Genomic DNA, 284640 nt, shown 5'->3' on the forward strand with positions numbered 1-284640 from the left:
GTACTAGAAGTAAATATCATCACACCTTTCAGAGGTACAAAGTTTAGGGTTTATACGTCCACCATCAAGGCCTACACTAATCAATCAGATTAGATCTCTTTTGATAAAACACGATCATTTGTTCTTGTTGCCTACTTTGCTTCAGTCTTCACACAAAAAATAACATGTGACCAGACGACTAGCAAAGTTATCATAGACAATAAAGGGGAACGGACGCAGATTGGGATAAGTAAAGAAAATATCAGAGATCTTCTGAGTAAGTTGAATGAATCCAAGTCAGCAGGGCCTTATGCTCTTCACCCCAGAATGCTGAAGGAATTAGCTGAAGAAATCTCAGAGCCATTTGCAAACTTATGGATGACAGGAGAGATCCCAGAAGACTGGAGAAGGGCTAATGTAGTGCCCATCTTTTAAAAGGGGGGGAAGGAGGAGCTGAGGAATTATAGACCAGTCAGCCTGACCTTGATACCTGTGAAGCTACTAGAGCAATGTATAAAACATTAAATTTGCGAATACCAGAAGGATGAAGGGGTGCTCACTGGCAGCCAGCATGAATTTACTAAGAACAAATCACACCAAACTAGCTTGATTTCCTTCTTTGAGAGGGTAACTGGTTTGGTAGATAGGGGGAATGTGGTGGACATAATATACCTGGACTTCAGCAAAGCTCTTGACACAGTCATAGAATCATAGAATATCAGGGTTGGAAGGGACCCCAGAAGGTCATCTAGTCCAACCCCCTGCTCAAAGCAGGACCAATTCCCAGTTAAATCATCCCAGCCAGGGCTTTGTCAAGCCTGACCTTAAAAACCTCTAAGGAAGGAGATTCTACCACCTCCCTAGGTAATGCATTCCAGTGTTTCACCACCCTCTTAGTGAAAAAGTTTTTCCTAATATCCAACCTAAACCTCCCCCACTGCAACTTGAGACCATTACTCCTCGTTCTGTCATCTGCTACCATTGAGAATAGTCTAGAGCCATCCTCTTTGGAACCCCCTTTCAGGTAGTTGAAAGCAGCTATCAAATCCCCCCTCATTCTTCTCTTCTGCAGGCTAAACAATCCCAGCTCCCTCAGCCTCTCCTCATAACTCATGTGTTCCAGACCCCTAATCATTTTTGTTGCCCTTCGCTGGACTCTCTCCAATTTATCCACATCCTTCTTGTAGTGTGGGGCCCAAAACTGGACACAGTACTCCAGATGAGGCCTCACCAATGTCGAATAGAGGGGAACAATCACGTCCCTCGATCTGCTCGCTATGCTCCTACTTATATATCCCAAAATGCCATTGGCCTTCTTGGCAACAAGGGCACACTGCTGACTCATATCCAGCTTCTCGTCCACTGTCACCCCTAGGTCCTTTTCCGCAGAACTGCTGCCTAGCCATTCAGTCCCTAGTCTGTAGCTGTGCATTGGGTTCTTCCGTCCTAAGTGCAGGACCCTGCACTTATCCTTATTGAACCTCATCAGATTTCTTTTGGCCCAATCCTCCAATTTGTCTAGGTCCTTCTGTATCCTATCCCTCCCCTCCAGCGTATCTACCACTCCTCCCAGTTTAGTATCATCCGCAAATTTGCTGAGAGTGCAATCCACACCATCCTCCAGATCATTTATGAAGATATTGAACAAAACCGGCCCCAGGACCGACCCTTGGGGCACTCCACTTGATACCGGCTGCCAACTAGACATGGAGCCATTGATCACTACCCATTGAGCCCGACAATCTAGCCAGCTTTCTACCCACCTTATAGTGCATTCATCCAGCCCATACTTCTTTAACTTGCTGACAAGAATACTGTGGGAGACCGTGTCAAAAGCTTTGCTAAAGTCAAGAAACAATACATCCACTGCTTTCCCTTCATCCACAGAACCAGTAATCTCATCATAAAAGGCGATTAGATTAGTCAGGCATGACCTTCCTTTGGTGAATCCATGCTGGCTGTTCCTGATCACTTTCCTCTCATGCAAGTGCTTCAGGATTGATTCTTTGAGGACCTGCTCCATGATTTTTCCAGGGACTGAGGTGAGGCAGTCCCACGTGACATTCTGATAAGTAAGCTAGAGAAATGTGGGCTCGGTGGAACAGCCATTACGTGGATACATAATTGATTAAATAACTGCAAACAAAGAGTAACTGTCGGATGAAGTGGGCTTTAGCCCACAAGAGCTTATGCCCAAATAAGTTTGTTAGTCTCTAAGGTGCCACAAGTCCTCCTTGTTCTTTTTATTAATGGAATGATGTCAGATTGGAAGGAGGTCTCAAGTGGGGTTCCAATGGGATCTGTTCTGGGTCCGTGTTGTTTAATATTTTTATTAATGACCTGGATGTAGGTATAGAGAGCACACTGATCAGATTTGCAGATGACACAAAGCAGGGGAAGGGAGGCAGAGGGGACTGCAAATACTTTGGAAGACAGAGCTAAAATTCAGAGGGATCGTGATAAATTGGAGAACTGGGCTAGACAACAAAATGAAATTCAACAAAGACAAATGTGAGGTGCTAGACTTAGGGAAGAAAAACCAAACGCACAAATACAGAATGGGGGGAAACTGGCTTGGCAGCAGTACCGCTGAGAAGGATCTGGGAGTTGGGGCGGATCACAACCTCGACATGAGTCCGCAATGTGATGCTGTTGCAAAAAAAGCAAATGCAGTTTCAGGTGGCATTAACAGAGTCATGTGCAAGTCACAGGAGGTGATAGTCCCGCACTACTCAGCCCTGGTTAGGCCTCAGCTACAGTACTATGTCCAGTTTTGGTCACCAGTGTGTAGAAAGGATATGGAGAAACTGGAAAGGATCCAGAGGTGAGCAACAAAGATGATCAAAGGGATGGAATGGCAGCCATAGGAGCAAAGGCTGAAGGACCTGGGTATGTTTAGTGTGGAAAAGAGGAGATTAAGTGGGGACATGATAGAGGGCAGTCTTCAAATACTTGAAAGGCTTCCATAAAAAAGATGGAGAAAAGTTGTTCTCTCTTGCCACAGAGGCAGGACAAGAGGCAATGGGTTCAAACTACAGCACAGCAGAGTTAGATTAAATCTCAGGAAAAACTTACTAAGTGTAAGAGCAGGAGGCCAATGGAACAGAGGCTTAGGAAGGTTGTGGAAGCTCCTTCATTGGAGGTTTCCAAAGGAGGCTGGAGCTGCCTCTCCGGGATGATTTAGACACAACAAATCCTGCATCATGGCGGGGGTTAGACTAGATGATTCAGTCTAACTCGAGAGGGGATTATTACACCGTGTTTAAATAAAATGGTCTCTAGATGGCAGCAGACGCTAAGGAATAGGATGGGGCTGCTCTGCTCAGCCCAGCACAGTGAGTGCATTACAGCCCCTGTGAATCGGTTCAGAGGCCGTAGACCACCATGCCCGGCCTTCTTCAAAGAAGCCGCTGCGCAGGGCCGAGCAGCCCATCTGTGCAGGCTCAGGAGGGCGGTATCCAGCGTCTAGCGCTGGTTAGCGATGCCCTGCGCCTCGTCCCGTCTAATGACCTGTGTGGCCTGTGTGAGTGGAGCTGGGGTCCCAGGTCCTGCCGCACGGCAACTGCTGCCAACACCTGGCTCTCCCTGGACTGGGCCCTTCTTGGCAGCCACGGAAGGAGGCGCAAGGCCTGGAGTGGGATCTCCTTGCACTCAGACTGAAACAAAAGGGGAGATCTCAGCCCAGGGGGGCTGGGTGGCCCTGCGTACCTAAGCCGCTCTGCGAGCTCTCCCCCAGCCCCAGCCCCAGAGGTGATCCCCCAGAGCAGGGGGAAGCTGGCGTGGGGAAGTTTTCACTGCCACTGTCCCAGCACATCTGCTCCCCAGGCCGCTGAGTCAGACCCAGAGCATCACAGCTCTTGTGGGCCTCGTGATAGCTGGTGTTTTCCCAGATGCCAGAGCCAAGGGCTGCAGGAGAAGCTCAGCCTTCAGTTTCATTCAGAAGCACCTTTCTGGCCCTCATGGGCACAGGGAAAAGCTTGAAAATGTGAAGTGAGGTCACCCCGGGAACATGGGCATTGCCAGATTGGCTCAGAGCCCAGTGTCCTGTCTGTGACAGTGGCCAGGTCCAGACCCTTCAGAGGAAGGTGGAAGGACCCACCCGGCCGTAGCAAATGGGGACAATCTGCCCCTCACTTAGGTCTCACTCTAGTCTCTAACAGAGACTGGTTCCAACCCTGATGCGCCAGGTTCAATATCCTTTCCCACGTTTCTATTGTCGTTAATTATGACCCTAAAGGCTTGAAGACCACCAGGCAAATAAAAAGAACCCTTTCAATTTCTTTACTCTGTCATGATTTTTAAGCCTCTCTCAGGCCTTCTAGGGGCATGCCACATGAGTTGTGGGTGCTCAGGGTGCTTTCACATGCACTAATTTGCATGGAATATGAATTGGGGAAAAAATAACCCTCATATACAAATCCAGGGCACTCCAGGGCTGCTGTGCTGTGCCCCTGGAGGAGAGATTTCCTAACCCTTGAGTCAAACAAGGCACAGTCACAGGGCATGTTTCATAACACCCTCCTCAGCCTTTACGTCCCCACATCTGTGCCTACACTGCAACCAAGGGATACTGTTATCTTGAGGATCACATGCTGTAAACAAGCTGATTCATAGAATCCCAGGCCAGAAGGGGTCATTGTGATCATTCTAGTCTGACCTCCTGTGTGACACACGACACAGAACTGCCCCACAATCATTCCTAGAGCAGAGCTTTTAGAAAAACATCCCAGCTTGATTTAAAAATTGCCAGTGATGGAGAATCCTTGGTAAATTGTTCCAGTGGTAAATTACCATCACTTAAAAAATTGTGGCTTTTTTCCAGTCTGAATGTGTCTAGCTTCAACTTCTAGCCATTGGATCACGTTTCTCTGATAGACTGCAAAGCCCAATATCAAATATTTGTCCCCCAATTCACCCCTTAACCATCTCTTTGTTAAGCTAAATAGATTTATTTCTAATAACCTGCCAGTTTGTTGGGTGAAATTCTCTGCCTCCTGCCTACAGGAGGTCAGGCTAGATGGTATCTTCTGGCCCCAAATCTGTAAAAAGTGAGAGATCTTTGAAAGTCAGATTTCTTTGTTATTGCTGATGCTCCTTGCTTATTCTTTGCATCTGGCTACTGCTCTGTCTAATCAAAGGACTCAGCTTCACTTTTATTTGTAGTCAGTTTCACTTTCAGGCTTTTCCGGGGCAGGGAGAATAGCCATTAGTTTAAAATAGGGCCGATTGTGCTGCCAGCTCTCATGACTTTTATTGTGATTACTGGTATGATGCGTAAAGCCCAAGCTTAAAGAAAAATAATGATTGTCCCCTATTGTTCTCCAATTCAGTTACTTTGTGAATTTCCCAGTATTTTGTGCCTAGTCACTCTGACTGTTTTCCCTGGTATAGTCAGTTTCCTTTGTTTCTGTGGGTCTCTCATGGCAACGGGGGGGGGGGGTTTAATACACAAATGTTGTTATGGATTTTTTTAAAATTGGCCAAGGAGCAGATGTGGTACCTGAAACTATTATTAATTTTTAAAGTAATTTATCTTGTTTTTAATAACTATATTTCATGTTGACAGTGTTCTCTCAAATGTGGGCATCGATGTCAGAAGTGTCCTTTTTAATACAGGAACCCAAACACCTGCCTTGCATTCCTGGGTTTTTGTCCTCTCCACCATTGCATGTTTCTGAACTTCATCCACCTCTTTCAACAACAGTTCCAGGGATTTCTGGAGTCTGATCTGACAAGAAAAATAAATCCAGTCAATTCTCCTAAAGTATTGACCCATCTCTGCTGGACTTGATCTCAGCTATTTGCATTTCCTATCAAACTGGTTGAAAAGTGCACCCCAGTCTGTGATGGGGTATCTAGAACCTGTTTCAGGGGTTGGCAAGGAGAGAGTTAACATTTCTAACAGCTGATCCACCCCTACTGCCCAGACAATCCCTCCATTGAGATCAGGCAGCTGTGATCTTTCCTCCGCTCAGGGAGTATTAACTGTCTTCCTGCCAGTCCCTGAATAGGCTTCTATACAACTCAGTCACAGGGGCTGAGATTCTTCATTATTCGCAGCAGTTTAATGCCTTCCCACTACAGGTGCGTTTCAGGAGCAATCTGTGCAAAAAGGGGCCTGTCATTTCGTGGACCCCAAGTTGCCCCTGCATGTCTTTGCATGCCCCGTTCCTGCATTTCCACGTGTGCACAAAAACACGCACGTTGGATTTATGTGAGCAAAATTAGTGACCGATTAACAATCCAGATTGTGATCCCAGATCCTGCTGCTCTGTGGCTCTCTGGCAGTGCCAAGCAGCTGAAAAGCTGGTTTCACTGACCGCCTTGGGATTGCCCTTGCATAAGGGGAATCCCTGTGTGGCAAAGGTTCTCTACAGCTCTACACCCCTTCGTCCTGGCCTGCAGTGTAGGGGGCATGAACAGAGAGGAGGGAATGGCCAAAACACCTCTGTGCTCCAGCTATTCCCTGCTGCCAAAACAACCCTAGGAGCCCAGATCAATCCCCAGCCCCAGAATCCCGGGGCTGCCAAGGTGGAGAGCAGCCACCTCTGCCCTCCCTCTTCACATCTGGAGCAGCACTAAGCCCCGCTCAGAAGCTGGGCTGCTGTTTCTCCAGGCTCTGGCTTGAGCGGGAGACTGGGAGTGAAGTGGTTAAGACAGTGGTCCCCCAACTTTTTACCTCACGTCCCCCTTTACCTGTCTCCACGCCCTCCCCATCCCCTCCAGATTCAGGGCCGGGAGTGGGGCCGCAGCTCCAGGCATGGGGGACACGGACAAGGGTAAGGGGGCCGAGGCTGGGGCCACAGCTAGGTTTGGGCCGGGGCAGCTGGGGCACCAGATGCGGGCCTGGCAGCTGGGGCCAGCAGCTGGGGCTGGGGCCAGGAGTAGAGCTGAGTGGCATGCCCTACCTGCCCCTCTGTGAGGGCTGGCCTGGGCCCCAGCTGGCCCCCCTGGGGAGCACGCACCCCCCCTCCCAGTTTGGGGACTTCTAGGTTAAGGGGAGTAGGATGGCTCGGGGAACTATGGAATAAGAAACGGGGGTCCAGTCCCAGGTAGTTGTGCCCAAAGCCTGTTGCCATCTGCTGGCCGCTCTGTGGCCTGCGCGGAATGAGTTGCTGGGTCTCAGCCCAGCCCTAGTGAGGCAGGGGTTCACATCGCAAAACCACCATCATAGAATCATAGAATCATAGAATATCAGGGTTGGAAGGGACCCCAGAAGGTCATCTAGTCCAACCCCCTGCTCAAAGCAGGACCAATTCCCAGTTAAATCATCCCAGCCAGGGCTTTGTCAAGTCTGACCTTAAAAACCTCTAAGGAAGGAGATTCTACCACCTCCCTAGGTAACGCATTCCAGTGTTTCACCACCCTCTTAGTGAAAAAGTTTTTCCTAATATCCAATCTAAACCTCCCCCACTGCAACTTGAGACCATTGCTCCTCGTTCTGTCATCTGCTACAATTGAGAACAGTCTAGAGCCATCCTCTTTGGAACCCCCTTTCAGGTAGTTGAAAGCAGCTATCAAATCCCCCCTCATTCTTCTCTTCTGCAGGCTAAACAATCCCAGCTCCCTCAGCCTCTCCTCATAACTCATGTGTTCCAGTCCCCTAATCATTTTTGTTGCCCTTCGCTGGACTCTCTCCAATTTATCCACATCCTTCTTGAAGTGTGGGGCCCAAAACTGGACACAGTACTCCAGATGAGGCCTCACCAATGTCGAATAGAGGGGAACGATCACGTCCCTCGATCTGCTCGCTATGCCCCTACTTATACATCCCAAAATGCCATTGGCCTTCTTGGCAACAAGGGCACACTGCTGACTCATATCCAGCTTCTCGTCCACTGTCACCCCTAGGTCCTTTTCCGCAGAACTGCTGCCTAGCCATTCGGTCCCTAGTCTGTAGCTGTGCATTGGGTTCTTCCGTCCTAAGTGCAAGACCCTGCACTTATCCTTATTGAACCTCATCAGATTTCTTTTGGCCCAATCCTCCAATTTGTCTAGGTCTTTCTGTATCCTATCCCTCCCCTCCAGCGTATCTACCACTCCTCCCAGTTTAGTATCATCCGCAAATTTGCTGAGAGTGCAATCCACACCATCCTCCAGATCATTTATGAAGATATTGAACAAAACCGGCCCCAGGACCGACCCTTGGGGTACTCCACTTGATACCGGCTGCCAACTAGACATGGAGCCATTGATCACTACCTGTTGAGCCCGACAATCTAGCCAGCTTTCTACCCACCTTGTAGTGCATTCATCCAGCCCATACTTCCTTAACTTGTTGACAAGAATACTGTGGGAGACCGTGTCAAAAGCTTTGCTAAAGTCAAGAAACAATACATCCACTGCTTTCCCTTCATCCACAGAACCAGTAATCTCATCATAAAAGGCAATTAGATTAGTCAGGCATGACCTTCCCTTGGTGAATCCATGCTGGCTGTTCCTGATCACTTTCCTCTCATGCAAGTGCTTCAGGATTGATTCTTTGAGGACCTGCTCCATGATTTTTCCAGGGACTGAAGTGAGGCTGACTGGCCTGTAGTTCCCAGGATCCTCCTTCTTCCCTTTTTTGAAGATTGGCACTACATTAGCCTTTTTCCAGTCATCCGGGACTTCCTCGGTTCGCCACGAGTTTTCAAAGATAATGGCCAATGGCTCTGCAATCACAGCCGCCAGTTCCTTCAGCACTCTCGGATGCAACTCGTCCGGCCCCATGGACTTGTGCACGTCCAGCTTTTCTAAATAGTCCCTAACCACCTCTATCTCCACAGAGGGCTGGCCATCTCTTCCCCATTTTGTGATGCCCAGCGTAGCAGTCTGGGAGCTGGCCTTGTTAGTGAAAACAGAGGCAAAAAAAGCATTGAGTACATTAGCTTTTTCCACATCCTCTGTCACTAGTTTGCCTCCCTCATTCAGTAAGGGGCCCACACATTCCTTGGCTTTCTTCTTGTTGCCAACATACCTGAAGAAACCCTACTTGTTACTCTTGACATCTCTGGCTAGCTGCAGCTCCAGGTGCGATTTGGCCCTCCTGATAACATTCCTACATGCCCGAGCAATATTTTTATACTCTTCCCTGGTCATATGTCCAACCTTCCACTTCTTGTAAGCTTCTTTTTTATGTTTAAGATCCGCTAAGATTTCACCATTAAGCCAAGCTGGTCGCCTGCCATATTTACTATTCTTTCGACTCATCGGGATGGTTTGTCCCTGTAACCTCAACAGGGATTCCTTGAAATACAGCCAGCTCTCCTGGACTCCTTTCCCCTTCAAGTTAGTCCCCCAGGGGATCCTGGCCATCCGTTCCCTGAGGGAGTCGAAGTCTGCTTTCCTGAAGTCCAGGGTCCGTATCGTGCTGCTTACCTTTCTTCCCTGTGTCAGGATCCTGAACTCAACCAACTCAATCACAACTGGCACCAAATGGGCAGGCTCAGTCAGCCGTGAATGGGCCATTGAAACTGAATCGCCCTCCCTCACCCCACCGCCCCATAAGACTGAGTCATAGTTGTAGTGGAGGGTGTCCCCAGAATGCAGACAACCTGGCCACACCCCCTTTTCCCTGGCCATGCCCCCTACACTGGAAGATGGAGGGGTGTGTTGGGGAAGCTGTGGATTAAGTGGGGACCTTGCTGTCCTGGGAGAGCTCTTCCAGCACAGCTCGAGCTGTCAATCTTGGTTGGCCGTATTCCTGGATGTTTCATCCCATGACATAATCTTTAATTCCTGGAGACTCCAGGACACCCCTGGAGAGTTGGAGACCCTCAGCCCAGCACCCCTCTACCTTGTACACCTGGGCCGCCTCCTCAGTGGGGTAGACATTGTGAGGCCAGTGTGACAGGGTCTCTCGACACACCACACAGATGGCCTCCCCGTCTTCTTCACAGAAGAGCTTGAGCTTCTCCTCGTGTTTCCCGCAGAGCGCCTCTGGCTGCCCCTTGGCCGGCAGCAGCCCCAGCTGCTTGATGGTCTCCACGATATTGGCCAGCTGCTTGTTGGGCCTGACATTGCTCTTGTGAAAGGCCGCCCGGCACTGGGGGCAGGACACGGGCCCGCTGGCCCGAGCCCCTTCTCCTGGCAGTAGGTGGTGATGCATGCCCGGCAGAAGTTGTGCCCACAGTCTATGCTCACGGGGTCACTCATGTACTCCAGGCAGATGGAGCAAATTGCCTCCTCCTGCAGCTTCTCCAGCAGGTTCACCAAGGCCATGGTGGCAGCTGCTGTGAGGCAGTTTCCGGGTCACATTCACTTTCCCATTGCGCAGGGGAGGAGTCACGTTACTGGTGTGGGCGGGACTATGCTAAAACCGTGAGCTAGCTCCAGCACCTGGTGAGCTGTTACAATTCTCTCTGACAGCCAGTGGTGCTCAGACCAGAGACCTGGCCAGCCAGAGCACTAGTTAGAGCAGAGTTGGCTGTCAGTGCCACAGAGCTGCACTCAGAGATCTCAGAGCGGGGCTCACAGTGCCTGGAAGGAGGATGCTGCCTTACGACACACGTGTGGCTGATTCCAGTGACCCAGCCAGACAGGAAAATTTCATTTGCCCTGAGGGATGCATTCTTTTTTAAAGTAATCTTGATAATATGAGCAATTTGGGAACGGGTGAGATGGTAGCACATCTGTGCACTAAGTTAGTCATGTGGCTATAACTGAAAAGCTGAATGAGGTCAGGCTATGACTCTATCCCTGTGATTTAAATACAACGTGGGAATTAGTCAGGGAAAATTATTGAAGCAAGGGGTGGCAGATAAGAAAAGACATGCTGGGTATCAAACAAAGAACCAGCATTCTGCAAATGAAGTTAGACTGGTCAAGCTCCAATTAGTGTATTTTAATTAACCACTTTAATGTTACGAGCCAGAACCTCAGATGGTGTACATCAGCATCCCTCCACTGAAGACAAGTCAGCTGGGCTGATTTACACTGGCTGAGGATGTAGTCCTGTAGGTGTCGGCGAATGCTTTTAGGTAATTATTGGGCTTCCAAAGTGTTTCGAAAAGTGATTTACTCTGATTTTTAAGGGTGATGCTGCAATGAGAATGGATAACATCATAATGTGAGCGAGGGACCACACACTACACAGTGACCAGTGTCTGTGGGATTGCAGAGAATGAGACAACGACACGTAACATTCTACTTAAAAGTCAAAAATTGGTCGTATAAAAATTTTCTGCATTGGACATAAACTGAGCATGATCAACCGATGAAGCAGATGAAATAAAATCAATAGCCGAAGTGCCCTCTTCACAGGATCAACAGGGATGGGGAGAGTGGGATGATAAGCTATTAAGCAAAATCTATTCTGTGTGGGCGCTAAGGCCCAGAGCCACAGAGGGATTTAGGTGCCTAAACCCAAGATTTAGGAGTTAGGCACCTAAATCCCAGATTTAGGCACTACTGTGATCCCCAAAACTCCCCCTCAGCTGCCTCAGTCTCTCCTGGTGAAGCTGTTCCACTTTGGATAAATATGTGATGCTGGGTAAAATGGAAGATAACTAGTTACACAGATCCGGTCCCCACTGTTACAAAGGTGCAATAAATCTTGTACAAGGTATGTCAATGGACAAGTTATAAACTGTCCAGTGTGATTATCCTGTTTAAATCCATGTATTGCCCTTGTATCTGAGGATGAGTATTGGCTAGGTGTTTGTATCTCAGCTATGATTTGTTCAGAGGTGACACCCACCAGGCAAATTTACATCCAGACTAGACATCCCTGGGTTGATGGGCCATTACTACAATCAGCTGGGCCAGTGAGCCTCTCTTGGAGACATTTCAGGCAATGTCTGCCCCAGGACTCAGCAAGGCATGTTAGGACATGTGATCCAAGACTCCATCTTTGGCCAGTAACTTTCCAGGCACTTCGGCTGAAAGTATAAAAGGAGACTGTGACATCACTGCTTTGTCTCCAGGCCTGCTCCTCACCTCTCGACTGTGATTTTCTCACAAACGGAAGCTTTGGACAATGGACCCCCAATCCGTTTGGGTGAACCAGAGAGACTAGCAGACTTCCATCCCTGCTGTGAACCAGATCTACAAGATTCTGAAATCACTTGTCAGGTATGATTCCTTTAACCACTGAATTATTCTCTTCTTTTCTTTTTAATAATAAACCTTTAGCTTTTAGTTACTAAAGGATTGACTACAAACATGGCCTTTGGTAAGATCTAAAGTAGGTATATATACATTGACCTGGGGGAGTGGCTGATCCTTTGGGATTAGAAGAACTTTATGTATAGTGAATCTGGTTTTCAGTAACCTTTCACCATGAAGACCAGCTGCCTGGGTGGTGACAGGGCCTGGATTGCCTAAGGGAACTGTCTTTTTAGTGTCTTGTTCACCAGAGTGGTGATACAAGAGCTCACTTTGGTTGCTGGCTTGGTGAATTCTAATGTGAGAATAACCCCAGCTTGGGGGGGTGTCTGCCCTGTTTCTTGCAGTCTGCCCTGAATTTGGCAGCTGGGACCCATAGTAGGTATGGTCACCAAATACTTAAAAAGTAAGCAGGTGAGAGAGAGAGACTGTATAGCATGATGGTTAGGGTACCCACGTAGGAGGTGGAAGACCCAGGGCTCCATCTCTCTGCTCCAGTAATTTTTTCATTATATATCCACAGTGGAACAGCTTCAACAGGAGAGATGGATGGATGGACTGACACCCCCCATCAGAGTGTCCCATAGCCCAGTGGTTAGCCCACCCACCTGAGAGGTAGGAGACCCTTGTTCAAATTGTTTGTCCTGCTCCGGCCGAGAGGGGAATTGGACCTGGGTCTCCCCCCTTCCCAGGTGAGGGCTCTAACCACTGGACTAACAGGTGTGGCGTGCTGGCCTCCTCCTCTAGCCGCTTTGTGTGGAGCGAGGCAGGGGCCTCACTCGTTCCCGCAAGAAACTACTTCGGCGCCTGAGCCACCTGGTTCCCATTCATGGATCGCTCACTACAGCTAGAGCCTCCCTGCAGCCCGGACACAGGTGCTTAACTCTGATCAGCATCTCCCGGTGGCTAGTGTAGGGAACTCCCTGCCTAGTGTGCTGGGTCCTGCAGCCCACAGGCAAGGTGTGTCTCTCTCCCCCTCATGGCACAGGGAGCCTGAGTGTCCAACGTAGGGCTTGTGGATTGCAATGTTGTTCCTGAGATGTTTCTGGGTGACTATAAGGGAGGTGCCATGATGCTGAGCATTGCAACGCCTAAGTCCCTTCGCAGATCTGAGACAAAGAAGCTACCACCAGGTCGAAGAGGAGATGCTGGTAATGGCCTCTGGCTCTCAATGGAAAGAGAGGAAAGACCAGATTCCTGTGGTAAAAGATCACAAACCACTGGAAAGCTGGTTTAAAACACCCTCTTGTCTCGTAGTGCCACCTTGCATCTACGTGGGGGAATGGACGCTGCCAAGCCAGGATCTACAGGTGGGATGTAAATTGGTTAAGGAGCTACACCTAGCAGGAAGGGAAATAGATCAGTACCACCAGAAACAGCCGCTGCTCTATATGAACTCCATGGAATGATGCACAGGTTGCTGCTGCCTCAGAATGAGCCGAATTTCCTACTGAAACCCGATCCTGTATAAACAGAACTAATCCACTTTGACAAGAATTGCTCAAAGAAAGAGCAAACTCAAATCATAGTGAACGCTACCTGCTAAATCCTCATTCAAAGTGCCCTGTTGCTAAGTTGTTTTGCCCTGTAGGGCTGCTCCCATCCTAGCAATAAGACAGCAATTTTCCTGAATTAGGGAAACAAACAACTACATTCAGGTTTCAGAGTAACAGCCGTGTTAGTCTGTATCCGCAAAAAGAAAAGGAGGACTTGAGGCACCTTAGAGACTAACCAATTTATTTGAGCATGAGCTTTCATGAGCTACAGCTCACTCCATCGGATGCATGCCTACATTCAGCAATCTCTCCCCTCTGCAGCGCCAGCACCCGAATGAATCTTAGCAAGAGTTAAATATTGACAGCACAGTGCCGCTCCTCATCCTGTCCTGCCCCTTCCCCTCCTTCTCCTCTGTCTTGTGTCCCATTAATTCTGCTTCTCAGTTGCAATGTGTGCTCCCTCCCATGTAACCATAAACCCACCCAGTGCTCAAACGGAGACTCCACAGTGCAGCTCCAGCTCCAGCCCCAGCCTGCTGCACGGGCGCCCGCCTCCCAGCCAGAGAGAAAGGCGTCCAGCTGTTTGTGTGCAGAAAGATTTACTAGCCAGGGCACCCTCAGAAGCCTTCAATAGCAGCCTTAATGCCTAGGATTTACTCATACCACAGTAGTGCCTCGAGACCCTGATCTGGTTAGGCGCCCTCTTGTGCTAGGTGCTGTATAAACAACAGAGTAAGACACACCCCCACCCCCACCCAAAAGAACCTCCAGTCTAAGGTCCTGATCCCGCAAACACATGGCATTTGCGTAGCTTTAAGCATGTGTCGTCCCACTGACTCCAATGGGATGAGTGCTGTCGAGTTAAGCACGTGTTTGCAGGCTTGAGGTCTGAATAGAAAAGACAGACAGGATGCCTGCAGCAGGAGAATTAGCCCAAGAGTTTCCATTTTTTGTTTTATTTTTCTTTTTTTGTAAAATAAATAAAACTTAAACCCAACAAATACAAAGGAGAATGAAATATTTCACGATTCACATGACAAATACATTAAAATTCCCTTAAATACAATTCAGAGCCATTAAAATTCCCTTAAGTACAATTCAGGGCCATCTTTCACAGTTCAACGCTAATTGGGACAAATAGCCCGTAAGGATTCAAAGGCTGAGAGGAGGTAAAGTGCTTCCTGGAAATCCGTTTGGGAAGATGCTTGGCAGGAAGTGATGTCAGACCCTAGGCTCAGGGTGCCCTTGAAACGGCTTCCCTGGCTCTCAGCTGAGTCACAATATCCTGGACCCATTTCTCATCTGGATTGGTGCATAACGTTTTGCCTTTGATGGTTGTGAAGCTGCAGAGAGAAAACCCCAGTTAGAAACGCCTGGTACCAGCTCTCAAGGGCGGCGGAGGAAAATGGGTCCTGTTTTCAGAGCAAACACTCTGCTACTGCAAAGGGGACGAATGGTCCTAAGGACACAACGGCCCATAGCTAATGGCAGCTCTGCTGGCCCATTGGATTGCTGGGTGTCCACCCACTATTCACTACTAACAGGTTTTTCAAAAATCTTCAGCCAATCAGAAACCAGCTTATTCATAACGCTCAGGAAGAGTTTCACTGCAATTGGCTGAATTTCACCAAAAGCTTCTCGCAGCCAGTCAGAGGAGGAAATCCACCCTCCAGTTCCCACCACTGCTTCCCCAGCTGCGACACTGCACTATAGCCGTATGGACTCAACATCTGGGGTGGGGCGGAGGGCTGAAAACCCCCTTGAGCCTAGCCTGTTTCTAATTGAGAGAACCGTAAAACTAGCTGAGGGCTCAGGACTGTCTCTCTCACAGGCTGTGCTAATAATATCCCAAATTACTTGGTGCCCCAGGAGGAACTTTCCTGTGGGGTGGGGTGGGGTCTCCTGGAGAATATGGTATCTGGCTGGGTATTATACTCACATCACAGCCGGCTGGAAGCAGCTGCTGCTGGTGTATTCATACTTCACCACGCGGCTCCGTGAAATTGGGTTGGGAGAGTATCCGTAGCAGCAGACACTTGGGGAGTGGAGTGCCTCTGAAAGAGAAGACAAGAGAATCATGGTTGGTCTTTCTCATCGATGGCTTGGAGAGCTCCCTCCCTGTAGGTGCAAAGGGGCTCCTGCTAACACCTAGCTCTGAGGGAGGTTCCCAGAGAGATCTCTGAGCTGTCTGGTGTGGGGGCTACCTCACATCACAGCTTCATCCTTCAGTAAGGCAGAGAGAAGGGGCAAGCCTGCCTCTCCCTACCGGCAATGAAAGCTCAGAAGGAGTGTGTGCCCAGGCATTGCCCGCTGTCACTGTCTCGCTAGCCTGGGGAGATGGAGGGGAGAGAGGTCACCGCTCCACAGACGGATCTTGGACTCACGTGGACCAGCTGTTGAGGCCTGCAAGCAGAAGGCAGCGATGAGGAGAACAGTGAGGGCAGCCACAGAGACCTTCATGTTGCTGTCAGGTGGGGACGAGCTGCAGATGCAGAACCAGAGATGGGATTTCTTCTTAGCTTCCTTGTGCAGCTGATACCGGACCCTGGATTCTCCCCTCTTTTTATAGGGGGGGACACTGAGCGATGGGGTCAACGCTGTCACCTCCCAGGAAATGCCATGATAAGACAGTGGTGATACAATGGAACAAAGTCTGCTGAATCAAGAGAAGCAGAAGAGGGAAGTGCAAGGACTGCGGTCTATGACTGGGCAATTCCATCCCGCTGCTGCAAGGCATGGTGCAAGTGACAGAGGGAAAAGGATGTGAGTCTACCCAGCACCTTATCTGCTGCTTTTTCTTTGAAATCACTCACCAGTCTTTACACGGAGAAGAGGCCGGGGGGATGCATTTCTCAGGGCATTAGTAACTAGAGGAGATATGGGACCATTCACCTAGAAGTCGCTGGATTTAATGAAGCTGTCGATCAAGGGTCATTTCCTTGTGACAGCTTCTTCGTGCTCTTAGTTCTAAGAACAGCATCTGCATCATAGAAGAAACCAACTCAGTCAGCCTTCTTGGTGACAGCTCCAGCAGAGACACCAAGATCCCATGCATCATGGAGGCTGACCTGTCCTCTCACCACTTGAAATGCAGGTCCCTTCAGACCAAGGTTGAGGAATGTGGGGGACACTTGCCTTGCCATTCTGCATACCTACCCTTGGCACCTTCTCCCATGAAAAGAGAAAGGGACCCGAAACACCTCAATGATCAACTGCTACTTCCAGAGGAACCAGGGTTGAGTGGTTGGAGCACAGGGCTGGGAGCCAGGGGATCTGGATTCTGTACCCACTTTGCCACTGACTCATTGTGTGTCTTTGGGCAAGTCACTCCCCTTCCCTGTGCCTCACCTTTCCCACTAGTCATTGCAGACAATCATACTGCCCCCTCACCCAGGGGGCAGTGAGGCTCAATTCTGTTGGTGTTTATAGAGAGCTTTGGAAGCCTTGGATGGAACAGGCTAGAGAAAAGCAAAATATTGTTATGCTGCAGCATGTGGTTAGCTGCCAGAGGTGTACCTTTGCTCTCTGGGCAGTCATAGATCTCACTGAAAACTTCTGGGTGTGCTAGCTACCCTTCATTCAGCTTAAATGGAGGAAGCAACTAAGCTCCTTTATGGAGTAAGATAGCTGAAACAATAGAAGCCACCACTCAAAGCACTGGCCTGAGCAAGAACTAACTCAGGGATAACAAGAGGGGTTTCCCTGGAAACTGATTGAAAATGCCTGGACTGAGTCTTCGACTGGATTGCAGCTGTGTGTGTCAGAAGGAGAGAGCCAGAGAAGTGCTCATAGCATAGCCCTGAGAGGAAGCCAAGAGAGTAAGCTTCTTTGGGGCAGAGAGCTGGCTGGAAAGGAAGGCTTGGAATTATGAGCAAAGAAACTGGTCTTTGTTCCTATTGTGCTGAGACAAACAGGGCGTTGTGTGTGTTCTTTGTATTTAAACAGGACTGCACCAAAGAAACACCTGACTGGATCCTTAATTTCTCCTCCTAACGAAAACAACCAAACAAAGCCCTAAATATTGGGAAACTGTTCATGTTCGAGGGGCAAGGATATTATCGTAGTTTTGCTCACCCAAATATTATCCAGGTGAAACTGTAGCGCCACAGCGAGGTACTCCAGCCCTTTCTGAATCCACCAGGAAAGGGTAGTTGAATGATACATAATTCAGCTTCATGCTTCATGTCCCCTTACCCACCAACTTCCTGGGAGAATCCCCTGCCTGAGCGCACTCTAGGTTGACTGAACATGCTGGGTTTTCCGAGAGGCCTCGGGGAGTTAGGCACTCACCTCCCATTGGAGTTCAAAGGGATTTGGGTGCCTACTTAGACTAAGCTCTTTAATAGTAATAGGTCCCTGAGGTTCCTTTGCAAATCCCAGCCAGTCTTAGGGTACATCTACAATGCAAAAAGTCTCATAGCAGCAAGTCTCAGAGCCCTGGTCAACTGACTTGGGCAGCAGGGCTACAAATAGTAGTGTAGATGGTCAGGCTTGGGGTGCAGACGGGGCTCTGAGAACCTCCCCCTCGCCGGGTTTCCGAGCCCAGGCTCCAGCCCGAGCCTGAATGTCTCAACTGCCATGTTCAGTCCCACAGCCTGAGTCTACTGACCCGGACTCTGAGACTCGCCACCGTGGGCTTTTTTTCGCTGTGTAGACATACCCTCGGTGCCATTAAAATACATGGGGTCTGTTTAAAAAAATGAACTCCAATCATCCAAACTCCCATCACTGTGCTGGGGCAATTGCACCTCTGCCCCCTTTGTGGCCTCCTTGAGGGCATCCCACTCAGATCTCAGGCTTCTAGCCATAACCGCAGACTTGGTGGGTGCTCTGGGGCTGGAGCCCCCATGGGGAAAATAGTGGGTGCTCAACATGCACTAGCCACAGCACTTGGGCAGCGCCACCGAGCAGCTAATCGGGGCACCGCCAAACAGATGATTGGCGGCACCACTCAGGGAGGCGCTTGGGGGAGGGTGGAGAACAGCAAGCGGTGGGTGAGGGGGCGGGACCACAGGGAGGGGGCAGAGTGGGGTGGGAAGAGAGAGAGCGAGGGTGGGGTCTCGGGGGGCAGGGCCTCGGGGCAGAGCGGGGGTGGAGCACCCACTGGGAAAAGTAAAGCTCAGTGCCTGTGCTTCTGGCTGTCACCTTTCTCAGGGCGGGGTCTCATGTTCCCCTCCCGCCAGGCCAGGGATTTTGGCTGCAATTTCCTGCCTAAACTCACTGTGCTTATCCCAGCTGGCGTGACTAGGTCAGCCCCTGCAGTCCTGCTCTCTCCCAGGGGCAATGACAGGGTTTACCTGCCACCAGCCAGCCTTCCAAAGGCAAAGTGTTTGTTTAGAACTAAAGCATGACAGCAAAAGTAGACTATAAAACAGTACACGCGAGCTAGGGAATTAAAAAGAAAGGATGTAGAGAAACCGGAAAGGACCCAGAGGCGAGTGATGAAGATGATCAAAGGGAGGGAACACAAGCCATAGGAGCAAAGGCTGAAGGACCTGGGCATGTTTAATTCAGAACAGAGGAGATTAAGCGGGGAAATGATAACGGTCTTCAAATACTTGAAAGGCTGCCATAAAAAAGATGGAGAAAAGTTGTTCTCTCTTGCCACAGAGGCAGGACAAGAGGCAATTGGTTCAAACTACAGCAGAGCAATTTAGCAGATTTACCTCAGGGAAAACTTGCTAGCTGTAAGAGCGGTAGGACAATGCAACAGAGGCCTAAGGAGGTTGTGGAAGCTCCTTCACTGGAGGTTTCAAAAGGAGGCTGGAGCCACCTGTCCAAGATAGTTTACACAACAAATCCTGCATCGTGGAGGGTGGGATACTAGCTGACGCTTACAGTCCCTTTTAATCCTGTGGGTCTGTGATTCTAAGCTTACCTGGTGTCACCGATCATTCACATGGGTTCCTGGCAGGTCCGTACACATGTTTGCCAGTTCTTTGTTCCAGAGAGAGACTGATGTGAGTCAGATCAGGTTGACCTTTATACAGTTTGGGGGCCTCTGTCTCCCTGACCTCCTGACCCAGGTAAAACCAGTCAATGCCCCTAGCCACAGGGGGTGAAGCTTCAAAGGGATGAATATCTGCAGACCGGGCATTAGGAATTTGCAATAATTACCTCCCCCATGATTCCAGCTTCCACTGGAAACCCACCCAGTGAGCCAGGAGCACACCCCACTCCTTGGTACATAAGTCTACGAATTCCCGTGCATGCATCGCATCTGGCACATCTCACTGTAATAGTCTTTGAAGAGTCCATGCCTCCAAGGCCAGCCTCTGTCACACCCCCATTAACCAAACTTCAGAAACCTCCCCCAAAGCTGTGCCTTGTTTTTCTGTGATGGAGTTGTGACGCATGGCTAGAAAGGGTTAAACATCCTGAAAAATAAATAACCCTCAAAAGACATGTAGGGAGATAATGTTTGTGGTTTTGTGTTTTACATATGTATGAGTCCGGTCGACAATGTAATCTACAGTCCCTGTCTATGCTGTATTCTGATATCATGTAAATGAATTGTAAACACAGGATATGCATCCGATGAAGTGAGCTGTAGCTCACGAAAGCTCATGCTCAAATAAATTGGTTAGTCTCTAAGGTGCCACAAGTACTTCTTTTCTTTTTGCGAATGCAGACTAACACGGCTGTTACTCTGAAACCTGTCATTTTGCAAGGCACTGCATTTAGCCGTATGGAGTGGAAATCTATCAACTGCATGAAAAAACTTGTACAGGCAGTTTCCACGGTATGCATCCAATGAAGTGAGCTGTAGCTCACGAAAGCTCATGCTCAAATAAATTGGTTAGTCTCTAAGGTGCCACAAGTACTCCTTTTCTTTTTACAGGATATCTCGGTATTCATCTCTCTTTGAAATGTGCTGTGAACGGTGGAGGAACAAGCAAATAGCCTTTTGTTAATTCTATAGCTAAGTACCGGTGATGGACCTCCTTCAAAGTCATCCTGATTAACTTTTGTTCCCAGAGGAAATCCCAGCTTGTCAAAGACACCATCTCTGCACCCACGACAGCTGCAGCAGTTAAAAGAATCTCAGTGACTCTACGATGGTTTTAACTTTGTGAGAATTCAACTGCAAGGGGGAGCTGGCTGCTCATGGTGCATCAGCCCTGATCTCTCGGAAACCACACTGGCAGCGCTGTGGGTACTCCACCCACCCGGGGTGAGCAGCGGGCTGGCTTACGGGGAGGGAGCTTTCTCCACTATCCCGGGCAGCATGCCAGCACTGGGGCAATGTAGGAGCATGACCTGGGTCCTGTGACGGAAGGGTGCTGTCACATGACTTGCCCCCGCCACCCAAGGGGCTGAGTCTTTAGCTCTGCTCTTCCAACCCCTTGGGGAAACCTCATTCTTCTACTAAGCCGGCACTTTGGCCCTGGAGGAAGTGGACAGCCTCCCTATCTCAAGGGCCCAGCTGCCCTGTGAATGTCCCCTAGGGGGTCCCTCAGCACTGCAACATCTCCAGGGAGAGCTGAGATTTAGCAGCACAGTGCCTACGGCACAATCACTCTGCTGAGCTGATTAGCAGGGTGGGGGTGTATTCACTGCCCTTCTGAATCAGAGTTTCCTTACTGAGTTGACACACAGCCAGGTTCCTTTCACCCTTACTTGGCCAGCGTGATCCACTGTCATGCCATCAACGTGAGGTTGGAAAGAGTGTGGGATTCTAGCTGCCCACTGGGGGTGGGTTGTGGCTGTGGGACCACTTGGCCCCTCTGTTCACCTATGGGTGTGATTCAAAGTGCTGCCGGTCACTCTGAGTGGTCTGAGAGGCAGCCGTCCGAGAGATCTCCCCCCTCACATCCTGTCGTGGCAGATATGCTGAGAGATTCTGCTGCCAGCCCCTGGGGGTTAAACTCTCCACACCCAGCAGTAGGACTTACTCATTGAGCATCCTGGTCTATGAAACTTGCTGTCTGCCAGAACACAAGTCTGGCAGCCTTCAGAGCATGGTATATCCATTTGGGTCAGCATTTGGCTGTGATGTATACTACTGATGGTAGGAGTCACCAGGTGGCACTGTAATACGTACTCATACAAATGCTGTTTTTGCTTAATGTGCAAGCAAGTTTTTAGCCTTTGGAGAAATGCTGCATTGTTGTGAATTTTGTTATGGAGTGGTCCTTGGAGAGAAGCTGTGGCCAGTAACAGAGAATTTGAGCTCTTACTTATTCTGACTATCTGAAGGCAGTTTTTAGGACAGAATAGCTTCCTGGCAACCAGGCACTGGTGTAGGACTGAGATTCCCAGAGGAAGAGTGCCTGCATAGTGTTGTGACCAGCTCTGTTCCAGCAGTGTTGTAGCTGTGTTGGTCACAGGATACTAGAGATTCATTTAGTGAGCTGGATGAGGTACACCACATGTAGTGAAAGGTTTGTGTAGGACCCATGGATTGTGAAAGATGTGTTGTGGGAGGTATTAACTATATACAAGAAATCTACAGATCACCTACCTTCATAGATCCCGTAACCACCCTAAACACACCAAGAAATCTGTTACCTACAGCCAGGAACTCAGATGTAGTTAGTCGTTGGCTGTGCATGTGTTCTTTCTGAATCCCAGCCCTGTGCTGATAGCTGACATGGCAGATCTCATTCAAACTGCCCACAAAGACCACAAGACTTTGTAGCAAAAGCACCTCTGATAAATGAAGGTGGAGGTAGCTCCCTTTTATGGACACCCAGCCAGCCCGTTAGCTATAAAGTCCCTCTGGGTGGCTGTTCTCTGCTTGCTTTACCTGTAAAGGGTTAACAAAGTTCCCTAGGTAAAGGAAAAGGAGTGGGCACCTGACCAAAAGAGCCAATGGGAGGGCTAGAACTTTTTAAAATTGGGGAAAAACTTCTTTGTCTGTGTGTTGTGGTTCTCCAGGAAAAAGCAGAGACACAGAGCAGCAATGCTGTAAGCAGCTTTAAAACCAGGTATGAAAAAACATCAAATCATACCTCAACCCTACTTATCTGAAAACCTAAATATGTAAGTAATCAGGGAATATCTAGGAAGACGCGATTAGGGTTATTTCTTTTATTTCTTATTGGCTTGTGGACTCCTCTGTGCTAACCCCAGATGCTTTTGTTTACTTGTAACCTTTAAGCTGAACCCCCAAGAAAGCTATTTTGGGTGCTTAATTTTTGGAATTGTTCTTTTAAAATCTAGCAAAAGCCTAAGTTCCAGATGTATTTTCTTTCTTTTTGTTTTTAATAAAATTTACCATTTTTTAAGAACAGGATTGGATTTTTGGTGTCCTAAGAGGTTTGTGCATATTTTGTTTAATTAGTTAGTGGCAACAGCTAATTTCCTTTGTTTCCTTTCTCAGCTCTTCCCTGGAGCGGGGTGAAAGGGCTTGAGGGTACCCTACAGGAAGTAATTCCCAAGTGCGCCTTCCTGGGTTCCAAAAAGGGGGTTTGCATTTGGGTGGTGGCAGCGTTTACCAAGCCAAGGTCAGAAAAAAAGCTGTAACCTTGGGAGTTTAATACAAGCTGGAATGGCAAGTATTAATTTTTAAAAATCCTTGCGGGCCCCCGCCTTCTGCACTCGAAGTGCCAGAGTGGGGAATCAGCCTTGACCACCCGGCCAGGTTTATTGTTAACGAAGCAGGGTATTAATGCCCTACATGTGTTATAAGTACACTTAATAGATGTATGCCTGTGACTGTGGACCAGCTCAGTGAATGGCAGGACTTTCCATTCCCCCCTCGGCCAAACAAAGACACCCCCTCTGAGACCCCTCTGAATACACCAATACAAACAAGTTACATATTAGCCCATGACGTGGTTAGTTAACGCCCTTTACCTTGTACATGTTGGTTCTATCAAAACATCTCTGTTTATCACCCTGACCTGATCTTAAAGTGTGTCTTTGTATCATCTCTGGGGAGTGCCTTTACACCATGACCCCGTAGTGGGGTGTTCTGGTGCCACCCTTCTGGAATGTGCTTGCGGGAGTGTCCTGTGCCCAGCACTCCTCAGTAATGCTTGCCCTGTTCGTGCCAGTTTCTGTGAACTTGCAAGCAGACATGTTTTGTAACAGGGCCTGACCTCTGCTCACAGCATTGACTTTCGCTAAATTTGCTTTATATTAGCAGGGTCTGACTACCACTTTAGTTCAGGCCTCAAGCCTCAGACCAGGCCTCTTCATACCAGGCCTCATGTTTCAGGCTCTCTCTGTCTACTACATCAGATATCACAGAATATGCTCTGAGGAGACAGTCCAGGATATACTCCTTAACCCACTTAAAACCACCTCCACCAAACAAGGAAACTCCACCGGAGAAGTAGATCGCATCCTGGAACGGGCCACCCAAATAGAGAGAGAACCTGTTTCAGTACAGACGTAAAACCCCCTTTAATGGCACATGCCTAGTTGTCACCTACCACCTCACACTAGAACCCATATGGGGTATCATCCAACAACTACAGCCCATGCTCAAAGGGGATCTCATCCTGAAATGAATCTTTCCTGAACCTCCTTTTCTAGCCTCCAAACAACCTCCCCAACCTCTCCAAGCCCATTATCAGAAGCAAGTTCCCCACAGACCAGGACATACCAACTCAAAGTGACTCCAGACCTTGCCAGAACAACATATAAGCCGGGCCTTAAAAACCTCTAAGGATGGAGATTCCACCACCTCCCTAGGGAACCCATTCCAGTGCTTCACCACCTTCCTAGTGAAATAGTGTTTCCTAATATCCAACCTAAACCTCCCCCACTGCAACTTGAGACTATTTCTTCTTGTTCTGTCATCTGCAACCACTGAAAACAGCCGAGCTCCATCCTCTTCGGAACCCCCCATCAGGTAGTTGAAGGCTGCTATCAAATCCCCCCCTCATTCTTCTCTTCTGCAAACTAAATAACCCTAGTTCCCTCAGCCTCTCCTCGTAAGTTATGTGCCCCAGTCTCCTAATCATTTTCGTTGCCCTCCGCTGGACTCTTTCCCATTTGTCCACATCCCTTCTGTAGTGGGGGGGCCAAAACTGGACACAATACTCCAGGTGGGGCCTCACCAGTGCCAAATAGAGGGGAATAATCACTTCCCTTGATCTGCTGGCAATGCCCCTACTTATACAGCCCAAAATGCCACTGGCCTTCTTGGCAACAAGGGCACACTGTTGACTCATATCCAGCTTCTCGTCCACTGTAATCCCCAGGTCCTTTTCTGCAGAACTGCTGCTTAGCCAGTCAGTCCCCAGCCTGTAGCGGTGCATGGGATTCTTCCTTCCTTAGTGCAGGGCTCTGCACTTGTCCTTGTTGAACCTCATCAGATTTCTTTTGGCCCAATCCTCCAATTTGCCTCGGTCACTCTGGACCCTATCCCTACTCTCCAGCATATCTACCTCTCCCCCCAGTTTAGTGTCATCTGTGAATTTGCTGAGGATGCAATCCATCCCATCACCCAGATCATTAATAAAGATGTTGAACAAAACCAGCCCCAGGACCGATCCCTATGGTGCGTTTGTGTACATGCACCTAAGATAACTAGCCGATTGCTCTACTTTCTCAGTATGAATCAGGAGGCTTCCCATCTTGTACCCTCCTCCTTGTGTTTCCTCCCAGTATCTTTGAACTATCCAATTTCCTCACAGTATTGCCTTAGAATATATGCTAAACTATCTGTTTGATCTTGAGTTTAGCTGGGACACTCTGGCTTGGTTTACATTACAGTTAGGTCCATGTGAGGCAGCTTATGTCAACTTAACTCTGTAAGTGTTTACATTACAATGTTGCTCCACCCTGATGTTGCTCCCGCCCACTACAAGGACTTAATAACTCCACCTCCAGGAGAGGCATAGCGCTTAGGATGGTGTAGTTAGGATGATGCAGTGGACACTGTGTTGGTTGTTCTGAGCCCTGCCGGGCTGATATCTGGAACCCTGCTGCCCGGGGCTCACAGATGGAGCCTCTCGCCGGGCTGATGTCCAGAGCCCCACGGCCTGGAGCTGGCAGCTGGAGCTGGACAGTGGCAGGGGTGCTGGAATAATGTTTGGGGGTAGGGGTGCTGATCAGGGCCAGCTCTACAGTTTTTGCCACCCCAAGCAGTGAAAAAAACTGCCACCACGGACGGCAAAAGGGAGAAGCTGCTGCCGAATTACCGCCTTGGCCGGCGGGACAGAGGGGCTGCCGCCAAATTGCCGCCGCCGCGGAAACACTGCGGCCCCTTTCTAACTGCCGCCCCAAGCACCTGCTTGGAACGCTGGTGCCTGGAGCCGGCCCTGGTGCTGATGGTGGAAACCATCTATTTGGTGTTTGTTATTACCACTTCAAGCCAGGGGTGCAGCAGCGCCACCAGCAATCCTAGTTCCATTACCACTGGACGGCAGGGCTCGGGGACGGATGCGCACCACAGACTGAAGGAGCTAGTGTGGACGAACAAAACCGATTTAATTACTGCAGTGGCTGTACATCAACGTGGCTTAAGTCGACTTAATTCTGTAGTGTAGACATGCCCTCTGAATACCTTTCCCAGACCTGAAGAAGAGCTCTGTGTATCTCAAAAGCTTGTCTCTGTCAAAGTTGGTCCAATAAAAGATATTCCCTCACACACCTTGTACCTCTGTTCCAGGACTGACATGTATGTGTAAATAAAACATAGCTAAGCAGGGTAGCAGAGGGTACGTGTGTGTAGGAGGGATGCTCACCTTAGAGTCTTTTTTACCCTTTGTTTTCCTATTTTAATGAAAGCATAGGAAAATACACCCCTTTCAGGCTTGTTAGTTGTTGTCACCCTTTCACTGGCTTCAAGGCTTCGGTGTTGGCTTAGGTAACACCTTTGGCTCCTGAATATGTAGTCTGCCTAGCGAACATACAACCTTTCTTTAATTGCCTTTGTTCTTCTTGTGGCAGGAAAGCGTCAGATAACTTTTACAGTTAGTTTTAACTCTTCATTCGTCCATTTTCTGAGCTATTCCTTCAAATTGATTAGAGTTTGCCTGGAAAAGAAATTCTGTTTTCAAAAAGTCCGAACATTCCCATTCTTTGTATACAAGTTTCCAGTTCTCCAAAGAGCCTTTTAAAATTAAATAACTCATAGGAAGTCTTTCGCTTAAGTTGTTAATTCTCCAAGACAATGTTTGTAATGATGATTTTTCTTCTCTTCCTGAGTGAGGTGAGATTTTTTGTGCACTGACAATAATTAATTAATTTCTATTAATATAAAGATTGTATACTTAAATTGCTTCTTACATTAGTAACCAGTTATAGCATCAAATAACCTTGCTATATGTGTACATAAAACATCTTACTATTCATATAACAGTGATATCAGGCAGTTATTGTATGAAGACTTGCATTTAGATACAAAATATTTGCAAATATACATCTCAAAAGAAGCTTATGCCCTGAAGTTTATGGCCTCTACAGAAGTTCTGTGGTTTCAGAGTGGCAGCCGTGTTAGTCTGTAACAGCAAAAACAATGAGGAGCCCTTGTGGCACCTTAGAGACTAACACATTTATTTGGGCATAAGCTTTCGTGGGCTAGAACCCACTTCATCAGATTCAAGGAGTGGAAAATACAGGAGCAGGTATAAATACATGAAAGGATAGGAGTTGCCCTACCAAGTGTGAGGTCAGTCTAATGAGACAATTCAATTAACAGCAGCATACCAAGGAAGGAAAAATAACTTTTGTAGTGGGAATGAGAGTGGCCCATTTCAAACAGTTGACAAGAAGGTGTGAGTAACAGTAGGGGGAAATTAGTATGGGGGAAATTAGGTTTAGGTTTTGTAATGACCCAACCACTCCCAGTCTTTATTCAGGCCTAATTTGATGGTGTCCAGTTTGCAAATTAATTCCAGTTCTGCAGTTTCACATTGGAGTCTGGTTTTGAAGTTTTTTTGTTGAAGAATTGCCACTTTTAGGTCTGTTATTGAGTGACCAGGGAGATTGAAGTGTTTTCCTACTGGTTTTTGAATGTTATAATTCCTGATGTCAGATCCGTGTCCATTTATTCTTTTGCGTAGAGACTGTCCGGTTTGGCCAATGTACATGGCAGAGAGGCATTGCTGGCACATGTTGGCATAGATCACATTGGTAGATGTGCCAGTGAATGAGCCCCGGATGGTGTGGCTGATGTGATTAGGTCCCTTGAATAGATATGTGGACAGAGTTGGCACCGGGGTTTGTTGCAGGGTTTGGTTCCTGGGTTGGTGTTTTCGTTGTGTGGTGTGTAGTTGCTAGTGTGTATTTGCTTCAGGTTGGGGGGCTGTCTGTAAGCAAGGACTGGCCTGTCTCCCAAGATCTGTGAGAGTGCTGGGTTGTCCTTCAGGATAGGTTGTAGATCCTTGATGATGCACTGGAGAGCTTTTAGTTGGGGACTGTAGGTGACAGCTAGTGATGTTCTGTTACTTTCTTTGTTGGGCCTGTCTTGTAGTAGGTGACTTCTGGGTACCCTTCTGGCTATGTGGCTTGAAAGCTTGTCTCTCTCTCACCAACAGAAGCTGGTCCAATAAAAGATATTACCTCCTCCACCTTGTCTCTCTAACAAAGGTTTAAAACACTTCCAACTACATGTGTTTTTCCTAGAGGATTTCCTGAACGAAGACTTTGAATGCTGTAATTATAAAATTCATTGCAATTAAGTTATTTCTACAATTCTCTGTGTGAGTTTACTTAGATTTATTACTCTGAAAGCCCACTCTCCACTCCTTTCACAATCAGATCTCTTTGTAAAACATGAAATACACATAATGCGCAATCTTGGGCTTTACACTGCTACATTAGCTAAACTCCCTTTTCTGCTCCAAGTTACTCCGGCCTCTGAACAGCTTCCCAGCATGCCCCCTGCCCTAATGGGGCTCCACGGGCAGCACCCCGCTTAGATGCTGGCCCTGAGTTTCTGGAAAGCCGGCTCTTCTAATCCCTTCTCTTTTAACAGGGTTTGCAGGGTTTTTTGTTTTTTCTCCTTTTTTTTTTTACTCTCTGGTCATTCCTAGTTACACAGAGCAGGGGGTTCCAAGACAGGGGTTTACTTTGCAGTTGCAAGCTGTGATGATCCTCCTTTGTCTCTTCCTGGCTGGACAATGCTAGGTGCTTCGAGCCAGTTTCATGTAAACAGCTGGCCTGGACAGTGCCTTCCCTGTCTGATTGCATCACCACACAGCTGGGAGGTGATTCTGTAGTTGCTCTCCAGTTACAATTACAGCATTCTACTCCATGCACATATCCATTACCATAACCTGGGTACAGATCTCCTAATGCCCGACAAGATCAGGACATTACAAGTTTTACAAAAAAGACCTTACATATTTTTATACACAATAATGCAGTGGATTCAATTTAGGGTTGCCACTAGGGCTGTCAATTAATTGCCCTTAACTCACGAGATTAATGCAACAAAATTGTGATTTAAAATATTAATCCCAATTAATCACAGTTTCAATCATACTGTTAAACAATAATAGAATACCAATTGAAATGTATTAAATATTTTTAGATTTTTTTTTTTACAACACAGAATACAAAGTGCATAGTGCTCACTTTACATTATTTTTTATTACAAATATTTGCACTGTAAAAAGCTAAACAAAAGAAATAGTATCTTTCAATTCACCTCATACAAGTACTGTAGTGCAATCTCTTTATCATGAAAGTGCAACTTACAAAGGTAGATTTCTTTTTGTTACATAACTGCTCTCAAAAACAAAACAATGTAAAACAAGTCCACTTAGTCCTACTTCTTGTTCAGCCAACCGCTAAGACAAACAAGTTTGTTTACATTTAAGGGAGATAATGCTGCCCGCTTCTTATTTACAATGTCACCTGAAAGTGAGAACAGGCATTAGCATGGCACTTTTGTAGCCAGCATTGCAAGATATTTACATGCCAGATATGCTAAACAGCCCCTTTATTCTTCAGCCAACATTCCAGAGGACACACTTCCATGCTGATGATGCTCATTAAAAAAAATGTGATAATTAAATTTGTGACTGAACTCCTTAGGGGAGAATTGTATGTCTCCAGCTCTGTGTTTTACCCACATTCTGCCATATATTTCATGTTGTGGCAGTCTCGGATGCCAACCCAGCACATGTTGTTCATTTTAAGAACACTTTCACTGCAGATTTGTCACTGTGTGACAAAGCACAAAGGTACCAATGTGCGCTTTCTAAAGATAGCTACAGCACTTGACCCAAGATTCAAGAAACTGAAGTGCAGTCCAAAATCTGAGAGAGACAAGGTGTGGAACATGCTTTCAGAAGTCTTAAAAGAGCAACTCTCCAATGCGGAAACTACAGAACCCAAACCACCAAAAAAGAAAATCAGCCTTCTGCTGGTGGCATCTGACTCAGGTGATGACCATGAACATGCATCAGTCTGCACTGCTTCGGATCGTTATCAAGCAGAACCCATCATCAGTATGTACGCATGTCCCCTGGAATGGTGGGCGAAGCATGAACGGACATATGAATCTTTAGTGCATTTGGCATGTAAATATCTTGTGACATCAGATACAACAGTGCCAAGCGAATGCCTGTTCTCACTTTCAGGTGACATTGTAAACAAGAAGTGACCAGCATTATTTCCTGCAGATGTAAACAAACTTGTTTTTCTGAGCAATTGACTGAACAAGAAGTAGGACTGAGTGGACTTTCTAGGCTCTAAAGTTTTACATTGTTTTATGTTTGAGTCCAGTTATTTTTTGTACATAATTCTACATTTGTAAGTTCAACTTTCATGATAAAGAGATTGCACCACAGTACTTGTGTTAAGTGAATTGAAATACTATTTCTTTTGTTTCTTTTTTCCAGTGCAAATATTTGTAATAAAAAATAAATATACAGTGAGCAGTGTACACTTTGTATTCTGTGTTGTAACTGAAAATCAATATATGTGGAAAACATCCAAAAATATTTAAATAAATGGTTTCAGAGTAGCAGCCGTGTTAGTCTGTATTTGCAAAAGAAAAAGCACCTTAGAGACTAACAAATTTATTTGAGCGAAAGCTTATGCTCAGATAAATTTGTTAGTCTCTAAGGTGCCACAAGTACTCCTTTTCTTTTATTTAAATAAATGGTATTCTATTATTAACAGCACAATTAATCACAATTAATTGTTTTAATTGCTTGACAGCCCTAGTTGCCACCTTTCTAATGACTGCTAACCAGACTGTCAAGGCCCTGCCTCCTGCTCTGCCTCTTCCCACAAGGCCCCACCCGGTTCCACCTCTTCCACCAAGGCTCTGCCCCTTCTCTGCCTCTTCCCCAGGCCCCGCTCCTGCTCCGCTTCTTCCCCTGCCCAATAAAAAAAACAGACATCAGGGCTTGTCAAATGGCACCCGGCAACACAAGCCAAAACCTGGACTGTCCAGGTGAAACCCAGATGTGTGGCAACCCTAATGCAATACTTATGGGGAGCGTTCAGAACCCCCCTGTTATCACCTTGAGGTGTCTGGACCTTGATTGTCACAGGGTGACAGATCAGATGAGGAGCTGGGGTGGTATTGGGAACCAGTGGGGTATGGGCGATACAGATCTGATAAGGAGGCAGGACGTGGGTGGTGAACTGGGACTAGCTGGGCACAGAGATGGGGGCAAGAAGCCAGAGGGCACGGACACTGAGATTGGGCAAGGAGCCTGTGGCGGGAGATTGGGGGGAGCTAGGCGGATGGGAAATGAGGGGAGGAGGGGGAGAGTGGAGGCCAGGCTGAGGAAGAGAGATGGACTGGATGAAGAACTGGCAGGGGGGAACTGGGACTGACTGGGCCAAGACATTGAGCCTGGGATGAGAAACCGGAGGAGTGGTGCTTTGGACTGGCTAGGTGAGGAACAGGGGGCTGGGATGAGGAGCCAGGGGTGAGGCAGAGACAGGGACAGTTCGGAGGGAATGAGGCTGGGGAGAAATGGGCAGCAGAGCCAATGCCCACAAGTGCACACTCCCCTATAGTTGTGTTAGTTATATTTAGAGGACAAGCTGGCACAGCAATAGCTAAGGGTCGCCAACAGATGGCGGCCATTTCCTGCCTTTGTGCCGAGGCCCTGGAGCCAGTGCCCGGCCCATGGAGCAGAACCAGCCTATTGGTTTCATGTTTCTTTCTGCAGGTCCAAAGGACAGTGGCACCAGTGGGGCTGTGAGAAGGGCCTGTCCCCTCGCCCTGGAGGCATGCAGCAGGGGCCAACAAGACCCTGGGGGTCACTCTGACATGCACACTCTGCCTGGTTTGGCAGGGGACAGAGGGGCTCCTGGGGCAGAGGGGATGGTATCCACCTTCCAGTGTTTCCCCGAAGGAGGTTACGGGGACAGGGTCATAGGACAGTTCATAGAAGCTGTGGAAATTAACCTGTTCTGTCCCTCCACTACAAGCCCTAATGGTCTCTCAGATCGCCCTCCCTCTCTCTAAATCCTTTACCCTCCTCTAGCCCCTTTAAGGTGAGGATCTCAAGGGGCTTCATAAACCAGCTTTAACTGAACCTCAGGCCTCCCCTACCTCGGGACATTTTACATGTAGGGAAACTGAGGCACAGAGCAGTAACGTGGTACTGCTCTCTGGGCTGGGGCATGGCTCAGTGTCACAAGGCAAATCAATTCCAGAACCAGGAACACAACCCAGGAGCCTTGATCCCCCAAACTCCACATCTAACCTAGGGTTGTCAATTTTGATTGGACGTATTCCTACAGGTTTTCTCACATGACATAATCTTTAATCAAAGATGAATCTTTAATTCCTGGTGACTTCAGGACAATCCCTGAGGGCTGACAACTCCAGTCTGACCCCTAGGCCACTGTCATACCCTGTACACAGTGGGACCTAGGCCATGTCATTGGGAAGAAGAGGAAGGGCTGTAGTATCCAGATGGACCCCTGCAGCCTGGCAGGGAGGTGTCGGGGGCTTGCCCCTGCATGGTATCCGAGGGTTACTGAGGCTAGCAGGCAGGGTTGGAAGCTTGTCCCCTGGGTGGGGCGATCAGGGAGAAGGATCTGATACCCTGTGCGCACACATCTCTGGTTCACCTGCTCCAGCAGACTCAGCGGGGTAACAGAGGCAGGACTGTGGTTGTCTCTCTCTGTTTTCTCCCTGAAACAAGGATGATCTGTGCTGCCCCTGAGCTGGGGCCAGGCCAGGGGAGGGAGAGCATAGAGGCAGCACCTGGGAATCTCACAGCTCTAGGAGGGGCAGGGGGCCAGGTAGTGAGCCTGGCAGGAGAGCAAACCCCTTCACCCCCAGGATGTTAGCAGAGCCAGTCTCCGTGGGGCTGCTTCTACCTCACCCCAATGTTGCTTTCCCAGCTCCAGTCACTTCCAGAGGCTTTTTTGACCAGCTAAACTCGTTCTCCTTCACTCAGCCCCTCTCTGCCCTTCTGCGGCCACTTTATATCTCCCTTTGCTGTGGGGGGGGTGTTCTTTGGGGTAAACCCAGCTGTGATCAAATTGCCAGTCACCCCACAAATCAGAGATGGAACCGCACTGCAGAACAACCCTGCTGGACCAGGGCCAAAAGGTCAGCAGGCAGCGAGGGGAGAGTCACCTTAGTGAATCCTGCCGCCAGAGAGAGGAAATAGTCCGTTCAGCTCCACAGAGCCTGATCCCGCGAGGCACCGAGCGCCCTCCTCGTCAATGGGAGTCGAGCACTGGAATGAGTTCGTGTGCATCTTCTGGCCTGATCCTGCCCCAACAGGGCCCTTTCTGGTCCCTGAGCACTGCAGCTGCCCTGGGAAGGGGTGAGGGGCAAGGGGTGATCAGGAGGCTAGTAGGGGATGCAGGCAGGTGTCAGCCCTTCCCAGACCAGGACCCATGTTGTAACAGATACAAGTTTCAGCACCCCCCTTCCCCCAAAGCCATAAGGAGAGGGAGAGGGCTCATGCCGAGGGTGACCAGACATCCCGTTTTTAAGCCCTCCTGCAGGTGTCCTGACTTTTTCTTAAAAACGGGCAAATCGTCCCATATTTTCTGTCTCTCTCTCTCCTCACACCTAATCAGTACTGGTGGGTCCTACTGCTGGCCGGATCCCTGCTCGCCAGTTGCCTGCCCACTAGTGGTGAGTGGGGAGGGGGCCAGTGGCTGACAATGGGGGTGGCTGTGCAAGGCTGGTGGCAGATGCAGAGTGCGGGTAGGGGCCACCTCCCCTGCCGGTCCATCAGCGCAGGCCCCGCTGCATGCCAGCGGCCAGCAGGGCCCTGACACCCCCCCACGCGCGCCCCCCAGCCTGTTTCCGGCCAGGGCTGGCTGTGAGCTGCGGTGGCTGGTGAGTGCAGGCAGGCGCCAGGCGACAGCTGGTTACATGTCACCTCTGCTGCCCACCCATTGGCACTTTGCGTGCTCCCCCCTCACTGTCCTCTCCCAGCTTTGCTCCTTTGCCCCCACAGCCTCGCTGCTCCTCCATATCCCCCCAGTGGGGCACATCCCGCTCCCAGTGCTGTGCAGAGAACCAGCCCATGGTCGGAGCGCTCAGCTCACCATCAGCCTGGCCGGCAGGCTCCTTCCTTCCCCTACTGCCTCTGGCTGGGCCAGCACCCTGGGAAAGCCAAAGACCCTCTGGCCAGGAGCCAAGCCCTGCACATGCCAAAACCCCGCACAGCGCTGTCATGGGGAAGCCTCTCCACCCCTCAGCTAAGCTCTGGAGTGCGGGGGGGAGAAGGGATTTCCAGCCCCTGCAGGCTCCACAGCAGCCACTGCCCCTGCCCCCCCGGCAGGAGCTTAGCACCTTCTTCACCAGCCCCCCCACCCCCTCGTCCTGCCTCCAGGGAATGTGGAACTGCTCCGTACCCTAGGCTGAGCAACCTCTCTGGCCGGGTTTGCTGGAGCCCCTGCAGTCCGGTTCCCAGGGCTCTAGTGCATAATGCAGCCTTAGAGCTTAGTCCCTTCCTGCCTGCGCTGTAGCCAGAGGTGCCTGGGTTATGTTGATGGCCAGCAGCAGCCTGGAGGTGTTAGCTGCCTTTTCACACTGTGCGGACAGGAAGGGACAAGCTGCTTCCAGCCACATGGGGGTGGGAGGAAGAGATGAGCTTTGCAAAGACACGGGCCAGGTCATCCCTTCCTCGCATCCCCACCCTGCGGCTGGAAGCAGCTCCCGTCCCTTCCCTCATGCAAAGTGCCATGAAGCTGCTGCTGGCCACATTCTGGTGTGAATCCTGGCAGAAGTCTGGGGGGGCGGGGGGGGAAAGAATGTGACCCTACATGCCCCCCCCCCATGTTGTCTCAGGAAGATGTGACACCAGGTACCAGGAGAGGCAGGTCTGTCCTGGGGGCCCAGCCAAGCACGGATGGTGGAGAGCACCACACAGGGACGGTTGTGGTCGGTCAGTCACCCCCCTCCCCGCAGTGAGAGAGGTGTATGGGAGTGTGTGTGTGTCACCCCTCCATGTGTGAACCCTAAAGCCTTAAAGATAAGAAGGTAAATAAAAAGAATCCAACTACGCAGTATTTCTTTTTAACAGGGGCTCAGTCAACGTTTGTACTGCATAGTTCTGATTGATTGCCTCTGAATCAATTTTACCAGGTATCCCGTATTCAGCATAGGGAAATATGGTCACCCTACTCATGCCCCACAGCACGGGAGCCATCCCACTGGTGATCCTGCCTGAGGAAGTGCCCTTCTCCCAGCAGGAAGACATCTGAGAACCACGATGCTGGAGCATTAAGGGGAAAAAGTGGAACCCCTTTGGAGCCTAAGAGATGAGGTCTTACCTGCTTCCCCACCCCCGCATCAGGAGCTGTTTCATGGGAACGAGCTAGTTAGGGACCAGTGCAGATGGTCTAAGGGCACAGTTGTGTGAGGTGCTGAAGTCAGTGGCGACTGAGTGCTGAATCAGGCCCTAAGAGAGGATTGGGAGGGACTCTGCCACTAACCTAGAAGCCAGGCCCCCACCCAAAGAGACTCCCCACCCCAAGTCCCTTCACCCCCAGAACTCAGACTAACACCATGGACTGGCTGCCTGGAGATGGCCAGAAGAGCATTTGTGGGGCTGAAACTGTGCAAAGGGCCATCGGTAGGAAACACTTAGATCTGAAGGGATGACAACCAACCCCCCAACCCGGCTGCCCTCTCCACTTCCACCCAGGGCCCTTGCTGTGCCATCTACTGCACATGAGCCTCAGCCCTCTGCTGCTGAATCGTATCACCCACACATCCAAGAATATCCCCAAACCACACACCAAGCTGCCCTTGAACATCCCCTGGTCTGCCAAAGAGAAAGGGGACCTGCTGCATTGCAGGAACCTCTCTGGATCATAGAATCATAGAATATCAGAGTTGGAAGGGACCTCAAGAGGTCATCTAATCCAACCCCCTGCTCAAAGCAGGACCAGTCCCCAATATTTGCCCCAGATCCCTAAATGGCCCCCTTAAGGATTGAACTCACAACCCTGGGTTTAGCAGGCAAATGCTCAAACCACTGAGCTCGGCAGAGCCAGCCAGGTGCCACAGCTTGAAGGCACAGTCCAGCTCAGCCACTCAGTGGATTGGTTTAGTCAAGCAGCACCCAACTTCACCCCCCTAAGAGCCATATTAGCATAGCAACTTGCCAGAAACTCACAGGTAGCCCCAAGTGTATAAAATGGACCAGATTGCTGTAGCCTGCCTCCTCTTTAATAAACAGGTGCAGCTGACAGATGCTACAGATCCCATCATGCCATGCTCCACTCCCCTGCACCTGAGATCAAGATACACCTCCCTCCCAAGCCTGCATGTGGGGACATGTGGTCTCTGCAGGCCATGCCCAGAGTAGGCTGCACGTGTGCCCTCTATGTGAAAAGGGTGATAGTCAGCCAGGTGGAATGGTCTTTGCTCTGCTTTGTCAGGTACTCTTCTCCATCTCTCCTCCTCATTGCTGTTCGGCAATGACTTCACCTCCTCAATTATTAATCCTTTTTGCAGCCCCAGCTGTTGTTGGATTAAGCCCATTAAACCTCCTCTGGGATTGGCCCCAGAGAAGGAGGCAGGTTTCCAAGAAGTGCATTAGAGATGATAGCACAGACAGGGAGCCGAGACAAACAGAAGGGGAGGAGATGGCCTCTCTGAACAGCCTCCTCTGTTTCCCATCAGCTGTGGTATTGGTAGCCAAGGCAAGAAGCAATGACGAGTAAAAGGGGCATCATGTGAACCATCTCCTTGCAGACTGCACCAAGCTGGAGCTTGGGAGAGCATGACTCAGGACGCATGTTGGCTGTGAAATTAGCCATGGGACTCAGCCAGCAGGGGAGAAACATCTAGAACAAAGCCCAGGACAATTTAGCTCTCAAATCTGGATGCCTGACAAAGCATACTTGAACTTTCTTCCCCCTTGGCTGTCCCCATTGCTTTTGGGTAGCAGAGTAAGGGGATTTGGACTACATGGCTGTCCCCACAGTAAGGGAGAAGCTGCTGATCTCATCTGACTTGCACTTACAAATCCTGGGGGTTCTGACTAGCTGGTGTGTCTCTGGTGAAGTCATCGATGTTCCCTTGTAATCACCACTGATTAGCAGATGGGGTGACCCATCCCTCCTACTCTGCTCAGCCAGCTGTGCCCCATACTGCACTGCAGCCACATGGGCACATGGCAATCACTGTGGGGCAATTCTCCCCTTTACACCACTCTGGTGACATAAAGAAGACAGAAATGGCCCCTGAATACCCACTGTAAATGGGAGCTCTCTGGCTGGGGTAGGGTTGCACAGCCCCGCCCTGCCCTGGGCCCCAGCATAGTGGGCATGTCAGAAGCATGCTACAGGAGTGTCTGTTGCTCTCCATGCTGAGGTACAACCCTGCCACAGCAGTGTAAATGGCCCAGGGACATCTCCATGCTCCCGACCAGGACTTTGGTACAGGCCTAAAGGAGGCTGTCGACAGAGAATCGATCCTAGGTTTTACACAGGGTCCAATGCATGCTGGGAGCGTAGTGACTGCTGTGTGAACACTCATGCAGGGCAGGTAAGACTGATAAAGCTCATAAGGCTCGAATCACTGTAGAGTCTAGAGTTTTCAGTAATCTGGGAGGAAACATACAAGTAGTCGGGGTCTTCACCCATTGAACTCTCTGCCTCTTGGCTCTCCGCCAATGAATGTGCATCTCTGGCATCCTGCAGGACGAAACCTAACTCCTTCTGGGACCGATTTGAGTTGTGAGTTCACTCAATGTGTTTGTGATTTGCTATGAGCCACGGGCAGGGGCCGGGTGTGGGGCCTGTTACCGTTTCCCCCCTCTGTTCCTGCGCTGGGGCTGTACTAGGATAGAATAGATTTTAAAAACAGTTTTGTTTCCTTTCTAGCTTGTCAAAGTGCCCAAAGGCCTGGGGGCAGAGGCATCATATTTATGAGTGGTTGGTTGATCTCTTTCTGCCTGTCCTTGCCTGTTTCCTCTGTGCATGTCTGCACCACTGTTTCGCAAAGGCTGTGGCTCCCAACGAAAGGGCAGCTTAGTCAATAAAATTTTGAGATTGTAGGAGCAAGGGACTGGGGGGCACTGCTGCCTGCTCAGGGCACTGGGACGGCCCTGGTGCCCCCAGAAGGGGCCTAGAGCAGCTCATGCCCTCTGGTGGCTGGGACCCTGTTGCAGGGCATGGGGAATGGCAGGCATGGCTGAGGATCTGTACAGCCACCCCACAAGGCTGAGCATCACTCTCTGTGTCTAAGGGCAAGGGGGTATGCTGGGGACTGGCTGAGGTACCCACAACGCTCCACTCCTATTGCCCTGGCCAATGTACATACAATGCTCTACCCCTACTGCCCTAGATGAGGTACCCACAACGTGCTACCCCTATTACTCCTCCTGCCCGGGCCCGGCCCCCGCCGCGCTCTGCCCCTCCGGCCCGGCCCGGCCCCCGCCGCGCTCTGCCCCACCGCGCTCTGCCCCTCCGGCCCGGCCCCCGCCGCGCTCTGCCCCACCGCGCTCTGCCCCTCCTGCCCGGCCCCCGCCGCGCTCTGCCCCACCGCGCTCTGCCCCTCCTGCCCGGCCCCCACCGCGCTCTGCCCCACCGCGCTCTGCCCCTCCTGCCCGGCCCCCACCGCGCTCTGCCCCTCCGGCCCGGCCCGGCCCCCGCCGCGCTCTGCCCCACCGCGCTCTGCCCCTCCTGCCCGGGCCCGGCCCCCGCCGCGCTCTGCCCCTCGGGCCCGGCCCGGCCCCCGCCGCGCTCTGCCCCTCCGGCCCGGCCCGGCCCCCGCCGCGCTCTGCCCCACCGCGCTCTGCCCCTCCTGCCCGGGCCCGGCCCCCGCCGCGCTCTGCCCCTCCGGCCCGGCCCCCGCTCTGCTCCACTCATGACGACCTGACTGAGGTACCCCCAGTGCTCTACTCCCATTGGTACAGAAGGAGGCGGGCTCTACATGGTGGACACACCTAGCAGCCAATGAGATGGCCTTTTTTGACTGAGGGGCCCTGATTTTGGTAACCCAGACAAAAAAAAAGCCAAGCGGAGGCGGTGGATTGGCAGAAGGTGTGTGTAGGGGGCAGGACCTGGAGGTAAGCAGCAGGGGCCGGGACCAATGAGTGAAGAATAGGCGCGGTAAGAGGAAGGTCTGTAAAGCTGGGGGCGGGTTGAAGGCGCCAAGGGCCAATGAGCGAGGAGGAGGCGGGAGAAAGGGGCGGGTCCTCCGGGGGCAGTTCTCTGTGGAGTAGCAGCTGCCTAGACCTGTGAGCACGGAGTAGGCTCGGTAAGGGGCGGGACCGTGGGGCTCCGGACGGGTCCCACTGGGAGTTCAGTTCGAGTAGCATTCGCACTGGCCAATGAGAGGCGGCAGAACCGGGGGGGGCGGAAGGCGGCTCCCGGCGGGGGGTGTGGCTGCCGTGTGAGCGGCAGGGGCGGGGGCCAATGCCGTGGGGAGTGGGTCCCGCTAGCGGCGGGTAGCGGCTGCGGGGCGCGCGGCCGGCGGGCCGGGGCGAGCCGGGATGGACCGGGTGAGCAGCTCCATGAAGCAGGTGCCCAACCCGCTGCCCAAGGTGCTGAGCCGCCGCGGGGGCGGCGGGGGCGGCGGCCTGGAGGCGGAGCGCGAGGGCTTCGAGCGCAGTCAGGTAGCGTAGGTGGGGCCGGGGCGGGGCGGGGGGGTGTTGTGGGGGTGAAGGGCTGGTTGAGGGGAGGGGCGTTGAGGGGGCCGGTGGAGGGGTGAGGATGTTGGAGGGCTGGGGGACAAGGGGAGGTGGTGTTGAGGAGTGGGGACATGGGGGGCGGGATGAGGAGTGCGGGATGAGGAGTGGGGACATGGGGGGCGGGATGAGGAGTGCGGGATGAGGAGTGGGGACATGGGGGGGGATGAGGAGTGCGGGATGAGGAGTGGGGACATGGGGGGGGATGAGGAGTGCGGGATGAGGAGTGGGGACATTGGGGGGGATGAGGAGTGGGGACATTGGGGGGCTGGGGGGGATGAGGAGTGGGGACATTGGGGGGGATGAGGAGTGGGGACATTGGGGGGCTGGGGGGGATGAGGAGTGGGGACATGGGGGGGGATGAGGAGTGGGGACATGGGGGGGGATGAGGAGTGCGGGATGAGGAGTGGGGACATTGGGGGGGGATGAGGAGTGCGGGATGAGGAGTGGGGACATTGGGGGGGATGAGGAGTGCGGGATGAGGAGTGGAGACATTGGGGGGGATGAGGAGTGCGGGATGAGGAGTGGAGACATTGGGGGGGATGAGGAGTACGGGGTGAGGAGTGGGGACATTGGGGGGGGATGAGGAGTACGGGATGAGGAGTGGGGACATTGGGGGGGGATGAGGAGTACGGGATGAGGAGTGGGGACATTGGGGGGGGATGAGGAGTACAGGATGAGGAGTGGGGACATTGGGGGGGATGAGGAGTGCGGGGTGAGGAGTGGGGACATTGGGGGGGGATGAGGAGTGGGGACATTGGGGGGGATGAGGAGTGCGGGGTGAGGAGTGGGGACATTGGGGGGCTGGGAGGGGCATGGGGAGGGATGCTCTGGCCCGGGCAATACCAAGATACCCAGTTCCTGCAAGGGCCAGGGGGATGAGATGCCAGAGGGCAGAGAAGCCAAGACACAGACATGACTAGTTTGGGAATCCAGCCCCAAATACTTGTCCCCTTCCCAATCTGTCTGTCCATCCATCTAGGTGCCTTCTCTACCTGCAGTCGCTGCTGCTAACCAGCTGCTTTTATTCATATGCACTGAGAGGGCACCATGCCTTTGCCTGGAAGAGCCTGATCTAAATTAGATAGATGAAGCAAAGGGAGGGGTAGGGGAAGAAGCAGTGAGGCCCAGATGTATAAAAGTATTGTTCCGTCACGCAGAGAGTGAATTATCTACCTGCTGATATTTTTAAGCATGCACTGAGATGGGGCAGAAGCTGAAAGTCTGAAACTGTAGCTCAGATGTGAGAGGCACAAGTTTGGGAGAAGAGATGATTTTTGACAGACAGACACAAGAACAGCAACTAGAGTCCACAGTTGTTGCAGTGTGTCAGAGCAATGAGAAACAGAAGGCAGCCTCCTTACCCTGGTTTCCCCTTCATTGTGAGAAGTTGCTCAAGTTAGGGGAGTAAGTGAAGGAAGCCAAGATTAGCCCTTGGTCTATGCTACATAGGACTAGCTTGTGCAGGCAGATCTTATTGGTCAAAAGATTTCAGATTCTCAGGAGTTTTCTTTACAATTAGATGTTTCAAAAGTTGTAGCTGAATGGACACTACAGTGGTGGGTAAAATAGTGGCAGCCAGGATGAAAATATGTTTCTATAGGTCTTGTAAAGATGAGTGTAATGTCCTTTAAAAGGAGAGATTCCTATCTTACAATTAACTCCAAATGCATATGCCTCACTGGTAATGCACACCAAGGTACACTCTCACATTTCACCTGTATCATTACATTGGTTTCCAGAGCAATCCCAGATAGGCTTTAGATGTCCCTTAGCCTTCAAGGCTCCTAGCTCTCATATAATGGCCTGTTTAATGGAATCAGTGATGCTTTTGGTTCTGAACCTTCCCCGTTGCTTTGAAGCGCTTATTTCGGTAGCTGTTCCACTATGCAGTAAGAAAAGGCGTACTTGTGGCACCTTAGAGACTAACAAATTTATTTGAGCATAAGCTTTCGTGAGCTGCAGCTCACTTCATCGGATGCTGTAGCTCACGAAAGCTTATGCTCAAATAAATTTGTTCGTTTCTAAGGTGCCACAAGTACTCCTTTTCTTTTTGTGAATACAGACTAACACGGCTGCTACTCTGAAAACTATGCAGTAGGATTTATTATATGCCTGTTGCTTTGAAATGTCTTATACCTTTAGATTTGTGCAATTCACTAATATTCTAAAAGAAAACTCCACCCTAGTTATCCTTGTAGGGGCTTTTTTTTTTTTTTTTTTTTTTTTGCAGTGTGCACTTTGTTTTGTATAGACTAGAGGGTCTTGTGTTGGCTTAAATAGCATTGTACCCCCATATAGGCAATGCCAAAATGCTAGCAGATTGTTATTATCTATGTAGCTCTGTAATTATGTATGTTAATATACATAAGTAACAATGTCCCTGCCCTTCAGCCTAAAGTCACAAGAAAGTACAACACATAACCAGCACAGAGTGGCATGTGGTCTTTGTAGCTGTAATGCTTCTTGGTACAGGCAGGTTTTTCAGAAGGTTTTCTGGAAGAGAAGAGGCAGAAGACCTGGATGCTAATTGGGAGGCTGCAAGAAGGCGCAGACTCGGAAGCAGCGGAAAGTGATGGAGGGATCAGTTGGGAGAGATGCTTGGCCAGCCCAAAGGGGGTATGTAGCAGGAGAGGAGAGCAGAGTGCTGCAACTGATGTAAAGTAGGAACTTTGGGGAAGCTTCTGTATTGCTCTGCTCTTTGTGGAGTCATCTGCACCAGTGCAAACTGCTACCATTTTGATCTAATAGCATTTTATACCCACTTTGCACTCACTGGTGTAAATGACTGCACAAAGGGCAGGGCAACAGAGAATCTGTGGGGAATAAGGTAAAGCCAAGGGAGAGTTTTGAAAAAGGAATGGAGGTAGTGCAGGCAGGGGATTGGGATCGCTGGTCAGAACAGTAGAAGAGGAGGGGATCTGGCCAACAGTATTATTTGTGTTATTGTTGTGCCTAGGAGCACCAGTCGTGAACCAGGACCCCAGTGTGCTAGGTGCTGTACAAACACAGAACAAAAAGACGGCTTCTACCCCTGAGAGCTTACAGTTTAAGTATAGGATGAGACACCAGATGGATAGACAGACCGGGGGGGGGGGAGTGCAAGGAAACAATGGACAATATTGATCAGTGTGGTAGGCTGTGGTTTCAGCGAACAAGCAGCCTAACAGTGGTCAAAAACTGACTGTGAAAGGATGGGGTAGAGGGTGAGACCACAGAAAAGGCGATAGTGGTTGAGGTGGGAAACAACCAGAGTATGGGTTAATGTCCTGATGATAGACACATAGAGTAAGGCTTAGTTTTGGGTTTATGAGGTTTTGAGTAAGGACTCCTGTTCTATTGGAAGCTACCTAGAAAAAATACTTAAAGCCCTAAATTTGGAACCGGGACTAACCTTGCAATCTAAGAGGTCCCAAAGGGGATTGAGTGCAATCATCACTCGAGACAGTGTCTCCAGTGTGATCCAGAGCCTGCAGAAAACAGTGAAGCCTATTTATTTCAGATTTGGAGGCCTTTATTCCAACTAATAAAGAGCAGCAAATTCTGTGTTTCACTAAATGGCCCCACTCTGCCAAGGCTAATGAGATCCTTTCAGCAAATATGTACTACAAGTATTCCCTTGAGAGCCCCTTCTTCGCCACAGAAAGTGAACATTACCAGATGGGTAGTGGTGCTAATACTTATATGTTAGTGCAGATAGCAAAGCGTCAGAAGATGGTAATTTGTGCCATCAACAACAAAAGTCTGTGCAAAACTTGGAACATCTGTATAACCTGAGTTTCATTTTCTTGAGGATATTATAAGTTCTAATGGAAGGACACAATATGTGAACATCATGGTCTCAAGTACAAGCTAGCAAGGTCCAGAAAGCTGGTTATAGGGACCAAATTATTCAACATTTGTTTCTAAGCAAGTACGTATCAGCACCCAGCAAGATGCTGTCTCTTTTCCTGTTCTTAGTTGATCTTTCCAAATCTTTTGGTAGCTGGAAACCTCAGGGCACTGTGTTGAAGACTCTTTAACTCCATCACAGGATACATGATCCCATTCCAGTTTATGGTGAAGTCTCTGAAATATGCCAAGGCGACTAGAAGTTAACTATGATTTTTCCAAACACTGGTTATTCAACACTTTTCTGATCTGTGCTTCCAAATTTTGCATAGAACCTGGTATGCATTTATTTGAAATAGTGATTATTTTTTTAATACAAAGGTTTCATCTGATTCCCAAGACCTTTATAAAATCAGGGTTTACCTGTATTTCTGTATCCTCAGCCCACTCCCAGTGTACCTCAGTATCTGCCTGGTCTTCTGGCAGCAGAACATTCATGAAGAGGAATGTCCCATACCAGAGGAGTATCCCAAGTGGAAAAAGCATGTCAAAATGGTTATGCTGTCCTGTTGGATGACTGACATCTGTTTCTTGTCATGACCCATCCTATGTGGTGTGAGATCGAATATTATGAGAATGTTTCATTAGATGCTACACAAGGATCCTGAATTTAATAGTTTTTCCTCTGACAAAGCTAATTTGTTGCTTTTGGGCCAGATGTCAATGAACCTTGCAGAAGCGCTGTCTCCGTTTTCCTGGCCTGGGTAGGTGAGTTCCTCAGGTTGCTTTGTGGCACAAACATAAAGATAGATCCAAATAACTTTATACTGTTTCAGTGTGTGTATGCCAACTCTTGATGGACTTCCTGCTGGATGAAAGAACCTCTACTAGCACAGCTGAGATTAGACTGCCTGCTGTTGCTTTTTACATACCCATAATGGCTCTGCTTTTCTTCAGCCATCAACACAGATGGTTTTTAACGGAAAAGCTGAGCAGTAGAGACATCGAGATCCTATAGATCCTGCTGTTTTACAGATACAAAACCAGATAGAAGTTTATAATTGCATGTGGATGTGAGGGCTTTTAAAATGACTGCCTAGGTTAACGTCTGTATTTCACTTATTTGGATCTGCTAGTGCTTGTTGCAGAAGCTGAAATGGAACAAATCTTAAGAGCTGAGCAACAACACTGGCTGAGGGGATGGAACCAACAAAAAAAATAATGAATCATGACATATGTTGTTACTTGTGTTTCCTATAGCATTTAATTCAGTCTGACATCTGTATCCTTTGGAAATGATTCTTTCGCTGTCAAGGAGTCTGCTACAGTAGTAACTATTCTGGACGAACCTTTAAAATGCTTGTCAGGGTTAAAGCTCTAGAGGCAAGGTTTGAAGCTGAAGGTCTGGAATCTACTTGGTTAGGTTAGGCATAGCACTGCAATCTAATCCACTTTGATTTCCCATCTCCCTTCCATTGTATTTGACCGCAGGGGATGCAGTTGTGATGCTGGGGACAGAGAAGTGATTCATGCTCTGTACTAACTGAATTTTTGCCTAACAAACTAGCAGAGACAAGATGTTCAGCTCTTGGATAAGCCAAATATTTAACAAAAAAAGAGAGAGTGAGACTGGAAGAAGGATGCATGTGTGGTGAGTAAGATGCATGCAGATGGTGTTACATTCTGAGATATACCACAGAGCAATAAAGGATCACGGAAAACTCCAGGTGCTTCTCTCAGGATAGTACCAATTACTCTCAAAGAAAAATGGATACAAGGAGATAATGTAAGTGAGGAGGGGGAAATGTGCACTCAGAATAGCAACTTCACTTGACAGAGCAGCGTCAAAACATGGTCTGCTTTTTTCCTACATTTAAATGATCTGTCCTGTAAAGCAGTGGTTTCCTGAAGGATTTGTTTTCTGTTACAGGAGCACTGCATTTCTACACAGACTGTTTAAACCTCAGCACACCACTCTAATCACAAAAGCCTTGTCTACACTGATGTTTGCAGTGTTCTTCAGCTGTGTTAGTCCCAGGATATGAGAGACACAGGAAAAGCTATTATCTCACCCACCTTGTTTCTTTTGTCTACATGGGAGCATTGAGGCACTTACAGTTGGAAAGATATGCTATGTATCAAAGACACAATGTATTTGCCCCTGGGAGCTGTGCAGGGCATTGTAGGGTAACAATCCCTGCAATACTTGCTGCGAGTATTGTGTATGGACATGGTGTCCCATACCCACCCAATGCATGATATGGATACATTGCACTTTTGTCACTTGCACCAGTTCAGACACACCAATGAACGTTCCAGTAGCGCAGCTGTCTAGTGTAGACAAGCCTGCTGAGGAGAAGCAGGCTCCTAGGCTTTGTTCACACTACACTCACATTCTTAAGATTTCCTTCTCTGTATCACAACCATGGGAAACTTTAGGAAAATACAGCTAATGTAGGCAGAGCCTTACTCACATAATTCAGGTTGGCCCTTTAAACACAAGCATGCTACAAGCCCCTGGTGAAATAAGGGCAGACACCCACTCCCAGTTCTTCTTTCTGTCTAGCCTTAATACCAGGGTGGTTTATTCAAGTAGGGAAGGAAGCGGTGGGGAAAGATACTACTTCCCCAAGACAAGCCTTCCTCCAGAAATCTGGAAAGTGGGATTTCAGGTCTTCCGTCAGAATATATAGGAAAGGCACTGAATAGTAGAGGGAGAGACAGAGTGGATTGTAAGCTGTTTGGGACAGGGACCTCTTTTTGTTCTGTGGATGTGCAATGCAGTGCCCAGCACGGCGGGGTCCTCATCCGTAACTAGAGCTCCTAGGCTCTACCGCAGTACAAACAACAATGATCAGCACTAATGGCTGTTGACAATTTTGGATGAGACACAAATCTAGAAGACCTTCACTTAGCTTGTGGACCACCATTGGGCTTGATTCACTGTTGCCCTGCACCATGTTTATGCTGGTGCACTGTGATTGTAAAATGCTGCCAAATCGGACAGTAGAGTTTTACTCCCCCTGTGCACTCACTGTGCATTGGTGCAAATCAGTGCACAAGACACAGGACAATGGTGAACTGGGCCCGCAGACCGAAAGCTCTGCTGAGAAGTGAGGAGTTTTTCTGGGTTGTAAAGTAGCTACTATTGCATATGTAATCACTAGAGTCTGTTTACTTTAAGAGAAAATTGGCTAGCAAATTACATCTGACCCTACATGAATTTCAGGAGTCCAGTCAGCCATCAGTAATGCATCTCCAGGCTAGAAGTACAGTTGAATCCCTGGATATGGCCTGATCCACACTTAAAGCTCATGAAAGCTTATGCTTAAATAAATTTGTTAGTCTCTAAGGTGCAACAAGTACTCCTTTTCTTTTGACGTAAAAGTTAGTTTGACATAGCTACAATGGTCGGGGGTGTGAAAAATTCACACCTCAGGGCACCATAGTTAAGCCAGCCTAACCCCACTGTAGATGTGCTGTGTTGACCTAGATACCACCGCTTGGAGAGGTGGATTATCAACAGCAACAGAAAACCCCGCTCCAGCGCTGTAGAAAGCATCTGCACAATGGCTCTACTTCGGCACAACAGCAGTACCATAGCTGCGCAGCTGGAGCCCCCATAGTGCCGACGTGCCCTTTGTCTGCACTGCGGGCAGGAGGCGTGACTGTAGCTTCCGCTAGATCAAAGATAGCTTGAGTAACAATAACCGGGTAGCCACAACAGCTTGTGTGGTGGTACAGCCTAGCTGCTGCAATATGTTCTTGGGTACTATTGTACTTTGGTAGACCAAAGCTAGCTCAGGTATGTCTACAGGTGCTGCAATCGCACCACCTGATTGCAGTGTAGACACAACCTTAAAGTTTTAATTTCCATTTAGAAGACATACTGAAGTGCATTTTCTCTGTCCCTGTCCTGTTTCTCTCTTTACAGTGTATTGTTTGACTGCTGTCCCCCTGGGATCCTTGAGAAGACAAGATGTGCCTCTCATAAGGCTATCCCTCACTGAGCAGAATCATGTAAACAAATGTTTATGGCCCTTAGACTGTAAGGTCTTTGTGACGAGGACTTATTGGTTGGCTCAGTTCACATGTTGTACATCACTTTGTGCACTTATGACAATACATAAATAATGATATATTGTATCAAATGTCAATCTGGCATCTGGTTTATGAAAGAGGGAGCGGACATGCATACAACATTAACTGCTGGGACAGGAGTTTAATATGCCCATCTTGCAACATAATTCATTTTACAAGGAATGTAAGAGAGAAGATGTCTTTTGGTGTGATCCTTGGAGAACACAGAGTAAGAACATATTGTTGGCTGGAACTGGAGTGAGGATGAAGAACTGTTGTTCCTGTAGAGGGAGCCTGCTTTGTCATTGTAAGAGCTTTTGTGCTCTGAAGGTGAATGTAAGTTGCACTGGATAGGGGAACTTGGAGACAGAGGGCTGTATCTTTGAGATGCTCTTAGATGAACAGGAGATTATACTATGGATTTGCTTTTTATGTCTTTTCTTTTTGCTCTATATTCTGTTCTATATAGGTTCTCATACCACTCTTCTCAGCATAGTGTTTGTGCACCTTCTAGTCGTGCATGACTAATATCCGTCCTATGTGGTTTATTCTTTTGCTGAGTGTTTGTGAAAGTGGGCCATTGCCAGTGCTTGGTTAAGGCCAAGAAGGGGTGTTCAGTATCTGTGTCCATTTTGGTTTGGGGATATCTTCTCAGAGTGCCAACAGCCCATGTTTTTTTGTCTTTGTGGAGGGAAGGAGGGCTGGTACCTTTGTTAGTCAATGGACTGAGATCAGTAGCTTGCTTCAACATTGTCACTCAACAGTCATTGGATGGTGGTAGCATTTGGTGCTACTGATGTGCACATGGTTCATGTTGGTGATGGAGAGGTGGAAGCCAAGTATCCCCTTTCCTGTCTCCTGAACCATCCAGTCCTTGCTGATTCTTTTTAAGTGAAAACAGCATAGACTGAAGGACTAGAAAGTGTAAGTGCTTTGTTTTTTGTTTTAAGTCTATGGATCGCTTTAAACACACACTGACACAACTGCAATGCATAGAAGTAGCATCATTGCTGATTGGCTAGCTCAGGTATCTGGAGAGCTTCACCTGGTCTAAGCTATGAATTCTCCTTTAGAGACCCAGAATTATTCCTCTACCAGGAGCAACTCTGTTTCAGAGCCTGCAGCAGAGAAACCTCTTCCTGTTCTACAGTTCAGAGGATGTGGGCCTTTGGAGTCCCAGAGAGGGATGTGGTGTGGATTAGGCTCTTTGGGGAGATAATCCATTTGGCTGAAACTCTTGGTAGAAAATAGGTCCTTAAAAATGGTCGCCTCCTAACCTCGTATCCGGGTCCCTTCCAATGCTTCTCTCTCTACAATCATTAACTCTCTGTACAGCTAGGACACTCGTCCAGGATGTGGCTGTGCCGCCTCCTCCCTCTCTCTGGGTCCCCCCTGCCTTCCCATTTCTCTTACCAGCTCTCTCCATCCCTCTTCTTAAATCTCTGCACTGGCTTTTGCTCTTCTTTCACATGAAGTTGGTACATTTCCTTGCTCCCTCCCTGACTGCTGTCCTCTCCTGCTACACACCCACAGCACTCCCTTTGGTCAGACCAAGGTTCTCTCCCAGCAACTCCCTTTGTCACTTTCAGGCACTCCCATATCTCTGCCTTCATTCAGGCTGCCTTCATATATTTCAAGCACATTATAGCTGGATAGCCACTGTCAGGGTTCTGTTGCAAAAACCAACATTGAATGTTAAACCACTTTGCTAATAGAATAGGGGTGGGCAAACTATGGCCCACAGACCATTTTAAGCTGGGCTGCAAGCTCCCACTGGGGAGCAGGGTCTGGAGCTTGCCTCTGCTCTGGTGCTCCAGCTGGGGTGCTGGGCTGGGGGTGCTGCACCACGTGCCTTGGCCCCACTCCGACACTCCAGCGAGGGCACTGGGTCAGGGGCCACACCACACAGCTTGGTCCCACTCCAACACTCTAGCCAGGGCGCTGGGTTGCGGGCCGCACCACGCAGCTTGGTCCCACTTCAGCGCTCCAGCCGGGGCAGTGGCTCGGGAGGTCCAGATCACATGGCTCGGCCCCGTTCCAGCTTAGGTGCTGGGTCGGCTCCTGGAAGCCGAGGCATGGCCCCGCTCCCACTCCTGTGCACTCCAATGGCCCCCTCCAGCTCTCCAATGGGAGCTGCAGGGGTGGTGCCTGCGGATGGGGCAGCATGCAGCGCTGCCTGGCCATGCCTCCACGTAGGAGCTGGAGAAGGGACATGCCACTGCTTCCGGGAGCTGCTCGGAGCCTGCACCCTTGAGCCTCTCCCCACACCCCTGCCCCAGCCCTGATCCCCTTCCCACTCTCCAAACCCTGTTGATACCAGCCCAGAGCACCCTCTTGCACCCCAAACCTCTCATCTCCAGCCCCACCCCAGAGCCTGCACCCCTTCCTGCACCCCAGCCCTGATCTCTCTCCTGCCCTCTGAACCCCTCAGTCCCAGCCCAGAGAACCCTCCTACACCCCAAACTCTTCATCCCCTCCCACACCCCAACCCCAATTTTGTGAGCATTCACGGTCCGCCATACAATTTCTATTCCCCAATGTGGCCCTCAGGCCAAAAAGTTTGCCCACCCCAGTAATAGAATGTAAGAACTGATGGTAGCAGGTGGGTCACGGCTCTCTGCTGAAAGGGCATTGAGCACATTTGGGGCAGTTTAATTTTAAGTCAGTGCCTCTTGCTCCCCAGCCTGGCTGCCAAGCTTTAAATGCAGTGAGGCCTCTGAAGTTTCCATTTCACTGATAGGTAAACCCACTCCTGAATGTTCCCCTTTTCTAGTGAATGTCCAATTTCAAAGATCCATCTTCCTCCACTGCCTGCTGACTGAGCTAGGGGAGAAAGGCGGAAATTTCTCTATAGTGTAGTGGGGTTGGCACAGTGTACAAAACTCAAATGGAAATACTGTCTTCATTCCGAAAGGCCACATTATGCCATCCTTACTCACGCTGAGTAGTACATGTTTGCCCATGGATTTCAGTGGAACTAGTGAGTAGTAAATGGAGGTGAGGGGGGAGAATGTACCCCATAACCATCAATATGTGTATATGTGTGCATCTCACTGATGTGTCCTCCCAGTCCAGCTTTCGCACCATGCAGTTAATGGGCTACATTAAGAGAAAACTTGCACTCAAAAATCTGATTTGGAATCTCCCTATTTCAAGGTACATGTGAACTTGAAAACTATCCAGGCAAAAAGATTTGCAAGTGGATTCAGGTACCATGCCTACCCCTGAGTCCTTCTACCAGCATCTCCAGTTTTTCAGTAAAATTTCCCTATATTTTAAAAACGTTTTTCTCTCCTCTAGTGCTGTGCAAAAGACCCTCACAAACAGCATAAACAGACTGACTACACTGGAGAAAGTGGGAAACTGACTAGATACAAAGTGATATCAAATGCACTACATAAACTGAATAAAAAGGGAATATTTGTGATTAATAAGTATTAATAATCGAAGGTGTTACTTATAATCACAGAAGAAAATCTTATGAAGTGTGATTTCTAACTTGGTGGTGTGACTTTAATTTCTTCAGTAAAAAACAACTTGAAAGCAGCTCACTGCAAAGCACAATAGCTGGAGAGTGCTATCCCTGGTTGCCTTTGCAGCCCAAAACAATAATATTTAATAAAATACTGTACTGGGGAGATTACTGTTTCCCCTGCCCCTCTTCTTTCTTGTCTCATGTGCATAATGGGCCAAGTTGTCTTCCCACTTGGCCCCTGAGAGGCCTTGTTAATTGGAATGGACTTGCGTGGAAGAGGTAAATTGGCACAAAATGTGCCCAGTCACAGGCATGATGGGAAATACTGGTTTTCTGCTGGCAGAACATTTTAAACCCTGTTCTTTTCTCAGTGGTTCAGATGCTGTAGCCACCCGTCAGTTTGGCTAAGAACATAAACTCTTACCCAGCACATGAGGCTCCTTTTAAAGTGCCAGAGTGTTACTATATATAACCTTTGCGAGCAGATATTTAAAGAATCATGTTGCCACTTGCAGAGAACGGGAAAAAATAGCTCTTGTCTGTGGAAAGTGACAAATTAAGCCAGATGAACCCATCCTAAGGGAGTAGGTGATACAGTGGATGAGTTCACTTTGGAACTCGCTTTTCATCTTTGGAAAAATGAGCTCTTAGGATCTGGAGGCTGAATGCCCTCAATTTCCAGTGACTTAAATAGGAATTGAGGGTGCTTAGCACCTAACAGGATTGGAATTATAGTTGATAACTAGTGAACATGAGTCATCTGGTCTGTTTTGAGTCCCTGTTCGAGGTTTATTTATATCCCAATGGTTTCACTAACGTGAATGAAAATATTTTAATTCTTAACAATTTACTGTAACATGTAGCTCCTTCCCCTTTTCCTGTGCTTTTGGGTGGTGGCCACTGTTATATATATATATATATATATGCAGATATCGCAATGAATTTTTTACATAATGATGCACTCTGGAAACTAACACGTGCTGTGAAAAACATGAGTCTGATCCTGCTCCCCCTGAAGTCAAGGGAATTTTGCCATTGACCTGTATTTTCAGGCTGTTGTTTGTTTGATTAGTGCTGCTATAGTAGGGCATGTGATGTGTCTGTATTTGAGTGAATTTCAAGCTATCTGGTAACAGGCGGAGGTCCGCTCACAGTGAATTCAGGGGTCTGCAAAATCACAGTGACCACCTGAGGCCAAGGGAAATCTGCAGTTGTTGTGAAAAAGCTTTGTCATAGAGTTCAGCAAGTGCATGTTTTAAATGAGCCTGAGGTTCTGATAAAGTAGGGATCAATATAAAACATTCTAATAGTGACCAGTTTATATTGGATGGATTCTGTATTCAAGTAAAGGATTTTCCAGTGAGGATTTCACAGGTTTATTGAAAATAGGAATTGCTTCTATTTCTTCTAAATCTTGGTAGCAATAAAGACCATTTATAATCCTCAACCTGCTTGTTGTCCATTTTTAGTGATAGTTCAGCCTTGCAAACTAGACTAAATTATTCTTCTCAAGGTCTCTCAGAAGCGGAAGATGCCTTTTGCTCTTCAGTATTTCAGCTGGGTTTGCCAAGGCTGCAGGGATTTATTGCCAGGCACAGAATGAAAAGCAATATTCAGTAGTAAAAGGAGGAGAGAGTTAAAAGATACACAGGTTTCAGTGCATCCGATGAAGTGAGCTGTAGCTCACGAAAGCTTATGCTCAAATAAATTGGTTAGTCTCTAAGGTGCCACAAGTACTCCTTTTCTTTTTTTTAAAAGATACACATTGATTCTAGTGAGTGCATCAGCCACAAAGGATGTGATGTGCCTGGTCACTGGGAGCCCAGGATGAGAGGGAACTACAGGTAGTTTTTATATAGGAAATAAACAGTTTCCCTTCTTTCCTGATCAACCTGTATCAACGATGCTTGTCACAAGCTTTGCTCTTCCTCTGCGTGACTGCTGTCAATTGTATCTGCCTATGGAGTGTCCCTTCCCCCACCACACCTGGACTCATGCAGGAATGAGATTGTGCCCCACAGCTAAGTTGCCTGCTGATCTGAGCATTTTAGCATCTCATTGGAGCCAGAGCAAGAACAATGTCAGATAAAAACAAACCTTCAGTGAAGGAGAGTCTGCTAGAATTCAGGTAGCTTATTTTGACTGTTGTGGAACTGGAAACGGCCATCTGTATGTTCTCTCCAGTGCAGATGGTTGAAAAGACACTGCAAAATATGCTGTGAGGTACTTTAACAGCGATAGCTAAAGCAAACACATTTGGGACATTTAGTCCTTAACCTTTGACTTTTCAGATAGTCTCTGGGCAGTTCCAGGGGACACAGGTAATCAAAGGAATGGGAATTGGATGAAACTGTTATAGCATGGATACATACCTGTCTAGGAAGTCCAACAAGGAGTAATGAATGGTTCAGTGATTGGTGGAGTCCCTGAAGGTGTGCATGCAGTACTAGATATTTTCAGTACTTGAGGACAGAATTAAGAATACACCAATCAGATTCACAAATAATGCAAAACAAGGAGGACTCACAAATATGTTGGAGGAGAGTATCAAAATACTTGATAGCAGGATCACAGAGGGGAGGATATGGATGTTCTAGTGAATGTTGCCACAAAACCAGCAAATGCCCTATGGCTGTGTGGTATTGACAGGCATATCACAGACAGAACAAACTAGACAACTGTTCTGCTCAGTCCTGGCTAGGCTTCACTTGGAGCCCAAGTGTGGTTTTGGGCCCCACATTCTTTTTAAAAAGACATAAACAAAGTGGCAAAAGCTCAGAATCCGAGGGGTAGCCGTGTTAGTCTGTATCCACAAAAACAACGAGGAGTCCGGTGGCACCTTAAAAGACTAACAGATTTATTTGGGCATAAGCTTTTGTGAGTAAAAAAACTACTTCTTCAGATGCAAAAGTTCAGAGGAGAGCAATAAAATGTTTGTGAAAGAAGACGCGAGGAAAGGGCAAGGGAAGGGGACTGCAGGCTGGAGGAGATGACGGAGGTCTCTCTGCAATATAGAAAGGGGACAGGGATTAGTTCTTATTAGTCTGCTAGGACAGAACTGGAGCTAATGGGCTTAAACTGCAGGGGGGAAAACTTAGGTTGAATATTGAGAAAATCTTTAACTCTAAACAGTTCAGTGAATGGAACAAGTTTCTGAAGAGGCTCTGAAACACCATCACTGGAGAGATTCAGGGTGGAAAATGCACCCCCCTCTATGAGGGTTGGCTTTGTAAGAATGAACCAATCCCATCCCAGGGGATATCTAGGTAACGTACTCTATAAAGGTCCCTTCCAAATTAAGGGAATCTGATATTTGTATATACTCCTTTCTGAGTGTATGTATGTCCTCTGGGATCTCTTTTCCCTAATCCAGGGTTCCATGTCAACACTCCTCTGTGAGAGTTGAACCAGGCTCCTGCTGGAGCCACTCATTGCTGCTCCTTGCCAGAGCAGGTGACTCTACCCTAGGTGGTCTAGGTTGGTTCTATTAAGTCGCATTGTTTGACCCTTGGAACCGTTTCAGATTTCAGCCTCCTCTCATGTGGGTTGAAACTTCCAGGGGTTGTTCTGCTAAGTGTTAAGTTACATATTTGCACTGGTTACTCTGAGTTTCCAAGTGCAGGGGTTGGACCTATCACTGTATTTGGAACTCTTGGGAAGACAGTGTGGGCCCCTCGGGTATTGGGACCAACAGTTCTAGTGAGATGAAATGTCGTCGCAGAAGGGTATTGTGTTTCCAGTTCCTGTAGCTGTGAGTCCCTTTGTGTGTCTGAGAGGGAGTTCCTAGTGTGTAATCATGGGTTTCCTTGCACAGTTACCCAGCCAAGTCAAAACACTAATAGAGGGCAGGCACCAGGTTAGCCATTATTCAGTGGCCCGGCAGGATAAGCCCAGTGGGTGCAGTGGAGGGAGTGAGGGTGCTGTCGAGCACTGTAACCAGAGCAGCACTGCTCAGGGAGCTGTAATGTCGGTAGTATTCGTTTCCTTTATAATCCTTTTTTTTTTTTTTTAAACATGCCTTAAGGGTGTAAATTGATGTAAGGAACAATGTGTTTAGATTAGATTTTTTTCTTGCATTTGTAAATATCTGACTTTAAATATTTCAAAGATAAAGACAAGAAGAAGACACAAGTTAAAGCTGCTGTTCTATCTTTCATAGACTTTAAGGCCAGAAGGGACTATCATGATCATCTAGTCTGACCTCCTGCACATTACAGGCCACAGAACCTCATCCACCCATTCCTATAGTAGGCCCAACAACTCTGGCTGAGTTTCTGAAGTCCTCAAACCTTGATTTAGACTTCAAGTTACAGAGAATCCACCAACAGCCAGGCTATTGACCCCAACAAATTGTCAGTCTCTTGAAAGTTTTGTTACAGTCTTAGACCATGTCTACACTACCACTTGTGTCAGTATAACTGATGTCGCTCGGCGGTGTGAATAAAACACCCCCCTGAGTGACATAAGTTATACTGTCAGAAGCATTTGTGTGGACAGTGCTATGATGGCAGGAGATCTCCTGTTGAGACAGCTGCTGCCGTTCGTAAAGGTGGTTTTATTATGTCGACGGGAGAGCTCTCTCCCTCTGACACAGAGCAGCTACATGAATAATCGTACAGTGGTGCAGTTGCATGGGTACAGCCGTGCTGTTGTAAGCTCGTTAGTGTAGACATGACCTTCGCTGAAAAACCTGGTTTATTTGTCATTGAGCACTGGTTAAAGCCACGCACAATACAGTGTAGGTTTTATGCAAATTTATCTTATGCAGTTCTGCCAGTGTAACTCAGTCCTGGCTTCAAGCATCTCCTGCTGGTCCAGTCCAGTCCAGTCCCTTCTGGACTAGATTCTAATCTAGGAGTTTATACTGACTCATCACCATGGTAGGTATCTAAGACTGTGTCTACAAACTTTTCCTGACGCAAGTTATATTGGCATAAAGCTGCCGCAGTTAGTGCAAGGAGCCCTTGACTTTACGATGTTCGACTTGCAATGAATGGCACTTATGACGTTTCTCAATTGACACTCTGATTCGACTTACGACAACTGGTTTTGACTTTATGGTGCTCCATCCCGCAATGGAATGGATTGCTGTTACGAGTTACGATGCAATTTTCAGGAACCAATTGTGTTGTAAGTCCGAGGACTGCCTATATAGCGTTTGGCTCCTTGTATCAGCAACAGGCGTGCTCACTAGGAGTGCTTGTGTCATTGCACGGTGCGGTGCAGTATGGGTAGGTATCCCAGTGGGCAACCTGCCACTGCGTGGTACTGCAGAAATGAGTCACGCAGGGTGACTATGAGCAAGGGCTCAACTTCCCAGCATGCAGCTATCTCCTTTCCATAATGTCATCTATATCCAATGTTCCCTCTAATTTTTGACAGGCCGTGTGCACAAAAAATTTCTTCTGTACAAATTTTGTGCACGTGGTGTTTCGCCGTGTGCGTGGGGTTTAGGATCTGTGTGCATGCGCACACGCGCACAGCTTAGAGGGAACAGTGTCTGTCAGGGTTCCTTCCCCACTCTGAACTCTCGGGTACAGATGTGGGGACCTGCATGAAAGACCCCCTAAGCTTATTCTTACCAGCTTAGGTTAAAAACCTCCCCAAGGTACAAACTTTGCCTTGTCCTTGAACAGTATGCTGCCACCACCAAGCATTTTAAACAAAGAACAGGGAAAGAGACCACTTGGAGATGTCTTTCCCCAAAATATCCCCACAAGATATACACACCCTCTTTCCTGGGGAGGCTTGAGAATAATATCCTAACCAATTTGTTACAAAATCATCAAAGACCGAAACCCTTGGATCTTGGAACAAGGGAAAAATCAGTCAGGTTCTTAAAAGAAGGATTTTATTAAAAAAAAGAAAGGTTAAAATCAGGATGGAAAATACTTTACGGGGTATTCAGATTCTAAACACAGAGGATCCCCCTCTGGGGAAAACCTTAAAGTTACAGAAAACAGGAATAAACCTCTCTCTTAACACAGGGAAAATTCACATAAAACAAAAGATAAACTAATCCGCCTTGCCTGGCTTACCTATACTGGTTGCAATATTGGACATTTGGATTAGGATGGGTTGGAGAAGATGGATTTCTGTCTGGCCTCTCTCAGTCCCAAGAGAGAACCACCATGTAAACAAAAAGCACAACAAAAGCCTCCCCCCACTCCAAGATTTGAAAGTATCTTGTCCCCTTATTTGTCCTTTGGGTCAGGTGCCGGCCAGGTTAGCTGAGCTTCTTAACCCTTTACAGGTAACAGGATGTTGCCTCTGGCCAGGAGGGATTTTATAACACTGTGTGCAGAAAGGTGGTTACCCTTCCCTTTATATGTTTATGACAGTGTCTATATCCCATAATTTTTTGCCTTTTATAAAAATCCCACAAACTGCATGGGATTTGGTGCTGTTCTCCCTCTCTGACTGAAGCATGGAACCTGCACAGCTCTGTGCTATTGTCATGAGTGTTGCAAGCACAGGACCCACCATCCTCTGGTGTTTGCAGAGCTACAAGAAGAACCGAGTTAACAGGGAAAGTGGCAATTTTTGGGAGAACAGATTGCTCTGGGACATAGCGAGACTCCATTGCAGGTTGTTGGCATTCATGGAGCAGCTGCAAATGGTGGAATGCTGCTTTTGGGCCCAAGAAACAAGCACCGACTGGTGGGATTTCATCGTAACGCAGGCTGCAGAACTTGCAGATGTGCGAGACCATGTTCCTGGAACTGTGTGCTCATTTCACTCCATCCTTCCAACACTGGGATGTCAGAATGAGAGCTGCAGTGACAGTGGAGAAGCCAGTGGCAAACTTGCAATGTTGGATTGCTTCTGGTCATTGGGAAATCATTTTGAAGGGCTGTTGTCATCCAGGTGTGCAGGGCCATTAGTTGTCTCCTGCTGTGCATCACTGGGACTCTCGGCAATGTGCAGGCCTTAGTTGATGGATTTGCTGAAGTGGGATTCACGTACTCCAGTGGTGCAGTCAATGGCATACATATCCCTGTTTTGGCATCAGCCCTCCCTGTCATAGAGTACATCAACAGAAAGAGTAACTCTTCTATGGTTATGCAAGCATTAGTGGGCCATTGGGGACACTTCACCAACATCGGTGTAGGCTGGTCAGGGAAAGGTGCATGATGCTCGCATCTTCAAGAACACAGGACTGCATAGAAAGCTATAAGCAGGGACTTTCTTTCTCTGCTGGTAGATTGCCATTGGCAGTGTTGAAATGCCAATAGTGATCTTCCGGGTCGCATCCTGCCCCTTGCTCTCTTGTACACCAGCCACCCTGACACCAAGAAATGATTCAACTACCAGCTTAGCAAGTGTAGAATGACAGTTGAATGTGCTTTCAGTAGATTGATGGTATGCTGGCGTTGTTTACTCACAAGAGTGGCTCTCAGTGCAAAAACATCCTAGTGGTTATAGCTGCTTGCTGTGTCCTGTATAATATCTGTGAAGCAAAGGGGGGGACATTTCTGCCAGGGTGGAGGGCAGAGGTGGAGTGTCTGTCTACTGAGTTTGAAGAGCTAGACACAATTGCTATTAGAAAAGCTCAACATGGATCTATACAGCTTAGGGAGGCTTTGTTAAAGTGCTCTTTCAGTGAGTAATGTGTCATGGTGTACTGTGCTCTACCTGACCCTGCTGTTTTGGGGCCTGTTAAGAATTGTGTGGTGCTTGCTGTACGTCTATGAATATAACACTAACAAACAACCTATTAATTTTGTGGTGCTTGTTGTACATTTGTGATGATTACACTGTGTTTGTCACTGATCCTATGAGTTGTTATTGCACAGTGTGACCCAACTAAGTGGGTGTTTTCAGTACTGCTAGGCGCTCTGCAGCGTATGTTGGGAACTACTAACAATGGATTGTTTTCCAAAGAATAGAATTTTGAGTTATAAAATCAATGCAAAGAAAAGTCTGTGCAACTTAAAAGCAAATACATAAAATTAATAAATTAATGGAACAGAAGTTAACAAGGGGAAGGAACATGCTTTGAGCAGGGGGTTGGACTAGATGACCTCCTGAGGTCAACCCTGATATTCTATTCTATGATTCATTTCCATTTTATCTGCACATACACTGACCTGTGAGTGTCATGGTTGCTGTATGTGAAGATGTGGTTGTCCTCAGTGTCTACCGGGGTGGAGTGGTAGGGATAGGGATGTCGCCGCTGATGTCATGTGTAATGTTGAGGGGGCGGTGTCGGGAGGTGCCCTAATGGAGTTCTCCATGGACTGCAAAGGGAGGCGAGTCTGTGTTTGCTGAACCTGTAGATTCACAAGAGTGTGCAGCGTCTGTGTTTGCTGCTAGAGAATCCCGAATATGTCTTGGTGCATCTCCCTCTCCTTTTGCTGCTGGGACTCCTGAGTCTTTCTCCTGTCTGCTCTTTTCGTCTCCAGGCTGTCTGCAGTATTGATCCCCAAGGCTTTGTGTTCACAATATGATGCAGCACTGGCTTGCAGGATTTCACTGAACATGTACTCCTGAGTCCTCTTCTTTCTCCTCCTTATCTGGTTCAGGCGTTCCATGGGTGTGGAGGGGCTACCCCTCAAGGCCACAATGGCAGCAGCCTCAGATAAAACACACAGAGGTACCATAATCAGTAGAGTCACAACAGGAAGCAAAAGTTAAGATTGAGAACTTCCATCCCTTGCTCCCCTAAAGTTTTAAACAAGACATGCTGATTGACACTTCTGTTTTGGAATGCTTGTGCACAGCACCAGCCATGGTGAATACGGCCTGCCAGAGGCGAGGGAAATTGTTCAGTTGCATGAAACTATGAGCCATTCAGGCAGTGGCACTGAATACTGGCACCATTTGCCACAGGCAGTGGTGATTTTAGCTAATATCTCCCTCTTGAGGGAGACAAAGGCACAGGGAGCCCAGCTGCTGCTGCTGTCCTGAAGCTGGGTGGGCCCGTATGGTGGTAGCCTGTGTACTGCAATGATGCCTACAAACATTATCGCTGAGCAGCGTGGGACAGTGTCCTACTGCAGAGGAAGAAATAAGGCTGCCATCCTTAGAAGCTGCAGGGAGAGGATTGCAGAGTACCTCCATGAATGTTTCATTGAGAGTCTCAGGAGGATTCAAGAGACATCCCTGTACGCATAAACTAACTGCTCTGCTTGGCCCCTCCCGCCTAACTGTACAGGGGAATGAAAAGCGGATAACAACACTACCTCTCTTTGTTGTCCCGCTGCCTCGTCTAATATGGTAAATTAATGAAACATCAATAGCTGTGTCCCATTAAGCTGGGGACACTGTCAGTACATCATTGTAATGGGAAATACACTTACACATGTACCTGAGGTTCCTTCCTTTATATCAGGCTCACCCATGCTCCACTGATTGGACTGTCATGAAGTCTCAAACGGGTTCTGGCTCACAGCACAGATGAATCCACCAGTTCCATGTCCCGCATCCTCCGCCTGTTCCTCGTCTGACCCGCACTGTTCGCAGCAGGGGTCAGTGCCTCAGGCTTCTCCGAGTATCCACGTTGGTGGGTGTGGGGGAGGAACTGGGAGTGGAGGCTCCACCAACTATGCATGCAGCTCTTTGTAAAAGCAGTAGGTCTGCAGCTTGGCATTGGATTGACTGTTGGCTTCCTGATATGCCAGCTGCAGTTCCTTCGCTTTTGTGCAGCACTGCTGCTGATCCCTGTCTTACCGTTCTCCTGCATCCCCTGTGCAATGTGCTCATAGATGTCCTCGTTTCTACAGCTGGTCCGTAGCTGTGCCTGCCCGGCCTCTAGGCTGGAGTGCACCTGGCACGTGTAGCCAGCATGGTCAGCTGGGCAGACACACAACAATGGAGAGCAGCTAGATGTACTTGCCAAGATGGACAATCAGGAAAAGACATTTCAAAAATTTCCAGGCTTTAAAGTGAGGGGGCTTCTGGTCTCTGTGACCTCTGGGCAGTTCACAAATGAGATCAGAGCAGTCAGTGTCTGGCATTGTGGGAAGCTGCTGAGAGTCAACATAGGTAACACAGTGTCAGTGCCTCTTTGAGAGGTGGAGTTCTAAGTCCCTGTAACTGGGTGTCTACGACGGTTGGAGACAAATTTTAAGTGTAGACATGTGTCCAACTAGGTCGACGCAAGGCGGCTTATGTTGACCTCACTTGGTAGTGTAGACCAGGCTTGAGTGCTTCATGGTAATGAACTTCACTTCAAAAGTGCTACTTGTTCAAGGATTCCAAAGTGCTTTGGAAACACCGAGTAAGCTTCACAGCTCTCCTGTGTGATAGGAAAATACTTATCATCCCCTTCTTACAGATAGAACAACTGAGGCACAGATCCCTTGTCTACACTAGGGACACTTGAAAATTTTCCCACAGTTAACATCAGTTCAGCTCAGTGCTCGTAATGATGAGAGTCCTAGGGCAGACTGCTCTTCGATTACTCCATCCATCCATCGTTGATACTTATCTGATCCTGCAATAACGTGTGTGGGGGGGGGTTGTATCTGAGTGTCTCACAATTTTCAATGCACTTGTCCTCATACCACCCTTCTGAGGTAGGGAACTGCTGTTGTCTGTTTGAAGATGGAGAATGAGGCACAGAGAATCTAAGGGCTAGTCTGCATGGGGCAGGGGGTGTTTAAACTGGATTAAGTTAAATTAATCTGGTTTAAAGATGCTTGCATACACACAATGCAATTCATATAGCGTGCTCACTCCATATTTATCATGAACTCTGAAGTCCTCTTTCAAATTGAATTTGGTCTATTGTTCATGTGCACACAATGCTGTTGCTCACTACTTTGTAGTCTTCCAACTTCTATCCCACGCTGATTTGTGGGCATCTGTTACTGACCTGTCTGTGTAACTTGCTATGTGCCCTACACTGCTCTGGTGTCAAGTTGACTGGATGTCCTCTCCCCATTTTAAAAACTGGTGTGGAGCCAGAATTTGTTCTTTTGCTCCTGGATTTGAGTATATCAGCATTGCTGCGACATTACTCCAGAATCCTTACAGCATGGCTTGAGAAGCTGCTTAGACCCATGCTGAGACCCTAGATCTCATTGCCATCTGGGGAGAAGTGTTGGTGCAGGAAGCCAGCCACCAGAGTAAAGATCTTTTTGTGAATATTGCTAAGCAGTTGTCCATGAGGACACACCGGGACGCCAACAGTACAGGATGAAGAGCAAATGGCTCAGGAGAATGTACATTAAAACCAAGGTCTGACCATGGAAATGTGACCTTTCCTTGTTTGAGGAGCTAGACAGGATTTTGCTCAGTGATACCACTACCGACCCCAAGAAGGGGTCCCAATTCCTAGCCAGAATCCCAGGCTGGGACTGAGGGTCAGATCCTGTCAAGGGAACCTCATCATGTCAGTTATCTTTAAAATTTCTTCTTCTTATTATTATTATGCTACACAGCTGTGCTAGCTTCTGTTCTGGGTGTCTCACGGCCACAGCCATTTTAAGTGGATGTGATATAGAAGCTTTTCTGAGTCTCCAGCCCCTGCCCTCCTCCCTCTCTGAGCCCAAACTATCTTTTCGCTCCCCAACTCAGTCTTCAAAATGCTGCTGCTCCATCCAAGCAATTGGCCTCTCTCTTATGCTAAAGCTCTGACTATCAACTGTTTTTAAGTCCACGCTCCAGAGGACACTGGCATTTTGGCATTTTGGGATGTATAGGTAGGGGCATTGCCAGCAGATCGAGGGACGTGATCGTTCTCCTCTATTCGACATTGGTGAGGCCTCATCTGGAGTACTGTGTCCAGTTTTGGGCCCCACACTACAAGAAGGATGTGGAAAAATTGGAAAGAGTCCAGCGGAGGGTAACAAAAATGATTAGGGGACTGGAACACATGACTTATGAGGAGAGGCTGAGGGAACTGGGATTGTTTAGTCTGTGGAAGAGAAGAATGAGGGGGGATTTGATAGCTGCTTTCAACGACCTGAAAGGGGGTTCTAAAGAGGATGGATCTAGACTATTCTCAGTGGTAGCGGATGGCAGGACAAGGAGTAATGGTCTCAAGTTGCAGTGGGGGAGATTTAGGTTGGATATCAGGAAAATCTTTTTCACTAGGAGGGTGGTGAAACACTGGAATGCGTTACCTAGGGAGGTGGTGGAATCTCCTTCCTTAGAAGTTTTTAAGGTCAGGCTTGACAAAGCCCTGGCTGGGATGATTTAATTGGGGATCGGTCCTGCTTTGAGCAGGGGGTTGGACTAGATGACCTCCTGAGGTCCCTTCCAACCCTGATATTCTATGATTCTATGACACATGCCCATATACGTATTTTTCCTTTCATTTCCTTCATCTGTCTTGGCCAACTAACATCGGGGTGGCCAGCTTCTCAATGGGTATGGAGCACCACGTGTCGGTACGTTGCTGCTGTAGCTCCAGGCTGCATGTATGCCTTCACCATCCTGAAATTCTCTCATCACTGCTGGTCATCACAGGTCTGCAGAATGATCCTTTTTCACCTATTGATGCTGGTTTCCCAAACCAGAAACAGTGTTGCGTGGTGTGAACCTGCTCCAGGAACAGCTCCTGTAGTAGTAGTTGCTCAGTGTCGGCTTCTTCCTAGTCTACTTTCTGCTTCCTCTGCTGCTGCTGAAACTTCTGCTACTGCTGCTGCCACATCATCTGCACATGGTGCAGTGGGCAAAGTCCAAAACTGAATCACCCGGCTTTGAGAGCTGAAATACAGCCCAACCAGCCTCTGCATGAACGTGGTTGTCAGTGTAGTGGCGTTGAGCAAGCAATTGGGTCCATGCTGGCTGATAGCAATTTGAAAATGGCACTAGCCTGCTTGGTTTCCATTATTGTATGCAGTGTAATTGTAGCTGTGTTGGTCCCAGCATATTAGAGGGTCAGGTGGGTCAGGTAATATCTTTTATTGGACCAGCTTCTGTTCTTTTATTGGACCAACAAGCTTTCGAGCTGCACAGGCTCTTCTTCAGGTCTGGGAAAGGTAATCCCAGGACTTGTCTTTGCTACGGAGTAAATCGGCGCTGCTGCGATCGATGCAGCAGCACTGATTTAGCGGGTCTGGTGAGGGTGCAATAAGTCAGTGGGAGAAGGCTCTTCCATTGACTTTAGTACTCCACCTCAACAAGAGGAGGAAGCTATGTCGACAGAAAAGCATTAAGTCAATGTAAACTATGTCAACTTAAGTTGCGTAACTTGCATCATCTTAACCCTCTAGTGTAGACAAGGCCCCAGTGTCACAGCTAAAGACAAGGTGGAACAGATGGTTTAGCATAAGTAGTTAGCACATAGTGTAAGGGACCATTCAGGGCAGAGTGGTCTCTGCAGTCATAGGACAAAAGAAGGGGTTAGTGGGTTACGGATTGTTGTAATAAGCCATAAATCCAGTCTCTCTGTTCAGGCCATGATTTTTATGGTATGTCTACACTACAGAATTAGGTCAAATTTATAGAAGTTGATTTTTTTAGAAAGCAATTTTATACAGTCGATTCTGTGTGTCCCCACTAAGCGCATTAAGTCGGCGGAGTGCGTCCACAGTACCGAGGCTAGCGTCCACTTTCGGAGCGTTGCACTGTGGGTAGCTATCCCGCAGTTCCTGCAGTCTCTGCAGCCACTGGAATTCTGGGTTAAGCTCCCAGTGCTTGATGGGGCAAAAACATTGTCACGAGTGGTTTTGGGTACATGTCATCAGTCGCCCCTCCCTCCATGAAAGGAATGGCAGACAATCGTTTCGTGCCTTTTTTCTGTGCAGGTGCCATACTGCTTTCAGCAGACGGTGCAGTAGGACTGCTAACCGTCATCATCGAACAACCACTTCCACAGCCATTCTGCTCTCCTGATGCTATGAATCCACCTCGAAGGTCCTCTATATGACTGTCGTCATCCACCGCTTCTGTTGCCACTCTGCTCTCCTGGTGGTCTCGCAGGGGCGCTTCAGCTGCAACTCTGCTCGGCTGCTCTTGTCTTGCCATACCACGGCAAGCGTGCAACCCGCTCAGCTGTTGTGTCCTGGCAGCACACGGTGCAGTAGGTCTGCAAAACTGGTCATCCAACCACCGCTTCCCCTGCAACTCTGCTCTCCTGCAGATGCCATACCACGGCAAGCATGGAGCCCACTCCGATCACCGTGGCAGTTATGAGCATTGTAAACACCTCGTGCATTATCATGCAGTATATGCAGAACCAGAACCTGCAAAAGCAGGCGAGGAGGCGATGGCAGCGCAGTGACAACAGTGATGAGGACATGGATACAGACTTCTCTCAAAGCACGGGCCCTGGCAAGTTGGCCATCCTGGTGGCAATGGGGCAGACTCATGCCGTGGAACGCCTGTTCTGAGCCCGGGAAACAAGCACAGACTGGTGGGACCACATAGTGTTGCAGGTCTGGGATGATTTCCAGTGGCTGCGAAACTTTTGCATGCATAAGGGTACTTTCATGGAACTTTGTGACTTGCTTTCCGCTGCCCTAAAGCACAAGAATACCAACATGAGAGCAGCCCTCACAGTTCACAAGTGAGTGGCAATAGCCCTCTGGAAGCTTGCAGTGCCCGACAGCTACCAGTCAGTTGGGAATCAATTTGGAGTGAGTAAATCTACTGTGGGGGCTGCTGTGATCCAAGTAGCCAATACAATCACTGAGCTGCTGCTATCAAGGGTAGTGACTCTGAGAAATGTGCAGGTCATAGTGGATGGTTTTGTTGCAGTGGGATTCCCGAACCGTGGTGGGGCGATAGGGCATCTATCTTGGGACTGGAGCACCAAGGCAGCCAGTACATAAACCGAAAGGGGTATTTTTCAATGGTGCTGCAAGAACTGGTGGATCACAAGGGACGTTTCACCAACATCAATGTGGGATGGCCAGGAAAGGTACATGACGCTCACATCTTCAGGAACTCTGGTCTGTATGAACAGCTGCAGCAAGGGACTTACTCTCCAGACCAGAAAATAACCATTGGGGATGTTGAAATGCCTATAGTTATCCTTGGGGACCCAGCCTACCCCTTAATGTCATGGCTCATGAAGCCATACACAAGCAGCCTGGACAATAGTCAGGAGCTGTTCAGCTATAGGCTGAGCAAGTGCAGAATGGTGCTAGAATGTGCATTTGGGCGTTTAAAAGCGCGCTGGCGCAGTTTACTGACTCGGTTAGACCTCAGCGAAACCAGTATTCCCATTGTTATTACGGCTTGCTCTGTGCTCCACAATATCTGTGAGACTAAGGGGGAGACGTTTATGGCGGGGTGAGAAGGTGAGGCAAATCGCCTGGCCCCTGATTATGCACAGCCAGACACCAGGGCAGTTAGAAGAGCACAGCAGGGCGCGCTGCACATCTGAGAAGCTTTGAAAACCAGTTTCATGGCTGATCAGGCTATGGTGTGACAGTTCTGTTTGTTTCTCCTTGATGAAAACCCGCCCCCTCGGTTCACTCTGCTTTCCTGTAAGCCAACCGCCCTCCCCTCCCCACTTCGATTATCGCTTGCAGAGGCAGTAAAGTCGTTGTTGTTTCAAATTCATGCATTCTTTATTAATTCATCACACAAATAGGGGGATAACTGCCACGGTAGCCCGGGAGGGGTGGGGGAGAAGGGAAGCACAAGGCACTTCAAAACTTATTGAATGCCAGCCTTCTGTTGCTTGGGCAGTCCTCTGGGGTGGAGTGGTTGGGTGCCCGGAGTCACGCTCTCCCCCACCCCCCACATTCTTGGGCGTCTGGGTGAGGAGGCTATGGAACTTGGGGAGGAGGGTGGTTGGTTACATGGGCTGCAGTGGCAGTCTGTGCCTTCCCTGCACCTCAGCCATACGCTGGAGCATATCAGTTTGATCCTCCAGTAGCCTCATCATTGCATCCTGCCTCGTTTTATCATGCTGCTGCCATGATCTACCTCTAGATCCCGCCACCTCTCCTGTTGCTCCCGCCACTTGTCCTCTCACGTGTCCCTCCTGTTCTCGCGTTCATTTTGTGCTTTCCTGGACTCTGCCATTGTCTGCCTCCATGCATTCTGCTGAGCTCTTTCAGTTTGGGTGGACTGCATGAGCTCAGAGAACATTTCACTGCAAGTGCGTTTTTTTCGCCTTCTTATCTGTGATGCGCTAGCCTCTGGGACGGAGGTGCTAGTCGCAGCGTTGAAACATTTGCAGCTGCAGGAGGAAAAAAAGGGAGATTAAAACTGAAAAAGACACATTGCCCATTTCAAAGGGGGGGCTGATGTTTTCGGGTTAACGTGCAGCACAAACCCAACTAACCCCCCCACCCACCCTATTCTCTGAGATGATCGCTTCACCCCTCCCCTGACCGCGTGGCTAACAGCAGGGATGATTCAGCCACAGGCAAACAGCTCAGCAGGAACGGCCACCTCTGAATGTCCCTTTAATAAAATTCCCCTATTTCAACCAGATGACCATGAATGATATCACTCTCCTAAGGATAACACAGAGAGATCAAGAACGGATGTTGCTTGAATGCCAGCAAACACCAGGACCACACGCTGCCATGCTTTCTTATGCAATGATTTCAGACTACGTGCTACTGGCCTGCCATGGTAAAGTGTCCTACCATGGAGGACATAATAAGGCTTCCCTCCCCGGAAACCTTTTGCAAAGGCTTTGGGAGTACCTCCAGGACAGCTTCACTGAGATGTCCCTGGAGGATTTCCCCCCATCCCCAGACACGTTAACAGACTTTCCCAGTAGCTATACTGGCCACGAATGCATCCCAAGTCTTCAGTGCAAATTAATCATTAAACACGCTTGCTTTTAAACTGTGTATTAAATTTACTCACCAGATGTGTCTTCTCCGCCTTCAAGGTCTGGGAGCCCAGGTTGGGAGGGCACTGTCTCCAGGGTGATAAACAGTTCATGGCTGTTGGGGAGAACGGTTTCTCCGCTTGCCTGGTGTATGCTATCTTCAGCCTCCCCCTCATCATCATCTTTCTCGTCCCCATAATCCTCATCCCTTTTGAGTGAGACTCCCTTGCAGGAGTCCATGTACAGGTGTGGGGTAGTTGTAGGGGCACCCCCTAGAATTGAATGCATCTCATCATAGAAGCAGCATGTCTAGGGCTCTGACCCTGAGCAAGCATTTGCGTCTTGGGTTTTTTGGTAGGATTGTCTGAGCTCCTTAAGTTTCGCGCAGCACTGCTGTGGGTCCCTGTGATAGCCTCTGTCCTTCATGCCCTTGGAGATTTTTTCAAATATTTTGGCATTTCATCTTTTGGAGCGGAGTTCTGATAGCACAGATTTGTCTCCCCATATAGCAGTCAGATCCACTGCCTCCCATTCGGTCCATGCTGGAGCTCTTTTGCGATTCTGGGATTCCATGGTCACCTCTGCTGATGAGAACTGCACCGTCACCTGTGCTGATCAGCTTACCACGCTGGCCAAAAAGGAAATGAAATTCAAAAGTTCTTGGGGCTTTTCCTGTCTACCTGGCCAGTGCATCCGAGTTGAGAGTGCTGTCCATAGCGGACACAATGGAGCACTGTGGGATAGCTTCCGGAGGCCAATACCGTCAAATTGCATCCACACTAACCCAAATTCGACCTGGCAATGTCGATTTCAGCGCTAATCTCCTCGTTGGGGAGGAGTACAGAAATCGATTTTAAGAGCCCATTAAATTGACAAAAATGGCTTTGTTGTGTGGACCGGTGCAGGGTTAAATCAATCTAACGCTGCTAAATTCAACCTAAACGCGTAGTGTAGACCAGGGCTAAGTGTCTTCCAGGCTTGCCTTTTGAAAGTATTGTGGACGAAGACTGAGATCAGACATAGAGTGATCCCTTTGTGAAGTGTTCACCCCCAGGCATTAAGGTGTTTTTGTCTTTTATCATTTTCCTGTGTGAGTTCATTCAAAAGTATAGTGATTGGTTTCACCCACATAGTTGTTGTTGGGGGCATTTAGTGCACTGGATGAGGTACGCCCTATATTGTGATAGGCATGTGTAGAACCTGTGTATCTTGAAAGGTGTGTTGTGGGGGGTGTAGATCATTGGAGCAGTGGAGATATGTCTGCAGATTTTTTTATCTGTTTTTCTGGCATGATCTGGTGCCACTTTGAGTTGGTATGTCCCGGTCTGTGGGGAGCTTGCTTCTGATGATAACCTTAGAGAGGTTGCGGGGTTGTCTGAAGGCCTTAAGTGAGGATTCAGGAAAGATTTCTTTCAGGATGGTGTCCCCACTGAGTATGGGCTATAGTTGTTTGATGATATCCCATATGGGTTCTAATGTGGGGTGGTAGGTGACAAGTAGGGATGTGCAATCAGAGAGGGGTTTTATTTCTGTATTGAAACAGATTCTCTTGGGGTATTGGGATGGTCATTCCCCAAGCAAGCTCCCCACGGACCAAGATGCACCAACTCAAAGCAGCGCCAGACAGTGCCAGAACAACAGATGCAAAACCTGCAGACATATCTCTGCTGCTACAATTATCAATACCCCACACAACACACTTTTCAAGATCCACGGGTCCTACACATGCCTATCACAATATAGGGCGTACCTCATCCAGTGTACTAAATTCCCCAACAACAACTATGTGGGTGAAACCAGACACTTGCTACGCTTTTGAATGAACTCTCACAGGAAAACGATAAAAGACAAAAACACCCTAACACCTGTGAAAAGTGTTCAACCACAAAGTGATCCTCTGTCAGACCTCTCAGTCCTCATTCTCAAAGGAAACCTGCATAACGCTTTCGAAAGGCAAGCCAGGGAGCTTAAATTCATAACTCTGCTCGACACTAAAAATGATAGATTGAACAGAAACACTGGATTTATGACTTACTACAACAATCTGTAACCCACTAAGCTCCTCTTTTTGTCCCATGACTGCAGAGGTGTTAACAGGCCACTCTGCCTTGAATGGTCCTTTACAGTATGTGCTAACTACTTATGATAAACAATTTGTTCCAGACTTCCATTTAGCTGTGACACTGGGAGTACCTTTCCCAGACCTGAAGAAGAGCTCTGTGTGGCTTGAAAGCTTGTCTCTCAACAACAAAAGTTGGTCCAATAAAAGATATTACCTCACCCACCTCGTATCTCTGGTTTCCACTATGTATCCCACAATACACAGCGAGAAAAATCCCAGAATGCACACACTCAGCAGCAAAGCAGAGGATCATGGGATACCCTCCGAGAATGTCCCATGCTTAGTACAAAGCAAGCTGCTGCCATGTGTACCCATTGATCCAAACTGAAAGAGGGCGTAGCCATCCCATATGCACACTGTCAATGCAGCTTGCATGTGCATCAAATCTGTCTGGTTTAACCCTCCATGATAAGTCCTAAGTTACTTGCGCTAGATCACACTGAAAATCTGATGGAACAGGGATTTGACACTGGATCTCCTGGGTGCCAGGCTAGTGCTCTTACTGCAGTACACCATTTGCACCAGGTCTGCTAGACCTGTGCCAGGCTATTCCTAATGTTGCTAACACCAGAGGGAATTTTTAGAAAATGTTTCTAGTGTAAACAGAGCCAGCGATGTTAAATGGCTTGCCAAAAGCCACATATAAAGTCAGTGAGTTTTGTGTCTAAGGGTATGCAGCTCTCTGCTTTAATTGTTAGACTTCATTCCTTCCTTTTAGGGTTTATCTGCGGGAGACTTTTTTCTTAAAATTTCCCACTGTTGCTACCACCAGTGCTGGTCTCTTGATACTAGCAACATGGAGAGCTGTCATGTGGACTGGCTGCTGCCACTCTAACTCCCATGTTGTCTAACCCTGCTCAGGGCAGGTCTAGACAACATGGTGGCTAAAACACCAGTGTCGTTCGTGACTTAATCAGAAATTGTCAAACTCAGGTATGTAAAGGTTCTCCTCCAAACTGAAGTAGGGAGTTGGGGTTTGTTTGGTTTGTAAACCCTGATTCATTGTTAAACTAGATTTCTAGTTGCAGATCTGAGTGAAAGGTTTGTGGTTTCTGTACTTGTCCTGGGAGTTTCATAGCCTCAGGCTCTACTTTTGCATGCTCTCTGGTTGCTAGCTCAGTTTCAAACAGTTACAATAAGACCGCAACTGAGTGGTAAGCCGTTTCACTCTGTGGTTTTACCAGATTCTCCCGGAACATGGGTGGCTGCTGATCCTGCTGCAGTGAATGCTCTGTAAAGGGTGTTGCATTCTAGTTTGCTGTTCTTTAGGGTCTGTCTCGGAGTACAGCTTTCACTGCCTGGCTCTCACTTTGCAGAATGACCTAATTCCTTTGTAGTATGGCTGCAGCCCATAAAAACTGAAGCTGCAGGCCACTGTGCGAATAGCTCTATTATTCTGGCAGCTGTTGTCGGCAGCCACAATTTCTCTGCAGCGGAAGATGGCACATTAAATATTTACCATACAGAAACAAGGCAAGTCACAGCAAACAAAGGGATCCATTGGAGAGATGGGATTCTCTCATCGGGGCCATGCTAGCAACTTTCTATTTATTGTTAATGGGTTTTTTTATTCTATACAAGCAACTTGGAGCTCTGTAGAGAGTGGGCGGCATTGAGTTTAATTTTACTTTTCAGATGTCGGCTGGGAAATAAGGGTTTCTAAGACATCATTTCACATTAAAATTAACAAGAGCTTGGGGTTTTATGAGCCCTAATGGTGTATGAAGTGCTTGTAATGGTATTGCAGGGGTGGGTAAATGTGCGTACACTGGGCACTGTTTACAGAAAACATCAATTATGTTAATTGATTCTTAAATTTACCACGGTGTTAGATTTCCCATTTTCAGTATGGGATAGCCACCAATAGTGTGGTTAAATTTAAATACAGTGGTGTGAAAACGCTGATGCCCAATGTATGATTAGGGCCCTACCAAATTCATGGCCATGAAAAACGCGTCACGGACCATGAAATCTGGTATCCCATAGGGTGACCAGATATCAGTTTTTTGACTGGAACACCCAGTTGAAAAGGGATTGTGGTGGCTCTGGTCAGCACCGCTGACAGGGCCTTTGACTGTCCTGTTGGCAGCACCATGCAGCGGGGCTGGCAGGCTCCTGTGAAGCAGCCAGCATGTTCTCCCACTGGCTCCTATGCATAGGGGCAGCCAGCAGCCTCCACACACTGCCTCCATCCCAAGTGCCACCCCCGCAGCGCCCATTGGCCGGGAACCACGGCCAATGGCAGCTGCGGGGCAACACCTGCAGAGAGGGGACATGCCGCCGCTTCCAGGAGCTGCTTGAGGTAAGCACCTCTCGGAGTCTGCATCCCTGACCCCCTCCTGGGCCCCAACCCCCTGCCCCAGCCCTGATCCCCCCTCCTGCCCTCTGAACCCCTCGGTCCCAGCCCGGAGCACCCTCCTGCACCCCAAACTCCTCATCCCCATCCCCACTCTAGAGCCCACACCCTCAGCTGGAGCCCTCATACACCCCGTGTCCCAACCCCCTGCCCCAGCCCAGAGCCCACTCCCATACTCCAAACCCCTCAGCTCCACTCTCCAGCCCAAAGCCCACTCCTGCACCCCAAACCCCTCATCCCTGGCCCCACCACAGAGCCCACACCTCCAGCCAGAGCCCTCGCCCTCTCTTGGATCCCAACCCACTGCCTCAGCCTGGAGCCCCCTCCTGCACTCTGAACTCCTTATTTCTGGCTGCACCCCCCAACTGGAGTGCTCACCCCCTCCCAGCCCCCTGAGCCAGCCTGGTGAAAATGAGCGAGTGAGTGAGGGTGGGGAGAGCAAGTGACAGAGCGGTGGGGGGGGGGGGGGAATGGAGTGAGCAGGGGCAGGGCCTCAGAGAAGGGGCGGGGCAAGGGTTTTCAGTTTTGTGCGAGTAGAAAGTTGGCAACCCTAGTCTCTCACCGTGAAATCTGGTCTTTTGTGTGCGTATACACTCTACTATACGGATTTCACTGCGGAGACAAGTGTTTCTCAAATTGGGGGTTCTGCCCCAAATTGGGGGTTCTGCAGGAGGGGGGTGTCACAAGGTTATTTTAGGGGGGCTGCCCTTACTTCTGCACTGCCTTCAGAGCTGGGTGGCTAGAGACTGGCAGCTGCTGACCAAGGGTCCAGCTCTGAAGGCAGCAGAGCAGAAGTAAGGGGGCAGTACCGCACCAGGCCATCCTTACTTCTGCACTGCTGCTTGCGGAGGCTCTGCCATCAGAGCTGGGCTCCTGGCCAGCAACCTCCGCTCTCCAGCTGCCCAGCTCTCAAGGCAACACTGCTGCCAGAAGCAGCGCAGAAGTAAGGGTAGCAGGACTGCAACCCCCCCTACAATAACCTTGTGACCCCCCCCCACTCCTTTTTGGGTCAGGCCCGACCCCTACAATTACAACACCGTGAAATTTCAAATTTAAATAGCTAAATCATGAAATTTGTGATTTTTTTTTAAAATACTATGACCGTGAAATTGACCAAAATGGACTGTGAATTTGGTAGGGCCCTATGTATAATGTAGCCCACAGTCTCCTCTTCAGGATTGAGATGTAGCCCATGGAGACTGAAGGTTCCTGCAGGCCATGCTCCATCATGGTCTGAACAGCTTGGCCACTTGTACTATGAAGGTGCATTGTGCATTGAAATCCATAGGCTCTCTGGGCTGAATTGCTGCACTAAAAAGGCTCCGATTGATCCGCCTCCTCTTTTATGCAAATTAGAGGTAGTCATAGGGTTCCTGGCAAGTCCCCAGTTCGGTTCTTAACTGGGCAAAGTTTGTGTCCCTGCAGTGTGGGAAATAAAGTAAGAAAACAAACAGTACTTGACTCCGACTCGGTTAAGTATTTTTAAATCTCATGCATCTGGCTGGTGGAGTGGCTTTGTGATTGCCCACTCTATTGATGATCTGAGGACATTATGATCATCCCCTTTTAGCATTAACCATTGATAAGGTGGCTCCATGTCCAATTATGTGTGCTGTCTAATTATTCTTGCGTGTCACATTGATATACAGGATGACCTGCAACAAGTGTCCTCCTGCAAAAAATCACAAATAGCAAAAATCACAGTGTTTCATGGTAACATAAAATTTTTTGGAAGCCCTGTGTTAAGTGGAGGCAAAGAAAGATTACTTGCTCTAGTATTTGAAAACATCTCATATGGCGTACGGCAGCTTGGCTCCACTTGGAAAAATGTGGATCTTTATGCTGTGAGGAATTTTCTGTTTACTTCACAGGCAGAAACAATCTTGTTCCTGCTGCATTTGCAGGGTTTAACTGCTTTTGTAGAGGCAAACCCATGTCTGGAAAGGGCAAAGGTGGATACTTCTGAGTTCAGGGCAGCTGTGTTGTTGTGCTGTATTTTCTAGGGTCACTTTGTCCTGTGATATGTAGTTTGGATATTGGCTCTGATTGGCTAGTGTAATCAAGTTGGGAGATGTTAGGCCTGTTGTTAATACCCTTGCACAAGAATCTATCTCTGGATGCTGTTAGTTTCTGCAGTTACTTACGTGACTTAATCAGAAATTGTCAAACTCAGGTATGTAAAGGTTCTCCTCCAAACTGAAGTAGGGAGTTGGGGTTTGTTTGGTTTGTAAACCCTGATTCATTGTTAAACTAGATTTCTACTCTTTTCTACTCTTCCCTATTGTGGGTGGATAATTGAGAAAGTGGAAACAAAACAACTTTGGAGCCATCTGGAATCAGCAGCTTTCCTTGATCCCTTTTGGTTTGTCTTTTGGCCTGGGTAGTCATGGAGCCAGTACAGGCCTGGTTGGCCAGTAATCTCCTGATGTACAAAGGTCACATTCTTTTAGATCAGATACCATTGATCATAATGTTTTGTTGACTCACCTGCAGCCCTGAGCTGGGGGATCCATAGAAAGAATGCAACCATACTGAAATAGGCTAAGAAGTCTTAGAAGGTGGTTTGTTATTATTTGTTTCCATTGTGCTAGCCGTTTTCCAAACATTTGAGGACAGACACTGCTTCAAGGAGCTTTAAGGTTTGGGGCACTACTTCTGTTCCGTTAAAGGCTCTTTCCCCATGCAGGAGGTCATGGGGCAGTATTTTTGCCACCCTTCTGTTCAATGTGTATGGGAAGCTGTTGTAGGAGATCACTTGAGCTATGGAGCCATCAGTGTGCTGATGACACATAGCTCTGCCTCACTTTCATCAGATCCAGCTGGTTCACTGTCTTTGCTGTCAAAGTGCCGAGCCAGGACTGGGACATAATGAAAGCAAGCTGGCTAAAGCTTAATCTGGATAAAACAGAGGTAATGCTAATGGGTTGGGGAAGGATGGGCAGCGTTCCAGCCTCCATTTATTAAGGGGTCTTAGCTACCCATCTTCTAAGAACTTTGTGATTTGGATGGAATTACAAGATGCCATCTGCATCTGGAGTTGCCAGTGGTGTAGGTAGCCAGAAGCATCTCTCTCTCTCTCTCCCCCTCCCTCCACCCCCTTGCATCTGGTTAGATATTTGCAAACTTTTCTCTTGATATTGTGATCTTGCCTTGGCTGTGGTCTGTGCCTTTGTGGCTTGCAGATTAAATCTCATTGCACTCTACATGGCGCATCACATGAAAACCACTCTGGGCTACATTTGGTGCCAGATATGCCAACATTATCCTCAGAGAACCTGTTACACCAATTTTTCACCAATTGCATTGGGCGCAAGTCAAGTTGTTAACTTTGTTCTATAAAGCTCTAAATGATTTGGGACTCAGCTATGAGCAAGATCCCTTACTCCACCTCACTTGGGCGCAGATACAGAAGTTGAAACTTCCCTGGATTTATTCTAGTGGAGTATTCTCAGCTCTTGACTCTAGAATTCATGTACCTAGCTGACCCCCAAAAGTTCATGTTTCCTGATTTTTAGGATGTAGTGTATGGTCATCTCTTGTTCCAAGTTTTCTCCTTTCCTGCATAGTTATTGCAGTGCCATTTGGGCTCTTTTTATAAATCAAAAAAGAAATGTGTTTCATTACCTAAATTGCAAGGAGACCAAATGTTCTGGTGTTTTATATCTAGCAATAGCAATGGATTTGACTTGTATATCCCAGACACAAATATTTTTATAAACCAGGCTTGTCCAACTTTGAAATGACTAAAGCGCCCATAAGAATCCACTGCTACAAATGCCTACTTAGGAAAGGCACATAACATATCTTTTCTAATTTAGTCAGATTTTCTTTCTTCTTCAGTTTCCTCACTACTCAGTTGGGTTGGGGTGTGTTTTGAAGACATCTGAGAGGCACTAAATGTTTTCTAGCCTGCATTTTGTCCCAGCCTCATCCACTCAGCAGAAATAATGTGAAATTATCTGCTGTGTCAGTCTTGGCAGAGCTGAGTGTGCCTGTTCACTGGACAGGAAGGTTCATTGAGGGCCCTTTGCTGAGATGAGGACGGTAATGAGGGAAGATTAGGTTGGTCCCCCCACCCCTTGTTAAACAGCAAGAGATGGGAGGGGTCGGCTTGGAGAGAGAATGGGGGTCACTTCTTGATCTTTGGCTTAGGTCCATTGTAAACTGCATCTATGTCCTCGCTCCAGGGCAATATCCTGCCTTTACAGGGCATGGACTATGATCAGAGCCCTTTCTTTGCCACAGCCTTGGCCTCAAACTTTTCCATAGAATTGTGCTCCAAATCTAAGCATTCTTCCTTTTTAAAAAAACTGAAGTGTCTGGTCCTTGTGATTGCAAAGAAAACCTTATGCAGAGAAAACCAGAATGCAAAGTAAGTGTAACTGATAGTACAGTGATGTCTGCAAAGAGCCTGAAACAGTAGCTCTATCAAGAGGTGAATTGCTTCCATCTGTTTGGGAGGCAGGGTGAGAGTGGGGGTGCTGGCCCTGAAGCCGAATAATGATGATGCAAATGTCAGCATTAACTATTTCACTGCTGATCATTGTTAGCAGAAGTGTTCAGCATGCATGCCATCCTTATTTACTGAAAGGTTTCAGAGTAACAGCCGTGTTAGTCTGTATTTGCAAAAAGAAAAGGAGTACTTGTGGAACCTTAGAGACTAACCAATTTATTTGAGCATAAGCTTTCGTGAGCTACAGCTCACTTATGCTCAAATAAATTGGTTAGTCTCTAAGGTGCCACAAGTACTCCTTTTCTTATTTACTGAAGATGCAGAGATTGGGTTGGGGACAGTTGGAGCACCTGACTGCTGGTGAGGCTTGTCTGCATGGAGAACTAGGAGTTCAGGCCTCAAAACTCATGTGCCATGAGGATGGAAAGATAATTGTCCTCTGGTAGGGGAAGCTGGAAGGAACGCTAACAGGCTTCTCCAGTGCAGTTAAACATCATTGCTATAGAAATCTGCAGCACCTGAAGGATTCACCGTATGGAGGCACCATAAAATAAACTGAAATTAATAAACAGATAAAAAGCCCATGGGAGGCTGAGTTGATTGCAGAATTCACTTTCATATTTAATTCTGTTTTAAAAAAACAAAACACATGGGTCCTTGTTTATTGTCTAAGATATTTTCTTCTCTTACTGTTAGCATCCTGTAAGCCCAGAAACCTCCATTCTCTATCCGTCTAGTGCAGGGGCGGGCAAACTTTTTGGCCTGAGGGCCACATCGGGTTTCCAAAATTGTATGGAGGGCCGGTTAGGGGAGGCTGTGCCTCCCCAAACATCCAGGCGTGGCCCGGCACACCCGGGACCCCTGTCCCATCCAACCACCCCTTCTCCCTGACTGCTCCCAGAACCCCTGCCCCGACTGCTCCCCACCACCCCATGCAACCCCCCCCTCCTTCCTGACTGTACCCCCTGGGACCCCTGCCCCTATTCAACCCCCGTGTTCCCCACCTTCTGACTGCCCCAACCCCTATCCACCACCCCGAACTCCCCTGCCCTCTATCCAACCCCCCTCCTCCCTGCCCCCTTACCACGCTGCCTGGAGCACCAGTGGCTGGCAGCATTACTGCCGCACTGCCCAGAACACCAGGACAGGCAGCTGTGCCGCCCGGCTGGAGCCAGCCACACCACCGCGCAGCACAGAGCTGCAGCCGCACTGCCCGGCAAGAGCTCGCAGCCCCACCGCCCAGAGCATTGCACCGGCGGCGCAGTGAGCTGAGGCTGCGAGGGCGGGAGGACAGGGGAGGGTTCAGGGGCTAGCCTCCCGGGTCAGAAGCTCAGGGGCCAGGCAGGAGGGTCCTGCGGGCCATAGTTTGCTCACCTCTGGTCTAGTGTCTCTTGCCATCTGCAGACAGAAAAATGTTACTCCTGCTGATTCCCATATCAATGGGTGTATTCAGAAAGTGAGGCTTTCCAGCCTTGGCTTGCTGGGGATTAAGTCACTGAGTTTGCTTCCATGTACACAAGAGTGAGTGAAGTGGAACATATTTCACTCCGGACTCTTGAGTGGAGCAGTAAATTTCTTATTCTGTAAAGTAGCAAAAGCTGTGTATGGAGTTGGTATGGGAAATCTTCGTGATGCTTCCACATTGCACAGATCAGACATGACTAGAGCTCATTACCATAATACTCACATTTTGGATTCCTTTCCAATCCTACAAGTTAATAACATTAGTGTATTTAGCATTCTTCTTTTAAGCAGTGTGAACCACTAGTGGAGTTACTCGGGCTGCAGCACTATTGGGAGGCTTGAAAGTAAAGCTCAGTGTAAACACAGCAGTGAGATCCAAAACCCTTGTCATATTAACTGCAAAATACACCAATTTACTGTGCAACAGGAATAAAGCTAGTATAAATCCATCTTGGGAGGCATCATCAGTATAGTAAGGTGCTTTGCTGTGTGAAAGAAACATCTTCCACCACTCCAGGTTTTAGCTGTGTTCTTTGCTGAAGGAGAAACAGCATGTGAAACCATCAGTTGTTGGAATGCTCATGTTGATTTTACTTGTTAAGGTGAGACTGTGGTATTGCTGATGAGACACACTGTGTTAGTGCCAAGGTTAAGTATCTGAGTCTCAATTAATCCTTGTTGTGCTACTGGATGTTTAACATTTCTGAAGCAAGGAAGTGGGGCTATGCAGTTTTTAGTGTGTGTGTGTGTGTGTGTGTGTGTGTGTGTGTGTGTGTGTGTGTAAAAGTAAACAACTGCTTTTTCTGCTACACTAATGGCTGGGTTGCTAACATTTAATTTCTGCCGAGTGTATACTGCACTCTTCACCGGGGTATCTAGGTGCCATACAAATTTTCAAATGTCTACACAAACAAGGATCTCTCTTCTTTCTTTTTTTTTTTCCCTCTTTACCCTCATCAGTGGGAATTTAAAAATAATATTGTTGTCCCTTTGACTTGAGGTGTTAATTGAAGTTCAGGACCTTGCAGGGTTGTTTCTATTAGAAGGAGAAATTGGGGATATGGGTCAAGCATATTCTTGATGGTCTAGGTCAGTGATACTCAGACCTTACTGGTTCAGGAGCTAAATTAGTGATCAGCATTACCCAAAAGAGCCACAGGAGTGTGAATTCATTGTTACAGTGTATAGTACTATATAAATGAAAAACCCCTTTTCACCAAGCCTCCTTTATCCGGCTCTCCATATTAACTAAACCACAAGCCGCGCAGGGCTGACAGCAAATGAGACTTAGGCTGTCAGCCCTGGGCAGTGGGAGCCCCACATGCGGGCCTGACAGCAAGAGTCCCGCTGCCCATTCTCTGGTTTATCCAGGTTTTTGGTTATCCGATGTGGCCCTGGTCCCAATTAGATTGGATAATTGGGGTTCCACTGTATTCATATATAACAGTATGACAGGGGAAATATTTAGTGTGTATCTATTTATATGTGTTTGTGATCTATACATATTATAATATTATATACATTATATAATATATATAATATTCTTTTGTGCGTGTATATATAATATTCTCACAACAAAACGACTGAGTATTATTATTATTACATGAACTACAATTGATTAATAACATAGTAAAAGCATCCTGATTGGTTAATAACTTAGATTGGTTAACAATTAAATCATACAGTGTTTTACTGTCATGCTGCAAAGAGCCGCAGGAGACACGTTAAAGAGCTGCTTGCGCGCCTCAGTCTGAGTATCGTTGGTCTAGGTATACTTAATCATGTCTGCACGGGGGGGTGGGACTAGATGGCGTCTTGACTCATTTCTATGAGTCTGTGACTGAGGTAACCTTGCTTATTAACAAAAAATATACACACAGTCCTGTTTTTCTGAACTCGGTAGAAACAACAGCAGGCAGTTTCCTTGCTAAGAAATCCCCAAGTCTGCTCGTCAGCTATTTTTGTACCCAAGAAGCTGTCAGTCTGCACAGCTTAGCTCTGACCTGCCGTATCATCTAGTGCTTTGGGCAGTAACCGTCCAGCCCCAGCTGTTTGTTGCTCCTTCTATTGAGCTTGAAAGAGAGCGTGTGGGCTATCTATGGACTTTAATAAGGTCTGTGATGCTTTGGATCCAAGACTCACCTGCTGGTAGCCATTGGAACCTTTCAGCATAACGATATTATTTGGGAAAATGGGGGCATTTTGTCCTGTAGGTGTTTAGGTTAGTGAAAATTCTGATTTCCTTTGGCAGATCATTCCACAATGCTGGGTCAGTTGTGCAGCATGGGAGGGTGGTGGCATGATCTGTCAATTCAGTATGGAGTAATCCCTTCTAAAAAACCTGAGGTGGGTTTACTTGTGCACCCTTGCTTCCACATGCTCTGCAAACTTAATGGATTTACTACACTGGCTGTGCAAGTTACTGCCATTCAACAGCCTGAGCCCAAAGACTCCCAGAAAGAAGGGAACTACACAGAATGGGCATTCCCTTTAGGAGAGCCAAGGTGGATTGATTTAAATCACAGCGATGTGAATCACTGATTTTAGTCATGATTTAAATTAGCAGGCAGAAAACTTTGATTTAAATAATTGATTTGAATTGTGTTTTGCGTTTGTTCTTTTAGTTATTTTCCTAAGGAAAGGTTGATTCTCATTAGTTGGTAACCATTGAAACAAGTTATGTAACTAAATACAGCCCTTACGCTAAATTTGATGTTTCTTTTTTTGCTAATCAGGAGGATACACTATGTCTATTTACATTTATTTGCGCAACTATATGGCTTGCCTTACATTTATTCCCATTTTTAATTTTTACAATTTTTATTATGTTAGCAAATGGTGAATGATGCATTTTTTCTATTTACTAGATGATGATTAGTTTTTTACTTCCAATTTGTGTCAAGCTCTATTTGAATGGAAATTAAAATTCAATTAAAATGCACAAAACCAGCATTTTAATTTTTTTGTTAAGTAAAACTACCATAAAAATGTATCAAAACATACCGATTTATTAAACAAACTGATTTATTAAACAAAGGCAGTATTATCTATAGTGATTGAATTGAACTGATTGTTTCTGGTCACCATGTCCTTCAAGATTTTAGAACTAGTAGATCTCACCCTCTCACACATACTTTTTATTTGTGGATTGGAAGAGGAAAACAAGTTTATTGCTTTTGCAATGCCCAGTTGGTTCCTTATCTTTGAATGAACTAGTCATTGACCTGAACTAGCTGAATAAACTGAAATGAAGAAAATATTCTCTCTGTATCTGCAGAAGAGGCTACTGCTGTGAAAAGCTGGGTTAGCACTTCAGCAAACTCTGGTTCCAGGGGCTCAGGTAATGACTCCCACCAGTTGAGCGGTTTGACTTTCTTTAAGCAGCAAACATGTATTTCTTAATATTATTTTTTGTATTTCATTTAAATGATTTTAATAATAAGTTAAGGCCTTAACATAGGTTGTTCATTTCAATTTTAATTTTAAATTGGTTTATGTTAAAAAACCAAACCTGTGCTTAATTTCAGTATAAAAAAAGATTTAAATGCAAATATCTGATTTTAATATTTATATTTTTAAAATCCATTTTTTTATTCACCCTAAGGAGAACAGAGCTGTTGTGTTAGATTGTCTTCCCCCTGTATCTCTAGTGTTTTGCTTTGAGAGTCAGTGCTGAATCACAAATGCATGGTGAGTTGAGGACTTGTGTGATCTGGCTGTTTCTTTCATTTCTAGATCGGCTATTTAATTTGTGTTTCCATGAGCAGCCTTTCTTGAGCAGCCTTTCTTTTGCTTTCTTTCTGAATTGATCTCTAATCTCTTCCTTTAGTCTTCTGGGTGTGGTGTCCCTTTGTTTGTTCTGTAAGCTGCATGTCTGATGAACAGGAGATTCTGTCTCTGTTGCATGATGGGATCTTGCACTTGTCTCTCTCCAGCGCAGGCTTTGTGGAGAGTGAGAGAAGGGGATGCTATACCTGAGGGGACAGCTCGATAACAAGTGAAAGCAGAGAATACCAGCTATATGACTACAAATGATCTTTCCAAAGACTGATTTAAAACCATGAGCTCATCTGGAAGGGCTGTCATAGAATCATAGAATATCAGGGTTGGAAGGGACCTCAGGAGGTCATCTAGTCCAACCCCCTGCTCAAAGCAGGACCAATCCCCAACTAAATCATCCGAGCCAGGGCTTTGTCAAGTCTGACCTTAAAAACTTCTAAGGAAGGAGATTCCACCACCTCCCTAGGTAACGCATTCCAGTGCTTCACCACCCTCCTAATGAAAAGGTTTTTCCTAATATCCAACCTAAACCTCCCCCACTGCAACTTGAGACCATTACTCCTCGTTCTGTCATCTGCTACCACTGAGAACAGTCTAGATCCATCCTCTTTGGAACCCCCTTCCAGGTAGTTGAAAGCAGCTATCAAATCCCCCCTCATTCTTCTCTTCTGCAGGCTAAACAATCCCAGTTCCCTCAGCCTCTCCTCATAAATCATGTGTTCCAGGCCCCTAATCATTTTTGTTGCCCTCCGCTGGACTCTTTCCAATTTTTCCACATCCTTCTTGTCGTGTGGGGCCCAAAACTGGACACAGTACTCCAGATGAGGCCTCACCAATGTCGAATAGAGGGGAACAATCACATCCCTCGATCTGCTGGCAGTGCCCCTACTTATACAGCCCAAAATGCCATTGGCCTTCTTGGCAACAAGGGCACACTGTTGACTCATATCCAGCTTCTTGTCCACTGTCACCCCTAGGTCCTTTTCTGCAGAACTCCTGCCTAGCCATTCAGTCCGTCGTCTGTAGCGGTGCATGGGATTCTTCCGTCCTAAGTGCAGGACTCTGCACTTGTCCTTGTTGAACCTCATCAGATTTCTTTTGGCCCAATCCTCTCATTTGTCTAGGTCCCTCTGTATCCTATCCCTACCCTCCAGCGTATCTACCACTCCTCCCAGTTTAGTGTCATCTGCAAACTTGCTGAGGGTGCAATTCATCCCATCATCCAGGTCATTAATAAAGATGTTGAACAAAACCGACCCTTGGGGCACTCCACTTGATACTGGCTGCCAACTAGACATTGAGCTGTTGATCACTACCTGTTGAGCCTGACAATCTAGCCCGCTTTCTATCCACCTTATAGCCCATTCATCCAATCTGTAACTTGCTGGCAAGAACACTGTGGGAGACTGTATCAAAAGCTTTGCTAAAGTCAAGATATATCACATTCACCGCTTTCCCATATCAGCAGAGCCAATCAGGTTGGTCAGGCATGACTTGCCCTTGGTGAATCCATGTTGACTGTTCCTGATCACTTTCCTCTCCTCTAAGTGCTTCAGAATTGATTCCTTGAGGACCTGCTCCATGATTTTTCCAGGGACTCAGGTGAGGCTGACTGGCCTGTAGTTCCCCGGATCTTCCTTCTTCTCTTTTTTAAAGATGGGCACTACATTAGCCTTTTTCCAGTCATCCAGGACCTCCCCCGATTGCCATGAGTTTTCAAAGATAATGGCCAATGGCTCTGCAATCACATCCGCCAATTCCTTTAGCGCTCTTGGATGCAGCACTTGCGGCCCTATGGACTTGTGCTCATCCAGCTTTTCTAAATAGTCCCGAACCACTTCTTTCTCCACAGAGGGCTGGCCACCTCCTCCCCATGCTGTGCTGCCCAGTGCAGTAGTCGGGGAGCTGACCTTGTTCGTGAAGACAGAGGCAAAAAAAGCATTGAGTACATTAGCTTTTTCCACATCCTCTGTCACTAGGTTGCCTCTCTCATTCAGTAAGGGGCCACACTTTCCTTGACCACCTTCTTGTTGCCAACATACCTGAAGAAACCCTTCTTGTTACTCTTGACATCTCTTGCTAGCTGCAACTCCAGGTGTGATTTGGCCTTCCTGATTTCACTCCTGCATGTCCGAGCAATATTTTTATACTCTTCCCCGGACATTTGTCCAATCTTCCACTTCTTGTAAGCTTCTTTTTTGTGTTTAAGATCAGCAAGGATTTCTCTGTTAAGCCAAGCTGGTCGCCTGCCATATTTACTATTCTTTCTACACATCGGGATGGTTTGTCCCTGTAACCTCAATAAGGATTCTAAACAGCCAGCTCTCCTAGACTCCTTTCCCCCTCACATTATTCTCCCAGGAGATCCTGCCCATCTGAGGGAGTCAAAGTCTGCTTTTCTGAAGTCCAGAGTCTGTATTCTGCTGCTCTCCTTTCTTCCTTGTGTCAGGATCCTGAACTTAGCCATCTCATGGTCACTGCCTCCCAGGTTCCCATCCACTTTTGCTTCCCCTTCTAATTCTTCTCGGTTTGTGAGCAGCAAGTCAAGAAGAGCTCTGCCCCCAGTTGGTTCCTCTAGCACTTGCACCAGGAAATTGTCTCCTACACTTTCCAAAAACTTCCTGGATTGTCCTGACACCAACTCCTCCTTTGCTTTTATTTTGCTAGCCTGCCAAGGGAAAACAGCTTTATTAGTTTGGTTTCTTGCCACCACTGGCCTGGATCTTCCTCTCACCCTGTGAGAGATGGCTCTGGGGGAGGACTCTCCCCAAGGGCCTCCTCACAGAGTTCCGCCCCATCAGTCCATTTAGGCCGGGCCTTGTGCCTCCATATCAGATACGCTTCCCAGCCTCGCAACCCGTGTCCCCAGAAGCATGACTGCACTGGAGTTGCTCTAGCAGGGAACTTCCCAGGGCGCCTGCACTGTGGGGATCCTGCCACTATACTGTCTTTTCTGACTATAGTCAGTTGGAGTGGGGGGAGACAGTGTCTTCCCAAGCCTCACTGCTTGTTCTCCGCTCCTTCCCTTGCGCATCTCATGGAGTCTCTCTGTGGGTTCAGGAGAAATAGAATGCTTTGGAGGTCCCTGCTATCCATCCCCTCCCCACTTCTAGGTGGCAGGAAGAGATCTGAGCACACAGGGTCTCTTTTGAATGAGATTTTTTGCATGATCTTTTGCATCCCAATGTGCAGAAAGGATAGCAAATATGGCAGGCAACCAGCTTGGCTTAACAGAGAACTCTTCAGTGAACTTAAACTCAAAAAGGAAACTTACAAGAAGTGGAAATTTGGACAGATGACTAGGGAGGAGTATAAAAATATTGCTAGAGTATGCAGGAGTGTAATCGGGAAGGCCAAGGCACGATTGGAGTTGCAGCTAGCAAGGGATATGAAGGGTAACAAGAAGGGTTTCTACAGGTATGTTAGCAACAAGAAGGTCAGGGAAAGTGTGGGACCCTTCGTGAATGGGGGAGGCAACCTAGTGACAGAGGATGTGGAAAAAGCTGAAGTACTTGATGCTTTTTTTGCCTCGGTCTTCACAGACAAGATCAGCTCCCAGACTGCTGCACTGGGCAACGCAGTACAGGGAGGAGGTGAGCAGCCCTCAGCGATGAAAGAACAGGTTAAGGACTGTTTAGAAAAGCTGGACATGCACAAGCCCATGGGTCCAGATCTAATGTATCCAAGGGTGCTGAGGGAGTTGGTTGATGTGATTGCAGACCCATTGGCCATTATCTTTGAAAATTCATGGCAATCAGGGGAGGTCTCAGACGATTGGAAAAAGGCAAATATATGCCCATATTTAAAAAAGGGAAGAAAGAGAACTTAGGGAACTACAGACTGGTCAGCCTGACTTCAGTCCCCAGAAAAATCATGGAGCAGGTCCTCAAGGAATCCATTTTGAACCACGTAGAGGAGAGGAAGGTGATCAGGAACAGTCTACATGGATTCACCAAGGGCAAGTCATGCCTGACCAACCTGATTGCCATCTATGATGAGATAACTGGCTCTGTGGATATGGGAAAGCGGTGGATGCAATATACCTTGACTTTAGCAAAGCTTTTGATACAGTCTCCCACAGTATTCTTGCCAGCAAGTTAAAGAGGTATGGATTGGATGAATGGACTATAAGGTGGATAGAAAGCTGGCTAGATTGTCAGGCTCAACGGGTAGTGATCAACAGCTCAATGTCTAGATGGCAGCCAGTATCAAGCGGAGTGCCCCAGGGGTCTGTTTTGTTCAACATCATTATTAATGACCTGGATGATGGGATGAATTGCACCCTCAGCAAGTTTGCAGATGACACTAAGCTGGGGGGAGAGGTAGATACACTGGAGGGTAGGGATAGGGTTCAGAGTGACCTACGTAAATTGTAGGATTGGGCCAAAAGAAATCTGTTGAGGTTCAACAAGGACAAGTGCAAAGTTCTGCACTAAGGAAGAAAAAATCCCATGCACCGCTACAGACTAGGGACCGACTGGCTAAGCAGCAGTTCCGCAGAAAAGGACCTAGGGGTTACAGTGGACGAGAAGCTGGATATGAGTCAGCAGTGTGCCCTTGTTGCCAAGAGGGCCAACGGCATATTGGGCTGTATTCGTAGGAGCATTGCCAGCAGACCGAGGGAAGTGATTATTCCCCTCTATTCGGCACTGGTGAGGCCACACCTGGAGTATTGCGTCCAGTTTTGGGCCCCCCACTACGGAAGGGATGTGGACAAATTGGAGAGAGTCCAGCGGAGGGCAACAAAAATGATTAGGGGGCTGGTGCACATGACTTACGAGGAGAGGCTGAGGGAACTGGGGTTATTTAATCTGCAGAAGAGAAGAGTGAAGGGGGATTTGATAGCAGCCTTCAGCTACCCGAAGGGGGGTTGCAAAGGGGCTGGAGCTTGGCTGTTCTCTGTGGTGGCAGATAACAGAACTAGAAGCAAAGGTCTCAAGTTGCAGTGGGGGAGGTTTAGGTTGGATATTAGGAAACACTATTTCACTAGGAGGGTGGTGAAGCCCCAGAATGGGTTCCCTAGGGAGTTGGTGGAATCTCCATCCTTAGAGGTTTTTAAGGCCCGGCTTGACAAAGCCCTGGCTGGGATGACTTAGTTGAGGTTGGTCCTGCTTTGAGCAGGGGATTGGACTTGATGACCTCCTGAGGTCTCTTCCAATCCTAATATTCTATGATTCTGCAATCTAGGGAGGATGAATCCAGGCAACTAATTTAAAGCTCTGATTAGCAACTGCTGCTTTTAGGCTGGGCAAATGATGTGTTGAGAATATATGTGCTGATAATGAACTGCTGTCTGCAGGGGGTTGAAGGTAAAATGGGGAGTAATGAGGGAAGGAGCAGTGAAGGCACTACCCAGATTCTGCATACAATCTCTGAGGAGCTGAGTGATTTTGGCCAAAATGAGCAGCAATTAAATGTGTGTGTTCCCATATAAATTGCCATAGACTACACAGGAGAGCTAGGTGGGAAACTTTTTTCTCATCCCATGAGCGTTTTCAAGATTTAAAAAAGTTTCCCATCCGGAATTGGGGCAAAAAGTTTAAATCTTGAAAAATTTTGTGAACCAATAATTGAAAATAACTTTCAAGTTGGGTCAACTGACCTGCTGATTTAGACCATTGTTTCCTTTTTTTAGTGTAACGTAACTAAAATCTCCCCATGAAAAGTTGTTTCACATTAAGACAAAACTTTGTTTTGAAAACGTCCAAGTCGGTGGTCAGGGTAGACAATTTAGAGACTTTTTTTCTCAAAAATTTTTCAAAATGAGAAATTTTGTCAAAACCAACCCTTTCCTTTCCTGTAAACAGTTTCAATGAATCCCCCAACTCAAAAATATTTTGAAAATACAGAGTTTTTGTCAGAAAATTCCGGACAGGCTCTACTACAGAGTTAACACTCACTGAGCAAAATACGGGGTGGATCACATCTCTCAGGGCAATTTCTCTGTCTGTCTGCAGGCTCAAAAAGGCAGTGCTGTTTCTGGAAGGGTTTCTTTGCAATATACTAGTGTGACTTTTAAATTAAAAATTTGAGTTTGCTCACGTAGCCCCAACCACATTTCTTCAGTGTCACTACAGTTATGGGCTCCGTGTGACTACTGGGTTGGTGGTGCGCCTTTGATTTTTGCTTCCATCTGCTATGGAGAGATTTTAGAGCCATCTAGTGAGAGGGGCTATGGATGGGTTATTAGACTCACTCCAGCAGAGAAAACTAATTAAAAAAGATATGTGACAGAACCAGCATGCTCTGTCTGAGTCCTAAATAGCCAGGAGCTATGATCCATTTGTATTTAAAAGTCTAAACCTAGTTCTCTGATTATTTCAGGAAATTAAACTATATATATGCAGATTTAGTGTCTCTTGTCTACTACACATCTGATTAACTGTCTGAGGCTAGTTAAAACTGACGGGCATTCTCTTGTGCACTTCTGTAAACCACAGTAATTTACAAATAGTGCAAGTCTTAGGCAGACCTCATGGTCCCCAGCACTCCGTTTTATCAGCCTTACTTCCTGTTTCTTTATAAAGTGTAGAGTGGGACCAACTTTTAAATCTACATCTTTATAAAGTCAAGTGGTGGAATGCTATATTTAGGAGCCTAACTCCTTTTGAGCATTCCACCCAAAGTACCTCTAATCCATTTTCCACATCCTGTTGGATGGCATATGGATGTTTTCCACACCCTTAGCAGGGTTTTCATTTTCTACAGCAAGAGTCCCAGAGCTGGTACTCAAACTAGGTGTTTTTGCTGCATACAGGTTTGGTAAATAAAATGCAACACTCGTCAGGCCCGTCGTATTTTCAGGCCCGTCGTATTTTTCCTTTTTTGGAAAAGGATAATGTGTCAAAAATAGAGGTTAGAATGAACTAAACCTGTAACTTTAAGGGGTCATGACTGAGTCCTAGATTCAGAGTTCATAGACTTAAAAGCCAGCAGCTGTGAAACAAAGTTTCCTTTATACATTTTTTCCATGTCATTTGTTTTTCTGAATTACCTTGTACCCCACCCTGGATCTTCTGTAGCGATTCTATCTCAGTGGCAGCCTCCTGTGTGTGTTTAGGATTTTTAGGGATATTCTGTCAGGTGAACCCAAGTGATGCCAAAAAATTCTGTTTTCAGCCAGGCACTCTCCAGCTCTGCTTTGGAAGGTCATTCTCTCTGCATGAGTGCAAAGCTTTACCTGAACTCATCATCCGATGAAGTGAGCTGTAGCTCACGAAAGCTCATGCTCAAATAAATTGGTTAGTCTCTAAGGTGCCACAAGTACTCCTTTTCTTTTTGCGAATACAGACTAACACGGCTGTTACTCTGAAACCTGAACTCAGATGCTTTCTCTGAAGTGTGTGGCCAATTGCTTGGGAAAGAGGAAATAATCACAGTTCAGAGCAAGTATCTGTTAATCTTGTAAAAAGAAAAGGAGTACTAGTGGCACCTTAGAGACTAACCAATTTATTTGAGCATAAGCTTTCGTGAGCTACAGCTGCCGTTCACAGGTGCCAGTTTGTGAAATTAAGGGGGGAGGGATAGCTCAGTGGTTTGAGCATTGGCCTGCTAAACCTAGGGTTGTGAGTTCAGTCCTTGAGGGGGGCCATTTAGGGATCTGGGGAAAAAATTGGGGATTGGTCCTGCTTTGAGCAGGGGGTTGGATTAGATGACCTCCTGAGGTCCCTTCCAACCCTGATATTCTGTGATTCTGTGAAATAAGTACTTTAAAAGCAGCAGGGATGAGATGGTCTGTAAGTCCCATTGCATGCGTGATTTGTATCCCAGAAGTGTAAAGCTGCTTGTCTCAGAATGTCCCTCCTTGCTTCTGCCCCCTCCTTAGAGAGCATCTGGTCCTGGGAGTGGAGAGTTGAGATCCTTACGTAACTTAATTGAGCTATTGAACAGGATAATTAAATGACTACGTGAAGTATGCAGAGTCCCTGGAATGTGCAGCCTTGCAAAAGCACTTGTTTTGAGCTTTGTAATGTTAGAAAGTTCACACTGTGCTGAGACCCCTTTTCTGTCCACCCTGGGATGTAGGAACTAGTGTCTGTCTTAACTTTGAGCAGCTTTGTACTAGAGAAGTATTTATCCAACTTGCTAAGAGTGCCCTTAGCATCACTCTTCTAAACCGTGGAACTGAGTTATTTATGAGTAGTCAGATCCTGAGCTGTCCTGAACCACCACAGTCCCATCAGCCGACACGTCAAACGAGTAATGTGTTTTAAGGCTTGAATTGCAAGTGCCAGGGAATCTAGAGGACTAATACTGAGCTCCCAGACTACTGTCTGCTGTGATGCTTTAGATTGCCTCTGGCAGGAGGGAAGAACCACCCTGAAGCTGTTATATGGCTGAGTGGTGTGAAGTATATAACACATAGTGTAGAGCTCTTTAGTTGGAATTGGTAACAGTGACATTCACATGCTCCAAAGCTAAAAGACCAGCTAGTTTCAGGGGAAGAGGAAGGGTCTCTGGGACTGGAGTTCAGGAACTGCGCTGCAAATTAAGAGCCCAATTTTGGTATAGTCTCCTGCCTTGGGTGTATTTAATGTCTTTGCCTGTTTCCCCAAATGTAAAATTGGGCTGCTAATATCTGTCTAATAGGGGTGTTAGATCATGTTTGTAATGTTCTGTGGGGCAAATTTCAGTCTCAATGACGTCCATTGGAAAACTTCCACTGACTTCAGGGGGAACCGGATTAGGTCCTATATAAATACTAAATATTATTTTTTGTTGTTATTGCTTCCAAACAGGAAAGATTGGACTCCAAGAGTGAGTTATTTCCTTGTTGGGAAAGAAATGGGTGGAACAGACGCAAGCTATTTTTTCCTAGCCTTTGTGTGTTTATGCTATGTGCGTAGTTCCTGTTTTTCCTTTTAAGCAGGAGTGGATATTAACCAGCAAATCAACTCTAAAGCTGATACCTCATCTGCTTGAGAGAGTCGCTGTGTTCAAACCCTCAGTCAGCCAGCACTTTCTCTCACAGTGACCCAGCTGCTGAGTGACTTCTGTGGCTCTTAATCTCGCCACAGAAGCATTACGATAATTTCTTTTACTAAGACTCATGAACCTCATGCAGCTTTGGCTGCTTTGCAGAATGAAAGGAAATCCTACCTGAACACCAGACTCGGACCCTCATGCACACCTCTGCCTCATTCCATAGACAGACTTCCATCTGAACTTTTCTTTACTTACAGTTGTTTACCTGTAACACCTGCCATGACTGCATTGTTTTTTTAGTTTGTTTCCTTGGTGTGTTTGGCTGCACATTCTGCATAGACAGTTCCACTGTTTCTCTTGTATAGTCAGTTTCTCCTTCTGTTTGTGTGAGGTTTTTCACACAGCTTCAGGGAAAAGAAAAGCACTTAAAATGTTGTCGCTGTAACACCATTAGAATTGTAGGGAGACTCAGGCGGGAGTGGTATCTGAAACTATTTTTTAACTGAAAATTTGAATTTTTCTAGAGTTCAAGTTGTTTGTGTCCCTTTAAATTGAAATAGTCTTATTGACTTTTGCTGGACCTCACTGACTGAGTAACTGAATCTCTTCCTATCCTGGCTTTTGTTCCCAGAGAATAATACTTTGTATTTCTACAGAATCTTCCATCTGAGGATCTCGGAGCACTTAACAGATAAGCATTGTATCCATTTTAGAGATGGGAAAACTGAGGTACAGAGGTTGAGAGACATGCCCAAGGACACACAGTAAATTGGTGTCAGAGCTGGGAATAGACCCAAGACCTGACTTGTGATCTCATGCGCCGCTAGCTTTTTGCTTTTATGCACTGTGATAAGTTCTCCCTGGCACATCTTCTAGTCCGTTAATTCAAAGACATCAAGATTTTTATTAGGACTTTTTATCCTGTAGAAATGTCAGCAGTTCCGCAAGCAGTTTTCTTGAGAGCATGAAAATGGGAAGGCCTCTCTGGGGGGGAATCAGGGACTGAAGACCGAGTAGCTAACATACAGGCCTGATCACTGACATCAATGGAAAAACTCCCGATGGGCATTGGATCGGACATTAGGAAGCAGTAGAGGACAGCAGGCTGTATGTGTGTACACTGTGATCCGCAGTACGTTGAGGGCAATGGACCTGGTTGCTGTTATTGCTTGAGAAGCTCTGCACCGCGAAGCGGTTCTGGCAGTCTCTCTCCAAACATTCCCCAGGTCTTTGATAAAGAACTAACCAGCCCTTCGTTTGGGCTGCAAGCGCTGCTGTGGTACTGCAGGTGCTCTTTTGGAAATGCTGACAGGGAGCCGCCTTTTCACACCGTTCTCCTGGGAACTGTGACTGATTCCACAGTGTCTGTGGAATCAAAGGGAAAGAGGTTTGAAAGGACTTCTTTCCCCAAGACACAGAGGAGCTTATTTCTTCCTTTTTCTCGCTTCTGCTTCTTGCTATGCAGAATGGGTCTGTCTGAACTGAGCCATCCAGTCCTTGTGAGTATATTCATACTTATCTGTGGATACTTTCCTGGAGCTGAAAATTGCTTGTTTACTATAAATACTTTTCCTGTTACCCAAATCTTATAAACCAGCGTAGCAGCCCATGAGCTCATTTCATCCTCTCGTGCTGCTTCCAAAATTGCAAACTTTGCCTAGCATGGGATCCGGTTCATGCATCTTCCTGATGCTGGGGGAAGCAGCAATGACAATGGGCAGCCATTGCAGTTGCTCTCCAGCCAGACCAGTAACATGTTACGAACCAACATGAAACCAACTTTGTTTATTAGATTTAACTCCTGTTAAGAAATAGCTACAATCAGTGCAGCTTTAGGAAGATACGTACAAAACGCACATGCACCTTTAGATTTAACGCAGCAGCAGCCATATGGTAAGTAAATAAACACTGGCGATTGAGTCCTTATTTGAGGGTCAGCAAACCTGTCACTTAACAGTCAGACTCCTCTGTAAATCTGACAGTCTCTGACTTTAAATCTATCCCAAAAATGAATCCAAAGTTATTGTCCTTAGTGAGCTTGGTTTGAGAAGAATTCCTAAGGATGTTAGGCTGAAATCGCTTCTGGCACTTCTCCATTTTCAGCCTATCCCCATATGAAATCTGTAGAGACCGCTCCCTTCCCCCATAAATAGATCAAGTGCCTCTGGGGCTGTATTTCAGGGAATTGAAAGGAAGTTGACAGAGACCATGCTGTATTGACTATTTCCTGAATAATTCATTGCAATAATCCAATTATGGAAGGCCTGCAAAGTGGAAAAGTGAGGCCAAAGTGGAGGCCATTGATTTTTGGACAGGCGTATTTAGCCAGGGTAAGCCTCCAGGGCTCATATAAGGAACAGGATGATTTCAGCTGATTGCAGAAATAATACACAAGGACAACTAACTAGCATACATAGTAGTGCAGGGACGGCTGATTCCTCACTGTGCACACCTCAGCAGGGAGCACAGCGATCAGCCCTTAGCCCTAATAAGTTTGGAAGCACATGTTTGGGAAGATACTTAACCCACGTGTCCTTTGAAAGGTACTGTTTTTGTCTTAAGTATTGTAGTATTTATGTACATAAAGACTCTGCAAGGAAGCACACCACTGGAACAGTATGGACTGGACTGTCTCTGCACAAAGTCCTTGTAGGAGGAACATTGCAGAAGTCAGGAAGGCTGGAAGTGGCACCTAGAGTTGAGGGCAGATTCCAAATATCCTGAAGAGTGTGGCACAAGGGGTACAGAGCAACATCCAGAATGGACAAGCAAGTGATCACGGACGCAATATCTGAGCTTCTAGGGGTGTAGAGTTAGTTCCATAAGTTACATTCATTTTGTAATTCTCTTTACTAAATGCTGTTCTTTCAGTCTAAGCATGTAAATCAGGGATTTCCCTAATTGTCTTTGTGTTTCTTCACAAATCAACCTCCGTGAAAAGAAGTATGATGGCATCTAATAGAAATGGAAAAGCCTGGGTGAAAGTAACATACAGCTGAGGCTTCCCCAGCACTTGGATGCTAGGAGCTGTAACCCGAAAGTACAAATAAAAGGAAAACTGCACAAATTTGGCACAGCTCAGAAGTATGAAGGTTATTATGCCTGTTAAAGCAGCTTGGAAACTGGTTCACACTTCCTTCCATTGGGCTCCCACGACTCGGGTCAGTAATGAGCAAGATGACAGCCCCAAGCGTTCAGCGGAGAAATGCCTGTTGGAATTAAGAGCACAGGGAAATTATACCTTTTACAGTTTATACATGGTGACAAGCACTGCTGCCCTCTGAGCCTTCATGCTGTGGCACTAATGAAAATGAGTGAGAGTTTCCTTTAGGTAAAATGTGCACCTCTTGTGGAAATAACTCCCCATATACACATTTAAAGCATTTAAAAATTCTGCTTCTGCAAAATACTGTTGGCTGGGTGCTCTGAAGAACAGGAACTTACAGGCCTAGTGAGATAGGTGCCTTTGATCTAGCTATCTTAGGGTATGTGTACATACATATAATATATGAAGATATAATTTCCAGCTCACATGGACATATCCACGCTGGCTCTGATCAAGCTAGCCTGCTAAAAATAGAAGTATAAGAGTGGTGGGATGGGCTGTCCACCGTGAGCATGATCCCATCCGAAACCCTGGGTGCATGCTTGGGCACCTCGCCTATCCTGCTGCGCAAGCCGCCGTGACTACACTTTTGTTTTTAGTGCCCTAACTCGATCAGAGCTTACACAGGTATGTCTACCCCAGCTGGAAATTAGACCTCCATCTCATGTAGACATTATACTGCTGCCTATCACCATAGTATTCAAGTGCCTTCCATGTAAAGTCAAAAGTAAAATCAGTGGTGAATTCCCTAGTGGACTTCAAGAAGTCTCTGGCTTTTCTCTCTTTTCAGGATGAAAACTCTGCTCGGACTGGAGGTTTTTATTTTTATTTTTTGGCTTGGTTGGAGTTTAAGGATGGAAAGTGGTTCCAGTGTTGTAAGCATCATTCTTTGGTGGGAGGGCTTTCTCAAAGAGGAAGGTTTTTCAGCATTTCCTAAAAATAGTCAGACTCTGTATTTGTCTGATCTCCTCTGAAAGTTGGTTCTCTAGCCAGATCCCATGGACTGAAAAGGCTGATCTCTACCATCAGTTCTCATTCAACAGTGGTTCACCATTCTCGCTATCCGATGGCTCTTCAGTTACCTGTTTTGGAATGAATTAGAATCCTAGAATATCAGGGTTGGAAGGGACCTCAGGAGGTCACCCAGTCCAGTTCTAAGTAAACCGGTTTCCCAATCACAGAAACCACAAGTGCAATTGGCACAAATGGTGCCCAGCTTGTTGACATTTTCTGGAGATTGAATGTGTGTTGAGCCCCTCTTATTCTTGGAGTGTAATCTTCCAGGTTGAGGCATGTTGGCAGAGGACAGCATGGAGAGGCTTTTATGTTAGCTGCAGGGGTGTAGATGCCTTTTTTGTTTGTGGTGGACTAGGGTTAAAAAAATAATAAAGTGTGAATGTGAATATGGCTTTAATGAGTAGTTTTGTACCATAACTAAATCCCTCCACTTTAATAAAATGAGATAAACGAGCTTCTGTTCCAAACCCAGTGTTTCCTTTATTACTGGAGTCCCTAAATTCCCCAGTTGGTTATGCCCATGCCTACTTTGTGGATAAATAAAGGTCTTCAGTCTGCAAACTGAGTACTGCAGAGCTGGCGACCATGCCCCCTTTCACCAGCCTCAAATACAATTCAGTTGCAATCTGTAAAATTAATGAGCATCACCCGCTGCTGGGGAACTGGGTCATGAAAAACCTGAGCCCTTGGAAGTCCCAAAGCTATAAAGCCACAACCTGTCTGCTTTGTATGTGGGCAAGGGGATTTAAAAGGAAATCCTCTTCACCCCTTCGCCAGGCAATTCGTTGGCTTCAGGGCTGGTGTAACCACTAGGCGAACTAGGCAGCTGCCTAGGGCGCCAAGATTTGGGGGCGCCAAAAAGCGGTGCCCCCCAATTTTTTTTTACACTATTGCTCCCAGCTTGGGGATGCCGTGGCTGGCAGCAGCCGGGGAAACAGTGCAGCCGGCAGCGCCTCCCCCTGCTCCCGGGGGGCTGCCAGCCAGGGTGACACAGCCAGACACACCCCGACACCTTCCTGCCTCCCGGAGAGCCTGACACCATCTGCTGCTGCAGCTCCTGATTTGAGCCAGCCTCTCCCTCCCCACTGCCCAGCCCTCTCCACTCCCGGTACCTCCTCCCCCCCACCCCGCACAGCGCCCAGCCCGGGTCTCGCCGCTCTCTGTCTCCGCCCAGGCTCGGAGCAGCCCCCGCTCCAGCCATGCCCCACGCAGGAGAAGCAGACCGCTGGTAGTGCTCCCCCCGCTGCGGGTGTGCTAGCCCCTCTGCCCTGCACCTTGCCGCCATTTGAGCAATGAGATGGCCAAGTCGCCGGCTGGCTTTGTCTCTCTTGGGGTTCCTGTGGATCGCTGCTCTCCTCTTCTTGGGGGCGAGGAGGAGACTAGAGGTGGCAGGACCCAAAGGGCAGACGCCAAAGGTAACGAGCACCCACTTCTCTTCAGGGACTGGTGGCAGGGGTCTAGCCTGGATTGGCGCAAAGGGGCTTTGCAAGAGTAGTGTGGTGTGCCCAGCAGTCCCACAGGCTAGAGCCCCTGCAAGTGGCCGCGGGGAAATGCCCCGAGCACACGTGCAGCTTTGAGAACAGTCACATGTGGGAGAACTGCTTGGTTCGGTGCCCTTCCTCTCCCTGTGCTCATGCTGTACGCCAGGCTTGGGGAACTGGGTGCCAACTTCTTTGCAACCTTTTCCCAGTGAAGGCCTTAGAGAAGGCAACCAAACCAGGGCATGATGCACTGAGAGCATCATCACCAGTGGCTTACATTTGTCCATTAAACTCCTTCCTCCCCCCTCCCCTCCCAAGGGTTTTTAATGTAGGGCTGGAGGAGCGAACAGGATTGTATGGCAGCCTAGCGATAGCCCAAAGGCAAGCAGCATTTGCTGTGATGGGAATGGAGATTAGCTCGCTGGTTTCCTTGCAGTCTGTGGGAGTTTTGCCTGAGTAAGACCTGAAGTGCTCAGCATCTCTGAAAATCAGTCCCAGAATGACACTGACGCCTCTGCCCTGAGCAAGAGCTCTCTGAGTAAGGGGCTTCAGCAGCGATTGGCATGGGGCAGAGTAAAGCAACCAGAACGGTCATGATGGAGGCTGGAACTCTGTCCTTGTGTCACACCTGTGGGGAAGACAGGCCTTCAGACACTCCCTCCCGCCTGCATTGCACTTTCCAGCCCAGGAGCAAGGAACCATTTCACACCTTAGCACTGGGGCGAGCTGAAGCCCAGAACGGGGAAGTAACTTGCCTGAAGTCATCCAATGAGTTGGTGCCAGGGTGGAGAATAGAAGCCAGATCCCAACTCCCAGCTCTGTGCTCTGATCCCCAAAACAGCCCTTTCCAGATCCGGGGGGGGGGGAGGAAGGGGGCAGGAGGGACTCTAGCCACGTGCAGGAGTCCCAAGGCCATTTATTTTCATTAAATATGTAGACTAAATAATGAAATTAATACATTTTCAAGCCGAACGTGTATTAATTCTAATGAACAATGCCACATTATGCAGTATTCATTTTTGAAAGTTTATAATAAGTGATGCTCCTGGGGGAGGGAAGGCGCAAGGTGGAAGTTTTGCCTAGGGTGCAAAATATCCTTGCACCGGGCCTGGTTGGCTTTCTCTGCAGAGGAACCCCTCTCTGGTGAATAGCAGTATCTCCTGCTGTGTCTCCCACCGATCGGACAGCAGGAGTCTGCTTTGTCTCCTTATAACTGCAGAAGTAGTATCTATCTGCGGGGTTTCTGTTTTTTCTGCCTAACCTTTTTCCTCTTAAATGTGTTTTTCTCCAGTTCCCTTTGCACTCTTGCTGCCCAGAGGCTTCTACTAGCCCTGGATTGGCCCTGCTTGCAGCTAGCTATCTTCCAAGTGGTTTTTACACAAAGCTTGTGTTGTGCCTCTTAAGAAGAATGTGTGGTGCAAACAGGAGGCTAAAAATAGCTGAGGATCAATAATTATAGAACAAGCTGTGCTTCTGTTTATTTTTAAAAAGTAATCTGTATATTGACAACCCAGCAAGGTGGCTTCCCCTAACCCTGTGCTAATACAGAGTGAGGCTCTGTGCCTGCACTCCTCAGGAGGGAAGGGGTGCACTGAGAACTGAAGATGAGCCAAAAGCTCGCTTATCTTTTGCCATGTCAAGAGATGTGAATACTCTGCATTTTTGCAGTTCTGGAGCCTGGGTTTATCTTCTGCTTTTTGGTGTCTGTGAGAGACGAGTTCCTGGCCTTTGATTAGCACATAACCTCAGCCTAACTCGCCCATTGGCCAAGGAGACTGCTGGCGAATCGTGGGCCCCATAGGGGGAAATTCAGCCCTAGGCAGAGGGCCCCCCCCCCAGGCCTACACCTCATTTACGTGCCATTTAAGCTTTGCAAGTGGTGCAGCGCTTAAATGGGACTTAACTGGTGCCTACTTTGTGCTGTTCCTTTGCACAGGGGGAAACACTACCCCTTTAGAGTAGAGCCCTGATTTAAGAAAGAATTTAAGCACATGCTTAGTGCTGTCCTGAATAAGGCCAGGTTTTCAGAGATCTTTAGGCACCTAAAGATGCGGATTGGCACCTAGTGGGCTTTTCAGCAGGGTCCAGGTGCCTAATTCCTATGGGAAGCAGTGAGAGTGAGGCACCTAGCTGCTTTTTAAAATTCCACCTATCCACATCCCTAGGTGCCTAAATAGCTTTGCAAACCTGGCCCCAAATGCCTGGCTCTGAATCCTGTCTGCCATCAAACCTTACTGAGAAGTGACAAGCCATGGACAGTGTAAAGGTTTCATGAATATTTGTTCCATCAAATACTTTCATTGGCACAGGAGTATGTGGCTTTGGGGTTCCTTTGGTGGTGTGATGGATTTCTTCTGAAAGCCCGAGATCTCACCAGCAAGTTTATTGGAGCTAAATCCTTAGTGTAGCACAAGTCTACCAGGGTATAGGGTATTGCAGCTTGATTCCGTAGTGAGTGAAGAGGATTAAGTCTGTCTTGGATTTCCATGTGGAAGCTGACCCACCATTGTCATCCTGAAGAAACTGAAGAATTAAATCCATGATATCCGACTCTGCCTTGAGCACAGCCAGGGTGTGAGCTGGTCAAGCAGCAGGGGACTAGAACAGGGGTCTCAAACTCAAATGACCACGAGGGCCACATGAGGACTAGTGCATTGGCCTGAGGGCCACATCACTGACACCCCACCCTTGCTGTCCCCGGCCCCTCCCCCACTCCACTCCTTCCATGGGGCCCTGCCCCTGCCCTGCCTCTTCCCACCCCTTCCCCGAAGTCCCCACCCCAACCCTGCCCCCTCCCTCCAGGGGGAGCAGAAGGAGTGTGGGGTGTGGTGGGGGCTCAGGGCAGAGAGTTGAGGTGCAGGAGGTGTGCAGGGTATGTCAGGGGGCTCAGGGCAGAGACTTGGGGTGTGGGGTGCAGGAGGGGTGCGGGGTGCGGCAGGGGGCTCAGAGCAGGGAGTTGAGGTGCAGGAGGTGTGCAGGGTACGTCAGGGGGCTCAGGGCAGGGAGTTGGGGTGTGGGGTACAGGAGGGGTGCGGGGTGCGGCAGGGGGCTCAGGGCAGGGAGTTGGGGTGCAGGAGAGGTGTGGGTGCAGCAAGGGGCTTGGAGGGAGTTGGGGTGCGGGTTGCAGGAGGGGTTCGGGATGCAGGCTCCGGCCCAGCGCCACTTACCTAGAGTGGCTCCGGGGTGGCAGGGGCACGCACTGGGGCCAGGGCAGGCTCCTTGTCTGCCTGTCGTGGCCCCTGGCCCCACGCCGCTCTGCTCCACTCCAGGAAGCAGCCGGAACCGTGTCCCTGGAGGTGGCGGGGGGGCACACGGCTCCATGTGCCGCTCTTGCTGCTCCTCCAGGTACCTCCCCCGAAGCTCCCATTGGCCACGGTTCCCCGTTCCTGGCCAATGGGAGCTGCGGGGGGTGGTGCCTGGAAGCGAGAGTAACGCACGGAGCCCTCTTCCCCCCCACAGGGCCGCCGGGGCAAGGTTCTGGCCGCTTCAGGGAGTGGGGCGGAGCTTGCGGTGCCACAGGGTAGGCAGGGGGCGTGCGGGGGGGGGCGGGCATGGGAGCTTGGTGGGCCGCATGAAAGAACCCCGCGGGCCACGTGTTTGAGACCCCTGGACTAGAATACAGATCAGGAGCGAGTGAGGTAGCGGTGTACAAAGTGTATGGGGGGGGGCTCCATTTGGAGCACTGGGGGCAGTTTTCAGTCCTTTATTTCAGGAAGACGTGGAAAAAGGGGGGAGGGATAGCTCAATGGTTTGAGCATTGGCCTGCTAAACCCAGGATTGTGAGTTCAATCCTTCAGGGGGCTATTTAGGGATCTGGGGCAAAAATTGGGGATTGGTCCTGCTTTTGAGCAGGGGGTTGGACTAGATGACCTCCTGAAGTCCCTTCCAATCCTGATAGTCTATGATTCTATGAAAGGTGGCAGGGCTGATCAAAGGTCTCAAGGGTTGTAACAAGGAAGAGGGTCAAAATATTGTTGCTTATTTTCTTGTGAATGTAAGTGAGAAGACAAGTTCAGAGAGAGAGAGGATACCGTTAAACCTGTAACAAGAATAACATGCACTGAAACCAGCTACTGAATGCTGCTCCATTTTCCCCTGTGACCAAGTGGGAGTTTTTGGAAGTAGTTTTTATTAAGCCTGTGTGTGCCTCAGTTTCACCCTATATTTTGCATTGCTACCCACGCAGTGGAAAAGGAAAAGGAAAAAGGATTAAATTTGCTCTCGGGGCAGACTTAGGGCATGGCTACATTAGAGTTTAATGTAGCTCTCTAAAGTAGCCACTCTAAGCCAACTGGAGAGAGCTCAGCTTAAGTACTCCAGCCCCTGCGAGCAGCAGTAGCTATGTTGGCAGGAGAAGCTCTCCTGCTATTCACACCAGCGCTTATATCGGTGTAACTTATGTTGCTCAGGGGGGTGGTTTATTTTCACACCCTGAGCGACATTAGTTCTGCCGACATAAGCAGCAGTGTAGTCATGGCCTAACAAGTGTAGGTGGTGGGTGTTGCCCACCTGTCTGAGCAGACTGACAGCATCATTTTAAAAAAAGACTGTCTGACTCAGATCATTGGAAAATCTGAGAAGACAATGGAAAGCCCAGTCAGCAGGCCATCGACACCTACCAACTACCGACCAGAGGGAGGAGGATTTCCCTGTCTTTCAGCAGGGACTCCAGCTTGAGAACAAGGGACTGGTGGAAGGTGGGGAGATAAGTGTAGGCTCTGAAAGAAGCTCGGGGCTCTCTCAGGCCTGGTCTGTAGTTGGTTTAACTATGTTGGATAGAGCTGTAAAAAATCCACACTGCTGAGTGGCATAGTTCATAGAATCATAGAATATCAGAGTTGGAAGGGACCCCAGAAGGTCATCTAGTCCAACCCCCTGCTCAAAGCAGGACCAATTCCCAGTTAAATCATCCCAGCCAGGGCTTTGTCAAGTCTGACCTTAAAAACCTCTAAGGAAGGAGATTCTACCACCTCCCTAGGTAACGCATTCCAGTGTTTCACCACCCTCTTAGTGAAAAAGTTTTTCCTAATATCCAATCTAAACCTCCCCCACTGCAACTTGAGACCATTACTCCTCGTTCTGTCATCTGCTACCATTGAGAACAGTCTAGAGCCATCCTCTTTGGAACCCCCTTTCAGGTAGTTGAAAGCAGCTATCAAATCCCCCCTCATTCTTCTCTTCTGCAGGCTAAACAATCCCAGCTCCCTCAGCCTCTCCTCATAACTCATGTGTTCCAGTCCCCTAATCATTTTTGTTGCCCTTCGCTGGACTCTCTCCAATTTATCCACATCCTTCTTGAAGTGTGGGGCCCAAAACTGGACACAGTACTCCGGATGAGGCCTCACCAATGTCGAATAGAGGGGAACGATCACGTCCCTCGATCTGCTCGCTATGCCCCTACTTATACATCCCAAAATGCCATTGGCCTTCTTGGCAACAAGGGCACACTGCTGACTCATATCCAGCTTCTCGTCCACTGTCACCCCTAGGTCCTTTTCCGCAGAACTGCTGCCTAGCCATTCGGTCCCTAGTCTGTAGCTGTGCATTGGGTTCTTCCGTCCTAAGTGCAGGACCCTGCACTTATCCTTATTGAACCTCATCAGATTTCTTTTGGCCCAATCCTCCAATTTGTCTAGGTCTTTCTGTATCCTATCCCTCCCCTCCAGCGTATCTACCACTCCTCCCAGTTTAGTATCATCCGCAAATTTGCTGAGAGTGCAATCCACACCATCCTCCAGATCATTTATGAAGATATTGAACAAAACCGGCCCCAGGACCGACCCTTGGGGCACACCACTTGATACCGGCTGCCAACTAGACATGGAGCCATTGATCACTACCCGTTGAGCCCGACAATCTAGCCAGCTTTCTACCCACCTTGTAGTGCATTCATCCAGCCCATACTTCCTTAACTTGCTGACAAGAATACTGTGGGAGACCGTGTCAAAAGCTTTGCTAAAGTCAAGAAACAATACATCCACTGCTTTCCCTTCATCCACAGAACCAGTAATCTCATCATAGAAGGCGATTAGATTAGTCAGGCATGACCTTCCCTTGGTGAATCCATGCTGGCTGTTCCTGATCACTTTCCTCTCATGTAAGTGCTTCAGGATTGATTCTTTGAGGACCTGCTCCATGATTTTTCCAGGGACTGCAGTGAGGCTGACTGGCCTGTAGTTCCCAGGATCCTCCTTCTTCCCTTTTTTAAAGATTGGCACTACATTAGCCTTTTTCCAGTCATCCGGGACTTCCCCGGTTCGCCACGAGTTTTCAAAGATAATGGCCAATGGCTCTGCAATCACAGCCGCCAGTTCCTTCAGCACTCTCGGATGCAACTCGTCCGGCCCCATGGACTTGTGCACGTCCAGCTCTTCTAAATAGTCCCTAACCACCTCTATCTCCACAGAGGGCTGGCCATCTCTTCCCCATTTTGTGATGCCCAGCGTAGCAGTCTGGGAGCTGACCTTGTTAGTGAAAACAGAGGCAAAAAAAGCATTGAGTACATTAGCTTTTTCCACATCCTCTGTCACTAGTTTGCCTCCCTCATTCAGTAAGGGGCCCACACATTCCTTGGCTTTCTTCTTGTTGCCAACATACCTGAAGAAACCCTTCTTGTTACTCTTGACATCTCTGGCTAGCTGCAGCTCCAGGTGCGATTTGGCCCTCCTGATAACATTCCTACATGCCCGAGCAATATTTTTATACTCTTCCCTGGTCATATGTCCAACCTTCCACTTCTTGTAAGCTTCTTTTTTATGTTTAAGATCCACTAAGATTTCACCATTAAGCCAAGCTGGTCGCCTGCCATATTTACTATTCTTTCGACTCATCGGGATGGTTTGTCCCTGTAACCTCAACAGGGATTCTTTGAAATACAGCCAGCCAGTTTAACAGGCCTAAGTCCCCTTATAGACAGTGCTATGTTGATGGAAGAATTCTTCTGTTGACCTAGCTACCGCCTCGCAGGGAGGTGGGAGAATTCCTCCCATGCACTGTGCTGCTGTAGCGTTTTAAGTGTAGACAAGCCCTCACCTGGCAACTTTCTAGGGCATGTCTACACCACCACTTACGTTGGCAAAAATTATGTCGCTCAGAGGTGTGAAAAAAGCATACCCCTGGGCAACATAAGTTTCACCGGTATAAGCACTCATATGTACAGCTCTATGTCGGCGGCATAGAGCAGCTATACAATCAATCTTACACTGGCGCATCTGCATTGGCATAGCTATGCCTCTGTAAGTTCGCTAGTGTAGACATGGCCTGAGGAAGGAAGTCAAAGAGAGAAACAGAGCCTGAAAATAAAAGTTCACTATAGTTTGGCTGGTGAACTGTGGCTTGACCTGACTGGAATGTGCTTTAACCTTTATTTCTCTGTGCTAACCTCAGGACTTCTAATGCTGTTCCACATAACTAATAAATCCTATTCTGTTTTGAAAATGCTGTTTGGGGTGTCACTGCAAATATTGGCTGGGGTGCATTTGTCCACTGCTCAGTGACTAGTCTCCACCCGGAGTCTGTCTCTATTGGATGCGTTGAGCAGAGCTCACAGTGTGAAACGGAGTGCCAGAGCCAGTTGCTCAGTCTGTGAGGCTGAGTGGCCTACCCTGAAGAAAGAGTGAGACCCCTTGGGTGTCTGGCCCACTAAAGGGGTTTCTGCAACAGATTTCAAAAACTGGAGTGTAGCACAGATCTTGTAGATCTGTGACATCCTTCACACCACCACTTGGGTGCTTATGCAGAATAAGAGCACAAGTGGTCGCTCCCTGAATTTAATGGCAGGTGATTTTAACAGAAATAGCTGCTGGATGTAACTGGCCTGTAGGACTCTTGCCTGAAGGAGGCCAGAGAGTCGGATACAGTTGCTGGATTTTAGAAGGGACATTAGAGTTTGACTGATAGTAATGTTTGTAGTTACTTGTGTGAAGATGGGATAATCTCATGCTTCAGGGTGTGAGTTGGTCACCACAGATATCAGCAAGGAGTTATTCCCCATCCACACCATAACAAAAATAGCCAAGTGCATTCTGGCATTGGCCACTGCTGGAAGCAGGACACCAGACTGCTTGAAAGTAAGGTGTGAAAGCCCCCTGTAATAGCAGTGCCACAGAGAAGCCTGAAATCCTCCTGATCTATCAGAGCTCCATTGGTGAAATCTTCTCTGCTGATACTGTGCAAAGCTCTGAAATAGGTATCTATATTTGCACAGTAATGCCCTGCTGACTTCTTTGGATGACAGACTAAGGAGTCAAGGATTGGCTAATGTGAGTTCTTGGTTAGGCTGTGTCACAGTACACCTCTGAAAATAGCTGTCAAGGTTCCTTCCCCACTCTGAACTCTAGGGTACAGATGTGGGGACCTGCATGAAAACCTCCGAAGCTTACTTTTACCAGCTTAGGTTAAAACTTCCCCAAGGTACAAACTATTTTACCTTTTGCCCTTGGACTTTATCGCTGCCACCACCAAACGTCTAACAGGTATATAATTGGGAAAGAGCCCGTTTGGAAAGGTCTTTCCCCCCAAAATCCTCCCAAACCTTACACCCCCTTTCCTGGGGAAGGTTTGATAAAAATCCTCCCCACTTTGCATAGGTGAACACAGACCCAAGCCCTTGGATCTTAAGAACAATGAAAAAGCATTCAGATTCTTAGAAGAAGAATTTTAATAGAAGAAACAGTAAAAGAATCACCTCTGTAAAATCAGGATGGTAAATACCTTACAGGGTAATCAGATTCAAAACATAGAGAATCCCTCTAGGCAAAGCCTTAAGTTACAAAAAGACACAAAAACTGGAATCTACATCCCATTCAGTACAGCTTATTTTCTCAGCCATTTAAAGAAATCAGAATCTAACGCATCTCTAGCTAGATTACTTACTAAGTTCTAAGACTCCATTCCTGTTCTGTCCCTGGCAAAAGCATCACACAGACAGAGAGAGCCTTTGTTTCTCCCCCCTCCGGCTTTTGAAAGTATCTTGTCTCCTCATTGGTCATTTTGGTCAGGTGCCAGCGAGGTTATCCTAGATTCTTAACCATTTACAGGTGAAAGGGTTTTTCCTCTGGCTAGGAAGGATTTTAAAGGTGTTTACCCTTCCCTTTATATTTATGACACGCCCCCCAAATCACAGATAGGGTGAAATGCTGGCTGTGATTTCTTCCTGGAACTCTGGGAGAAAACAGAGTTAATAAGACACATGCACCTCTAAATATACTACCAAGTATATAAAGACTAACAATAGCATGGAGGTATTTTTTTGCCAGTAATTTCATGTGAGTTTTAAAAATCATTGTCCAGATGCTGAAATTCTACCGTATCAAAGGGGAGATTATGGGGTATTATATCAATGACTCATGTGCAAGAGGAGGATTATAAACTCCAGAAAGTCCTAACAAAACTAGATATTTTGACGATACAGTGGTAGTTGAAGCTCCAGTCAGGAGTTGGGTAACGTGCATTGGGAGGAGTAGCTTAAACTGTTCATCCACAGAGATGGGTTTGGAAATAAGTGTATCTGCAGAGGTGGCCATGGTGCGGTGATGCAGTTTGCTTAGGTTAAATTCACCCCTGTGCGCAGGGCCAATTCAAGGCATGCGAGCCACCTAAAAAATCCTGCTTAAGCCCAACTTTGCGAAGAGGTGAATCTCACCCACACTGCATGATGAAGATAGAACAGGAAATAAGATGTTCACCTGTATTAAAAAGGGACAAAGAAGAATATGAAAAGTATTCTAATGTCTGTTCTGCAAATCCATGGGTTGGCCTCGCCTTGGGAGCAGCCTTCAGTTTCGGGTCTCTCATCTCAAAAAAAGACTCAAGAAATACAGCAAAGATCGAGAGGGCACCCAGGAGGTAGGAGAGCTCCATCGGAGGAGGGTTGAAAAGGCCTACGACTATTTTTAGATCTGGAATTGTGAAAAGTGAGACCAGAGATGAGAAAGCATAGAAAGTCATGGGCACATGGTATAGTAATGGCCAGCTGGGCTTTCAATTTATTCCATTTCATAAAGAGGGGCACAGAGGGGCACTCAGTCAAATAGAGGCAAGAACTGTAAAACTGATCAAAGGAAATATTTTTTAAAATAACGTATAATTAATTTGTCAAACTTGCTGCCAAAGGCTATACTTGAGACAAAGATCTCTGTAAAATTCAAGTTTCAGAGTAGCAGCTGTGTTAGTCTGATGTAGTGAGCTGTAGCTCACGAAAGCTTATGCTCAAATAAATTTGTTAGTCTCTAAGGTGCCACAAGTACTCCTTTTCTTTTTGTAAGATTCAAGGAAGGTGTTGAACACTCCCCCGCCCTTATTAATGGCGATCAGAATTTTGTGTGCCCTCCCTTGCCCCCTTCCAGTCTTGTTGGTGCTCTAGGGGTGATGTGAAGGGTGGGGGTGAGGTGGGAGGGTTCTGGGTGTGTTTCTTTTCCAGCATTTGTTTTGGCAGCTGCTACCTGGCCAGGGCTGTGACTTTTGACCAAGATACTGACTGATATGCATCAGGAAGAATAAAGCCATAGTAGAGGGCTGTGAACTTTGGGGATATGTGGTCAGGAGTCTCTGTGCCCCAGGCTTAGGGAATAAACTTACCTCCAGCTGGGAGAAGGAAGAAGTTTCCCCTTGTGGTTTGAGCTGCATAGTTAGATGCCTAATAAGGCTTCTCTGCCTTCCCCTGAAGCAGGTGGGCCATTGTGAGACAGGATGTTGGATGGGGTGGCCTAGTGATCTGAGGCTGAGCCCCTACTGCAGTTCTTGAGTTCCTGGAGCATAGGACATCCTCAGCCTCTGCTGTTGGTTTTCTAGGGTATGCTTTCCTGGTTGTTGGTAATCCATGTGCATTGCCTTCACCCCGCCGCTGAAGGGAGTGCTAATTACAAAGGTTAGTATGGTACATCATGAGGACCCACACGAACACTTCAGCTAGAGGGAGAGCAGATGTGCCAAGATAGGAGCAGCTGTTTTGAATTGCTGGAGGGGAAGAGGGAAAGACTGGCAACTCTCTTCAGTGAGGCTCTTTTGCAGCTACCGCTGCCATTGTCATCTGAGCCATGGATGTAATTACGGTGTGCGTGGGGGAAGACGGAACCTGCCCCTATTTTCCCAGGAAGCAGAGGTCACAGTGTCTCAGCCCTCCCCTCAGCCAGCACTTGGTCCAAAGTTATTCCACTGATCTGAGAACAAGCTTTCCCCTCAGCCACCTGAACCTGACCAAGAGCATGTGGCAAAAGGCCCCTGGGGCCTGACTGGAAATAGGTCGGTGTAAGTAGGGTAATAAGTTTCAGAGTAGCAGCTGTGTTAGTCTGTATCAGCAAAAAGAACAGGAGTACTTGTGGCACCTTAGAGACTAACACATTTATTAGAGCATAAGCTTTCGTGGGCTACAGCCCACTTCATCAGATGCATAGAACAGAACATATAGTAAGATATATACATACAGATAAGTTGGAAGTTACCATACAAACTGTGAGAGGCTAAAAGAAAAGGAGTACTTGTGGCACCTTAGAGACTAACCAATTTATTTGAGCATGAGCTTTCGTGAGCTACAGCTCACTTCATCGGATGCATACCGTGGAAACTGCAGCAGACTTTATATACACACAGAGATCATAAAACAATACCTCCTCCCACCCCACTGTCCTGCTGGTAATAGCTTATCTAAAGTGATCATCAAGTTGGGCCATTTCCAGCACAAATCCAGGTTTTCTCACCCTCCACCCCCACACACAAATTCACTCTCCTGCTGGCAATAGCTCATCCAAACTGACCACTCTCCAAGTTTAAATCCAAGTTTAACCAGAACGTCCGGGGGGGGGGAGGGGTTAGGAAAAAACAAGGGGAAATAGGCTACCTTGCATAATGACTTAGCCACTCCCAGTCTCTATTTAAGCCTAAATTAATAGTATCCAATTTGCAAATGAATTCCAATTCAGCAGTTTCTCGCTGGAGTCTGGATTTGAAGTTTTTTTGTTTTAAGATAGCGACCTTCATGTCTGTGATTGCGTGACCAGAGAGATTGAAGTGTTCTCCGACTGGTTTATGAATGTTACAATTCTTGACATCTGATTTGTGTCCATTTATTCTTTTACGTAGAGACTGTCCAGTTTGACCAATGTAAATGGCAGAGGGGCATTGCTGGCACATGATGGCATATATCACATTGGTGGATGTGCAGGTGAACAAGCCTCTGATAGTGTGGCTGATGTTATTAGGCCCTGTGATGGTGTCCCCTGAATAGATATGTGGGCACAGTTGGCAACGGGCTTTGTTGCAAGGACAGGTTCCTGGGTTAGTGGTTCTGTTGTGTGGTATGTGGTTGTTGGTGAGTATTTGCTTCAGGTTGCAGAGGAACAGCCGTGTTAGTCTGTATTCGCAAAAAGAAAAGGAGTACTTGTGGCACCTTAGAGACATAAATAAATAAATAAATAAATTGGTTAGTCTCTAAGGTGCCACAAGTACTCCTTTTCTTTTTGCTTCAGGTTGGGGGGCTGTCTGTAGGCAAGGACTGGCCTGTCTCCCAAGATTTGTGAGAGGATAATTAGTTAAGATGAGCTGCTATCAGCAGGAGAAAAAAACGTTTGTAGTGATAATCAAGATGGCCCATTTAGACAGTTGACAAGAAGGTGTGAGGATACTTAAGGAAATAGATTCAATATGTGTAATGACCCAGCCACTCCCAGTCTCTATTCAAACCCAAGTTAATGGTATCTAGTTTGCATATTAATTCAGGCTCAGCAGTTTCTTGTTGGAGTCTGTTTTTTAAGCTTTTCTGTTGCAAAATTACCACCCTTAAATCTTTTACTGAGTGGCTAGAAAGGTTGAAGTGTTCTCCTTACGGTTTTTGAATTTTATGATTCCTGATGTCAGATTTGTGTCCATTTATTCTTTTGCGTAGAGACTGTCCGGTTTGGCCAATGTACATGGCAGAGGGGCATTGCTGGCACATGATGGCATAGATCACATTCGTAGATGTGAAGGTGAATGAGCCCCTGATGGCATGGCTAATGTGATTAGGTCCTATGATGGTGTCACTTGAATAAATATGTGGACAGAGTTGGCATCGGGTTTTGCTGCAAGGATAGGTTCCTGGGTTAGTGTTTTTGTTGTGTTGTGTGTGGTTGTGTGTATTTGCTTCAGGTTGTGGGGCTGTCTGTAAGCGAGGACTGGTCTGTCTCCCAAGATCTGTGAGAGTGAGGGATCATTTTTCAGGATAGGTTGTAAATCTTTGATGATGCGCTGGAAAGGTTTTAGTTGGGGGCTGAAGGTGACAGCTAGTGGCATTCTGTTATTTTCTTTGTTGGGCCTGTCCTGTAGTAGGTGACTTCTGGGTACTCTTCTGGCTCTGTCAATGTGTTTTTTCACTTCAGCAGGTGGGTATTGTAGTTGTAAGAATGCTTGATAGAGATCTTGTAGGTGTTTGTCTCTGTCTGAGGGATTGGAGCAAATGCGGTTGTATCGTAGAGCTTAGCTGTAGACAATGGATCGTGTGGTGCGTCCTGGATGGAAGCTGGAGACATGTACGTAAGTATAGCGGTCAGTAGGTTTCTGGTATAGGGTGGTGTTTATGTGACCATCGCTTATTAGCACAGTAGTGTCCAGGAAATGGACCGCTCGTGTGGATTGGTCCAGGCTGAGGTTGATGGTGGGATGGAAATTGTTGAAATCATGGTAGAATTCCTCAAGGGCTTCTTTTCCATGGGTCCAGATGATGATGATGTCATCAAGGTAGCGCAAGTAGAGTAGGGGTGTTAGAGGACGAGAGCTAAAGAAGCGTTGTTCTAAGTCAGCCATAAAAATGTTGGCATCCTGTGGGGCCACGCGGGTACCCATAGCAATGCCGCTGACTTGAAGGTATATATTGTCCCCAAATGTGAAATAGTTATGGGTGAGGACAAAGTCACAAAAGTCAGCCACCAGGTTTGCCGTGACATTATCGTGGATACTGTTCCTGATAGCTTGTAGTCCATCTTTGTGTGGAATGTTTCTATAGAAGCCCTCTATACCGGGCTGATAATAGCTCATCTTAACTAATTAGCCTCTCACAGTTTGTATGGTAACTTCCAACTTATCTCTGTGTGTGTGTGTATATAATATATATATAATCTTACTATATGTTCCATTCTATGCATCCGATGAAGTGGGCTGTAGCCTACAAAAGCTTGTGCTCTAATAAATTTGTTAGTCTCTAAGGTGCCACAAGTATTCCTGTTCTTTTTGGGGTTATAAGGGCATTCCCTCCCCCTCCAAGTCACGGCTGTTCTAAATGAACCATGCAGGAATGTATGTCATGTAGCCTGTTTTCTGTGGTGGAGATTTCATTCCTCATGTTTAGTTCCTGCTCCTTTCTATTTTCTGTGCTGACTTTAATCTCTGCTTACTTTACTGACTCACACATTTTTCAGAGCATCATCTTTGTCTTCATGCACAGTTCTTTTTCCTCTCCGTCGATGATCTGCTTTGTGTATATGTTGACCGTTCCACCTACTTGTCCATAGCTTCACTGTTTTGTGTGGTTGGCGGAATGAAACTGACTAGAACTTACTGATTCTGAATGGTAGTTTGCGTGGGCTAGTTCAGGACCAGTCGTAATGGACCTCAGCCTGGGCGGTCTGGAGGAGCAAGGCTGTTTTTGGGAAAGTAGTTTTCCATAGTCTTGAAAGAAGGTGTCAGATTACATGTATGATCTCCAATGCTCAGGAAAACTTGGGCAACCTATATCTAATCCACACCCCTGGTAACATAACATCTCTGAAGGGGTTGCTGGTAGTGGGGATTGAACCCAGCACCTCTGGATCGAAAATCTTGGGCCTCTACTTCTTGAGTTAAAAGACCCACTTCAATTAGCCAAGGCTGTACCTTCTGTATGTGTCCCAGCTACCATGAGAGGGGGGGAAGAGCAGCACACTGAGTGGGTGTGGGTTACACTCCCACCCCACCCCGGCTGGGGAAAAACAGCCTGCTCAAATCCCCCTACTGGCCACCACCACCACCATCATGCGCCTGCAGCCGTTAGTGGCGGCAGCAAGTATGGCACCTACGACCTCTGGATCTAAAACCATGAGCATTGACTAAAAGATCCACCTCTGTTAGCTCACAGTCAGTAGCCTCTGTGTGTGGCCCAGCCACTAGAGGGAGACAGAGCACTGCACGAGGAAGTGTGTTACCTATCCAGCACCTGCTCTTTGAACAAAAAGATCCATGGTCACCAGTGAGTTTCCTTGAATTCTCTTCAGATCGCATCCTATACTGTGAAACGGAGCAGTGCAGGGCATCTGTGTATGGAGGGAGCACAGCCAGTAACTTGGTTAGCAGTAAGGGGTGGGTGGGTGGATGTAAGTTGCCACTACTGAGATTTAGACAAGTCGTCACACAGTGCACACGCCTAGAGGGATGTGTGCTGTGTGTCAGGCTAATGCATTAGTATAAAATTGCATTATGTGTATAGCACCATTCCAAACAATGCTAATAGTCTGACAAAACAGCAAACCCCCAGAGATTCACGCCTCCACGCTGCAGTATCTGTAATATGTGACACCATCATGTCCCCAAGGCTCTCATACTAACCATCCCCTGCTGGGTGCATTTCGGACATTGCCTCTACCTAGGCTTTCTAGACATGCTTTGTAGACTTTTTTGAGGGGGAGGAGGTGATTTAAAAAATTATTAATGGGGCAAATGGCATGAAAATGAACCTCCCTCTGAAATCTAGTGGTGCTGCTAGAATAACTCTTGGATTCCCCTCTTTGGATGTATGGACTCAGGCCCAGGGCATTGGTGTGCTGTGACCTCTCATGTTCAGTCACTTTTTGTACCTCCAGCAGTGCCTCACCATTATCATTTGTCAAAAGTATCCCAGGAGTAGGGATGCCTGACGCTGCCCGGTTCTTTCTCTTTCATTGCCCCTGTTACACACCACGGTGGCCTGACAGATTCTGCGGACTCTCCCACAGCCTTCCCAGAGCTGATGTATTTTTATTTTATGATTTGCCCTTGTTTTTGCCATTTGACCTTTAGATCTCTTCTTGACCCTCCGTCATACAGTTTGCCTGCCCAGCTGTATGATTAATTCTATTAGCATTGTGAATGGGGGAGAGATACTTTTTTGCTTTTCCTTGAGAAACTCTTTTGGCCTCAGTAAACTAGCATATTGCCATTTAATTGTAATGGGTTATTTTCTGTTGTGGTTTTGGTTCCTGGTTTGACTCTCGCATAAGAGATTTTAAGCACCCTCCATGCAGAGAAGTGATATGGATTTTAATTTCTAAACCTTTTTCCCTTTCACAGTGTTTTCTAACTTATTTCCTCACGTTTTCAATTCCTTCTCCTTGAAGTTTCCTTTCATCATATAAGCCATATTCGGGTTACCACCATGAGCTATGAATGCTTACACAACCCCACTGTGTGTCCTTTCCAGGCCTTTAGAATCCTTTGCTATGTACCCTGCCATCAGTGGTTTGAGCTTCTTCACAATAGTATTTGCATTGTTGATGTGATCTCATGAGAGATCCCTTAGCCAGCCGTTCATCTGATGCACTGGCCACTCCTTTGAGCTCCTGGAAATGAAAGAGTGGGTGAGGAATAAATCAGTAGCCCACATCTGAGCAGGCTGGGATAAGAACTCAGATTTTCTCTCTGATGTACTCTGTGGGGCTCCCCAAAGGGGACTAAATCATAACATCTGAGTTAAGGTGTCATGGAATCCCCAGGCAATGCTCTGGAACTGCTCCCCATGAAGCCAGGCAGGACTCTGGGGAAGTCTCCTTTCTGTGAGCAGCCTGTCTTCAGGACACACAGCTCACACAGCTTCCACCTTCCTGGGCCAGACCTCGGAGCATTCAGCATCCTCTGCCCCTCCGTGCGCTTCCCACCGCGAGTCCACCCAGGTGGGCTCCTGGGGAAGCCAGATGGTCCTGCCCCCAGCTTCGCACTCAGATGTGACTCTTAGCCAGCCAATAAAACAGAGGTTTATTAGACGACAGGAACATGGTCTAAACCAGAGCTTGTAGGTGCAGAGAACAGGACCCCTCAGCTGGGTCCATTTTGGGGGGCAGTGAGCCAGACAACCACATCTGCACTTCACTCTTCGTCCCCAGCCAGCCCCCAGCTGAAACTCCCTCCAGCCCCTCCTCCTCTGGGCTTTGTCCCTTTCCCAGGCCAGGAGGCCTTTGTTCTCCAACCCTTTAGCTCTCATCTTGCAGGGGGGAATGGCCCAGGACATCAGTTGCCAGGAAACAGGGTGAGCTGTAGCTCACGAAAGCTCATGCTCAAATAAATTGGTTAGTCTCTAAGGTGCCACAAGTACTCCTTTTCTTTTTGCGAATACAGACTAACACGGCTGTTACTCTGAAACCTATTAGCTGAATGGGACATATGGTACAAAGTTGAGAAGTTCTCATACTATCCAGTAGAGGGCAGTGATACACATACAGTAGAACTAGAGACATTTATATTAATATTATGTAGACTACATAGGGTAAGTCTGCACTTCGATCTGAAGGAGTCATTCCCAGTGTGAGCACTGAGCTAATGTGCTAAAAGAAGAATGTAGCTATGGCGACGCAAACAGTGGGAGGGGCTAGCCACCTCGAGTACACACCTGGCATGCTGGACAGGTACTCAGGGAGCTAGTCCCTGCCCGCCGCTCGCACCGCAGCACTTACGCTCAATTTTTAGTGTGCTAGCTCGGTCAGAGCTAACTCTGAAACATCATCTTGCAGCTTGACGTTCTGCTGTCCCCAGAGACGTTAGTTACAAAGCCAAGGAGGGCATTAAGGCCGGAGGACTAGCTGTTGCTACTTCATGTACAAACTGGGAGACCAGAAACCACCAAGGCTGATGTCCTTCATACTCTGGTTTTAAGTTTTGTCTACTGAATGGATTTCCCATATTTTTATATCCTATCTGCCAGCCGTCAGCGGTGGGGGATTCTCCCATTCTGTGGCTGTCGTCATGCAGGCTGCAGTGAGAAGGAACTTTAAAAGTGGAGACCTGTATGAATTTACCTCTAAAACCCGTGATCACCTCATAACGTAAAAGGTTGTCTTCTGTACTTCCTGTGCACATGCTTGGACCAATTCCCAGCAGATTTTTGATGACAAAAGCACTCTGTGGGGTGCTTACTCTAAAACAGTAACCTACATAAAGTAAAGCAAAGCAACTGAATGCATCACAGTGTGCCTATTTTCGACGTGTCCGACTCAAGGAATATTTCCAAAATACCTCTGAACAACATACTAATCCACAGAGGCCTCCCTACCAACATTACAAAAAGAAGGATTCTAGGTGGACTCCTCCTGAAGGTCGAAACAGCAGACTGGACTTCTACATAGACTGCTTCCGCCAACGTGCACGGGCTGAAATTGTGGAAAAGCACCATCACTTGCCCCATAACCTCAGCTGTGTAGAACACAATGCCATCCACAGCCTCAGAAAGAACTCTGACATCATAATCAAAAAGGCTGACAAAAGAGGTGCTGTTGTCATCATGAATAGGTCGGAATATGAACAAGAGGCTGCTCGGCAGCTCTCCAACACCACTTTCTACAAGCCATTACCCTATGATCCCACTGAGAGTTACCAAAAGCAACTACAGCATTTGCTCAAGAAACTTCCTGAAAAAGCACAAGATCAAATCCGCACAGACACACCCCTGGAACCCCGACCTGGGATAGTCCATCTACTACCCAAGATCCATAAACCTGGAAATCCTGGGCGCCCCATCATCTCAGGCATTGGCACCCTGACAGCAGGATTGTCTGGCTATGTACACTCCCTCCTCAGGCCTTACGCTACCAGCACCCCCAGCTACCTTCAAGACACCACTGACTTCCTGAGGAAACTACAATCCATCGGTGATCTTCCTGATAACACCCTCTTGGCCACTATGGATGTAGAAGCCCTCTACACCAACATTCCACACAAAGATGGACTACAAGCCATCAGGAACACTATCCCCGATAATGTCACGGCTAACCTGGTGGCTGAACTTTGTGACTTTGTCCTTACCCATAACTATTTTACATTTGGGGACAAAGTATACCTTCAGATCAGTGGCACTGCTATGGGTACCCGCATGGCCCCACAGTATGCCAACATTTTTATGGCTGACTTAGAACAACACTTCCTCAGCTCTCGTCCCCTAATGCCCCTACTCTACTTGCGCTATATTGATGACATCTTCATCATCTGGACCCATGGAAAAGAAGCCCTTGAGGAATTCCACCATGATTTCAACAATTTCCATCCCACCATCAACCTCAGCCTGGTCCAGTCCACACAAGAGATCCACTTCCTGGACACTACAGTGCTAATAAACAATGGTCACATAAACACCACCCTATACCGGAAACCTACTGACCGCCATTCCTACCTACATGCCTCCAGCTTTCACCCTGACCACACCACACAATCCATTGTCTACAGCCAAGCTCTGCGATACAACCACATTTGCTCCAACCCCTCAGACAGAGACAAACACCTACAAGATCTCTATCAAGCATTCTTACAACTACAATATCCACCTGCGGAAGTGAAGAAACAGATTGATAGAGCCAGAAGAGTTCCCAGAAGTCACCTACTACAGGACAGGCCTAACAAAGAAAATAACAGAACGCCACTAGCCGTCACCTTCAGCCCCCAACTAAAACCCCTCCAATGCATTATTAAGGATCTACAACCTATCCTGAAGGATGACCCAACACTCTCACAAATCTTGGGAGACAGGCCAGTCCTTGCCTACAGACAGCCCCCCAACCTGAAGCAAATACTCACCAACAACCACATACCACACAACAGAACCACTAACCCAGGAACCTGTCCTTGCAACAAAGCCCGTTGCCAACTGTGCCCACATATCTATTCAGGGGACACCATCAAAGGGCCTAATAACATCAGCCACACTATCAGAGGCTCGTTCACCTGCACATCCACCAATGTGATATATGCCATCGTGCCAGCAATGCCCCTCTGCCATGTACATTGGTCAAACTGGACAGTCTCTACATAAAAGAATAAATGGACACAAATCAGATGTCAAGAATTATAACATTCATAAACCAGTCGGAGAACACTTCAATCTGTCTGGTCACGCAATCACAGACATGAAGGTCGCTATCTTACAACAAAAAAACTTCAAATCCAGACTCCAGCGAGAAACTGCTGAATTGGAATTCATTTGCAAATTGGATACTATTAATTTAGGCTTAAATAGAGCCTGGGAGTGGCTAAGTCATTATGCAAGGTAGCCTATTTCCCCTTGTTTTTTTCTACCCCCCCCCCCCCGACATTCTGGTTAAACTTGGATTTATGCTGGAAATGGCCCACCTTGATTATCATGCACATTGTAAGGAGAGTGGTCAGTTTGGATGAGCTATTGCCAGCAGGAGAGTGAGTTTGTGGGGGGGGGGGGGGGGTGAGAAAACCTGGATTTGAGCTGGAAATGGCCCACCTTGATTATCATGCACATTGTAGGGAGAGTGGTCGCTTTGGATAAGCTATTACCAGCAGGAGAGTGAGTTTGTGTGTGTGGTTTTTGGAGGGGGGTGGGGGGGTGAGAAAGTCTGGATTTGTGCTGGAAATGGCCCACCTTGATTATCATACACATTTTAAAGAGAAAGAAGGGGAGTACTTGTGGCACCTTGGAGACTGACCAGTTTATTTGAGCATGAGCTTTCGTGAGCTACAGCTCACTTCATCGGATGAGGTGAGCTGTGGCTCATGAGGGCTCATGCTCAGATGGATTGGTTGGTCTCTGGGGTGCCACGAGTACTCCTTTTCTTTTTGTGAATATAGACTAACACGGCTGTTACTCTGAAGAGTGTGCCTGGGGTTATGTGAAATTTCAAATGGCTAAGGAATCTGAGTGGTTTTCAGCTACAGTATACACAAGTTTTAGATCTAGAGTAAAATGGGTGGGATGCTTTACTGCAGTGGTTCTCAACTAGGCGTACTTATACCCCTGGGGGTATGCAGAGGTCTTACTGGGGTACATCAACACATCTAGATATTTGCCTAATTTTACAACAGGCTACATAAAAAGCACTAGTGACAATGACTTGTTTATACTGCTCTATTTACTCTACACTGAAATGTAAATACAATATTTATATTCCAATCGATTTATTTCATAATTATATGGTAAAAATGAGAAAGTAAGCAATTTGTCAGTAACAGTGCTATCACATTCTTGTATTTTTATGTCTGATTTTGTAAGCAAGTATTTTTTAAGTGAGGTGAAACTTGGGGTACACAAGAAAAATCAGACTCCTGAAAGGGGTAGAGTAACCTGGAAAGGTTCAGAGCCACTGCTTTACTGGTTGGAAATCACTCATCTAAGAAGCTTCAGAGAGAAGTGTGTGGCTAAAACTGCTTATACTTTTTAAGCCAAAATTGCCAACTGCCAGCTGGTGCGGGTGCCTGCTTAGCTTTATGCGGGCCCCCGCCCCGGACTATGTGTCATTATTCATAGTCCATCAAGTAAACCGTTCATCTTGGTCCCTCTCATGATCAACAAGGCTCAGATGGCAGGCACAGATAGTGCCACGCTCTTGGCAGGTCCAGTCAGGGGTGACTTCCTTGTCATTGCTGTATCCCCTTTGTCCCTGGCTTGTTGGATGCAGATTGCGTTGCCCGGAGTGGTGACATATATGCATTTTTAGGCTGCAGGGAGAGGCAATCTAAACTATGGGTGCAGTGCAATGATTTTGCAGAGCTGCCTTTTGCAATCAAGCTGGGTATTTGTGCCAGCAAAAGTGGAAGAAAAATTACTGCCTTTGGTGGTAGTGTGCTACTGCAACCCAATTATCTCAGGTAGTCGTAATGAGTATTTAATTCTCATTTAAACAAAGAAAAGGAGGACGTGTGGCACCTTAGAGACTAACCAATTTATTTGAGCATAAGCTTTCGTGAGCTACAGCTCACTTCGTATCCGATGAAGTGAGCTGTAGCTCACGAAAGCTTATGCTCAAATAAATTTATTAGTCTCTAAAGGTGCCACAAGTCCTCCTTTTCTTTTTGCGAATACAGACTAACACGGCTGCTACTCTGAAACCTGTAATTTTCATTTAGTGTTCCTGCCAAAATGTGTACTTCAAAGGACAGATCCAAGTAAAGCCACATACTCATGGGCTGGTTGCAGACTGCAGAGGAGTATGGAATCCTCTGTTACTGTCCTGCCTGGATTATGGAATGAGTTAAAACTAGGGGCTCTACTCCTCGAACTAAGGTTCTGTCTACATTAGAAGTACAACATTCGTTTTGTAGCCAAGTTGTGACCTGCTAGTCAAACATGATTGAGTTATCTACATGCAGGGTGCTTACTTCTCAGCCCAATTGTGTGCAGCTCAGTACCCATCCCACTTGCAGAACCATGTCAACACCAGGTCATTGTGGGAAAAACTGGACAGCTGTCCCATTATGTCTATGACTGACTTCACTGCCAAAAGAGGCGTGTGTTTCGAGGGAGATAACTAATGGGAGTTGGGTATCTTGCTGTAAAATCCAAGTGGAGACAAGGTATAGGAAGTTTTTTCCTTGATGGGGCGAGGTCAGCTCTAGATGGGGGCATAGTGTTAACTCACGGTCTGACCAAATTCTCCTTCTCTAAAACCACTCCCTGCTAATGTTCTGTGCTGAGTGCTTCAGGTGGATTCCTGAAGGTCTGTAGGAACCTGTCAACATTTACTTACTAGGAACAGAAGACATTTCATTTGATGGGACATGCTTCACCTTGAGCAACCATGATTCTTGTGTTTGAGCTGATGTTGAATGAGGGATTGGGGCCAGGAGAGAGGAAGATGTAGTTCTAGTGTCTCTTCCAGAGCAACCGTCCCTTTAATTTTCCAGTTCATTTGCTGTGGGAGAGGAGAGGGCGTTGTGCACCGTCTCAAGCAACTTTGCAAGCCTCTTCTGTGCCTTTTAGGGTGAAAAAGAGCTGTGAAGTACACTTCTAATATCCAGTTGCTGTTGAGCTGTTCTGTTTTGACACCCAGACTGAGTTGCCCTCTAACTGAACTGGAGGGATACAAAGGAGAGTTATATGCCCTGATTCTAGGGAACACAGCGCTCTTAGAGGTGTCGTCTTTCAAATGAGATGTAAAACTGAGAACCTGAATGCCTGAAGATCTCAGAACTGGGGGGATGAGGGACTACATGCTAAGTTGGGTGATTGCATTCTGCCTCCCTGGATTCTCTCTGCAGTGTGAGTGGGGTATGGGATTCTTCACTGCCTTATTATTAACCATGCCACTTTCTCTGGTGCGTCTCATGAGCAGCAGGGAGTTTCGTGGCAGGGAGGAAGGTAGTGGCATTCTTCTTTTCCAGATGGGGTCATTGAGGACCACTGAGCTGAGTGATTTCCCATGGTCACACAGTAAGTGGCAGAGCTGGGAACAGAACTAAGATGTCACGATTCTCAGCCCAGACTCAGAACCACAAGGGCCGTATTTTTCTTTCAACAAGACCATACTTCCTTCCTATTCCTGCACCTTCTTTTTCACCATAAGCAGCAACTGCGGGTGCAAAATGACTGCTCTGTTTCTTCTCCACCCCTCCACCTTCCCCAAAGCAGTGGCAGCATGTCAGTGGTGGGTTATATTTTCTCCCATCTACTTTCGGGCTATTTTTAGGACATTTAAGGAAGCACAATAATAATCCTTTGTCCTTCTCTAATGCCTCCCAGCTGAGGATTTCAAAGCACTGTCTGAACACTAATTAAATCGCTCAGCCCCCCTTCCCCCCCACTCAACCCTCGGCAGGTAAATATTTTCTCTATTTCTTTACTGCATTTTCTCTCCTCTGTTTGTTGCTCCTCAAGCCTGCTCCTGTGAGGGACGCACCTTCCCGTCAGAAATGTCGGGCGAGGACTGTGCAGCCACTCAGAAGCAAACTGTGTTGAAAGTATTTGGGACTCTAGTAGCCAGCCCAATTGCCTCTTTGTTCCCGTGAAGATTGCTCCTGGGCTGAAGAGACCTTTGATTGTTGGCCGTCCCAACGAGAGGACATCCAGGCCACCTGCAAAAACCTAAGTGTGGGTTCCAGCATGTTCCGAGAATGCTCAGCCAGGGCATTGAGACTGGAGTGACTGTGTGGATCAGAGTAACAGCCGTGTTAGTCTGTATTCGCAAAAAGAAAAGGAGGACTTGTGGCACCTTAGAGACTAACCAATTTATTTGAGCATGAGCTTTTGTGAGCTACAGCTCACTTCATAGCTCATGCTCAAATAAATTGGTTAGTCTCTAAGGTGCCACAAGTCCTCCTTTTCTTTTTGTGTGGATCAGCCTCCTAAGGGCTGCCCAGCCCCCTCATCATGCTGCTCCTCGCACTTTCTCCTCCCAGCACGTATGTTTTTTGGCTTAGAAGACTGAGCAATGAACACTCTTAGAAGGGAAGGTCTCGGTGGTATTTTATTTTGTAGAACCCCGTATAGTTTTCCTGGAAAGACACTGCTAACCCTTGCAAGCCCCTGCCTGGGCAAGTGAGTATGTGGTAACGAGAGAGCATCTGTGCAGAGGGAGACCAAATCCATCCCACTTTTTGGAGAGCCCTGCCTCCACTTCCTGAGTCTGATTGTCAGTAGCCCCCGTCCCCTCGCCACACACACATACCCGCTCACGTCCTCTCTCCCTCACCACTGGCTCTCTGAATAGCAGCTCCATCCTCCTGGCTTGGAGAGAGGAGCTCTTTTGTTATTCAAATCACACACTCCAGCGTGTGGCTGAGTGCAGCAGGCAGGCTCCAGCTACACAATTCTTTTTCTCCTCCTTCCGATATCTGATGATCCACAGCGAGCAAGCAGCCAGATAATTTCTGTTTTCCTTGCCGAAGGGGCTGTGCCATCCCTGGGCGGTTTGGAGTGTGTGGGAGTTGGTGCTTTGTTGCCCCTCACCTCGCCTTTGCTTCCAGAGGAAGCTTCCAGCTCCATTCTGCCTCTTTTCTGGGCACTCCTCAGCCTGCAAGCTGGCCCTGCTTTCAGACCTTCCTCTCTGCATACTTTCTCTGCCTCAGCATTGCTGATTTGCAAGGTTGCCAGTATGGGCTTTTCAGAACCGTATTAACCGGCTGAGCCTCTGAGCATTCAGAGAAAGCGGGGGGGTGGGGGGTAGGGGAAGCACAGCTCTGTATTCTTCTTGGATATTGTGATCTTCAAGCTTCAGGATTTCTGAGCCGGCCCTCTCCTCGAGGGGAGGGAGCCAGGAGCAGCCCTTGGCCATGGAGGTGGGCAAGATGGTAAGTGAACAGCTGCTCTTAATGCATGTTTTCCAGTTCCAGCATCCCTTTAGCCTGGCCTTTGTTTGCCCACTGAGCTCATTTTAATCCCCTTTCTCCACTTGGATCTGTCGGAGCACCTGCATCTCGAAGTGCTTTTCTCTTTAAGTCCAGTTTATTTTGTTGTCATCACTCCTCGCCCTGTCCATTTAGCCCCTCTTATGTGTGCTTGTGTTTGGGCAAACTCAGAAGACTGATATTGTGAGAGTGCAAGGGAAGGATGGGGTGGAGGGGGGGCAGTGTTGTGAAGGGAGATCTCAGGAGTTTGCCTACAAGTTATCCAAATACATCTCAGCCTCCAGTTCCATAGGTTCTTAGTTTCTCAGGACCACATTCTGGGGGCTTTAATCAAGCAAAACTCTTTTCCAGTGGAGTCAGTGGGAGTTCTGCTAGATTAAAGACCCCAGAATTTGGCTCCCACTGTTTTAACATGTGGGGAAAACAACATGCCCTTCTTTTTTTTTTTTTTTTTTTTTTTTTGAAGGGGCAATTGTTACAATACAAGCCTTGTGCTCTCTGCAGTTGGGAGTTATTTTGGGATTGATCCTCAGACAGAGTCTTATTATTGTGTTTGAGTTTCTGCCCCTCTGCTTGATTCAAGAGGAGTGTTGGGAATTGGGATTCACTCACATCCACCCATCTGAACTTGTTTTTCCCTGTTGCTCTGTCTTCTAAGTTAACACCATTCAGGTTGTGCCTTAGGGACTTGAGTCTCCATGTATGGTGCTGCTGTGAGTTCTTTATGCACATTTGGGCAAGGTTCAAACACATTCTGTGCTTTGCAGAGAGATCTTTGTGTACAACAGAAGAGGGGAGCTGATCCATGGTGCCTGCCTTTTGTTCAGAGCAAAGGCAAGTGCTGGATGTATATGTACTTTCCACTCGAAAATAGCTTTGTGGGGTAATTACTAGGTGGTACATTTGGTTAATACACTAACCTTTCATAGTGCAAATAATGAATAATAATGATAATCTTTGCAAAGCAGGCTTTCATTTGCAGAGTGATGTGGTAGCTCTTAACTGGAATAGCAGGGGCCACCGTCGGTCGGGACACCAGTGCATTGGCAGAGCTGAGTGGGGGGAGGGAGCAAGCCAGCACAATTCATGTGTGCAGCCCTAATAACTATTCTTGATCTGTCTTTCAAGATCATAAAAATCCAAACAGAGAGCTCTGAAAAGGCACTGGGCACTTCTGGGGATCAGACCCATGCCTCTCTGTCACCCAGCACGAGCCTTCCGCAGAGTTACTGGCACCTATCAGCTGCCAGGCATTAGGTTGAATAGTTCTTGGTACCTTTAATTAGACAAATGTATGCAATATGAATGCTCCTCTCATTTTCTCACATCTGCCTGCTGTAGTGAGGGATTCCTTTTTTTTTTTTTTTTTTTTTTTTTTAAGAAGACCTGCCTCTCGGTTGCTTCTCAGGAGAAAGTTTGGGGGAAGGAGTTTGACAAAAACTCCAGTTGCTTCACTCTCACAGTCTGACTGTCCGTGTACTGGATTAGATGTCAGGTTTTTTCACATCTGGGACCTTGCATTATTCTGTTTGGATTCAAATTTAGGACCTGCTTAATTCACAAGCCTGCTGCTCATCCACATGAATGAAGCATATTCTCTAGAAAGGCAAAGTCTGTAGTTCCTTGGTTGAAATTTAACTAATGTGTGGCAAAATTGGAGCGTAAGGTACTGCCAGATCACCATGCATGGCTCGATTTTTACCTTCCTCTTGGAAGGGTATTTTCAGGCAGCATCCTGCAGAATATGCACTTGGTGAGAAAATATGACTGGTTACCCCAAAGGGCAAGTTTTATCCTGAGTGGAAAGTTCTGTAAGGACTGAAATATCAGTTCCTTTCTCAGCAAAATTTTCCTTTGATCATAGACTCGTAGGGTTAGAAGGGACTACAAGGGTCATCTAGTCTAACCCCTGCCAAGATGCAGGATTTGTTGTGATGCCAAATTGCTGCTGAAATTTTCCTCTAGAGATCAGATTCTTGGGTACAGAGTTTGAGGAATCTCCACTCCAGCCTTTTTCAGTAATGCACACCCTAAAGCTAGGGGACAGAGCCAAAACGACTCTGGCTCCTGTTGTGTCCTATAAATACTAAGAATGCTCAAACGCTTATTTTTGCAGCACACTCCAGCTGCTTGGTGTGATCGAATATTGAGAGTATTCTGGAGGCTGTGGGAGACTTGTCTTTACACACTATGCATAGAAAATTCAGGGGACCAGTGACCTGCTGTCCTGCAAGCACAGAGATTAAGCAAAGAAGTGTTCAGTGAAAGGTTATTGTTGCGTGAAATCCCCACATAAAATACAAAACCCTGCTAACACAGAGAAGGCTTCTGGGGATGCTTCTAAACTGACTCTACAACGTGGGCCACCAGCTTAACTGATTGGCTGCCAGTGACGTCAGACTCATATCAATATTTAAGCAATAAGACCAATGGGTGCTTTTCTGGGGAAACAGCTGTTTGAGAAGTGCAGTAATTCCCCAGGACGCACTGCCTGGGAATATCCTAGTTTGTGCCAGTCAAAAATAAGACGCAGGTTTTATCTGTGTCTGTACTGGCTTGTTTCAGGAGTTGTATGCTGACTTCTGAAAGTTCATGTGATGGGTAAAAACACTACTTAGCAATTATACCGTAGTCCTAATATTTGAACTGCTGTGGAAATGTAACTGACGGATGCTCACAGGCCCCTAGGAGGTAGTTAAATATTATCATCCTCACTTGACAGGTGGGGATGCTGAGGCATAAAGGTTAATTGACTTGCTGTTTGGTGACAGTAGGAGTTGATACCAAAACCAAAAGTACCTCTGCAGATCCCCCTTCTAGGAGTTACAACCTTACCTAACAAGTCAACAAACTATTGAGAGCAGTAAGAAATTAATAGACCATGCCGGTATCTCCCACCATTGCATTGTTCTGGAGTGGAGGGTGTAAACGGCTCTGCTCTCTAACCATCCCTCAGTTCCGCTCTTTCTGCCAGCCCTCATGGTTGTCGAATCGCTATCTCCCCCACACATCAGTTTTAGTCTGGATTTGGCAGTTGTAGGGGTGTATTGATACCTGTTTGTGGCCATTTGTTGCAATGTGTCTAGCAAAGTCCAAGATGCGCTCATAGCCTCTGTTGAGGAGTGCCATAAGAAAGCCCATAATAAGAGCAGTATTTAAAAAATAAAAAGTGTAGCTTGATCCAAGATGTTCATCGCTGACATTAATGCTTGGAGTTTCTGGTGCTGGGTTGAGGAGCATTTCCCTCATGCTTGCACGGCTTTTATGCCTTGCTTGTGACGGGGGGATGGAGGGGTTGAGTTTCCTTAATGGATGAAATTTGGATAGTCTCTGTATTTGACCAAGATGCTGTGAGTCTGAAATCTCAGCTTGCTGTTCTAGTGTCTCAACTGAGAAGAGGAAGAAGTCTCCCTCTGGTCCAAATTCGGAGGATTTATTGAGGGCTCTGGAGTGCCGGAGTGCCGTTGTCTGGCACACTTGAGACTAGATGCAGCACTGGGAGCAACAGTGCTGCGTCTAGAAGTATGCTGGTGGAATACAGTCATGCCCCAGCACGTTTGTTTCCTCAGAACCTAGGAGGTCAGAGGAGCAGGATAAAGTTATCTTTGGATCTAAGTGTCTGGAGTCTCTGGTTTCCGAGATGCTTTCTGAACAGATCACTTGCTGGATTCACCCTTGGGAGCCCTGTGCACTCAGAACTTCTACAGAACCCAGCTCAGTCTCTGGACCCGAGCCCCACTTGTTTCCTAATTGGAGGCATTTGGGCTGCAGGAAAGTTCCTTCTCTCTGAGCTTGTTTCTCTGGTTTAGAGCTCCTGTGTCTTTGAACCTGGCTCTGTTCAGTGGGAGCAAGGCATGAAGTAAGAAATGTGCTTTATTTGTAGTACAGGTGCACCCTTCTGCTTTTAGAGTGCCTCTTGGCTGGGAAGCTCCCAAGTCTAAGTGGCCTTGACGTTCTGTTTGACCTACGACCACCTGTAAGCCTCCCTTAGAAAGTTTGTGGCCCACAGGATATGTGGCTCTGGAGCTCTCCTTCCTCCCACCTACCTCTTATTCTTGTGATGTTACCCCTGTTTGGGAAGATGATGGAGGGCATGCAGGGACACAGGCTCATTCCTCTTCACCCAAAAGATCAAGGGCTGGTAAGGAGGTGGGTTCTGCTCTAGAGTGAGCAGGAATCTGAACTTGCATATTTTTCACTGGCAGATGTGGCTTTCCCCCTTCCCTTTCCAAAGTCTTGAGGAAGATTCAACAAGCGAACCATGAGCAGGTTTTGGATCTGCTAGCCTTATCCAGAGACCCCTCTGTTCATCCTCCCTCAGATTCCAGGTCACCTTTCATGTACTGATATTTCACCGAGAGCAGAAGTCTCTTCAGCAGGCTGCTTGCTTTGTGGGTACTTATTCGTTCAGTTCTCTTCATAGGTTGGAAAGTACCGTTTTGGGTCCAGGAAACCTTCCAGTTTGAAGAGGTGATATCCCAAGATTTGTCCATGCTTTAAAATGTTGATCCTGTTACTTGTCTGATCCAAGTTTTATCCTTGATTTACTTTTTATTTCTGCTGGGGCTGGGATGATCTCTGGCCACTGTCAGGGTCTGTCTGGCAGTTCCTGCAGCTTACCATGTTTCTGTACTGACTCCTCAATCTTCTTGCGTCCATGAGGGAAAGTTTCTAATGCGGTTGTGACATATTTATTCATCAGTTCATTACTTTGCTGCTTTATAAAGCATTCCCAGGCTGCTCTACTTTATACAAAGAAGCACATCAGCCCCATCGAGAAGCTCAGAGCTTGACTGGCACAAAGATGACTTAAAAGCCACCCTCGCCCCATCTCCTTGGGCTGCACTTAGACAGTCCCAGCTGGCATTTCTAGTGGCTTCAGCTACACTGTCAATGAAATCTGAGCCCTTCTGACTGAAACTCCCTAGAGAGGCCTAGACCAGGGATGGCCAATCTGTGGCTCCGGAACCACATGCGGCTCTCCAGAAGTTTCTGGGGCTGGAGCTACAGGCACCAACTTTCCAATGTGCCGGGGGGTGCTCACTGCTCAGCCCCTGGCTCTGCACATGCCCTGCCCCCACTCCACCCCTTCCTGCCCCCCCCCGAGCCTGACGTGCCCTCGCTCCTCCCTCTTCCCACCCCAGAGCCTCCTGCACACCAAGAAACAGCTGATCGGGAGGTGTGGGGAGGGAGGGGGAGGCGCTGATCAGCAGGACTGCCGGTGGGCGGGAGGTGCTGGGAGCTGAGGGGAGCTGATGCGGGGCTGTTGGCGTATTACCGTGGCTCTTTGGCAATGCACATTGGTAAATTCTGGCTCCTGCTCAGGTTGGCCACCCCTTGCCTAGACTGTTAGCAAGGACATGATGCCTTTGTGACTTCATCTTAAGTTTTTGTCCACTGTGGCCACAAAATCCCACCTAAATCATAGAATCATAGAATATAAGGGTTGGAAGGGACCCCAGAAGGTCATCTAGTCCAACCCCCTGCTCGAAGCAGGACCAATTCCCAGTTAAATCATCCCAGCCAGGGCTTTGTCAAGCCTGACCTTAAAAACCTCTAAGGAAGGAGATTCTACCACCTCCCTAGGTAACGCATTCCAGTGTTTCACCACCCTCTTAGTGAAAAAGTTTTTCCTAATATCCAATCTAAACCTCCCCCACTGCAGCTTGAGACCATTACTCCTCGTTCTGTCATCTGATACCATTGAGAACAGTCTAGAGCCATCCTCTTTGGAACCCCCTTTCAGGTAGTTGAAAGCAGCTATCAAATCAATCTGCTTTGCCTCCAGTCTTTTTTCCTAAGCCTCATGATGCATCAACAGAGGCCAGATTCTATAAGCTGGAGTAAGGACACTTGTTTATTACTTGGACAGAATCCAAGCCCTTCAGTAAATTGCATTGATCGTTTGTTGCATTTGAGAAATCTAATGGCCCTAACCATTTTGGTTCAGAGACTATCACAATGGATTAAATTGTGTATTCAGATTTATTAAGGTCTAGCGTCCATCTTTTATTATCTCTGTAACCCATCTCCTTTCCCTTCCATCACCTCTCAATTCACTGAGTGCTCTGATAACAACCATTGCCTTGAGTTCTCTTCCTGTCTGTATTCCCTCCTGATTTCTGTCCCTCCACACTCCACCAAAACTGTTCTCACTAAGGTCTCTAGAGACTTCTTCCTAACCAAAATTTCAGGGCCTTTACTTCATCCTCATCTTCCTGGACCTGTTTTCTGCATTTGAGACAGTCATTCAGATACTCCCTCTCAAAATCTTGTCCTCCATTTTTGTGGTGCCGTTCCTCCATGCAGTCCAGTCCAGTCTACTTACCAGAACCTGGACCTTGCCTGTGCAGATCCACACTGAATACCTTGCCTCTGCAGATCCACACTGAATACCTTCCTTCTTTGATACTACTATGATTGGGCTCTGCTGAGGTTAATAAGAATGTGACTGATGATTAGAAGGGAGAGTCTTTCTAGAATTCCTCAAGCGGGAAGGATGTGTGTGCTTCTTACTACTTTTTGGACGGCTGTTGGTCATTCTGTGGCTCACAGACAAAGCCCGCAAGTCTTACATGGCAGAGGCAATGTAAACAGAAATTTCGTATTACTGGTAAGTAACCTTACTTTTCCTGATGCTCAGTCCTAGGCTCAAACCTCTAGCCGTCATCTCTCGATATTGCCGTTGCTTCACATCCTCCTTAGAGTGACATTTACTGTAATCGCCATTATAACCGTTCATGGGGTGGATGAACAGGTCTGTTTCACGATTCACAGTGCTCACATCTTGCATTGTCTTTTCTGTTAAGACATATGGTGGTGATTGGTAGGTGAAAGATGAAATTAACCTTAGAAGTCAGTGATCTCTTCCCAAGCAGCATGACATCAGAACTGAAACCCCCTGATATCTTCTCCACAATCTCCAATATCATCTTATCACATTTTAGCTGCATGGGTTCTTCTTGCCATGCCCACCCAGTTGTTTGTTTTGGAGATCTTTACCTGGGGTAAGTTAAAATGCAATGACTGTACATGTCCCAGTTACAGTGCCCACCTCCCTCTGCAGTGTTTTTAAGATTCTGTTAAGCCCTGCAAACTTAATTGTATTTCTCGCTCTTGAGACATATATGCACACACACAATCATCATCTTCATATGGAGAGAGCAGGATTTGCCCTAAGTGAATCTGACTGGCAGTCTGTTCTGGCCCCCACCAGATACTTTCCAACACTTGCCACTGGTTTGGGGAGCCCTCTGCCCCAACTGGCATGAGGCAGAAGCACGAGCCATGTCCCAACTCTTCCAAAGTGCCGTCGTGGATGCTGAGTCACCAGCGAGAAGTGGGGACTGGGGATTGGAAGTGCTGTTTGAAAGCCAATGAGAATACAAGCACACTACTTCCCAGCCCTTCCCAAGACACAAGCCCCCAGTGTGTATGTCTGCCTGGCAGGATTCCTTTCAGAAATCTGCCTGAGCTGGACAGGGTCCTACCAATGGTGGGAAAAACACAGCAGCCAAAGGAAAGGTCAAAGCCCAAATACCTCTCAGGTGACCATGTTCCTCCTCTGTTGCCCCGTGACAGGAGGCACTTATCTCGCTTCTCTGTACCTGTCCTCCCAGTCCCCAATTTGCCTCTCCCTTTTTCTTCTCGCTCCTAAGCTGTGCTAGCAATAAGAGCTGGTACCACTAGAAGCATGAACGTTCTTCCCTTAATCAGATGGTGATCCAGCTGTTCCTGGAGCTTTAACTGCTGGGAGCAGGGCTCAAAGGGGGCCGCTCATAGCCACTCAGCGCTGGGGCTCTTTTGGAGGCTGCTATTTTTGTTCTCTGGAAGATCAATTTTCATTTGCATCTGCAGGCCTTATGATTGTGAAGTAAAGTTTCAGATTGTGAGTCAAGCATCAGCCGATGCAGTAATATCTGCGTGAGTCTTCAGGCAGCCTGAAACCATAGCTCTGAGAGACAGATGAGTGCCCCACTCATCTGAGTGGGATGTTCACTCTGAAACCTAATGCTGATTATTTACAGGTCAGCAGTATTCACTATTTCACTGCTGATCAAAGCAGGCAAGTTAGAAGAGGGACAATCGTATTATGAAGATCTACAGTGCGTGGCTTCTCATTATGCTGTCTCAAGTGCACAGAGCTTGGTTTCTGGGAGGGAGGGGCCTGGAAGAATACAATTTTTTTTTCATTTCCAAATTCATCCTGTGGCTGGGACCTGAGGAGAAATGGCCAGGAAAGAATGGTACCTTTTTGTGTCCCTCGCTATTGCTGTCTCTTCTTGGGGAGCAATTGTTACAACTTAAGTGGAAGGTTGTGAGTTATTTGTCATTTGCAACAGGCCTCTGTGGTCTGCTCTGGCTGCACATTCCTTCTTTCTCCATTTCCTTTCTGCTCACATTGTGTACAGGAACAGGGCTGTGCTCTTTTTGCTGCTACTGTATAAGGTCATCCTGGCTGTGCTGCTGAGCGCTCTCCTGCTTCATAAGAGTCTGCTCAGATGTTGCTTTGAGGAGAGAACTGCAGGCAGAGCAGAGCAGCTCTACTTTCCAAAGGATGAGGGTGGACACCCCCTTAGTACCAAAAGAGCACTCCACTCCCATTCATGTCGTTAATCATTCCAAGATTTATTCAGCACTCGATGGAGGAAAACCTTTTCTGAGACTGCGTTAACTTAGACAGCTGTGTGTGTGTGTGTGTGTGGTTTTGCCTTTTGCTGCTTATTAAAGAGGGAAACTTAAATCTGAGAAGTTGTCCTTTACACCTAAATAAAGAGAGAGCCCCTCCCAACACACACACACTTACTCACTCCTGCCCTTACTCCTAAATGTCCCTTCCACACCCAGTCCTACTTTACTCCTGTGTGATTAGAGAGAGACGGCTGTGTGGCCGTAACTGAACTGTCCTGTCTCCTTTTGTTTCACAGATTATCGTTTTACAGGGAACTCCTGTGAGACCATATCTCTCTCATAGCTTGGCTCCGGTGAGGCCGCTAATACTGTGGTGTGCCATGCAGCTTGGTTGAAAATGTTTTTCTGGGAGTTTGCATAAGCTTTAGCAAGCCATTTTTAGAAAAGAATTAAAGAGAAACGAGGAGCATTACTAAGAGGATTTGCCCTGGAACTTACTTAGTGTTTCCAAACCATTTACGATGGTGCAGGATTCCATAGTCGACGTTCATTTCCTTTTTGGAATGAAAGGAGACCTGAGAAATCTCCATGCAGCCACTGGCTAGACCGGAATAATTCTTTGCATAATGGTAGATTTTCAATTCAAAGTACACTAAGCTTGTAATTTTTGTGGGGTTGTGCCTGGCAGATTTGAGACCTCTCAGTGCTTGCATGTGTGTATGAGAGAGATCTATTTTAGGAATCCCACTGCAATTCTGCATTGTTTGTGATCCTGCTTGTGGCTCGAGGTCTTTGCTGTCACAGTAATGGATAGAGAGCTATTATGGTTGCTCCGAGTTTTGTCTCGTGTGTTTCCCATGCTGGATACCGATACATTTTGACCTTGCAGCCACGGTCCCCTGCTCCGTCCTGCTGTAATGATTGATTTGGATGTGTGTATCTTCCACGTGACCTGTATGTAGGGCTGGTTTCAGGCAATGGCCACCATGTTTTTACCTTTTTGTATAATTTTTATTTCGGCAGCATAGTTGGGTCACGGCTGCTTCCACACGCACTAGTTACTCCCTTCTCTGTCCCCCCAGCCAGCCAATCAGCCCCTCCATTCCCCACCATCTCGCCTGGCCACCAGAACCACTGGCGCTGATTGGCTGGAGAGAATGGAATGTTCCACGACATTTCCAGAAGGGGATTTCTGTCCATTCCACTACATGTATCATGTATGCAAATTCTGCAAGGTGCTGAGTACCTCTACTCCAACTGATGTGAATGGGATTTAAGGTTCTCAGCACCTGGCAGGCTTTGGTCCTCGGTAGTTTATACTATACACTGCTGGTAGAGTTAGTCTTACGGTTCGAGGCTGCCATGTTGTTCAGGTTGCCCTCACAGATCTGATGTCTAAACTACTCAAAAAAGGACGCGACAGAGCAAATGTAATGCTGATACACTAGAGGTTGGAGCAAGGCGGGGTGGGAGTCAGGACTCCTGGGTTCTCCCACTAGCCTGCTGTGTAACCCCGGGAATATCTCTTAGGCCAAAATTTTTAAGTGTCCACTAATTCTGATTCCTTCATTTTTGTGTCCAACATGTCGTAGGACTGATTCCCAAAAGTCAGTGCGGAGGCTCAGCTCTTTTGAAATCTCATAGGGAGGGGCTGAGGTTGTCAAACTATAGCAAAAGCAATTTACACAGAGAGAGAGAATACTGCTTCCACACACTATTTGTAACACACGCTAATGAAGTGGACAGGAAGCAAATGCACGCAAGTTTGACAAACCCAACAGCATGCTGGGCAGGTTCTACTCACACTGCACCAGGGCAAGGAGTTTTAGGCAAAATATTTCCTAGCCTGTTTCCTGCGACTTCCTGCCTGGACTCTTCACTGCAGGGTGGTGATTTCTACACCTGTAGCATTGACCATTCTTTATTCTGCTTCGGGTGTACCTACAGCTTTCGCAGTGCTGCTAGCACCCTGAGACCCCATGTACACTACAGGTATAAACAGAATCGGGGTCCTGCCTTGACTTGGGTAGAATAGTGTTAACAGTGCTGCTGTGTTCTGGGCCCAACAGTGAGCTCACACCGGACTATAACTCCGTTCTGGGGATTCTGTTAAGTTTTGATTACATTACAGCTCTTCACTATGCTGTAACCCTGTCCCTTGGCTCAGTTTTTATGCGTGTTGCATAAATGGAGCCTGAGTTACATGGGCTGATAAGATTTCTACTCTCTCTTCCCTTTCAGGGTTTCCGAGTTGTTTGCACCATTGCCTGAAAAGAGGAACTGATATGCAACGTCTCTCCTTCATAAAAGGGGGAGGCATGTAATGGTTATGAAAGCTGCCCCACTGCAGAGGAGCTGTTACCACCCAGTCTGCTGGGACTCTCAGGCACGTTACTGCAGTGTGGAGCAGATCTTTCACTTCCAGATTTCCCCCTGCAATGGTTTTCTCAGGAAGCTGACTGAGATTTTGTCCAGTTGTGCCAGGGTTCCTGTCCACATGCCAGAAGCTCATGATCCTGTTGTAAACATCCCACTAATAAAAGCACTGAGCAGCTCCAGTTCCATCCCAGTTCTGAGGGGCCTGTGAGCACTCAGAAAGACTTGGGCTTCCCAGACACCGGCACAAATGCTTCTCTGCATTAATGTCTAGTATTTAACAGCCCAGTCAGCAGAGATGCTCTCCCCAGAGAGCTCAGTCTGACACACATTTGGAGTTGTCCTGGAGAGTGAAGCATCTTCTAGCAAATATGACAGGATTAAAGCTGGAACAAGGAGCTTCCTGGTCCACAGAGCTAGGCAGGGAACTCTCCCAGAATGGAAGCAGTGGCTGTGAAGGGAGGTAGCCAGAGGAGCTGTACATCAATGAGCAAAGCAAGGCACCTTTCTGCCACTCCGCTCCACTGCCTTAGTTTTCAGGACATCCCTTCATCAGTCTTAGGAAAAGGTGCTACTGTGCGAGGGATTTATTCATGGTCTGGCAGTGCCTGAAATAGCCCCTTGCTCTTTGCAGTCTGGTAGCTTGCAATTGAAATGGCTGGCTGATGGCCTGTCAGTCAGGGAGTTGGGCGTGTGTCTAGTGAGAGGAGGCTTATTTTGCTTTTAAGACCGAACAGGATCTGCTATGAGATACCTCAGCCTTTTTTGACCTAGTTTTGCAGCACTAATCACTAGGGCTAGATTTGTACCACTGTTGCTAGCCGTGAGCACGGTGCTGTCCTTGGGCTACATCCTTTGAGATGCCCCTTCTGCCTGCTCCACAGCTAGCAACTGCAGCCCCTTTGCCTTCTCCCTGCAAGTGCCACAAGCATTGTCCAGAGGTGAAGCCTGCAGCAGTTAGGTGCCCTTTGGTCCTGTGGGCAGACAGCATTTTGAAATGTGTGTGCCTCTTGAACTTGGGTGGCTGCAATAAAACCGCTCTCCTCCCAAGCTCTGTAGCCCGAGATGTCCTCCCCATGGTCTCTGGTGGTGGTGCTTTGAGTTGGGATAAATTCTTTGCGACACTGGCAAATGCAGCTTTGTCGCTACCCCCACAACATTTAGCTCATTCCTCCTGCCAAGTGTCTGGCTTTGGAACTCTCCGAGGATGTGGCTAGAGTCTAGAAGGGAAGTACTGAGAAGAGATGAGTACTACTAATGTCCAGCAGTTTTGAGGGCCTCTGAATGCATTTGGCATCCAGTTGGGATGCTGTGCTGAATGGAAACCCGCAGTGTGTACAGGAGACAGCTGCAATGAAAGAGCAAATGTAGCCACAGCCTGACCGAAAGGAGCAGAATGCGTAAAGCCCGACGCACCAAAGCTCGTGACTCCATAGATAATTAAAGGCAGCGGGTATGTACATCATAGGGTTTAGCTTCACCTGAAGGTCAGAGTTCCACCAGTTTTTTATTGCCTTACATGATGTAATTGACTGCTTCTGCCAATGTTGGTCCCGTCTTTTTCTCCAGACTGAAGGCCTTTGCCTTCTGTCTCACCCTGAAATTAGATCTCTGGAGGGGAGATGATAGAAGTATGTAAAATAACGAAGGCCACATCATGGACCTTGCTTTGAAGCCTCAGATGCTGGTCGCTGTCAGAGAATCACTGGTCGTGCTGTGTTCAAACATCAGAGCATAAAACATTGTCCTCCTGGATCACGTTTGTTAGGAGTCACTTCAGAAGCTCCTGGTTCCCCCCAAGGCTTCTCCTCCAGGAGCTCTGTTGAAAGGTGCTGAAATTATATGGACTTCCACTTGTTCCCTTGCTTGCGTGAATCTGGTCGGGGGGGGGGGGGGGGAGGAGGAGAGGAAGTTGCCAATTCTGCATTGTTTTCCCCATATTGCTGATCTGTTAGGGGATCTTACTTTAAAGGAAAATTCTTTCGTAATTTAACAGGAAAACCCAGTGGGAACCCTGGAATTTTTAGCTTGGAATTTAGCTTCCAGAGAGGCCAATGCTCCAGGGACTTCGGTCTGTGATCTTGTACCAGCCATGGCCTTGGGGCTTTGCCAAGAGATTTGATGAGTGTGTGACTGTGCAGAATTCTGTCTGCACTTAGTGGACAGTTCCTGTGCCCTGCTTCCCCTAGGAATACACTCAGCATTTTCTTTGGTAGAGACACTATTTTGGGGGGATGTGAGAGGGGCTGGTGGGATAAAGCGTGCCTTCCTGTGTGTTGCTGCCGATAATTGCCTCTCCGGAACCAGCTTCATACAGAGCTGCTGGAGCAGGAAGTGCTTTACAATGCTGCTCTTTCAGGGGAGTGATGAACGGTCCCAGCCCCTTGCAGCTCCAGGAAACTCTTGGCCTTAAGAATGTGGCGTCCCATGCATGTTCTTCCTTAACCTTCCGGGAAAGAGCACGCCTCTTGAACTGCCTTAGAGGCGAGAAAAGGAGGCTCCCTGTGCCCCAGACTCCTTGGTTTTGCTTTCTGCAGCACGCAGCCAGAGAGACCTCATTCACCAAAGCGCAGCTGCACCGAGGAGTCCCTTTAGGTGAAGCTCTTTCAAAGTGATACTATGTCTGTTAGCTGTGCTTGTGGCCTCAGTCAGCCAGGAGCCCTAGCTAGCAGCATCACGCTTTCCAGCCACTGCTACTTGTGTTGCTGAGGAAATGAAAAAGAGTGCGCTGAACAGAGTTGGTGACTGGACAGCTTCACACTTAATCCCACTGGGTCAGAGAGAAACATACAGTACCCTAGATTTCCGTGCTCCAAGCAGCCCTAGTTCATAGTGCCCCTTTTGGATCAGGTAGCAGGATCGGGGAAGGGGGTGTTTTGGCATGACATTTAAATGACAAAGCCTGGTATGATTTTCCTTAAAACTTGCTGCCAACAGTAGCACATTGGCAACAACGAGATTACAGTACTGTGGTCTGGAGGCTGCAATCAGGGTTGAGATTTCACTCTAAACTCTATTTTCAGGTACTTGATTATTACCTTTTGGTCTGAAACTTCTCCTGCTCCTTCTCAGCCCAGTTTGAACTATTTTGGGGAGGGATGTGAAGAAACTCTGTTCAGCCATATTTGAGGGAGTGGAGCAGCTCTCTACCTCACTCCCGTCTGGTCCTACGCTCTGCCTTCTCCCCTCTTGAATACTTCTCTCTCATCTGCAACTGCATGCCTTTTTATCACGCTGCCCTGTACAGTTAAAGCACCATCCTCTTCCTGGGTGAAATTTGTCCTTGTGCCATTAGGAGTCCGTGGGAGCTGCAAGTCCTCCTCACCTTTGGAAATCTGGCTATTTATTTAGGTGCCTAGATATGGATTTATGAACCTTGCTTTAGGTTGACAAATGCCAGCCAGTAACACTTGCAGCTCAGAGCTTGGAACAAATGTGAAGTTTAATGATCACAAAATTAGATAAAGGCCCTTTTCTGTCTATTTGAATTAACCCAACCAAAACCCTGGGCACACTCTTACCTCACACTTCAGGGGAACATCAAGCGTGATCCACTCTTGCTGGCCCATCTCTGATTTGATTGGACAGCCTTAGATTTCACTCTCCAGTGGTCAGACCCAAACACCGGCTACTTTCCTTTGCAAAGTTGGTTTTATTTTCCTCATTCATCTTGGTGTTTTAAAAAAGAGAGAGCAAGAAAAGTAAATGCAAAAGCAGTGACTGCGAGGCTGGAACAGTCAGGTTGAAATTTCACATGCACTGAAGTCCAGTTCCTGCAGTGACAGAGCACACACCTGAAGTCTTCTGCTGCTAAACATAAAGCTCAGATCCTGCTGCTTGTGTTAGATGCAGGCAGTGAGCTGTCTGGGGTGGACCATTTGTGCCCCTTGTACCAGTGCAGGAGATACCTCTCCCGAGCTGCATGAGCTAATCCCTCACACTCAGTGTTGTATTACCCGTCGTTCTTGCATTTAATTTCTTTCTATAAATACACGTTAGATGCGTGGAAAGGGAAGAACAGTGTTTTAAAGGTGTCCCTTGACTCCAGCTGGACCCCACTACCTATGCTCTTCTTCCTCAGGGCATAAGCTGACTGCAAACTGAGCAGACTAGGAAGAAGTTTCTCCTATAGCAGGGGTGGGCAAACTTTTTGGCCTGAGGGCCACATCAGGGTTGCGAAAGGGTATGGAGGGCCGGGTAGGGAAGGCTGTGCCTCCCCAAACAGGCTGGCCCCCACCCCCTATCTGCCCCCTGACTGCCCCCCTCAGAACACCCTACCCATTCAACCCTCCCTGCTCCTTGGTCCCCTGACTGCCCCAACCCCTATCCACACCCCCGCCCCCTGACAGGCCCCCTGGGACCCCTGACCCATCCATCCCTCCGCTACTCCTTGTCCCCTGACCACCCCCTTCCAGGACCCCTGCCCCTAACCACCCCCCCAGGACCCCACACCATATCCAACCCTCCCTGCTCCCTGTCCCCTGACTGCCTCAACCCCTATCCACACCCCCGCCCCCTGACAGGCCCCCTGGAACCCCCAACCCATCCATCCCTCCCCTACTCCTTGTCCCCTGGCCACCCCCTTCCAGGACCCCCATCCCTAACTGCCCCCCCAGGACCTCAGCCCCTATCCAACCCCCCCCCCCCCAACTCCGTCTCCTGACATCCCCCCCCCCCCCCGAACCTCCACCCCATCCAACCACCTCCTGTCCCCTGACTGCCCCCCGGGACCTCCTGCCCATCCCTTTACCCTTACCAGGCCACTCAAAGCAGCAGGACAGGCTTATTGGAAAGCCTGAGAGGTGGGTGAGTGCAAGCTGCACTGCCTGCCGGGCTGTGGGGCAGGGGGAACAGCAGGGGAGGGGCCGGGCAGGAAGGTCCTGCGGGCCGGATGTGGCCCGCGGGCCGTAGTTTGCCCACCCTTGCCCTATAGCCAGGTTATTCCATAATTGTCCACTGCAGGGTTTCTTTAAGCTTTCTCTAAAGCATCTGGTGCCCTAGTGCGATCCAGTTTGGTGGTTCCTATGCTGACTAATTCCTTCCCATCACCTGTCCACTGAACTGCTCCAAAAGGAGCTCAGTGTAACTTAAGCGTGTTAACACTGAGCCACGCTGAAAGATGCTACAGGGAGGAATGGGTGGGTAGGCTATGGAGCCCATGAGGGGAGGCAGAAGGGAAAAGTGACCACATGGTAGAGGGCAAGGCATCCCTGGAGCTGGGCAGGTGCCTCTGAAGGATGTCTGAGTGGCTGCCCAGGTCCCACAAATGCTGCAGGTTTAAAAGCACCCTAAGCATTTTGACTCATGTATTGCATGGGGGAACTGGGTGACATTCTGTGACCTGTGTTCTACAGGAGGTCAGATGAGATGATCTAATGATCCCTTCTGGGTCTTAAAATCTACGAATCCGTGAATCTGTACAACCTTAAAAATCCTAAGCACCCTTTCTCCCAGGCTGGCTTGCTTGTCCTCCCTCGCTGAGGAGAATGGTCCTGATGAGCCACAGTTCACCTATGAGTGCATTACATGAGGTGCAAGAGGGAGGGAACCTTTGCACGGTGGTGGGGTGGGAGGCATTTCAACCCTAAAAGGAACTCCTTTGCAGTATTTGAGTAACTGTAAACTGTGGGTTAGACTGGAAACTGCTTCTCAGCTTCGACTGGAGCTTTTGCTGCCTGTAAATGCTAGGCTGTTGCAAGGGGCAGAGAGCTGTTTGCTGTGGGCAGCACTTGGTCCTATTGTACTTGTGCAGAAGGGTCTGTATGTCCGCTGTGCCTTGGGACATACATTTTGTGTAACTGCTAAAGCCCCCAGCACACTCTCCTCCCTCGCTTTCTGTTGTGATGAAGCCACAGTGGGCCATCCTGAAACTGAGGATGGTAGTAACATTCGGGGAGGACTGTAAGTACATCAGGAATTAGGAGGGAATTAGTCCCACCACTTTAATTGGCTGAGTCAGTAATTATCTCCTGAGTGTGCTGAGCCAGCCTGTTTCTCCCATTAATGTACTGTGAGGTTAATGGAGGCCAAATTTAGGCTGCTAGGTAAGAGATTGAAGTCCAGGACCTCCATGGTAGCATTTTCTGAAATGCTTCCAGTTCCATACGCAGGGCCAGTTAGACAGGCAAACTGTAGGGTCTCAATGCATGGAAGAGTCAATGGTGTAAGGAGGAAGGGTTTAGATTTATTAGGAACTGGGGAAACTTGTGGGAAAGGGGGAGTTTATACAGGAAGGATGGGCTCCACCTAAACTAAAATGGATCCGAATTACTGTCAGTTAAAATTAAAAAGGTTGTAGAGCAGTTTTTAAACTAAGGACTGGGGGAAAGCCAACAGGAGCATGTGGTTCAGACAGAGGCATCCCTTAGGGGAGGATCTATTAATGAAGATTCTCTATGTCCTAGTAAGGAGGAGAGGATGGAAGATGATAAAATACAGGTAAGATCTGATGAGAAACAGTCAAATGAAAAAGAGTTCCATTCAATTACATCATGTAATGGCAGACCGCTAAAAAGTGACAAGTTTTTAAAGTGCTTATATATAAATGCTAGAAGTCTAAATAATAAGATGGGTGAACTAGAGTGCCTCATATTAAATGAGGATATTGATATAATAGGCATCACAGAAACTTGATGGAATGAGGATAATCAATATGACACACAGTAATACCAGGGTACAAAATATATCGGAAGGATAGAACAGGTCATGCTGGTGGGGGAGTGGCACTATACGTGAAAGAAAGCATAGAATCAAATGAAGTAAAAACCTTAAATGAACCAAACTGTACCATGGAATATCTATGGATAGTAATTCCATGCTCGAATAATAAGAATATAGCAGTAGAGATATATTACTGACCACCTGACCAGGATGGTGATAGTGACTGTGAAATGCTCACGGAGATTAGAGAGGCTATAAAAATAAAAAAACTCAATAATAATGGGGGATTTCACCTATCCCCACATTCACTGGGTACATGTCACCTCAGGACAGGATGCAGAGATAAAGTTTCTTGACACCTTAAATGACTGCTTCTTGGAGCAGCTAATCCGGAACCCACAAGAGGGAAGGCAATTCTTGATTTAGTCCTAAATGGAACATAGGATCTGGTCCAAGAGGTGAATATAGCTGGACCACTTGGTAATAGTGACCATAATATAATTAAATTTAACATCCCTCTGGTGGGGAAAACACCACAGTGGCCCAACACTGTAGCGTTTAATTTCAGAAAGGGGGACTATACAAAAATGAGGAGGTTAGTTAAACAGAAATTAAAAGATACAGCTCCACAAGTGAAATCCCTGCAAGCTGCATGGAACATTTTTAAAGACACCATAATAGAGGCTCAAAGTATACCCCAAATTAAAAAACATAGTAAGAGAACCAAAGAACTGCCAATGTAGCTAAACAACAAAGTAAAAGAAGCAGTGAGAGGCAAAAAAGCATCCTTTAAAAAGGGGAAGTTAAATCCTAGTGAGGAAAATAGAAAGGAGCATAAACTCTGGCAAATGAAGTGCAAAAATATAATTAGGAAGGCCATAAAAGAATTTGAAGAACAGCTAGCCAAAGACTCAAAAAGTATTAGCAAAAATTTTTTTAAGTACATCAGAAGCAGGAAGCCTGCTAAACAACCCGTGGGGCCACTGGACGATCGAAATGCTAAGGGAGCACTCAAGGACGATAAGGCCATTGTGGAGAAACTAAATTAATTTTTTGTATTGGTTTTCACGGCTGAGGATGTGAGGGAGATTCCCAAACCTGAGCTATTCTTTTTAGGTGACAAATCTGAGGAACTGTCCCAGATTGAGGTATCATTAGAGGAGGTTTTGGAACAAATTGATAAACTAAATAGTAATACGTCACCAGGACCAGATGGTATTCACCCAAGAGTTCTGAAGGAACTCAGATGTGAAATTGCAGAACTACTAACTGTAGTCTGCATCCTACCATTTAAATCGGCTTCTGTACCAAATGACTGGAGGATAGCTAATGTGATGCCAATTTTTAAAAAGGGCTCCAGAGGTGATCCCGGCAATTACAGGCCAGTAAGCCTGACTTCAGTACCAGGCAAACTGGTTGAACAAAATTGTTAAACACATAGATGAACATAATTTGTTGAGGAAAAAGTCAACAAGGTTTTTGTAACGGGAAATCATGCCTCACCAATCTACTAGAATTCTTTGAGGGGGGTCAATAAGCATGTGGACAAGGGGGATTCAGTGGATATAGTGTACTTAGATTTTCAGAAAGCCTTTGACAGGGTCCCTCACCAACGGTTCTTAAACAAAGTAAGCTGTCATGGGGTAAGAGGAATGGTCCTCTCATGGATTGGTAACTGGTTAAAAGATAGGAAACAAAGGGTAGGACTAAATGGTCAGTTTTCAGAATGGAGAGAGGTAAATAGTGGTGTCCCCCAGGGGTCTGTATTGGGACCATTCATATTCAACATATTCATAAATGACCTGGAAAAAGGGTTAAACAGTGAGGTGGCAAAATTTGCAGATGGTACAAAACTACTCAAGATAGTTAAGTCCCAGGCAGACTGCAAAGAGCTACAAAGGGATCTCACAAAACTGGGTGACTGGGCAACAGAATGGCAGATGAAATTCAGTGTTGATAAATGCAAAGTAATGCACATTGGAAAACATCATCCCAACTCTACATATACAACGATGGGGTCTAAATTAGCTGTTACCGCTCAAGAAAGATCTTGGAGTCATTGTGGATTGTTCTCTGAAACAGCCACTCAATGTGCAGTGGCCGTCAAAAAAGCCAACAGAATGTTGGGAAGCATTAAGAAAGGGATAGATAATAAGACAGAAGATATCATATTGCCTCTATATAAATCCATGGTACATGCACACCTTGAATACTGCGTGCAGATGGGGTCGCCCCATCCCAAGAAAGATATAATGGAATTGGAAAAGGTTCAGAAAAAGGCAATAAAAATGATTAGGAGTATGGAATGGCTTCCGTATGAGGAGAGATTAATAGGACTGGGACTTTTCAGCTTGGAAAAGAGATGGCTAAGGGGGGGTATGATAGAGGTCTATAAAATCATGACTGGTGTGGAAAAAGTAAATAAAGAAGTGTTATTTACTCCTTTTCATAACACAAGAACTAGGGATCACCAAATGAAATTAATAGGCATTAGGTTTAAAATAAACAAAAGGAAGTATTTTTTTCACACAATGCACAGTCAACCTGTGGAACTCTTTGCCAGAGTATGTTGTGAAGGCCAAGACTATAACAGAGTTCAAAAAAGAACTAGATAAATTCATGGAGGATAGGTCCATCAATGGCTATTAGCCAGAATGGGCAGAGATGGTGTCTCTAGCCTCTGTTCCCCAGAAATGGGCTTAAATTGCAGCAAGGGCAGTTTAGGTTGAACATGAGGAAAAGCTTCCTAACTCTCAGAGTGGTTAAGCACTGGAATAAATTGCCTAGGGAAGTTGTGGAATCTCTATCATTGGGGATTTTTAAGAGCAGGTTGGACAAACACCTGTCAGGGATGGTCTAGATAATACTTAGTCCTGCCTTGAGTGCAGGGGACTGGACTAGATGACCTCTCGAGGTCCCTTCCACTTCAGTGATTCTATGAATGGATGACAGGAGATGAATCACCTGATGATTCCCTGTTCTGTTCATTCCCTCTGGGGCACCTGGCGTTGGCCACTGTCGGAAGACAGGACACTGGGCTCGATGGACCTTTGATCTGATCTAGTGTGGCCATTCCTATGTTCTTAGGTACTGTGGCCCCTCTGCAGCTGCGTTTATCTGGCGCTCTACAACTTCAAAGAGCCGTACTGGGCTGCATGCCAGTGGCACCAATGTAACTAAGTGGGTTTCTAAATCAGTTTAGTTAAATCAGTGCAAGTCCCTCTGTGAAAATGGTGAAATCAATTTGAGCAGCTTTGAAACTAATTTAATTAGAAACTGATTTAATTAAATCCAGTGTAGTTTTGCTGTGTAGACTGGGCATGAACCTCGCAGCCTCCTGTGAGATAGGTCAAGATCCTGGAAACAGGCCCAGAGAGGGGACATGATGTGTGTGTGGCCATGCTGTTAATCAGCAGCAGAGCAGGGATAAGGACCCAGGGGTCCTGACACCCAGGCTCACTATAATACTTCTCACTAGCGCAGCTGAGCCAGTGTGGAATCCCCTCCTCTGACTCTCTGGAAGCAGATCCTCCCAGGGTTCGCAGGCTGATCTTGCCTATGATGTCATTGAGAAGCTCATCTTCCCTGGGGTGGGCTCAGGGTGCTGTGGGCACCTCCAGACTAGAGTGAACTCTGCACTGCACTCCCTGGTCCTGCGAGGGAGGACGTACTGTAGCTATTGCTTGAGGGGCAAGTACCATGGCAGCCCCTCGGTGTTTAGTTCCCGGAGCGCTGTGGCTGCTGCAGGAGAGCTCTGTGCCCTGCCCTGCACGGTTCCTGCTGGGCTGTGGATCAGATTCTTCTTAGCGTATGTGCAGCGCGCCTCAGGCTTCATCACCGAATTTGGTCCAGTGGTTGGATCACTAGCTTTCCTGGCTTGGGCCGGGGAGTACGACATGAACACTGATCCATGGCCCCCTGGAGCAGATTCGTCCATGCTTAACAGTGCTAGCAGTGTGGTGAGGCACAAGGTCTTCAGGCAGCCTGTGGTTTGGAGACCACATGGAGCAGGGCAGAGCTGGGGCTGTTGAACTGAGAATCCTCCCTGGACAGGGGTGATGCTGCGTTGGGGGACAGCTGAATCCAGAAGGAATGTGCCCCTCTCCCTGTTGTTTCACTGCATGTACCTGGAGAAGGATGCAAAATCCCAGTCCGTGCTGCCCATTTGGTATAGCGTTAGGACTGTGCTGTTCCCCAGCAGGTGCATCTGCCCAGTACAAGCTGGGTCCCGTTAGCGGGCAGGGATGGGCAGGCCCAAGCAGTGTCTTGGCTGCATTCCTCGAGGCTGGGGTGGTCACTGGGGAGAAGCACTGCCTTTGCGTGTGGAAGCTCTCCCAAGGTCGGGGAGTTTCTTCTGGCAGCTGGGGCTGTGAGGAGGGCAGGGCTCGAGCAGGGAGGCTGCCAACTTATCCTGCTTTAAATCCCTCCTGTAAAGCTCACCTCCTCTGACAGATCACTCCAGTCGGGCCTTGGCTGGGTATGTGGCAAACTGAGACCTCAGCTTTGCTGCCAAATTCCGCTGGGCTGATCGCAACCACAGCCTCCTGCCTCACCCCCTTGTCGGATTCCCCCAGGGGTTGTGGCTTGTCTGACATGCAAATTGGAAGCTCTCTGGGGCAGGAACTGGCTTATTCATCACATCTGTAGAGCCTCTAGCACAGTGGGGCTCTGGTCCTCGATTGGGGTTCCCAAGCACTACTGTAATATAACTGACAGGAGGCAGGTGGAAGCATGTGGCAGACATGTCTGATCGCAGCTGTATCTCCTCAGAGAGCCCCTGCTGCCTCTTGGGACATGTCTGCAGGTCTAATGGCTATTACCCTACCAGCCTCAGGGGCTGCTCCCCAGGGCCGGTCAGCAAGCCCTTCCTTGCACAGCTAGGGGATAGAGCAGTGAAACTGATTTGTGGAGACTCTGGAGGGAGCCAATAAAGGGTCGAGCCAAAGCTGGATCTGGGCTCTTGGCCTCTGGAAGACAGCAGCAGAGGATCAAGGACTAATTCAGGCCCCTGTGGAAGGCCCAAAGAGGGAAAATGTGGGAAGGGTGTAAGTGCTTAGGAGAGGATCTGCCCAGACTGCAGGAGAGGTGGGACCGTGTGAAGGAAAGAGGAACTTGAACTGACTAACCAAACCCATTCCTCTGTCAGGAGAGGTTCCCTCTTCATCTGCTGTGGGAGCCCTGCCCCTGGAGTGGAATCAATCCCTGAGAGAGAGCACTGGGGTTAAGTGGGACCTGCCAGATCTCTGCTCTCTGAGTCCCCTGCCCTGGGGACCCTTGTTGGACTGGGTCTGGCTCAGACTTCAAAGCACTGCCCTGTCTTGGTTTTGTGTGCGGGGCTCTTCCTCACCACAGGGGCAGGGAGTTTTCAGATTTAGAAGTGGAGAAGTCCAGCAGGCTGTTGCGGGGCCCTCTGAGCTTAGAGAAATGTGGTGGATCAGGAGGAGAGTGTCAGTCAGACAGGTGGCCCCTGCTGCTGCTCCCTCTCCGTCCCTTGGGTCTCCCTGGTTTGGGGAGATTGCCACAGGTGAGCAGTGTGTGGAGGAGGGGACTTTGCCCAGTTTTTTGTGGGTTTATCTGCTTCCCTGTGCAGGCTTGGGTGGAAGCTGAGCGACAGCATCACCATTGGCTCCCCTCCTTGGCCCTCTTTGGGAAGGTTAACAGGGTAGTTCCTGCCCTGCCTCATCTCCCAGTGCATAGTGGACAACCCGTGGCCAGGAGCTGGGTTTTCTCCTCCATCCCTGTCCCAGGCTCCATTACCCCACAGTTCTCCTTTTGCATTTTGAAGCCTACATTGCCAGCACTAGAGAACTAGCCTGTCTCCTCCTAAATGTGCCGTGGGATCCGAGGGCTGCGTTCCCTGTGTGTCCCACCTGGAATAGGACTGGGCCGTTGCTATCCTTTGCAGCTGCCCTCTGCATTTGACACCAACAGCATGGTGACTCCCAACCACACCATGAGCCAGAGTGCGCTGGCTCCATGACCATTGTCCAAGGGCAGGGAAGTGGGTCTGACTGGCTTCATTTCCCTTTGCCCTTCCCTTGCTGCAGAGGGGCAGGTGGTGGTGGAGGGGATTATCCTTTGTAGTCTGCTTAATTGCCTCATTATTGTGCTGAGCAAACAAATCCTGGCATCAGCTGAGCGTGGCCGCTCCTAGAAATGCATTCGGGAGTTGGCAGAGTCCAGCTGGCATGGGAGAGCAGCCTCGTCCATAGACAGGCGCCTGGATCGATACCAACCATCAACAGGTGCAGGAAGTGAAGGGAGCTGTGTACGTGGCCGTGGGAGGATATGAATCAGCCTGTGACCCTGACCACCCCCCATGCCCTTCACAGCTAATGCACACATACCCCTTTTCTGTTTTTCAGACTGTCAGCATCAATAAGGCCATTAACACACAGGAAGTGGCTGTCAAGGAGAAACACGCCAGAAATATCCTTTACAGAGTTGGCGGCAGGACAAGCAAGCGTGGGAGTCAACTGGAGACTGGCTGGAAGGCAGCTGGGGCCAGGTGGAGGTGCTGGTGTGGAAGTGGGCAGAGAGCAGCCATCATAGCAAAAGCCCCTCATGGACTGGTTGCGACAGAGACTTTGTGGGGTTCCCCTCTGCTGAATGGAGGGGTGGAAGCCAAGATCCCAGTGGGATCCCCTCTGCCCAGCAGAAGGAAGAGTGGGATTCCTGGGGGGAAGCATCCGAGTGGGCAAGGGAGGGCAGTGAGGAGTGATTCCAGGACAGCACCACCCTTTCTCTCCCTGGTGCTGTAGCCTTGATCTCTGAGCAGGTCTGTGCCAGCGGCTGCTTGGAGTTGTGTCCATGCTTGGCACTCCCACCGCTGACATGCCCACCCCCCCGGAGCTGCCCCAAGGGTGGGAAATGTTAGCGTGGAAAGGCCTAGCCAGGCAGAGGGGCCGTAGCTGCAAGAAGGGGGACGGTGTTGTCATTCCTCACTTGTTACCTCCACCCAAGTGAGCTTTAGCGCAGTTGTAAATACCAGGTGTGCTTAAGCCTAAACAGCCCAAAGGTCTGAATAGTTAAGATCCTGCTGAAGAAAAATATGTATTTTGGCAGCTCTGCGGCTGACCGGGAGCCAGGATCGCACAGCAGGTGCAGCTTCCAAATCGTTCCACTTTGTAGGGAGAAGAACTGGGGAGCTTTTTGCTCTCTGAACCCATGGAGTGTCCTTCCACTGCCTCTGCATCGCCCAGATCCCAGCTCCAGGGCCAAGGTAGTGGGGGCAGGAGAGAGTTCAGCCTAGAGGCTCTGGGGACTGGTGGATCCTCTGAGAGCTTTAGTGAAGCTCCTGGGCCATTGCTGTCAAAGCATGGGAGGGTTCAGGGGGAGCGATACCTGTCAGTGCTGGGAATGGGGAGCTGGGTGATGTGTTTCCCCCAGACAAGTCTGGACTCAGTGACAGACCTAATTCTCCTAGGTGCTCTGGGGGTTCAGCCCCAATGGGGGCACGGGGGGATCTTCCTGAGGGTCTCTTTGGAAGGGAGAGGGTGTGGCGCTGGAAGGGGTGGGGGCTGCTTGGTTTGAACCCCCGGGGCACAGTGTGTTCCTGGGCTGAGGCAGTGACTTGGGAACAGTGCTTCACCTCTCCCTGGCTGAAAGAACAGAATGTCCCCAGCCATTTGAAGTTCTCTGCTGCCTAGCTGAGGCTTGAGCTCTGGGCTGCAGGTTAGCTGTCCAGTGTGTGGTGAGCTCAGCAGGCAGGCTGGCAGGGGCTATGCTCATTCCACCTTCTTGAAGAGAAACAAGCTCCAGCAGCTTACAGGAGCAGCTGTCTTGATTTATCTGATGGCGGAATGTCCGTTGTGGGGCTGTTTCCAGGCTGGCATTCTGCATGGGGCCCTTTTGTTTTCGTCTCAGGCCTGTTTTCAGTGGGAAAGCTGCTAGTGCACGGGATCCCAGGCCCTGGAGATAAAGCTTCACTGGAGTCCTGTTGTCTTTTAGCTTCTTGATGCAGCAGGCTGCCTGCCATGCCAGTCCCCTTTCTGCTTTTCTAGTCTATAGCAAGAGTTAGCGTGGCTGTTCTGCTTCCCAGAGCACTACACAGGGGTCTGTAGAAAACAGCCCTGCGGTGGCCTCATGTGACAGGACCTGGATGGCCTGTAGGCAGAGCTCTCAAGCATACTGGATTTAGTGGGACATTCTGTATTTCCACTTCATCGGGATGCCTGGTCCACTGCCCGTTGAGGTGGGCAGTGAGAAACTGTTTCACCTCCCCTGCAAAACAGCCTGTAGTCGAGGGAGAACAGAGAGAGTGGGAATCCAGGGATCATGAGTTCAAGCCTCACCTCTTCCATTCACTACTGCTTCTACTTCTGTGCATTTCATACCCCATATTGCTGACCCAGGCTTCAGCCCCCTGCCTTATGAGACAGGCAAGTATCAGCTCCTCCCCATTTGACTAACATTGCACAACGTCACTGGAGGCAGAACTGGCGTGGAACCTAGATCTTTAATCTAGCACACCCAAATTCCATTCACGCAGCCGTGCTGCCTTTTAGGCTGACTGTGCCAAATTTGTATGCCTGGCTGTCATATCTGCAGCTACCCTTCTGTCCATTCAGCCAAACTCCCCTCCTTGCCCCAGGAACCGAACCCAGGAATCATACCCCCCTTTTGCTTTAGCAAATAGTTGAGTAATCCACTGGCAGTGTGTGTAACATTCTCCCTCTAAAAAAGAAAAGGAGTACTTGTGGCACCTTACAGACTAACCAATTTATTTGAGCATAAGCTTTCGTGAGCTACAGCTCACTTCATCGGATGCATACTGTGGAAAGTACAGAAGATCTTTTTATACACACAAAGCATGAAAAAATGGGTGTTTACCACTACAAAAGGTTTTCTCTCCCCCCACCCCACTCTCCTGCTGGTAATAGCTTATCTAAAGTGATCACTCAAAGGAGAGTGATTAGATAAACTGTTACCACCAGGAGAGTGGGTTTTGGGGGGGGGGGGGGGGGGGAACCTGGATTTGTGCTGGAAATGGCCCAACTTGATTATCATACACATTGTAAGGAGAGTGATCACTTTAGATAAGCTATTACCAGCAGGAGAGTGGGGTGGGGGGAGAGAAAACCTTTTTTAGTGGTAAACACCCATTTTTTCATGCTTTGTGTGTATAAAAAGATCTTCTGTACTTTCCACAGTATGCATCCGATGAAGTGAGCTGTAGCTCACGAAAGCTCATGCTCAGATAAATTGGTTAGTCTCTAAGGTGCCACAAGTACTCCTTTTCTTTTTGCGAATACAGACTAACACGGCTGTTACTCTGAAACCTGTCATTCTCCCTCTAGTGGCTGATCCACACAGAGGGTAGCAGCTGCTGCTTTAGCTCAGCAGTCTGGGCTGGGAATCTGAAGGCCCAGGACTGATGAGGGGCAGAAGGTACATAGCAGATGTGTGCACGGCAGCAGGTTTCTGGGCAATTCCAGTGACAGTTGGGGAAGAAAGCAGCCAGGGGAGAGGAAGGTTTTGTTTTGGAAGCACGTTGTTGGCTGGCACCCTGAAAGGATCCGGCTTCCTTTCCCCAGCACAGCAGGGCCTGTGCACTCCAGGTACCTAGCGTCTTTTGTTGATGCACGCTGGCTGTCTCATTGCATGGGTAGAAACCTCTCTGCCAGAGGGGAGTTCCTAGTTGCTCTCTACCACTTTTCAGTGCCTTTGGGATCCAGAATGGGGTGAGAGGACATCTTGGGAGCAGCCAGGAAGCCTCATTGTCTCTGAGCTGTTGTGTTTTATGAGTGTCCCTGTCATTTCTGCACACTCTGAGCTAAGGGATTGGCTTTTCCTTAGCCTGCCTCTCACCATGCATCCTGGGAACCCACCACGAAAAAGGAGCTCAGACCTTCTGGTCTGTCGTGAATCGGCTGCCCCTCTCCAGCAACGCTGTGCTCTGTTGGAAGTTCTGCCACGTGTTCCACAAGCTCCTCCGCGATGGACACCCAAATGTACGTGCAGGGCCATGTCTCTAGTAGTGTGAGATGTGGGGGGACACAGGAGAGGAATACTGTGATTGCCTCAAGTCCTTTCAGCCCCGACTGAGCCAGGAATAGGATGACCTCAGAGGCCATCTAAGTGTTGCCAACTCTTGTGACTTTTATTGTGGGCTTTGCAATATTTTTGTGTTTTTCTTAAGGCCTCAGCTCCTGGAGTCCTGTGACTACATGAGAATCCCAGCTTGCATTTTTTAAAAAAAAAGTACCAGTTGCAGAGCAAAGCACTCCTGGAGTTGCCAATGTGCACTAGTCATTGGAAAGTTGGGGGAGTGAGGGGTGATGAACAGGGTAGGAATATGCCTGCACTTATTGCTTCCATTCCCCCACGCCCAGCTTTTTGGCCTGCCCCACATCATATCCATTTCCTATCCCTACTTCCTTAAAGAGTCTGATGAGCCCCAGCATACCTGTCCTGATGTGCCGTGGCCTCTGCGTGCTCCTGGGTGCTCTCAGGCCCAGGTCTGCAGCAGACCAATGGCAAGAGGGCAGTAAAAAGGGTTAATGCATCATCGTCCCCCCCCATCCAAAAGTTGATCCCTGGGAAGGGAGGCAAGTATTCACCCCAGGACTAACCCTGCAGCCCTCACCATTCCCTGCCAGTCAGCCAGCGCTCTGTTCACCCCCGTTCTCTTCTCTCTCCTCCGCTAGAGGCCTAGGAAGCCCACTCCCTCAGCTACGTGGATATAAACAACAGTAACGCTGTGTCTCCTTCCCCCTTCCATCAGAGAGCCTCAAGCCACTTACAGTCAGGGACAAATTAAGCCCTGCTTGAGGAGGGTAAGATGGGATGGTCCTTTCCATTGTACAGATGGGGAAGCCGAGGCACAGAAAAGCAGTGACTTGCCCATGATGACACAACTAGTCTGGGACAGAGCTGGGAATAGAACCCAGGAGTCCTGATCCTCTTTTCTTGCTCTAATCACTAGATCAAACTTGCCCTACTAACTAGAGCTTTCCCCTCTGGTGCCAGGAGCCTGTGAATGTGGCTGGTTCTCTGGCAGCTTCTGTGCCCCTTCTTTACTCTCCAACTGCCTCCTCTCAATTTCCTTTGCAGGTCCTGAAAGACTCTCTGAGGTACAAGAACGAGCTGAACGACATGAGTAGGATGTGGGTGAGTGGCTGGCTTGCCATGGGAGAATTTCCTGCTGGATGCCATCTGATGCTCATGCTGGGAGGTAGTGCTAGGAAGCGCTGTGCCTCTTAAAGGAAGAACAGCAGGCCCTGGTGATGGTTTGCCGGGTACTTTGTCCATGGAGCGATAGGGAGAGCCTGATTGGAGCTAGGCAGACAGCTGCCTTCCTCCTTCTCCTGCCCTAAGGCTACACAGAGCATGCCTGTCCCCAGGCTGCAAGCAGTAGAAGCCTTTATCACGGAGAAGCTAGCTCCCCGTTATCCGTGTGATTGGCATCTCCCCCAGGAGAGACCAGGCTCTGGATTGTTGTGCCTTTGGTGTTGCGTCTCTAGGAATGGGGGTGGAAATCAAACCGAGATTTAAAGTCAGCGCTGTTTGGAAATCATAGCTCTGCTTGACTTTCTAAAATCTTGGCTCCTCGTTGCTCCAGAATGGCTTGGCTTAGACACGCCAGATCTCTCTGGCCGGGTTGGCCTTGCTGAGAGGAGGGACCAAGCCTGAGAAATTGCATTGGGCTGAGTTTATGATGAAGAACGTTTATAACAGAGCTCCTGCTGCTAGGCCCAGCCATAGGTGGGGCACTAGACAGCAAGCGGAAATGGGATGAGACTGGCCTCCAAGAAGGGGGTTGGAGGGTGTCAGGGTCACAGGGAGTGGAGTGGCCAGGAGCCTGTGCTTGCCCATATCAGCATAAGGAGGGGGTACATGGAGGGGCACAGGGAGCCCCAGTAGCCTAGTGGAGATGGGGGTCATGGAGTGGAGCAGGTGAGAGAGGCCATGGAAGGTGGTGAGTGCAGGGAACCTGGGGAGACAGGGAAAGGCATGGTGTTTAAAATTTTCAGTGTGGATAGATGCCTCTTCCCCTGAACCACTGCCCTATACGCTGTCCACTAAACTGATATGCTGCCATGGGGCCTTCACACAGACCTCCCATGGGCTTGCTAACATCTGGCCAAAGGAAATCCTGCTTTGAGGAGCCTCACAAAATCTGTAAAAGATCCTAAATGGAGCAGAGCTCCTCTCCGGCAGAGCTCAGACAGAAACTCAGGGTGAGCTATGGGAGCTCATTTTAAATAGGTGGGGGCGGTACAAGAAATTCGTAAACAAAAACCATGTGAAAGGAGAGTTATGGTTGAAAGTTAGTTTCACTGGAGTCCAGCGAAAACCCAAAATATTACCCTGGCTTCACAAAAACACTCCAGCCCCTTCAAAACCCAGCTGTTAGGCGGGATGCTAGCAGCTAAAGGACCAGTTCTTTACTCTTTGTCCTTCACACTGTCCACCCAGCCTTAACTTTGCCTCCTGATGCACTGAGCAAAAATATACACGGAGGTCAAGATGATACAATTGTGTAATCTCAATTCTCATTCCTGGGATCCATGTCCAGTCAGTTGACCCCAGAAAAGGGGTGAATTTTGACTCTGCACAAGGTGTGGACTGTGTTTGTTTGAGGAAGCTGGGAAAGGCACCGGCTCATTCTTAATAGTGAATGGCGATTATTTTGGTTTGACGTATTCCTGATGTATCTGCAAGCAGTTCTGAGTCTCTCCTGAGTGACTGTGAAGGCAGGAGTGTCTCTGCTTCGCTCCCTGTCTCGTTGGGGACAGTATGGATGTTTGCTCATTTGGGGTGGGGGCAGGGGATTCCCCAATAATCAGTTACAAAAGATTCCAATCCCAACAGCTAATTTCACACAACACAGAGTTTCGAGAGGGTAAGGGTCCATATTAACAACCTAAGGGGCTTTGTGAAGGCCAAATGTAGCCACTGGGCATTCTGTTACCTGGCGGAAAACAAGTAAAACCCATCCTAACTTGGGGGGACCTGTTGACTTCAGTAATGGCTCTTTGCACAGGGGGCTGCGTGAACAGAGTCAGTGGGGATCCACAAAGGCACAGGTGTCAGCCGCATAGGCGCTATTGCAGGATTGGGGCCAATTAGTACACTAGCCATGGTGCCTGCTGTTGGTTTAAGGGCTGAAATGGGACCTGTTTAGAATGAGCCACACTTGCCCTGCAGCCCCCTCTAGCCACATCACAAGGAGTGTGTTGTCCTGTTGGGTGTGATTTAAAGTTGATGTGGGCAGATCAGGAGCCCTGTAGCAAACAGGATTGGTTGTGCAGGATCCCTGGCGGGGGGAGGGGGGGACACACACGTTAGCAGATTCCCCTCCCCACTGCTGAGTGCAGTTACTTAATATCGTAAGATTTCCTCAGTACCTGAGCCGGGGTCGCAGGAGAGCCCACTGGGCTGCTGCCAGTCCCATAGCTTGTTGTGGAGTTCCACCACCGACCATTCAGGCTAATGTGGCAGACGAGATTTCAAAGGGAAGACCAGGAGTTACGTGAGCAGTTGCTGAGCCATCTGATGCCAAGAAAATGCCTGTGGTTGACTTGGGATATGAAGCAGAACTGTCAGGAGAATGAAAAGCAACAAGCACAACAAGATCCTCCACACGCTGCAGCCAGAGAGAGCAATAGGCACATGGGTCTCGCCTGTGTTAGGCTCTGTCTGGGAAGTCCTTGTCATCAGCAAAACCCAGTTCTTTTGGCAGCTTTGCCTATACCCCACTGTGGAGAAATGGGCTGCAGTTAGATGAACAGGCCCATTTCCTGTCCAGGCCAATTCCACAGGCCAGAGATGAATTCACTTGTTGCTAATAGACTAAGTCTGGCACCACAAAGGCTCCTGGTTGCTGTACGGTACATCAAATAAAACATTCACTAAGTAACAAACAAACTCAGTTCTCAATGTCTCTGTGATAACCCACCACCCTCTGTGCAGAATGGGGAGCTAGAGCTGGAGACGTTAAGGGCTGTCATTAAAATGAGTCAAACAGGAAGGATTACGAATTCCAAAAAGAGGCAAAAGAATTGGCAGCGTGCACGCCCAGACAGACATGCAGGCAGAGTCCTGCATGCCCAGGCGCACAGACACACACACAACTTTTTGTCTTGCTTTGGGTTCTGCTCTGTCCTTTGACAGGTTCCATTCTTTGGGTTTTTCCCTTCTGGTCCCAGGGATGTGTTTGTATGCGGCTAACCAGTGAGCAGCAGATTTCGTGTGCTCCCAGCAAGCACATCTCTGCTTGCCCTCCCTCTCCCCACCACCCCCAAGCAACTCCAGTGACTCTTCTCAGCTGGGGCAGAATTTGGCACCTGTCCTTTTTCTTTGATTGCTAATACTTTCCCATCACCCTTCCTGGGCAGCAGGCTTTATGCACTCACTGCCTGCTTTTTGTTAGCATTAAACCAGCCCTGTGCAAGTTGCTGCCACTGGAAAGAGGTGCATTGCCATCTCGTCTCTGTGTAAGTTAGTTCAGCCATTTGTTCCCTGCCCAAACCTGTAAGCCTTATGCCTCTAGGTAGCTGTGGAACCTCTTGAAATGGTGGAGCATAGCTCTGCTAGGGAACCAAGCAGCGGGGTTAGCCCGGAAGCAACAGATGCTCAAAGGGGGCCCGCTGTGAACTGTAACCTGGCAGGCTGGGGGACCACCTGCTCTCAGAGCACGTAGGGCCAGATCCAGTCTCAGATGCATGTGAAGAGCTCCCACTCACTTCAGTGGCAGAATTTTGTGTTCAGTATGAAATGTTAAAATAAGTAAAAGTCCAGGGTACGGAGGTGGTGGTTAAACCCCAGCTCTGCAGAAGCAGGAGATTTAAAATTGTAACGCTGGTACCAAGGCCAGCTAGTCTGGTTAGGGATTCAGCCAGTCCAGCAGCTAACTTGGCTGAGTGTCCCAGTTATTGGCTGAATAATGCTTCATGCAGAAGGGGGCCATGCCAGTTGGTCTCTGATTTAGTACATCTGCTGCACATCTCACCCTGAGACCCTCCCAGAGGCTGGCTGAGCCTGTTCACCCTGATCTTTAAACATGGTATCAAGATCTTCAGGGATATGTTGGGAGTAGAGGTCAGATATCGGAGCCTAACGTCTCTGAGCCTTCTCATGTCTGATCATGCCACAGTCCAGGGTGTATGCAAAGGGGACAACAGCCCACTTGCCGAGATGCATCCCAGCATGTGGGTGATGTTCTCCTAGCGGGTGGGAGGGTATGGTGGATCAGTGTTGTGTGGTCTGGTGTATGCCGCATGTTGTAAAGATTCATTCCCTGGTTACTGTGAGGCTTCCCCCCCCCCCCCCTTTCTGGGGGTTTTTAACGACACGCTGGTCAATCTGTCTAGCTGACGGAGACGAGCATGGCGTAAGTACCAATGCTGTTGGCTCGATCTGGCAGTGTCAGCGATTGTGTTGCATGCAGTGACCTGGCTAGCCTGGGAAACAATGGGGGAAATGCTATTGTGTGTGTCCAGTACTGAAGCAGCAGAGCCCAGCTCGGAGGGCAGCCGGCAGAGCTCAGGAGCTAGGAGCAAACAGACCTTGTCCTGCAGTGAGTGCCTCAGGAAACGGGGAGCCCTGTGAACGGAGAATGTGGGTTGCAGATAGTTACTTATTGGTGTAGAAAGATCAGTGACTTGAAATGTGCAGCGTAGGTAAATAAGGGGGTGACGCACACAGTGGCTGAGCCATGTGAACTGTTTGTGTACTGGGGTGAATAAACAAACCCAGACAAGCGGGAAGACAGGAATGTATAAAGCACAGGGGGAGATTTTGTAGGCCTGAGTCTTAAAGGCATCATGCGATTCCAGAAGTTGCCAGCCTCTCCAGTAGGGAAGGTGCAAACCTCAGCATCCCAGAGCAGCCAGGGGCAGGCTTCTCACCAGCATCAGACCTTGTGCCTCATTTTCTGCTTTCTCCTGTTCCACAGAGTCACCTGAGTGAGGGCTACGGGCACCTGTGCAGCATCTACCTCAAACTGCTGAGAACCAAAATGGAGTTCCATACGAAAGTAAGGCCACGTCTCGTCCCCACCTCCTTTCTTCCCTCCAGACAGACCATGCTCTTCCCACCCACATCTGGTCCATTCAAGGGAGCTGAGGTCTGTTGATGGGGTCTCTTGCAGCCCCACCCCTTCAGTCCCCCAGGTGTACACTCTCCTCTGTGAGCTAGGCTGGGAAGCAGAATTATCTCTCTGGATGCATCTACACTGCATGCTAAGCCTGGGTCTGTGGACTCAGTGTTTCCACATCCACACGACAGTGGGCATGTGGGTTTATGATTGCTAGGCCTCGGTCTCACAGCCCTGTCCAGACTGCACTACGCAGACCTGCTGGCTCGGGTCTGCAGCCTGAGCACAATGACAGGGTTTGGTCCTGAGCCTCAGTGGGACTCAGGGTCTCACCCACCCCGTAGCGGGGTCCTAGGCCCTGGGTCCTGAGCGCTTGCTGGCCTGAGTCAGACTGATTTGTTTGTGCACGGAATGGGGGCTTGTGCTCAAACCTGAGCCAGAGCCTGGGCTGAGTGTGCCGTGTAGACATACTGTCAGTGCCCCTTGTGTCACATGCTTCCAGCCAGCCGGTTGTGCTGGCAGGACACAGAACTAATGGCCTAGGTAAGGGTGGTGTCAGAACTGAGCTCTGGAGATCCCAGGAGTGACCCTTTAACTAACCTCCCACCCAGGAGGCCTAGAGCTGGTCATTGCCTTGCTGTTGGGAGGCTTGTGTGCTGCCCCACCCAGGGCTAAGTCGTCGTCCGTCCCCGTCCCGTCCGGTGGCTGCCCGGTGGCCTCTTTGAAGAGTTGGTGTCCTCTGGCCAGGTCTGAGTGAACAGGTGTCCAAAGCACAGTTAAACCTCTGAGCCTGCATCAGAGAGGCCAAGGAATCAGGGGGCCATGGGGAATGGCCCATAGAGGGCAGGGTCGGGCAGCCACTTGTAGTGTCCTGCTGTTGTTTGGCAGATGTGCCTGCTGGTTCCCTTCAGTTGCCAAAGGCCTCACCTCAGGCAGCTGTACTGGGGACAAGGCTGCTCTCCGAGGCGTCAGCTCTGCACAAATCCACATGCGCTTCCTCCCTGCCAATCCAGCCAGCACAAAGCAGCCAGCCCCAGTGCTCAGCAGGGCAGTGCCCCTCTCCCAGAGGTGAGGTCTGGGCCTAGGTTGGCTGGCCTAGAGGTGAGGGTCTGCCCCTGCCTGTGAGCTGCCCCCTTTCATCAGCCAGGAGTGGGAGCAGCTGTGTGTCCAGCTGGAGGAGGTGGGGGCAGCCAGCAGCAGATGGGCGCAGTATTTGTGGGGCACGAGAGGAGGCAGCTACCTGAGGAGCCCCAGAGCCCTTCTCCTGTACGTCGCTGCCCAGGTCAGAGCAGCTGTGCCACGCAGAGTGTGGCCTTGCTGGGAAACTTCGGCATGAGGTTTGGTGTCCAGCTGTGATGCTGCTGGCCCGGCGAGCCTAGCTGGGTGGAAACTAGATGGATGTGTGGCCGTTGGTCGCTGTTCAGTGCCTTTGAAGCCCACCGTGTGACTGTGTGAGTGTAAACTGCAGCGGCATTTTTCTGCACTGGACGCTGCCCTTGGGCACTTAGATGGGAGCCAGTGGGGTGGCTTTTAAAACCCAGAGAAGAAACGTTGGCTGAGGGCGGTGAGCCTAGCCTTTCACTGAGAGGGGGTCCGCGCACCTGGGCAAAGCATGGCAAGGGAAATCTCCCTGTAGCCCCACAGCCTGGGAGCCAGCTCTGAGCCATCCCTCCAAAGCAGTTCTGTGACCTGAGCCCCTTCCATTGGGTGTTTGGAGATCCCTGCCGGGTGCACACAGCCACTCCTTCAAATACCACCTGGGGTATCAGGGGTCTGCCTCTAATCAGAGATGGCTACTTGGTCTTCACTGTGGTAAGGGCAAGCCTAAAAGGCACTAGGGTGCCTGCGGCCCCGTGCTCTGATTCCTCCCTCTCTCCCATCGTGCAGAACCCCCGGTTCCCAGGCAATCTCCAGATGTCTGACAGGCAGCTTGACGAGGCAGGAGAAAACGACGTTAATAACTTGTAAGTCCAGAGCGCGAGAATCAGGGCACGTCCGTGGTGGAATTACTCCTGCCGTAGCAGATAATCCAGCCGCAGAAGACAAGGGGGAATCTCTAGGAGTGGCAAAGGGCTGCCAGGGCCATGGCACCCCATCAGGGTCTCTCCCTGGCATTGCTGTGTGAGCCATGGGCAGAGGTCATGGCCACCCTAACGGGAACCCTGGTGTCGTGTGTGCCCATTGGCTGGGGCTGGGACATCCCTCCTGACTACCCCTTATAAAACAGTACTCCACAGTAATGGTTGGCTAGACACCCCCCACCACCACCACCCCCGGGGCTTCTAGCCAGCCCCCCATCCCCCCAGGGTTTTGCGGGAGGGGGCTGGGTGGCCTCTGTTTTGTTTGTAACATTCTTGTGCCCTCTTTCCTAGCTTTCAGCTGACGGTGGAGATGTTTGACTATTTGGAGTGTGAGCTGAACCTGTTCCAGATGGGTAAGGCTCTCGCTTCCACTTGCATTGCACTTGTTCTGCACTGTTGACATATAGCTGTGGGGCTGGAGCAGCCTCGCTAGGTGCTGCAGTGACGTCCCTCTCTGCCCGGCTGAGCGTGGCCCCGACAGCCAGCGTGTATGTGGGGGCGCGGTGGGTCAGAGTGTTTGAGGTCCCAGTCCAAAGCTGCTGTTCGCTCTCTGTGTGTGTCCATCTGTCCTGCCTAGGTGCAGGAAGGGAGTTGACTGAGGGCATCTGAGCTCATCTGTTTTCCATGCATTCCACCAGAGTTGTTATTAGCTGAAATTATTTCATGTCAGACCAAATGTGCCTGGCTCCTCCCAGTCTGCCCAGCCGCAGCCTGCCTGCCCTCCATTCCAGCCAGCCATGCCAAGCCTCCAGGAACCACCTCCACCCCGCGGCATTCTGCACCTCCTCCCCACACCCTCCTTGGTTTGCTTCCCATCTCCGAGTTCTCCCGGGCTTGAATTTCTTCCTTTGCCCTTAGCTCTGGGGTTTATGGCTTTCATGACTGGCGAGAGCAGCTTTCTCCTTGCAAACCCATCACAGAGATTCTGTGTGCTTCAGGGCTTGCTGTGGTGGGGGAGCGACTGGCTCTGCAATGTCTGCTCCTACGGGTCGCAGTGGAGCAGAGAGAAAATAACGAACCAGTCTCCACAATGTACACTCAGGTGCTCAGCTGCCTCGTGCATCCACGTAATGCTGTAGGATTCTGCTTGTTGGGCTGAGTTAGAGCAGGGTGATTACTGCTCACGCTGTGCCACATGGGTGCTGTGGCTATCCTAGAGTGGAGGTATTCGCTTGCATTGGAACAGGAGTAAAGCAATATGTCAGCGTATGGAGGTTCCTGGATATTGCCATTTCAGATGAGGGGTGATACGGTTGGGTCCTAGCATGGAGGGTTCCCGGAGGATGTGCTTTAATAGAGTCAGCGTGGTGCGGCTGTCTCGCAGTGCTAAAGGCTGTAGAACCGGAGCTGCGAGTACAGCCAATGGAATCCGGCTGTGTCCCAGTGTTGAAGGGCTGTGTTGCAACTGACTGTCAGGATCCTAGTTGTGGTAGGCTTTACTCCACTGGCATTACTGCATCTCTAGCAGGGCAGTTGCTCACATGTGATGGAGTACAGAAGGTGGGGGGAGCTGTGTCTCCAGACAGCAGGTGGCCTGGTTCTGCACTGGGATGTAGCCTGGGTGATCCCGTCGTGTCTGTTATGAGCTTAAGTACAGTGATAGAGCAGGATAAGGGTAGTCACATCTGTGGATTAGTCTCCCACAGTCCACGGGACAGACAAGATGGCGCCTTTGTGTCTCATGGGCTAGCATGGGTAATGCAGTGATCCTTGGAGGGACAGGCCTGGGGTGCAGTGCAGTGATCACAGGGCCAGTCCGGGGGTAACACCATGCCCCAGTATATGCAACCTGCCACCAGAACAGGAACCGAGAGTAACAACAATTGAACACATGGGATCAAACCCCGACCGGGGTGGGACTCCATAATGGGGGGGGGGGGCTGTACCCACCCCAACAGAAACCTGCGGGGTGAGTCTCTTTCTTTCATAAACTTTGGTAGCATTTGTACAGTTTGTCACATCAGAGTCTCATTGACCTGAACTAAGACAGCATCTAGCATCGCCATGGTGGCTCACAAACACCAGTGAACCGGGCCCCATTCACTAGCCCCACTGTACAGACGGAGAAGGTGAGGCACAAGGCTGATCAATGACTTGGCCAAGGGCCATAAGACAGGTCTGTGGGAGCCCTGAAAGTAGAGCCTCCATCTCCTGACTAGCCGGCCAGCGCTTCAGCCACGTACCCCTCCTCCTTTCCCTGCCTCCGTGTCTGCAAGGGAGCAGTACAATGCCGCTGTGCCTCTGTGCGCTGACATCTCTGCAGCCCTGCGCAGGTACTTGTCTGATCCATGCAGCTTCATAGCCCCACTGGGAAGGAGGGAGGCCCTGTAATGAAGTTGGCGTTGTTTTTCTGCTGCTAGCCTAAGTGAATTAAGCAGGGCTAATATCAGCTCTGCCCATTTACATGTCATTAGCTTAGCTTTTGATTTACTCTTAAATCACTGCTCAACTTCCCTGCTAATTACTGGGGATCTCACTTCATTATCCGAATGGGAGGGGAGGCAGGCAAGCCAGTGGAAATCCAAACTGACTCCCTGCCTCCTGCTGCCTGGGCAAGGATGACATTGCTAATTGTCCCATTGTGTGCATCCCCAGCTAAGGAGAGAGCAGGCTAGCCCGGTGCATTAGCATGAGTCAAGCGACAGGTCCCCGGGGAAAGGCCCCCGGGGAAAGGCCCAGTGCTCCCCCTTGGGGACGTAGATGCTTCAGCTATCAAAGGAAGGAGATGAAGAGAGTGTGAGTCTCTGTTTGGTGCTATGTACAGAGCACAGCTGCAGGTGTGATGTGAATGGGTTCCCACAGCAGCAAGGCCTGTGGGAGGCACAAGAGGGTGTTCTTGGGGATGTGGAGCCTGCCTGCCTGCCTTTCAAAGTCTATTGCTGCTCTCTGTCCATCTTCAGATGTCGCTGCCCCTTTTGGGGTTCTGCACTCTCCTTGGATCCCCACTTTCTTTGTGATTCCACCCACCACTGATGTGCAGCCCTCTTTGAGCCAGAGCACAGCAGCTGTTCATTCCTCACCGTGAGGTCCTTTGACCTTCCTTTGGTTCTGGAGCAGGATGGGTGTGGTGAGTGGGGCCTGCAGCCGAGGAGAGAGATAGGGACAGATCCATGTGTCCTTAAAGCTGTGTTGTCCCACCCGGTGTCTGCCTCGTTTAGGAATAACACGTTACAGAAGAGCAGGGGTTGTCTCTGTCCAGCATAGATTGACTCGAACCTGACTAGGGATCTCTCCAGCGTTCACTGGGGGCACATCTGGCATTCAGCACGGGGATTCTGGGGTGAATTCTTGAGACGTTGGCACTGGACTCAGTAAACGGGCAGACGCCAGGGGAAGGTGACCTTTCTCCCGGTCCTCCCTATCTCTTCTTCCGTCTCTCCAGGCACCCATGCTCCAGTGGGAGTTTAGAGGACGTGCATAGCGAGGATGTCATAGAGGACCTCTCCCTTCAGGCAGGTGGCTCGGCAGGTATGAGTGCCCCACGGAGAATGATGCGGGACCCTAAAGCTAGCAGCTCGACGCCCATATGGAGAAACAGAATCGCTAACCCTGTCAGCCAGGTCTGGGATGCCGGGGGAGAGCTGTGCTAAGCAGTACTGCATGCTCATCGCCGAGCACTGGTGCACTCCTAAGGATTTCCTTGTGCCATTGATGCACTGATGAAGTCTATCCCTCCCTTTCCTAACATCCCCGGAGGGATGCCGGTGTCTGCCCCTGGATTTCTGCTCTAGCTTAACAAGAGTGGAATGGCTGTACCCTGACTACCTGGCATTGGCCAGGTGGCTAATGAACATACATAAGAACAGTCATACTGGGTCAGACCAAAGGTCCATCTAGCCCGTTATCCCTGTCCTCTGACAGTGGCCAGTGTCTGGTGCCCCAAAGGGAATGAACAGAGCAGGTCATCATCAAGTGATCCATCCCCTGTTGCCCATTCCCAACTTCTGGCAAACAGAGGCTAGAGACACCATTCCTGCCCATCCTGGCTAATAGCCTGTCAGGATTCCTTCCCCACTCTGACCTCTGGGTACAGATGTGGGGACCCACATGAAAGACCCCCTAAGCTTATTTTTACCAGCTTAGGTTAAAAACTTTCCCAAGGCACAGATTCCGCCATGTCCTTGAACAGTATGGTGCCACCACCAAGTGATTTAGACAAAGAACCAGGGAAAGGACCACTTGGAGTCCTATTCCCCCAAAATATTCCCCCAAGCCCTACACCCCCTTTTCAGGGAAAGGCTTGAGCATATATCCTCACCAATTGGTACAGGTGAACACAGACCCAAACCCTTCAATCTTAAGAACAGTGAAAAATCAATCAGGTTCTTAAAAGAAGAATTTTATTTAAAGAAAAGGTAAAAGAATCACTTCTGTAAAATCAGGATGGTAAATACTTTACAGGGTAATCAGATTCAAAACACAGGATTCCCCTCAAGGCAAAACTTTAAAGTTACAAAAAAAACGGGATAAACCTCCCTCTAGCAAAGGGAAAATTCACAAGTTGAGAAAACAAAGATAAACTAATACGCCTTGCTTGGCTGTACTTACAATTTCTGTAATATGAGAGACTGGTTCAGACTGGTTTGGAGGACATGGATTGATGTCCGGTCCCTCCTAGTTCCAAGAGCGAACAAACACAGAAACAAAGAACCCAAAACAAAGCCTCTCTTTCCCCTCTTTCCCCCCCACACCTTTGGTCAGGTGCGAACCAGGTTATTTGAGCTACTTAACCCCTTACAGGTAAGGAGGAATTTTAGGCTAACCTTATGGTTATGACATAGCCATTGATGGACCTATCCTCCTTGAATCTATCTAGCTCCTTTTTGAACCCCACATGGGAAAGCTGGGTGCTCACAGGCAGAGGCCACTGTTGGAAGCAGCATATTCATCCTCTGGGAAAGGAGGAGACATCTCATAGAGCTCCTTGCCCCCACCCCTAAGGGCTGGGAGCCCTGCACACAGCCTGTGAGAGTTGCTCTAGGCCTCAAGTTACTGAACTGCAACCCTTCCAGCCAGCCAAAGAACGGCACTGAGGAGGTGCGGAGGGCAGCTTGGAGGGGCAGGGGAAAAAGGAGAGGAAATACGGGACGCTTGAGTGCTCCAGCAGGAAGGGGAAAGGAGTGATTTGCTCTGGGTGCATGATGAGATAGGACCAGGGAGGAGACCTGGTCCCTGGTGGGGATGTCTGTGCAGTGCCCTGTGCCCACACGCAGCGGCAGTCCCAGCTTTCAAGCACTGTCTTTTCTGTGGGGAGCGGTACCTTCCACTCGGAACCAGCTGACCCACCCCCATCTGCAGCAGTTACTCCCTAGGAAGCCACAAAGGTGGCTCCATTTCCGCCAGCTCCTCTACTGCTGTGCTGTTAGAAAGTACCCTACAGCCCTTGCTTCCAGACGCAGTCTGTGCAACATGGGAGAGGAATCGGAGTGCGCTGGCAGAGCCGCACCACGTGCAGAGCGAGCCGGCAGCCAGGCGAGAACCACATCAAGGCGCCTGCAATGGCCTCCTTGCTTAGTGCAGTGCAGCCACAGGGTAGAGCCATGCGGCCATTGGGGAGATTGCTGGCAGCCATTGGTCTGAGAGGCTCTGGAGAGACCTGACTAGTCAGCAGAGTTCTCCAACTGTCCATTGAATTAAGTCAAGTGCAATCGGGAACATGGGGCCTTGCCCACCCCGACTAATTTCTGCCTAGCTAACATAGCACTGGCTGCCTGTAGCAGCCTGGGAGTGCTGCCATCATGGTGGCACCATGCCCTGCTGGCTGCAGCATGTAAACACACACTTTTCTCCCCCTTCCAGACTAAGGACCCAATCCTTCAATTGATCCAGGCGGAAGGAGGCAGACATGGAAGAGAGATACGGTATAATCCTGGTCCCACTGAAGTCAGTGAGAGTTTTTCCATGATGTCTGTGGGCCCAGGATTTTGCCTGTTGTCTTTCTTCTCTGTGTATTGCAAATCAGTGTAGACATGAGCCAGCATTCTGCTCACTCTGAGATGTTTCTTGAGTCGCCTCACATTAGTATGCATGGTGCATCTCTGAGCCAGAGCAGCCTACCCGCTCATTGCAAACCAGGGGCACGTTTCTGTGATCAGAATGTGGGGAGTTCTCCCATCACTGGCTCCCTCACCATCTAGCGTCATGCAGTGCTTTGCCTTTCTGTTCAGTGAGAAACAAAGGGCAAGCAGAGAGTGATTGCTGGGTACAAGTGAGGGGTGACTAATGCTCTGCCTGAAGACTGAGCAAGCAGGGCACGGTGGACTGGGGACGGGATCAGAGCTCCAGATGAAAAGGAAAGAGCTGTCATTTCTGGTCTGGCCTTGTTCATCTGCTCTGATGCTGACTGGGATACAAATAGTAAGTGATATTGATCCTTGTGCTCTTCTGTCCCTGCTGAAATGGAAGGGTAAATTCATCCTGGTCACCAGCCAGCCCAGGGCTGGGTCCAAGTGCTGGAACATGGACGGGGACATGAAATGGGCAGTTGGTGTGATTTACCACAGCAAGCCTGTGTCCAGTAAACGAAAGTCCGGCTTTCTCCAGCTAGTCCCTTCAGAACTGTTTCCAAAGATGGGGGCGATGGTAAAACTGTGCCAGAGGACTGGGGGCGCTTGGCTCCAGGAGTGCACACCCAGGCTGTACAGAGACCTGTTGGAGGCTTGATACGCCAAACAACATCTCCATAAAAATAAAACCCCTTCCGAGCCTCCTGTACCCCTCAGGAGGGAGCCGAGAAGGACCTGGTGCCAGTGCTTTCAGCCCGGATCCTTAAAGGGTGTTAGGCACCAAACTCCCTTTGATTTTCCTTTGCAGCCCAAGCCACTCAGATCACCGGAGCACAAACAAAGCAGCTGAGAAATGTTCTAGACAATTACTGCAAAACTTGCAGTATTGACTCAGGGAAGCAAATGATCCTAGTAGGATAGTGCTGCCCTTGCACCATGGCCAGTCGGAGCCTCCGCGAGGGCAGAGTTGGACTCACTCCTGTAGTGTCAGCGGCCACTGCAGCTGGTCCGGTTGGTGGTGTTTGGCAGACGGTGCTAACGGGGCGACCTGTTCAGAGCGCTGTTCGTTCAGAACCAGTTCCCTTCAGGGCTGCGGCCGAGCATGAGACATTCCATCCCCAAAGGGCCAGTCTGTTAAGCCACAGGAGCACTGGGCTCCATTCTTGCAGCAACTACAGCTGTGCTGGGCCTGATATACCTGAATGAGGGAAGAATTTGGCCCATTACCTTTGGGGTCCTGCCTGCTTCTCCCTTTGTGACCCATCTCCAGAGGCAGGTTCTGCAGTGGAGCACACATCTGCTAGGCCCATGGGCTTGCCCAGGTGGCTTAGCGTTGCGCTTTCAATGCTTCTCCCCTGAAACTAAGGTTCGCACATTGCAACCCCTGAACCCTGGTGGATACGCTGAGCGTCTGGGATTGGAATGGGGATTGAGGACTAACCTACATGCCTGCTCCGTGCGGGGCTGGACATATTGTATTGACCCACCTGGTCGGGTTGCTTAGTGTTGTGTTACATCAGACCTCTTGGTAGCACACCAGATGTACCATGATTCAAATGCAAGCACTGAAGAAATATTAGCTGCTAGGCCCTATTTGCTCTAGCACTTGGCAGTCCCAGGGGGCACTCAGATAAAAGGGTGACGTACTAGGGCAGGCAGAAGTGGTCAGTGGCTCAAAAGTAATTCCTAGCATGGCCCTTTGGGGGCACCCACCAGAGTTAGGACTTCTCGGGCTTGGGGGGGTGCCCCTTTTTGTCCATTGCTCTATGATAAGCGGTGAGGTATCCCTGCAGGTCCCCGGCCTGGATTCTGTTCCAGGGTGAGTCTCGCTGGGGGGGCCACCCGCATTGTCCTGTCCCAGTGCAGCCGCTCCTCCCAGCAGGTATCCAACTCGGGGCAGCCACTCCAGCTCCTTGCACAGGGGCTGCCACACCTCAGCTGCCTTCAAACGCTGCACTCCTCCCAGTCCCAGCCCACAAGAAACCCTCCCGGCCTGACCCTCTCTTGAGCAACCCTGCTGCCAGCAGACATGGAAACTTCCTTCTCCTGTTACTCTACGAGCCCCCAGCAGTAGAGGGGGACAGCACCGAATCTCCTCTCAGCAAATTGATCACAACGTGTGTAATATACACATAGGAGAGATCCCTCCTCAGTGTCAAACACTTAACCAGCTTTGTCCACTGAAAACTGCTAGCGAACTACCTGAATGTCCCTTATTCATCTGGTTACCAGGTGTTTCCGACCATGGCCGTGTGTCTCACAGTATGGGAGCAGCTCCCCTGAGCACAGATTACCTTAGCAAAGCCGTGGATAACGGTGGCCAGTGCAGTTTTCTGTCAGCTCCCTCATTCGCTTTCCTCCTTTTGGCTTAAAACCGATGGAATTTGGTTTTTCCCAAAGTTCCTATGAAATGAGGATAGAGACTCTTAGGTTAGCATGGAGGGGAGGAAAGGTACAACAGCCGAGACGTACAATAGTCTGGATGCTTCAGTGTAGTGATATGAGCAGCTGTGCAGAATATTCTCATGGTGTGTGTGTGTGTGTACAACGGCAAAGTGTACTTATATGAGCAGCTGTGCAGAATAACCTCATGGGATGGGTGTGTGTGTGTGAGAGAGAGAGAGGGAGATCAGTGAATTTCATGGAACAAGCCCTGAGCACACTGTCTGTCTCTCTCCTGTTAGTATTCAGCTCCTTGGACATGTCTCGCTCCGTGTCGGTCACTGCTGCTGGCCAGTGCCGCTTGGCCCCACTGATACAGGTGATACTGGACTGCAGCCATCTGTATGACTACACTGTTAAACTCCTCTTCAAGTTGCACTCCTGTAAGTACACAGCAAGCCTCTGGGAGTGTCCGGCAGCTGCCATTTCGCTGCTGGGATGTCCTGAGAAGCTTTGATGTAGCAGATTTAAAGTTTCTGTAGCAGCTGTTTCAGAGGCGGAGCCCTGTACCAAGGCTGTGCGTGTGTCAGGTGTGCCAAGCACAGGGAAATGCCCTGTCTGTGTGTTTAGACCTCTGTTCCCAGAGCGCAGGGTGTCCAGGCAAAGAGCTGGTTTAAAACACTGGCGGGGGGCTGGCTCGGTAGCTTGGCCCAGTGGCTCGCTCTGTGTCACGCGCAGAGACCAGGCCAGGTTTGACTCCTGCCTATAGCCTCAGACTTGTAGCGTTTGGAAGTGCGGCTGGCTGGAGGCCGGTGGCTCCCCCTAGCTGATGAGGAAGCTGTGTTGACAGGTGTCGATCGAACGGCAGCCCTGCCTGATCTGTGATCAGTGCAGAGAGAACCCCACCCCGGGGAGAGAGATGTGGCACAGTTCCTGCTGAGGTGCCTGTGTGGATTGATGCTGAACCGCCTGGCCTGGGCCAATGGAGCATTAGGCTCGTGGCTGGGCCCTGCATTTGCTGAAGCACCTGCTGCACCAGCTGTGCCCCCCTGCCCCTGACTCCAGCTGTGCCCTTCCCTGGGGAGGGGAGGGGGGACACTTGACTGGCAGCCCCCTCCCGGGAAAAGGGAACAAGGCATCCCCTTTCTACCCTTCAGGGCAGGGCATAGGAGACCCCAAGGGCCAGGGGAGGCTAGTCCAAACACCAGCATGCTTCCCCCTCTGTTCCCAAAACTGGATTCTGGGCTTGCCACTGAGGCCCCCCCCCCCCCCCCCACAGATGCTGGTAGTTGGAGGGTGGGATTGAACAGAGAAGTGGTGAGATTTGGGGTGGGGAGAGTGAGGCAGAGAAACAAGCTATGGGGGAGAGGGAAAGGGGAGGCAGGGACAGAGATCACGGGATGTGTGCGATGGGGGGGAGAGGGCGCAGCCAAGAGGAGCGAGAGAAGGGGAAAGAGGAGACAGAGGAAGGGAAGCAAGGAGGCCGGGTCACTGAGGTTGACCAGGTGCAGGTGGAAGCCCGAGCAGCTGCGTCACAGTGAAAGGCATGGGGGGAATCCCTCTGCATGCCAGCCAGAGGGGACTTGTGTTCGTGGCTCATAAAGCTACCCCCAAGGAGCACATTTCCCTTTTAGAATGCCCCAGCCCTCCCTCACACGCTCCCCGCAAGGGCGCTGGCCTCCCTCCCTGCCCATGCCAAGGTACTCAGCAGCTGTGTCTGGGCCAGGACCCTGTGCCCTCACCAGTACAGCCCTGAAGGGATCGTAGCCACAAGGGGGTTTCTGCATCTGGAAGAGTAAAAGCAGAGAGCAGGGGGAAATGTTCACCCCCCAACCTGAGCTCCCCCAGAATGAGAGCATCCTCCAGGCCGCAGCTCCCAGGACTCACTGCGCGGTTGCATTTCTTCCGGAGCGAATCCCGGGGCACAGATCCAAGCCGTGCACCGATCTGCAGAGATTGCATCAGGCATTTGGACTTCGGCAAGGTTGGCTTAATAGCTTCAAATTGTTTCCTGTGGTATGAGAAAGCGGCACCTCGGTGATCCTGGATTTAGACAGCTGCTGCCAGCTCCCTGGCTGAGTGCAGATGAAGGCCCTTTCCTCTCCATGAGCGAGACCCCAAGGACCCGCCCCAGCCAGGGTTCCTCTGCTAGTCGCTCCTCTAGCCATCTCAGAGCCAGTGCTCCTGCCCTGCAGCGCCACCTGCTGGGAGCATCTGAGCAGTGCTCGAATGATGGGGGGAAGGCGGGGGTGCCCTTCGGGAACGTGGACAGACCTGGAGGTGCCAGGGTGTACCTTGGGCGGCTTCCTGTGCCGGCATCCTCTGCACTGAGCCCAGCTACAGCAGGACTCTCTTCTCCTCTCTGCCCATACCGCCTCCTCACCTTCTGCCCCGCTTCCTCCCCTCCCCCTGGCTGCCATTTCCCCCTGCACGTTACCCCTGCCTTCCGCCCCCTTCTCCTCTCCCCCTGACTGACCCCTTCCCCTGCCCGTTTGCCCCCCCACCTTCTGCTCACTCCTCCTCTACCCCTGATTGCCCCCCCGCCTGCCCATTTATTCCCCCACACCTTCTGCCCCCTCCTCCCCTACCACTGACTACCCCCTGCCCATTGTCCCCCCCGCCTTCTGCTCACTCTTCCTCTACCCCCTCACCTGCCCATTACCCCCCCGCCTTCTGCCCCACTTCCTCCTCTACCCCTGACTGTCCCCTCCCCCTGCCCATTACCCCGCACCTTGTGGCCCCCCCTTTTCCTTACCCCTCTCGCTTCCTGTTGGGATGAAAGGGGCTTCTCCAGATTGGGGCATTGGAGCCTGGGTTATGCCAGTGAAGAGCCAAGCCCAGGCAGTGGGACCTGCTGTGGTTGCAGGACACCCACCCTCCCCTCTCTCCACGGACCAACCCCTCATCGTGCCCTGGCTCCCTCCACAGGACAACCGTGGCTGCTGTCACTGCTCTCTGCAGTGCCTGGCCCTGTGGCTGACCACACAGGGAGAAGTAAGGGGCCAAAACAAACCCTCTACATCCCTTCCCATAAGTCAGAAGTGGGGTAACCCCTAAAAGTAGTAGGGGACCCGCCCCCGGCCCTGAGTCTGAGGCTGCAGTGGTAAACTGTTCTAGGACTGGCTATTCTCCAGTGCAGCCCTGTCCCTCTGTGTGGTGCTACTCAGCAATCTGGAAATGAGCATGATTCCTTGCGCGTGCTCAAGGAGACCTGGGAGCTGAGAGCTTTCCTTTGCATTCCATCCTGTGTCTCTTCCTCAGGCCTCCCCGCTGACACGCTACAGGGCCACAGGGACCGTTTCCTGGAGCAGTTCAGAAAGTAAGTGCCCTGAATGCCAAGCCTGTCACCTTTGGCACTTATCCTTTGCATGCTGACTTTAGCTCAAAGCGGCTATTCCTGAGTTCATTTCTGGTTAGGTAACTCATGCCACTCAGACCTAGTCTACAGGCAGGCTTGGGGCTGACAAGAGCCCCCTGGGTTTGAAATGAACCGTCTGTGGCTGAGAAACGAACAAAGTCCTAATTTCTGAGTCCCCTAGCTCACAAATGTTTATCCTAGAGCTGGGCTGGCCTCTTTTCTGCCCCCATGCTGTTGGCATAACCCATTGGCACTGAACAATAATTGCCTTATTAAATCCAAGGAGGCCTTTGGGCTCTAATGGCATTGTATGGGAGGTGTCAGCCAGTGATTTAAAACCATTGAGCTGCGGTTTGGCTGCCGTGTGCAGTCATCACAGTGCGGTGAAAATGTGAAGGTGCAGCCCATCTCCTCTGGGCTTTCCTGGAGTCTCAGAGCCATTTCCTGTAAAGGCCCTTTCGGGGCTAAGATAATCAGGGTTTAACAAGGGTTAACAAGCTTGGCCGCTGGGGCTGACCTCAGCCTGATGGTGCATGCATGCTGCAGCAATGAACAGATTAGAAATGTGTTGCTGGGTCCATCAATCCTTCTGCCCTTGGAAATGTACCGAGCGTTTTCTGTTCATTCCCCCTTCACCTTCCCCAGCCTGGAGGGAGGGGTAGGCTGTGATATCCTGAACGTTCCCTGTGGGGGACCTTATTCACAGGGGTAGGAAACCAATGAGGGAAGCAGGAAACTCAGGGGAGATAGATCTGGTGGCTGGCTCTTCAAGGATTTAGCTGGTAAATTCTTTCCCCTTCATTCTTAGTCTCAGCCGCTCTTTGCATCAGTGATGGCCCCTCCCTCCCTAGGTGTATGGGGGAGGGGCCCCACCCTCCTGGATTCACCGTTTACCAGTGTGTTCGCCACTTGGCTTGAGGCACATGTCCGGGTACTGTTCCAAGGAGCAGAGCCGTTAGCTCTCTTCCCAGGATCCCCACCTTGAGTTGTATGGCAAGATAGCGTCCATGTAACTGAGGTCAAGAGCTGCCTTTCCCTCTCTGCATGGGATGCCTGGTGTGGAGCCACAAGTGATGGGCTCTGTTAAATGAAGGGAGCCACCTGCATCCTGCGACTGCCTGGATCTGCCTCAGCCATCAGAGTCCCCTCCCTTACGTCCCATTTCCTTCCAGGTTGAAAGATTTGTTCTGTCGCTCCAGCAACCTGCAGTACTTCAAACGGCTGATTCAGATCCCACAGCTCCCAGAGGTGAGACCCAAACGGCTTCGCTCTTGCCCTTGGGCACAGGCTAAGAGGGAGGGGCTGCAGTGACCATTGGCGTGACTAGGCAGTGGTGTCTAGTGGTTAGAACAGGGCCCTGGGAGTCAAGACTCCTGGGTTTTATTCACAGCTCTGGGCAAGTCAGTTAAACCCCAGCGTTGAATGCTGGGTGCCTGCAGCCAAGTCTTGGAAGCCATATTTGCACTTACAGGGGGGTTGCTTTTCAGAGATCCCTACTAGAGCTGGGTGAAATTTTGTTGGTAAAGAATAAATTCATTGAAAAATGTACTGGGAGGCACCAACACTATTCACTAACTCGGCCATCCTTTGTGCTAGAGAAGGGAGACGAAGCGCTGCCTCGTAGCATCGTAACGACCCCACTTGGGCTGCCTGGGGTGGTGCGGCAGGCAGATTTGGGCGCCTTGCGTCCCACAGAGCCGCTTTTCTCAAGATCCCGCCATCAGTTCTCCCTTTCCGCACTAGAATCCTCCCAACTTTCTGCGGGCCTCGGCTCTGTCAGAGCACATCAGTCCCGTGGTGGTCATCCCGGCTGAGGCCTCGTCCCCAGACAGCGAGCCCATCACCGATCTAGTGGAGATGGACACAGCATCACAACAGGTGAGCGCCTGGCCCCCTGGCATCAGTCTCTCTCTTTGAGCCCGCGATTGGCTCTGCCTATGTCTGGCAAGGTGTTCAGCTGCCAAGAGAAGTATGCCTGGCCTTTGCATGCCCTGCAGTGGCTCTGGGGCTGTATTGCCAGGGCTGTGATCTCAGGTCTCATAACATACTCAAGGCCTGGTGCGTGGTTGGCTGTATGACATATGGAAAAGCCAGGGCTCTACAGGAAGCAGCATCACTGCTGCTTATTCCCATGGGCCTAGTACCGAGTTAGCGCCCTCGGGGGTGTTGTGCTGTCTGGCTAATAAGACATAAAACCAAGAGTCGGTGAAGAAATCTTAGGGGGTAATTCTGGTGTCCTGGCTAGTTGATGACTGGTTGTTTGCATTTGGCTTCCCCTGCATTTCCCCTCAAGTTCTAGATCCACATGACATGCTTCATTTCCTGTGCTAATACACCAGCCCAGAGGTGGCTCCACTTCAGTGGCAGGCGAAGTGGTTCCTACATCTCCAGTTAACATAATGGTTTTTGGGGGTGTGGGTGGTATATACATACCCGTAAGGTTGTTTATTTAGGCAGTACCATTTGGAGCAGACAATAGATTCCCCTAGTTGCAGCTCTTGGGTTTGAGTCTCTGCATCTTGGGGAGTCTCCTGCACCAGCGTGGAGCACGGCCATTCTGAAGTGGTAGCATTTTAAACTCACTTTGCACTAGGATAAATGACTGCCTGGCTACAGGGCAGCAAATTTGGCCCATTGCCTCTTGTAGTGGTTAATGGTGATATTTCACATGAAGAGACCAGGGGATTTCTGTCATGCCAGTAACTCCTTTGGCAGCTAGTGGTCAACTGCTGGTAAATGCAGCTAACTCTCACCACTACAAGTACCTCATAAGTAGCTGCTCCGCTTGCTGTTCCAGACAGGGTTGGCCTTCTGTCCGCCGCAGTTGTCTGTCTGTCCCAGTCAGACCCCATCTGGATCAGATTAGTTGCAGTACCCTGTTGTTTAATAAAGCAAGTAGAACTGCCCTAAGCTGGGTCAGGCTGCATAGAAGATAGGGGCCCATGGCTAATGGGAGCTGTCTGTCTGCAAGGGGAAGGGATAGCTGTCCCTTAGAGGGCGTGGGGCAGCTGCCAATCTTGCTAACGAGTGGGGTCCTGGTGTCTGGGGGAGGAGTCTGCCCTTGTGAGGGGGTGGGGCTGAGACGGGGGCGGGCAGGTGCCCAGTCCATGTGCAGTGTTTCTGGCCATGTACGGGGCGGTGGTAGATTTGACTCCAGGGATCTGTGTTTGTTTCCCCCTCCAGAGCTTGTTCGACAATAAGTTTGATGACATCTTTGGCAGTTCGTTCAGTAACGATCCTTTCAATTTCAACAGTCAGAATGGAATGAACAAGGATGACAAGTGAGTGCTGGCTCAGGGGCCCCATCGCTGCTGGTGGGGCGTGTTCAGTGTCAGGGGAAGGAGCTGTGAATGCGGAGGCAAGGCTCGGTCCAGTTTTGTAGGGAAGGCCTGGGCCTCCCTTGCAAGAGGCATCCTGGGGTTGACGGGTGAGGGCTCTCCTGCCCTGGGGGTTCATCTGTGAAGGGTGCTGAGCAACGGGCTGAGCTCTCTGAGTCTGGGCTGGCTCTGCGATAGGATCTTGATGCCTGGCCGTAGGCTGGAACCTGAGCGAGTGGGCTAGGAGCTGAAACACATAATCAGCAGCTGGCAATGTCCCCCGCACTTAGCACAGCGGAGCCTTGTGCAGCTCCTTGTGGTGTTATAGACAAGGAAAGTCTCCTCCAGCCCCAGACACTTGCCCTTGCAAGCTGGCAGTCAGCAGCGGCTGGACCTCGGTGGGTCATTTAGGAACATGGCTTGCCAGACAAGATCGGCCCAGGGCTCCATCCAGCCCAGTATCCTGTCTCTGACAATGCACAGCTCCAGCTGCTGCAAAGGATAAAACCCTGAAAGAGGCAGTGATTGGATAAGCTCCCCCAGGGGAGGTTCTCTCCTAACCCCAGTAGTTAGATCTGCTCACACCATGAAGCAGCTGGGCTTAGATCCTTTCCAGCTATTACAGCTCTTCTCTGTATTAATGTAGCAGTCCAACCCTTTTTTGCAACCTGTTTAGCTCTTGCCTTCAGTTCCATCTTATAGCAATGACTTCCACAGGCTAACAATGCATTGGAGGACACTATACTTCCTTTGAACGGTTTTAAATTGGCCACCTTTCAGTTCCATTGAATGCTCTCATGCTCTTGTGTTATGAGACTCAGGGAATAAAAGATCCCAACCTCCCTCCTCTGGACCAGTGGTTTTCAACCTGTGGTCCGCGGACCCCTGGGGGTCCACAGACTGTGCCTAAGATTTCCAAAGGGGTCCACACCTCCATTTGAAATTGGTTAGGAGTCCGCTGAAAACCACAGTTCTAGACCATTCGTTAGTTCGTATACCCCCATCCTATCCTCTCCAAAAGTAAGTATCCTCACACCTTCTTGTCAACTGTCTGAATGGGCCATCTTGGTTATCACTACAAAAGTTTTTTTCTTCTGCTGATAATAGCTCATCTTAACTAATTAGCCTCTTACAGTTTGTATGGAAACTTGCAACTTCTCTGTATGTATTGTGACAGGGTCAGGCCAGATGGCCACAGGAGAGTCATAGAAGGCAGATATATTAGCCCCAAGTTAAGTAGGTCCCTTTTCCCTGGGTAAGGTAACGGGGAAGGTTCCAGAACAATCAGGAACTTTCTGGAAACATTTAAGGCAGACAGGCTGATTAGAACACCTGCAGCCAATCAAGAAGCTACCAGAATCAATTAAGACAGGTAGGCTAATCAGGGCACCTGGGTTTAAAAAGGAGCTCACTTCAGTTTGTGGCGTGCTTGCGAGGAGCTGGGAGCAAGAGGTGCAAGAAGCTGAGAGTGAGAAGGCGTACCGCTGGAAGCTGAGAAGTACAAGGATTATCAGACATCAGGAGGAAGGTCCTGTGGTGAGAGTAAAGAAGGTGTTGGAGGAGGCCATGGGGAAATAGCCCAGGGAGATGTAGCTGTCACGCAGCTGTTACAGGAATCACTATAGACAGCTGCAATCCACAGGGCCCTGGGCTGGAACCCGGAGTGGAGGGCGGGCCCTGGTTCCCCCCATGCCTCCATTCCCCCAACTCCCTACTTGATACCGGAAGAGTTGACCTGGACTGTGGGTTCCACCAGAGGGGAAGGTCTCTGGCTTGTTCCCCAAACCACTAGATGGATCAGCAGAGACTGCAGGGATTGTTGTTCTTCCTTTTCCCCATGCTGGCCAGTGATGAGGCTAACTGAGTGAACGGCAGATTTGAGCCACAAACGTGGCCAAACTGAGGGCTGCTGTGAACCTCTGAGGCAAGCAAATCTGCCAATAAGCACAGGACCCACCAAGGCAGAGGAGGAACTTTGTCACTGTGTGTGTGTATACACTTCTTACTATATGTTCCATTCTGTGCATCCGATGAAGTGGGCTGTAGCCCACGAAAGCTTATGCTCTAATAAATTTGTTAGTCTCTAAGGTGCCACAAGTCCTCCTGTTCTTTTTGCGGATACAGACTAACACGGCTGCTACTCTGAAACCTATCTCTTTCTAAGGCAAACAGTTCTGTTCTTTCTCTCTCTTGATAAGAGAGCGTTCCAGGCTCCTGACCATTGCTCGTCCCTGAACCCTATCTTCTTCTGCAGTATTCTTTGAGACAGGGTAACCAGTGCTGCACGCAGGATCCCAGGGGAGGGCACCCCTGGGTTCATGTATTGGCCTCATAATATTTTTTGTGTAATTCCCATCTGATCCCCAAACCTCCTCTGCGTGGGGCCGCAGGGTCACGGGTTAAGGGGCACAGCATGGAGGAAGCAACTGGTGTCATTCTCTTTGCCAGGGACCGGTTGATCGAGCAGCTGTACCGTGAGATCAGTGCACTGAAGGAGGAGCTGGAGAACTTCAAGGCGGAGGTGACTGTATAGCCCATATTATTGACGTTAACCCAGTGTGCAGGCTGTGCTCTCTGTGGCCAGCGATGTGCAGATCTTGGACCTCACTGGTGCGATCACTGTGTCTCGGGGCCGGGTCAGACCTGGTAGCCCGAACATCGGATGGGAAACACGCAGGGCGTGGTGCAGCTCCTCCCACTGAGTCACACTGAACCAGGGGCCCAGCATGGCTCCAGAGATGCCACCTTTCCAAGACCCTGGGGCTGTTACTCTCCCAGTTGCAGAGACCATTCCTGTGCCCAGGGCCTGCACCAGAGGCCGTATTTCTGCTCTGCCACCTTAGGGAGGAGTCGGGTTTCCTCACTGTCCCAGGGACACCCATGCTGTCAAGTGACAGCTGCTTAGACAACTGCCGGTCAGGCACTGGCTTATGTCGAGTGCTGTTGTTTTATAACTCCCCACAGGATCCTTGCGTGCTGAGTGGCTGGTGCTTTTGTTAATGGGTTTGTTAGGAATTATGGGCCTTGGGCACTTCGATTGGCTGGCCCAGATCTAATTAGCAACAGCAGTGTAAGAGCTGGGCTTCAGATTGCCCCTTCGAAGGGCAGCTGGCATCGAGGCAGCTGGGGCTAGAAGGGTGTTTGACCCACCCCAGCCCACCTCTCCCACTTGGTGACCTGCAGAGCCATCGTCTCGGTGTGCAGCTGAGGGGGCAGGTCAGCGAGCTGGAGGCAGAGCTGGCAGAGCAGCAGCACCTCAAACAGCAGGCCCTGGATGACAGCGATTTCCTGCGCACCGAGCTGGAGGAGCTGAAGAAGCAGTGGGAGGACACAGAGAAAGCACAGAGGAGCCTGACGGAGATAGAGAGTGAGGAGAGACCTCTGATCTGCTTGGGGGCTGCCCCCTGAGTCCCCAGCCCAGCCTCTTCTGCAAGAGTGGGGGGAGCTAGCAGCTTCTCCAGCCCCAGCTTCTATCAACAGGGAGCAGGGCAGGCTGGCTGTGGGGGGAGATCCTGACCACTCCAATCCCAGGCTTCCTCAGCAGGGGGCGCTGCAGGAAGCGGGGTAGGCTGGGTTGGTGGGCAGAGTTCCAGGCCACTCCTGTCCCGGGCTTTCTCAGCAGGGAGTGCTGTTGGGACCCATGTTCAAGCCGGAATGGCTGTAGGAATGGGATCGCTCGTTTGCCCCAGTGAGATGGGATTTTCCTTTGGAGACGTCCTTGGCACGTGTGTTTCCAGGTCGCTCACCCCGTGGGTGTCTGTGTTGCAGGGAAGGCGCAGGCTAACGAGCAACGGTACACCAAGCTAAAGGAGAAGTACAGCGAGCTGGTGCAGAACCATGCTGACCTGTTGCGCAAGGTACGGCCCAGTACCCCTCTCCTTCATTCCACCCCTGCCAAGCCTCCTGCTGGCTTTGTGTCGGTTTCATGCCCAGGAGTAGCAGGGATCTGCCACTGTAGACCCATGGGTCATCGTGCCCTGTGGGGAGCCAGCTTTGTTATTCCGGAAGCTAGTGGGCGAAGATCCCCTGTGGGGAATCCTCTCCCCCTACACCACACCAGGGAACAGGATTTTGCTCTGAGAGCAGGATGGGGCAGAGGTGAGGCATCGGCCCTGTCCAGTGACTGGGTGGGTGACGAGCAGGGGCTGACGCAGCTGATGAGTTCTTGCTGATGTTCCCCAGAACGCAGAGGTTACCAAGCAGGTAACGGTAGCGAGACAGGCCCAAGGTGATGTGGAGCGGGAGAAGAAAGAGTTAGAGGACTCCTTCCAGCGCATGAGCGAGCAGGCCCAGAGGAAGGTGAGTCGGAGTGTGCAGAACGGAGCAGGGAAGGCCCAGAGCGTGGGAGTGTCAGCTGGGGGTGCTGGGTGGGTAGAGCCCAGCGTGAGGGAGTCTGTGCAGTAGAGATAGGTCTACAGTCTTGTGCCCGCGGGACGGTACAAGCGAGGAGTGAGAGGGGAGAAGGCTGCAGATTGGTGATGTGATCAGATCCTGAGCTCGCAGCTAAGGTCTCCAGTGGGTAACGAACAGCCCAGGGGCAGGGAGTGCCACCCTGTGATGTGCACACTCAAGGGTTACTTCTGCTCTGTCTGCAGACTCAGGAACAGGCAGAGGTCTTGGAAACCTTGAAGAGAGAGCTCACAGCCAGCAAGCAGGAGCAGCAGGCCCTCCAAAGCACTCTGAAATCCAGTTTGCAGGTGAGTGCATCAGTGATTTCCCTACACCCCCCCCCGAATTTCCCCAACACCCCCCTCCCCAGTTTTGTGAACTAGTTACATGCCAATTTAGTGACTGTTCGGAAATTTGAATTTAAAATTGAAACATTAATACACACTTTAAAAGCATATACAGTGTATGATAAAATATGTGTATCTGAAAAAGTATCATAGATTTGAAAAGTATGAACATAGACTAGCTTCCTTATACAGCTGTTGTTTTTATGACAATGTCAGGGCGTTCATTTCAGTGGTGTTGGCCAACCTAATAATTTCAAATGATTTGTAAGCAAAGTCTAAATGAGCTCTCCCTGATGAGCTAGTGATTAGCTGGGGCTGCAGGGGAAGGCTTCAGGACCAGATTGTATTTACATTCACACCTAATCTTCCTAGGTATCCAGCAAACAGAGCTGTGTTTCCCAAGTGATAGATTTTGGCTGGGGTTGGGTTACAAATCACTTGGATGGGGAGGGAAATGAAATGTTGTTCTAACTGTATGAGTAAAGGTCAGTAGAACTGTACTTCGCCTGTGCTGATTGAGGCCATCAAGAGAGAGGGTGGGGACCTGTCCCTCTCCACTGTTTAAAGACAGAGCTCATTAGGCTCCATAGATAGTCTTTTGTTCTGTTAAGTGACCATTGCAGCTGAAATCACTGATGATCAGGTCTAAGTGACAGGTTTCAGAGTAACAGCCGTGTTAGTCTGTATTCGCAAAAAGAAAAGGAGGACTTGTGGCACCTTAGAGACTAACCAATTTATTTGAGCATAAGCTTTCGTGAGCTACAGCTCACTTCATCGGATGCAAGTGCTTAGTCCTGCTGTGGGGACAGTGCTTCTGTGGAAGACACAGCCCAGACTGCACTAGCTGCAAGCTCAGCTGAAATCACTGAGAGCTGGGTGGAACCTCAAGAGACCAACTCACAGTGGCAGGTGGCAGCAGAAGGTGACTGCGTAGAGCCATTGGTAACAGAATGGTGGAGTGAACGGTGGCACAACGAACAGCAGTGGCCAGAGTGAACAGTGAGCAGCTGGAGGAACGAGCAGGGTGCCTCCTTGCCCCCCACCTGGGAGGTGTACTCACGTGAAAGCACCTCTGAATTCTGATTCTCCACTGACCAAGGACAACATGGGTGAGTGGGGTGCGGTGGAGAGAAAAGTGAGGGGCACGTTAAATAAACATTTGTTTGTTGGACTATATTTTAGTGACTTTGCTCCAGAATGCTAGATTTGTGACTGGGAATGGAAACTTATATAAATATGTTTCCTAGTAGGCCAAGATTTTTAAAATGCATTATTTGCCAAGGTTGTTTCTCACATCATTGCTATCTGAGAGGTCATTATGTTGTGGAGTTTCTGTACTAAACATTTTTTTTATTATTAATTTTTACATAAGAATGGTCCTACTGGGTCAGACCAATGGTCCATCTAGCCCAGTATCCTGTCTTCCAACAGTGATCAAGGCCAGGTGCTTCAGAGAGAATGAACAGAACAGGTCATCAAGTGATCCATCCCCTGTTACCCATTCCCAGCTTCTGGCAAACAGGCTAGGGACACTCAGAGCATGATATTGCATCCCTCCCCATCCTGGCTAATAGCCACTGATGGACCTAGCCTCCAGGAATTTATCTAGTTCTTTTTTTAACCCTGTTATAGTTTTGGTCTTCACAGCATCCGCTGGCAAAGCGTTCCACAGTTTGACTTTATGTTGTGTGAAGAAATACTTCCTTTAGTTTTTTTTAAAATCTGCTGCCAATTAATTTCATTGGGTGACTGCTAGTTCTTGTGTTATGTGAAGGATTAAATAACATTTCCTTATTCACTTTCTTCACACCAGTCAAGATTTTATAGACCTCTATCATATCCCCCCTTAGTCATCTCTTTTCTAAGCTGAAAATTCCCAGTCATTTTAATCTCTCCTCCTGTTTCTGCCCCTAATCATTTTAGTTGCCCGTCTCTGTACCTTTTCCAATTCCAATATATCTTTTTTTGGGATGGGGTGACCAGATCTGCACACAGTATTCAAGATGTGCACGTACCATGGATTTATATAGAGGCAGTATGATATTTTCTCTTATTATCTATCCCTTTCTTAATGCTTCTGAACATTCTGTTGGCTTTTTTGACGGCCGCTGCACACTGAGTGGATGTTTTCAGAGAACTATCCACAATGACTCCAAGATCTCTTTCTTGAGTGGTAACAGCTAATTCAGACTCCATCATTTTGTATGTATAGTTGAGATTGTTTTCCAATGTGCGTTACTTTGCATTTATCAACACTGAATTTCATCTGCCATTTTGTTGCCCAGTCACCCAGTTTTGTGAGATCCCTTTGTAGCTCTTCGCAGCTTGCCTGGGACTTAACTATCTTGAATAGTTTTGTATCATCTGCAAATTTTGCCAGCTCACTGTTTACCCATTTTCCAGATCATTTATGAATATGTTGAACAGTAATGGTCCCAGTACCGACCCCTCAGGGACACCACTATTTATCTCTCTCCATTCTGAAAACTGATCATTTAATCCTACCCTTTGTTTCCCATCTTTTAGCCAGTTACTGATCCATGAGAGGACTTCCCTTTTATCCCACAATGGCTTACTTTTCAAAAGTCAATTTCAATTAAATACATTTTTTTTTAATTTATATTTTTTTAGAAATGTAGACCTGTTATATGTTTTGGTGTAACTTGCATTATTCTCATGTTAAATTTGCATTATCCTAACAAAACATTTACTTTATTCATATCTCTTTTATATGTTGCAGGTCAAAGTGAAAATGAAAAGACAAAAAAACAATACAGCAATTTTTTCACTCAAAGGCCTCAAAAACTAACCAAGGTAAAGAACACATCAAGAACCAAGAATACATCAACATGTCATCTGAAGGTTCAAGTGGTATATCTACATCCGACCAGCCCGAAGCACAAATACAGCTACCTATTGAAGAAACAGCGTCTCCAAAACCTAAAGGCAGTTCCCAATGTTTGTCGGTCAAAGTGTTCCCATTTATTGAAGTTACAAAAGATGGCTACTGGTGCACCTCTTGCAAAAAGTTTACGAAGAAGGAAAGCTTCCCAATGGCATTTTGGGGTGTATATGTAGGAGCATTGCCAGCAGATGGAGGGACGTGATCGTTCCCCTCTATTCGACATTGGTGAGGTCTCATCTGGAATACTGTGTCCAGTTTTGGGCCCCACACGACAAGAAGGATGTGGAAAAATTGGAAAGAGTCCGGCGGAGGGCAACAAAAATTATTAGGGGACTGGAACACGTGACTTATGAGGAGAGGCTGAGGGAACTGGGATTGTTTAGTCTGCGAAAGAGAAAAATGAGGGGGGATTTGATAGCTGCTTTCAACCACCTGAAAGGGGGTTCCAAAGAGGATGGATCTAGACTGTTCTCAGTGGTAGCTGATGACAGAACAAGGAGCAGTGGTCTCAAGCTGCAGTGGGGGAGGTCTAGGTTGGGTACTAGGAAACACTATTTCATCTGGAGGGTGGTGAAGCACTGGAATTGGTTACCTAGGGAGGTAGTGGAATTTCCTTCCTTAGAGGTTTTTAAGGCCCGGCTTGACAAAGCCCTGGCTGGGATGATTTAGTTGGGGATTGGTCCTGCTTTGAGCCTGGGGGTTGGATGAGATGACCTCCTGACATCCCTTCCAACCCTGATATTCTATGATTCTATGATAATTGGTAAAAGTGGAGGAGCTTGGTTTGTCAAACTGATCAGCAAAGCCAATGCTGACAAACTACGTGAAAAGGCTGCAAATCACCAGGACTCTGGACTGCATCAACCTGCAGAAAGCCTCATAAGCCAGTCACTCTCAAAGCCAATCTTAGAAGTACTTAATGAGGCTGTTAAGAATGCTGGAGAGACAACACAGTTCATGCGAACAAACGTGGCCGTGGCCTCCTACCTTCTATTTAGGCAAGAGACACTGCACACCGCAGACTGGAGGCCAGTGTTAAGTGCACTGTGACTTGTTCATCCGGAAGCTGAACTCTGGTTCCGAACAAGACCAGCAAATGCTCACTGTCTTGCTGCAAGAAACTCAACTGACTGGCTAGACGCACGTGGTGCAACAGTGAAAGACTCAACAGCTGAAAAAGTGAAAGACTCTCTCACCACATTCAAAAAATTTGCATACGTGGCTGATGAATGCACCGATGCAAATGGGCATCAAGTATTAAGTCACTGTGTACGTTATTTTGATGTCAGGGGTAGGCCAGTAGATGCATTTCTAGATGTTCAAGTTATAGAAGACACATTGGCTGCATCTGTGACAACCCACATCTTAGAAGAGTTAAATGCTTGTCAGTTGGACCCCAAACAGATGGCTGCTTGTGCATTTGATGGAGGTGCAAACTTCTCTGGAAGACATGGTGGAGTACAAGCTTTTCTCAGAGAAAAGTGTAACCCCAATCTCTCCTATACACACTGCAGAGGCCATCTACTCCAACCAGCGCTAGTACGAGCTGCAGAATCTTCAAAAAACATTTAAAAAAGCTATAAATTTAATGTCTTCATTATATTCTTTTTTCAGCAAGAGTCCAAAAAGATTGAATATCTTGGAAAATATAGAAGATACACTGGACTGAAGTTCAAATTAGTCCAACCTGGGAAAACCCGCTGGATTTCTCATGAGCGATCCTTGGCTGTTGTCTTAAAATTACTCTAGCCATTATTACTGGCTTTGGAAAGTATCTACCAAGATGGGATGGATCTAAGTAGTGAGGCTGGTGGATTACTTTTGCTACTATGTTCAGAGAATAGTATTGCCATTCTCTCTCTTGTAAATCTACTGTTGAAACCACTTTGGTCATTAAACAATGCCATCCAGGCATCTGCTACAACAGTAGTAGATCTTTGTCCAGCAATAGAAGCTACATTTGGATCAATCAGAGAGCTATGATTTAATTGGGGATCAGTCCTGCTTTGAGCAGGGGGTTGGACTAGAAGACCTCCTGAGGTCCTTTCCAACCCTGATATTCTATGATTCTATCTATTGAAAAAGTACTGGAAGAAGCAAAGACTTCAGTCCAGAAATTGACTAATGAAGGCATTTATATTGAATCCTTAAGTGAAGAAGACAGAAGTGTTTAAGACAACTGAAAAAATACAGACTTGATTCTTAAAAATCTACACCAGCGACTTCTAGGTTCTGCTCAACCTCTGCATAGCTTTTACAGATCCCTGTCCTATAAAACACCGACAGTTGAGTGGAGTGAGGCACTACCAGCAATGGGGCTGCTGTGTGCTCAGGACAGAATAGAGAATTTGAACACAGAGTGGAATATCATATGACGAATGAATGAATATTTGACTTCAACTTCTTTTTTATCATCACTAGTGGCTCGACCTGATCTTTGTGCTCTGTTTCCTGGGATGAAAGAAGTAGGAATTCATCTCTTGCTACTCCCAGTCACAACAGCTACAGCTGAGCGTTCTTTTTCATCATTGAATAGAATTTTGTGTTCTGAAAGAAGTCGCCTTCTGCCTGATTATGTGAATGAACTAATGAGCATATCAATTGAAGGAGTGGAAGTACCGGACACACGAGAAGCCACCAAAGATGAACGCATGGCATTCCAGAAGTTCATTAACAGAGTTGTGCAAAAGTATAACAAGAAACCAAGAAGGATGGCGACGTAGTGCTTCACAGAAGGCTTGAGTAGCCAACTTTAATTTGTGTGATGATTTTAAAACATGAGTTAAATCTAATAAAATGGTCATGAAACGTTTTTCAGTTTTTACTATGGTGCCATACAGCCCACCTTCACCCTCACAGTCTCACCGCTCATCAGCCCTGACAACCCCCCCTGTAAATTCGAACACCCCCCCCCATTTCAATTCTTGGGGAACCCACTGGAGCGCGTGCTTCCCCCAGTGAGATCTCCCTGGCTGGGAGCTTGCTGCTTGTGGAGCAGCAGTGGAAGTGGGTATCTTCTGGTAAGTCTGGGTGTGCTCAGCCTGCCAGCGGGACAGGCTGACGTCACATGGCAGGCGGCAGGAACTCGCTTTCCCAGCACACTGGGCTCTGAGGTGGTTTAATTTTGGAATATAGTAGGGGAGGAGGGATCCCAGAATGAGGGTGCTTGGTCCACCCTCATCGTTTCTCTTCCCCATTCCTCCCTCTGTTCCCTTTGCCCTGCAGTCGGAGGCAGAGCGTAGCACCAAGACAGCGGGCTTGGAGCAGGAGAGGGACACCTTGGTGGTGGCAGTGGCCCAGCACAGCCAGGAGGTGGCGTCGTTGCAGGCCGAGCTACAGCAGCTAAAGGACACTCTGGACAGCGAGAAGGAGAGCAGCAGCAGAACGCTGGAGACACTGCAGATCCAGCTGGGAGAGAAGGTACTGCTGTCTGCCGGTTTGGGGATGCCCAAGGTGGACAGCAACATGGCAACAGCCACACTCCATCCGCTGAGCACCCGGGCACCCCGACTTCCCCCAGTGCATTGGCCGGAGTCCAAGGGCAGCTCTTGTGTGAAATGCAGTAGCCCTAAGGCTGTGGAGCTGTGATGCGTGGAGGCTGCACGTCCCAGCATGCAGTGCTGTTGGACTCCTCCTGGCTTGGCTGCTCGGGTCAAGATGGAGCATTGCATGCTAGGAACTGATAGCCCCAAAACTCTTCTTCCTTAAATGGAAAGATTAGGGGAACACTCCATGGCTGTGGTGTTTTAGTCCCCTTCTGCCCCCTTTCCTCCTGCTGGAAGGAACTGGAGCCAGAGCAGCCAGGTACGGCCCTTACTCTTTCGATTACATGGCTCTGTCATGTCAGTGGGCTTGCCGTTCTTGACCAGAGCCTCCTGGGTGCCAGGGTGTCCTGGCTGCAGCTTGGGAAGGCCCTGAGCTCTCTCCTCTCTTTGTGTGTCCTTCAGGAGAGCCGTGAGCAGGCCCTTCAGCAGCGGCTCCTGGACGAGCAGTTTGCCTTGCTGCAGTGCACGGTGCAGGAGGCAGAGCAGATAGTGCAGGACTCCCTGAACCGACTCGATGACCCCACCCACATCAGCTGCACGAGCTCCGCAGGTATGGCCTAGCTGCCTTGCCGTAAGGGTTGGGCTGGCTCCCCCCTCTGTTCTGGGTGTATCCAGCTGCACTGACCTCTGGCTGCTCACACACAAGGGGCAAAAGCTCTTATTAATTCAGGATTGGGTGCCATTCGGGGGGGAACCGGCCCAGAATTCAGTCTCAGCGTTTGGCTAGCCACTTGCCTCCCCTAGGAGCTGCTGAGGATAAACCCTCAGGATTGCTCCCTGGCAGCTAAACTGGCCTAGAGCTAGTGCCACTGACTGCAGCTTCCGGGGTAATAACCCCACTCACCCTCACTCAGGCAGTGCTTGGCCAGTGCCAGGCATTTCAGGGGTGTCTCACCAAGTGTTCCATAGCTCTGGAGTTGCAGTAGAGTGTGTGTGCACATACAGACCCGTGTGCGTCCAGTAAACTGAGTCAGTTACGTTCGGGGTGTGTCCCAAGGAATCATTTGCTGTCCCTCCCTAAAATCTTCAGCACAGATGAGTGCAAAGGCTACTCCTAGGGTAATTCTGCACCCCTGCATATGCGCAGAATTCACGTCCCCCGCAGATTTCTTTGCTTCCCCGCAAAAAAAAATGACTTTCTGACAGGGAAGCAAAGGGAAGCTGCAGGAACAGTCACACCCCACTCCCTAGCTGTACAGGTACATCGTTTCAGACACCCGGAACAGCCAGTGGAGAGGTAAATCACCGCAGGGCTGGGGACACCCCAGCCAGTGGCTCCTACCTTGAGCCAGGATCAGCTGCTAGTCTCGGCTGGGCGGACGGGACTTCCTCTTCCCCTGCAAGGAATAGCTAGAGCTGTGTCAGACCCACCCCCAAAAACCTCTCCCAGCTCCAGGAAGTTCAGCAACTTCCTGTTTGCTGCCCTCATGTCTCCTCAGCTGCAGGGGGTGGTGTCACTGTATGGGGAGCTGCTCCCCCATCCATCCAACCCCCATGTATCCGGACTTCCCATACCCAGACACCCCCACCAAGCCTCACCCCTTACACCCAGAACCCCTGTAGCTCTCTCTACCCGAACCCCACCCCACGGAACCTCAACCCCTGCATCTGGAGCCCACCTGCACCCAGACCCCCTGCCTCCTGACCCCCAACTAGCTGCACCCAGACTCCTACCCCATGAAGCCCCACTCCCGCAACACCCAGACCCAGCTGCTGAGACTCTCATACATAGACCCCTCCACTGAGCCCCAGCCACCTTCACCTGGAAGCCCCTGCAGAGTCCCATTGCACCTGGAACCCCCCCCCACCCCCCAGTGAGCCTCTGTGCATCCAGATCCCCCCACACCTATACCCCCACTGAGCTGCCTGCACCCAGAATCTTCTCACCCCACACCTGGATCCCCCCACACTGAGCCCGTCCACACTTGGATCCTCCCTGGCTGAGCCTGCCTGCCCCACACTTGGTGCGCCTGGCGCAGGGAGACAGGACCCCAAGGTGTTTCTGGGTCAGGTGCAGGGCTTTGTGCTGTGTTAGGGTCGGGTGCAGCCTCACTGCTGAGTCCGTGTCCGGGGGATTGGGGAGCTACAGAGTGATCTTCCGCCTACATGCAGCCAGTGGCCTGTGCTCCCCACTGCCATGCTGGTGCCTCTGCATTTATTTATTGACAAATAAAACTTGCAGAATTTTAAAATATTGTGTGCAGAATTTTTAATTTTTTGGTGCAGAATTTTTATATTTTTTTTTTGTGTAGAATGCCCTCAGGAGTAAAAGGCATTTGCCTGGCAGGAGGGGGCTCCGGTCATAGTGTGGGGATTTGGCTGAGGGCAGAAATCGGGAAGCCAGGAGTAGGGACTGGGTTGGGAGCTCTCAGGAGCTCTTTGCTCATATTCTGCCCCAGCCTACAGGGAAGGTTGGGATGACCGTCCTTCCTGTGATGGAGTCGTCCCGTCCCCCCTCGACACACACACACACACTGGGGAGCCCTGCCAGAGGCGACATCTCCTCAGGGCTCCTAGTAACTCTTCTGGAGAGCAAACGTTTTGCCTTTGGAAAGGACCCCAATGCACTGAAGTCCAGTATTCCCAGAGGTGGCCAGACTCCCCGCAGGCCTTTCCCTTTGCCCTCGCTCCAGAGCGCCCGCACCAAGTGCTGTGCTCTGCTCCGGGGGTGGCAGGAGCAAGATGCAGCCAGCTGGCCCTGCCGTGCTGCCTCCATCTCCGCTGGTTTCGAGGGGGTTTCGTTGTGTAACTGGGGCAACGAGTGACTGGGTCCCAGAGCCCAGCCCCTCTGGACAGCACTCTGCATCGCTCAGTCGGGGGCTTAGAGTGGCTCAGGGGCAGGCTCTGCCGGGAGCCCCTTGGGCAGGTGTTGGCAGCAGGCGGATGGGCAGGGGGTGAGTCTGTGTGTAGCCCCGGAGGCTGCGCAGACTGCTGAGTACCTTCCGGGTCTCTCTTGTGCGTGCAGATTATCTCCTGAGCAGAACGTTGGCTGCCTCCGACTGCATAGAGCGGCTTCAGGGCGTGCATGGCAAATACCTTTCCAACCGCTCAGGTGAGAGAGCTGCCAGGGCCCTGAGCCCCCTCACTGCGGGCTCACCGTGCACCTTCCTCTGCACGCCATCGGCAAGGGCTACTCGGAGCTGAGGAGTGCTGGCAGAGCAAACTGTGGGGGCTTCCACAGGGATCCGGCGTCCCTCCGGAAGATCCCATCCTCTCTCCTTACGGATGTGCCAAGCCTCAGACCCCGCAGCCCACAGGCCAGCCGTGTGTGTGAGGGACACAGCGCCCCCTCTTGGAGCCCTGCGCTCAGCGTGTCACACCAAGCACTTGACCCTTCCCACAGCACCCAAGAAGCAAAGCAACAGCAGCCCTTGGCTCCCCTGGCCGCAGCCGGGCAAGAGCGAGCTCAGCTCCAGTGCAGAGTGTGAGAAACTGAGTCCAGAGGGGGCTGGGCTGTAGTTCCCAAAGCCATAGCCGTGCCAGGGTGCAGTGAGGCCGCAGGCACTGGGGCTGCACACGCCCTCTGTGCCTGTACTGACCTGATACTGAGGCCGGCGTGCACATGCATGGCTGCTGCGGACATCGTCCTGGGAAGGGGATCTCTGAGCTGCGGTGAGCGAGGGCTCAGGGCTGGGTCTGCGCCTGGCTCTGGTGCCCTGAGGGAGTAAGGAACATACCTGCTAAGCTGTCTTTGAATCTGATCCTCTCAAACCTGCAAGTCTTGTTTGCCCAAGGGACTGAGAGGGCAGCGATGGGGCTGGCTCAACCGCTGAGGTGGCCAGTGACTTAGCAGGGGCCGTCTCCCCCTTCTGTCTCCCTTGCCTGCAGATGTAAGCAGCCTGCTGCCGTGCGTGGCCCTATTTGCCCACCTCATCAGTGACACCATCTTGCAGGGCAGCGCCACCTCCCACATGGTCCCTATGGAGCCTGCTGACTGTAAGTATCCCCGCCGGGGCAAGGGGGCTGGGGCTGTTCCCGCTGCACGCTCCTGCCTTCCTCAGCCAGCTCTTGCCTTTGTGGCCTGGTTTCAGTGCTGTCAGAGACATGTAAGCAGTGCGGGAGCGAGGCCCTGCGCTACCTTGGTGCCCTGAAAGACGAGGCGTCCCTGGGGGGCGCTGACTGCACCGCCGTGAGAAACTGCCTGAGCCAAATCAGCGCCATCGGAGAGGTGAGAGTGCTGGAACGAGCTGGAGTCAGACCCCTCTCTGGGCAGGGGGCCTGTTTCGTATTGAGCAGCTGCAGCCTAGGACAGGGCCATAGGAGACTGACTGCTCCAGAGTGGGCCACAGGCATGCAAGGGCCACAGGCATGGTTGGGAGGATCCCTCTGGGGCGGGGGCGAGGGTCTCTGAGAGAGGCAGACCCCGGAGGCTGTGGAACTCCTCAGGAGATACGGTCCAAAAGGGGAACTCCTGGGGCATGCATCTGCCCTGCTCTGTGCCCCGTTGGGATGGCTGCCCTGGCAGGCTGGGGGCTGTGTCAGTGTGTGTGGCCTGCTTTTTAGCCCTCCGCTGCCCCTTCCTGCTCGGGCCATTCACTCTCCCGAGTTCTTCTCCCAGGAGCTTCGGCCCAAAGGCCTGGACGTTGAGCAGGAGGAGCTGGGGGACCTGGTGGACAAGGAGATGGCAGCCACGTCAGCCGCTGTCGAGACAGCAGTTGCCAGGATAGAGGTGAGACAGGAGAGTGGCTGGGGGGGTGGGGAGCTGTTCCTTGTCTGGCTTCACTCCCAGCAACCCCTGCTCTGCGGTGATTCAAACCAGCAGCTCCGGGGTCACCAAAGTAACACAGCAAGTGCCATGCAGATGCCACAGGGCAGACTCCAGCCAGTCAGAAGCCCACACTGAGCAACCGAAAGCTGCATCACCAGGAGCCTCCCAGATTCCTGCTTGTCTCAGGAGATCGCTGACCAGCCAGACGTGGAGGGCAGCTGCCTGGCAGCCCTCAGCTGTGGTTGTTGCAGCCAGGTGATGTCAGTGGCTGGAATCTGGTATGTTCCCTTGTGGGCCCGGACCCACTGTGGCCCCACAGGCTAATGCTGCACTGGGAGAATCAGAGCCATTGAAAGGCTGCTCCAGACCCATCTCCTGTCCCCTCGAGCTCTGGTCAGGTGTGCAGCACGGTGCCGGCAGCTCAGGACAGTGCTTGCAGATGGAGCTGTGCAGTGGGGCGAGGGAATGCGGCTCACAGGCCCTTGCCGTGGGCTTTCAGTCACAGTGCCGGGAGCTGGTCCCCGTGTGGGGTGATAGGGCGCTGTGGTTGGGCTTGGTGATCGGTGAGGATCTGCGTTGTCCTGTGTAACCAGGTGTCCGCGCACACCCTGACCATGAGTTTCACACCATGGCTCTGTTGCTCTCAACAGGATATGCTGAGCAAGTCTCGGGCTGGGGACACCGGGGTCAAGCTGGAGGTCAATGAGAGGTAAGTACAAAGTCAAGATCTACCCTGCTTGCTGTCTGCAGTCAGAGCGGCTCCGTGGGCTGGTGCCATGAGCACAGGAATTGCAGGGTCCTAACGCCGAGCCCACCGCTGACTTGCAGGGGGGCTGCAAACAGAGATTGTGGCCCTGGCCGGGCGCCCAGCGTGGCTGGGAGGACTCCCGCCTGTGAAGCGCAGTGAAAGGGCTGATTCATGCTGAGCAACAGTAAAACCATTAAAACATCACAGTCAAGCAGTGAAAGCAAAGGAAGATGCTAAATACAACAGGGGGAGGGGTCAGCGGTGCTTGTAGTAAAGACAGAAATGCTTGGGGTTTTCCCACGACCTCGCTATGTTCCAGGGACAGCGGGGAGGCTGTTATGGGGAGCGTGCTCCTCCCACCCCGCAGGCTCACCGCCCTGTGTTGCAACGCTGGTACCACTGCGAGGCACGCGGTATCCAAGCCCCGGTGCCCACACAGCCATGCAGGTAGCCGCGGTCTCTTGTGCGCTGTTTGAGGGAGAGCCCTGTGTTTGCCGGCAGCACTGGCTGTGGGGCAGCTCCCCACCCAGGGCACCAGAACAAGGCCTAGGCACCCTCGACCCAATGGGGAGTTCCACCCCGAGGGAACAAGCGCGCACCCTCAGAGCGCCCGCCCACTGGAGCCCTTCTCGCTCGCAGCAGGCTGAGGCCAGAGGGCACCGAGGAGCCCGTCGTGTAGGGAGGGTGATGTTGCTGGGTGCTCACCCTCCGAGTGGGCGGTGCTTGGGAGAGCTGTGCCCAGCAGAGGAGCCCCATGAGCTCTGTCTTTCCTGCCAGTTTAGCTGTTCAGGGAGGGGAGTCTGTGGAGCCGTGAGGGTGTGAATGGGAATTAGCTTTGTACCTAGCCATAGAAATGTAGGACTGGAAGGTCTTCTAGTCCAGCCCTCTGCACTGAGGCAGGACCACGTAAACCTAGACCAGCCCTGACAGCAGTTTGTCCAACCTGGTCTTAAAACTCCAGTGTCAGGGATTCCACAACCTCCCTTGGAAGCCAATTCCCTGAGAGTTAGAAAGATTTTCCTAATACCAAACCTAAATCTCCCTGGCTGCAGGTTAAGCCCATTGCTTCTTTTCATTCCTTCAATGGATGGAGAATGACTGATCACCGGCCTCTTTATAGCAGCCCTTAATGTATTTGAAAAATATATCAGGTCCCCCTCAGTCTCCTTTCCTCCAGACTAAACATGCCCAGTTTTCTAACCTTTCCTCACACGTCAGGTTTTCTAAACCTTTGAGCATTTTTGTTGCTGTCCTCTGGACTCTCTCCAGTTTGTCCACATCTTTCCTAAAGCATGGGGCCCAGAACTGGACACAGAGCTCCAGCTGAGGCCTCCCCAGTGCTGAGCAGAGAGGGAGAATTACCTCCTCTGTCTTAGATACAACACTCTGGTTAAAACATCCCAAAAGGATATTCGCCTTTTTCACAGCTCTGTCACATTAACTCATATTCAGTTTATGACCCACTGTAACTGCAGGTGCTTTTCAGCACTGCTGCCACCTAGCCAGTTACTCCCCAGTTTGTAGTTGTGTATTTGACTTTTCCTTCCTCAGTGCCGTACTTTGCACTTGTCCATATTGAATTTCATCTTGTTCATTTCAAACCAGTTCTCCATTTTGTTTTGAATTCTAATCCTGTTGTCCAAAGTACTTGCAACCCCTCCCAGCCTGGTATCATCTGCAGGTTTTATAAGCATCCTCTCCTCTCCATTATCCAAGTCATTAATGCAAATATTGATAGTACCAGACCCAGGACTGACTCCAGTGGGACCCCATTAAATATGCCCTCCCAGTTTGACAGCGAACCATTGCTAACTGCTCTTAAAAATGACTTGCTTGCAAAATCAGACATAAAAATACGAAAGTGTCACTGCCACACTAGTACCGGGAAATTGTTACTTTCTCCTTTTGTCCGTATGAAATTTTAGTCTGTACTGACTTCACTAGTGCTTTTTATGTAGCCTGTTGTAAAACTAAGCAAATAACTAGATGAATTGATGGACCCCTGGAATTCCTCTGTGTACCCCCAGGGGCACACATACCCCTGGTTGGGACCCGCTGCTCTAGTTTGCTTAGGAGAATGTCATGTGGGACTGTGTCAAAAGCCTGACCCAAATCGAGATGTATCAAATTTACTGCTTCCCCCATACCCATTAGGCCAGTAGCCCTGTCAGAAAGGACATTCGATTGGTTTGGTGTGATTTATCCATGACACATCTATGCTGGCTACTTCTTATAATCCTAGTGTCCTCTAGGTGCTTACAAATGGATTGTTTAATAATTTGTTCCAGTATCTTTCCAGGTATTGAAGTTAGGCTGACTGGTCTGTAATCCCCCAGGTCCTCTTTGTTCCCCTTGTTAAAGCCAGATGCTATATTTGCCCTTCTCCAGTCCTCGAGGGGCCTCTCCCCCAGGAGTTCTCGAGAATAATCCTGATGGTTCCATGTTTGCTTCAGCTGTTTTCTCAAGTGCCCTAAGATGAATTTCATCAGGCCCTGCCAACTTGATTACTTCTAAGTTAACTAAATATTCTTTAGCCTGTTTGTTCCCTGCCTTCTTGTGAGCTGCCGTTCTCTCTTGCAGGATTCTGGGCTCCTGCACGGACCTGATGCAGGCTATCCAGGTGCTAGTCCTGGCTTCTAAGAACCTCCAGAGGGAGATTGTGGAGAGCGGAAGGGTAAGCAGGGCACTCGCTAGCGTGCACCCACTGGGAGAGCTGCTGCTGGCAGCCCCATGTCAGCCACTCCGTGGCCTGACACAGCGACTCCCAGCCTTCTCTGGCAGCTGGAGCAGATTAGGGTCTCCATAGTAGCTGGAGGCCACTAATTCAGAGCGCCAGAGAGAGGTTTTTCCTCAAGATCTCAGAGTGTGAGCTCTACATGCCCTGTAGCTATTGAGCCAGCTACCGGAAGTTTGGGCACCAGCCGGGAACCTGGCTGTTAGTGGAAGCCCCGAGGCACTTTCCAACATGGCCAACTTCAGGCTTCAGAGACGTTTGGGAGGGATCCAGTTCCCGTCAGAGCCTGTCCCCGCCCCTGAGCTGTGTGGGTCCGGACCTGCCCTGCAGCTGTGGGGCTCCACACTCTGCTTCCCCAGCCATAGCGGGTTTGAACGCAATTGAATGGAATGACCGCAGAGCCAATAGACACTTATCGCTAAGGGAGTGATGGGGAGTCTAAGGTAGCAGCCGAAGCAGCTGGGGGTACCGGTGCCAGCCTCTGGGAATCGCTGGCCTAGGACACCATGGTCTTTCCATGGCTGGCAGCATCCTTCAGTTTGGGGCGAGGTTCCCCGGCTACATTGAGTCTCCTGTTGTGAGTGGCAGTGGGGCATTCGGGGCTGGGTCCTGCTCCTCTGAGCCATGGCAGTGACCTCCCTGGAGAAGCGAGGAGACGTTTGGAAGAGGAGAGAAGCAGATCCAGGGGATGGGGTGGCCAGGAGGGCCGAGGGGAAGAGGGGGAGCAGAGTGGTAGGCCAGGGTGGGCTGGTCAGAGAGCCAAAGGCTGTAAACCCCTCCCTGCTGCCACGGAAGGGCTGCTGTCTGTGGAGTCCTCGTTTCTGGGTCCGTGTGTCTGAGACATAAACCCTGCCTGGGTTACTGCTCAGCTTCTTCCACAGACCTCTGCACCAGCTGTTCTGGGAGCTCCTCAATCATGGTGCTTCTCCCCAGCCCGGTCATCATCCCGGCAGGTTAGGGACAAGGCAGGGCTGGCTAGGGGCCAGAGCGACTGAGCGGCATCTGCCGCTCCCTGGCCTCCCGTGCATCACCCTTGGGCCTTTCTCCTCCGAACGACAGGGCGCAGCTTCCCCCAAGGAGTTCTACGCCAGGAATTCCCGCTGGACGGAGGGCCTGATCTCCGCCTCCAAAGCCGTGGGCTGGGGAGCCACCGTCATGGTGTAAGTACCCATTGGGGCAGCGGCGGCTTCGCATTGTGAGGACTGTGAGCGAGACTCCGGGGGTCTGAGATGGGCAGTGAACATGTGAAGTCACGGGGAAGTTCAGTGCCAGTCCCGGCTGAGTCCTTGCCAAGAATTCCCATGTGATGCCCAGTGAACTGCTGCCAGAGAGCTGGGGGCAGGCCTGTGCCCTGCCGGTGCCTCGGCTCTGGGCAAACAAGACTGGGGAGCTGAGTGCCACAATGGCATCCCCTTGCCCAGGCTGGTGGAAGAGTGGGTTGTTTGGTGTAGCCTGCACACTGGGATCCCAGCCGCTCCCTCTGCTGCCTTCCACAGTGACGCCGCTGACCTGGTGGTGCAAGGGAAAGGCAAATTCGAGGAGCTGATGGTGTGTTCTCACGAGATCGCAGCTAGCACTGCCCAGCTGGTGGCTGCCTCTAAGGTAGGAGCTTTGCCCAGCCGCTCTCCTCTGTATACAGCCCGGTCTTGTGTGTGGGGTGCCGGCTGGCTTGCCTGCTTGGAATGGGGCGGCTCCAGTGGTGGGGATGGGAGGAGTTGCCAGTTTGCAGCAAGGCCCTCTGTCTTGGAAGCCCAGCTGATACCCCTGTGGACTGTTGCTCGCTCCTGCATCCATGATCTGAGCACGGGAGCTGACCAGGGAAGTGAGAGCACCAAACCCCCCCCGAAGTCAGCTACTTGTGATGGGCCAAAACTGCCTCCAGCACTGGCCACATCTCTCCTGAGGGTGTGGTTATGTGTCATGGGAACAGCCCCGGGGTGGGCAGAGCAGTGCCTGTAGGGGGAGCAGGCCTGCTGCTGCATGCCCTAAGCCGGGGAGCACGGCAGACGGAATGGGGACATGGGTTGTGGGGGCGGGGCTAGCGTACGACTCCTTCCCCTGGCGTGGGGGGCGGGGCTAGCGTACGACTCCTCCCACGCAATCCTTGCTCTTGGTGAGCGATTCTCCCACACACCTGTGCAAAGAGGAGGCTCTTTACGCCCTCCCCCAACCAGCTCAGTGGCAGGCCTCAATCTGGCCCTGTGTCCTAGCCACCAACATGGCTTTGGGCTCCTGGCAGCCATAGGCACAGAGCACATGCTGTGCTGTGCTGTGCTCACATGGCCCCTGGAGCCAGCCCAGCAGATGGATTGTTTCCTTTCCTGGCCCATCCCCTGCGTGAGGTGAGTGTGACCCTTCTCTTTGATCCGGCAGGTGAAAGCAGATAAGGACAGTGCTAACCTGGCCAGGCTCCGGCAGGCATCGCGAGGAGTGAACCAGGCCACCGCCGAGGTGGTGGCCTCCACCAAGTCAGGGAAATCTCAGATTGAGGAGAAAGGTGAGTGCTAGGCCCATCCGGGTGGGGTAATCTCTGCCCAGCTTCCCTAAAGGGCTCGTCACTTCGCCAGCAGCTGTGTAGATCAGTGCCCCTCCCATTTCACTGTCTCCTTCCATTCGCCCATCGGGCCCATCCTTCATCTCGGTGTGCCCCCTCCTGGGCGTGTGCTTATCCGTCGGCTGGGGAGCCCGCTCGGCATTCTCAACACAGTGTCCGGGGGAGTCCTGGGCACTGGTAACAGGTACAACTTGTCTGTTCTTCCCCCACAGACAGTATGGACTTCTCCAGCATGACACTAACTCAGATCAAGCGCCAGGAAATGGACTCTCAGGTAGGGACATCATCTCTTAGGCTGGCTAAAGTCTGCCCCATTGTTTCTGGCCTGTCAAGGGTTAACGAGGGGGGGTTTAGCGGACAAACACGCTGCTGGGGAGCTGAGGCTGGGGAAGAGTCCCAGAGTGGGCTGGGGATGGGAAGGTGTGTGGTGGGACATGGGAGGAGAGAAACAGGGACTAAGGCACAGCTGCTGGCCTAGGTGATGAGAAGGCGTTCCCCTTCCCCACTAGGTGCGAGTGTTGGAGCTGGAAAACCAGCTGCAGAAGGAGCGCCAGAAGCTGGGAGAACTCCGCAAGAAGCATTATAAGCTAGCAGGCGTGGCGGAGGGCTGGGATGAGGACGGTAAGTGCCCGGGGATGGAGCGGGAGGGAAGTGTACCGCCTGAGCTCAGCGGGGGGTGGGAGGGGCAGGAAGCAGACCAGCTGGGAGGATTCGCTCCCTGCCTCTTGCCCTGGTACCCTGGAGAAATCTGATACGAGCACAAAGGCAATGAGATGTGAGAGCCCAGGCAGCAGCACCACGGCCTTTCCTGCAGCATCTGTCCCTGCCGGAAAACTCCCGCCCTGGGACACAGGGGGCGGGGATCAGTATCCCACAGTCCTCATGGAGGAAACTGAGGCAGAGAGGTTGTGGTTTGCCTAGGGCCACCCAAAGAGTCTGAGCTGGGAGTAGAACCCAGGAGTGTCTGCGTCCCTTGCTTAACCCACTAGATGACACCTCTAAATTACACCGCAAAACAGACTCCCACTAGGAGTGCTGTGGGAGCTGGGGCTAGGGGGAGCTCCCGGCTACGCCAGCCCAGCCTCTCCCAGCAGGGGGCGCTGTGGGGAGCGGGGCGGGGCGGTGGTTGAGGAGACCATCCATTTCCTCTGAGGAGGAGTCCTTAGCGCCGGGCAGGAATAGTATTTGTTCTCCTCTAATGCCCGGGAGTCCCAGTCCCAGAGCAGGCCCCCCCACACCAGGTGCTGCACAAACATGAAACAAAAAGATGGTCCCAAGGAGCTGACAGCCTCCGTTTGTTCTGCCCACTCTGAGAGCCTCTGACCCTCTGTCCACCCTTGCTGGTGTTCCTCCCCCTCCAGCTGCAGAGTAGCTTCCCACGCCCGAATCAGCGGCCGATGGATGCCCCTTCAGTTGGCCGGGACCCAGCTTGGTGCAGCTCTTTCTGAAGATACAAAATAAACCGGTGCAAAATCCGACTTGAAGCACATGTCCTCTGCGTTCCCAAGGACCCTCCTCCAGCGCGCCCGGCCGGGCAGCCGCCCCACCCTCGACTGGGCAGGTAGAGCGTGCAGAGGCCTGAAGTGCCAGGAGCAAGGCTCCCGCAGCCACGGGACACAAGACTCTGCCCGCATGTTTAGTGCAGCTGCTTTGGGGACCGCCTGTAGGTTCCGACTGTAACCCTTGGTTCATTCTTTGCACGGACTCTGAACCGGTTCTGCCTCGGCGACGTGCCCTGGTGGCAGCAGCTCCCAGCTGGCTTTCTGACCCCACTGCTTCACCAGCCCCGTCAGTGCAGACGCTGGCCCAGTTCAGAGCCAGCATCCCGCCAGACGGTGCCTGTGTCGCGCTGGGCAGGGCAGGGAAATGCAGCCAAGCCGGTTCTTCTGCTGGCGAGGCTGGGTGGGCTCTGGGCTCGCAGCTGGGCACACAGCCCTCCCCACCCCCACACTTCCTCTCCCACTTGCTGTTCTGAGCTGGCCCTGCGCAGCTCAGAGCCCGTGGGGGCGTGCTGCACCCGTGGGGTGGACGACGAGTGCCTTTCACTGCTGGAAGATGGCCAGCGTGCCACAATAACACCTCATCCGCGCGTGTCTTACTGCACTTCAAACGGGGCCGTCCCAGGGCAGCCAGCCTCCCGCGGCGGGGAGATGCCAGCGGAGCCCCAGCACGCAGTCCGTGGGAGCCCTGGTCCCTTAAAGCCATGTGTTAGACAGCCAGTGGGGGATGGGGTGTGGAGGCGCAAGACCCAGTCACTCCCCCAGGCTCCTGCAGGACGAGAGCAGTGCCTGAGTTACCCCCCTGCTATTCTCTGTGCCTCGGGCTGACAGCATGGGAGAGAGTCCACTGAGCTCCTAGCCTGGTCCTGGGAGCTGATCCATCCCCACCCCAGAGCAGGGAGTGTCCCAGCCTAGTGCCTGGAGCAGATCACTGTCACCAATAAATCGCTGTCAAAGGTGCTCCTGCCGCTCCATCACAGCCTCTGCCTTTGCCATCAGGGAGAGTGACCTGGGCCGCCCCGGCGGGTAATACGCGAAGCTGCCCCACTGGTTCTGATCCCCGCCCAGTGGGAAGGCGACACTTGGACCCTGGCTCCAGCCATCCTGCAATAGGGCTCTTCAGGGCCCCCAGCTGCCAGTTCTCCTCGCTGATCTGAGCAGCATGGCTGGTACAGACTGCAGGCATCTGGTGCTGGACTGACCCTCAGTGCCCTCCGCTTTAGCAAAATGTAGCCGGGGGCTGCTACGGAGCAGAAAGCTGCTCTGGAATTTGGAACAAGCATGGTCCCCTTTGCTGCCTCTGCCCTCCATGCTGGCACATGGTTGGGCATCTTCTGTGCACTGTGAGCCCGCGGGGGCAGCCCATGGCCCAGAGAGCTGCTGTGGGGTTTGCTTGGGAAGCGAGGGATGGGAGCATAGCAGTGACCCCTGGGAACGCCTCTCTTCCCTTCTAGATGGGGCAGAGGAGGCTGAAGACGCTTGGTGGCCTGTGTCATTTCACCCCTTTAGCAGCAGCGAATCCAAAGGCAACCAGGGTACCTTTTGGCTCCCAGGGATCTAAGCTCCCCCCGCCCTGGGAGCCCAGCCAGCTGCTCGGAACGTGGCCACCCCGTCATTTAGATCCCCACCCCCCCGTGCTCAGACAGCACCAGCCGGGGACGGATGGGGAGCTGGGCTAGCAGTAACAAAACACTGTCCTGCTCTGCTAACGGGGCGGGGGCTTTCTGGTGCTGCCTCTCAGCCACTGCTGACGAAGCAGTCGGTGCTCCTTGCTGACGCAGCCCGGCCAGTCCTGCGGGCCGCACACTGGGCTGCTTGTACCCAGCTGGCAGCCTGCACTGGGGCAGTTCGTGCAACTCTGGGCCAGTTTCATCCCATGGGAATCCCACTGCAGTGAGATGTGGAGGCAAATTTGGCTTTGAGTGTGTGTGGCTGGTCCCCCTGCCAAGGCTAGAGTCGGCGGGTCAGTGCCTGATGCATGTGGCCAGTTCCCCTCCCCCTGCCAGGGTGAGGGGCTGCGGGTCAGTGCCCGGTGTGCGTGGCTGGTCCCCCTCCCCCTGCCAGGGCTAAGGGCTGCGGGTCCATGCCCAGTCTCACATGCCTCTGGCCAGGATGGGGTTGCCACCTAGTTGGTCCCCAGTGTCTAATTTGAAAACTAGCTGGTTCAAGCCATGGCAGTAGTTGGGCCCGATTCAGACCAGCTCCACGGAAGCCATTGCTGCCCCTGCCCACCCACCCTGGGGGCTGAGTCTGTCCCCTTGAACTATGGGAAGTGTCTGTTACCCTTGTCAGCAATGGCTGCAGCCGGGCCCCGGGGCAGGTCTAAGCAGGTCTAAGCTCCCAGCAAGGCTGGGTCAGGCCAGTCTGGCCAGTAACCCGCCTTTTCAGATAGGACTGACGTTTGTCCCTCCCGAAGCTGTCAATAACCCAGCCACCTCCAGCTAAGCTGACGGCCATGGCCCAGCCCAAGCCATAGCGGGACAAGCCGGGACAGCCCAGCCGCTGTCCACGCTGGTTCTGGCGTGTAGCACCATGTGCCTCTCTGGGGCCCCAGCATGTAGGAGAAAACAGAGCCCTGGCCCTGGCCTTCAGACAGGCAGCACGTGGGTCCGGGGTGTTCATCACAAGGGCGCCCACGCGCCATCCCCAGCCCTGGATCTCTGACACTACACACTGAACCTTGCTCCTGGCTGAGCCCAGGCGGCGCTCCCAGCCCCCTAGGACTTTGTGTCTGGTGCTTTCACTGCCTCCGCAAGTCAGCGTGATCCACCCCCATTCCACGCCCGCCGCAGGCCGACAAACCAAATACAGCCCCGGCTCCAAGGAGCACCCTTGGCCTGCAACTACCTCCAAAGCAATAAGAGCAGCAGCAGGCACGGCGGGGGGGCGTGGCTTACACTCCCTCCCCCCAGTGCGGGGTCCCACCTGGGTGGCTCAACCCCAGCTACCTCAGCTCTCCGGGCTGCAGCCCGCCCGGGCTGGTGACACAGGGACAGAGCCAGGAGGAAGAGCGGGGACAGGGGGGTTGTCGGAGGAACAGGAGGGAGGCTGATGAAGGGGTTGGAGGGGGGGCCGATGGCGGGGTTCTGGGGGATTGTGGAGGAGTGGGGCTGACCGGTTCTTGGCAGGACAGAGGTGGGGGCTGACGGGAGGGGTTCTCGGCAGGATGGAGGTGGGGAATGACAAAGGGGTTCTGGGGGGCAGAGATGGAGGGGGCTGATGGGTTCTCAGCGGGACGGGGGCAGGGTAGGCTGACAGGGATCTCAGATGAATCTCGGGGAAATCCAACATTTGTTTCCATGTGAAGTGACTTTTCCTCGTTTCTTTTTTAACTGTCCCGAGCCTGGGTGACCGAGCGTCCCTGGGAGCAGGTCCCGGAAGCAGCTGAGCAGCTCACCGCACCGTCTGGCCCGCGCAGGGCCCCAGGCAGCCAGCTGTTTCCCACAGAGCTTTTAATTATTGTATGTGGGGAGGGGGTTCATCGTCTAAGATGTTGACTGTGGTGTCTCAATTTTTAAATAAATCTTTCAGCCCCGTGGTGGCAGTCGCTCTGTGGTGTCCCGGTCAGTCTGGGGTCCAACGGGAAGTTACTTGTTCGGGCGGCGCTGCATTTTCTGTATGGTTTCACATGGAATATTGTGGGCTGCTCCGCTCACCCCTGCCAAAAAAAGCTACAGGGAAAAAGGGGCTCTGCGGCCAGGCATGCAGGGGTCTGCAGGGAGTCAGTGTGGCCTAAAGGAGAGTCACTGGCATTTGGGAGACCTGGGCTGTAGTGTTGGGTGACCTTGAGCAAGTCACATCTTTGTGTCTCCAAAATGGGGATCAGGATTCTACCCTCCTTTGTAAAGCCCTGTGATATCTGCAGATGAAAAGTCCTAGGTGATACTAGTATCCAGCCCTTATGTAGCAGTTTTCATCCATAGATCTCAGGGTGCTTAGCCCCATTGTACAGATGGGGAAACTAAGGCACAGAGCAGTGAAGTGGCTTGCCCAAGGTCAGCCAGCCGGCCAGTGGCAGAGCTGGGCATTAAGTTCAATGTCCTGAATCCAAGTCCAGTGCTCCAGGCCACACTGCCTCCCCTAAGAAGTAGATATTTCTATATGTTCCTGCCTGGCCCCCTCATTGTCTGAGCACAAGACAGTTTCCATCTGGAGATGGAAAAGACTGGGAGAGAAGGAGAAAGACGTGATGAAACAGGTATGCCAGGTGCTCATATTTACCCTTCTAGTACAAGAGCAAGGGACACAGAACCAGCAAGGCAGCACGTTTAAAACTGATAAACAGACATTTGTAGCCAGTGCATCATTAATCTGTGGAACTGACTGCCACATGGACAATGAGGAGGGCCAGAGTTCTGTGAGATGAGGTACCAATGTACAAAGGCTATGAACACGCAGCCTTTAGCGTATGAGCCACCCACTATCTGCCTGGAGCCAGGAAGCCTCCCCTCTGGGGAAGCTCCTTGCAGAATTGTCTTTGGGGTTCCCTGCCTCCGAAGCACCAGGTCCTGGCCTCTGTTGGAGCCAGGATCCAGGCCTGGGAGCATTCTGCAGCTATTAGCGAGGGGCAGCGGCCTCTGGGCCATAACCCAGTGCCCCTGCTGAGTAAATAGCGGGGCTTCATTTGTTAGTCACAAAGAACACACCCCGTATCTCCCCGCAGCTGGGGTGGCGGGGAGCCAGCTCCAGCCTCTCTCCTCCCCTGCACTCTGGCACTTCTGGGTCCCTTCCTCGCTCTTCTGTTGCATCCTTGCTCCTTTAGCTCACACCTCTTGGGTTCTCTTCCAAGGAATCCTCTGGCACTGGACTAGCTGGCCCGCGTGAGGGCTCTTTCTAGCTGGGGTATCTCCTTGAGCCCACAGGTTAGATGCAGGCTTGGCTTTCCTTGGGCTTGGGACATTATTTCACCTTCTGGCCTAACCGGTGCAGGGTTTGAGTTGCCGCCTGTTTCCAGGTCTGGCTCACGCAGCTGTTGACTCCTGGCTGCAGGCATTTGTTGCCCCTAGGACGCTGTGCGCTTCCTTCTCGCTGAACCTGGTTCCAACATGAGGATTTCACCCCACAGCCGGGGAAGATCCCCTGAGAAAGGGACGAACCTGACAGTGCTGCTCTGCACCCCCAGCACCCTGCCCTGCTCCCTGTCTCGGGAGAAACCCTTTGAAATAAGCACTGCCCAAGAGCAGGGAATTGGGTGAAAATCTCAGCACTAAATGAGTGGGGAAGGGCTGGCAGCAGAGACCAGCACACGCACTGAGGCTGATGTGCCACTGAGCGGTGGGTGAAGAGGTGAGCAGGACCCACTGCTCGGAGCCCCCAGCAGGACGAAGGAGCCTCAGAGGGGCTGCTCCTCTCCCACTCGTAACCAACAGCCGCTTCCAGGAGCTGAGGGCGAGGTGAACGCTCAGCAGCATCACGCCCTGGCCTTGCCTGCATTTGCATTTCCTTCCTGCAGTGCAGGGTGTCCTGCAGCGGTTCCATGGGCCCCTCTGTTACTTGTACAGAGCCAAGGGTTTTGTTCGCCGGTGAGAACTTCTCCGTGCGAAAGGTGCTGGCTCCAGGCTGGAGCCTTCCTTTTTCCCTGCAGGCTCCGTATCGTTCCCTGTATTTAAGCCAGGGCAAGCAACAGCCGGTGAACGCAGTCAGGGATCCGCAGGATCAATGCTCTGCCCCCAGCTTTGGAACAGCTCCTGGGAGGCCCCCTTCACTGTGCCAGAGCCCGCAGGCATCTCACTCTTCCTCCAAGGTCAACCACACGGCTTCACCACCTCTGGGCTGTCAGCACCCCTGCTCCACCCCCCGGACACAGCCCTGCAGCGACCCATCCACTCAGGGATCCATGCACCTCAGGAAGAATTGCCAAAGCCAGCGGGTTTATGAGTGAATGGGCACACAGCCCCGGGGGAAGCCCTCAGGCTGGCCTAGAGCACTGACGGGTGAAGCAGAGCCTGTTCTGGTCAGCACAGAGCCCAGCCAGGCTGTAGTGACCCCCTTTCTGCAAGCTCTGCGTCTCTGTCTGACCTTGGTCAGGCTCCATGTGAGAGCCCCCACCTCCTTCCAGCAGCCAACTCTTCTCCTCCCACTGCTGCAGTCCTTTGTTCTCCAGCTAGGGGCGCTACTCTGCCTCCCTGCAGAGAGGTGGGGAAATCTAGACCCCTCTGGGGCATTGGGTGCTGGGGGCACAGGCCTGGTGGCTCAGTTTGCCATTGTCTTCTCAAATGCTCCACTGATACGGGGACTAAGGCCCAGCCAACTAGTTGCCACCCAGATCCATGTCTCCTAGTTTGGTGCAAGAGCAGAGCCCCTTTCCCACACACACTGGGTAACCATGCAGTGTATAGGTGAAACTGAGGCACAAATAGGGCTCATAAGAGAAAATTCCTTCTTCGTCTCCCACACCCATAGACCAGCCTGGCACTTCCAGAACCTCCACTTCACCCGTCTGCAGTGCAGGACCCAGCACTGTCCTCCTGGGCTGTGCCGGGGGCTGGCAGTTCAGTGAATAATGGTCTCCCCTCTGCTGTGGGCAGGCAGGGCGGGGGCTAGGCCTCAGAGCAGCCTGGGCTGGACTCACCCCTTTCTTTGGCAGTTGGGAAGGGTGCCGGGGGGAGGGGGCCGAACGCATTAGGCGGCTGGCGGGAGAAGCAGGAAAGCGCAGTGAGCGCTGTGGGGTCAGGGTGGAGGAGAGGAAAGGGGCAGGATGGGGACTGGATACAGAGCTGGCACCAGGGAGCAGCCAGAGGAGGAGGAGGCAGAAATGCCCAGTGAAAATTCATGGGCGATGGAGTCTAGCGAGGGAGCCCAGCCCTCAGAGAACAGGGACACGAGGAAACTGAAAATTACACCTCCCATGAGGCCCAGCAGCACCACTTCCAAAGCAAATTATTTTGGCTTTTGAGTGATCAGGTTTTCAACAAAAACCTATTTTTCCCCCCGTGGGAAGTGACGCTGTTTGACAGCCCCAGTTTCCATCAGAAACCAGTTTCAATGGAAAAACTTTGGCCAAACCTAATCCCTAGTTTAAACAGCGCAACGACTGTTGGAGAAGAAAAAAATCACTGAACAACTGGACCAAAATTGTCAAACTCGGGCCCTTCAGGCCGTATGTGGGCCCTCAAATCCAGGGGCTGATGGTCACCGGTGCTGCTGCTGACAGGATCCAGCCGTGTGGCACGCCTGTAACCCTGGGTGCTTATTTTGGTGCCTAAACAGCCAAGTGAGTGCCCTGCCAAAGGTGGCCGCTTTTCTGCTGGAACTGCAGCCTTCTGGCTGGGGCGCAGTGGCCAAGAGGCAGGGGCATTTCAGTAAAGCAGCCAACACGGTGTCTTGTGAAATCCAGCTTCTCTGCCTCGTTCAGATGGAATGAGAATGTCGGAGACCAGACAAATGGATGGCAGGGCACCAGCAGCAAACGGCGCATAGCCGAGAGCGTAGCACATACAGGAGACCAGTATAACAATGCCTGCATCTGTAATTTTCACTCCATGCATCTGAAGAAGTGGGTTTTTACCCATGAAAGCTTATGCCCAAATAAATCTGTTAGTCTTTAAGGTGCCACCGGACTCATTGCTGTTTTTGAGAAATAAGGGATGACTCAGAGGGAGCCACCAGGCCATTAATGATCTGCAGTGGTTCTCAATCAGGGGTCCAGGGCCCCCTGGGGACCGTGAGCAGGTTTCAGGGGATCTGCCAAGCAGGGCTGTCATTAGACTCGCTGGGGCCCAGGGCAGAAAGCCAAAGCTCCACCGCATGGGGCTGAAGCCCGAGGTCCCGAGCACCACCACCCAGGACTGAAGCTGAAGCATGAGCAATTTAGGCTTGCAGGGGCCCCAGCAGCGGCCAGCCGCACTGGCTGCTGCAGAAGTCACAGAGGTCCCGGGAAGTCATGGAACAAGAACATAAGAATCTGTGACCTCTGTGACAAACACTGAGCCTTAGTTATAAGATTCCACTGTGTGGTGTTACTAAGACATGTTCCAAGTCTGGGGAGTGGCCAAACCAGTCCCCCAGACACAAAGGGCAAGCTGACCCCTCAGCCAGGTGTAAACAACCTCAATGGGCCAGCACCTGCGAAGTCCTTGTTCTTTGGCAGGAAAAGGGACACAGGCAAAAAATCTTCCTCTTAGCGAAGAAATAGCATAGCGGTTCCCCTCCATGCTCTCTGGCTGTTGCCAAGCTCCTAGCTGGGTGGGGAGAGACGCCCCAGAGGTTCCCTCCCTTTCCCTCGGCCCACAGCCTTCACAACGTGTGAAGAACAAAAAGCAGCAGCATTGAACTAGGGAGACCCCGGCTGAAAGCAGCTCAACCAGTCCAGCTCCTGGAAGATGTGGTGAGAGCGACTTTGCTTTGAATTTACCCTAGTTTGTTACGTTAGGCATTGTTGGCATTTAACCAGTTCTGACTTTTAGGCCTCCTAGTTTTGACGTGAACACAAGCTCTCTCCTTGTAGGTAATCAACTCGTTTGCCTGCTTTATTTAAACCAGCATGTTTGGATTGAAGGGCTGGGAAGCTCCATTAGGGAGAACAGGGTTTGCGCACATCATTTCTTGTCATAAGATGACAGCGTTCATATGAGCTTGTATTGGCCAGGAGAGGGCTGGGCAGTGCAGGGTGTCATTTCTGGGGGAAGCCTGGGATGGGGAGTGTGCTGGGGTCATCTGCCGTGTAATTCAGGCTGGTGGGAGCCTGCCTGTGACGGCACACAGACATAGCTGAGAGTGACTTACGTGCTAGAGGCTGTTTGTGAGCAGCCCAGGAATGGCAACAACCACAGGTGCCGACTCCGTGGGTGCTCCGAGGCTGGAGCACCCACAGGGAAAAATTAGTGGGTGCTCTGCACCCACCGGCAGCCCAGCTCCCCGCCCCTCCTTCTCCCCCTCTCCCCCCCGAGCCCGCCTACCTCCCAGCGTGTGTTTGGCAGCACTTAGCGAGCTCTGGGAGGGGGGAGGAACGGGATCTTGGCGCACTCAGGGGAGGAGGTGGGGCCGGGGACGTATTGGAATAGGGGCAGGGAGCGGGCAGAGTTGGGGTGGGGCCTCATGGAAGGGATGGAGTGGGGACGGGGCCAGCGTTACCAGCAGGAGAGAAAAATAACCTTTTGTAGTGATAATCAAGGTGGGCCATTTCCAGCAGTTGACAAGAACGTGTGAGGAACAGTAGGGGGGGAAATAAACATGGGGAAATAGTTTTACTTTGTGTAATGACACATCCACTCCCAGTCTTTATTCAAGCCTAATTTAATGGTGTCCAGTTTGCAAATTAATTCCAATTCAGCAGTCTCTCGTTGGAGTCTGTTTTTGAAGTTTTTTTGTTGAAGAATTGCCACTTTTAGGACTGTAATCGAGTGACCAGAGAGATTGAAGTGTTCTCCGACTGGTTTTTTAATGTTCTAATTCTTGATGTCTGATTTGTGTCCATTTATTCTTTTACGTAGAGACTGTCCAGTTTGACCAATGTACATGGCAGAGGGGCATTGCTGGCACATGATGGCATAGATCACATTGGTGGATGTGCAGGTGAACGAGCCTCTGATAGTGTGGCTGATGTGATTAGGCCCTATGATGGTGTCCCCTGAATAGATAGGTGGACACAGTTAGCAACGGGCTTTGTTGCAAGGATAGGTTCCTGGGTTAGTGGTTCTGTTGTGTGGTTGCTGGTGAGTATTTGCTTCAGGTTGCGGGGCTGTCTGTAGGCAAGGACTGGCCTGTCTCCCAAGATCTGTGAGAGTGATGGGTCGTCCTTCAGGATAGGTTGTAGATCCTTGATAATGCATTGGAGAGGTTTTAGTTGGGGGCTGAAGGTGACGGCTAGTGGCGTTCTGTTATTCTCTTTGTTGGGCCTGTCCTGTAGTAGGTGACTTCTGGGTTCTCTTCTGGCTCTGTCAACCTGTTTCTTCACTTCAGCAGGTGGGTATTGTAGTTGTAAGAATGCTTGATAGAGATCTTGTAGGTGTTTGTCTCTGTCTGAGGGGTTGGAGCAAATGTGGTTGTATCGCAGAGCTTGGCTGTAGACGATGGATCGTGTGGTGTGGTCAGGGTGAAAGCTGGAGGCATGTAGGTAGGAATAGCGGTCAGTAGGTTTCCAGTATAGGGTGGTGTTTATGTGACCATCGTTTATGAGCACTGTAGTGTCCAGGAAGTGGATCTCTTGTGTGGCCTGGACCAGGCTGAGGTTGGTGGTGGGATGGAAATTGTTGAAATCATGGTGGAATTCCTCAAGGGCTTCTTTTCCATGGGTCCAGATGATGAAGGTGTCATTAATGTAGCGCAAGTAGAGTAGGGGCGTTAGGGGACGAGAGCTGAGGAAGCGTTGTTCTAAGTCAGCCATAAAAATGTTGGCATACTGTGGGGCCATGCGGGTACCCATAGCAGTGCCGCTGATCTGAAGGTATACATTGTCCCCAAATGTGAAATAGTTATGGGTGGGGACAAAGTCACAAAGTTCAGCCACCAGGTTAGCCGTGACATTATCGGGGATACTGTTCCTGACGGCTTGTAGTCCATCTTTGTGTGGAATGTTGGTGTAGAGGGCTTCTACATCCATAGTGGCCAGGATGGTGTTATCAGGAAGATCACCGATGGATTGTAGTTTCCTCAGGAAGTCAGTGGTGTCTTGAAGGTAGCTGGGAGTGCTGGTAGCGTAGGGCCTGAGGAGGGAGTCTACATAGCCAGACAATCCTGCTGTCAATGCCTGAGATGATGGGGCGTCCAGGATTTCCAGGTTTATGGATCTTGGGTAGCAGATAGAATACCCCAGGTCGGGGTTCCAGGGGTGTGTCTGTGCGGATTTGTTCTTGTGCTTTTTCAGGGAGTTTCTTGAGCAAATGCTGTAGTTTCTTTTGGTAACCCTCAGTGGGATCAGAGGGTAATGGCTTGTAGAAAGTGGTGTTGGAGAGCTGCCTAGCAGCCTCTTGTTCATATTCCGACCTATTCATGATGACGACAGCACCTCCTTTGTCAGCCTTTTTGATTATGATGTCAGAGTTGTTTCTGAGGCTGTGGATGGCATTGTGTTCTGCACGGCTGAGGTTATGGGGCAAGTGATGCTGCTTTTCCACAATTTCAGCCCGTGCACGTCGGCGGAAGCACTCTATGTAGAAGTCCAGTCTGCTGTTTTGACCTTCAGGAGGAGTCCACCCAAAGGACTTTTAATTCTAGGGAAACACAGGGGAAGCCACAAGACACTAGCCAAGCCCAGTTCTGCCCGGAAGAGTTACAGCTCTCCAGGAAGGAAGAGGAAAGAAGCAAGAGGGGAGGGAAACTCGGCATCCGGGGAGTGCAATTTCAATCCCTAGTGAAGCAATGTAATAAACAGAAAACTCTGTAATCCGCTCCAGGGCCCTGGAACTCTGAGCAGGAAGCAGCATGGGGAGAAGGGGCAAATCATCTCAGCCAAACAATAGCTTCTCTGAGCCTGAACCATAAAGGTAGTGGAGAATGGGAATGCAGCAGCTACAATAGCTGGATATTAGTAAAGCGGGAGTTTATTGCACTCTTAGCTGAAATGATCTCCCACTGGGCTGGATGTGACACTCCTTGGGATGGAAAACCGGCAGGAGGCTCAGGAATGAAAGGAAATGATCTGCAGCAATGTATCCTGCGGGAAGAACAGTGTTAGACCTGCTTTTATCAAATATCTGCCATTGTGAAGGAAGAGAGGGAAGTAAGTTGGGACCATGAACAGGGACATGGCTGATCCCAGGGTGTAGAAACGTGGGCAGGAAATAACAAAATGAGATTCATGGTGGAGAAATGCAGAAAATTCCTTTGGTGAAAAACCACGCAAAACAAACCCCCAGCCTGGAAGCAGCGCTGCTGAGTGGGAGCTTGGGGCTTTGGTAGCCATGAGTTGTACTGCAATAAGCCAGTGATTTGTGTTAAACAGAGAGACGGCAAATAATGGAGCACGGGTGAATTGGCTCATCACTACGGGGTACATTCCTGGCACAGTCTAGCCTGTTCTGGGCACAACATCACCAGCAAGGCACTGATCAATTAGAGGGAATCACAGAAGAGCAAAAGACTGTTCATTGTGATGGAGGGCACCCAGACTTTGAGTCCCCAGGACAGTCAGACAAGTCAGTCTCAGCCGCATCCTTCTTGGTAAATAGCTGGAGTCTCTCATTAGGGACATCAACACCAGGGCATCTTCACTGTAGTTAGCCCAGGCTCTTGTCCCCTCCCCTCCATATACAGAACCCTCTCTCCTGGGCTTTCCACCCGGGCTAGCTGCCCCAGCTGAGGGTGGGTTCGAGCATGGTGCTGCTTTCACTGCGGCTGGGAGCCTGCTCACTTTGCCGCGAGGATGCAAGCTAAATCACTCGAGTGCTGACTGTCCACCTCTGCCTTCCCACAGTCCCCCCCAGGTGCCCAGGACAGGCGTGTTCCACAAATGCACTGGGAAACAGTCATACAGCGGCTCACCTTACAGCAGCACAAAGAACCATGGGCTATGCCCCAAAGGTGCTAGTGACCCACAGGGGAGCGCAGCACCAGTGGGGACGCAGTAACTGGGGCAGGGCTTTGCCGTGTGGCTGCTCACAGCCAGGTTAGACTAACCCAGTGCTCACACCCGGTGCTGATCACCTGGGCTAATTCTGCTGAACTCTGAGGGGAACATGGAGGTTAGCCAGCAGCAGCTGTCTTCTCTTGCTACCAGCGATTCACAGACCCCCTGGAATGGAAGGGGCCTGTGTCCGTTCCCCTTACAGCAGTGGTTCTCAAACTTTTGTACTGGTGACCCCTTTCACATAGCAAGCCTCTGAGTACGACCCCCCTTATAAATTAAAAACACTTTTAAATGTATTTCAGAGTAACAGCCGTGTTAGTCTGTGTCCGCAAAAAGAAAAGGAGGACTTGTGGCACCTTAGAGACTAACCAATTTATTTGAGCATAAGCTTTCGTGAGCTACAGCGCTGGAGGCAAAGCAGGGTTTGGGGTGGAGGCTGACAGCTCATGACCCCTCATGTAATAACCTCACAACCCCCTGAGGGGTCCTGACCCCCAGTTTGAGAATCCCTGCCTTACAGTGAGGCTGGGTTAACTGAGCTCACTCCAAGTCATCCCCACTAGATGGCAGCCAGGCTGAGCCTTCAATAGGTGCAGTGGTGATTCCCCCTGTTCGCTACCTTGTTCTCATTCTCCGTAATTATAGGGCCACATTCTGCCCAGTGTCAACTCCAGACTTCAGGGAGCTGAGGCTGCAAGTGGTCCATGACATTTGGCTTAGTGCTTAACCCACCTTTCTCTATTAAACCTAAGCCCATTACTTCTGTCCTTGGCAGCAGTGCTAAGAACAGATCCCTCTCCCTCTAGAGCAGCCCTTTTTGTCCTTAATGATGAGCGAGAGACACCCGTCTACACCACTACAAGGCAAGAACTTCAGGAAGGGAGCAGGGTTCTTTGGCATGATACATGGGGGGTAGAACTAGGACTAATGGGGTGAAGTGATGAAAGGAGAATTTAGCTTTGTTGCTTTCTGGGCTATTCCTATGGCTGGGGCAAGGGAGTAAGCGACTCCTGGGACCAGAGGTGTCCTTGCCCCTCTCTGCCGTTGTGCTGCTTTATGGGCACACTCTCTCTGGTTTCCCTGTCTCATTGCCTGTGGTTACTTTTATAGCTGGTTTTACAATGTTCTTGAAAAGCGATGAGTGTAGGGACGGGAGCGGCAGTTTGGGTGGTTTTAGAGACATCAGAACTCATCTCGGGGCCATTTTAAAAAATACTTTTCTGTGCTTGTGAGCACCTCTTCCCATGGATTGTTTCTGGCCATTTTAACCCTCATTTCCCGAGATGCCGAGAACCAGCAATTCCCTTTAGCTCCAGTTCATCGATTTCATACATTCCAAGGGAAAAAAGGACCATTGTGACCTTCTAGTGTGACCTCCTGTAGAGCACAGGTCAGAGGCCTGCCCGAACTTAATTCCTAGAGCAGAGCTTTGAGAAAAACTTCCCATCTTGGCTGAAAAATTGTCAGTGATCAAGAATCCACCAGGACTCTTGGTAAATTGTTCCACGTTCAGCTGTGGGTGCTCAGCCCTCCTAGAAATCAAGCTCTTGGTGCCTCCCAGACTGGTCTGACTGTATTCCCAAAGCAGAGCTAGGAGAACCATAGGGCTCTATAAGGAGTATTTCTACCTGAAACACCAGCCCTAAGAAGCCATGAAGTGGTGCAAGGACATCATCCTCTGCAATGCAGGCTCCATCGCCGCCCCGATTGGTGCTATGGCATCAGAAGCCCTAAACTGGCAGATAAATCCCCAGCTGTCTTAACCCACTTCTGCTGCAACACCCAAAGAATCATCACAATCCCTCTTTCTGCCATCAAGGGGCTGCAAGGAACACTTGATTACTAATCAAACTCAATTCAGTGCCTGCTAAGCCAATGGCTACAGCGTAGGACTAAGGTGGCAGAAAGAAAGGCAAGAGATGGGGAAGGGAGCGACTGTGTCTGAACCTGAGGACCGAGGTGTAATAGTGTCTGCAGGTGTCTCGCCCACAGAATTCCTTTGTACATTGAAAGTGGGCCTTTCACAACGTTCTGCCAAAGGGTCCAACACTCATGTGCTGGCTTTGCCTTTGAGAGTGGAAGGGGGAAGTGCCTTTTATTCCTTTATGCTTTGTGTCTGCATCCTCTGACCCTCTCTCCCTTGTTAGTCTTGCAATCGCTGGGCTCTCATCTTTGCTGTAGGCCAGGAACATCCAAGCTATGGCCCTTGAGGAGGTTAAGTAGATAATATGTATTTGATTATGAGCTGAAAATGTGTCCCTGAGCCCCAGCCTCCATTCTTAAACTGAAGTATCTGGATCAACTGCATTGCTGTGTCCTCCCCAGCAGCCTCCTACCACTTTCCCCCCTGCAGCCCCAGTGCAGCTCTGGTATGAGCTGGCAGAGCTCCGAGAAGCTGCTGTCTCTTGTCTGCATCACAGGGGAAGGGGAGAAGGGAGTGCTGGGTGCTCCATCACCGGCAGCCCTGCTGGGCCGTAATACATAAGCAGTGGTGGGAGTGACATCGTGATATCTAACGACAACCCACTGCTAGCGGCAGGGGCGGAACTCAGCCTGGCAAAAGATGGCTCCCCTCTCCTACAGGGACAGCCCAGGTGAGGGAAAGCACAGGGGAACCAAGAACCAGTTACAGCTCTCCCAGTCTCTGCCCCAGCCCTGGCACAGAACAGGCTGGGAGATGCTGCTCTAACTTATGCCAGCTGGCAACGGTCTGCAAGGGACCACACCAACTGGGGACAGCCAGAGTGCAGCACACTCAGGGCCATCCTTACCCATACACAAAGTACGCAGCTGCATAGGGCACCAGGAAATTGGGGTACAAATACTTGGATATCAGTTGGCAGGGATATCAGTTGGCGGCTCCTTCATGGAGCCATGAGCACGGGCATGTACTTGGCGCAGTTCACCCCCCTCCCGGATACTTGCCCTTTTTGCAATGTGAGGGAAACCCTGGCGCACGTATATTTAGAGTGTGCCAGATTGCAGCCCCTTTTCCGGCTCCTCACGAATATTTTATTGCGCTTTTGGCTACACTTCTCCCCTCACCTTTTTATCTACACACTCCCCATCCGTGGCCCCACAAAATTGCGAGATCTCTTGGTCAACCTCCTCCTAGCCTTGGCTAAAACAGCCATTTATAAAACCAGAGAGGGGAGGTTGGCTAATGAAGCGTCCTGCGATTGTAGGGCCGTTTTCCGATCCTCTGTACATTCACGTATCCGGGCAGAGTTCCTCTGGGCGGCATCCACCGACTCCCTTGACACCTTCGAGGAGCAGTGGGCGCTGTCCGAGGTTCTCCGCTCAGTGACCCCGTCCGGTTCCCTCCGTCTGACCCTTTGAAGAGCAAGAGGCCCCAGCCGTTGCCGCTGTGGATACCATCATCATTGTCATCTAGGAGGGGTCCTATAACATGTGGGTGTAATCCCCCCCACCCCAAACCGCCCACCCCGCAGCCGTGCCCATCTTGTCGGGCACTCTCAGGAGAGGAATAATCGGTGACACTGGGCGTGGCACTAGGTAACTTGAGGGGGTGGAAGACCACGAGTGTCGAGGAAGGCCCCCTGCTCTGAGCCCAGGCTAGCCTGAACACTTCTCCCTCCTGAAAGCTGCTGTGTTATACCTTCTGTTTGCTTTTGTTTTGTTGCATAGTTTTGCTTTATCCTTTTTGGTGATTTTTTTGTAAGTGTTACACAAATAAAATTCTTTTCTGCTTTAAAAAACAAAAATCACTCTCCTGGAGCCCAGGGTGCCTTTGTTTGATCCACATCCGCCTCCTTCGGGAGATGGATCGCGGCTCCTGTTTCTTCTACGCCCTGGGGAAAAGGGGGGGGCCAAGAAACACGTCATCTGCCTTCTAGCAGAAGATGGCACCCCCCCTCATAGATCTGGTGGAGATGTGTGGGAGGGCCCATGACTTCTACACAGCCTTTTCTCCCTAGATCAGACCGATCCTGGTGCTTGCAGGGTGCTCTGGGAGGAACTCCCCATGGTCAGCGTGGGCAACAGAGACCGACTAGAGCTGCCTCTCACCCTGGCTGAGTTCTCGGAAGCCCTCCGTCGCATGCCCACCAGTAAATCTCCGGGCATGGACAGGCTGACCGTGGAGTTTTACCGCGCGTTCTGGGACATCCTTGGCCCAGACCTAGCCACCGTCTGGGCCAAGTCCTTGCAGGGCAGGATCTTTTGTGCAGGCAAGCGGTGCTCACCTTGTTGGCGAAGAAGGGGGACCTCCGCGATTTACGAAATTGGCGCCCCGTCTCACTCCTTAGCACGGATTACAAAATCGTAGCGAAAGCGTAGAGAGGGTCTGTCGTTTGCTCTCCTGTCTCTTGATCAGGAGAAGGCGTTCGATAGAGTAGACCATGGGTACCTCCTGGGCACTCTGCAGGCGTTTGGATTCGGAACTCAGTTTGTGAGTTTTCTCTGGGTGCTGTACGCTTCCGCGGAGTGTCTGGTTAGGCTCAACTGGAGCCTGACCGAACCGGTCGGCTTCGGGCAAGGATTACGGCAGGGGTGCCCCCTCTCGGGCCAGTTGTACGCTCTGGCGATCAAGCCCTTCCACTGTCTCCTCCACAGGAGGTTGACGGGGTTGGTGCTGCAAGAGCCAGAGCTGCGGCTGGTCTTGTCGGCGTACGACGATGACGTGCCCCTCGTGGTCCAGGACCCGGGCGACTTGGCACGGGTGGAGGCTTGTCAGGCCATCTATTTGGCAGCCTCCTCCGCATGAGTGAACTCGTCAAGAGCTCTGGCTTGGTGATAGGAGATGGGTGGCAGGCGAGCTCCCTGCCACCTGCATTTCAGGCCATCCAGTGGAGCACGGGTCCGCTGCTCTATCTCGGCGTTTACCTTTCTGCCACGCATCCCTCTCCACCAGAGAACTGACACAATTTAGAGGGCGGGGTGATAGAGCGGCTCCGGAAATGGACAGGACTACTCCGGTGCCTCTCCTTTCGAGGGAGAGCGCTGGTGCTTAAGCAACTAGTCCTGTCCACGCTCTGGTACCGGCTCAACACCCTGGTCCAGGCTCTGGGTTTCCTGGCCGCCCTCCGGACATCGATTCTGGAGTTCTTCTGGTCAGGACTGCACTGGGTCTCTGCAGGGGTTCTCCAGCTACCCCTGGAGGAGGGAGGGCAGGGCCTGAAGTGTCTGCACACTCAGGTCCATGTCTTCCGCCTCCAGGCCTGCAGAGGCTCCTTTGTGGCTCAGGTAGCGTGGCGTGGAGCATACTGACGCACGCCTTCATAGAATCATAGAATATCAGGGTTGGAAGGGACCTCAGGAGGTCATCTAGTCCAACCCCCTGCTAAAAGCCTTCCTGCGCTGCTTCCGCGGGCTCCGATACGACTGGCAGCTCCTTTATCTCCATGCGAGAGGTCTTCCGCGAGACCTCTCCAGGCTGCCGGTCTTCTACCAGGACCTCCTCCGGACCTGAAAACTGTTTTCAACGACCAGGTCCGTGGTGGCCACTGAGGGGGCAGATCTCCTTGCGGAGCCCCTGCTACACAACCCCCAGCTCCGCGTGCAGGTAGCGGAGTCCCCCTCGGTGCACCAGAGGTTGGTTCTGGCGGAAGTCACAAGAGTCGGAGACCAGCTTGGGACTCCAGTGCCCTGCCTGGTCTGAGCCAGACCCGCTAGCCTGCTGCAAAACCAGACCCAGGTCTGAACCATGTCACTTAACAGCTGTAGGCTTAATTGAAAGCAGCTTAAGAAGTGTTCCTGTCTTTAACACTCAGATGCTCAACTCCCAATGGGGTACAAACTCCAAATAAATCTGTTTTACCCTGTATAAAGCTTATACAGGGTAAACTCATAAATTGTTCGCGCTTGTGACAAGGTCAGACCAGAGGGCTACAGGAGAGTGATCCTACTGGGATCCAGGAAGTAGGCGGGCAAAGCCCATCCACTGCTAAAGGATCCCCCCAGCTTAAGAGGGGGAGCTACAGGACCTGGACACCAAATAAATACATGAAATAATGGGGACAGGAGTGTGGGCAAAGGGTTAAACGAAGGGAACCGGACGGGGACACCGAGCAGAGGACCCCGGACAGCGCCCACTGCTCCTCAAAGTCGTCAAGGGAGTCAGTGGACGCCGCCCAGAGGAACTCTGCCTGGATACGTGAACGGACCAAGGATTAGAAATAGGCCCCACAGTCACAGGAGACTATCAGCCAACCTCCTCACTCTGGTTTTATAGATGGCCATTTTAGCCAGGGCCAGGAGGACCTTGATCAGGAGATCCCGTGACTTTGTGGGGCCCCGGACAAGGAGTGCATAAATAAGAAGGTGAGGGGAAAATTGCAACCAAAAAGCATAATAAAATATTGGTGAGGAGCCAGAATAGGGGCTGCAGCCTGGCGCACTCCAAATATATGTGTGTGCCAGGATTTCCCTCACGCCACAAAAGGGGCAGGTGTCTGGGATAGAGGTGAACTGCGCCAAGTACACGCCCATGCTCACAGCTCCATGAAGGAGCTGCCAACTGATATCCCCGGCGGGCCTCGGGACCAAGGTATAGTATTGGCTGGCCCACCGGGACTCCTCACCCTCCAAAGGTGGCAGGAGGACCCGCCCTTTTGTATCGGGATGGGACGCGAGGGTGAGGGCATGAAGGGTGTGGAGCACGAGTGTGTCTAGAGGTTTCCTTGGCGCGGTCTGGAAACAGACCGGCTGCAGCTCGTGCAGCCGGCTCACGGTGAAGGGGCAGGGTGGTCCGTTGGGTCCATGGGACAGGAGCACGATGAAAAGGTCCAGCAGGCCTGGGGTGGAGGATGGGCAGAGTGCGTCCTCGTGCAGGACCCGGTCGAGGTAAACCCAAGTAGTGGGCAGCAAAGCGGCCTTCACCTCCTGAAGTACGCGCCGGAGAGTATGAGGTCTGGAGAGTCCCATGCGCTGAACGAGCATCAGGGGATCCAGCCAGTCTCCCCGGTCGTAGTCCAGGAGGTCTCCGACTCTTGTGACTTCCGCCAGGACCAACCTCTGAACGCGCGGTAAAACTCCACGGTCAGCCCGTCCATGCCCGGAGACTTATTGGTGGGCATGCGACGGAGGGCTTCCGAGAACTCGGCCAGGGTGAGAGGCAGCTCTAGTCGGTCTCGGTCGCCCACGCTGACCGTGGGGAGTTCCTCCCAGAGCACCCCGCAAGCATCAGGATCGGTCGGGTCCGGGGAGAAAAGGCTTGTGTAGAAGTCACGGGCCCTCCCACACATCTCCTCCGGATCCGTGAGGGGGGTGCCGTCTTCCGCAAGAAGGCAGGTGACGTGTTTCTTGGCCCCCTCATTTTCTCCAGGGCGTAGAAGAAACGGGAGCCATGATCCATCTTCCGAAGAAGGCGAATGCAGGATCAAACAAAGGCACCCTGGGCTACACCAGAGTGATCAAAGGGAGAGATATTGGTCCCAGGTAAAGCAGGTCCCTTTTCCCAGGGTAAGGGAAAGTTTTTTTTTTTTTTTTTTTTTTGAAACAGAAAAAAAGTTTATTGGTAACGCTTACAGAATTACCAAAAAAACAAAACAACTATGCAACAAAACAACGCAATCAGAAGGTACAACACAGCAGCTTTCAGGAGGGAGAAGTGTTCAGGCTAGCCTGGGCCCAGAGCGGGGGGGTTTCCTCGACACTCGTGGTCTTCCACCCTCCTGAGTTACCTGGTGGCCTAGAGCGGGGGGGCTTCCTCGACACTCGTGGTCTTCCACCCCCTCGAGTTACCTAGTGCCGCGCCCAGTGTCACCGATCCTCCCTCTCCTGAGAGTGCCCGGTAAGATGGGCACGGCTGCGGGGTGGGCGGTTTAGGGGGGGGGGTAGACACCCATGTATTATAGAACCCCTCCTAGATGACAGGAATGATGGTATCCCCAGCGGCGACGGCTGGGGCTGGCGTCTCTCGCTCTTCCCCTCAATCAAAGGGTCAGACGGAGGGAACCGGACGGGGTCACCGAGCAGAGAACCCCAGACAGCGCCCACCGCTCCTCGAATGCTTCAAGGGAGTCGGTGGATGTCGCCCAGAGGAACTCCGCCCGGATACGTGAATGTACTGAGGATCGGAAAACGGCCCCACAATCGCAGGACGTTTCGTGGGCCAACCTCCTCTCTCTGGTTTTATAAATGGCTGTTTTAGCCAAGGCTAGGAGGAGGTTGACCAGAAGATCCCGCGACTTTGTGGGGCCACGGATGGGAAGTGTATAGATAAAAAGGTGGGGGGAAAAATGAAGCCAGAAGCGTAATAAAATATTTGTGAGGAGCCGGAAAAGGGGCTGCAATCTGGCACACTCTAAATACACGTGCGCCAGGGTTTCCCCTCACATTACAAAAAGGACAAGTGTCCAGAATGGGGGTAAACCGTGTCAAAAACACGCCCGTGCTCACAGCTCCGTGAAGGAGCCGCCAACTGATGTCCCCGACGGGCCTTGGGACCAAGGTGGAATACAGACTGGCCCACCGAGGTTGCTCACCCTCCAAAGGTGGCAGGAGATCCCGCCACTTTGTATCGGGGCGGGACACCAGGGTGTGGGCGTGAAGGGTGTGAAGCGTAAGTGTATATAAGTATTTCCGTGAAGCAATTTGAAAGCTAACCGGCTGCAGTTCGTGCAGCCGGCTTGCAGTGAAAGGGTGAGGGGTTTGGAAAGGGTAAGGGAAAGTTTTTTTTTTTTTTTTTTTTTTTTTTGAAACAGAAAAGAAATTTATTTGTAACAATTACAGAGAGTACAAAAGGATAAAGAAAAACTTAGCAACAAAACAACGCAATCAGAAGGTATAACACAACAGCTTTCAGGAGGGAGAGGTGTTCAGGTTAGCCCAGGCCCAGAGCGGGGGGGCTTCCTCGACACTCGTGGTCTTCCACCCTCCTGAGTTACCTGGTGGCCTAGAGCGGGGGGGCTTCCTCGACACTCGTGGTCTTCCACCCTCTCGAGTTACCTAGTGCCACGCCCAGGGTCACCGACCCTCCCTCTCCTGAGAGTGCCCGACAAGATGGGCACGGCTGCGGGGTGGGTGGTTGGGAGGGAGGGGGGTACACCCATGCATTATAGGACCCCTCCTAGAAGACAGTAATGATGGTATTCACAGCAACTAACGGCTGTGGCTGGCGGCTCTCGCTCTTTCCCTCAATCAGAGGGTCAGACGGAGGGAACCGGACGGGGTCACCGAGCAGAGAACCCCGGACAGCGCCCACCGCTCCTCAAAGGTGTCAAGGGAGTCGGTGGACGCTGCCCAGAGGAACTCCGCCCGGATACGTGAATGTACTGAGAGTCGGAAAACGGCCTCACAATCGCAGGACGCCTCATGAGCCAACCTCCGCTCTCTGGTCTTATAAATGGCTGTTTTAGCCAAGGCTAGGAGGAGGTTAACCAGGAGATCCCGCGACTTGGTGGGGCCACGGATGGGGAGTGTATAGATAAAGAGGTGGGGGGAAAAATGAAGCCAAAAGCGCAAAAGAATATTTGTGAGGAGCCGAAAAAGAGGCTGCAATCTGGCACACTCTAAATAGACGTGCGCCAGGGTTTCCCTCACGTTGCAAAAAGGGCAAGTCTCCGGAAGGGAGGTAAAACGTGTCAAAAACACGCCCGTGCTCACAGCCCCGTGAAGGAGCCGCCAACTGATGTCCCCGACGGGCCTCGGGACCAAGGTGGAGTACAGGCTGGCCCACCGAGGTTGCTCACCCTCCAAAGGTGGTAAGAGATCCCGCCACTTTGTATCGGGGCGGGACACCAGGGTGTGGGCGTGAAGGGTGTGAAGCGTAAGTGTATATAAGTATTTCCGTGAAGCAATTTGAAAGCTAACCGGCTGCAGTTCGTGCAGCCGGCTTGCAGTGAAAGGGTGAGGGGTTTGGAAAGGGTAAGGGAAAGGTTTTTTTTTTTTTTTGAAACAGAAAAGAAATTTATTTGTAACAGTTACAGAGAGTACAAAAGGATAAAGAAAAACTTAGCAACAAAACAACGCAATCAGAAGGTATAACACAACAGCTTTCAGGAGGGAGAGGTGTTCAGGTTAGCCCAGGCCCAGAGCGGGGGGGCTTCCTCGACACTCGTGGTCTTCCACCCTCCTGAGTTACCTGGTGGCCTAGAGCGGGGGGGCTTCCTCGACACTCGTGGTCTTCCACCCTCTCGAGTTACCTAGTGCCACGCCCAGGGTCACCGACCCTCCCTCTCCTGAGAGTGCCCGACAAGATGGGCACGGCTGCGGGGTGGGTGGTTGGGAGGGAGGGGGGTACACCCATGTATTATAGGACCCCTCCTAGAAGACAGTAATGATGGTATTCACAGCAACTAACGGCTGTGGCTGGAGGCTCTCGCTCTTTCCCTCAATCAGAGGGTCAGACGGAGGGAACCGGACGGGGTCACCGAGCAGAGAACCCCGGACAGCGCCCACCGCTCCTCAAAGGTGTCAAGGGAGTCGGTGGACGCTGCCCAGAGGAACTCCGCCCGGATACGTGAATGTACTGAGAGTCGGAAAACGGCCTCACAATCGCAGGACGCCTCATGAGCCAACCTCCGCTCTCTGGTCTTATAAATGGCTGTTTTAGCCAAGGCTAGGAGGAGGTTAACCAGGAGATCCCGCGACTTGGTGGGGCCACGGATGGGGAGTGTATAAATAAAGAGGTGGGGGGAGAAATGAAGCCAAAAGCGCAAAAGAATATTTGTGAGGAGCCGAAAAAGAGGCTGCAATCTGGCACACTCTAAATAGACGTGCGCCAGGGTTTCCCTCACGTTGCAAAAAGGGCAAGTCTCCGGAAGGGAGGTAAAACGTGTCAAAAACACGCCCGTGCTCACAGCCCCGTGAAGGAGCCGCCAACTGATGTCCCCGACGGGCCTCGGGACCAAGGTGGAGTACAGGCTGGCCCACCGAGGTTGCTCACCCTCCAAAGGTGGTAAGAGATCTCGCCACTTTGTATCGGGGCGGGACACCAGGGTGCGGGCATGAAGGGTATGAAGCGTGAGTGTATATAAATATTGCCGTGATGCAACTTGAAAACCGACCGGTTGCAGTTCATGCAGCCGGCTTGCAGTGAAAGGATGAGGGGTGTGTTGGGATCGGCAGGGTAGGGGCCCGATGGAAAGGTCCGGCGGGCCTGGGGTAAGGGATGGGCGGGGTGCGCCCTCGCGCAAGGCTCGGCTAACATAAGCCCGAGCGGCGGGGGTCAGAGCGGCCTCCACCTCCTGAAGCACGCGCCGGGGGGTGCGAAGGCTGAAGAGCCCCATGCGTCGAGCGAGCGTCAGGGGATCCAGCCAGTCCCCCCGGTCGTAGTCCAGGAGGTCCCCGACCCTCGTAACTCCCGCCAGGACCAACCTCTGGCGCACCGTGCGGGACTCCGCCGCCTGCACACAAAGTTGAGGGTTGTGTAGCAGGGGCTCCGTGAGGAGATCTGCCCCCACGATGGCCGCCACGGACCTGGTCGTTGAAAACAGTTTCCAGGCCCGGAGGAGGTCCTGGTAGAAATCCGGCAGCCCGGAGAGGTCTCGCGGAAAACCTCTCGGACAAAGATAAAAGAGCTGTCGGTCATATCGGAGCCCATGGAAGCGGCGTAAAAAGGCATGCGCCAATATGCTCCACGTCGAACTACCTGCACTATAAAGGAGCCTCTGCAGGGCCTGGAGGCGGAAAACGCGGACCTGAGTGTACAGACACTTCAGGCCCTGCCCTCCTTCCTTCAGGGGCAAGTGGAGAACTCCAACAGGGGCCCAGTGCAATCCTGACCAAAAGAACTCCAGAATCAATCTCCGGAGGTGGGACAGGAAACCCGGGGCCGGGGCTAGGGTGTTGAGCCGGTACCAGAGCGTGGACAGGACTAGTTGGTTAAGCACCAGTGCTCTCCCCCGAAGGGAGAGACATCGGAGTAGCCTCGTCCATTTCCTGATCCGCTCAATCACGCCGCCTTCCAAATTTTGCCAGTTCTCCGGCGGAGAAGGGTGTGTGGCAGAAAGGTAAACGCCGAGATAGAGCAGAGGGCCGGCACTCCACCGGATGGTCTGAAGCGCGGGTGGGAGGGAGCTTACCTGCCGCCAGCCCCCCACCGCCAAGCCAGAGCTCTTGACCCAGTTGACTCGGGCGGAGGAGGCTGCCGAAAAGATGGTTTGGCATGCCTCCACTCGCGCCAAGTCGCCCGGGTCCTGGACCACGAGGAGGACGTCATCGGCGTACGCCGACAGGACCAGCCGCAGCTCCGGCTCCCGCAGCACCAACCCCGTCAACCTCCTGCGGAGGAGACAGAGGAAGGGCTCGATCGCCAGAGCGTACAGCTGGCCTGAGAGGGGGCACCCCTGCCGCACCCCTCGCCCGAAGCTGACCGGTTCGGTCAGGGTCCAGTTGAGCCTAACCAGACACTCCGCGGAGGCGTACAGCACCTGGAGAAAACTCACAAACTGAGGTCCGAATCCAAACGCTCGCAGGGTGCTCAGGAGGTACCCATGATCTACCCTATCGAACGCCTTCTCCTGATCGAGAGACAGGAGGGCGAACGACAGACCGTCTCTCCGCCCGAGTTCCAAAAGGTCTCGGACTAAAAAGAGGTTGTCAAAAATGCTGCGACCCGGGACAGTATAGGTCTGGTCTGGGTGAATCACGTCCGCCATCACGGACCCTAGCCGCAGCGAGATTGCTTTCGCTACGATTTTGTAATCCGTGCTGAGGAGTGAGAGGGGACGCCAGTTTCGTAAGTCGCGGAGGTCCCCCTTCTTCGGCAGCAAGGCGAGCACCGCTCGTCTGCACGAGAGAGGGAGGACCCCGCCCTGCAAGGACTCAGCCCAGACAGTGACTAGGTCTGGGCCAAGGATGTCCCAGAACGCGCGGTAAAACTCCACGGTCAGCCCGTCCATGCCCGGAGATTTATTGGTGGGCATGCGACGGAGGGCTTCCGAGAACTCGGCCAGGGTGAGAGGCAGCTCTAGTCGGTCTCGGTCGCCCACGCTGACCGTGGGGAGTTCCTCCCAGAGCACCCCGCAAGCGTCAGGATCGGTCGGGTCCGGGGAGAAAAGGCTTGTGTAGAAGTCACGGGCCCTCCCACACATCTCCTCCGGATCCGTGAGGGGGGTGCCGTCTTCCGCAAGAAGGCAGGTGACGTGTTTCTTGGCCCCCTCATTTTCTCCAGGGCGTAGAAGAAACGGGAGCCATGATCCATCTTCCGAAGAAGGCGAATGCAGGATCAAACAAAGGCACCCTGGGCTACACCAGAGTGATCAAAGGGAGAGATATTGGTCCCAGGTAAAGCAGGTCCCTTTTCCCAGGGTAAGGGAAAGTTTTTTTTTTTTTTTTTTTTTTGAAACAGAAAAAAAGTTTATTGGTAACGCTTACAGAATTACCAAAAAAACAAAACAACTATGCAACAAAACAACGCAATCAGAAGGTACAACACAGCAGCTTTCAGGAGGGAGAAGTGTTCAGGCTAGCCTGGGCCCAGAGCGGGGGGGTTTCCTCGACACTCGTGGTCTTCCACCCTCCTGAGTTACCTGGTGGCCTAGAGCGGGGGGGCTTCCTCGACACTCGTGGTCTTCCACCCCCTCGAGTTACCTAGTGCCGCGCCCAGTGTCACCGATCCTCCCTCTCCTGAGAGTGCCCGGTAAGATGGGCACGGCTGCGGGGTGGGCGGTTTAGGGGGGGGGGTAGACACCCATGTATTATAGAACCCCTCCTAGATGACAGGAATGATGGTATCCCCAGCGGCGACGGCTGGGGCTGGCGTCTCTCGCTCTTCCCCTCAATCAAAGGGTCAGACGGAGGGAACCGGACGGGGTCACCGAGCAGAGAACCCCAGACAGCGCCCACCGCTCCTCGAATGCTTCAAGGGAGTCGGTGGATGTCGCCCAGAGGAACTCCGCCCGGATACGTGAATGTACTGAGGATCGGAAAACGGCCCCACAATCGCAGGACGTTTCGTGGGCCAACCTCCTCTCTCTGGTTTTATAAATGGCTGTTTTAGCCAAGGCTAGGAGGAGGTTGACCAGAAGATCCCGCGACTTTGTGGGGCCACGGATGGGAAGTGTATAGATAAAAAGGTGGGGGGAAAAATGAAGCCAGAAGCGTAATAAAATATTTGTGAGGAGCCGGAAAAGGGGCTGCAATCTGGCACACTCTAAATACACGTGCGCCAGGGTTTCCCCTCACATTACAAAAAGGACAAGTGTCCAGAATGGGGGTAAACCGTGTCAAAAACACGCCCGTGCTCACAGCTCCGTGAAGGAGCCGCCAACTGATGTCCCCGACGGGCCTTGGGACCAAGGTGGAATACAGACTGGCCCACCGAGGTTGCTCACCCTCCAAAGGTGGCAGGAGATCCCGCCACTTTGTATCGGGGCGGGACACCAGGGTGTGGGCGTGAAGGGTGTGAAGCGTAAGTGTATATAAGTATTTCCGTGAAGCAATTTGAAAGCTAACCGGCTGCAGTTCGTGCAGCCGGCTTGCAGTGAAAGGGTGAGGGGTTTGGAAAGGGTAAGGGAAAGTTTTTTTTTTTTTTTTTTTTTTTTTTTTTTTTTGAAACAGAAAAGAAATTTATTTGTAACAATTACAGAGAGTACAAAAGGATAAAGAAAAACTTAGCAACAAAACAACGCAATCAGAAGGTATAACACAACAGCTTTCAGGAGGGAGAGGTGTTCAGGTTAGCCCAGGCCCAGAGCGGGGGGGCTTCCTCGACACTCGTGGTCTTCCACCCTCCTGAGTTACCTGGTGGCCTAGAGCGGGGGGGCTTCCTCGACACTCGTGGTCTTCCACCCTCTCGAGTTACCTAGTGCCACGCCCAGGGTCACCGACCCTCCCTCTCCTGAGAGTGCCCGACAAGATGGGCACGGCTGCGGGGTGGGTGGTTGGGAGGGAGGGGGGTACACCCATGCATTATAGGACCCCTCCTAGAAGACAGTAATGATGGTATTCACAGCAACTAACGGCTGTGGCTGGCGGCTCTCGCTCTTTCCCTCAATCAGAGGGTCAGACGGAGGGAACCGGACGGGGTCACCGAGCAGAGAACCCCGGACAGCGCCCACCGCTCCTCAAAGGTGTCAAGGGAGTCGGTGGACGCTGCCCAGAGGAACTCCGCCCGGATACGTGAATGTACTGAGAGTCGGAAAACGGCCTCACAATCGCAGGACGCCTCATGAGCCAACCTCCGCTCTCTGGTCTTATAAATGGCTGTTTTAGCCAAGGCTAGGAGGAGGTTAACCAGGAGATCCCGCGACTTGGTGGGGCCACGGATGGGGAGTGTATAGATAAAGAGGTGGGGGGAGAAATGAAGCCAAAAGCGCAAAAGAATATTTGCGAGGAGCCGAAAAAGAGGCTGCAATCTGGCACACTCTAAATAGACGTGCGCCAGGGTTTCCCTCACGTTGCAAAAAGGGCAAGTCTCCGGAAGGGAGGTAAAACGTGTCAAAAACACGCCCGTGCTCACAGCCCCGTGAAGGAGCCGCCAACTGATGTCCCCGACGGGCCTCGGGACCAAGGTGGAGTACAGGCTGGCCCACCGAGGTTGCTCACCCTCCAAAGGTGGTAAGAGATCCCGCCACTTTGTATCGGGGCGGGACACCAGGGTGTGGGCGTGAAGGGTGTGAAGCGTAAGTGTATATAAGTATTTCCGTGAAGCAATTTGAAAGCTAACCGGCTGCAGTTCGTGCAGCCGGCTTGCAGTGAAAGGGTGAGGGGTTTGGAAAGGGTAAGGGAAAGTTTTTTTTTTTTTTTGAAACAGAAAAGAAATTTATTTGTAACAGTTACAGAGAGTACAAAAGGATAAAGAAAAACTTAGCAACAAAACAACGCAATCAGAAGGTATAACACAACAGCTTTCAGGAGGGAAAGGTGTTCAGGTTAGCCCAGGCCCAGAGCGGGGGGGCTTCCTCGACACTCGTGGTCTTCCACCCTCCTGAGTTACCTGGTGGCCTAGAGCGGGGGGGCTTCCTCGACACTCGTGGTCTTCCACCCTCTCGAGTTACCTAGTGCCACGCCCAGGGTCACCGACCCTCCCTCTCCTGAGAGTGCCCGACAAGATGGGCACGGCTGCGGGGTGGGTGGTTGGGAGGGAGGGGGGTACACCCATGTATTATAGGACCCCTCCTAGAAGACAGTAATGATGGTATTCACAGCAACTAACGGCTGTGGCTGGAGGCTCTCGCTCTTTCCCTCAATCAGAGGGTCAGACGGAGGGAACCGGACGGGGTCACCGAGCAGAGAACCCCGGACAGCGCCCACCGCTCCTCAAAGGTGTCAAGGGAGTCGGTGGACGCTGCCCAGAGGAACTCCGCCCGGATACGTGAATGTACTGAGAGTCGGAAAACGGCCTCACAATCGCAGGACGCCTCATGAGCCAACCTCCGCTCTCTGGTCTTATAAATGGCTGTTTTAGCCAAAGCTAGGAGGAGGTTAACCAGGAGATCCCGCGACTTGGTGGGGCCACGGATGGGGAGTGTATAAATAAAGAGGTGGGGGGAGAAATGAAGCCAAAAGCGCAAAAGAATATTTGTGAGGAGCCGAAAAAGAGGCTGCAATCTGGCACACTCTAAATAGACGTGCGCCAGGGTTTCCCTCACGTTGCAAAAAGGGCAAGTCTCCGGAAGGGAGGTAAAACGTGTCAAAAACACGCCCGTGCTCACAGCCCCGTGAAGGAGCCGCCAACTGATGTCCCCGACGGGCCTCGGGACCAAGGTGGAGTACAGGCTGGCCCACCGAGGTTGCTCACCCTCCAAAGGTGGTAAGAGATCTCGCCACTTTGTATCGGGGCGGGACACCAGGGTGCGGGCATGAAGGGTATGAAGCGTGAGTGTATATAAATATTGCCGTGATGCAACTTGAAAACCGACCGGTTGCAGTTCATGCAGCCGGCTTGCAGTGAAAGGATGAGGGGTGTGTTGGGATCGGCAGGGTAGGGGCCCGATGGAAAGGTCCGGCGGGCCTGGGGTAAGGGATGGGCGGGGTGCGCCCTCGCGCAAGGCTCGGCTAACATAAGCCCGAGCGGCGGGGGTCAGAGCGGCCTCCACCTCCTGAAGCACGCGCCGGGGGGTGCGAAGGCTGGAGAGCCCCATGCGTCGAGCGAGCGTCAGGGGATCCAGCCAGTCCCCCCGGTCGTAGTCCAGGAGGTCCCCGACCCTCGTAACTCCCGCCAGGACCAACCTCTGGCGCACCGTGCGGGACTCCGCCGCCTGCACACAAAGTTGAGGGTTGTGTAGCAGGGGCTCCGTGAGGAGATCTGCCCCCACGATGGCCGCCACGGACCTGGTCGTTGAAAACAGTTTCCAGGCCCGGAGGAGGTCCTGGTAGAAATCCGGCAGCCCGGAGAGGTCTCGCGGAAAACCTCTCGGACAAAGATAAAAGAGCTGTCGGTCATATCGGAGCCCATGGAAGCGGCGTAAAAAGGCATGCGCCAATATGCTCCACGTCGAACTACCTGCACTATAAAGGAGCCTCTGCAGGGCCTGGAGGCGGAAAACGCGGACCTGAGTGTACAGACACTTCAGGCCCTGCCCTCCTTCCTTCAGGGGCAAGTGGAGAACTCCAACAGGGGCCCAGTGCAATCCTGACCAAAAGAACTCCAGAATCAATCTCCGGAGGTGGGACAGGAAACCCGGGGCCGGGGCTAGGGTGTTGAGCCGGTACCAGAGCGTGGACAGGACTAGTTGGTTAAGCACCAGTGCTCTCCCCCGAAGGGAGAGACATCGGAGTAGCCTCGTCCATTTCCTGATCCGCTCAATCACGCCGCCTTCCAAATTTTGCCAGTTCTCCGGCGGAGAAGGGTGTGTGGCAGAAAGGTAAACGCCGAGATAGAGCAGAGGGCCGGCACTCCACCGGATGGTCTGAAGCGCGGGTGGGAGGGAGCTTACCTGCCGCCAGCCCCCCACCGCCAAGCCAGAGCTCTTGACCCAGTTGACTCGGGCGGAGGAGGCTGCCGAAAAGATGGTTTGGCATGCCTCCACTCGCGCCAAGTCGCCCGGGTCCTGGACCACGAGGAGGACGTCATCGGCGTACGCCGACAGGACCAGCCGCAGCTCCGGCTCCCGCAGCACCAACCCCGTCAACCTCCTGCGGAGGAGACAGAGGAAGGGCTCGATCGCCAGAGCGTACAGCTGGCCTGAGAGGGGGCACCCCTGCCGCACCCCTCGCCCGAAGCTGACCGGTTCGGTCAGGGTCCAGTTGAGCCTAACCAGACACTCCGCGGAGGCGTACAGCACCTGGAGAAAACTCACAAACTGAGGTCCGAATCCAAACGCTCGCAGGGTGCTCAGGAGGTACCCATGATCTACCCTATCGAACGCCTTCTCCTGATCGAGAGACAGGAGGGCGAACGACAGACCGTCTCTCCGCCCGAGTTCCAAAAGGTCTCGGACTAAAAAGAGGTTGTCAAAAATGCTGCGACCCGGGACAGTATAGGTCTGGTCTGGGTGAATCACGTCCGCCATCACGGACCCTAGCCGCAGCGAGATTGCTTTCGCTACGATTTTGTAATCCGTGCTGAGGAGTGAGAGGGGACGCCAGTTTCGTAAGTCGCGGAGGTCCCCCTTCTTCGGCAGCAAGGCGAGCACCGCTCGTCTGCACGAGAGAGGGAGGACCCCGCCCTGCAAGGACTCAGCCCAGACAGTGACTAGGTCTGGGCCAAGGATGTCCCAGAACGCGCGGTAAAACTCCACGGTCAGCCCGTCCATGCCCGGAGATTTATTGGTGGGCATGCGACGGAGGGCTTCCGAGAACTCGGCCAGGGTGAGAGGCAGCTCTAGTCGGTCTCGGTCGCCCACGCTGACCGTGGGGAGTTCCTCCCAGAGCACCCCGCAAGCGTCAGGATCGGTCGGGTCCGGGGAGAAAAGGCTTGTGTAGAAGTCACGGGCCCTCCCACACATCTCCTCCGGATCCGTGAGGGGGGTGCCGTCTTCCGCAAGAAGGCAGGTGACGTGTTTCTTGGCCCCCTCATTTTCTCCAGGGCGTAGAAGAAACGGGAGCCATGATCCATCTTCCGAAGAAGGCGAATGCAGGATCAAACAAAGGCACCCTGGGCTACACCAGAGTGATCAAAGGGAGAGATATTGGTCCCAGGTAAAGCAGGTCCCTTTTCCCAGGGTAAGGGAAAGTTTTTTTTTTTTTTTTTTTTTGAAACAGAAAAAAAGTTTATTGGTAACGCTTACAGAATTACCAAAAAAACAAAACAACTATGCAACAAAACAACGCAATCAGAAGGTACAACACAGCAGCTTTCAGGAGGGAGAAGTTTCAGGCTAGCCTGGGCCCAGAGCGGGGGGGTTTCCTCGACACTCGTGGTCTTCCACCCTCCTGAGTTACCTGGTGGCCTAGAGCGGGGGGGCTTCCTCGACACTCGTGGTCTTCCACCCCCTCGAGTTACCTAGTGCCGCGCCCAGTGTCACCGATCCTCCCTCTCCTGAGAGTGCCCGGTAAGATGGGCACGGCTGCGGGGTGGGCGGTTTAGGGGGGGGGGTAGACACCCATGTATTATAGAACCCCTCCTAGATGACAGGAATGATGGTATCCCCAGCGGCGACGGCTGGGGCTGGCGTCTCTCGCTCTTCCCCTCAATCAAAGGGTCAGACGGAGGGAACCGGACGGGGTCACCGAGCAGAGAACCCCAGACAGCGCCCACCGCTCCTCGAATGCTTCAAGGGAGTCGGTGGATGTCGCCCAGAGGAACTCCGCCCGGATACGTGAATGTACTGAGGATCGGAAAACGGCCCCACAATCGCAGGACGTTTCGTGGGCCAACCTCCTCTCTCTGGTTTTATAAATGGCTGTTTTAGCCAAGGCTAGGAGGAGGTTGACCAGAAGATCCCGCGACTTTGTGGGGCCACGGATGGGAAGTGTATAGATAAAAAGGTGGGGGGAAAAATGAAGCCAGAAGCGTAATAAAATATTTGTGAGGAGCCGGAAAAGGGGCTGCAATCTGGCACACTCTAAATACACGTGCGCCAGGGTTTCCCCTCACATTACAAAAAGGACAAGTGTCCAGAATGGGGGTAAACCGTGTCAAAAACACGCCCGTGCTCACAGCTCCGTGAAGGAGCCGCCAACTGATGTCCCCGACGGGCCTTGGGACCAAGGTGGAATACAGACTGGCCCACCGAGGTTGCTCACCCTCCAAAGGTGGCAGGAGATCCCGCCACTTTGTATCGGGGCGGGACACCAGGGTGTGGGCGTGAAGGGTGTGAAGCGTAAGTGTATATAAGTATTTCCGTGAAGCAATTTGAAAGCTAACCGGCTGCAGTTCGTGCAGCCGGCTTGCAGTGAAAGGGTGAGGGGTTTGGAAAGGGTAAGGGAAAGTTTTTTTTTTTTTTTTTTTTTTGAAACAGAAAAGAAATTTATTTGTAACAGTTACAGAGAGTACAAAAGGATAAAGAAAAACTTAGCAACAAAACAACGCAATCAGAAGGTATAACACAACAGCTTTCAGGAGGGAAAGGTGTTCAGGTTAGCCCAGGCCCAGAGCGGGGGGGCTTCCTCGACACTCGTGGTCTTCCACCCTCCTGAGTTACCTGGTGGCCTAGAGCGGGGGGGCTTGCTCGACACTCGTGGTCTTCCACCCTCTCGAGTTACCTAGTGCCACGCCCAGGGTCACCGACCCTCCCTCTCCTGAGAGTGCCCGACAAGATGGGCACGGCTGCGGGGTGGGTGGTTGGGAGGGAGGGGGGTACACCCATGTATTATAGGACCCCTCCTAGAAGACAGTAATGATGGTATTCACAGCAACTAACGGCTGTGGCTGGAGGCTCTCGCTCTTTCCCTCAATCAGAGGGTCAGACGGAGGGAACCGGACGGGGTCACCGAGCAGAGAACCCCGGACAGCGCCCACCGCTCCTCAAAGGTGTCAAGGGAGTCGGTGGACGCTGCCCAGAGGAACTCCGCCCGGATACGTGAATGTACTGAGAGTCGGAAAACGGCCTCACAATCGCAGGACGCCTCATGAGCCAACCTCCGCTCTCTGGTCTTATAAATGGCTGTTTTAGCCAAAGCTAGGAGGAGGTTAACCAGGAGATCCCGCGACTTGGTGGGGCCACGGATGGGGAGTGTATAGATAAAGAGGTGGGGGGAGAAATGAAGCCAAAAGCGCAAAAGAATATTTGTGAGGAGCCGAAAAAGAGGCTGCAATCTGGCACACTCTAAATAGACGTGCGCCAGGGTTTCCCTCACGTTGCAAAAAGGGCAAGTCTCCGGAAGGGAGGTAAAACGTGTCAAAAACACGCCCGTGCTCACAGCCCCGTGAAGGAGCCGCCAACTGATGTCCCCGACGGGCCTCGGGACCAAGGTGGAGTACAGGCTGGCCCACCGAGGTTGCTCACCCTCCAAAGGTGGTAAGAGATCTCGCCACTTTGTATCGGGGCGGGACACCAGGGTGCGGGCATGAAGGGTATGAAGCGTGAGTGTATATAAATATTGCCGTGATGCAACTTGAAAACCGACCGGTTGCAGTTCATGCAGCCGGCTTGCAGTGAAAGGATGAGGGGTGTGTTGGGATCGGCAGGGTAGGGGCCCAACGAAAAGGTCCGGCGGGCCTGGGGTAAGGGATGGGCGGGGTGCGCCCTCGCGCAAGGCTCGGCTAACATAAGCCCGAGCGGCGGGGGTCAGAGCGGCCTCCACCTCCTGAAGCACGCGCCGGGGGGTGCGAAGGCTGGAGAGCCCCATGCGTCGAGCGAGCGTCAGGGGATCCAGCCAGTCCCCCCGGTCGTAGTCCAGGAGGTCCCCGACCCTCGTAACTCCCGCCAGGACCAACCTCTGGCGCACCGTGCGGGACTCCGCCGCCTGCACACAAAGTTGGGGGTTGTGTAGCAGGGGCTCCGTGAGGAGATCTGCCCCCACGATGGCCGCCACGGACCTGGTCGTTGAAAACAGTTTCCAGGCCCGGAGGAGGTCCTGGTAGAAATCCGGCAGCCCGGAGAGGTCTCGCGGAAAACCTCTCGGACAAAGATAAAAGAGCTGTCGGTCATATCGGAGCCCATGGAAGCGGCGTAAAAAGGCATGCGCCAATATGCTCCACGTCGAACTACCTGCACTATAAAGGAGCCTCTGCAGGGCCTGGAGGCGGAAAACGCGGACCTGAGTGTACAGACACTTCAGGCCCTGCCCTCCTTCCTTCAGGGGCAAGTGGAGAACTCCAACAGGGGCCCAGTGCAATCCTGACCAAAAGAACTCCAGAATCAATCTCCGGAGGTGGGACAGGAAACCCGGGGCCGGGGCTAGGGTGTTGAGCCGGTACCAGAGCGTGGACAGGACTAGTTGGTTAAGCACCAGTGCTCTCCCCCGAAGGGAGAGACATCGGAGTAGCCTCGTCCATTTCCTGATCCGCTCAATCACGCCGCCTTCCAAATTTTGCCAGTTCTCCGGCGGAGAAGGGTGTGTGGCAGAAAGGTAAACGCCGAGATAGAGCAGAGGGCCGGCACTCCACCGGATGGTCTGAAGCGCGGGTGGGAGGGAGCTTACCTGCCGCCAGCCCCCCACCGCCAAGCCAGAGCTCTTGACCCAGTTGACTCGGGCGGAGGAGGCTGCCGAAAAGATGGTTTGGCATGCCTCCACTCGCGCCAAGTCGCCCGGGTCCTGGACCACGAGGAGGACGTCATCGGCGTACGCCGACAGGACCAGCCGCAGCTCCGGCTCCCGCAGCACCAACCCCGTCAACCTCCTGCGGAGGAGACAGAGGAAGGGCTCGATCGCCAGAGCGTACAGCTGGCCTGAGAGGGGGCACCCCTGCCGCACCCCTCGCCCGAAGCTGACCGGTTCGGTCAGGGTCCAGTTGAGCCTAACCAGACACTCCGCGGAGGCGTACAGCACCTGGAGAAAACTCACAAACTGAGGTCCGAATCCAAACGCTCGCAGGGTGCTCAGGAGGTACCCATGATCTACCCTATCGAACGCCTTCTCCTGATCGAGAGACAGGAGGGCGAACGACAGACCGTCTCTCCGCCCGAGTTCCAAAAGGTCTCGGACTAAAAAGAGGTTGTCAAAAATGCTGCGACCCGGGACAGTATAGGTCTGGTCTGGGTGAATCACGTCCGCCATCACGGACCCTAGCCGCAGCGAGATTGCTTTCGCTACGATTTTGTAATCCGTGCTGAGGAGTGAGAGGGGACGCCAGTTTCGTAAGTCGCGGAGGTCCCCCTTCTTCGGCAGCAAGGCGAGCACCGCTCGTCTGCACGAGAGAGGGAGGACCCCGCCCTGCAAGGACTCAGCCCAGACAGTGACTAGGTCTGGGCCAAGGATGTCCCAGAACGCGCGGTAAAACTCCACGGTCAGCCCGTCCATGCCCGGAGATTTATTGGTGGGCATGCGACGGAGGGCTTCCGAGAACTCGGCCAGGGTGAGAGGCAGCTCTAGTCGGTCTCGGTCGCCCACGCTGACCGTGGGGAGTTCCTCCCAGAGCACCCCGCAAGCGTCAGGATCGGTCGGGTCCGGGGAGAAAAGGCTTGTGTAGAAGTCACGGGCCCTCCCACACATCTCCTCCGGATCCGTGAGGGGGGTGCCGTCTTCCGCAAGAAGGCAGGTGACGTGTTTCTTGGCCCCCTCATTTTCTCCAGGGCGTAGAAGAAACGGGAGCCATGATCCATCTTCCGAAGAAGGCGAATGCAGGATCAAACAAAGGCACCCTGGGCTACACCAGAGTGATCAAAGGGAGAGATATTGGTCCCAGGTAAAGCAGGTCCCTTTTCCCAGGGTAAGGGAAAGTTTTTTTTTTTTTTTTTTTTTTGAAACAGAAAAAAAGTTTATTGGTAACGCTTACAGAATTACCAAAAAAACAAAACAACTATGCAACAAAACAACGCAATCAGAAGGTACAACACAGCAGCTTTCAGGAGGGAGAAGTGTTCAGGCTAGCCTGGGCCCAGAGCGGGGGGGTTTCCTCGACACTCGTGGTCTTCCACCCTCCTGAGTTACCTGGTGGCCTAGAGCGGGGGGGCTTCCTCGACACTCGTGGTCTTCCACCCCCTCGAGTTACCTAGTGCCGCGCCCAGTGTCACCGATCCTCCCTCTCCTGAGAGTGCCCGGTAAGATGGGCACGGCTGCGGGGTGGGCGGTTTAGGGGGGGGGGTAGACACCCATGTATTATAGAACCCCTCCTAGATGACAGGAATGATGGTATCCCCAGCGGCGACGGCTGGGGCTGGCGTCTCTCGCTCTTCCCCTCAATCAAAGGGTCAGACGGAGGGAACCGGACGGGGTCACCGAGCAGAGAACCCCAGACAGCGCCCACCGCTCCTCGAATGCTTCAAGGGAGTCGGTGGATGTCGCCCAGAGGAACTCCGCCCGGATACGTGAATGTACTGAGGATCGGAAAACGGCCCCACAATCGCAGGACGTTTCGTGGGCCAACCTCCTCTCTCTGGTTTTATAAATGGCTGTTTTAGCCAAGGCTAGGAGGAGGTTGACCAGAAGATCCCGCGACTTTGTGGGGCCACGGATGGGAAGTGTATAGATAAAAAGGTGGGGGGAAAAATGAAGCCAGAAGCGTAATAAAATATTTGTGAGGAGCCGGAAAAGGGGCTGCAATCTGGCACACTCTAAATACACGTGCGCCAGGGTTTCCCCTCACATTACAAAAAGGACAAGTGTCCAGAATGGGGGTAAACCGTGTCAAAAACACGCCCGTGCTCACAGCTCCGTGAAGGAGCCGCCAACTGATGTCCCCGACGGGCCTTGGGACCAAGGTGGAATACAGACTGGCCCACCGAGGTTGCTCACCCTCCAAAGGTGGCAGGAGATCCCGCCACTTTGTATCGGGGCGGGACACCAGGGTGTGGGCGTGAAGGGTGTGAAGCGTAAGTGTATATAAGTATTTCCGTGAAGCAATTTGAAAGCTAACCGGCTGCAGTTCGTGCAGCCGGCTTGCAGTGAAAGGGTGAGGGGTTTGGAAAGGGTAAGGGAAAGTTTTTTTTTTTTTTTTTTTTTGAAACAGAAAAGAAATTTATTTGTAACAATTACAGAGAGTACAAAAGGATAAAGAAAAACTTAGCAACAAAACAACGCAATCAGAAGGTATAACACAACAGCTTTCAGGAGGGAAAGGTGTTCAGGTTAGCCCAGGCCCAGAGCGGGGGGGCTTCCTCGACACTCGTGGTCTTCCACCCTCCTGAGTTACCTGGTGGCCTAGAGCGGGGGGGCTTCCTCGACACTCGTGGTCTTCCACCCTCTCGAGTTACCTAGTGCCACGCCCAGGGTCACCGACCCTCCCTCTCCTGAGAGTGCCCGACAAGATGGGCACGGCTGCGGGGTGGGTGGTTGGGAGGGAGGGGGGTACACCCATGTATTATAGGACCCCTCCTAGAAGACAGTAATGATGGTATTCACAGCAACTAACGGCTGTGGCTGGAGGCTCTCGCTCTTTCCCTCAATCAGAGGGTCAGACGGAGGGAACCGGACGGGGTCACCGAGCAGAGAACCCCGGACAGCGCCCACCGCTCCTCAAAGGTGTCAAGGGAGTCGGTGGACGCTGCCCAGAGGAACTCCGCCCGGATACGTGAATGTACTGAGAGTCGGAAAACGGCCTCACAATCGCAGGACGCCTCATGAGCCAACCTCCGCTCTCTGGTCTTATAAATGGCTGTTTTAGCCAAAGCTAGGAGGAGGTTAACCAGGAGATCCCGCGACTTGGTGGGGCCACGGATGGGGAGTGTATAAATAAAGAGGTGGGGGGAGAAATGAAGCCAAAAGCGCAAAAGAATATTTGTGAGGAGCCGAAAAAGAGGCTGCAATCTGGCACACTCTAAATAGACGTGCGCCAGGGTTTCCCTCACGTTGCAAAAAGGGCAAGTCTCCGGAAGGGAGGTAAAACGTGTCAAAAACACGCCCGTGCTCACAGCCCCGTGAAGGAGCCGCCAACTGATGTCCCCGACGGGCCTCGGGACCAAGGTGGAGTACAGGCTGGCCCACCGAGGTTGCTCACCCTCCAAAGGTGGTAAGAGATCTCGCCACTTTGTATCGGGGCGGGACACCAGGGTGCGGGCATGAAGGGTATGAAGCGTGAGTGTATATAAATATTGCCGTGATGCAACTTGAAAACCGACCGGTTGCAGTTCATGCAGCCGGCTTGCAGTGAAAGGATGAGGGGTGTGTTGGGATCGGCAGGGTAGGGGCCCGATGGAAAGGTCCGGCGGGCCTGGGGTAAGGGATGGGCGGGGTGCGCCCTCGCGCAAGGCTCGGCTAACATAAGCCCGAGCGGCGGGGGTCAGAGCGGCCTCCACCTCCTGAAGCACGCGCCGGGGGGTGCGAAGGCTGGAGAGCCCCATGCGTCGAGCGAGCGTCAGGGGATCCAGCCAGTCCCCCCGGTCGTAGTCCAGGAGGTCCCCGACCCTCGTAACTCCCGCCAGGACCAACCTCTGGCGCACCGTGCGGGACTCCGCCGCCTGCACACAAAGTTGAGGGTTGTGTAGCAGGGGCTCCGTGAGGAGATCTGCCCCCACGATGGCCGCCACGGACCTGGTCGTTGAAAACAGTTTCCAGGCCCGGAGGAGGTCCTGGTAGAAATCCGGCAGCCCGGAGAGGTCTCGCGGAAAACCTCTCGGACAAAGATAAAAGAGCTGTCGGTCATATCGGAGCCCATGGAAGCGGCGTAAAAAGGCATGCGCCAATATGCTCCACGTCGAACTACCTGCACTATAAAGGAGCCTCTGCAGGGCCTGGAGGCGGAAAACGCGGACCTGAGTGTACAGACACTTCAGGCCCTGCCCTCCTTCCTTCAGGGGCAAGTGGAGAACTCCAACAGGGGCCCAGTGCAATCCTGACCAAAAGAACTCCAGAATCAATCTCCGGAGGTGGGACAGGAAACCCGGGGCCGGGGCTAGGGTGTTGAGCCGGTACCAGAGCGTGGACAGGACTAGTTGGTTAAGCACCAGTGCTCTCCCCCGAAGGGAGAGACATCGGAGTAGCCTCGTCCATTTCCTGATCCGCTCAATCACGCCGCCTTCCAAATTTTGCCAGTTCTCCGGCGGAGAAGGGTGTGTGGCAGAAAGGTAAACGCCGAGATAGAGCAGAGGGCCGGCACTCCACCGGATGGTCTGAAGCGCGGGTGGGAGGGAGCTTACCTGCCGCCAGCCCCCCACCGCCAAGCCAGAGCTCTTGACCCAGTTGACTCGGGCGGAGGAGGCTGCCGAAAAGATGGTTTGGCATGCCTCCACTCGCGCCAAGTCGCCCGGGTCCTGGACCACGAGGAGGACGTCATCGGCGTACGCCGACAGGACCAGCCGCAGCTCCGGCTCCCGCAGCACCAACCCCGTCAACCTCCTGCGGAGGAGACAGAGGAAGGGCTCGATCGCCAGAGCGTACAGCTGGCCTGAGAGGGGGCACCCCTGCCGCACCCCTCGCCCGAAGCTGACCGGTTCGGTCAGGGTCCAGTTGAGCCTAACCAGACACTCCGCGGAGGCGTACAGCACCTGGAGAAAACTCACAAACTGAGGTCCGAATCCAAACGCTCGCAGGGTGCTCAGGAGGTACCCATGATCTACCCTATCGAACGCCTTCTCCTGATCGAGAGACAGGAGGGCGAACGACAGACCGTCTCTCCGCCCGAGTTCCAAAAGGTCTCGGACTAAAAAGAGGTTGTCAAAAATGCTGCGACCCGGGACAGTATAGGTCTGGTCTGGGTGAATCACGTCCGCCATCACGGACCCTAGCCGCAGCGAGATTGCTTTCGCTACGATTTTGTAATCCGTGCTGAGGAGTGAGAGGGGACGCCAGTTTCGTAAGTCGCGGAGGTCCCCCTTCTTCGGCAGCAAGGCGAGCACCGCTCGTCTGCACGAGAGAGGGAGGACCCCGCCCTGCAAGGACTCAGCCCAGACAGTGACTAGGTCTGGGCCAAGGATGTCCCAGAACGCGCGGTAAAACTCCACGGTCAGCCCGTCCATGCCCGGAGATTTATTGGTGGGCATGCGACGGAGGGCTTCCGAGAACTCGGCCAGGGTGAGAGGCAGCTCTAGTCGGTCTCGGTCGCCCACGCTGACCGTGGGGAGTTCCTCCCAGAGCACCCCGCAAGCGTCAGGATCGGTCGGGTCCGGGGAGAAAAGGCTTGTGTAGAAGTCACGGGCCCTCCCACACATCTCCTCCGGATCCGTGAGGGGGGTGCCGTCTTCCGCAAGAAGGCAGGTGACGTGTTTCTTGGCCCCCTCATTTTCTCCAGGGCGTAGAAGAAACGGGAGCCATGATCCATCTTCCGAAGAAGGCGAATGCAGGATCAAACAAAGGCACCCTGGGCTACACCAGAGTGATCAAAGGGAGAGATATTGGTCCCAGGTAAAGCAGGTCCCTTTTCCCAGGGTAAGGGAAAGTTTTGTTTTTTTTTTTTTTTTTGAAACAGAAAAAAAGTTTATTGGTAACGCTTACAGAATTACCAAAAAAACAAAACAACTATGCAACAAAACAACGCAATCAGAAGGTACAACACAGCAGCTTTCAGGAGGGAGAAGTGTTCAGGCTAGCCTGGGCCCAGAGCGGGGGGGTTTCCTCGACACTCGTGGTCTTCCACCCTCCTGAGTTACCTGGTGGCCTAGAGCGGGGGGGCTTCCTCGACACTCGTGGTCTTCCACCCCCTCGAGTTACCTAGTGCCGCGCCCAGTGTCACCGATCCTCCCTCTCCTGAGAGTGCCCGGTAAGATGGGCACGGCTGCGGGGTGGGCGGTTTAGGGGGGGGGGTAGACACCCATGTATTATAGAACCCCTCCTAGATGACAGGAATGATGGTATCCCCAGCGGCGACGGCTGGGGCTGGCGTCTCTCGCTCTTCCCCTCAATCAAAGGGTCAGACGGAGGGAACCGGACGGGGTCACCGAGCAGAGAACCCCAGACAGCGCCCACCGCTCCTCGAATGCTTCAAGGGAGTCGGTGGATGTCGCCCAGAGGAACTCCGCCCGGATACGTGAATGTACTGAGGATCGGAAAACGGCCCCACAATCGCAGGACGTTTCGTGGGCCAACCTCCTCTCTCTGGTTTTATAAATGGCTGTTTTAGCCAAGGCTAGGAGGAGGTTGACCAGAAGATCCCGCAACTTTGTGGGGCCACGGATGGGAAGTGTATAGATAAAAAGGTGGGGGGAAAAATGAAGCCAGAAGCGTAATAAAATATTTGTGAGGAGCCGGAAAAGGGGCTGCAATCTGGCACACTCTAAATACACGTGCGCCAGGGTTTCCCCTCACATTACAAAAAGGACAAGTGTCCAGAATGGGGGTAAACCGTGTCAAAAACACGCCCGTGCTCACAGCTCCGTGAAGGAGCCGCCAACTGATGTCCCCGACGGGCCTTGGGACCAAGGTGGAATACAGACTGGCCCACCGAGGTTGCTCACCCTCCAAAGGTGGCAGGAGATCCCGCCACTTTGTATCGGGGCGGGACACCAGGGTGTGGGCGTGAAGGGTGTGAAGCGTAAGTGTATATAAGTATTTCCGTGAAGCAATTTGAAAGCTAACCGGCTGCAGTTCGTGCAGCCGGCTTGCAGTGAAAGGGTGAGGGGTTTGGAAAGGGTAAGGGAAAGTTTTTTTTTTTTTTTTTTTTTTGAAACAGAAAAGAAATTTATTTGTAACAATTACAGAGAGTACAAAAGGATAAAGAAAAACTTAGCAACAAAACAACGCAATCAGAAGGTATAACACAACAGCTTTCAGGAGGGAGAGGTGTTCAGGTTAGCCCAGGCCCAGAGCGGGGGGGCTTCCTCGACACTCGTGGTCTTCCACCCTCCTGAGTTACCTGGTGGCCTAGAGCGGGGGGGCTTCCTCGACACTCGTGGTCTTCCACCCTCTCGAGTTACCTAGTGCCACGCCCAGGGTCACCGACCCTCCCTCTCCTGAGAGTGCCCGACAAGATGGGCACGGCTGCGGGGTGGGTGGTTGGGAGGGAGGGGGGTACACCCATGCATTATAGGACCCCTCCTAGAAGACAGTAATGATGGTATTCACAGCAACTAACGGCTGTGGCTGGCGGCTCTCGCTCTTTCCCTCAATCAGAGGGTCAGACGGAGGGAACCGGACGGGGTCACCGAGCAGAGAACCCCGGACAGCGCCCACCGCTCCTCAAAGGTGTCAAGGGAGTCGGTGGACGCTGCCCAGAGGAACTCCGCCCGGATACGTGAATGTACTGAGAGTCGGAAAACGGCCTCACAATCGCAGGACGCCTCATGAGCCAACCTCCGCTCTCTGGTCTTATAAATGGCTGTTTTAGCCAAGGCTAGGAGGAGGTTAACCAGGAGATCCCGCGACTTGGTGGGGCCACGGATGGGGAGTGTATAGATAAAGAGGTGGGGGGAAAAATGAAGCCAAAAGCGCAAAAGAATATTTGTGAGGAGCCGAAAAAGAGGCTGCAATCTGGCACACTCTAAATAGACGTGCGCCAGGGTTTCCCTCACGTTGCAAAAAGGGCAAGTCTCCGGAAGGGAGGTAAAACGTGTCAAAAACACGCCCGTGCTCACAGCCCCGTGAAGGAGCCGCCAACTGATGTCCCCGACGGGCCTCGGGACCAAGGTGGAGTACAGGCTGGCCCACCGAGGTTGCTCACCCTCCAAAGGTGGTAAGAGATCCCGCCACTTTGTATCGGGGCGGGACACCAGGGTGTGGGCGTGAAGGGTGTGAAGCGTAAGTGTATATAAGTATTTCCGTGAAGCAATTTGAAAGCTAACCGGCTGCAGTTCGTGCAGCCGGCTTGCAGTGAAAGGGTGAGGGGTTTGGAAAGGGTAAGGGAAAGTTTTTTTTTTTTTTTTTTTTTTTTTTTATTGAAACAGAAAAGAAATTTATTTGTAACAGTTACAGAGAGTACAAAAGGATAAAGAAAAACTTAGCAACAAAACAACGCAATCAGAAGGTATAACACAACAGCTTTCAGGAGGGAAAGGTGTTCAGGTTAGCCCAGGCCCAGAGCGGGGGGGCTTCCTCGACACTCGTGGTCTTCCACCCTCCTGAGTTACCTGGTGGCCTAGAGCGGGGGGGCTTCCTCGACACTCGTGGTCTTCCACCCTCTCGAGTTACCTAGTGCCACGCCCAGGGTCACCGACCCTCCCTCTCCTGAGAGTGCCCGACAAGATGGGCACGGCTGCGGGGTGGGTGGTTGGGAGGGAGGGGGGTACACCCATGTATTATAGGACCCCTCCTAGAAGACAGTAATGATGGTATTCACAGCAACTAACGGCTGTGGCTGGAGGCTCTCGCTCTTTCCCTCAATCAGAGGGTCAGACGGAGGGAACCGGACGGGGTCACCGAGCAGAGAACCCCGGACAGCGCCCACCGCTCCTCAAAGGTGTCAAGGGAGTCGGTGGACGCTGCCCAGAGGAACTCCGCCCGGATACGTGAATGTACTGAGAGTCGGAAAACGGCCTCACAATCGCAGGACGCCTCATGAGCCAACCTCCGCTCTCTGGTCTTATAAATGGCTGTTTTAGCCAAAGCTAGGAGGAGGTTAACCAGGAGATCCCGCGACTTGGTGGGGCCACGGATGGGGAGTGTATAAATAAAGAGGTGGGGGGAGAAATGAAGCCAAAAGCGCAAAAGAATATTTGTGAGGAGCCGAAAAAGAGGCTGCAATCTGGCACACTCTAAATAGACGTGCGCCAGGGTTTCCCTCACGTTGCAAAAAGGGCAAGTCTCCGGAAGGGAGGTAAAACGTGTCAAAAACACGCCCGTGCTCACAGCCCCGTGAAGGAGCCGCCAACTGATGTCCCCGACGGGCCTCGGGACCAAGGTGGAGTACAGGCTGGCCCACCGAGGTTGCTCACCCTCCAAAGGTGGTAAGAGATCTCGCCACTTTGTATCGGGGCGGGACACCAGGGTGCGGGCATGAAGGGTATGAAGCGTGAGTGTATATAAATATTGCCGTGATGCAACTTGAAAACCGACCGGTTGCAGTTCATGCAGCCGGCTTGCAGTGAAAGGATGAGGGGTGTGTTGGGATCGGCAGGGTAGGGGCCCGATGGAAAGGTCCGGCGGGCCTGGGGTAAGGGATGGGCGGGGTGCGCCCTCGCGCAAGGCTCGGCTAACATAAGCCCGAGCGGCGGGGGTCAGAGCGGCCTCCACCTCCTGAAGCACGCGCCGGGGGGTGCGAAGGCTGGAGAGCCCCATGCGTCGAGCGAGCGTCAGGGGATCCAGCCAGTCCCCCCGGTCGTAGTCCAGGAGGTCCCCGACCCTCGTAACTCCCGCCAGGACCAACCTCTGGCGCACCGTGCGGGACTCCGCCGCCTGCACACAAAGTTGAGGGTTGTGTAGCAGGGGCTCCGTGAGGAGATCTGCCCCCACGATGGCCGCCACGGACCTGGTCGTTGAAAACAGTTTCCAGGCCCGGAGGAGGTCCTGGTAGAAATCCGGCAGCCCGGAGAGGTCTCGCGGAAAACCTCTCGGACAAAGATAAAAGAGCTGTCGGTCATATCGGAGCCCATGGAAGCGGCGTAAAAAGGCATGCGCCAATATGCTCCACGTCGAACTACCTGCACTATAAAGGAGCCTCTGCAGGGCCTGGAGGCGGAAAACGCGGACCTGAGTGTACAGACACTTCAGGCCCTGCCCTCCTTCCTTCAGGGGCAAGTGGAGAACTCCAACAGGGGCCCAGTGCAATCCTGACCAAAAGAACTCCAGAATCAATCTCCGGAGGTGGGACAGGAAACCCGGGGCCGGGGCTAGGGTGTTGAGCCGGTACCAGAGCGTGGACAGGACTAGTTGGTTAAGCACCAGTGCTCTCCCCCGAAGGGAGAGACATCGGAGTAGCCTCGTCCATTTCCTGATCCGCTCAATCACGCCGCCTTCCAAATTTTGCCAGTTCTCCGGCGGAGAAGGGTGTGTGGCAGAAAGGTAAACGCCGAGATAGAGCAGAGGGCCGGCACTCCACCGGATGGTCTGAAGCGCGGGTGGGAGGGAGCTTACCTGCCGCCAGCCCCCCACCGCCAAGCCAGAGCTCTTGACCCAGTTGACTCGGGCGGAGGAGGCTGCCGAAAAGATGGTTTGGCATGCCTCCACTCGCGCCAAGTCGCCCGGGTCCTGGACCACGAGGAGGACGTCATCGGCGTACGCCGACAGGACCAGCCGCAGCTCCGGCTCCCGCAGCACCAACCCCGTCAACCTCCTGCGGAGGAGACAGAGGAAGGGCTCGATCGCCAGAGCGTACAGCTGGCCTGAGAGGGGGCACCCCTGCCGCACCCCTCGCCCGAAGCTGACCGGTTCGGTCAGGGTCCAGTTGAGCCTAACCAGACACTCCGCGGAGGCGTACAGCACCTGGAGAAAACTCACAAACTGAGGTCCGAATCCAAACGCTCGCAGGGTGCTCAGGAGGTACCCATGATCTACCCTATCGAACGCCTTCTCCTGATCGAGAGACAGGAGGGCGAACGACAGACCGTCTCTCCGCCCGAGTTCCAAAAGGTCTCGGACTAAAAAGAGGTTGTCAAAAATGCTGCGACCCGGGACAGTATAGGTCTGGTCTGGGTGAATCACGTCCGCCATCACGGACCCTAGCCGCAGCGAGATTGCTTTCGCTACGATTTTGTAATCCGTGCTGAGGAGTGAGAGGGGACGCCAGTTTCGTAAGTCGCGGAGGTCCCCCTTCTTCGGCAGCAAGGCGAGCACCGCTCGTCTGCACGAGAGAGGGAGGACCCCGCCCTGCAAGGACTCAGCCCAGACAGTGACTAGGTCTGGGCCAAGGATGTCCCAGAACGCGCGGTAAAACTCCACGGTCAGCCCGTCCATGCCCGGAGATTTATTGGTGGGCATGCGACGGAGGGCTTCCGAGAACTCGGCCAGGGTGAGAGGCAGCTCTAGTCGGTCTCGGTCGCCCACGCTGACCGTGGGGAGTTCCTCCCAGAGCACCCCGCAAGCGTCAGGATCGGTCGGGTCCGGGGAGAAAAGGCTTGTGTAGAAGTCACGGGCCCTCCCACACATCTCCTCCGGATCCGTGAGGGGGGTGCCGTCTTCCGCAAGAAGGCAGGTGACGTGTTTCTTGGCCCCCTCATTTTCTCCAGGGCGTAGAAGAAACGGGAGCCATGATCCATCTTCCGAAGAAGGCGAATGCAGGATCAAACAAAGGCACCCTGGGCTACACCAGAGTGATCAAAGGGAGAGATATTGGTCCCAGGTAAAGCAGGTCCCTTTTCCCAGGGTAAGGGAAAGTTTTGTTTTTTTTTTTTTTTTTGAAACAGAAAAAAAGTTTATTGGTAACGCTTACAGAATTACCAAAAAAACAAAACAACTATGCAACAAAACAACGCAATCAGAAGGTACAACACAGCAGCTTTCAGGAGGGAGAAGTGTTCAGGCTAGCCTGGGCCCAGAGCGGGGGGGTTTCCTCGACACTCGTGGTCTTCCACCCTCCTGAGTTACCTGGTGGCCTAGAGCGGGGGGGCTTCCTCGACACTCGTGGTCTTCCACCCCCTCGAGTTACCTAGTGCCGCGCCCAGTGTCACCGATCCTCCCTCTCCTGAGAGTGCCCGGTAAGATGGGCACGGCTGCGGGGTGGGCGGTTTAGGGGGGGGGGTAGACACCCATGTATTATAGAACCCCTCCTAGATGACAGGAATGATGGTATCCCCAGCGGCGACGGCTGGGGCTGGCGTCTCTCGCTCTTCCCCTCAATCAAAGGGTCAGACGGAGGGAACCGGACGGGGTCACCGAGCAGAGAACCCCAGACAGCGCCCACCGCTCCTCGAATGCTTCAAGGGAGTCGGTGGATGTCGCCCAGAGGAACTCCGCCCGGATACGTGAATGTACTGAGGATCGGAAAACGGCCCCACAATCGCAGGACGTTTCGTGGGCCAACCTCCTCTCTCTGGTTTTATAAATGGCTGTTTTAGCCAAGGCTAGGAGGAGGTTGACCAGAAGATCCCGCGACTTTGTGGGGCCACGGATGGGAAGTGTATAGATAAAAAGGTGGGGGGAAAAATGAAGCCAGAAGCGTAATAAAATATTTGTGAGGAGCCGGAAAAGGGGCTGCAATCTGGCACACTCTAAATACACGTGCGCCAGGGTTTCCCCTCACATTACAAAAAGGACAAGTGTCCAGAATGGGGGTAAACCGTGTCAAAAACACGCCCGTGCTCACAGCTCCGTGAAGGAGCCGCCAACTGATGTCCCCGACGGGCCTTGGGACCAAGGTGGAATACAGACTGGCCCACCGAGGTTGCTCACCCTCCAAAGGTGGCAGGAGATCCCGCCACTTTGTATCGGGGCGGGACACCAGGGTGTGGGCGTGAAGGGTGTGAAGCGTAAGTGTATATAAGTATTTCCGTGAAGCAATTTGAAAGCTAACCGGCTGCAGTTCGTGCAGCCGGCTTGCAGTGAAAGGGTGAGGGGTTTGGAAAGGGTAAGGGAAAGTTTTTTTTTTTTTTGAAACAGAAAAGAAATTTATTTGTAACAATTACAGAGAGTACAAAAGGATAAAGAAAAACTTAGCAACAAAACAACGCAATCAGAAGGTATAACACAACAGCTTTCAGGAGGGAGAGGTGTTCAGGTTAGCCCAGGCCCAGAGCGGGGGGGCTTCCTCGACACTCGTGGTCTTCCACCCTCCTGAGTTACCTGGTGGCCTAGAGCGGGGGGGCTTCCTCGACACTCGTGGTCTTCCACCCTCTCGAGTTACCTAGTGCCACGCCCAGGGTCACCGACCCTCCCTCTCCTGAGAGTGCCCGACAAGATGGGCACGGCTGCGGGGTGGGTGGTTGGGAGGGAGGGGGGTACACCCATGCATTATAGGACCCCTCCTAGAAGACAGTAATGATGGTATTCACAGCAACTAACGGCTGTGGCTGGCGGCTCTCGCTCTTTCCCTCAATCAGAGGGTCAGACGGAGGGAACCGGACGGGGTCACCGAGCAGAGAACCCCGGACAGCGCCCACCGCTCCTCAAAGGTGTCAAGGGAGTCGGTGGACGCTGCCCAGAGGAACTCCGCCCGGATACGTGAATGTACTGAGAGTCGGAAAACGGCCTCACAATCGCAGGACGCCTCATGAGCCAACCTCCGCTCTCTGGTCTTATAAATGGCTGTTTTAGCCAAGGCTAGGAGGAGGTTAACCAGGAGATCCCGCGACTTGGTGGGGCCACGGATGGGGAGTGTATAGATAAAGAGGTGGGGGGAAAAATGAAGCCAAAAGCGCAAAAGAATATTTGTGAGGAGCCGAAAAAGAGGCTGCAATCTGGCACACTCTAAATAGACGTGCGCCAGGGTTTCCCTCACGTTGCAAAAAGGGCAAGTCTCCGGAAGGGAGGTAAAACGTGTCAAAAACACGCCCGTGCTCACAGCCCCGTGAAGGAGCCGCCAACTGATGTCCCCGACGGGCCTCGGGACCAAGGTGGAGTACAGGCTGGCCCACCGAGGTTGCTCACCCTCCAAAGGTGGTAAGAGATCCCGCCACTTTGTATCGGGGCGGGACACCAGGGTGTGGGCGTGAAGGGTGTGAAGCGTAAGTGTATATAAGTATTTCCGTGAAGCAATTTGAAAGCTAACCGGCTGCAGTTCGTGCAGCCGGCTTGCAGTGAAAGGGTGAGGGGTTTGGAAAGGGTAAGGGAAAGTTGTTTTTTTTTTTTTTTTTTTTTTTTTTTTTTTTAAGAGGCAGGGGAGTTACATTTATTACTATGTGTTGTGACAGGGTCAGGCCAGATGGCTACAGGAGAGTAATAGAAGGCAGATATATTAGCCCCAGGTTAAGTAGGTCCCTTTTCCCTGGGTAAGGTAACAGGGAAGGTTTTTTTTTTTTTTTTTTTTTTTTTTTTTTAACAGGGAAGGTTTTTTTTATTGAAACAGAAAAGAAATTTATTTGTAACAGTTACAGAGAGTACAAAAGGATAAAGAAAAACTTAGCAACAAAACAACGCAATCAGAAGGTATAACACAACAGCTTTCAGGAGGGAGAGGTGTTCAGGTTAGCCCAGGCCCAGAGCGGGGGGGCTTCCTCGACACTCGTGGTCTTCCACCCTCCTGAGTTACCTGGTGGCCTAGAGCGGGGGGGCTTCCTCGACACTCGTGGTCTTCCACCCTCTCGAGTTACCTAGTGCCACGCCCAGGGTCACCGACCCTCCCTCTCCTGAGAGTGCCCGACAAGATGGGCACGGCTGCGGGGTGGGTGGTTGGGAGGGAGGGGGGTACACCCATGTATTATAGGACCCCTCCTAGAAGACAGTAATGATGGTATTCACAGCAACTAACGGCTGTGGCTGGAGGCTCTCGCTCTTTCCCTCAATCAGAGGGTCAGACGGAGGGAACCGGACGGGGTCACCGAGCAGAGAACCCCGGACAGCGCCCACCGCTCCTCAAAGGTGTCAAGGGAGTCGGTGGACGCTGCCCAGAGGAACTCCGCCCGGATACGTGAATGTACTGAGAGTCGGAAAACGGCCTCACAATCGCAGGACGCCTCATGAGCCAACCTCCGCTCTCTGGTCTTATAAATGGCTGTTTTAGCCAAGGCTAGGAGGAGGTTAACCAGGAGATCCCGCGACTTGGTGGGGCCACGGATGGGGAGTGTATAAATAAAGAGGTGGGGGGAGAAATGAAGCCAAAAGCGCAAAAGAATATTTGTGAGGAGCCGAAAAAGAGGCTGCAATCTGGCACACTCTAAATAGACGTGCGCCAGGGTTTCCCTCACGTTGCAAAAAGGGCAAGTCTCCGGAAGGGAGGTAAAACGTGTCAAAAACACGCCCGTGCTCACAGCCCCGTGAAGGAGCCGCCAACTGATGTCCCCGACGGGCCTCGGGACCAAGGTGGAGTACAGGCTGGCCCACCGAGGTTGCTCACCCTCCAAAGGTGGTAAGAGATCTCGCCACTTTGTATCGGGGCGGGACACCAGGGTGCGGGCATGAAGGGTATGAAGCGTGAGTGTATATAAATATTGCCGTGATGCAACTTGAAAACCGACCGGTTGCAGTTCATGCAGCCGGCTTGCAGTGAAAGGATGAGGGGTGTGTTGGGATCGGCAGGGTAGGGGCCCGATGGAAAGGTCCGGCGGGCCTGGGGTAAGGGATGGGCGGGGTGCGCCCTCGCGCAAGGCTCGGCTAACATAAGCCCGAGCGGCGGGGGTCAGAGCGGCCTCCACCTCCTGAAGCACGCGCCGGGGGGTGCGAAGGCTGAAGAGCCCCATGCGTCGAGCGAGCGTCAGGGGATCCAGCCAGTCCCCCCGGTCGTAGTCCAGGAGGTCCCCGACCCTCGTAACTCCCGCCAGGACCAACCTCTGGCGCACCGTGCGGGACTCCGCCGCCTGCACACAAAGTTGAGGGTTGTGTAGCAGGGGCTCCGTGAGGAGATCTGCCCCCACGATGGCCGCCACGGACCTGGTCGTTGAAAACAGTTTCCAGGCCCGGAGGAGGTCCTGGTAGAAATCCGGCAGCCCGGAGAGGTCTCGCGGAAAACCTCTCGGACAAAGATAAAAGAGCTGTCGGTCATATCGGAGCCCATGGAAGCGGCGTAAAAAGGCATGCGCCAATATGCTCCACGTCGAACTACCTGCACTATAAAGGAGCCTCTGCAGGGCCTGGAGGCGGAAAACGCGGACCTGAGTGTACAGACACTTCAGGCCCTGCCCTCCTTCCTTCAGGGGCAAGTGGAGAACTCCAACAGGGGCCCAGTGCAATCCTGACCAAAAGAACTCCAGAATCAATCTCCGGAGGTGGGACAGGAAACCCGGGGCCGGGGCTAGGGTGTTGAGCCGGTACCAGAGCGTGGACAGGACTAGTTGGTTAAGCACCAGTGCTCTCCCCCGAAGGGAGAGACATCGGAGTAGCCTCGTCCATTTCCTGATCCGCTCAATCACGCCGCCTTCCAAATTTTGCCAGTTCTCCGGCGGAGAAGGGTGTGTGGCAGAAAGGTAAACGCCGAGATAGAGCAGAGGGCCGGCACTCCACCGGATGGTCTGAAGCGCGGGTGGGAGGGAGCTTACCTGCCGCCAGCCCCCCACCGCCAAGCCAGAGCTCTTGACCCAGTTGACTCGGGCGGAGGAGGCTGCCGAAAAGATGGTTTGGCATGCCTCCACTCGCGCCAAGTCGCCCGGGTCCTGGACCACGAGGAGGACGTCATCGGCGTACGCCGACAGGACCAGCCGCAGCTCCGGCTCCCGCAGCACCAACCCCGTCAACCTCCTGCGGAGGAGACAGAGGAAGGGCTCGATCGCCAGAGCGTACAGCTGGCCTGAGAGGGGGCACCCCTGCCGCACCCCTCGCCCGAAGCTGACCGGTTCGGTCAGGGTCCAGTTGAGCCTAACCAGACACTCCGCGGAGGCGTACAGCACCTGGAGAAAACTCACAAACTGAGGTCCGAATCCAAACGCTCGCAGGGTGCTCAGGAGGTACCCATGATCTACCCTATCGAACGCCTTCTCCTGATCGAGAGACAGGAGGGCGAACGACAGACCGTCTCTCCGCCCGAGTTCCAAAAGGTCTCGGACTAAAAAGAGGTTGTCAAAAATGCTGCGACCCGGGACAGTATAGGTCTGGTCTGGGTGAATCACGTCCGCCATCACGGACCCTAGCCGCAGCGAGATTGCTTTCGCTACGATTTTGTAATCCGTGCTGAGGAGTGAGAGGGGACGCCAGTTTCGTAAGTCGCGGAGGTCCCCCTTCTTCGGCAGCAAGGCGAGCACCGCTCGTCTGCACGAGAGAGGGAGGACCCCGCCCTGCAAGGACTCAGCCCAGACAGTGACTAGGTCTGGGCCAAGGATGTCCCAGAACGCGCGGTAAAACTCCACGGTCAGCCCGTCCATGCCCGGAGATTTATTGGTGGGCATGCGACGGAGGGCTTCCGAGAACTCGGCCAGGGTGAGAGGCAGCTCTAGTCGGTCTCGGTCGCCCACGCTGACCGTGGGGAGTTCCTCCCAGAGCACCCCGCAAGCATCAGGATCGGTCGGGTCCGGGGAGAAAAGGCTTGTGTAGAAGTCACGGGCCCTCCCACACATCTCCTCCGGATCCGTGAGGGGGGTGCCGTCTTCCGCAAGAAGGCAGGTGACGTGTTTCTTGGCCCCCTCATTTTCTCCAGGGCGTAGAAGAAACGGGAGCCATGATCCATCTTCCGAAGAAGGCGAATGCAGGATCAAACAAAGGCACCCTGGGCTACACCAGAGTGATCAAAGGGAGAGATATTGGTCCCAGGTAAAGCAGGTCCCTTTTCCCAGGGTAAGGGAAAGTTTTGTTTTTTTTTTTTTTTTTGAAACAGAAAAAAAGTTTATTGGTAACGCTTACAGAATTACCAAAAAAACAAAACAACTATGCAACAAAACAACGCAATCAGAAGGTACAACACAGCAGCTTTCAGGAGGGAGAAGTGTTCAGGCTAGCCTGGGCCCAGAGCGGGGGGGTTTCCTCGACACTCGTGGTCTTCCACCCTCCTGAGTTACCTGGTGGCCTAGAGCGGGGGGGCTTCCTCGACACTCGTGGTCTTCCACCCCCTCGAGTTACCTAGTGCCGCGCCCAGTGTCACCGATCCTCCCTCTCCTGAGAGTGCCCGGTAAGATGGGCACGGCTGCGGGGTGGGCGGTTTAGGGGGGGGGGTAGACACCCATGTATTATAGAACCCCTCCTAGATGACAGGAATGATGGTATCCCCAGCGGCGACGGCTGGGGCTGGCGTCTCTCGCTCTTCCCCTCAATCAAAGGGTCAGACGGAGGGAACCGGACGGGGTCACCGAGCAGAGAACCCCAGACAGCGCCCACCGCTCCTCGAATGCTTCAAGGGAGTCGGTGGATGTCGCCCAGAGGAACTCCGCCCGGATACGTGAATGTACTGAGGATCGGAAAACGGCCCCACAATCGCAGGACGTTTCGTGGGCCAACCTCCTCTCTCTGGTTTTATAAATGGCTGTTTTAGCCAAGGCTAGGAGGAGGTTGACCAGAAGATCCCGCGACTTTGTGGGGCCACGGATGGGAAGTGTATAGATAAAAAGGTGGGGGGAAAAATGAAGCCAGAAGCGTAATAAAATATTTGTGAGGAGCCGGAAAAGGGGCTGCAATCTGGCACACTCTAAATACACGTGCGCCAGGGTTTCCCCTCACATTACAAAAAGGACAAGTGTCCAGAATGGGGGTAAACCGTGTCAAAAACACGCCCGTGCTCACAGCTCCGTGAAGGAGCCGCCAACTGATGTCCCCGACGGGCCTTGGGACCAAGGTGGAATACAGACTGGCCCACCGAGGTTGCTCACCCTCCAAAGGTGGCAGGAGATCCCGCCACTTTGTATCGGGGCGGGACACCAGGGTGTGGGCGTGAAGGGTGTGAAGCGTAAGTGTATATAAGTATTTCCGTGAAGCAATTTGAAAGCTAACCGGCTGCAGTTCGTGCAGCCGGCTTGCAGTGAAAGGGTGAGGGGTTTGGAAAGGGTAAGGGAAAGTTTTTTTTTTTTTTGAAACAGAAAAGAAATTTATTTGTAACAATTACAGAGAGTACAAAAGGATAAAGAAAAACTTAGCAACAAAACAACGCAATCAGAAGGTATAACACAACAGCTTTCAGGAGGGAGAGGTGTTCAGGTTAGCCCAGGCCCAGAGCGGGGGGGCTTCCTCGACACTCGTGGTCTTCCACCCTCCTGAGTTACCTGGTGGCCTAGAGCGGGGGGGCTTCCTCGACACTCGTGGTCTTCCACCCTCTCGAGTTACCTAGTGCCACGCCCAGGGTCACCGACCCTCCCTCTCCTGAGAGTGCCCGACAAGATGGGCACGGCTGCGGGGTGGGTGGTTGGGAGGGAGGGGGGTACACCCATGCATTATAGGACCCCTCCTAGAAGACAGTAATGATGGTATTCACAGCAACTAACGGCTGTGGCTGGCGGCTCTCGCTCTTTCCCTCAATCAGAGGGTCAGACGGAGGGAACCGGACGGGGTCACCGAGCAGAGAACCCCGGACAGCGCCCACCGCTCCTCAAAGGTGTCAAGGGAGTCGGTGGACGCTGCCCAGAGGAACTCCGCCCGGATACGTGAATGTACTGAGAGTCGGAAAACGGCCTCACAATCGCAGGACGCCTCATGAGCCAACCTCCGCTCTCTGGTCTTATAAATGGCTGTTTTAGCCAAGGCTAGGAGGAGGTTAACCAGGAGATCCCGCGACTTGGTGGGGCCACGGATGGGGAGTGTATAGATAAAGAGGTGGGGGGAAAAATGAAGCCAAAAGCGCAAAAGAATATTTGTGAGGAGCCGAAAAAGAGGCTGCAATCTGGCACACTCTAAATAGACGTGCGCCAGGGTTTCCCTCACGTTGCAAAAAGGGCAAGTCTCCGGAAGGGAGGTAAAACGTGTCAAAAACACGCCCGTGCTCACAGCCCCGTGAAGGAGCCGCCAACTGATGTCCCCGACGGGCCTCGGGACCAAGGTGGAGTACAGGCTGGCCCACCGAGGTTGCTCACCCTCCAAAGGTGGTAAGAGATCCCGCCACTTTGTATCGGGGCGGGACACCAGGGTGTGGGCGTGAAGGGTGTGAAGCGTAAGTGTATATAAGTATTTCCGTGAAGCAATTTGAAAGCTAACCGGCTGCAGTTCGTGCAGCCGGCTTGCAGTGAAAGGGTGAGGGGTTTGGAAAGGGTAAGGGAAAGTTTTTTTTTTTTTTTTTTTTTTTTTTTGAAACAGAAAAGAAATTTATTTGTAACAATTACAGAGAGTACAAAAGGATAAAGAAAAACTTAGCAACAAAACAACGCAATCAGAAGGTATAACACAACAGCTTTCAGGAGGGAGAGGTGTTCAGGTTAGCCCAGGCCCAGAGCGGGGGGGCTTCCTCGACACTCGTGGTCTTCCACCCTCCTGAGTTACCTGGTGGCCTAGAGCGGGGGGGCTTCCTCGACACTCGTGGTCTTCCACCCTCTCGAGTTACCTAGTGCCACGCCCAGGGTCACCGACCCTCCCTCTCCTGAGAGTGCCCGACAAGATGGGCACGGCTGCGGGGTGGGTGGTTGGGAGGGAGGGGGGTACACCCATGCATTATAGGACCCCTCCTAGAAGACAGTAATGATGGTATTCACAGCAACTAACGGCTGTGGCTGGCGGCTCTCGCTCTTTCCCTCAATCAGAGGGTCAGACGGAGGGAACCGGACGGGGTCACCGAGCAGAGAACCCCGGACAGCGCCCACCGCTCCTCAAAGGTGTCAAGGGAGTCGGTGGACGCTGCCCAGAGGAACTCCGCCCGGATACGTGAATGTACTGAGAGTCGGAAAACGGCCTCACAATCGCAGGACGCCTCATGAGCCAACCTCCGCTCTCTGGTCTTATAAATGGCTGTTTTAGCCAAGGCTAGGAGGAGGTTAACCAGGAGATCCCGCGACTTGGTGGGGCCACGGATGGGGAGTGTATAGATAAAGAGGTGGGGGGAAAAATGAAGCCAAAAGCGCAAAAGAATATTTGTGAGGAGCCGAAAAAGAGGCTGCAATCTGGCACACTCTAAATAGACGTGCGCCAGGGTTTCCCTCACGTTGCAAAAAGGGCAAGTCTCCGGAAGGGAGGTAAAACGTGTCAAAAACACGCCCGTGCTCACAGCCCCGTGAAGGAGCCGCCAACTGATGTCCCCGACGGGCCTCGGGACCAAGGTGGAGTACAGGCTGGCCCACCGAGGTTGCTCACCCTCCAAAGGTGGTAAGAGATCCCGCCACTTTGTATCGGGGCGGGACACCAGGGTGTGGGCGTGAAGGGTATGAAGCGTGAGTGTATATAAATATTGCCGTGATGCAACTTGAAAACCGACCGGTTGCAGTTCATGCAGCCGGCTTGCAGTGAAAGGATGAGGGGTGTGTTGGGATCGGCAGGGTAGGGGCCCGATGGAAAGGTCCGGCGGGCCTGGGGTAAGGGATGGGCGGGGTGCGCCCTCGCGCAAGGCTCGGCTAACATAAGCCCGAGCGGCGGGGGTCAGAGCGGCCTCCACCTCCTGAAGCACGCGCCGGGGGGTGCGAAGGCTGAAGAGCCCCATGCGTCGAGCGAGCGTCAGGGGATCCAGCCAGTCCCCCCGGTCGTAGTCCAGGAGGTCCCCGACCCTCGTAACTCCCGCCAGGACCAACCTCTGGCGCACCGTGCGGGACTCCGCCGCCTGCACACAAAGTTGAGGGTTGTGTAGCAGGGGCTCCGTGAGGAGATCTGCCCCCACGATGGCCGCCACGGACCTGGTCGTTGAAAACAGTTTCCAGGCCCGGAGGAGGTCCTGGTAGAAATCCGGCAGCCCGGAGAGGTCTCGCGGAAAACCTCTCGGACAAAGATAAAAGAGCTGTCGGTCATATCGGAGCCCATGGAAGCGGCGTAAAAAGGCATGCGCCAATATGCTCCACGTCGAACTACCTGCACTATAAAGGAGCCTCTGCAGGGCCTGGAGGCGGAAAACGCGGACCTGAGTGTACAGACACTTCAGGCCCTGCCCTCCTTCCTTCAGGGGCAAGTGGAGAACTCCAACAGGGGCCCAGTGCAATCCTGACCAAAAGAACTCCAGAATCAATCTCCGGAGGTGGGACAGGAAACCCGGGGCCGGGGCTAGGGTGTTGAGCCGGTACCAGAGCGTGGACAGGACTAGTTGGTTAAGCACCAGTGCTCTCCCCCGAAGGGAGAGACATCGGAGTAGCCTCGTCCATTTCCTGATCCGCTCAATCACGCCGCCTTCCAAATTTTGCCAGTTCTCCGGCGGAGAAGGGTGTGTGGCAGAAAGGTAAACGCCGAGATAGAGCAGAGGGCCGGCACTCCACCGGATGGTCTGAAGCGCGGGTGGGAGGGAGCTTACCTGCCGCCAGCCCCCCACCGCCAAGCCAGAGCTCTTGACCCAGTTGACTCGGGCGGAGGAGGCTGCCGAAAAGATGGTTTGGCATGCCTCCACTCGCGCCAAGTCGCCCGGGTCCTGGACCACGAGGAGGACGTCATCGGCGTACGCCGACAGGACCAGCCGCAGCTCCGGCTCCCGCAGCACCAACCCCGTCAACCTCCTGCGGAGGAGACAGAGGAAGGGCTCGATCGCCAGAGCGTACAGCTGGCCTGAGAGGGGGCACCCCTGCCGCACCCCTCGCCCGAAGCTGACCGGTTCGGTCAGGGTCCAGTTGAGCCTAACCAGACACTCCGCGGAGGCGTACAGCACCTGGAGAAAACTCACAAACTGAGGTCCGAATCCAAACGCTCGCAGGGTGCTCAGGAGGTACCCATGATCTACCCTATCGAACGCCTTCTCCTGATCGAGAGACAGGAGGGCGAACGACAGACCGTCTCTCCGCCCGAGTTCCAAAAGGTCTCGGACTAAAAAGAGGTTGTCAAAAATGCTGCGACCCGGGACAGTATAGGTCTGGTCTGGGTGAATCACGTCCGCCATCACGGACCCTAGCCGCAGCGAGATTGCTTTCGCTACGATTTTGTAATCCGTGCTGAGGAGTGAGAGGGGACGCCAGTTTCGTAAGTCGCGGAGGTCCCCCTTCTTCGGCAGCAAGGCGAGCACCGCTCGTCTGCACGAGAGAGGGAGGACCCCGCCCTGCAAGGACTCAGCCCAGACAGTGACTAGGTCTGGGCCAAGGATGTCCCAGAACGCGCGGTAAAACTCCACGGTCAGCCCGTCCATGCCCGGAGATTTATTGGTGGGCATGCGACGGAGGGCTTCCGAGAACTCGGCCAGGGTGAGAGGCAGCTCTAGTCGGTCTCGGTCGCCCACGCTGACCGTGGGGAGTTCCTCCCAGAGCACCCCGCAAGCGTCAGGATCGGTCGGGTCCGGGGAGAAAAGGCTTGTGTAGAAGTCACGGGCCCTCCCACACATCTCCTCCGGATCCGTGAGGGGGGTGCCGTCTTCCGCAAGAAGGCAGGTGACGTGTTTCTTGGCCCCCTCATTTTCTCCAGGGCGTAGAAGAAACGGGAGCCATGATCCATCTTCCGAAGAAGGCGAATGCAGGATCAAACAAAGGCACCCTGGGCTACACCAGAGTGATCAAAGGGAGAGATATTGGTCCCAGGTAAAGCAGGTCCCTTTTCCCAGGGTAAGGGAAAGTTTTGTTTTTTTTTTTTTTTTTGAAACAGAAAAAAAGTTTATTGGTAACGCTTACAGAATTACCAAAAAAACAAAACAACTATGCAACAAAACAACGCAATCAGAAGGTACAACACAGCAGCTTTCAGGAGGGAGAAGTGTTCAGGCTAGCCTGGGCCCAGAGCGGGGGGGTTTCCTCGACACTCGTGGTCTTCCACCCTCCTGAGTTACCTGGTGGCCTAGAGCGGGGGGGCTTCCTCGACACTCGTGGTCTTCCACCCCCTCGAGTTACCTAGTGCCGCGCCCAGTGTCACCGATCCTCCCTCTCCTGAGAGTGCCCGGTAAGATGGGCACGGCTGCGGGGTGGGCGGTTTAGGGGGGGGGGTAGACACCCATGTATTATAGAACCCCTCCTAGATGACAGGAATGATGGTATCCCCAGCGGCGACGGCTGGGGCTGGCGTCTCTCGCTCTTCCCCTCAATCAAAGGGTCAGACGGAGGGAACCGGACGGGGTCACCGAGCAGAGAACCCCAGACAGCGCCCACCGCTCCTCGAATGCTTCAAGGGAGTCGGTGGATGTCGCCCAGAGGAACTCCGCCCGGATACGTGAATGTACTGAGGATCGGAAAACGGCCCCACAATCGCAGGACGTTTCGTGGGCCAACCTCCTCTCTCTGGTTTTATAAATGGCTGTTTTAGCCAAGGCTAGGAGGAGGTTGACCAGAAGATCCCGCGACTTTGTGGGGCCACGGATGGGAAGTGTATAGATAAAAAGGTGGGGGGAAAAATGAAGCCAGAAGCGTAATAAAATATTTGTGAGGAGCCGGAAAAGGGGCTGCAATCTGGCACACTCTAAATACACGTGCGCCAGGGTTTCCCCTCACATTACAAAAAGGACAAGTGTCCAGAATGGGGGTAAACCGTGTCAAAAACACGCCCGTGCTCACAGCTCCGTGAAGGAGCCGCCAACTGATGTCCCCGACGGGCCTTGGGACCAAGGTGGAATACAGACTGGCCCACCGAGGTTGCTCACCCTCCAAAGGTGGCAGGAGATCCCGCCACTTTGTATCGGGGCGGGACACCAGGGTGTGGGCGTGAAGGGTGTGAAGCGTAAGTGTATATAAGTATTTCCGTGAAGCAATTTGAAAGCTAACCGGCTGCAGTTCGTGCAGCCGGCTTGCAGTGAAAGGGTGAGGGGTTTGGAAAGGGTAAGGGAAAGTTTTTTTTTTTTTTTTTTTTTTTTTTGAAACAGAAAAGAAATTTATTTGTAACAATTACAGAGAGTACAAAAGGATAAAGAAAAACTTAGCAACAAAACAACGCAATCAGAAGGTATAACACAACAGCTTTCAGGAGGGAGAGGTGTTCAGGTTAGCCCAGGCCCAGAGCGGGGGGGCTTCCTCGACACTCGTGGTCTTCCACCCTCCTGAGTTACCTGGTGGCCTAGAGCGGGGGGGCTTCCTCGACACTCGTGGTCTTCCACCCTCTCGAGTTACCTAGTGCCACGCCCAGGGTCACCGACCCTCCCTCTCCTGAGAGTGCCCGACAAGATGGGCACGGCTGCGGGGTGGGTGGTTGGGAGGGAGGGGGGTACACCCATGCATTATAGGACCCCTCCTAGAAGACAGTAATGATGGTATTCACAGCAACTAACGGCTGTGGCTGGCGGCTCTCGCTCTTTCCCTCAATCAGAGGGTCAGACGGAGGGAACCGGACGGGGTCACCGAGCAGAGAACCCCGGACAGCGCCCACCGCTCCTCAAAGGTGTCAAGGGAGTCGGTGGACGCTGCCCAGAGGAACTCCGCCCGGATACGTGAATGTACTGAGAGTCGGAAAACGGCCTCACAATCGCAGGACGCCTCATGAGCCAACCTCCGCTCTCTGGTCTTATAAATGGCTGTTTTAGCCAAGGCTAGGAGGAGGTTAACCAGGAGATCCCGCGACTTGGTGGGGCCACGGATGGGGAGTGTATAGATAAAGAGGTGGGGGGAAAAATGAAGCCAAAAGCGCAAAAGAATATTTGTGAGGAGCCGAAAAAGAGGCTGCAATCTGGCACACTCTAAATAGACGTGCGCCAGGGTTTCCCTCACGTTGCAAAAAGGGCAAGTCTCCGGAAGGGAGGTAAAACGTGTCAAAAACACGCCCGTGCTCACAGCCCCGTGAAGGAGCCGCCAACTGATGTCCCCGACGGGCCTCGGGACCAAGGTGGAGTACAGGCTGGCCCACCGAGGTTGCTCACCCTCCAAAGGTGGTAAGAGATCCCGCCACTTTGTATCGGGGCGGGACACCAGGGTGTGGGCGTGAAGGGTGTGAAGCGTAAGTGTATATAAGTATTTCCGTGAAGCAATTTGAAAGCTAACCGGCTGCAGTTCGTGCAGCCGGCTTGCAGTGAAAGGGTGAGGGGTTTGGAAAGGGTAAGGGAAAGTTTTTTTTTTTTTTTTTTTTTTTTTTTTGAAACAGAAAAGAAATTTATTTGTAACAATTACAGAGAATACAAAAGGATAAAGAAAAACTTAGCAACAACACAACGCAATCAGAAGGTATAACACAACAGCTTTTCAGGAGGGAGAGGTGTTCAGGTAGCCCAGGCCCAGAGCGGGGGGGCTTCCTCGACACTCGTGGTCTTCCACCCTCCTGAGTTACCTGGTGGCCTAGAGCGGGGGGGCTTCCTCGACACTCGTGGTCTTCCACCCTCTCGAGTTACCTAGTGCCACGCCCAGGGTCACCGACCCTCCCTCTCCCGAGAGTGCCCGACAAGATGGGCACGGCTGCGGGGTGGGTGGTTGGGAGGGAAGGGGGTACACCCATGTATTATAGGACCCCTCCTAGAAGACAGTAATGATGGTATTCACAGCAACTAACGGCTGTGACTGGCGGCTCTCGCTCTTTCCCTCAATCAGAGGGTCAGACGGAGGGAACCGGACGGGGTCACCGAGCAGAGAACCCCGGACAGCGCCCACCGCTCCTCAAAGGTGTCAAGGGAGTCGGTGGACGCTGCCCAGAGGAACTCCGCCCGGATACGTGAATGTACTGAGAGTCGGAAAACGGCCTCACAATCGCAGGACGCCTCATGAGCCAACCTCCGCTCTCTGGTCTTATAAATGGCTGCTTTAGCCAAGGCTAGGAGGAGGTTAACCAGGAGATCCCGCGACTTGGTGGGGCCACGGATGGGGAGTGTATAGATAAAGAGGTGGGGGGAGAAATGAAGCCAAAAGCGCAAAAGAATATTTGTGAGGAGCCGAAAAAGAGGCTGCAATCTGGCACACTCTAAATAGACGTGCGCCAGGGTTTCCCTCACGTTGCAAAAAGGGCAAGTCTCCGGAAGGGAGGTAAAACGTGTCAAAAACACGCCCGTGCTCACAGCCCCGTGAAGGAGCCGCCAACTGATGTCCCCGACGGGCCTCGGGACCAAGGTGGAGTACAGGCTGGCCCACCGAGGTTGCTCACCCTCCAAAGGTGGTAAGAGATCCCGCCACTTTGTATCGGGGCGGGACACCAGGGTGTGGGCGTGAAGGGTGTGAAGCGTAAGTGTATATAAGTATTTCCGTGAAGCAATTTGAAAGCTAACCGGCTGCAGTTCGTGCAGCCGGCTTGCAGTGAAAGGGTGAGGGGTTTGGAAAGGGTAAGGGAAAGTTTTTTTTTTTTTTTTTTTTTTTTTTTTTTGAAACAGAAAAGAAATTTATTTGTAACAATTACAGAGAATACAAAAGGATAAAGAAAAACTTAGCAACAACACAACGCAATCAGAAGGTATAACACAACAGCTTTTCAGGAGGGAGAGGTGTTCAGGTAGCCCAGGCCCAGAGCGGGGGGGCTTCCTCGACACTCGTGGTCTTCCACCCTCCTGAGTTACCTGGTGGCCTAGAGCGGGGGGGCTTCCTCGACACTCGTGGTCTTCCACCCTCTCGAGTTACCTAGTGCCACGCCCAGGGTCACCGACCCTCCCTCTCCCGAGAGTGCCCGACAAGATGGGCACGGCTGCGGGGTGGGTGGTTGGGAGGGAAGGGGGTACACCCATGTATTATAGGACCCCTCCTAGAAGACAGTAATGATGGTATTCACAGCAACTAACGGCTGTGACTGGCGGCTCTCGCTCTTTCCCTCAATCAGAGGGTCAGACGGAGGGAACCGGACGGGGTCACCAAGCAGAGAACCCCGGACAGCGCCCACCGCTCCTCAAAGGTGTCAAGGGAGTCGGTGGACGCTGCCCAGAGGAACTCCGCCCGGATACGTGAATGTACTGAGAGTCGGAAAACGGCCTCACAATCGCAGGACGCCTCATGAGCCAACCTCCGCTCTCTGGTCTTATAAATGGCTGTTTTAGCCAAGGCTAGGAGGAGGTTAACCAGGAGATCCCGCGACTTGGTGGGGCCACGGATGGGGAGTGTATAGATAAAGAGGTGGGGGGAAAAATGAAGCCAAAAGCGCAAAAGAATATTTGTGAGGAGCCGAAAAAGAGGCTGCAATCTGGCACACTCTAAATAGACGTGCGCCAGGGTTTCCCTCACGTTGCAAAAAGGGCAAGTCTCCGGAAGGGAGGTAAAACGTGTCAAAAACACGCCCGTGCTCACAGCCCCGTGAAGGAGCCGCCAACTGATGTCCCCGACGGGCCTCGGGACCAAGGTGGAGTACAGGCTGGCCCACCGAGGTTGCTCACCCTCCAAAGGTGGTAAGAGATCCCGCCACTTTGTATCGGGGCGGGACACCAGGGTGTGGGCGTGAAGGGTGTGAAGCGTAAGTGTATATAAGTATTTCCGTGAAGCAATTTGAAAGCTAACCGGCTGCAGTTCGTGCAGCCGGCTTGCAGTGAAAGGGTGAGGGGTTTGGAAAGGGTAAGGGAAAGTTTTTTTTTTTTTTTTTTTTTTATTGAAACAGAAAAGAAATTTATTTGTAACAGTTACAGAGAGTACAAAAGGATAAAGAAAAACTTAGCAACAAAACAACGCAATCAGAAGGTATAACACAACAGCTTTCAGGAGGGAGAGGTGTTCAGGTTAGCCCAGGCCCAGAGCGGGGGGGCTTCCTCGACACTCGTGGTCTTCCACCCTCCTGAGTTACCTGGTGGCCTAGAGCGGGGGGGCTTCCTCGACACTCGTGGTCTTCCACCCTCTCGAGTTACCTAGTGCCACGCCCAGGGTCACCGACCCTCCCTCTCCTGAGAGTGCCCGACAAGATGGGCACGGCTGCGGGGTGGGTGGTTGGGAGGGAGGGGGGTACACCCATGTATTATAGGACCCCTCCTAGAAGACAGTAATGATGGTATTCACAGCAACTAACGGCTGTGGCTGGAGGCTCTCGCTCTTTCCCTCAATCAGAGGGTCAGACGGAGGGAACCGGACGGGGTCACCGAGCAGAGAACCCCGGACAGCGCCCACCGCTCCTCAAAGGTGTCAAGGGAGTCGGTGGACGCTGCCCAGAGGAACTCCGCCCGGATACGTGAATGTACTGAGAGTCGGAAAACGGCCTCACAATCGCAGGACGCCTCATGAGCCAACCTCCGCTCTCTGGTCTTATAAATGGCTGTTTTAGCCAAGGCTAGGAGGAGGTTAACCAGGAGATCCCGCGACTTGGTGGGGCCACGGATGGGGAGTGTATAGATAAAGAGGTGGGGGGAAAAATGAAGCCAAAAGCGCAAAAGAATATTTGTGAGGAGCCGAAAAAGAGGCTGCAATCTGGCACACTCTAAATAGACGTGCGCCAGGGTTTCCCTCACGTTGCAAAAAGGGCAAGTCTCCGGAAGGGAGGTAAAACGTGTCAAAAACACGCCCGTGCTCACAGCCCCGTGAAGGAGCCGCCAACTGATGTCCCCGACGGGCCTCGGGACCAAGGTGGAGTACAGGCTGGCCCACCGAGGTTGCTCACCCTCCAAAGGTGGTAAGAGATCCCGCCACTTTGTATCGGGGCGGGACACCAGGGTGTGGGCGTGAAGGGTGTGAAGCGTAAGTGTATATAAGTATTTCCGTGAAGCAATTTGAAAGCTAACCGGCTGCAGTTCGTGCAGCCGGCTTGCAGTGAAAGGGTGAGGGGTTTGGAAAGGGTAAGGGAAAGTTTTTTTTTTTTTTTTTTTTTTATTGAAACAGAAAAGAAATTTATTTGTAACAATTACAGAGAATACAAAAGGATAAAGAAAAACTTAGCAACAACACAACGCAATCAGAAGGTATAACACAACAGCTTTTCAGGAGGGAGAGGTGTTCAGGTAGCCCAGGCCCAGAGCGGGGGGGCTTCCTCGACACTCGCGGTCTTCCACCCTCCTGAGTTACCTGGTGGCCTAGAGCGGGGGGGCTTCCTCGACACTCGTGGTCTTCCACCCTCTCGAGTTACCTAGTGCCACGCCCAGGGTCACCGACCCTCCCTCTCCCGAGAGTGCCCGACAAGATGGGCACGGCTGCGGGGTGGGTGGTTGGGAGGGAAGGGGGTACACCCATGTATTATAGGACCCCTCCTAGAAGACAGTAATGATGGTATTCACAGCAACTAACGGCTGTGACTGGCGGCTCTCGCTCTTTCCCTCAATCAGAGGGTCAGACGGAGGGAACCGAACGGGGTCACCGAGCAGAGAACCCCGGACAGCGCCCACCGCTCCTCAAAGGTGTCAAGGGAGTCGGTGGACGCTGCCCAGAGGAACTCCGCCCGGATACGTGAATGTACTGAGAGTCGGAAAACGGCCTCACAATCGCAGGACGCCTCATGAGCCAACCTCCGCTCTCTGGTCTTATAAATGGCTGCTTTAGCCAAGGCTAGGAGGAGGTTAACCAGGAGATCCCGCGACTTGGTGGGGCCACGGATGGGGAGTGTATAGATAAAGAGGTGGGGGGAGAAATGAAGCCAAAAGCGCAAAAGAATATTTGTGAGGAGCCGAAAAAGAGGCTGCAATCTGGCACACTCTAAATAGACGTGCGCCAGGGTTTCCCTCACGTTGCAAAAAGGGCAAGTCTCCGGAAGGGAGGTAAAACGTGTCAAAAACACGCCCGTGCTCACAGCCCCGTGAAGGAGCCGCCAACTGATGTCCCCGACGGGCCTCGGGACCAAGGTGGAGTACAGGCTGGCCCACCGAGGTTGCTCACCCTCCAAAGGTGGTAAGAGATCCCGCCACTTTGTATCGGGGCGGGACACCAGGGTGTGGGCGTGAAGGGTGTGAAGCGTAAGTGTATATAAGTATTTCCGTGAAGCAATTTGAAAGCTAACCGGCTGCAGTTCGTGCAGCCGGCTTGCAGTGAAAGGGTGAGGGGTTTGGAAAGGGTAAGGGAAAGTTTTTTTTTTTTTTTTTTTTTTTTTTTTTGAAACAGAAAAGAAATTTATTTGTAACAATTACAGAGAATACAAAAGGATAAAGAAAAACTTAGCAACAACACAACGCAATCAGAAGGTATAACACAACAGCTTTTCAGGAGGGAGAGGTGTTCAGGTAGCCCAGGCCCAGAGCGGGGGGGCTTCCTCGACACTCGTGGTCTTCCACCCTCCTGAGTTACCTGGTGGCCTAGAGCGGGGGGGCTTCCTCGACACTCGTGGTCTTCCACCCTCTCGAGTTACCTAGTGCCACGCCCAGGGTCACCGACCCTCCCTCTCCCGAGAGTGCCCGACAAGATGGGCACGGCTGCGGGGTGGGTGGTTGGGAGGGAAGGGGGTACACCCATGTATTATAGGACCCCTCCTAGAAGACAGTAATGATGGTATTCACAGCAACTAACGGCTGTGACTGGCGGCTCTCGCTCTTTCCCTCAATCAGAGGGTCAGACGGAGGGAACCGGACGGGGTCACCGAGCAGAGAACCCCGGACAGCGCCCACCGCTCCTCAAAGGTGTCAAGGGAGTCGGTGGACGCTGCCCAGAGGAACTCCGCCCGGATACGTGAATGTACTGAGAGTCGGAAAACGGCCTCACAATCGCAGGACGCCTCATGAGCCAACCTCCGCTCTCTGGTCTTATAAATGGCTGTTTTAGCCAAGGCTAGGAGGAGGTTAACCAGGAGATCCCGCGACTTGGTGGGGCCACGGATGGGGAGTGTATAGATAAAGAGGTGGGGGGAAAAATGAAGCCAAAAGCGCAAAAGAATATTTGTGAGGAGCCGAAAAAGAGGCTGCAATCTGGCACACTCTAAATAGACGTGCGCCAGGGTTTCCCTCACGTTGCAAAAAGGGCAAGTCTCCGGAAGGGAGGTAAAACGTGTCAAAAACACGCCCGTGCTCACAGCCCCGTGAAGGAGCCGCCAACTGATGTCCCCGACGGGCCTCGGGACCAAGGTGGAGTACAGGCTGGCCCACCGAGGTTGCTCACCCTCCAAAGGTGGTAAGAGATCCCGCCACTTTGTATCGGGGCGGGACACCAGGGTGTGGGCGTGAAGGGTGTGAAGCGTAAGTGTATATAAGTATTTCCGTGAAGCAATTTGAAAGCTAACCGGCTGCAGTTCGTGCAGCCGGCTTGCAGTGAAAGGGTGAGGGGTTTGGAAAGGGTAAGGGAAAGTTTTTTTTTTTTTTTTTTTTTTATTGAAACAGAAAAGAAATTTATTTGTAACAATTACAGAGAATACAAAAGGATAAAGAAAAACTTAGCAACAACACAACGCAATCAGAAGGTATAACACAACAGCTTTTCAGGAGGGAGAGGTGTTCAGGTAGCCCAGGCCCAGAGCGGGGGGGCTTCCTCGACACTCGCGGTCTTCCACCCTCCTGAGTTACCTGGTGGCCTAGAGCGGGGGGGCTTCCTCGACACTCGTGGTCTTCCACCCTCTCGAGTTACCTAGTGCCACGCCCAGGGTCACCGACCCTCCCTCTCCCGAGAGTGCCCGACAAGATGGGCACGGCTGCGGGGTGGGTGGTTGGGAGGGAAGGGGGTACACCCATGTATTATAGGACCCCTCCTAGAAGACAGTAATGATGGTATTCACAGCAACTAACGGCTGTGACTGGCGGCTCTCGCTCTTTCCCTCAATCAGAGGGTCAGACGGAGGGAACCGAACGGGGTCACCGAGCAGAGAACCCCGGACAGCGCCCACCGCTCCTCAAAGGTGTCAAGGGAGTCGGTGGACGCTGCCCAGAGGAACTCCGCCCGGATACGTGAATGTACTGAGAGTCGGAAAACGGCCTCACAATCGCAGGACGCCTCATGAGCCAACCTCCGCTCTCTGGTCTTATAAATGGCTGCTTTAGCCAAGGCTAGGAGGAGGTTAACCAGGAGATCCCGCGACTTGGTGGGGCCACGGATGGGGAGTGTATAGATAAAGAGGTGGGGGGAGAAATGAAGCCAAAAGCGCAAAAGAATATTTGTGAGGAGCCGAAAAAGAGGCTGCAATCTGGCACACTCTAAATAGACGTGCGCCAGGGTTTCCCTCACGTTGCAAAAAGGGCAAGTCTCCGGAAGGGAGGTAAAACGTGTCAAAAACACGCCCGTGCTCACAGCCCCGTGAAGGAGCCGCCAACTGATGTCCCCGACGGGCCTCGGGACCAAGGTGGAGTACAGGCTGGCCCACCGAGGTTGCTCACCCTCCAAAGGTGGTAAGAGATCCCGCCACTTTGTATCGGGGCGGGACACCAGGGTGTGGGCGTGAAGGGTGTGAAGCGTAAGTGTATATAAGTATTTCCGTGAAGCAATTTGAAAGCTAACCGGCTGCAGTTCGTGCAGCCGGCTTGCAGTGAAAGGGTGAGGGGTTTGGAAAGGGTAAGGGAAAGTTTTTTTTTTTTTTTTTTTTTTTTTTTTGAAACAGAAAAGAAATTTATTTGTAACAATTACAGAGAATACAAAAGGATAAAGAAAAACTTAGCAACAACACAACGCAATCAGAAGGTATAACACAACAGCTTTTCAGGAGGGAGAGGTGTTCAGGTAGCCCAGGCCCAGAGCGGGGGGGCTTCCTCGACACTCGTGGTCTTCCACCCTCCTGAGTTACCTGGTGGCCTAGAGCGGGGGGGCTTCCTCGACACTCGTGGTCTTCCACCCTCTCGAGTTACCTAGTGCCACGCCCAGGGTCACCGACCCTCCCTCTCCCGAGAGTGCCCGACAAGATGGGCACGGCTGCGGGGTGGGTGGTTGGGAGGGAAGGGGGTACACCCATGTATTATAGGACCCCTCCTAGAAGACAGTAATGATGGTATTCACAGCAACTAACGGCTGTGACTGGCGGCTCTCGCTCTTTCCCTCAATCAGAGGGTCAGACGGAGGGAACCGGACGGGGTCACCGAGCAGAGAACCCCGGACAGCGCCCACCGCTCCTCAAAGGTGTCAAGGGAGTCGGTGGACGCTGCCCAGAGGAACTCCGCCCGGATACGTGAATGTACTGAGAGTCGGAAAACGGCCTCACAATCGCAGGACGCCTCATGAGCCAACCTCCGCTCTCTGGTCTTATAAATGGCTGTTTTAGCCAAGGCTAGGAGGAGGTTAACCAGGAGATCCCGCGACTTGGTGGGGCCACGGATGGGGAGTGTATAGATAAAGAGGTGGGGGGAAAAATGAAGCCAAAAGCGCAAAAGAATATTTGTGAGGAGCCGAAAAAGAGGCTGCAATCTGGCACACTCTAAATAGACGTGCGCCAGGGTTTCCCTCACGTTGCAAAAAGGGCAAGTCTCCGGAAGGGAGGTAAAACGTGTCAAAAACACGCCCGTGCTCACAGCCCCGTGAAGGAGCCGCCAACTGATGTCCCCGACGGGCCTCGGGACCAAGGTGGAGTACAGGCTGGCCCACCGAGGTTGCTCACCCTCCAAAGGTGGTAAGAGATCCCGCCACTTTGTATCGGGGCGGGACACCAGGGTGTGGGCGTGAAGGGTGTGAAGCGTAAGTGTATATAAGTATTTCCGTGAAGCAATTTGAAAGCTAACCGGCTGCAGTTCGTGCAGCCGGCTTGCAGTGAAAGGGTGAGGGGTTTGGAAAGGGTAAGGGAAAGTTTTTTTTTTTTTTTTTTTTTTATTGAAACAGAAAAGAAATTTATTTGTAACAGTTACAGAGAGTACAAAAGGATAAAGAAAAACTTAGCAACAAAACAACGCAATCAGAAGGTATAACACAACAGCTTTCAGGAGGGAGAGGTGTTCAGGTTAGCCCAGGCCCAGAGCGGGGGGGCTTCCTCGACACTCGTGGTCTTCCACCCTCCTGAGTTACCTGGTGGCCTAGAGCGGGGGGGCTTCCTCGACACTCGTGGTCTTCCACCCTCTCGAGTTACCTAGTGCCACGCCCAGGGTCACCGACCCTCCCTCTCCTGAGAGTGCCCGACAAGATGGGCACGGCTGCGGGGTGGGTGGTTGGGAGGGAGGGGGGTACACCCATGTATTATAGGACCCCTCCTAGAAGACAGTAATGATGGTATTCACAGCAACTAACGGCTGTGGCTGGAGGCTCTCGCTCTTTCCCTCAATCAGAGGGTCAGACGGAGGGAACCGGACGGGGTCACCGAGCAGAGAACCCCGGACAGCGCCCACCGCTCCTCAAAGGTGTCAAGGGAGTCGGTGGACGCTGCCCAGAGGAACTCCGCCCGGATACGTGAATGTACTGAGAGTCGGAAAACGGCCTCACAATCGCAGGACGCCTCATGAGCCAACCTCCGCTCTCTGGTCTTATAAATGGCTGTTTTAGCCAAGGCTAGGAGGAGGTTAACCAGGAGATCCCGCGACTTGGTGGGGCCACGGATGGGGAGTGTATAGATAAAGAGGTGGGGGGAAAAATGAAGCCAAAAGCGCAAAAGAATATTTGTGAGGAGCCGAAAAAGAGGCTGCAATCTGGCACACTCTAAATAGACGTGCGCCAGGGTTTCCCTCACGTTGCAAAAAGGGCAAGTCTCCGGAAGGGAGGTAAAACGTGTCAAAAACACGCCCGTGCTCACAGCCCCGTGAAGGAGCCGCCAACTGATGTCCCCGACGGGCCTCGGGACCAAGGTGGAGTACAGGCTGGCCCACCGAGGTTGCTCACCCTCCAAAGGTGGTAAGAGATCCCGCCACTTTGTATCGGGGCGGGACACCAGGGTGTGGGCGTGAAGGGTGTGAAGCGTAAGTGTATATAAGTATTTCCGTGAAGCAATTTGAAAGCTAACCGGCTGCAGTTCGTGCAGCCGGCTTGCAGTGAAAGGGTGAGGGGTTTGGAAAGGGTAAGGGAAAGTTGTTTTTTTTTTTTTTTTTTTTTTTTTTTTTTTATTGAAACAGAAAAGAAATTTATTTGTAACAATTACAGAGAATACAAAAGGATAAAGAAAAACTTAGCAACAACACAACGCAATCAGAAGGTATAACACAACAGCTTTTCAGGAGGGAGAGGTGTTCAGGTAGCCCAGGCCCAGAGCGGGGGGGCTTCCTCGACACTCGCGGTCTTCCACCCTCCTGAGTTACCTGGTGGCCTAGAGCGGGGGGGCTTCCTCGACACTCGTGGTCTTCCACCCTCTCGAGTTACCTAGTGCCACGCCCAGGGTCACCGACCCTCCCTCTCCCGAGAGTGCCCGACAAGATGGGCACGGCTGCGGGGTGGGTGGTTGGGAGGGAAGGGGGTACACCCATGTATTATAGGACCCCTCCTAGAAGACAGTAATGATGGTATTCACAGCAACTAACGGCTGTGACTGGCGGCTCTCGCTCTTTCCCTCAATCAGAGGGTCAGACGGAGGGAACCGAACGGGGTCACCGAGCAGAGAACCCCGGACAGCGCCCACCGCTCCTCAAAGGTGTCAAGGGAGTCGGTGGACGCTGCCCAGAGGAACTCCGCCCGGATACGTGAATGTACTGAGAGTCGGAAAACGGCCTCACAATCGCAGGACGCCTCATGAGCCAACCTCCGCTCTCTGGTCTTATAAATGGCTGCTTTAGCCAAGGCTAGGAGGAGGTTAACCAGGAGATCCCGCGACTTGGTGGGGCCACGGATGGGGAGTGTATAGATAAAGAGGTGGGGGGAGAAATGAAGCCAAAAGCGCAAAAGAATATTTGTGAGGAGCCGAAAAAGAGGCTGCAATCTGGCACACTCTAAATAGACGTGCGCCAGGGTTTCCCTCACGTTGCAAAAAGGGCAAGTCTCCGGAAGGGAGGTAAAACGTGTCAAAAACACGCCCGTGCTCACAGCCCCGTGAAGGAGCCGCCAACTGATGTCCCCGACGGGCCTCGGGACCAAGGTGGAGTACAGGCTGGCCCACCGAGGTTGCTCACCCTCCAAAGGTGGTAAGAGATCCCGCCACTTTGTATCGGGGCGGGACACCAGGGTGTGGGCGTGAAGGGTGTGAAGCGTAAGTGTATATAAGTATTTCCGTGAAGCAATTTGAAAGCTAACCGGCTGCAGTTCGTGCAGCCGGCTTGCAGTGAAAGGGTGAGGGGTTTGGAAAGGGTAAGGGAAAGTTTTTTTTTTTTTTTTTTTTTTTTTTTTTTGAAACAGAAAAGAAATTTATTTGTAACAGTTACAGAGAGTACAAAAGGATAAAGAAAAACTTAGCAACAAAACAACGCAATCAGAAGGTATAACACAACAGCTTTCAGGAGGGAGAGGTGTTCAGGTTAGCCCAGGCCCAGAGCGGGGGGGCTTCCTCGACACTCGTGGTCTTCCACCCTCCTGAGTTACCTGGTGGCCTAGAGCGGGGGGGCTTCCTCGACACTCGTGGTCTTCCACCCTCTCGAGTTACCTAGTGCCACGCCCAGGGTCACCGACCCTCCCTCTCCTGAGAGTGCCCGACAAGATGGGCACGGCTGCGGGGTGGGTGGTTGGGAGGGAGGGGGGTACACCCATGTATTATAGGACCCCTCCTAGAAGACAGTAATGATGGTATTCACAGCAACTAACGGCTGTGGCTGGAGGCTCTCGCTCTTTCCCTCAATCAGAGGGTCAGACGGAGGGAACCGGACGGGGTCACCGAGCAGAGAACCCCGGACAGCGCCCACCGCTCCTCAAAGGTGTCAAGGGAGTCGGTGGACGCTGCCCAGAGGAACTCCGCCCGGATACGTGAATGTACTGAGAGTCGGAAAACGGCCTCACAATCGCAGGACGCCTCATGAGCCAACCTCCGCTCTCTGGTCTTATAAATGGCTGTTTTAGCCAAGGCTAGGAGGAGGTTAACCAGGAGATCCCGCGACTTGGTGGGGCCACGGATGGGGAGTGTATAGATAAAGAGGTGGGGGGAAAAATGAAGCCAAAAGCGCAAAAGAATATTTGTGAGGAGCCGAAAAAGAGGCTGCAATCTGGCACACTCTAAATAGACGTGCGCCAGGGTTTCCCTCACGTTGCAAAAAGGGCAAGTCTCCGGAAGGGAGGTAAAACGTGTCAAAAACACGCCCGTGCTCACAGCCCCGTGAAGGAGCCGCCAACTGATGTCCCCGACGGGCCTCGGGACCAAGGTGGAGTACAGGCTGGCCCACCGAGGTTGCTCACCCTCCAAAGGTGGTAAGAGATCCCGCCACTTTGTATCGGGGCGGGACACCAGGGTGTGGGCGTGAAGGGTGTGAAGCGTAAGTGTATATAAGTATTTCCGTGAAGCAATTTGAAAGCTAACCGGCTGCAGTTCGTGCAGCCGGCTTGCAGTGAAAGGGTGAGGGGTTTGGAAAGGGTAAGGGAAAGTTTGTTTTTTTTTTTTTTTTTTTTTTTTTTTTTTATTGAAACAGAAAAGAAATTTATTTGTAACAATTACAGAGAATACAAAAGGATAAAGAAAAACTTAGCAACAACACAACGCAATCAGAAGGTATAACACAACAGCTTTTCAGGAGGGAGAGGTGTTCAGGTAGCCCAGGCCCAGAGCGGGGGGGCTTCCTCGACACTCGCGGTCTTCCACCCTCCTGAGTTACCTGGTGGCCTAGAGCGGGGGGGCTTCCTCGACACTCGTGGTCTTCCAACCTCTCGAGTTACCTAGTGCCACGCCCAGGGTCACCGACCCTCCCTCTCCCGAGAGTGCCCGACAAGATGGGCACGGCTGCGGGGTGGGTGGTTGGGAGGGAAGGGGGTACACCCATGTATTATAGGACCCCTCCTAGAAGACAGTAATGATGGTATTCACAGCAACTAACGGCTGTGACTGGCGGCTCTCGCTCTTTCCCTCAATCAGAGGGTCAGACGGAGGGAACCGAACGGGGTCACCGAGCAGAGAACCCCGGACAGCGCCCACCGCTCCTCAAAGGTGTCAAGGGAGTCGGTGGACGCTGCCCAGAGGAACTCCGCCCGGATACGTGAATGTACTGAGAGTCGGAAAACGGCCTCACAATCGCAGGACGCCTCATGAGCCAACCTCCGCTCTCTGGTCTTATAAATGGCTGCTTTAGCCAAGGCTAGGAGGAGGTTAACCAGGAGATCCCGCGACTTGGTGGGGCCACGGATGGGGAGTGTATAGATAAAGAGGTGGGGGGAGAAATGAAGCCAAAAGCGCAAAAGAATATTTGTGAGGAGCCGAAAAAGAGGCTGCAATCTGGCACACTCTAAATAGACGTGCGCCAGGGTTTCCCTCACGTTGCAAAAAGGGCAAGTCTCCGGAAGGGAGGTAAAACGTGTCAAAAACACGCCCGTGCTCACAGCCCCGTGAAGGAGCCGCCAACTGATGTCCCCGACGGGCCTCGGGACCAAGGTGGAGTACAGGCTGGCCCACCGAGGTTGCTCACCCTCCAAAGGTGGTAAGAGATCCCGCCACTTTGTATCGGGGCGGGACACCAGGGTGTGGGCGTGAAGGGTGTGAAGCGTAAGTGTATATAAGTATTTCCGTGAAGCAATTTGAAAGCTAACCGGCTGCAGTTCGTGCAGCCGGCTTGCAGTGAAAGGGTGAGGGGTTTGGAAAGGGTAAGGGAAAGTTTTTTTTTTTTTTTTTTTTTTTTTTTTTTATTGAAACAGAAAAGAAATTTATTTGTAACAATTACAGAGAATACAAAAGGATAAAGAAAAACTTAGCAACAACACAACGCAATCAGAAGGTATAACACAACAGCTTTTCAGGAGGGAGAGGTGTTCAGGTAGCCCAGGCCCAGAGCGGGGGGGCTTCCTCGACACTCGCGGTCTTCCACCCTCCTGAGTTACCTGGTGGCCTAGAGCGGGGGGGCTTCCTCGACACTCGTGGTCTTCCACCCTCTCGAGTTACCTAGTGCCACGCCCAGGGTCACCGACCCTCCCTCTCCCGAGAGTGCCCGACAAGATGGGCACGGCTGCGGGGTGGGTGGTTGGGAGGGAAGGGGGTACACCCATGTATTATAGGACCCCTCCTAGAAGACAGTAATGATGGTATTCACAGCAACTAACGGCTGTGACTGGCGGCTCTCGCTCTTTCCCTCAATCAGAGGGTCAGACGGAGGGAACCGAACGGGGTCACCGAGCAGAGAACCCCGGACAGCGCCCACCGCTCCTCAAAGGTGTCAAGGGAGTCGGTGGACGCTGCCCAGAGGAACTCCGCCCGGATACGTGAATGTACTGAGAGTCGGAAAACGGCCTCACAATCGCAGGACGCCTCATGAGCCAACCTCCGCTCTCTGGTCTTATAAATGGCTGCTTTAGCCAAGGCTAGGAGGAGGTTAACCAGGAGATCCCGCGACTTGGTGGGGCCACGGATGGGGAGTGTATAGATAAAGAGGTGGGGGGAGAAATGAAGCCAAAAGCGCAAAAGAATATTTGTGAGGAGCCGAAAAAGAGGCTGCAATCTGGCACACTCTAAATAGACGTGCGCCAGGGTTTCCCTCACGTTGCAAAAAGGGCAAGTCTCCGGAAGGGAGGTAAAACGTGTCAAAAACACGCCCGTGCTCACAGCCCCGTGAAGGAGCCGCCAACTGATGTCCCCGACGGGCCTCGGGACCAAGGTGGAGTACAGGCTGGCCCACCGAGGTTGCTCACCCTCCAAAGGTGGTAAGAGATCCCGCCACTTTGTATCGGGGCGGGACACCAGGGTGTGGGCGTGAAGGGTGTGAAGCGTAAGTGTATATAAGTATTTCCGTGAAGCAATTTGAAAGCTAACCGGCTGCAGTTCGTGCAGCCGGCTTGCAGTGAAAGGGTGAGGGGTTTGGAAAGGGTAAGGGAAAGTTTTTTTTTTTTTTTTTTTTTTTTTTTTTGAAACAGAAAAGAAATTTATTTGTAACAATTACAGAGAATACAAAAGGATAAAGAAAAACTTAGCAACAACACAACGCAATCAGAAGGTATAACACAACAGCTTTTCAGGAGGGAGAGGTGTTCAGGTAGCCCAGGCCCAGAGCGGGGGGGCTTCCTCGACACTCGTGGTCTTCCACCCTCCTGAGTTACCTGGTGGCCTAGAGCGGGGGGGCTTCCTCGACACTCGTGGTCTTCCACCCTCTCGAGTTACCTAGTGCCACGCCCAGGGTCACCGACCCTCCCTCTCCCGAGAGTGCCCGACAAGATGGGCACGGCTGCGGGGTGGGTGGTTGGGAGGGAAGGGGGTACACCCATGTATTATAGGACCCCTCCTAGAAGACAGTAATGATGGTATTCACAGCAACTAACGGCTGTGACTGGCGGCTCTCGCTCTTTCCCTCAATCAGAGGGTCAGACGGAGGGAACCGGACGGGGTCACCGAGCAGAGAACCCCGGACAGCGCCCACCGCTCCTCAAAGGTGTCAAGGGAGTCGGTGGACGCTGCCCAGAGGAACTCCGCCCGGATACGTGAATGTACTGAGAGTCGGAAAACGGCCTCACAATCGCAGGACGCCTCATGAGCCAACCTCCGCTCTCTGGTCTTATAAATGGCTGTTTTAGCCAAGGCTAGGAGGAGGTTAACCAGGAGATCCCGCGACTTGGTGGGGCCACGGATGGGGAGTGTATAGATAAAGAGGTGGGGGGAAAAATGAAGCCAAAAGCGCAAAAGAATATTTGTGAGGAGCCGAAAAAGAGGCTGCAATCTGGCACACTCTAAATAGACGTGCGCCAGGGTTTCCCTCACGTTGCAAAAAGGGCAAGTCTCCGGAAGGGAGGTAAAACGTGTCAAAAACACGCCCGTGCTCACAGCCCCGTGAAGGAGCCGCCAACTGATGTCCCCGACGGGCCTCGGGACCAAGGTGGAGTACAGGCTGGCCCACCGAGGTTGCTCACCCTCCAAAGGTGGTAAGAGATCCCGCCACTTTGTATCGGGGCGGGACACCAGGGTGTGGGCGTGAAGGGTGTGAAGCGTAAGTGTATATAAGTATTTCCGTGAAGCAATTTGAAAGCTAACCGGCTGCAGTTCGTGCAGCCGGCTTGCAGTGAAAGGGTGAGGGGTTTGGAAAGGGTAAGGGAAAGTTTTTTTTTTTTTTTTTTTTTTATTGAAACAGAAAAGAAATTTATTTGTAACAGTTACAGAGAGTACAAAAGGATAAAGAAAAACTTAGCAACAAAACAACGCAATCAGAAGGTATAACACAACAGCTTTCAGGAGGGAGAGGTGTTCAGGTTAGCCCAGGCCCAGAGCGGGGGGGCTTCCTCGACACTCGTGGTCTTCCACCCTCCTGAGTTACCTGGTGGCCTAGAGCGGGGGGGCTTCCTCGACACTCGTGGTCTTCCACCCTCTCGAGTTACCTAGTGCCACGCCCAGGGTCACCGACCCTCCCTCTCCTGAGAGTGCCCGACAAGATGGGCACGGCTGCGGGGTGGGTGGTTGGGAGGGAGGGGGGTACACCCATGTATTATAGGACCCCTCCTAGAAGACAGTAATGATGGTATTCACAGCAACTAACGGCTGTGGCTGGAGGCTCTCGCTCTTTCCCTCAATCAGAGGGTCAGACGGAGGGAACCGGACGGGGTCACCGAGCAGAGAACCCCGGACAGCGCCCACCGCTCCTCAAAGGTGTCAAGGGAGTCGGTGGACGCTGCCCAGAGGAACTCCGCCCGGATACGTGAATGTACTGAGAGTCGGAAAACGGCCTCACAATCGCAGGACGCCTCATGAGCCAACCTCCGCTCTCTGGTCTTATAAATGGCTGTTTTAGCCAAGGCTAGGAGGAGGTTAACCAGGAGATCCCGCGACTTGGTGGGGCCACGGATGGGGAGTGTATAGATAAAGAGGTGGGGGGAAAAATGAAGCCAAAAGCGCAAAAGAATATTTGTGAGGAGCCGAAAAAGAGGCTGCAATCTGGCACACTCTAAATAGACGTGCGCCAGGGTTTCCCTCACGTTGCAAAAAGGGCAAGTCTCCGGAAGGGAGGTAAAACGTGTCAAAAACACGCCCGTGCTCACAGCCCCATGAAGGAGCCGCCAACTGATGTCCCCGACGGGCCTCGGGACCAAGGTGGAGTACAGGCTGGCCCACCGAGGTTGCTCACCCTCCAAAGGTGGTAAGAGATCCCGCCACTTTGTATCGGGGCGGGACACCAGGGTGTGGGCGTGAAGGGTGTGAAGCGTAAGTGTATATAAGTATTTCCGTGAAGCAATTTGAAAGCTAACCGGCTGCAGTTCGTGCAGCCGGCTTGCAGTGAAAGGGTGAGGGGTTTGGAAAGGGTAAGGGAAAGTTTTTTTTTTTTTTTTTTTTTTTTTTTTTTTTTTATTGAAACAGAAAAGAAATTTATTTGTAACAATTACAGAGAATACAAAAGGATAAAGAAAAACTTAGCAACAACACAACGCAATCAGAAGGTATAACACAACAGCTTTTCAGGAGGGAGAGGTGTTCAGGTAGCCCAGGCCCAGAGCGGGGGGGCTTCCTCGACACTCGCGGTCTTCCACCCTCCTGAGTTACCTGGTGGCCTAGAGCGGGGGGGCTTCCTCGACACTCGTGGTCTTCCACCCTCTCGAGTTACCTAGTGCCACGCCCAGGGTCACCGACCCTCCCTCTCCCGAGAGTGCCCGACAAGATGGGCACGGCTGCGGGGTGGGTGGTTGGGAGGGAAGGGGGTACACCCATGTATTATAGGACCCCTCCTAGAAGACAGTAATGATGGTATTCACAGCAACTAACGGCTGTGACTGGCGGCTCTCGCTCTTTCCCTCAATCAGAGGGTCAGACGGAGGGAACCGAACGGGGTCACCGAGCAGAGAACCCCGGACAGCGCCCACCGCTCCTCAAAGGTGTCAAGGGAGTCGGTGGACGCTGCCCAGAGGAACTCCGCCCGGATACGTGAATGTACTGAGAGTCGGAAAACGGCCTCACAATCGCAGGACGCCTCATGAGCCAACCTCCGCTCTCTGGTCTTATAAATGGCTGCTTTAGCCAAGGCTAGGAGGAGGTTAACCAGGAGATCCCGCGACTTGGTGGGGCCACGGATGGGGAGTGTATAGATAAAGAGGTGGGGGGAGAAATGAAGCCAAAAGCGCAAAAGAATATTTGTGAGGAGCCGAAAAAGAGGCTGCAATCTGGCACACTCTAAATAGACGTGCGCCAGGGTTTCCCTCACGTTGCAAAAAGGGCAAGTCTCCGGAAGGGAGGTAAAACGTGTCAAAAACACGCCCGTGCTCACAGCCCCGTGAAGGAGCCGCCAACTGATGTCCCCGACGGGCCTCGGGACCAAGGTGGAGTACAGGCTGGCCCACCGAGGTTGCTCACCCTCCAAAGGTGGTAAGAGATCCCGCCACTTTGTATCGGGGCGGGACACCAGGGTGTGGGCGTGAAGGGTGTGAAGCGTAAGTGTATATAAGTATTTCCGTGAAGCAATTTGAAAGCTAACCGGCTGCAGTTCGTGCAGCCGGCTTGCAGTGAAAGGGTGAGGGGTTTGGAAAGGGTAAGGGAAAGTTTTTTTTTTTTTTTTTTTTTTTTTTTTGAAACAGAAAAGAAATTTATTTGTAACAATTACAGAGAATACAAAAGGATAAAGAAAAACTTAGCAACAACACAACGCAATCAGAAGGTATAACACAACAGCTTTTCAGGAGGGAGAGGTGTTCAGGTAGCCCAGGCCCAGAGCGGGGGGGCTTCCTCGACACTCGTGGTCTTCCACCCTCCTGAGTTACCTGGTGGCCTAGAGCGGGGGGGCTTCCTCGACACTCGTGGTCTTCCACCCTCTCGAGTTACCTAGTGCCACGCCCAGGGTCACCGACCCTCCCTCTCCCGAGAGTGCCCGACAAGATGGGCACGGCTGCGGGGTGGGTGGTTGGGAGGGAAGGGGGTACACCCATGTATTATAGGACCCCTCCTAGAAGACAGTAATGATGGTATTCACAGCAACTAACGGCTGTGACTGGCGGCTCTCGCTCTTTCCCTCAATCAGAGGGTCAGACGGAGGGAACCGGACGGGGTCACCGAGCAGAGAACCCCGGACAGCGCCCACCGCTCCTCAAAGGTGTCAAGGGAGTCGGTGGACGCTGCCCAGAGGAACTCCGCCCGGATACGTGAATGTACTGAGAGTCGGAAAACGGCCTCACAATCGCAGGACGCCTCATGAGCCAACCTCCGCTCTCTGGTCTTATAAATGGCTGTTTTAGCCAAGGCTAGGAGGAGGTTAACCAGGAGATCCCGCGACTTGGTGGGGCCACGGATGGGGAGTGTATAGATAAAGAGGTGGGGGGAAAAATGAAGCCAAAAGCGCAAAAGAATATTTGTGAGGAGCCGAAAAAGAGGCTGCAATCTGGCACACTCTAAATAGACGTGCGCCAGGGTTTCCCTCACGTTGCAAAAAGGGCAAGTCTCCGGAAGGGAGGTAAAACGTGTCAAAAACACGCCCGTGCTCACAGCCCCGTGAAGGAGCCGCCAACTGATGTCCCCGACGGGCCTCGGGACCAAGGTGGAGTACAGGCTGGCCCACCGAGGTTGCTCACCCTCCAAAGGTGGTAAGAGATCCCGCCACTTTGTATCGGGGCGGGACACCAGGGTGTGGGCGTGAAGGGTGTGAAGCGTAAGTGTATATAAGTATTTCCGTGAAGCAATTTGAAAGCTAACCGGCTGCAGTTCGTGCAGCCGGCTTGCAGTGAAAGGGTGAGGGGTTTGGAAAGGGTAAGGGAAAGTTTTTTTTTTTTTTTTTTTTTTTTTATTGAAACAGAAAAGAAATTTATTTGTAACAGTTACAGAGAGTACAAAAGGATAAAGAAAAACTTAGCAACAAAACAACGCAATCAGAAGGTATAACACAACAGCTTTCAGGAGGGAGAGGTGTTCAGGTTAGCCCAGGCCCAGAGCGGGGGGGCTTCCTCGACACTCGTGGTCTTCCACCCTCCTGAGTTACCTGGTGGCCTAGAGCGGGGGGGCTTCCTCGACACTCGTGGTCTTCCACCCTCTCGAGTTACCTAGTGCCACGCCCAGGGTCACCGACCCTCCCTCTCCTGAGAGTGCCCGACAAGATGGGCACGGCTGCGGGGTGGGTGGTTGGGAGGGAGGGGGGTACACCCATGTATTATAGGACCCCTCCTAGAAGACAGTAATGATGGTATTCACAGCAACTAACGGCTGTGGCTGGAGGCTCTCGCTCTTTCCCTCAATCAGAGGGTCAGACGGAGGGAACCGGACGGGGTCACCGAGCAGAGAACCCCGGACAGCGCCCACCGCTCCTCAAAGGTGTCAAGGGAGTCGGTGGACGCTGCCCAGAGGAACTCCGCCCGGATACGTGAATGTACTGAGAGTCGGAAAACGGCCTCACAATCGCAGGACGCCTCATGAGCCAACCTCCGCTCTCTGGTCTTATAAATGGCTGTTTTAGCCAAGGCTAGGAGGAGGTTAACCAGGAGATCCCGCGACTTGGTGGGGCCACGGATGGGGAGTGTATAGATAAAGAGGTGGGGGGAAAAATGAAGCCAAAAGCGCAAAAGAATATTTGTGAGGAGCCGAAAAAGAGGCTGCAATCTGGCACACTCTAAATAGACGTGCGCCAGGGTTTCCCTCACGTTGCAAAAAGGGCAAGTCTCCGGAAGGGAGGTAAAACGTGTCAAAAACACGCCCGTGCTCACAGCCCCGTGAAGGAGCCGCCAACTGATGTCCCCGACGGGCCTCGGGACCAAGGTGGAGTACAGGCTGGCCCACCGAGGTTGCTCACCCTCCAAAGGTGGTAAGAGATCCCGCCACTTTGTATCGGGGCGGGACACCAGGGTGTGGGCGTGAAGGGTGTGAAGCGTAAGTGTATATAAGTATTTCCGTGAAGCAATTTGAAAGCTAACCGGCTGCAGTTCGTGCAGCCGGCTTGCAGTGAAAGGGTGAGGGGTTTGGAAAGGGTAAGGGAAAGTTTGTTTTTTTTTTTTTTTTTTTTTTTTTTTTTTATTGAAACAGAAAAGAAATTTATTTGTAACAATTACAGAGAATACAAAAGGATAAAGAAAAACTTAGCAACAACACAACGCAATCAGAAGGTATAACACAACAGCTTTTCAGGAGGGAGAGGTGTTCAGGTAGCCCAGGCCCAGAGCGGGGGGGCTTCCTCGACACTCGCGGTCTTCCACCCTCCTGAGTTACCTGGTGGCCTAGAGCGGGGGGGCTTCCTCGACACTCGTGGTCTTCCACCCTCTCGAGTTACCTAGTGCCACGCCCAGGGTCACCGACCCTCCCTCTCCCGAGAGTGCCCGACAAGATGGGCACGGCTGCGGGGTGGGTGGTTGGGAGGGAAGGGGGTACACCCATGTATTATAGGACCCCTCCTAGAAGACAGTAATGATGGTATTCACAGCAACTAACGGCTGTGACTGGCGGCTCTCGCTCTTTCCCTCAATCAGAGGGTCAGACGGAGGGAACCGAACGGGGTCACCGAGCAGAGAACCCCAGACAGCGCCCACCGCTCCTCAAAGGTGTCAAGGGAGTCGGTGGACGCTGCCCAGAGGAACTCCGCCCGGATACGTGAATGTACTGAGAGTCGGAAAACGGCCTCACAATCGCAGGACGCCTCATGAGCCAACCTCCGCTCTCTGGTCTTATAAATGGCTGCATTAGCCAAGGCTAGGAGGAGGTTAACCAGGAGATCCCGCGACTTGGTGGGGCCACGGATGGGGAGTGTATAGATAAAGAGGTGGGGGGAGAAATGAAGCCAAAAGCGCAAAAGAATATTTGTGAGGAGCCGAAAAAGAGGCTGCAATCTGGCACACTCTAAATAGACGTGCGCCAGGGTTTCCCTCACGTTGCAAAAAGGGCAAGTCTCCGGAAGGGAGGTAAAACGTGTCAAAAACACGCCCGTGCTCACAGCCCCGTGAAGGAGCCGCCAACTGATGTCCCCGACGGGCCTCGGGACCAAGGTGGAGTACAGGCTGGCCCACCGAGGTTGCTCACCCTCCAAAGGTGGTAAGAGATCCCGCCACTTTGTATCGGGGCGGGACACCAGGGTGTGGGCGTGAAGGGTGTGAAGCGTAAGTGTATATAAGTATTTCCGTGAAGCAATTTGAAAGCTAACCGGCTGCAGTTCGTGCAGCCGGCTTGCAGTGAAAGGGTGAGGGGTTTGGAAAGGGTAAGGGAAAGTTTTTTTTTTTTTTTTTTTTTTTTTTATTGAAACAGAAAAGAAATTTATTTGTAACAGTTACAGAGAGTACAAAAGGATAAAGAAAAACTTAGCAACAAAACAACGCAATCAGAAGGTATAACACAACAGCTTTCAGGAGGGAGAGGTGTTCAGGTTAGCCCAGGCCCAGAGCGGGGGGGCTTCCTCGACACTCGTGGTCTTCCACCCTCCTGAGTTACCTGGTGGCCTAGAGCGGGGGGGCTTCCTCGACACTCGTGGTCTTCCACCCTCTCGAGTTACCTAGTGCCACGCCCAGGGTCACCGACCCTCCCTCTCCTGAGAGTGCCCGACAAGATGGGCACGGCTGCGGGGTGGGTGGTTGGGAGGGAGGGGGGTACACCCATGTATTATAGGACCCCTCCTAGAAGACAGTAATGATGGTATTCACAGCAACTAACGGCTGTGGCTGGAGGCTCTCGCTCTTTCCCTCAATCAGAGGGTCAGACGGAGGGAACCGGACGGGGTCACCGAGCAGAGAACCCCGGACAGCGCCCACCGCTCCTCAAAGGTGTCAAGGGAGTCGGTGGACGCTGCCCAGAGGAACTCCGCCCGGATACGTGAATGTACTGAGAGTCGGAAAACGGCCTCACAATCGCAGGACGCCTCATGAGCCAACCTCCGCTCTCTGGTCTTATAAATGGCTGTTTTAGCCAAGGCTAGGAGGAGGTTAACCAGGAGATCCCGCGACTTGGTGGGGCCACGGATGGGGAGTGTATAGATAAAGAGGTGGGGGGAGAAATGAAGCCAAAAGCGCAAAAGAATATTTGTGAGGAGCCGAAAAAGAGGCTGCAATCTGGCACACTCTAAATAGACGTGCGCCAGGGTTTCCCTCACGTTGCAAAAAGGGCAAGTCTCCGGAAGGGAGGTAAAACGTGTCAAAAACACGCCCGTGCTCACAGCCCCGTGAAGGAGCCGCCAACTGATGTCCCCGACGGGCCTCGGGACCAAGGTGGAGTACAGGCTGGCCCACCGAGGTTGCTCACCCTCCAAAGGTGGTAAGAGATCCCGCCACTTTGTATCGGGGCGGGACACCAGGGTGTGGGCGTGAAGGGTGTGAAGCGTAAGTGTATATAAGTATTTCCGTGAAGCAATTTGAAAGCTAACCGGCTGCAGTTCGTGCAGCCGGCTTGCAGTGAAAGGGTGAGGGGTTTGGAAAGGGTAAGGGAAAGTTTTTTTTTTTTTTTTTTTTTTTTTTTTTTGAAACAGAAAAGAAATTTATTTGTAACAATTACAGAGAATACAAAAGGATAAAGAAAAACTTAGCAACAACACAACGCAATCAGAAGGTATAACACAACAGCTTTTCAGGAGGGAGAGGTGTTCAGGTAGCCCAGGCCCAGAGCGGGGGGGCTTCCTCGACACTCGTGGTCTTCCACCCTCCTGAGTTACCTGGTGGCCTAGAGCGGGGGGGCTTCCTCGACACTCGTGGTCTTCCACCCTCTCGAGTTACCTAGTGCCACGCCCAGGGTCACCGACCCTCCCTCTCCCGAGAGTGCCCGACAAGATGGGCACGGCTGCGGGGTGGGTGGTTGGGAGGGAAGGGGGTACACCCATGTATTATAGGACCCCTCCTAGAAGACAGTAATGATGGTATTCACAGCAACTAACGGCTGTGACTGGCGGCTCTCGCTCTTTCCCTCAATCAGAGGGTCAGACGGAGGGAACCGGACGGGGTCACCGAGCAGAGAACCCCGGACAGCGCCCACCGCTCCTCAAAGGTGTCAAGGGAGTCGGTGGACGCTGCCCAGAGGAACTCCGCCCGGATACGTGAATGTACTGAGAGTCGGAAAACGGCCTCACAATCGCAGGACGCCTCATGAGCCAACCTCCGCTCTCTGGTCTTATAAATGGCTGTTTTAGCCAAGGCTAGGAGGAGGTTAACCAGGAGATCCCGCGACTTGGTGGGGCCACGGATGGGGAGTGTATAGATAAAGAGGTGGGGGGAAAAATGAAGCCAAAAGCGCAAAAGAATATTTGTGAGGAGCCGAAAAAGAGGCTGCAATCTGGCACACTCTAAATAGACGTGCGCCAGGGTTTCCCTCACGTTGCAAAAAGGGCAAGTCTCCGGAAGGGAGGTAAAACGTGTCAAAAACACGCCCGTGCTCACAGCCCCGTGAAGGAGCCGCCAACTGATGTCCCCGACGGGCCTCGGGACCAAGGTGGAGTACAGGCTGGCCCACCGAGGTTGCTCACCCTCCAAAGGTGGTAAGAGATCCCGCCACTTTGTATCGGGGCGGGACACCAGGGTGTGGGCGTGAAGGGTGTGAAGCGTAAGTGTATATAAGTATTTCCGTGAAGCAATTTGAAAGCTAACCGGCTGCAGTTCGTGCAGCCGGCTTGCAGTGAAAGGGTGAGGGGTTTGGAAAGGGTAAGGGAAAGTTTTTTTTTTTTTTTTTTTTTTATTGAAACAGAAAAGAAATTTATTTGTAACAGTTACAGAGAGTACAAAAGGATAAAGAAAAACTTAGCAACAAAACAACGCAATCAGAAGGTATAACACAACAGCTTTCAGGAGGGAGAGGTGTTCAGGTTAGCCCAGGCCCAGAGCGGGGGGGCTTCCTCGACACTCGTGGTCTTCCACCCTCCTGAGTTACCTGGTGGCCTAGAGCGGGGGGGCTTCCTCGACACTCGTGGTCTTCCACCCTCTCGAGTTACCTAGTGCCACGCCCAGGGTCACCGACCCTCCCTCTCCTGAGAGTGCCCGACAAGATGGGCACGGCTGCGGGGTGGGTGGTTGGGAGGGAGGGGGGTACACCCATGTATTATAGGACCCCTCCTAGAAGACAGTAATGATGGTATTCACAGCAACTAACGGCTGTGGCTGGAGGCTCTCGCTCTTTCCCTCAATCAGAGGGTCAGACGGAGGGAACCGGACGGGGTCACCGAGCAGAGAACCCCGGACAGCGCCCACCGCTCCTCAAAGGTGTCAAGGGAGTCGGTGGACGCTGCCCAGAGGAACTCCGCCCGGATACGTGAATGTACTGAGAGTCGGAAAACGGCCTCACAATCGCAGGACGCCTCATGAGCCAACCTCCGCTCTCTGGTCTTATAAATGGCTGTTTTAGCCAAGGCTAGGAGGAGGTTAACCAGGAGATCCCGCGACTTGGTGGGGCCACGGATGGGGAGTGTATAGATAAAGAGGTGGGGGGAAAAATGAAGCCAAAAGCGCAAAAGAATATTTGTGAGGAGCCGAAAAAGAGGCTGCAATCTGGCACACTCTAAATAGACGTGCGCCAGGGTTTCCCTCACGTTGCAAAAAGGGCAAGTCTCCGGAAGGGAGGTAAAACGTGTCAAAAACACGCCCGTGCTCACAGCCCCGTGAAGGAGCCGCCAACTGATGTCCCCGACGGGCCTCGGGACCAAGGTGGAGTACAGGCTGGCCCACCGAGGTTGCTCACCCTCCAAAGGTGGTAAGAGATCCCGCCACTTTGTATCGGGGCGGGACACCAGGGTGTGGGCGTGAAGGGTGTGAAGCGTAAGTGTATATAAGTATTTCCGTGAAGCAATTTGAAAGCTAACCGGCTGCAGTTCGTGCAGCCGGCTTGCAGTGAAAGGGTGAGGGGTTTGGAAAGGGTAAGGGAAAGTTTTTTTTTTTTTTTTTTTTTTTTTTTTTTTTTATTGAAACAGAAAAGAAATTTATTTGTAACAATTACAGAGAATACAAAAGGATAAAGAAAAACTTAGCAACAACACAACGCAATCAGAAGGTATAACACAACAGCTTTTCAGGAGGGAGAGGTGTTCAGGTAGCCCAGGCCCAGAGCGGGGGGGCTTCCTCGACACTCGCGGTCTTCCACCCTCCTGAGTTACCTGGTGGCCTAGAGCGGGGGGGCTTCCTCGACACTCGTGGTCTTCCACCCTCTCGAGTTACCTAGTGCCACGCCCAGGGTCACCGACCCTCCCTCTCCTGAGAGTGCCCGACAAGATGGGCACGGCTGCGGGGTGGGTGGTTGGGAGGGAGGGGGGTACACCCATGTATTATAGGACCCCTCCTAGAAGACAGTAATGATGGTATTCACAGCAACTAACGGCTGTGGCTGGAGGCTCTCGCTCTTTCCCTCAATCAGAGGGTCAGACGGAGGGAACCGGACGGGGTCACCGAGCAGAGAACCCCGGACAGCGCCCACCGCTCCTCAAAGGTGTCAAGGGAGTCGGTGGACGCTGCCCAGAGGAACTCCGCCCGGATACGTGAATGTACTGAGAGTCGGAAAACGGCCTCACAATCGCAGGACGCCTCATGAGCCAACCTCCGCTCTCTGGTCTTATAAATGGCTGCTTTAGCCAAGGCTAGGAGGAGGTTAACCAGGAGATCCCGCGACTTGGTGGGGCCACGGATGGGGAGTGTATAGATAAAGAGGTGGGGGGAGAAATGAAGCCAAAAGCGCAAAAGAATATTTGTGAGGAGCCGAAAAAGAGGCTGCAATCTGGCACACTCTAAATAGACGTGCGCCAGGGTTTCCCTCACGTTGCAAAAAGGGCAAGTCTCCGGAAGGGAGGTAAAACGTGTCAAAAACACGCCCGTGCTCACAGCCCCGTGAAGGAGCCGCCAACTGATGTCCCCGACGGGCCTCGGGACCAAGGTGGAGTACAGGCTGGCCCACCGAGGTTGCTCACCCTCCAAAGGTGGTAAGAGATCCCGCCACTTTGTATCGGGGCGGGACACCAGGGTGTGGGCGTGAAGGGTGTGAAGCGTAAGTGTATATAAGTATTTCCGTGAAGCAATTTGAAAGCTAACCGGCTGCAGTTCGTGCAGCCGGCTTGCAGTGAAAGGGTGAGGGGTTTGGAAAGGGTAAGGGAAAGTTTTTTTTTTTTTTTTTTTTTTTTTTATTGAAACAGAAAAGAAATTTATTTGTAACAGTTACAGAGAGTACAAAAGGATAAAGAAAAACTTAGCAACAAAACAACGCAATCAGAAGGTATAACACAACAGCTTTCAGGAGGGAGAGGTGTTCAGGTTAGCCCAGGCCCAGAGCGGGGGGGCTTCCTCGACACTCGTGGTCTTCCACCCTCCTGAGTTACCTGGTGGCCTAGAGCGGGGGGGCTTCCTCGACACTCGTGGTCTTCCACCCTCTCGAGTTACCTAGTGCCACGCCCAGGGTCACCGACCCTCCCTCTCCTGAGAGTGCCCGACAAGATGGGCACGGCTGCGGGGTGGGTGGTTGGGAGGGAGGGGGGTACACCCATGTATTATAGGACCCCTCCTAGAAGACAGTAATGATGGTATTCACAGCAACTAACGGCTGTGGCTGGAGGCTCTCGCTCTTTCCCTCAATCAGAGGGTCAGACGGAGGGAACCGGACGGGGTCACCGAGCAGAGAACCCCGGACAGCGCCCACCGCTCCTCAAAGGTGTCAAGGGAGTCGGTGGACGCTGCCCAGAGGAACTCCGCCCGGATACGTGAATGTACTGAGAGTCGGAAAACGGCCTCACAATCGCAGGACGCCTCATGAGCCAACCTCCGCTCTCTGGTCTTATAAATGGCTGTTTTAGCCAAGGCTAGGAGGAGGTTAACCAGGAGATCCCGCGACTTGGTGGGGCCACGGATGGGGAGTGTATAGATAAAGAGGTGGGGGGAGAAATGAAGCCAAAAGCGCAAAAGAATATTTGTGAGGAGCCGAAAAAGAGGCTGCAATCTGGCACACTCTAAATAGACGTGCGCCAGGGTTTCCCTCACGTTGCAAAAAGGGCAAGTCTCCGGAAGGGAGGTAAAACGTGTCAAAAACACGCCCGTGCTCACAGCCCCGTGAAGGAGCCGCCAACTGATGTCCCCGACGGGCCTCGGGACCAAGGTGGAGTACAGGCTGGCCCACCGAGGTTGCTCACCCTCCAAAGGTGGTAAGAGATCCCGCCACTTTGTATCGGGGCGGGACACCAGGGTGTGGGCGTGAAGGGTGTGAAGCGTAAGTGTATATAAGTATTTCCGTGAAGCAATTTGAAAGCTAACCGGCTGCAGTTCGTGCAGCCGGCTTGCAGTGAAAGGGTGAGGGGTTTGGAAAGGGTAAGGGAAAGTTTTTTTTTTTTTTTTTTTTTTTTTTTTGAAACAGAAAAGAAATTTATTTGTAACAATTACAGAGAATACAAAAGGATAAAGAAAAACTTAGCAACAACACAACGCAATCAGAAGGTATAACACAACAGCTTTTCAGGAGGGAGAGGTGTTCAGGTAGCCCAGGCCCAGAGCGGGGGGGCTTCCTCGACACTCGTGGTCTTCCACCCTCCTGAGTTACCTGGTGG

The 284640-nt window shown here is 51.3% G+C and overlaps 2 protein-coding genes and 2 long non-coding RNA genes across 8 annotated transcripts; 2 read left to right on the plus strand and 2 right to left on the minus strand.

The window, feature by feature from the left end:
- Positions 1 to 14623: 14623 nt before the first annotated feature.
- LOC125624003 (C-C motif chemokine 3) lies at positions 14624 to 16152 on the minus strand. The gene is made up of 3 exons (XM_048824242.2): positions 15947 to 16152; positions 15502 to 15616; positions 14624 to 14905 (listed from the first exon to the last, which is right to left on the minus strand). Exons 1-3 carry the CDS (start codon positions 16020 to 16022, stop codon positions 14797 to 14799), a joined length of 300 nt encoding a protein of 99 aa, XP_048680199.1. The 5' UTR covers positions 16023 to 16152; the 3' UTR covers positions 14624 to 14796.
- A 23149-nt stretch (positions 16153 to 39301) lies between these two features.
- On the plus strand, positions 39302 to 195865 carry HIP1 (huntingtin interacting protein 1). Of its 5 annotated transcripts, none has more exons than XM_048823731.2 (31): positions 39302 to 39484; positions 145638 to 145701; positions 149083 to 149225; positions 150328 to 150384; positions 155174 to 155254; positions 157202 to 157278; positions 157687 to 157748; positions 166085 to 166225; positions 169044 to 169101; positions 170313 to 170388; positions 170884 to 171018; positions 172324 to 172421; positions 174906 to 174978; positions 175641 to 175824; positions 176226 to 176314; positions 176640 to 176756; positions 177053 to 177154; positions 183324 to 183518; positions 184046 to 184193; positions 186609 to 186695; positions 187472 to 187579; positions 187675 to 187811; positions 188202 to 188312; positions 189002 to 189060; positions 191680 to 191773; positions 192893 to 192993; positions 193330 to 193435; positions 194207 to 194330; positions 194600 to 194661; positions 194897 to 195008; positions 195749 to 195865. In XM_048823731.2, exons 1-31 carry the CDS (start codon positions 39362 to 39364, stop codon positions 195757 to 195759), a joined length of 3135 nt encoding a protein of 1044 aa, XP_048679688.2. In that variant the 5' UTR covers positions 39302 to 39361; the 3' UTR covers positions 195760 to 195865. The 5 variants fall into 5 exon arrangements, with proteins under 5 accessions (XP_048679688.2, XP_048679690.2, XP_074976937.1 ...); XM_048823733.2 differs by having other exon boundaries at positions 39347 to 39370; XM_075120836.1 differs by lacking the exon at positions 39302 to 39484 and adding an exon at positions 47717 to 47803.
- Positions 161806 to 167895, minus strand: LOC125623816 (uncharacterized). The gene is made up of 3 exons (XR_007353134.2): positions 167670 to 167895; positions 165695 to 165803; positions 161806 to 164598 (listed from the first exon to the last, which is right to left on the minus strand). It is a non-coding gene; the product is annotated as an uncharacterized LOC125623816 (long non-coding RNA).
- Positions 177161 to 182910, plus strand: LOC125623817 (uncharacterized). Its single transcript, XR_007353135.2, has 2 exons — positions 177161 to 178302; positions 179934 to 182910. It is a non-coding gene; the product is annotated as an uncharacterized LOC125623817 (long non-coding RNA).
- Positions 195866 to 284640: the final 88775 nt, after the last annotated feature.

The sequence above is a fragment of the Caretta caretta genome, chromosome 17 (genome assembly GCF_965140235.1).
Source record: "Caretta caretta isolate rCarCar2 chromosome 17, rCarCar1.hap1, whole genome shotgun sequence".
NCBI lineage: Eukaryota > Metazoa > Chordata > Testudines > Cheloniidae > Caretta > Caretta caretta.

Coding starts and splice junctions, on each gene's coding strand:
- LOC125624003 (XM_048824242.2), bottom strand. CDS start 16,022: ATGAAGGTCTCTGTGGCTGCCCTCACTGTTCTCCTCATCGCTGCCTTC. Junction 15,617..15,946: donor GGCCTCAACAGCTGGTCCAC/GTGAGTCCAAGA, acceptor CTTCTCTTTCAG/AGGCACTCCACTCCCCAAGT. Junction 14,906..15,501: donor TGCTTCCAGCCGGCTGTGAT/GTGAGTATAATA, acceptor TTCTCTCTGCAG/CTTCACAACCATCAAAGGCA.
- HIP1 (XM_048823731.2), top strand. CDS start 39,362: ATGGACCGGGTGAGCAGCTCCATGAAGCAGGTGCCCAACCCGCTGCCC. Junction 39,485..145,637: donor AGGGCTTCGAGCGCAGTCAG/GTAGCGTAGGTG, acceptor TCTGTTTTTCAG/ACTGTCAGCATCAATAAGGC. Junction 172,422..174,905: donor GGAATGAACAAGGATGACAA/GTGAGTGCTGGC, acceptor TCTCTTTGCCAG/GGACCGGTTGATCGAGCAGC.